General features: G+C 38.1%; 10 protein-coding genes across 35 annotated transcripts; 6 read left to right on the top strand and 4 right to left on the bottom strand.

Moving 5' to 3' along the window:
• Positions 1 to 2,370: 2,370 nt before the first annotated feature.
• On the top strand, positions 2,371 to 5,646 carry plvapa (plasmalemma vesicle associated protein a). Its single transcript, XM_084411014.1, has 5 exons — positions 2,371 to 2,889; positions 3,217 to 3,289; positions 3,813 to 4,525; positions 4,682 to 5,183; positions 5,305 to 5,646. The coding sequence occupies exons 1-5, from the start codon at positions 2,503 to 2,505 to the stop codon at positions 5,355 to 5,357; spliced, it is 1,728 nt and encodes a 575-aa protein (XP_084267140.1). The 5' UTR covers positions 2,371 to 2,502; the 3' UTR covers positions 5,358 to 5,646.
• Positions 5,647 to 9,317: 3,671 nt separating this feature from the next.
• ano8a (anoctamin 8a) lies at positions 9,318 to 18,631 on the top strand. 2 transcript variants are annotated; one of them, XM_084411480.1, is made up of 17 exons: positions 9,318 to 9,688; positions 11,073 to 11,183; positions 11,411 to 11,543; positions 11,699 to 11,837; positions 11,961 to 12,057; positions 12,161 to 12,277; positions 12,756 to 12,883; positions 13,010 to 13,171; positions 14,503 to 14,655; positions 14,791 to 14,917; positions 15,109 to 15,164; positions 15,251 to 15,325; positions 15,422 to 16,063; positions 16,223 to 16,414; positions 16,531 to 16,662; positions 17,195 to 17,305; positions 17,492 to 18,631. In XM_084411480.1, exons 1-17 carry the CDS (start codon positions 9,670 to 9,672, stop codon positions 18,119 to 18,121), a joined length of 3,024 nt encoding a protein of 1,007 aa, XP_084267606.1. In that variant the 5' UTR covers positions 9,318 to 9,669; the 3' UTR covers positions 18,122 to 18,631. The 2 variants fall into 2 exon arrangements, with proteins under 2 accessions (XP_084267606.1, XP_084267607.1); XM_084411481.1 differs by having other exon boundaries at positions 9,663 to 9,736.
• Positions 18,627 to 20,116, bottom strand: mrpl34 (mitochondrial ribosomal protein L34). The gene is made up of 2 exons (XM_084411488.1): positions 19,974 to 20,116; positions 18,627 to 19,282 (listed from the first exon to the last, which is right to left on the bottom strand). The coding sequence occupies exons 1-2, from the start codon at positions 20,030 to 20,032 to the stop codon at positions 18,964 to 18,966; spliced, it is 378 nt and encodes a 125-aa protein (XP_084267614.1). The 5' UTR covers positions 20,033 to 20,116; the 3' UTR covers positions 18,627 to 18,963.
• Positions 20,117 to 20,216: 100 nt separating this feature from the next.
• On the top strand, positions 20,217 to 28,042 carry trnau1apb (tRNA selenocysteine 1 associated protein 1b). The gene is made up of 9 exons (XM_084411482.1): positions 20,217 to 20,534; positions 21,090 to 21,187; positions 22,380 to 22,479; positions 22,906 to 22,958; positions 25,743 to 25,874; positions 26,299 to 26,418; positions 26,765 to 27,002; positions 27,107 to 27,149; positions 27,243 to 28,042. Exons 1-9 carry the CDS (start codon positions 20,499 to 20,501, stop codon positions 27,383 to 27,385), a joined length of 963 nt encoding a protein of 320 aa, XP_084267608.1. The 5' UTR covers positions 20,217 to 20,498; the 3' UTR covers positions 27,386 to 28,042.
• fitm1l (fat storage inducing transmembrane protein 1, like) lies at positions 27,918 to 35,441 on the bottom strand. Of its 5 annotated transcripts, none has more exons than XM_084411484.1 (4): positions 35,165 to 35,441; positions 30,996 to 31,179; positions 29,883 to 29,964; positions 28,126 to 29,201 (listed from the first exon to the last, which is right to left on the bottom strand). In XM_084411484.1, the coding sequence occupies exons 2-4, from the start codon at positions 31,012 to 31,014 to the stop codon at positions 28,502 to 28,504; spliced, it is 801 nt and encodes a 266-aa protein (XP_084267610.1). In that variant the 5' UTR covers positions 31,015 to 31,179; positions 35,165 to 35,441; the 3' UTR covers positions 28,126 to 28,501. The 5 variants fall into 5 exon arrangements, with proteins under 5 accessions (XP_084267612.1, XP_084267609.1, XP_084267613.1 ...); XM_084411485.1 differs by lacking the exon at positions 35,165 to 35,441 and adding an exon at positions 33,719 to 33,822; XM_084411486.1 differs by lacking the exon at positions 29,883 to 29,964 and having other exon boundaries at positions 27,918 to 29,201.
• Positions 35,442 to 36,927: 1,486 nt separating this feature from the next.
• LOC311292043 (myosin-7-like) lies at positions 36,928 to 64,424 on the top strand. 3 transcript variants are annotated; one of them, XM_084411476.1, is made up of 39 exons: positions 36,928 to 37,205; positions 37,307 to 37,366; positions 37,474 to 37,681; positions 38,288 to 38,431; positions 38,528 to 38,684; positions 38,783 to 38,810; positions 39,121 to 39,226; positions 39,335 to 39,427; positions 39,519 to 39,582; positions 39,792 to 39,890; positions 39,996 to 40,099; positions 40,204 to 40,342; positions 40,448 to 40,566; positions 40,649 to 40,798; positions 40,902 to 41,072; positions 41,170 to 41,479; positions 41,695 to 41,765; positions 41,843 to 42,048; positions 42,129 to 42,252; positions 42,341 to 42,477; positions 42,576 to 42,831; positions 42,923 to 43,165; positions 43,251 to 43,427; positions 43,544 to 43,689; positions 43,780 to 43,870; positions 43,961 to 44,350; positions 44,485 to 44,611; positions 44,698 to 44,816; positions 44,919 to 45,115; positions 45,414 to 45,597; positions 46,012 to 46,177; positions 46,294 to 46,418; positions 46,495 to 46,803; positions 46,885 to 47,088; positions 47,171 to 47,467; positions 47,567 to 47,671; positions 47,771 to 47,866; positions 47,966 to 48,100; positions 48,405 to 49,269. In XM_084411476.1, exons 3-39 carry the CDS (start codon positions 37,481 to 37,483, stop codon positions 48,423 to 48,425), a joined length of 5,811 nt encoding a protein of 1,936 aa, XP_084267602.1. In that variant the 5' UTR covers positions 36,928 to 37,205; positions 37,307 to 37,366; positions 37,474 to 37,480; the 3' UTR covers positions 48,426 to 49,269. The 3 variants fall into 3 exon arrangements, with proteins under 3 accessions (XP_084267602.1, XP_084267601.1, XP_084267603.1); XM_084411475.1 differs by lacking the exons at positions 36,928 to 37,205; positions 37,307 to 37,366; positions 37,474 to 37,681; ... (34 more) ...; positions 47,966 to 48,100; positions 48,405 to 49,269 and adding exons at positions 53,019 to 53,140; positions 53,371 to 53,405; positions 53,558 to 53,769; ... (34 more) ...; positions 63,944 to 64,078; positions 64,323 to 64,424; XM_084411477.1 differs by lacking the exons at positions 36,928 to 37,205; positions 37,307 to 37,366; positions 37,474 to 37,681; ... (34 more) ...; positions 47,966 to 48,100; positions 48,405 to 49,269 and adding exons at positions 55,929 to 55,943; positions 56,044 to 56,163; positions 56,272 to 56,390; ... (24 more) ...; positions 63,944 to 64,078; positions 64,323 to 64,424.
• A 5,532-nt stretch (positions 64,425 to 69,956) lies between these two features.
• Positions 69,957 to 112,542, bottom strand: map4l (microtubule associated protein 4 like). 18 transcript variants are annotated; one of them, XM_084412420.1, is made up of 17 exons: positions 112,452 to 112,542; positions 104,181 to 104,365; positions 96,312 to 96,422; positions 96,129 to 96,218; positions 95,820 to 96,014; positions 92,141 to 93,220; positions 84,219 to 84,652; positions 83,801 to 83,992; positions 81,869 to 81,983; positions 80,610 to 80,654; positions 79,300 to 79,556; positions 78,096 to 78,149; positions 76,198 to 76,290; positions 75,914 to 75,995; positions 75,704 to 75,810; positions 73,662 to 73,842; positions 69,959 to 73,017 (listed from the first exon to the last, which is right to left on the bottom strand). In XM_084412420.1, exons 2-17 carry the CDS (start codon positions 104,359 to 104,361, stop codon positions 73,013 to 73,015), a joined length of 3,222 nt encoding a protein of 1,073 aa, XP_084268546.1. In that variant the 5' UTR covers positions 104,362 to 104,365; positions 112,452 to 112,542; the 3' UTR covers positions 69,959 to 73,012. The 18 variants fall into 18 exon arrangements, with proteins under 18 accessions (XP_084268560.1, XP_084268548.1, XP_084268546.1 ...); XM_084412432.1 differs by having other exon boundaries at positions 69,960 to 73,017; positions 75,779 to 75,810; XM_084412430.1 differs by having other exon boundaries at positions 69,960 to 73,017; positions 75,737 to 75,810.
• A 1,064-nt stretch (positions 112,543 to 113,606) lies between these two features.
• Positions 113,607 to 166,525, bottom strand: kcnh2a (potassium voltage-gated channel, subfamily H (eag-related), member 2a; the record flags this gene model as incomplete). The annotated part of the gene is made up of 15 exons (XM_084412384.1): positions 113,607 to 116,216; positions 116,318 to 116,510; positions 116,606 to 116,801; positions 118,468 to 118,719; positions 118,804 to 118,924; positions 119,022 to 119,215; positions 119,910 to 120,162; positions 120,302 to 120,501; positions 121,004 to 121,400; positions 121,699 to 122,121; positions 153,155 to 153,363; positions 153,569 to 154,003; positions 155,050 to 155,217; positions 165,724 to 165,954; positions 166,450 to 166,525. 15 exons carry the CDS (start codon positions 166,523 to 166,525, stop codon positions 115,815 to 115,817), a joined length of 3,750 nt encoding a protein of 1,249 aa, XP_084268510.1. The 3' UTR covers positions 113,607 to 115,814.
• Positions 166,526 to 175,175: 8,650 nt separating this feature from the next.
• On the top strand, positions 175,176 to 201,305 carry slc12a7a (solute carrier family 12 member 7a). 2 transcript variants are annotated; one of them, XM_084411478.1, is made up of 26 exons: positions 175,176 to 175,620; positions 184,486 to 184,571; positions 184,935 to 185,066; positions 185,212 to 185,358; positions 186,593 to 186,647; positions 186,741 to 186,871; positions 187,080 to 187,309; positions 189,080 to 189,291; positions 189,507 to 189,671; positions 190,848 to 190,946; positions 191,065 to 191,122; positions 191,280 to 191,454; positions 191,662 to 191,780; positions 193,215 to 193,313; positions 193,555 to 193,674; positions 193,779 to 193,883; positions 193,973 to 194,141; positions 194,966 to 195,161; positions 195,486 to 195,655; positions 195,750 to 195,881; positions 196,100 to 196,207; positions 196,438 to 196,545; positions 198,035 to 198,204; positions 198,318 to 198,332; positions 200,126 to 200,259; positions 200,454 to 201,305. In XM_084411478.1, the coding sequence occupies exons 1-26, from the start codon at positions 175,497 to 175,499 to the stop codon at positions 200,543 to 200,545; spliced, it is 3,351 nt and encodes a 1,116-aa protein (XP_084267604.1). In that variant the 5' UTR covers positions 175,176 to 175,496; the 3' UTR covers positions 200,546 to 201,305. The 2 variants fall into 2 exon arrangements, with proteins under 2 accessions (XP_084267604.1, XP_084267605.1); XM_084411479.1 differs by lacking the exon at positions 196,438 to 196,545.
• A 21,051-nt stretch (positions 201,306 to 222,356) lies between these two features.
• On the top strand, positions 222,357 to 253,306 carry col15a1b (collagen, type XV, alpha 1b). Its single transcript, XM_084411842.1, has 41 exons — positions 222,357 to 222,698; positions 227,393 to 227,940; positions 230,652 to 230,726; positions 230,924 to 231,022; positions 233,371 to 233,479; positions 235,574 to 235,614; positions 236,361 to 236,534; positions 236,752 to 236,778; positions 239,557 to 239,610; positions 239,754 to 239,840; positions 240,022 to 240,084; positions 240,175 to 240,306; positions 242,330 to 242,383; positions 242,489 to 242,524; positions 242,903 to 243,040; positions 243,698 to 243,760; positions 243,955 to 243,990; positions 244,081 to 244,122; positions 244,227 to 244,289; positions 244,469 to 244,504; positions 244,713 to 244,796; positions 244,883 to 244,948; positions 245,214 to 245,249; positions 246,924 to 246,977; positions 247,074 to 247,163; positions 247,242 to 247,277; positions 247,367 to 247,420; positions 247,503 to 247,559; positions 247,645 to 247,704; positions 247,830 to 247,871; positions 248,439 to 248,463; positions 249,297 to 249,322; positions 250,134 to 250,232; positions 250,369 to 250,513; positions 250,699 to 250,763; positions 250,866 to 250,994; positions 251,097 to 251,198; positions 252,048 to 252,110; positions 252,202 to 252,399; positions 252,503 to 252,618; positions 252,706 to 253,306. Exons 1-41 carry the CDS (start codon positions 222,455 to 222,457, stop codon positions 252,920 to 252,922), a joined length of 3,885 nt encoding a protein of 1,294 aa, XP_084267968.1. The 5' UTR covers positions 222,357 to 222,454; the 3' UTR covers positions 252,923 to 253,306.
• Positions 253,307 to 255,144: the final 1,838 nt, after the last annotated feature.

The raw sequence follows: 255,144 nt of genomic DNA on the forward strand, positions 1-255,144 counted from the left end.
GAGGTCAGAGGGTAGGAAAGGCATCATTTTGTATAATAATAATGTCTTATGCAATTATCAAAAAATGCTGGTGAGCTTTACAAGGTCATAGGTTCAGCCAAAGATTTAGTTTCAGCTCTGTTTCCTGTATAAAAGGAAAGTACAATTTCTTTTCGTTACATTTTTTATTACTTTCGAACAATGTGAAAGCCATCCAGGCTGTACATCTTGTTGTTGAGCCAGGAGACAGCTGTCTTTTGTTTTGAGATTTAGATCTTGGCCACCAGTTCGTATAATTATTCAGGGGTCACACTCAAGAGAAAAACATTTCATTTGCTGCCCTCACTCAACCTCTGCTTCCTTCTCAACTCTTTTTGGGAAATCATATTCTTAGCTAACAGAAACAAAACCCTGCTTGCTCAACGAAACCAGCAGCAAGCATATTTGACATCATTCATGTATATCAACTCTTTTTTTAGGATTTGGTCCTTATTACTTCTTATTTATTTATTTGCAGCATGTAAAATGGTTTCCCCCCCACAAATATTGTTTTTATGTGAGCATGTGTGTGAGAGAGAGTGCACAAAAGAAAAGGGGAGCACAGCTCTGAGAGTGCTTTCTTGTGTTATGTGCATTGCACAAACTGGGTGTTTATTTGACCTTTGACCCCAGGGTTCAGGAATGTGATTGATCTCTATTAGGATGTGGGGTAGAGTTGCAGCTGTTACTTACTGACTTTACTGATCCCTGAAAGCGTGTTGGAACATCAAGGAAGTTTAATAAAATGTTTCTTTTCTTTTGCAATAAAATAATATATTTATTTTATATTTTAAAACAATAAAAAAAAAAAATTATTTTAGGGAATATTTTATTTTATTTTGCAATTAAATATTTATTTAATTACAATTTAAATCTTTTTAATTACATTTTTAATAAAATTTTAGTTTAGTCTGTTAAATGATAAACTGCTATAGCAGTGTTGTTCAGCGATATATGGAAATATCCCCCTCTAGTGGTGAGATTCAGATGCTACGTTCAAAGGTCTTAAAGTTGATGTAAATCTATTGTGTTAAAATACTTGTTTTCAAGTTTACTAGCAGACTAAGTCATTATTTCTCTGATTTATCTGAAAAGTTGAAATGCTGACACTGTGGCTAAAAACATAACTCTGTTTTTTGATTATTCAAATGAAGTCTACTATACCTGGAGAGAACTATTATGGCAATCTCAATGGCAGTTTAGTTTAGGTAGCTAACCATTAAACCATGAATCACCAGTAATTCCTGATGCCATTCAAATATTGGGTTAAGCGTGCATCCCTAAATTACTGTGTAAAAAAAGATCAAACAACCTGAATCACACTTTTAAATTGTGTTTAAATTTATTTCTATTTTCTTTTTTGCTGTTATGTAAAGTCTTGTCAGTGTAGTAACATAATACAAGCACAAATGTTTTAAGGTTAAAGAGGTAATGTGTTCTTTGGCAAGCTTATGGGATCTGGAAACATTTGAAACAACAGCGTGTGAGGGAATCTTGTTAGATGATGATAATTTTAACGTCAGGCGTATTTTAGAAACAGATAAACAGGACGATTAATTCTTGATAATGTCAGCAGATGTGTATGCATCTGTGTTTATTGCTGATTTCCTTCATTTGTTCAGTAGTTTACCTAAGAAGTGACAGTGCCTTCTGCGTTTGTCACTCTGAGACACAGCTATGAATTACTCCTTCCTCTTGGAACCGGGGTGGCACATCAACAATTCCTGGCAGGAAAGCCACATGCTTTCATAATATTCGTATTATCTGGCTCTTTAGATATAAGACATCAGAAAAAAGACCTACAATGTTTAGAAACATGGCTCAACAACTAGAATAATATATAAAAGCACAAAGTTATGTTGAGTAACTCCAAATTACATTATGTTTAAAGCTAAAACTGGCCATTGACTGAAATGCTTTGGTCAAAGGTAATGTTTTAGGAAGGCACAATATACAAACCACATCCTCATACGTCCGGAAGAATCTTAGACAGCATGTAGGAATGTGGTGTATCAGAATATGAGTCAATCAGAATTCTTCAGAGCATCTTTTACATAATAATTTGAGAATTATTTCTGGAACAAAAATAATCGCATAATGTCGTAAACATTAACCTAGATCTAAATCCATCTCTGAATGACTGTTCAAAACAGCACGTAGTCAAACCGTCAACCATGTGCTTTCTCAAGTGCCAGCATGCTGTCAAACAAAAGGATCTGTTTTGGCAGGACATACATATTAGAACAATGTAGAGTTTAGGTTCGGGCCAGCCTCTTCAGCAGTGCGTGATGTTGTTCTAACCTCTGGAATCATGACCATAGGGTGGACCAGGGGCGCGTCATGCAATGGGAGGTGCAGGGAAATAATATAAGCTGGCAGCGTTAATATATTTCACTTCTTATTTTGCCTTTGATGTTTTAGGAGAACACTTTCGCATAGTGAATGAACCTGGGGCTTCATTGATAAGGTCACATTTAAGCTGTGATGTACAACAGTGGTTATTCTCAGGCCAACTTTGGCTTGGCTGCCAAGAAGATGCACAAGTCGAAAGGCAAGAGCTGTGGTTACTACATGAAGATTGTCTTCTTTTTCTCCTCACTCATCCAGTCTTTGATCATTGCGAGTCTGGTGCTCTTTCTGGTGTACGGACAACCCGAGCATACAGTGGAGGAAAAAAGACTGCAAGAGTTGGACCAAAGTGTCAGCAAACTCACGATGGAAAACTTCGTTCTCCGCGGGAAGGAAAAGAACCTCACCAAAGTTCTGAACGTCACTCTCACTGCGAAGCTGAGCAATGACAAAGCTCTGTCTGAATTACGCAAACTGGCAAACACCTCATCTTTGACAATACAGAACATCAACAAAGTGATGGTGAGATTTGGGACAAAGTTCAAATGTATTCAACAAATTGATTGGTTGCAGATAGGTTTCATACAAAAGAGAATGCCCTAGTGAGAAGGTAGATGCTAAAAAAAGGTGCATTTAATAATTGCATGATGGGTGGTGTTCTAATAATGTTTTCTTAACGTTTCCAATAGGCTATGAAACAGTAATTTCCGAAATTTCTGTCAACTTTGTTTTAAGAATGTTTTTCCTTGGTTATATGAACATTCTGGAAAACGTTAGCAGAATGTTAATGGTAAACTTACATGAGTTTTAGAGCATCAGAAAAAAACAGTTTTTGCTTTGTTTTTACAGTCTCGATGTGAGATGGATAGAAGAATGGTTGCACCTCGCTCATGCCCTCCTATGTTCTGTCCAGATCCAAATGGTGAGATTGTTGTTCAGAATTTTTTTACATTGAATATTTACTTTACTTTTACTTTTAGGTAGATCAGTACAAAAATTCTGAATTTTGTTAATTTAAAGGGATAGTTCACCCAAAAATGAAAATTCTGTCATCATTTACTCACCCTCAAGTTGTTCCAAACCTGTATGAGTTTCTTTGTTCTGCTGAACACAAAGGAAGATATTTGGAAGAACGTTTGTAATCAACAGATCTCGGTCCCCATTGACTTCCATAGTAGGAAAAAAATATACTATGGTAGTCAATGGGACCGAGATTTATTTGGTTACAAACATTCTTCCAAATATCTTCCTTTGTGTTCAGCAGAACAAAGAAACTCATACAGGTTTGGAACAACTTGAGGGTGAGTAAACAATGATAGAATTTTCATTTTTGAGTGAACTATCCCTTTAACACACTGTAACCTGTAAGCTGCCTGTAAGTTTTCGGTCAGTAAATGTAGAAATCTTGGGTTCAATAAACATATAGATCAAATTTGCTTTTCCAGACAACAACAGACGTTTGCAAGGTATGCTCCAGCAGTCAGAGGAAATGCTCAAGCTGATCAAAGCGAACTTTACTCAGACGATGGCCATTATGAGAACTGAGTTAGACAACTCCAACAGAGACAAGGATAGGTATCACTTAGAAACAATTGAACTGAGGCGAGACAAGGCTTTCCTTGAGGAAGAACTCAACTTGTATCAAAAGAAGTGCAAAGAGGATTTTGTCGATTCTTTACGAGGAATCCCCAACATCACCAAAGAATTCCTCAAAAGGATCGATGACCTCTTCTCAAAACACATTTCTTTCCAGCTAACGTGCGATAAACAAAAAAATCAGCTTGAAGACATTAGGGAAAACTGTAGCAGCCTTTCAAGAGAAGTTGAGAACAAGCTCCAGTCATATCTGGACATAGTGGGGAACCGGTTCACAAAAATTAATGGAGAAAATGCCAAATATGAGACAGAGAACAAACGCCTGAAAGAGGACACTGAGTGGTGCAAGCAGAATCGCAGTGCCATGATTCGCGAGAATCGCAAGAATCTTGAGCAATTTCAGCTCAAGACTGACCAAGTCAGTGAAAAACTTCTGCTGGAGAACAAAAAACTAAAAGGAGACAACGGCCTGAAAGATAATCTTATTTCTGTGAAAGAAAAAGAAATTAAAATGCTCTCACACACCATTGAGACTCTCAATACCTCACTTGCCAGCTGTAAGGTGAGGCTATGGTCTTTCAACTTTTAAATAAACTAAGTTTTACTCTCTTTTTAAATAAATGATTGTATTTTATTGTAATGTTATAAACAATTATGTTTGCAGTTGTAAATTATTGTGTTTATATTTGTAATGAACTTTAAATTCTCTCCTTTTCAGCCACTAATGCGGTCTAACCCATTCATGCCAAATTTCTTCGCTTCACCAAACATGCCAAATGCTGGTGGAACTGGTCTGAGTTCAACAGGACTGAGCAAGCCAAACGTGCCATGGCCAGGGACAGGCTCCGCCGGGCCAGCATTTCACAATTTTAACGGTGCAGGATCAAATACAAAATGGGGCAGCATAGGAACAGGTGCGACAGGATCATTAGCTCCAGGCGGGACAGGGACCCTTTCAAGTGGACTGGGCAGCACAGGATTAGGTGGGTCAGGTCTAAGTAGAACAGGTCTAGCTCAGACAGGGACAAGCAGTTTGGGTGGAGTAAGTCCAGGGTCAACAGCATTCAACAGTCCAGGATCAACTGGAGTAGGGATGGGAAAACCAGTTGTAGGAGGTGCAGGTTTTGACTCAGTCGGGTCTAATGCACCTGGATATGGAGCGACTCTTGGAGGAGCAAGAACAACAGCGGGTGGGAGTGACGGTCAAACAATAAGCCAAGGTAAAAACCAAGCAGAAGTGGTATGATTCTGCACTTTTTAAACTAATAGATTCTCTTTTATTTACTCATAGTGTTTTCGGCTTATTTTCACAATGCATAACCTTTTGTGTTCAATTTACAGCCCAAATAAATCTCCATCTGAAGGAGCTGCTTCGTTATTCAATCCCAAATTGAGGGAATGAACAAAGTCCTGGCAAAATCAGGATAAGCCAGGAGTGTTGATATATAGACTGATTTAACTGTTTGAAAATAGAAAACCTAAATGTACTGACCCTGCTGCAAGTTTGTAATGTGATTATGAATATTAATATACATTTTATTTTTGTGGGGTGAAGTTGATAATGTATTTTGTGCATTTATGCTTGTATATATCGTATATAAATATATATCTTGTATATAAAAAATGTGTCTATCACTATAGTTGTCTTTCATAGTAATATTTTTGTTGTTGTTGTCTTGGTGGAATAAAAAAGTAAATGAACAAAAAAAATTCATGTCAACATGTTTTATTCATGTTATTCATGTTATTATTTTTTATTTTAGTCCGTTAAATAATTGCTCAAATAATTCCGAAAGAAATCATGACGCACTAGTAAAGACTAATCTGCTTATAAAAAGGTAAATGTGGCTTGGATGTAATATTAATATAATGTTGCAGTTAATTATATTAAATTGCAATATACTAATAAGTGTATATGCCTTACTAATAATTACAGAACCTGATATAAGTAAATGCCTAAAATGTTTTGCATTCTTTCAGCCACCAAACAAGCTGTAAACAAACTAAACAAAATGTGTTTACAGAAAAATACAATGACTCCAGGCCACAGGTGTATGACACCAATGCAGTAAAATGAACATGCGTACAAGAAGAACTATCAATGAAGTTTTCAATAGGTCCACTTCACATTAAGCTTAAAATAGCTCTGGCTAACCATCAGGCTATTGTCATTGTTTTGCGTCAATGGGAAGCACTATTTAAAACAGAGCCGCTCCCCAACCAAAGCAAATCCTTTTAAGTGTCATACCGAGTCATCGCTCAACCAACGTGCAGGAAAGCTAAACTCAGTAAAGTGATCGCATTAATGCATTCTGACGATAAATATGTTGTGAAATAATAACCTTAAATATGATTAATATTAAATATGCTGCCAGTGTGTATTGTGAATAAAGAAAGAAATGGATCTAAAATGCAGAGTAGGTACTGGCAACCTGCACCATGTGAACATAATGTAAAACAATTAAAATAATGTCCCATGTCAACAAGCATCCTGTCACCAAGTGACAGGATGCTTGTTGAAGCGCCAAAAAGGTGGATCAGACAAAAGCAAAGAAACAGGGCGCCAATTAATATATAGAGGCGTCACAGAAGGAGCCTGCTATCCAGGTTAAAGGATATCCTTTGTTTGACATTAGTGATTTTCCACTTAAGACAGTAAGATCTCCTGTTCTCAAAGAGAGTAGACAGGTTTTTGGTGGCTTTGACGTCTTGTCAACTTCTTTGAAAGATCTTTGTATCTATTGTAGACAATGCGATTATTGTTTGCGGGTGTGGAATGTTAAGTGCCAGTGTCTCTGAACTCAGATGTTACTTATAGCCTTTTTATTTCCAGCATGCCCCATTGTAACAGCACTAAGACTTATTACGTTTTTCTTTGGCGTATTTGGAAAATAATCATGGCGTTCCCGCTCCGCATCTCGAGGTAAATATCCCGTCTCCACCCTCCACCAGGAAACGCATTAGTGCTTATTATTATTATATCCTTCCTACCTAGGTCATAGAACTCATCACCTTTTGTCTCTAAAAGCTCAGATTCTTTGTTCCCCCAAAGCACTAATTGCATTTCCTATTTGCTTGGCCCTTCTGTGCCCACCATTCTGGTAAAGACATTAAAGGCCAAAACACTTCTGTTGTTGACCTCTATACATGGTCTCTTGAGGGTCTAGATTATGCAATTTTTCAAAATGATGAAAACAGCAAGTGCTATTTAAAATGTGTTAAGATGTACTAAAAATATTAATTTACACCACTACATGGAACTTGTCACTGACAATGTCAGGTAAAATGCAACAGTCTGGTTTATGAAATGTATATGCTTTACAGCTGTGAGAAAACAAATTCCCTTTAAAATACATTTTAATCATTTTGTTTTATTCATCTGATAATTTTTTTATGTGGATCTGCAGAACTTACTCCATATGCTTCATTCTGATATAATAGACATTAAAATTATAGACACATACAAAATGTTAATAGAAAAAGTAAAAAATTATATTTGTGTGTTTGTCTAAGATATCAGTGCAGCCTTAAATTTGGTCAGTCGTTGTGACAGAACATATAAATATATATTGGGGTGAATTTAGGTTGATTTGGACACTTTTTCGCAGTCAACTCAATGGCAAAAAGTGTCCCAATCAACCTGAATTATGTTTCCATATTAGGGGTAACAGTAAAGCATCAAACATACCATGTGATTATTATAATTTTAGGCCTACATACTTGTCAAGCTGAACGGCCATCCGTAAACCAATTATAAAATATATACAAATATATATACAAATATCACTAAGATGTTTAGTGACCAAAATCATGGTAATAAGGTTGACGATTTAAGATCGCCCCTTACTGGCAAAATATGAGATAAAGTGTCATTGATGTTGTTTTAAAGCTGCAGTCCGCAGTTTTTCCTCTTTGTCGCCATCTCTGTTCGAAATCTGCAATTGCAGTTATTCGCGGAACTATCAACTTTACGTGGGTTGTGCCTCGGCACGGCACAGCGCGGATGAATCCAATGTTTTGAGGAGAATGTGCGGCTGTCAGTCACCGCGCCGGTGTGGAATGAATACTGTCATTCGGAATCACAGATTCTACTTTTTGGAAGTATGACCAACATAAGAATTTTCACCGGAAAATGTCATCTGAACAAGTAAGTAAAATCCACTTTTGTTCTGACCAAAAAAAAAAAAAAAAAAAGCATTGCAGTAAATCGCGCTGATTAAATCTAACGATCACTTATATCACATCAAACCATGCAAATTATACTTTGTTCTCAAGTTGTTTATGTTAATAACATCAACACTGTAATGCCCTTCCGATATTTATCCTTGTTTTCGCATAGGCCCGGATGCAGTCTCTTTTTTTCTGTAGCCACTCCGAAGTCCGAAGTCTTTTGCAATTTACAACGGGTGAATCTGTCACTGCCAGTGATTGTCATTTGAACCTTTCTGGATTCGCTATCAAATTGATAAGTTTAATTATATCAAGTGCTGTGAGAAAAGGCTATTATTCTCCACCTCCAACATCCTCAAACGCAATATATAGCCTACTAGCTGAGACACCCTCTTGTAGGCCTACAGATGTGACGTAATGACCCAAAGACGTGCTCGAATTTCCTGCGGAAATCCACCAGTAGGCTACCACTGGAATTAAAAATATTATTAGATGCTTACCGTTTTGAATCGAGCTAAGGCAAGCAGATAGTTTTGAACACTGGCTGGTTATGTACTTGAGCACTCAAAAATTTATTTTGGATAATTTTTAACCCAAAAAAGTTACAGACTGCAGCTTTAAATTTCTTTTTCTTTTTTTTTAATTATGCAATACACGTTAATAAAGGGGAGTTATGATGGTAACTGGGATGGTAACACAACGTAAATGTTATATGCACTAAAATCTAATAAAGTGTAGTGACATTTTTTTTTTTTTTTTTTTTAAATAAAAATATTTAAATGTGAATATTTTCTAGTACTAGGGAATTCGGTAACACATGAGGTAAAGGCATCCTGGTGAAAAAAAAAAGTAGAAAAAAACTTACTGGATTTGTATTAATGTGTTGGGAAGAAATTCCTATAATAACACGTCAGCTTTTTATTGTTAGTCATTAAACAAGTTCATATGGGACATACAACATTACAAGTGATCAACATTGTCTGAAATATAGCTCAATCATAAAACCCTCAGCAAGACTCGGCCTATGTTCAGTATATGTTCAGATCGCTATGAATTCATGAGCAGTCTTTTGTCATATACCTGTACTGAATTTCCACCTCTTTGTACGCCGAACGCTTTGCGCAGTCAATGTGATTGGCTCGTTTCAGAACATCTATGAATTATGCACCTCACGTTGCGTAATTTCCCAGTCAAGAGGAGACAGATGGCGCATACAACTTACTGACAAGTTACTGGAAAACAAACACAGCGAAATAGAGCTACGCGGCCAAATAAATGGTAGCCGAAACAGCTCTTGTAAAATGATGAGGAAATCTGCTGAGTGTTGACAGCGCCATGGCTGATCAATGTCAACATGTGATTGGCGATTTATGTAGCGGTCAATGGACTTTCTGCACCTGTTTGCATCAGAAAAAAGGCTCTCGCCGCTGGGGAAGCCTCGCTGGTTTCGGCCGAGCAGTTTCAGCACCAGCGCCGACGACGGCATCAGCACAGCTGACGTATTCATAAAGCAGAGCAAAGCGAAGATCTCACGCGATGTCCTCGGCGGTATTAGGTGAGTGACACTCACATACCAGACGCTTGCATTATCCAACTGTCCTAGGTTAGTTCAAATCTAAAATATTCTTGTTTCAGTATCGCTGTGTTTTCTTTCTTGTGTATGACAAGATTGATAGCTAATGGGGCAGGATACAAAACTAAAGGTTGATATCTGAAGGTCTGATATTTGCCCAGTAGACATCATTTGCCTGTTCGTTATCTACTGTTGATATTGTTTGTAAGTGTGTTAAATGGGGATAGACGCTTCACCTGTATGTGGTTGGCACATAAACACCTAATACACATAAATATTTCCTACATATTTATGAAATTATGTGTAACTGTGCTCATTCAAGTTGTAACCATTATGTCATCTTAACATTTGACCCCATATATTTGAGGCAAAACCATTCTCATGATATGTCCATTGATTCCTGCATGTTATGTTTGACAACATCAATATGTTTGAATGCAGTCACTTGAATCTGTAATTGTGCTTTAAAAGCTACTAGAGCTATAGCAAGTGAAATGCATATTTGTAATGTCACACTGTTAAATGCTACATCGAGCTACATCGTTTTGTCTTGTTCTTTTCTGTCCTCCTTATCTCTTGCAATTCGGTAATATCACAGAATGGCACCATAGTGTGTTATTTATTTATTTATTTATTCTTCAACAAATTCAGGCATGAAATGTAATTTTAGCCCTTATAGGCTGCCAAAGTGAATAATGTTAAAACTTCAGCTGTCATTTTCTTCACACTTCATGTAACTGTCACTAAAAAAAAGAGCACGGTTTGTGACACAGTGGTAACAAAATTGATGACATCTTTCACACAAGGACTCTGTTTCCTCCAAATAACTGCTTAAACTTAGAACGAGGGCTTCCACATGAGGAACTCTGCACTTAACGTATTGGCTCTGGTAAATAAAAGAACAACTTGATTCAATCTGGCACATTAGCAATAATCCTCTTATTCGATTGAAAGGAACAGTTTCCATACAAAAGCATGCTGCCAGCAACCTCTTATTTAACCATATTTCTGGGCATAATGCTGAGCTTTAAAGCTTTAAGGATTTATAAGTGTAAAGTGAGGTTTGGTAGACAACGACTCTGTAGAATTGTCAGTTTGGTTTGACCTCAATTGGTTGATAGCTCAAATGTAAAGCTGAAGTGGTTTGTGACCACGTGTGCAGAGTGCAGACGTTTCAGGTGTCATATTTTGTCTACTAACTATATATAAAAAAGATGGGTTCATCTTTTTGGGTCAAAACACAATACTGGATTTGGCTTGTTGGTAACATTGAACTAACCAAATGAACAAGCCAAAACCTATGTTTTGACCTATATATATATATATATATATACCACAACAATAAATTCTTTCCTCTTGCAAACAGAGAAATTGCTCAGAGGTCGTCTCTTTCATGCCAGGCAGTACCTCATGGGGCATAAATCTTCCATCGCAATGGCACCCACTGAAAACTGTGATATTCTTATGACATTCCCAGGTGCTGAGTTTATATCTTTCAGTTTTGCACTAATGCAGTTTTTTGTGTTTTCTCAGCTTTACATCTTAAATAGTATGTACCTTATAATATGAATGTAAATGTGCATTTTGTATAACATCTATTTTACATTATATAAAAAAATAAAGAGTGATAATAAAATGTGAATTTAACATACATTTTTATTAGATCTAATGATAACCATATTCAGCTTGTTATCTTTTTCACAGACACCACAGATGACCATACGCTGTTATGGTTACTGAACCAAATCCGGTTGGGAATTCCACAAATCAGAATCCAGATCCGACAGCATAAACACACGCACACCTATGCATTCTTCATTGCCTCAACCTTTGAGAAGTAAGACACTGTAGACAACCTACTTGACTCTAGAAGTATCTCACCACAGTTATTGTATTGTGTTTTTCCATATTAAAAGTCTGAAACGTTTGACGGATGGTCACTCAGTCCTAAATAAATACAGCAGCAGAATCATCTTTGATTTTTGTCTGAAGCTTGTTGCGTGGAGCTGAACAGATGGGGATGCAAAAGGAAGTGAAGCCACGCTATGGAGGCGGCACTCGCAGGTTTTCGTGTGAGGAGGATGACATCTATGAAAACATTGAGAGTGAGCTGTGTTTCTTCACATCACAGGTCTGTTTTAATCTCTCATTTCCTGCCTTACACAATTTCCTCATGTGAAATCATGAATGTCTGATGTCATAAAGGTTTTACCAACACTCTCATGAGATAATTTTTCTCTGTTATTTTTTTTAGGAGCGTCAGAGTATTATCAAATATTGGTTGGATAATCTGCGGGCCAAACAGGGCGATGCCCTTCATAATATTCACTTCCTGGCGGGTCAACCAATAAGTAGATGTTTCAGCAATTCTTTACTTATAAAATGTTTTGTTTTTAGTTTAAGAATTCATGTTTTTTTCACAAATCTGAACACAATTTTGTGTGTCCTTGGCAGTACCAGAGCTTAGAGCCAGGGGCGTGATTCTTCAAATGTTTCCCCTTCATGAGCAGAGAATCCTGAACCAGTTGATGACATCCTGGGTTCAGGCAGTCTGTGAGAGGCAACCTCTAGGTGAGAACTCCTATATTTTCACCAACATGCACAAGAGGCGACTAACTTTTAGTTGTTCTGAGATGGCTAGTGCTTTTCAGTGTTTGTGTAATGAGATTCCTCCAGGCCACGGCTCTTCCTTTAGCAAACAAACTCATGTGTATCTATCTACTTTCTACAGTGCTGACTGATTTGCTCTAAGCAAATATGAAGTGCTACAGTATGAACTACCAGTCACTACATGTCTTGTTATGTGTAATTAGAGCTCTAAAAAGGAGCCAGTCTTCATTGTGAAGATATGATGTTAGTCTAGGCATATTTGACTGTATTGCAGTTCAGACGTTTTGTATTTTACCCCAGTCCCAATCTAACAATCTCTCAATTGGACTTTACCATGTTTTGGGGAAAATTAAATGTTCCCTATAAACTTTCATTCTAATTGCATATTGTAAAATGGCTTATTCAAATGCTGATCATTTGGTTGTCCTATTCTTGACAGATGATGTGTGTGATTATTTTGGTGTGAAGATTGGCATGTACTTTGCGTGGTTGGGCTTTTACACCAACTCTATGCTGTATCCAGCAGTGATTGGCTTTCTGCTCTGGATCTTTGCTGAGTCTGATCAGGCAGGTTATTTTCCTTAATATAAGAGTCCTACACTTTTAGAATGGAAGTATAAAAAGTATACAAGAGTTTTTCATTTGGTAATGAGGCCTGGTTTTTATAACCAACCCTTTTTTTTCCATATGTAGACAAGTCAGGATATCTGCTGTGTGGTATTCGCCATTTTCAATGTGGTGTGGGCAACACTGTTCCTGGAGAGATGGAAGCGAAGGGAAGCAGAACTGGCATACAGGTGGGGAACGCTGGACACCCCCACAGAGTCACTAGAGGAACCCCGTCCACAGTTTCGGGTATGCTGACAACATTTTTACATGACCTTATATTTGACACAAAATTAATGATAACAGCAGGTGAAAGTTATTGATGGTCATCTCTGCCCAAAGATGAATTTTATTCAAGTATGCTGATTTGGTGCTAAATAATAATAATAATTTTTATTATGAGTGTTGAAAACAGTTTACTATTGCTTAAAGGGGTCATATAATGCCATTTTTGTACAAGCTAATATGATTCTTTAGGGTCTAAATTAAAGTTTGTAATATACTTTAATTAAAAATTCTCATTAGTATTGTAAGAAAACACTAATTTTACCTGGTCAAAAACAGCTCTGTTTTCAGCACGCCGTTTAAGTGCATGTGTCTTTAAATGATAATAATGAGCTTTGCTCACCCCGCCCCTCTGTTCTGTGCGTACACCGTTTGTTAACACAATAACTCAATAACCATAACGCGTTGTTCATTATAAACGTGGGATTATGAATTATATTGAGAACGTCGTACATAGAAAACATGCCGTAATGTACCCTGAGTGTAAACAGCCGCATTCATCGTGAAGCATGCAGCAAGCGATTTGCAAAGATTAATATAAATATTAATATAAAGGTTAATAAAACGTTACACTCACTTCTTCTTCTGGAGGTGCAGCAGGAACACGAATAGTTGGTACCGATCCTTTTTTCAGGAGCAGCTTCTTAGCAAAACCAGCTTTATACTGACCTCGTTTGTAAAGCAGTCTGGTGTGTGAAATGATTCGCGCAAACTTGAAAGCATTGATATTGATCGTGGGGAATATTCCCTTCGAAAACAAACTCAGCCACTGCGTCTTCAGCGGTTCGGATTTAGGAACATGAAAATGACTGCTTTGAGAAGGAACACCACAATCGCTTAGACGCCATTCTGCTCATAGACAGTGCTCCAGCATATCAACAATGACCGCGCCGGTCCGCGCGGACTATGATTGACAGCTCGCTCACGAGCGAGGGCGGGTCTGTGTTGAAACGCTGCTGTCAATCAACAATCGTGGGAGGTCACAAAATCGAACGGCTTGATTTGAGATGGGGGGAAAACATATAAGAAGATTAAAAAAAAAACACTGGATGGATTTGATCATTTTATGATGGTTGTGTATAGGCACTGCCAACACACATTTCAGTACAATCAACTTGTAAAAGTGCATGTACCATTATATGACTCCTTTAATATTTTTGTGGAAACAGTGATAGAATGTGTTTCAGGATTCTAAGTTTAGAATTTGATCATTATATATTGGTTTCCCACCAGTGTTTAAATCAACCCCTGGACTGAACTGTAATTTTTGACTCCTTTTGCAACATGAATATCAGGGAATTAAACGTTGCAGTCCAGTGACAGGCTGTGAGGAGTTTTTCTACCCACCCTGGAAGAGGAGAATGTTCCGCTGGTTGGTCAGCTTTCCCATCTGCATCCTCTGTCTCTGCTTCGTCTGCTTGGCCATGTTTATGTGCCTGGAACTTCAAGTAAGGACTCTAAACTTTGCTACAAATCTTACTTCAACAGGTTATTTAAAATATTTTCTGCAACTTAGTTTCAAATATATTAGTTATGCAATTGTCCCAAGATATATAGGATTCAGGATTTCATGTCTTTTGCAGGAATTTGTCATAGAAACGAAAGAGTTGCCAAGCATATGTAGATTTATTCCAAAAATTCTACTGGCTATAACTGTTACTGTATGTGATGAAGTGTACAAGAAAATAGCTCTCTGGCTCAATAATATGGGTAAGTCTTATGTCAGCTTACAACATAATAGCATTTACAAAATTTTCATTTTACAATATGTGTGCATCTGAATCATAAATTGGGTCATTAAATTAGCAGCAAACTTGCATTCTTGGTTATTTCACTGCTTGTTTGTTCATTGTTGGTTTTTATTTAGTGACGCCTGTTTATTAATCTTTCAATTTTAACAGAAAATTACAGACTTCAAAGTACTTATGACAATAATCTCATCCTCAAAACTGTTTTAGTAAGTTTAACTCTTTATTTCATATATTTTGATAAATGTATGAAGTGTGTCTGTAATGGTTAAATATTGTGTTCTGCATTTTAAAGTTTCAGTTCATAAATTCTTACCTCAGCCTTTTCTACATCGGATTTTATCTCAAAGACATGGAGCGGTTAAAAGAGGTAACATAGACGACAGAATAATATTAAAGCAACAATGTGTCATGAATAAATCATTCTACACCCCATACAAAAAAAATGACTCTCTTTAATTTATAGATGCTGGCTACGTTATTGATCTTCCGCCAAATTCTACAAAATATCAAAGAAGTGTTACAGCCATATCTCTATGAGCACCATAAATTAGGTGCTCTGAGGACGTTATGGGACTTAATTCAAACCATGCTCCTGAACTATAGCCATTTGATAGTGCAAAGAATACGACTGACTTGCCAAGCCAGTCTGGACATGAAAAAAAGTGGCACACCTCCTGAGCAATCAGAGAAGAGAGAGAGGAGGAGTTTAATCGGCAGCTACAGAGTTCCCAAAACAGAGGAAGGGGATGATGATGCTGGTCTGAAGCAAAGGAAGGTCAGCTTCACCGAGAAGGTGGAATACAAAGACAAGGTTGTAGAAGCGCCAACACAGGACAGCTTACAGGATGATGGCAGTCCTACCCTTGTGGAGGAAGGAATGGATCCATCCTTAGTATTTGATATACGTGATGATGACGATGATGATGATGACAGAGAAATGGATGATTCTGTGAGTAAATCCCTAGGACCCCAGAGAAGAAAGACAAAATCTACTCCGGACAACAACAGTACGGAAAAGAAAAGGTCCTGGATGGACCCTCCAGAGGAGACTGAATCTACTGTTTTGACCCAACCGGAAATTGAAAGTTGCATGCTAATTTATGAGGTCTGTGCCCGTCCACCTTGATCATCAGTCAGCTGATGCCATTGTTACAATACAAGTTTATAAATACTATTTTTGACACATATGTGCTACTTTCTGAACCCAGTCATGCCATTTTTACAAATTATATCAAAAACAAGACTATTTTCTTTTGACTTGCAGGATACTCTCCAAGATTACCAGGAGATGTTCATACAGTTTGGCTATGTTGTGCTTTTCTCTTCTGCATTTCCTCTGGCAGCCATGTGTGCCCTCATAAACAACATTGTAGAGATCCGAAGTGATGCCTTAAAACTTTGCACGGGCCTCCAGAGACCCTTTGGGCAAAGGGTTGAAAACATTGGACAATGGCAGGTCAGGAGATCTATTCAGATTAATTGCTTAATAAATGGTTCATAGCAGATTGTATTTCTTATTGGTTGAACTTGTTTGTGTTCTCTCACTTTTGTTTGTTATTAAAATTTAAACAGACCGCAATGGAGGCAATGGGTCTGATTGCTATAGTTGTGAACTGTTACCTTATTGGTCAGTGTGGACAGCTGCAACGACTCTTCCCCTGGATGAGCCCTGAGGCGGCCATCGTCTCTGTTGTAGTTTTAGAGGTAAAGGACAAGTAATATATTTAAATAGTAAAAAACTGATTGCAAAAAGAATTTTCTAACCAAAGCTGCATTTATCTGATAAAAAATACAGTCAAAACAGTAATGTGAAATATTATTACAATTTAAAATAACTAACTTCTCTTTAAATATATTTTGAATTATAATTTATTTCTGCGATGGCAAATCTGAATTTTCAGCATCATTACTCCAGTCTTCAGTGTCACATTATCCTTCAGAAATAATTCTAATATGCTGATTTGGTGCTCAGAAAGCAAGTCTTATTATCAATGCTGAAAACAGTTGAGCACCTAAATATTTGTTTGAAAACTGTGATACACACACTGTACATATTATATATATATATATATCATCTTTTTCCAGGAAAGTTCAAAAGAACAGCATTTATTTGAAATAGAAATCTTTGACAGTATTGTAAATGTCTTTACTGCCAGTTCTGATAAATGTTAGAATATGAGAGTTAGAGTATTAAGTGTTGTCACTGGAATGTAACTCTTTCTTATTTGGTTTTCAGCACTTTGCCATTCTGCTCAAATATGTAATTCATGTTGCAATTCCTGATATTCCAAATTGGGTGGCAGATGAGATGGCCAAACTTGAATACCAGCGGAGAGAAGCTCTCAAGGTAGCACAGCACATGATGAGCATAAACAATAACCAAATATTTTTAATGTATAGATATACATTTTTCAGCTGCTACTGAGAAGTCATTAATTATTATCATGTTATGGCTAATAAATGTAATTTCTCGGTTTGGTGAGTTGAAAGGGCTTGGTGATTGTCTTTTTACAATGTGTTGTTTGTGCATCAGAAACATGAACGCCTTGCTCAGCAACACAAACAGCAGCAACGGAGGAAGTCTGAAGAAGAAGAGGAACATCAAAAACTGGCAGAGGAATTGGCACGACAAGACAGTGAGCAAGACAAGTCTGATCTCAGAGGGGGTGAGGACCATCACCATGAAAAAAGCCCAGGGTCCAAGTTCAGCTCTGGAGGAGATAAACTCAAGAGACCCAGCTCCCTTTTAGGCAACAATAACGTAATGAAACTCAAACAGATAATCCCTCTCCAGGGTAAATTCACCTCTACCACTTCTCCCACAAGTGGTGAGGCCAAACTTCCAGGTTTTCTGAAGTTCCTCAAGTCTCAAGAGATAAAAAAGGAAGGCGCTGCAGCAGTTGCGCCAGCAGCTACACATGGGAGCCACGAGAAATCGCAGTCTCCCAGCAAGTCCTTCAACCCAGGCAAACTCTTCAACTTTGGAAAAGAAAATCCATGTTCTGGTGCTGCTTCTGAACAGCAAGCGAAACCAGAAGATGCCTCAAGGGCCACTAATGCACAACACACAAATGACCAAAATCCCTCATCAGAAGAGCTTTCATCTGAGCTTGAAAAGAGTGAGAGCTCAGACTTTGGTAATAATCTTTCAAGAAAACAGTGAAAGCACTGATTGTGATGCTTAACATTTGCTTAAATATCATAAAGCAACCATGTAGTGATTGGAACTGCATGTCAAAGATCATTTTAATACAATATATTAATCTGAGTTCTCCATATTGGTTACTCACTGAAGGCGGCATGCTAAAACACCTGCATGATCAAATCTGTTTAGGCATGGGCAAGCAAGAAAGGACGTTTGAATGAGCACTGTAATCATACAGATTGTAAAAAGATTTTCTATTTTTCTACGCATTATTATTTTTTTTTGTATGAAACAGTAAATATGACAATCTAAAAATATTGTATTATCCTTGCTTATTTTGATCTTATGAATGTGAACCCCTAATGCAATAAAATGGAATTACTGTGAAAATAAATTTAAACAGTATATCAGACACAATATACACTGTTACTTCAGAGCCCTGTTTTTTTTTAAACGTTTGTACTATCATCGTAATACAAAGTAAATGCACATCAAATGCTTAAATAAAATATGATACCATACATCATGACAAATGTAGTTTTTATTTCAATATGATTATTGTGATTTTAAACTTGTCCTAACTTGAATACTTCAACGTGAGCTGATGTCATTTGTGAAACAAACAGTAATTGATCTGATCTGACTAACACCGCATACAGCGGATCCTTTAACATGAAAAGAAATACTAAACTGGAAGTGCGAGGAAGGATGAGATCCATTAAACAAAAAAGGATGCTACTGTGCATTCATTTATTTAATTTGACAACTATTTTATAGAACCCCAAATGCTCTACTGCACAGTCGACATTCAACTGAGATTCACTTCAAATGTGTATCAAAGCAACTGTCCGGTCAGAGTCTCAATGTGTGAGGGATTTTCGTCCTTTGAGCATTCGGCGCAGGATTACTTCGATTCCACCTGGAGCGCTAATTCTTTTGATCCAGCCATGGGTCCTCTTTCGTTTGATGTTCTTTGGTTGATATTCTGTCCCACGCTTGACTGTGCGGACTTGTTGATGGTGCCAGAGTGGTTGCTGGAAAACACTGGCTCCCTCTGCTTTGATGTCCAGGTTTCCTTGCAGGAAAGTTTTCTGCTCGCCCCCTGTCCTTGACAGAACCAAGGAACCGATAGAGCGTAGTTGACTGCAGCTGAATATGGTAGGGTGACTGCCATTACTCCTGTAATATAATTAGAACATAATGTCATGTAAAATATTTACAGATGCATGCATGTACTGTAGAGGAGCCCTAAAGACTGTAACCCAGTGTGCCTCAAAACTGAATGGCAGAGTGACAATGTACAGATGACTTTGTACATTGGTCTGACTTGAATGACTAATGAAAAATGAAAGGTAATATGATGAATATAAACATACTGTCGCTCTTAAAAAGAAAGAGATCAGCATTTATTGCACTGCATTTCATACTGCATATGAAGAGTTCAGATGCAAAAGCCTCTAAGTGCCATCTGAAATTTTCTTCTAGAATGATCATTTTTATAAACCTTGTATATTTAAGTTAAGTAATATCACTTAAATTACAATTAATAGGTAATTTGCATTGCCATTTAAGTGAAATTATTGAACTTAAATATACGAGCTTGATAAAAATTATCATTCTAGAAGAAAATTTCAGATGGGACTTAAAAGCTTTTGCATCTGAACTCTTCATATATGCACGATAAAAATATCACTGCACTCTTTTAATGTTTTTCACTATGTTTTAGTGCAATTTATATTTAATCTAGTTTTGCAATATATTCTAATTCATTCAATCACCACAGCTATTGGTTAAACTCACAATTAACAGAACGTTCAGCAAACTAATTTACCACAACTTGTTTTTTAAAGAAATGAGTGGTGCCACATACCAACGCAAACTGTGTGCCCCCGAAAAGCGCAAAAAAGCTGTTCGTAACGTCGTGTTCATTTCGGCTACAGCTTCCTTCCATCAATATCATACCAAAGTCATCACGTGCTTTGCATCTCTTCCTCTGCTGGAAGACTGGAAGGAGTTTTCAAAACTCACTACTGCCCCTTGAAGTCAAACTCCGAATAACATATGCGCAGTTGCAGACTAGTAATATTTACTTAATTTTATTATTAAAAAAACAGTAGCTTTTGGAAGGGAAACCATGCATGAATTCTTTCCAGAGATAGTACAGCTCAGTGTGCTGAACCATGAGTAAACCAAATAGACAGACCTGAGACTTCCAGTTCCAAGAGGGACTGTCTGGGAGTGAACTCACTGGATCTGAGAGCTGCGCGGCCGGAAGCGGAAGTGTGTCTGAGTAAACGACGTTCTGCTAGCTTCACGAATCACCACAGGCAAAATCGGCAGCCAACAGTCGTTTAATTTCACAAACCTGTGAGGTGCAACACTTTTAGCCGCCAAGATGTTTAACAGAATGACAAGCTTATGGATGGGTGATGTAAGTATTCTGTTTTTGCTTACTTTTCTTCTATAATTCAGCGAGTAAGTTATGTATGTAACGTTCGGTTAGAAACCAGCAGCATGAGGTTTTAGCTCGATGTTACGCAAGCACGACCAACAGGCCAGAACAAGTCAACACTAAACCAAACAAGTCACTACAGAAATAAATACTTAATGTACATCGAATTAAAATACTATTATATCGTAATATGTAAACATAGTGCTGATTAATAGTTTGTTTCCTCATGTTCATTTTCGAGAAGCCCCTCATACTTGCGCAAGTGCTTTTGTGTCGTAGTTTTAAATATTGAGACGAACTGCATGTCCGGTTTATGAACTTGGCAACTAAACAACAGTGAAACGTTAGTGCACTAAACCGTAAGTTAAGTCAACTTGATCGTTAAAGTTTTATATCGCCGCTGATTGCGCTGTAAACGGACACGTGACGCAGACGTTTGCTTTTCCTGTAAATTATTAACGTTTTATGTATATAAAATATGCTGACATGGATCTGCTTGAACTTAGGCCATTAATTGTATTATTTGTTTTACAGTTAGACCCATACATGGATGAAAACTTCATTAAGCAAGCTTTCAGCACAATGGGAGAGACTGCCTACGGTGTCAAAATTATTACACATCGAGTTACTGGGTAAGATTACATCTCTTTTCTAAATAGTACAACAGTCTGTTCCGGAAGTTTAAAAAAAGCCCATTCATTTTCTCCAAAGGGATTTTTTTAATGGTAATTTACACGGGTTAGACAATGAAACTGAAACACCTGGTTTTAGACCACAATCATTTATTAGTATGGTGTAGTAGGGCCTCCTTTTGCGGCCAAACAGCATCAATTCATCTTGGTAATGACAGATACAAGTCCTCCACAGTGGCCAGAGGGATTTTGAGCCAATCCTCTTCCAGAACATTGGCCAGGTCACTATGTGATGCTGGTGGAGGAAAATGTTTGATGATCTGGTGGCAGTGCAGGTCATGGGAGATGTTTGACTTCACTTTCATGTTCATCAAACCGTTCTGTCACAACAAGTCTTGCTGTGTGATACATAATGTACATTATACTGATACATCCCCTTCGGGGTACAATTTTTTTAATCATTATGTGCACATGGTCCTCCAGAATGGTTGGGTAGGCCTTAGGCAGTGCCCATCAAACACAGTAGGGAATGCCATGATACTGATGCCCAAACCATGACAGATCCACCCTGTGCTTCACTCTGGACACAGCAACGGTCCGGGTGTTAGGCCTCTTCGGGGCTTCTCCACATGTGGGACAGTGGAGGTGGACTCATTTGAGAACAATATATGTTTCACATTGTCCACAGCCTAAGATTTGCAGTTTTGCATTGTTGGCACCAATGAAACTGACATTTGGCAACCCAAATCCAAGCCTACTGATAGACCTACTACGAGGTTGAAGCCACCGAGCCTGAATCATTTCAATTTAATTTTTGTAATAATTTGTTTAACAGTGGAATTCCTGGTGAAAAATCTCATTACCCATGATTCTGCAGAAAAATCTCCACCAATCAGAATCGTGGCAAGCAAATCCCACCAATTTTTAGCACCGCTCACTATCATGAAGCAATGCAAATGACAGTCAGTTTCCCTACATTATCAAGCTAAATATACATAGTTTAAAAAAAAAAAGTGTAAAATGTTGTTAGTCTATATAATAAACATCTATATATCACTATTTTTATATTTCTGTTCATTATTTTGTATTTTGCCATGCTTGGGATTGTAGTTATTTTCCTCATTCAAGGCAAAGGGTACACAGTCTTATACCTTTTGTCCAATTTTCAAATAACTGTTCTGTGTTTCCTCAGAGGCTCGGCTGGATACTGTTTTGTGGAGATGGCAGATGAGGCCAGCGTTGATCGTTGTGTGCAGAGGCTTAATGGGAAGCTGGTTCCAGGATCAAATCCGGTGAGACGCCAAACTTGCATCGATTAAATTGTATAGTTTATCTGTACAATTTAATCTATTTGAATTCAATACATTCATATATTTAGATTATTATAGGAAGGCATATCCAGCATGGCCCCCACCTCATATTAGACATTTCAGTTATTACTCTATACATTACTAGTGATGAGCAAGTTACAGAGCTCAATTTCTTCCCTAAGGAAGGTGGTTGAGGCTGTTTATAAAATGACTTTGTTTGAAGCTGGTGAATAAACTCTGTTAGGAACTAGCTGACGAATGGGATAAAGCCAGTACTGATTGGTGGAGGTATGTGGAAATAATAGCTTCCTTACTCAAATAATAAGACACTTTGTTAGCGAATTATGTCCATACTACAGGCAAAGTGTTATTCCATTTGCTCAATGGTTGTATTTCTTTTCTTTTCAGCCCAGGAAGTTCAAGCTAAACTATGCAACATATGGGAAAAGGCCAGAGCCTGGGTAAGCACACAATGTCCATAATAACATTTTGGTTTCTGATCTCTTTTTGTGAAACCAAACAGAAAGCAGTTGGTTCATTCTGTGACAACTCAATCAGAGGTGCCTGGCTCAATTTAAATTTTGTTAATATTTTTTTCTGAAGAAAGACTAACAAAAATAGGAACAAAAGCCAAAATATAAAATGCCATGGATAAATATTTACTGAGTAATCCATTATTTTGTAGAGGGGGAGTAAAAGTGACTATTTACCAATATACATATCTTTTTTCCTTTGTTTGGAAACAACACCAAGTCTCTTGTGTGCAGGAATTATAATTCATCATTTTTCATTTCAGTTAGTATTGAGCAAAAGCTGTATTTTTCCATTCCGGTTTCAGAGTTCTGAGGTTTTCTTAGCAAAAGGTTACTTGTTAGAACCAAATAAATGTTAAGAACATTTTTATTACATTTTATAACACAAAAACATTGAAAAGTTTGAAAATAATAATAATAAAGTCAATCACTGCTGTTTTTCAGACAAATGCTGTTGTAACCTAAACATTTTATTTGTGTATTTAACATTTGTCGATGAAACTTAGGTCTGTTAACTCTTGGTAGCTCCAGACAAGTTAAAGAACCAGAATCTATAAGGATAGTGAGATATCTATAATAATAAAATAAAATAAAATAAAAGGCAGGCAAACTTTGGAAAAAGAATATTTCTATGCCAGTGGTTTTCAACCTGTAGGTTGCGATTTAGTAGCCTACTGTTACTAAAAATGATAATTTTGTTAATGTATGTAAAAAATGTCTAATTTAATATAATAATTAAATATATAATGAAATAAAAATAAATATTAAACTGTTACTGTGTATTCACTATTTAAGCTTGCTGTTCAGTTATGTTAAGAATAAGCCACCAATTTATCTACCATACTTTTGCTGTATACAGTAACTGTGGGCTACAACAGATTTAAACATGGATAAATGGTTATCAACAGGGTCGCTGAAAAGGATAAATGCAGATCTTTCTTCATCTACAAGTAAGGATAAATCTTTAGCAATGCCTGACATCAAAAGGACAAAAATAAAGCTAAATAAAGAAAAAAACAGTAAAAACGTATCAAGCCAAGGCACTCGAGAATTTAACTAAATATATATATAAAAAAACTTTATTTAGTCATGGTTTAGGCAATTAAAATCAGTTTACAAATAACCGCACACCGACGATGACACACTTGAATCTGATGGAGGCTCATTAGCCGTAACTGTCGGTGTGCAGTTGTTTGTAAACTGATTTAGTGACCATAGCAATGGACAGGACAGAAGTCTGATATATGTGTATTACGGCTAGAGAACCTGATCATTCTGGAATGGGGCCTGGGCCCGGTAACCCATTATCTGCATTTTTTTGTTCATTGCCAGTTTATTCCATAAAGTCTGTGTTAACAATCTCCGTTTCTAAGTCCCCATTAACCAACGAGACACAAATAGTCAGGTCTGTTCAAATTCAACCAAAAACGTACGTGTTTGGTTCTGTTGGCCGCGAGTTGGAAAAGGTTGGGAACCACTGTTCTATGTAGTTGTTTTGATAGAAGGAAACGAGATGCATTTGTAGTTTCAACCTAATTTGTTCTTCAGACATTCCTCTTTAAAAGAAAAAAGCATACATTTTATGCAAAGTGACCCATATTTGGTTTTTGACCACTGAAAATGTGTACAATTTACTCATGGAGCCACATTGTAATCTCTATATCTCTGGTATTGAACCATATAGGGCCTTACTGTCAGTGTCCTGGTAGCGGGACGCTTGGTGCTTATTTATTGTCTTTGTTTACCATCACATATTTTTATTAATCATCAAAATAGGTATCTTTCAAAAGCTTACACCCTCAGTATTTTGTGAAAACCATTTTAAAATCAGACCTTGTGTTACCATGAAAACAGTACTTTAATTCCTTTTAGCGCCCCCCCCCCCCATTGTGCAGTGTCATGTTTCACATTACAAAATTTACTGCACTATTTTATAATCTCAACTTTTTTTAATCTTGGGAAAATGCATATCGTTGTAAAGGTCTGAAACTCAAGATTCCATATTTGGTGACTGTTTTGTGATATTGTGACAGAAATGTATTAATTTGTGATGCGATAATGTATTAAAAAAATGCTTTACAGTAAATTTAAACTTAACTTTTTTACTTTAAGTTTTTTGCTTACAGTTCAGCAATAATCCTCTTTGTGTCTTCTTTAAAAAGAGACTTTCACATGTCAATAATACACCCTCAACAATAGGGAGCGCCAAATACGTGCAAAACGAGTGTTCCCCCCAGGACTGATAAACGCATTGGAGTCATCAAACAACTCTCATTAGTCAGCCAAGAAATCCAGTGTGTAACAGTGCGTGTCCACTGGCCCGGAGCAGAGCAAGCGTTTTCAGTTAATTCCTATGTGAGAGTGAAGCTCAACTTCCATAGGAATGAACTGAAAACTAAATTCATTTTCGCCTCTACATGTATTTAGGCTTCAAATCTCAGGTGAAAATGGTCATTTTGACCCCCCCTTTGTAAAATAGTGGGTTATTCAGTAAATATTCATCCATGACATTTAATAGGTTGGCTTTTATCACTATTGTTTACCTTTCTTCAGAAAAATATTAACAAAATAAAAAAAATTAGCTGGGGAAGTTTCCAAGATTTGGTTTATTTAACACTGAATGACCCAGCTGCTTTTTTTGTGCTTAAATATTAAATTTTTACAATAAATAAATTTTTTTTTTTACTTTATATGGTTTACTTTCTTTCTCAGCCCAGAATTCTCTGTCTTTGTTGGAGATCTCACATCAGAAGTGGATGACTACCAGCTTCATCAGTTTTTTCTGAAAAAATTCCCTTCATGCAAAGGAGCCAAAGTTGTCACTGATCCCTATGGGAACTCCAGGTATGAAATGTTTTAGCCATCACATGTACTGCATAACCTTACTTGGCTTTCTCTGACAGTTCGACCTACTGATCTTCACCACAGAATGAGGTCTCCTTTACATTTTATTTTATATTTTTTTAAAAGCTTATTTTCAGTCGATACTCTTTACCCTCCCTCTCCTAAAAAGGGCCAGACAATACATGGATGTGATTTGCCGTTGTTACAAATCTGCTAAAACTATTGTTTTCCCCATATAGGGTAAGCAAGAGCAACTCACAATTGAAGTGATGCTACTTCATGTTAAAAGTAAAAGTGAAGTTTCAGTTCTACCATCAAATAAATATTTTACTTTCTGAATACATATTGAAATATGCATATACTGCATGATGAGGCGCATGAAGAGTGAGAGAACGGGTGCTGATGATCTAGTTCTTTCAAACAGGGGTTATGGCTTTGTGAAGTTTAGTGATGAGAATGAACAGAAGAAAGCCCTTGAGGAGTTTCAGAACGCATCAGGTCTGGGAGGAAAATCCATCAGGATAAGCATCGCCGTCAACAAAGGGTATATTTCATACAATTTTTGATTAATGTTTAACTCATGGGTTAAAGAAATAAATTTAAATATTAAAAAATTTGATAATTTCTGCATATATGTAGTTAAGTAATATTCTTTTATTTTGATGTATAGTAGTCAACATTTGAAGTGGTTCAAAACCTTTCATCAGTTATACATGAATTTTTGAAACAAAAATAGGACAACTTTGATGAACTTTTTTGATCCATTTCAAATGTTTATTACTGTATATTCATTGTGATTAAGTTTTGTGTGGTCAGTGAGACTTGATGTTTGAACTTTCACCTGACAAATCCACATGAAATCTTGTTATATTCTCTCTTTTACATTTTAGCAACAAATCAAGCAGTTACCACAACCAGAATAACAGCTACAACAGCAACTATCAACAGCAGTACTATCAACAGCCCTATAACAATTACTATCCACAGTGGGGCTATGATCAGTACAGCGGTTACAACTACGGATATAACCCGTATGCTACCCCCCCACCAGTTCCACATGGGATGATGGGAGTGCCCCCACCTATGGGGGTGCCCCCCAACCCCGCTGACATGCAGGGATCCACAGAGGTATCTTAGCAGTCGCAAACACAAGATCAATGAAAAGCATTTTTGTTGTTAATAAAAAACGTTTCTGTTCTAAAATTGACCATTTGTTTATTTTGCTCTTGCAGTCCCATGATGGCACTGAGGATGTTGAGGAGGACCCTGCTGAAGGTAATATTTAGTTCCACTGATTAGTTGACAAAAAATGTTATTATAGCAAGAATGAATATCAGTGAGTTACTCACCATCTTTCTTCTCCCTCAGACCCAAACCTGCAGGTGGATGTGGATGCATTAAATAAGCAATACATGGAGCGTAGTGAGGAGCTCTATGATTCACTCATGGATTGCCACTGGCAGCCATTGGACAGTGTCACATCTGAAATTCCTATGATGAATGGTTCTTGACTGACTGTACCAACCGCTGTCCAGGATTATTATACTTTGTGAAGGAACATGCCTTTTTATAATGCTCTGAGCAAGTTTTCAGAGAATGTTTTTCTCCTTTTCAACTTTTTATTTGGAGCTTCCTCCCAGCAGACAAGACGTTTTTCTATGTGTGTGTCCATCACCTTTTTTCTTCTTTTCTGAGTTATGTAGTTAAAGTTTTGTTGAACAGATTTTGTTTTAAGAGAGATGGAAAGAATCTACTTCATTACCATTGTCATTTTAACCGGGAGCCATTCTTGCTCTTGCCTTATTAAACTTTTCCATTATAGAAATTTGAAGCATGCTTTGTGGGTACTAAAACTAAAATTGTGTGGTCTACATTGGCATTTATATCTCTTTGAATATATCCCTTATTGTCTTGTTATGAGACCACTGAAGGTTTTTGAAAGCTTTGTTCAAGAGATGTTTGCAAAGCGAGACAACTGTGTAGAAATGATTGCCACACTGACCCAAAATTAATCTGTCTGTCCTTAAATTACATACGAGTTTGAGCATAATTGAATCACAAGTTTTTTATTTAAAGCTGAGATTTTCAGAAATTCTGGAGTATTTTTGTAATAAAAAAACAAATTGAGATTGTCAAGGATGAGCCTAATAAATTAATGTGGTGTCTCATTTGTTTCTTCATTTGTTTGGAATCATTTTCTCTGTGAAATTAGTACTGTATTAGGGTCAAAACTATTGGCAAAAAATAGTTTGAAACTTTTTTCTTTTAATGCAAAAGATATTTTGTTGGCCACAGAGGTTCAAACAGTCAATAACAGTCCATTTGGAAGTCATACCAAAAAAAATCATACAGGTTTGGAACTTGGAGTAAATGATTACTTTTTATTTTGGACTGAACTACCCCTGTACCTTCTCGAACCCCACCTGTGATTCCATTTTTTTCATTGTCAGGGTTTGAGTGAGAATATAATCAGCATGAATGAATTGTATAAATACCAGCAATTTGATCAAATATACATTAATTTTGCATTGACAGATTTGGGTGTATATTTTTTAGGTTTCACTGGTGTAATAAAGCACTATATAATTAGTCCAAATTCAGCCAAGCTTTAATTCCTCAAGCCTTCTCTAGTTGATGTCTTTATCATTAGTTTCACACAGTGTCTCCGTTGTCTCATCCTGTTTGCTCTGTGTTGACAAAAGTCCAACCCCTGGCCTCCCGGGGCAGTACCAACTAGGTCCAAGTCGGTACCAGCCCTGATACAATGCTCTCCAGCTCAAACAACCCAGAGCACCTCCCAGAAGCTGAGTAGGAAACTCTGGGAAGTAAGCCAGCAGACAGAGCAGCAGGAACACCCAGAGACTCAACAGAAGGACACAGAACAGGAAGAGGATGCGCAGCGGGGCTTCAGAGGGTCCACCCAGGCAAAGGTACGGCCCAAATACTGCAGTCTCTTCAGCTAGAAGCAGGCAGCACAAACACAGCAGGAGGGCATCTTCAGATACTTCATAGCCACGCCACAACATGCCAGAGCGGACACAGGCCTCCTTTGTTTCACCTTCCCGTAAAAGCAATAAAGGTTGGCCATCTACATTGGTCCCTGAAGCCAGCTCAAGACTGGAGCTGAGGGGTTCATAACAGCTCCCGGTGGCATTCTCCAATAGACAAAGCAGTTTGCGGAAGCCCAGCCACAATCCACCTGCCACAGCTAGCCGAGAAAGGTGTCGCAGGGAAAGTGTGAGTGAGCGACGAACTGAGAAAGAGAGGACAAAGACAAAAGAGCCAACAAAGATGCAGGTCCAGCCCCAGCCTGAGCGCAGGAAAACCCTACAAATGAATGGTGAATGACATATTACTCTATTAATATTGAACACAGTCTTGCATTCTCTATTTAGTTTTCACTCATTTGAAAGTGCAATTCAGTGATGTTCTTTATTGCATGTGCAGCTTGTGAACGACTTAAGGAAAAGACTGAATACACAATGTATTTCCATAACAATATCGAAAAAGAGCCTCAAATGCCCCTGATTCATACTATACAGAACACTTTTTAAAGGTTGCGAAGTTACTAGTAAAATAAGTATACTGTGTTCGCCTACTGAACAGTAGGGAATCATGCATATACGGCTTTAGCTGTCTTTATGAGTGAGTCATTGAATCATTCACTCAAACCGATTAATTAAAAACAGTTCAGAAAAGTTACTATTGTGCGTTGCACGGAAACGCGATGGCTTGATTTTTGTTTCGATTCTTTTGGAAGTATTTTCATGTGCAGTGCAAAAATATACAAAAAGAATAGGCAATAAAGGTTCAAAAATGTAAGTTACTCAATATTACCTTCTTGTTTATTGAACTGTTGCGTTGAAGCAATGTCACACGCGCAATCATGCTGTTGTGATTGGCACGAGGCCGCAGACCACCAGCGTGCTTGCTAGTGTGGTATTGCTTAATTGAATTATTGAATTTTAAAGACATTCATTTGCACATATTTGTGTTTGTGCTGCTTACCTGTAGAGAAAGTGAGTCCTCTTTGCAAACACACTATAATGGGAAACCCATAGACTCAGGAGGGGCCCAAACAAAAGCAATGCTGAAAGCAACAAATGAAAATGACGTCGAAAAGATGCGTTGCCGAGAAGTCCAGCTGCCAGGTCAGTAATGACCACAAGGATAGAGTTTAGAAACATTTGTATTTTTCTTTAACCACACCAGCAAATTACAGTTAATATGGATTGGTTGTTGTTAGAGTCCAGTTTCTCTCAGAATCCTACAAAAACTTCCTCAGTGACAGCTGCATTGTGTCAGAGTTGTAAAATACACAATGAATTTATGTACGTTATCAAACAGTAAGCATGTCTAATGATGCATTCGAATGTCTTTTCCAATTGACTGTTTGCAATAGGATGTTCTCATTCACTGGAATCACTTTTCTAGCAATATATGTTTTAGTCACATATATTGATGCATTTAAACCCGGTATAAAAATGGCATGTGCTACTTTAGTAGTTTCCTCTTCTTATTCTTGGTGTCCTCTAACCTTCAGGTGATTTTCATGGCCTGTCTCTCTTCTGATCTTTATCTTTCTGGAAGCACTCCCCCTTTATGTGCTTGCAGCCAACAACTTCCGTTTACGCCTTGCATCCAAGAGAAAGAAAATCCAGTTCATTCCTGATTTCCAAGTTCTTTGAATCCGTTGGTCTCTTTCATTTCTCCAACAGCACAACTGCTCTAAGAGGGTCTCTTGCACCTTTCACATGGCCCACTCACTCCCCACCCCGTCAGAACAGAAAAAGAAATGTTGTCGCCTTCTGTATGTTCGTGTTGGCGGGTGTCATGTTGCAATTAGATGGTTCTGTGTGAGAATGCTCTGTAACTGTATTGTCGTTAGTGGACTAAATGATTGTTGCTCAAAAAAACTTGACAAATGTGAATAAGTGTTCACAACAGCAAATGTGAATCTAAACCTTAAACATTTCGGTAACAAATTTGAGTGCTCTTTTTCGGTGGATGAGTTTAAAGCAGTGCTCTCAAAATGTCAGTGGTTCACTGCTGTATAAATGTCAGTAAATGCTGTGTACAGTTACTGGGGTGCTTTTCAATTCAGCCATATTTAGCTCTAACCTTTGTACTGTTTCTTCATCCCTCTCTGCTGCTTTCTCCATTCTTAGATTCAGCTGTTGGTGCTGCCTGTCTCTGTCAATCACCGAGTCCCTTTATGGCCTCCACTGTCTGCACCAGCTGCATTATCTTCTCTGGCTCTTTCAAACACCCGTCTGGTCTCTCTCCCGGCTTTCTTGAAGTAGCTCTATATTAAGAAAAATGTAGTGCGTTTGGCATGTGTTTTAAGAGCATGCAGTGTGTACACACGGGTGAAGTATTCCTGTAAATAAATGTATTCCTCTCTTACTGTTCTTCTTATGAAATTGAAGACACTGATCCATATTTCCACAATATAAAGGATTTTATATGATTATATAGTAGTTTTAGCTCATGTTTAGATGACGATTGTGAATGGAACCTTCTATTAGAAGGAAAGCAAGTTATAGACCTTATGGGTAGATGCCATATTGAATTTTACACAAATGAAAAGGCTATGAGGGATAGGTCCTAGATCACATGTAAATTTTAACAAATCACAACATTTAACAAAACACAACAAAACTGTTTAATGGAGTCTCTGTGAACTTATTTTTTTTCCCTAAAGAACAATGGGCATGCCGTTAAATAATCCATTTAACAAACTGTTTATCTGTCATAGCCTCATTTTCATTCCTGTCAAAAATTAAATATGTGCTACCCTGAATTATGTCTATATTCAAGCCAAGAATGTTTCATCTCATCACATCTCTCTCTCACACACACACACACACACACACACACACACACACACACACACACACACACACACACACACACACACACACACACACACACACACACACACACACACACACACACACACACACACACACACAGTTGGTGACAAATCTATCATTATAAGGACATGCCATAGATGTAAGGGTTTTTATACTGTACAAACTCTATATTCTATCCCCCAACGCCTACTCTAACCCCTAAAACTACCCATCACAGAAAAATGTCAGCATTTTTACATTTTAATAAAACATTGTTTAGTATGTTTTTTAAGCCATTTTAATTACAAGGACTGTCCCCAGTCAAAATGTCCCCATAAACCACATTTATGTTGTAATACCAGTGTTATACCCATGCTATTATACAAATTTGTGTCCTAATGAATCATATAAACAAGAACACACACATTGAATTTCCATGTCTTATGGGGACTTTCCATATACATGATTTTTATACTGTACATGTGGTCAAACTGTATTATTGCCCCTAAACACAACCCTCACAGAAAACTTTCTGCATTTTTTTTACATTTTCAAAAACATAATTTAGTGTGTGTGTGTGTGTATGTATGTATAGCCATATATATATATGAAGAGTTCAGATGCAAAAGCCTCTAAGTGCCATCTGAAAATTTCTTCTAGAATGGTCATTTTTATCAAGCTTGTAAATTTAAGTTCAGTAATTTCACTTAAATGGCAATGAAAATGACCTATTAATTGTCATTTAAGTGAAATTACTGAACTTAAATATACAAGCTTGATAAAAATGATCATTCTAGAAGAAAATTTCAGATGGCACTTAGAGGCTTTTGCATCTGAACTCTTCATATATAATTTTTGATATTTTTTTTATATACATGTGTATGTTTTTGTGTAACTATTTGCTACTAGTTTTCAGCTTGTGCTCATTGGATAGAGCTGTTTACCAGAAGGAGGCGCTTTAAAGAAGTTTAAAAACCCTCTCTTTTCAAGCAATGAGCTTACTCGATTACAGTATCTTATGCAATGACGCCCCCTGGTTCTTGAATTGAGGTTTCACAGGATTCAAGTCAAATTTGAAGTTGTGCTGTATGAAGTCAGAATATCTTTTAAAATAAGAGTTATTATTATTATTATTATTAATGCCTGAATGATGGGCAAGAGGGCAACAAATGACAAATGTTTTCTTGTCAATATAGGATACTGAATTATTTAGATAATATTTCAAATTTATGGTTGGTAAGTAAACATAAAATCATAAGATTATGCCTATTTTTATTTTTTACCTTTTCCACAGCAATGTCTTACAATTCCTCAGCACAGTATAAGTCTACCTAGTTGGTGGCTGGGGGGTATGGGTTACACTTTAAAATGGTGTATATTTTTTCTTATATTGAACTGCTCAATAAAAACAATTGTTCACACACACACACACACACACACACACACACACACACACACACACACACACACACACACACACACACACACACACACACACACACACACACGCACACACACACAAAGATTATGCCTATTAATACTGAATACAATGCATTAATATGAAAGATTTACACTTTATAGCTAACAGCTTGTGTATTGTCAAGCTGCTGATGTCAGACCATTATTAATGGAGTTTATAAATCTATGAATCCTGTATTTATTTAGATGGTCTACATGGCCTTTTGAGATACTCTCTCAAAGAAATTGTTCTTGATTTATATGCTCTTCATCTCATCTAAAGTAATCCTTACAGGCACAAGCCTTATGCACCTTATGCACATAAAGATGCTCATCCCTCTGGTTTTTTTTTTTATACAATAAGAATGTGCTAGTATATACTTCATTTAATCATTCAAATTAATGTATCATATTTAACTGCATGTAATGTTCTTCTGGGTTACACCAGAATACATAAAAGTGAGCCATATAACGAATCTTAACAATAATCGCTATTTCATTGTGTAAACTGAAAATACAAATATTACTTACTGATGTCCCAGGCGTTCACCGACTCAAAATATGACACTTAAAATGGGCTCTTGGGAATGGCTGGAGTCACTGTGTCATTCTCATAGAATGAACAGCATGTCTGCAGTTTCTCAGCTGCCCTTATGCTTTAAATAGCCACACAATAGTACCTTTAAAACATCCTGCAGTTACACAGTATATGAAACACAGTATATGAAACCCATCACACATTCTAATGCTCATAAAATACCAATTACAAACACATAAAAAAATGTATTTCACCTTTATTCTTGTATCATATTCTTGGCCTGTAAACCTTTTTTTATAATCAGCGCATGCAAATTTGCATAAGCATGGTAATAGATCTACTATTCCTGGCCTGTTTTCATAGTAAATGATCCACTGTAACTGTTGATCACTTTTACTGTTGCTTTTTATGTTTAAAGGCTTAAATTATTAACAGGACTATGCCATTTTGCTTCATTACTACATATAACCTTTTAATAGGTTCTTATGATACCCAGATAAAGTATGCTGTCTGTTCTCTTGACTGAAGAGCACAGTCATCCCTGGCTCTTCCCATTAATCCTCTGCTAAAGCTTTGATTGGCATCCAGGGCAGCTGCATGACTGGGTGTGCTTCGTCCCGCCGCTGGGCTGGAATAACTGCTAAATCCATACATTTCATACAGACGGACTGACATGCGTCATGCCCAGCATCATACAATCAGTCAGGAGACACTTAAAGGCATTGTCTCAAATACTGAACTTTCAAGATGAGAGAATGCCATTAAACAGGAATATTTTCATTCGCTTTATTGAAAATAGTATTGGCAATCCTGAATCGAAGTTGAATGAATTTGGGGTTGTGCTAAGGTCATTTCTATCTGTCTATACTGTATATTAGTATTTATTTAATATTGTTACGTTGTAAATATACATGCTAAAATCTCTTGATCTCAGATGCCACTTTTTATTAAAAGAACTTGATGTAGATCTTTATCAGACAAAGTGCTAATAAAAGACATTCACACTATTCAAGCGCTGCTCTTTGTGCTTTCAGACATCCTGTTTATTAAATGGAGGGTCAACATTGTTATGACAACCTGTTATCCTGTTATTTTTTGTTTGGAACATTAGGACTGTTTAACGGCCATATATAAGTTGTCTATTGTGAATGTGTGCTGTTCAGGGAATGGTGTGACTGTGAGACCTCTCAGGAATGCTACTATGGCTAATAGCCACTAGATGTATGGTTACATCTAGCACCTAGTTATCCTCTGCTTAATGCTGTCAGAAACCTTTCAATAACTTTCAATAAACTTTTCAATTTTCATAAATTAACTTTAACCGAGATCCATAAATGCTACAACGAATTTATCATTGTTAGTTCTTTATACTGCTTTAACCTTATTGAAAAGTGTTAGCCATTTTTTTTATTATTTAAAGATGAATACTAAAACAGTACCTGCTTAAGAGTCAGTTCAGATGGATGTCCAGTATTGGCACAATAACTGTGTGTAAAATAAATCCCACAGACGACAGATCCAACCCACAGTGTGGTGATATGAGTTTAGCCATAATAAATGTCTTTACCACTGTTCTGCAGTGACAGGAACATGACATGGTGTTGAAAGGTCTCTCTGGTGAACACTTCGAGTTGGCTGGGAATCTGCTGCATTAGTGACGTCCCCTGATAATCTCCCCTAACAAGAACCATCAGCACCCCTGCCCGCCACCATATCACAGGACACCATATACTATGGCCTCTTATGAAGCTTTTCTATTTCTAAATTCACATCTTTGTCAGTTTCAATACAAAACAATGCAAGGGCAACATTTAGGACGCTGGATTCTTTTTGAAGTCTTTTGCAGACTTTCTTAAAGAAAATTATTAAAAAGTTTGGTGTAAATGTTTTTTATGTTTTAAAGTCCCCAGTGCTGCATTTATTTAATAATATAACTTATAAAAATACAGTAAAACATTAATATTGTGAAATATTATTACAATAAAAAAACTAAAATTTTGTCACATGGGCCAATTTTTTTGAAATTGAGATTTATACATCACATGAAAGCTGAATAAATAAGCTTTCCATTGATGTATGGTTTGTTATATTTGGCCGAGATACAACTATTTGAAAATATGGAATCTGAGCGTGCAAAAAAATTGAAACATTGAGAAAATCGCCTTTACAGTTGTCCATTTATGTTCGCGATTTTGCTGCATTCACTCACAAAACTAAATGTTTTATATATTTACGGTAGGAAATTTTCAAAAATATCTTAATGGAACATAATCTTTACTTAATATCCTAATGATTTTTGGCATAAAAGAAAAATAAATTTATAACATAAATTTATGGCATATAACATAATTTTGACCCATGCAATGTATTGTTAGCTATTGCCACAAATATACCCATGCGACTTGTGACTGGTTTTGTGATCCAGGGTCACATATGTAAATGTAATTTATTTCTGTGATGGCAAAGCTGAATTTTTTGCATTATTACTCCAGTCTTCAGTGTCACATGATCCTTCAGAAATCATTCTAATATGCTGATTTGCTGCTCAAGAAACATTTCTTATGATTATACATGCTGAAAACAGCTTAACATGATTGTGAGGGGGAGTAAATGACACCAGAATTATACGTTTTTGGTGGAGTATCCCTTTAACTTCAGTATGGAAGAACACTTAATTTCCCAGAATGTATTACCTGTGTTGAATTTCTTTAAATTCTTTGAATTTAGTAAGTTCCTGTCATTCTAATTTAACTTCCTGTGTGGAAGATGTAAGACAAAAGGGAGCCAGTTCTTAGATTTGGAATTTTGCCCAAGTCTGCAGTGTAGTACCATAAAAAGAGAAGTAATTTGGCAAATTATGGCTTTAGCTACAGTAAACTGTATATCGAGCAGTAAATGTGATCATGTATAGTTTGGCGTGTGCTGGGAGCAACAGTCCATATGACCTTGTGTTCTCTATAGCCGATGCTGGGCCTGTTCAGCTGACAGGGTGGGGCACAAGAGGGAAGGGATGGAAACTAAAGGACTAAAGCACTTGGCTTGATTTAACCACAGTATCAGCATAGTGGACGCTGCCCTGAGGAAAGGCCAGACCCCCACACCTTTGAAACACAGTGTCCTGGACCGTAACAAAACTACAGATAAGAGAGGGGCCTAGATAAAATCAATGTGTGAGTGATAGGTGAAGGGCCAAAGAATCAGAGATGGAGAATATGTATTCCTGTGACTCACACAAAAGATATTCAGCATTCCTGGCCATCAGCCTGAACGCTCACAATGGAGCACCTCTAAGTGCCAGGGCACCAAAAGATTGGCTTGTTTTAGTGTGTTTGATGTGCTTACGTCAGGAGGGGGGCTCACAGGTCAGATGTCCTTGGCCTTATAGGGTTAGTGCATCGAGGTTATAAATCCCATCTCTGCTATTGTGCTGAATCTCAGCATACTGTCCACCGGACCGGGACCCTGTGTGGTTTTTCGTGTGTACGTTCTTTATGACTGTGTGTTGTGCTATTGCTGTACTGCTTTTGTGTTATATTTATCACTACATATATTTCATGTGTACATTTTTCTCTGTATTTTAGGAGGAATCGCAAACACCTGGAGCCTCCATCTGCATCTGCTGCCGGTCATTAACCTAATAGGTAAATTTATGTTACGATGCAAGCACTGGACAATTGCATTGAAAATCACTTAAACTGCATTAGTTCTTATTTCTAGTTCACAAGTCCTTCGTTTTTTATAATTTAAGGTTAACTATGGGTGATGCTGAAATGTCAGTTTTTGGGCCTGCTGCCCCTTTCCTGCGGAAGTCTGACAGGGAGCGTCTAGAGGCGCAAACAAAACTATTCGACTTAAAGAAGGAATGCTTTGTGCCGGATTCAGTGGAGGAGTTTGTTAAAGCCACCATCACGAGTCGAGAGGGTGACAAAGTCACTGTGGAGACACAGGGAGGGAAGGTCAGTGCAAAAAGAACATGATTTCCATCTTTTATGAGGCTTTTGTGAATATTTGATCAGCCAATATGTGATTTTGATATTTTAGTATCATCCAAACTTATTACTGGGATGAACTTCTTTTACACACACATACATTCTAAAACATATAACATATGGTGGCATTTTTTAAGGAGGCTTCATTTCTCAAAGTCTCATAGGCTACATAATGAACAATGCATTGAACAGATGAACAGTATACTCAAATAATTTATGCTGAACATTGTAACATTTTTGACAAGCATTGTTGTTAGCTGAACCCTCTAAGGCAGGGGTATCCAAACTCAGTCCTGGTCAGTCAGATAGGCCTGATTATCTGGTTCAGGTGTGTTTAATTGGGGTTGGAGCTAAACTCTGCAGGACAGTGGCCCTCCAGGAGCAGGATTGGACACCCCTGCTCTAAGGGTTCATGTTTTAATTTGATAAAAAATTGTGTTTTAAAAATTATACACTTTTATTCAATTTAATTTGGCATTGATGTTTCCAGCACAATCTTACTGTCCTCCTACAGTTCCCTTGGGTTTTTCGGTTGGGGAACCCTGCTCTAAACTTTATCCTTTATTTGTACAGACTGTCACTGTCAAAGAGAGTGACATTATGCAACAGAATCCCCCCAAATTTGATAAAATTGAAGACATGGCAATGCTGACCTTTCTCCATGAGCCTGCCGTGCTGTTTAACCTCAAAGAGCGCTATGCAGCATGGATGATTTATGTGAGTATACAGGAGTCTCAGCTGCTTCTCTGAAACCAAACATTTATACTTTTTTAAGTATACATTTATTTATACATTTATACTTCTGTTCTACAGACCTACTCAGGGCTGTTCTGTGTCACTGTCAACCCTTACAAGTGGCTGCCAGTGTACAATCAGGAGGTGGTTACAGCCTATAGAGGGAAGAAGAGGGCTGAAGCTCCTCCCCACATCTATTCCATCTCTGATAACGCCTACCAGTACATGCTGTCAGGTACAAAACTAAAAATGATCAAATGTACAGATAATGAAATCAGCACCAACAAATAAAACAAAACAAAAATGGATATTTGTTATTCTGTCCTTGAACAGACCGAGAAAACCAGTCCATTCTTATCACGTAAGTGACAAAGCATACCACATGTAAAGTCACTATATTGCCACTTAACTTTTGTTACAGTACAGAGAAGTCTTCTGTATTTCTGCTAACTTAGCAACAGTAATCTTCTGGCAATGGATAGTTCACCCGAAAATGAAAATTCTGTCATTTACACATCTACATGTTGATGAAAGTCAAATGACTTCTTCCACAAAGATATCTTGTAGAACGTCCATGCAGCTCTTGTCCATACAATTCAAGTACTCTAAAACTATTAAATAAGTAATATATCTATATATATATATATAATATTGTTTATTTATGATCCTAGTGGAGAGTCCGGTGCTGGGAAAACTGTGAATACTAAAAGAGTAATTCAGTACTTTGCCAGCATTGCAGCAAGTGGAGGGAAGAAGGACTTGGCTGCTCAGAACAAGGTGCTACTTTAAGAAAGGGACAAATATAGATGTGCCGACAAAGCCTTTGATGTCTAATGTTTTAAATATGTTTTAACCTTCTTCTGGGTTTGTGATCTCCTTATCTAGGGAACCCTGGAGGATCAAATTATCCAGGCTAACCCTGCATTGGAGGCCTTTGGTAATGCTAAGACCATCAGAAATGACAACTCCTCAAGATTTGTAAGTGAACGTGTACTAAATAAAAATTGCAGAGCATATTCAGTTTTATGCAACATGGTGTAAGAAGGCTGTTCAACATATTTTTCTGTAGGGAAAATTTATTCGAATTCACTTTGATACAAGGGGGAAACTGGCATCTGCTGACATTGAAACATGTATGTCATTGCTTTCTTTTTGCAAACATTTCATTCATTTTATATTTCATTTCATTCTAGTGTAAGGTTACTTGATAATGATATACTAAAACTGCTTTTTTTTGTGTACAGACGACAATTTTGTCAAAACGATCCCTGTACAAATGAAAATGACAAATTATAGTGGACTACTTGTACATTATAAAACTATGTTCTTTCTATTTGTCTAGATCTCCTGGAGAAGTCTCGTGTGGTCTTTCAGTTAAAGGCTGAGAGAGACTATCACATCTTCTATCAAATCTTATCCAACAAAAAACCTGAGCTCCTTGGTGAGCAAATAAAGTAACTTCAGATACTCAATAAATAATACAAAACCTAGATAGACTTGAATATAATCTTGTGCTCTCTCTCTTCTATTTAAACTGTATAAACAGAGATGATGCTAGTGACAGCAAACCCATATGACTACGCATTCATCTCTCAGGGAGAGACCACAGTTGCTTCTATTGATGATGCTGAGGAGTTAATGGCTACCGATGTAAGTTTCTTGCCATTAAAGCTGGATAAAAACCATAATGATCTTTGGCCACATAACATTCATGTCTTAAGGCACTAACATACCCAAGCATTCTACTTTCGCAGAGTGCCTTTGATGTATTGGGCTTCACACAAGAAGAAAAGAACTCTGTGTACAAGCTGACTGGAGCCATTATGCACTTCGGCAACATGAAGTTCAAGCAAAAGCAGCGAGAGGAACAAGCAGAATCAGATGGAACTGAAGGTAAGGAATTGAAGCTGACATCAAAATGCAGCAAATTCAAATGTCATCACCTCTGTGAATTTCTTTATTTCAGTCATGCTTTATGTAATGAATCTTGATTTCCAGATGCTGACAAAGCAGCATATCTAATGGGTCTAAATTCTGCTGACCTCATTAAGGGTCTATGCCACCCAAGGGTCAAAGTTGGAAATGAGTGGGTCACCAAGGGACAAAGTGTCCAGCAAGTAAGTAGTCTTAATCCAAGCTGACAACAATGAGAGAACGAAAAGTAAAACAAACAAAACTTTTATGCGCTGGTTATTTCAGGTGAACTCTTCTATTGGTGCCTTATCAAAATCAGTGTATGAGAAAATGTTCCTCTGGATGGTGGTGAGAATCAACCAGTCTCTGGAGACAAAGCAGCCTCGCCAGTACTTCATTGGAGTGTTGGATATTGCTGGCTTTGAGATCTTTGATGTGAGTACTGAATGCTTAACACACAAGTTACACCTCAGCATTTCAAATTTCTATATTTTTTCATATAAAACTGTTACTGCAACTATTACAAATTCATGTACAGTTCAACACCTTTGAGCAACTCTGCATCAACTTTACCAATGAGAAACTGCAACAGTTCTTCAACCACCACATGTTTGTGTTGGAACAAGAGGAGTACAAGAAAGAAGGGATTGAATGGGAGTTCATTGACTTCGGCATGGACTTACAGGCCTGCATCGATCTCATTGAGAAAGTGAGTCACCAATAATTGCTACAACAAGTTTTAATTACAGCAAGAATATATGTATTTCTTTGACATTAGCATTTCTCCATATTCCTGATTCCTCCAGCCTATGGGCATCATGTCGATCCTTGAAGAGGAATGCATGTTTCCCAAAGCCAGTGATACAACCTTTAAAGCAAAGCTTTATGACAACCACCTTGGGAAATCAAATAACTTCCAGAAACCCAGGCTTATGAAGGGCAAGCCAGAGTCTCACTTTGCCCTGGTTCACTACGCTGGTACAGTGGATTACAACATCAACAACTGGCTGGTAAAGAATAAGGACCCCCTCAATGAAACCGTGGTTGGGTTGTACCAGAAATCCTCACTGAAGTTGTTGGCTTTATTGTTTGCCAACTATGCAAGTGCAGATTCAGGTGAGCTTGTAATGTATTTGAAAGAATTGACATTATAAATTTGATGAACCGTCTACTTTAAGTAATGTGAGGTCATACGACATATGAAAATGAAGCTATAAATCAATAGTGTCCACACTGTATCAATGAAATTGCATGGTATTTTAGCTCCATCATTAAACATTTATGAATAAATTACAAAAACTCAAACTTTTGAATTATATTTTGTCGAGCAGAAAGTGCAAGTGGTAAAAAAGAAAAGAAGAAGAAAGGGTCATCATTCCAGACAGTGTCTGCACTTCACAGGGTATGCCAATGCCTGTCAATACCAAAAAACTATTTGTTCTATCCTAGTCAAATTTGCTAACAAGTGATTCCTTACAGGAGAACCTTAACAAGCTAATGACAAACCTGAGATCAACACATCCTCACTTTGTACGGTGCATCATCCCCAATGAGACAAAGACACCTGGTGCGATGGAGAACCCCTTGGTCATGCACCAGCTACGCTGTAACGGTGTACTAGAAGGCATTAGGATCTGCAGGAAGGGCTTCCCCAACAGAATCCTCTATGGGGACTTTAAACAGAGGTACCATGAGTTCAGGGAAGGAAAAATATTACTAGAATTAACTACAACACCTGCTTGTTTTAATTTATTTTTATTTTTAGATATCGCATCTTAAACCCTGCATCTATCCCTGAGGGACAGTTCATAGACAGCAAGAAAGGAGCAGAGAAACTGTTGGGTTCTCTGGATATCGACCACCAGCAGTACAGGTTTGGGCACACTAAGGTAAGTCATGTATCACTACCTACTAGGAATATGTGAAATGCTGTAAAAGGAAAAGGTTGTGATAACTTAATGTCTGCTATTACATCAGGTATTTTTTAAGGCTGGTCTTCTTGGTCAACTGGAGGAGATGAGAGATGAGCGTCTATCAAAAATAATCACTGGGATTCAAGCAAAGTCTCGTGGTCTTCTCTCAAGGGCTGAGTACCAAAAGATGGTAGAACGCAGGTAATGCTTATCTCACAGATTATATTAAACTAGCGATGTGTTTATATATGCTGTTGAATTTGAAATGGTGTTTGTTATGCATTCTCTGCCAAAAAAAGGGATGCCCTGCTTGTGATTCAGTGGAATGTACGTGCATTCATGTGTGTCAAGAATTGGCCCTGGATGAAACTCTTCTTTAAAATTAAACCATTGCTGAGATCTGCTGAAGCAGAGAAGGAAATGGCCAATATGAAAGAGGAGTTCTTGAAGCTCAAGGAAGCTTATGCAAAGTCTGAGGCTCGTAAAAAAGAACTTGAGGAAAAAATGGTGACTCTTCTTCAAGAAAAGAATGACCTTCAACTTCAAGTTCAGGCGGTAAGTTTTATCAAATTTCATAAATAAAAGATTGGAATAAACAGTATGTAATTTTATGCATGAATCTTTGTAATATTTTCAATGCAAACAGGAACAAGATAATCTCTGTGATGCTGAAGAGAGGTGTGAAGGTCTGATCAAAAACAAGATTCAGATGGAGGCTAAAACCAAAGAGCTCACAGAGCGGCTTGAGGATGAGGAGGAGATGAACGCAGAGCTGACAGCTAAGAAGAGAAAGCTGGAGGATGAGTGCTCTGAGCTGAAGAAAGATATTGATGACCTGGAGCTGACTCTGGCGAAAGTGGAGAAAGAAAAGCATGCTACTGAGAACAAGGTTTCATACAAACTGTAATTAACTGTGAAAAGGAAATGTCCATCTCTAATAAAGTGTTTAATTAATATTAGCTTTATACACACAGGTGAAGAACCTGACAGAAGAAATGGCAGCTTTAGATGATATTATTGCCAAGCTGACAAAAGAGAAAAAAGCCCTGATGGAAGCTCATCAGCAGACACTGGATGACTTGCAAAGTGAGGAGGACAAAGTCAACACCCTCACTAAGGCAAAAGCAAAGCTGGAGCAGCAGGTGGATGATGTAAGTAAGCCAAGCTCCTTGTACGTGATGTGTAGATACTTTGTTGTTGTTGTTTTGTGAAGAAACAAGAATGTTTGTTGCAGCACATTAATCATTTAATTTGTTAAATCCGTTAGCTTGAAGGATCTCTAGAGCAAGAAAAGAAAATCCGAATGGATCTAGAAAGAGCTAAGAGGAAACTTGAAGGAGATTTGAAGTTAACCCAGGAAAGTTTAATGGACCTGGAGAATGACAAGCAGCAAATGGAAGAAAGACTGAAGAAGTAAGACAAACTACTTTATTATTAGTGTATTGTTGTTGTTTTGAATGTTTGAACATCATAATAAAATAAATTCCATAATTTCATTTTCAGAAAAGACTTTGAAATCAGTCAGCTCAACAGTAAAATTGATGATGAACAAAATATAATTATCCACCTACAAAAGAAACTCAAGGAGCTGCAGGTACTTTATAATACATTACTTAATGATCGGTTCTGTTGATCATTGTAATGTGCATTTTGAAGGGAAAAACTCTACTTCTCTTTATACTAGGCTCGAGTTGAGGAGCTGGAGGAAGAGCTTGAGGCAGAAAGAGCTGCCAGAGCCAAGGTTGAGAAACAGAGAGCAGATTTAGCCAGAGAGCTGGAAGAGATCAGTGAGAGACTGGAGGAGGCTGGAGGAGCTACATCTGCTCAGATTGAGATGAATAAGAAACGAGAGGCAGAGTTTCAGAAACTTCGCAGAGACCTTGAAGAGGCCACTCTGCAGCACGAGGCCACTGCCGCCACACTGAGAAAGAAACAGGCTGACAGTGTGGCTGAACTTGGAGAGCAGATAGACAATTTGCAGAGAGTCAAGCAAAAACTGGAAAAGGAGAAAAGTGAACTCAGGCTGGAACTGGATGATGTGGCCTCCAGCATGGAGCATATTGTCAAGTCCAAGGTGAATTGGCTGATTTTTTTTCTTTTATATATTCAAAATTTGACCTTAGAATAAAAATCTTTAATGATCTGTTTGTTTGTTTTGTTTTTACTTCTGGAGAATGTATATACTAATACAATATTTACTCAAAATAGACTAATATGGAGAAAATGAACCGAACTCTGGAAGATCAACTGAATGAATTCCGTAACAGGTATGAAGACACTCAAAGGGCCCTAAATGACTTTACAACTCAGAAGGCAAAGCTTCAGGCAGAAAATGGTAAATCAGCAGTCTTGTCTTGACTATAAAATGGTGATAATTTTATAAGACAACAACAGTTTATTTGCCTGTTTCTTTCAAAACAGATGAATTTTCTAGACAGTTAGAAGAAAAGGAATCATTAATCTCTCAGCTGACAAGGGGTAAGAACTCCTTTAGTCAACAAATGGAGGACCTGAAAAGGCAGTTAGATGAAGAAATGAAGGTAACATACACTTGTCCACTTCCCCTATATTTCCACTACCGCTTGTACTTCAAGTAATTTATAATCTTCTATAACAAAGTGATCAAACAAATCTTTTTCTAGGCGAAGAATGCTCTCGCCCATGCTGTACAGTCCTCCCGTCATGACACAGATATGCTCAGAGAGCAGTATGAGGAAGAGCAGGAAGCCAAAGCAGAGCTACAGCGAAGCATGTCTAAAGCTAATTCTGAGGTGGCTCAGTGGAGAACCAAGTATGAAACTGATGCCATTCAGAGGACTGAAGAGCTGGAAGAAGCCAAGTAAGATATGAAACCTTTATAACTCTAAGTACATAAATGTATGATATTGGGAAACATTCAAAAGGACCCAGCAATGACTGCTTGTGTTTCTTGTATTGATCTCTAAAACATTTAGATTTGACATCACATTTTCTCTGTTCTGCCAGGTTTTTGTGAGTTCCACTTTTCAAAACCCTGCTGAAAAATCCAGCTTGAAAAAAAATACCTTTGCTGGTAACCAGCAATGCTGGATTTTTCAGCAGGGAAGACTGTTCTTTTAATTACTAATTACTTTTTAATTACTTTTAATTCCATGCAGGAAGAAACTGGCACAGCGTTTGCAGGAGGCCGAGGAGGCCGTGGAGGCAGTTAATGCTAAATGCTCTTCCCTTGAAAAGACTAAACACAGACTCCAGAATGAAATCGAAGATTTGATGGTGGATGTGGAGAGATCCAACACTGCTGCTGCAGCTTTAGACAAGAAACAAAGAAACTTTGATAAGGTAGTATTTAAACGAGAGACTAAAACATTTAGACAACATTTATAATTGTATGAATTCACCTTTATACTGTATATAGAGAGAGAAAAAGAGATTTCAGAAACTCAAAACTCAGTCAAAAGTTTGGACACACCTATACTCATTCTTTATTATTCCTATTTTCCACTTTTTAGATTAATGGTAAAATCATCAGAATTCTGAAATAAAACGAATGGAAGTATGGAACTTGCATGGCCAAAAAATGTTAAGCAAATAAAACATTTTAGATTGCAAAATTTCTCTTGGAAATCCACCCTTTGGCACCGTATCCATTCCAATTTATTAGTTTAAAAAAATGTATTCAATTAATTTTATTACATTTTTATTAGATCAACATTCATTATCAAAAATCGAATTAATAAATGTTTTTCCTTTCAGGTCTTATCTGAATGGAAACAGAAGTATGAGGAGTCTCAGTGTGAACTGGAGAGCTCTCAGAAGGAGGCAAGATCTTTGAGCACAGAACTGTTCAAGCTGAAGAACTCCTATGAGGAATCTTTGGATCACCTGGAGACCCTGAAGAGAGAGAACAAGATCCTGCAAGGTTCTTGCTATACAACATTCTGCTACTTTGTACATGTTTGCATAAAATTACATGTATTTGTTTTTGTATTTAAGTCTCTATGGATAATCCAAATTATAATGTGATTTTCCCTTTAGAGGAGATCTCTGATCTGTCCGAACAGCTTGGCGAGAGCGGGAAGACAATCCATGAGTTGGAGAAGGTCCGTAAGCAGCTGGAACAAGAAAAAGCAGAGATACAAGCTGCGCTGGAAGAGGCTGAGGTAGGAGCTTGGCCACAAAAAAACTAATTGAAAGAAGTGCAATGATGACATGAGTAAGCTTATTCTGTTTTTACAGGGTTCTCTGGAGCATGAGGAGGGTAAAATTCTGAGGGCCCAGCTAGAATTTAACCAAATAAAAGCTGACATTGAGCGCAAGCTGACTGAGAAAGATGAGGAAATGGAGCAGTCAAAGAGAAACCAACAGAGGACCATAGACACCTTACAAAGTGCTTTGGAGTCTGAAACTCGTAGCAGGAATGAGGCTCTCAGGATAAAGAAGAAGATGGAAGGAGATTTAAATGAAATGGAGATCCAGCTGAGCCAGGCTAACAGACAGGCAGCTGAGGCTCAAAAACAACTCAAGTCTGTCCAGGCCCATCTGAAGGTAAAAAGTGTTACCATTTCATAATTCACTTTCTTTATCTACAAAAGTAACCTTGGCTTTCCTTAATGGAAAATCTTGTAGGACTCCCAGCTTCAGCTTGATGACTCTCTTCGAGCCAATGATGATCTGAAGGAGAACAGTGCACTTGTAGAGAGGCGCAATACCTTGCTTCAGGCCGAACTGGAGGAGCTTAGGGCTGTTCTGGAACAAACAGAGCGTGGACGCAAACTTTCTGAGCAAGAGCTACTTGATGTCACTGAGAGAGTACAGCTTTTGCATTCTCAGGTAAACCATGAAGAGTCTTTTTGTATTTTTGTTGAAAGGTTCCATTTCAAACGATCACTGTATCAGAAACTTTTTCATACAGAACACCAGCCTCATAAACCAGAAGAAGAAGCTGGAGGCTGACGCATCCCAGCTTCAGAGTGAGGTGGAAGAGGCAGTGCAAGAATGCAGGAATGCTGAAGAAAAAGCCAAGAAGGCCATCACTGATGCTGCCATGATGGCTGAGGAACTGAAGAAGGAGCAGGATACAAGTTCTCACCTGGAGCGTATGAAGAAGAACATGGAGCAGACCATTAAAGACCTGCAGCACCGTCTGGATGAAGCAGAACAAATTGCTATGAAGGGAGGCAAGAAACAAGTTCAGAAACTGGAGGCTAGGGTGAGTAATTACAGTCATCTGCTATTCTTGTGGCTCTTGTTCATTTAAGAAGACATGAATAAAGCAATGTCTAATGTAAGTCTACTGCATCACTCCTAGGTAAGAGAGCTGGAATGTGAAGTTGAAGCTGAACAGAAGAGAAGCAGTGAATCTGTGAAGGGAATCCGTAAATATGAACGCCGCATCAAAGAGCTTACATATCAGGTGGGATTAAAATATTTAGATTTCATGGGCAAGTGAATAGGTTTGATAATGATTAAAATAAATCATCTACACAGAATTAATCTTTAATTATGAATCTAGACTGAAGAGGACCGTAAAAACATAGCCCGTCTTCAGGATTTGGTTGACAAGCTGCAACTAAAAGTCAAAGCTTACAAAAGAGCTGCAGAGGAAGCTGTAAGTGCTCTTGAAATTCAGAGACAGAACTAGTCGCTGTGGATGGTGTTGTGTAAAGTATACTGATGTCTTAAGTGTTTTGTTTGCCTCCTGTAATAGGAAGAACAGGCAAACAATCACCTCGGCAAATTCCGTAAACTGCAGCATGAACTAGATGAAGCAGTCGAAAGGGCTGATATTGCTGAATCTCAAGTGAACAAACTACGTGCCAAAAGTCGTGATGTGGGGCCAAAGGTACAGTGGACACAATTAAATAATCATTAATTGAAATGTTAAAGAGCTCATGAAATTGCATAACTTCAGTTTGGATCCCACTCTTTTAATAGCCAACATGTCAGTCAGGCAGTCAGATTTGCTACTTGCTAGCCAGGTGTTTATAATTGGGAGTGACTATCTCATTCTAGAGAGCATCTGATTGGACAGAAATCTTTAAAGGACAGGTTAAGTCATCAATGTTTTTGGCTGTTAATATTTTACAACATCTTTCCTTAATAACTAATGAAGTCTTTTTTCCCTCATCAACATTATTCTCTCACAGAAAGGATTTGATGAAGAGTGAAGTCCTGGAAATCTTCTGAAATCATCTTTATTTGCTTGCCTTTCTCTCTGTACACTATTGTACACTGTTCACCATTTCCTCACTTACATGAAATAAAGTCACTCTGCATCTAATTTGTTCTCTTATATGTTTATGGAGACTACTATTGTGCTGTTTTTATTTGGCCCAAGTTATATCACATTGTACAATGACTCTAAAATTAAATTCTCAGAAGAGCATTTAGTTTACTTAAATATAAATTAAGTACCATCTACATCTATTTATCATATTATTAATTTGACATTTTACAATAAAGCAAATAAACATTTGTATCCCCTGAGAATGTTTATCAAAGATACACAGTAATCCCTCAGTGTATATAACAGCTTCTCTTTTGTAGTTTTTAGCTTTGCCTCAAACATACAGTTTGTTTGTCTAATGCTGAACATGTCCTGTGGCAAGTGAAACTAACTTGGGAGTATAAATAATAAATCACAACTGAGTTTAAATGTGCTTTTCAAACTGCCTGAACAATGATTTTAAATGAATTTAAGGTAACCAATGAGCGTCATTGACTGAGCAGAACTTCAGGAATCAGGTTTTAAGGATCAGTTATGGAAGTGCTGATGTCTAAAATGGAAAAGGATATAACAAAGCCTTTGCTTCTTGAAATAGATAAAAGGGATAAAGGCTCATGCTCAATGAGCTACTCTGAAGTACTTAACATGTCAATTATCTCAGACAACAGCACTGATACTTCAATGTGCAGATCATCTTTGTACTTAGATGCATTTCATGTACAGATATTACAAAAATGTACACAGGAAAAATCCTGTAGGAACTTCCAAGGGAGATAATGATGTACAACAAGAACACAACATCTATAATGCTACAAATATATTATGAAAATTATACTTCTTTACAGTTCTAGTCGCAGTTCATTAACAAATCCAGTCATTTTTAAATAATTAGTCATTAATTTTGTCCAGTGGGTCCTTTAAATGCTGTCTAGATGTGATTCACCTAGAGGTTTCTCACAGGTATTAATGAGTAGGTGAGACACACACCATCGAGAGAGGTGAGAGAGCAGCAAAACAAATCTTTGGCTCTATCACGGTTGTATTAGGCACACGTGCACTCATAAATCTTTAGGGATGTGTAAATGTAAAATACGCAACATTTTAAAAGCACAAATTGCATATGTATTTGTAAATTTTGATAACATGGCCAATTAAGTAACATTACGCATTAAAACACGTAAAATTCATAACAAGTGTAATTAAACAGCCAGCTAATAGGTAGGCATACACATTTACAGTGAGGAAAATAAGTATTTGAACACCCTGCTATTTTGCAAGTTCTCCCACTTAGAAATCATGGAGGGGTCTGAAATTGTCATCGTAGGTGCATGTCCACTGTGAGAGACATAATCTAAAAAAAGAAATCATAATGTATGATTTTTTAACTATTTATTTGTATGATACAGCTGCAAATAAGTATTTGAACACCTGAGAAAATCAATGTTAATATTTGGTACAGTAGCCTTTGTTTGCAATTACAGAGGTCAAACATTTCCAGTAGTTTTTCACCAGGTTTGCACACACTGCAGGAGGGATTTTGGCCCACTCCTCCACACAGATCTTCTCTAGATCAGTCAGGTTTCTGGGCTGTCGCTGAGAAACACGGAGTTTGAGCTCCCTCCAAAGATCCTCTATTGGGTTTAGGTCTGGAGACTGGCTAGGCCACGCCAGAACCTTGATATGCTTCTTACAGAGCCACTCCTTGGTTATCCTGGCTGTGTGCTTCGGGTCATTGTCATGTTGGAAGACCCAGCCTCGACCCATCTTCAATGCTCTAACTGAGGGAAGGAGGTTGTTCCCCAAAATCTCGCAATACATGGCCCCGGTCATCCTCTCCTTAATACAGTGCAGTCGCCCTGTCCCATGTGCAGAAAAACACCCCCAAAGCATGATGCTACCACCCCCATGCTTCACAGTAGGGATGGTGTTCTTGGGATGGTACTCATCATTCTTCTTCCTCCAAACACGTTTAGTGGAATTATGACCAAAAAGTTCTATTTTGGTCTCATCTGACCACATGACTTTCTCCCATGACTCCTCTGGATCATCCAAATGGTCATTGGCAAACTTAAGACGGGCCTTGACATGTGCTGGTTTAAGCAGGGGAACCTTCTTGCATGATTTCAAACCATGGCGTCTTAGTGTATTACCAATAGTAACCTTGGAAACGGTGGTCCCAGCTCTTTTCAGGTCATTGACCAGCTCCTCCCATGTAGTTCTGGGCTGATTTCTCACCTTTCTTAGGATCATTGAGACCCCACGAGGTGAGATCTTGCATGGAGCCCCAGTCCGAGGGAGATTGACAGTCATGTTTAGCTTCTTCCATTTTCTAATGATTGCTCCAACAGTGGACCTTTTTTCACCGAGCTGCTTGGCAATTTCCCCGTAGCCCTTTCCAGCCTTGTGGAGGTGTACAATTTTGGCTCTAGTGTCTTTGGACAGCTCTTTGGTCTTGGCCATGTTAGTAGTTGGATTCTTGCTGATTGTATGGGGTGGACAGGTGTCTTTATGCAGCTAACGACCTCAAACAGGTGCATCTAATTTAGGATAATAAATGGAGTGGAGGTGGACATTTTAAAGGCAGACTAACAGGTCTTTGAGGGTCAGAATTCTAGCTGATAGACAGGTGTTCAAATACTTATTTGCAGCTGTATCATACAAATAAATAGTTTAAAAAATTTTTTTGATTCTGTCTCTCACAGTGGACATGCACCTACGATGACAATTTCAGACCCCTCCATGATTTCCAAGTGGGAGAACTTGCAAAATAGCAGGGTGTTCAAATACTTATTTTCCTCACTGTATAAATGGCAGTGATCTAATTTTATGACCAGTGGGAACAAAATGCATGTTACCTGTGTGTCGGAGTGATGTTCATTATGTTAAGTGCTTATCTGACTAAAAAGGTCAACGTTATCTTTACTGAGACTTTAGCAATGGCTTGGCATTTCTCACATCCTTTTGCACTTTGACGCCAGTCATTGTTTAAAAGATTTGGCTGGGTGTCAGAATAGAACAGTATTATCACTTGTCATGGGCACTTAACTCCTTGTTTATCTGTTGACCCTTCCCGTGTGGTAATTGTCAAGGGTACTCACCTTTCAGTTATGTCTGCCAGTTGTATGTATTGAATCCTAAAAAATCTTATTCAAACAATCTTAAAATGGACAAACATCTATAGAAACACAACAAACCAGGAATTATGTTTGTTATTATTTTGTATTATTTTGAATTGTGAGTTTATTGTCAAGTAAAAAAATAAATAAAAATAAACTTTTTGTACTTACCTTTAATGTTTCTGTCTGCATATATTTGTACTATAAGAAGAATATGTCTACCCATGAGGCCAATGGATTAGTGTCCTTTTCATCACTCACAGTTGCAACACATTCCAAGGACACTGACACCAACATGTGAACCCTCAAAAAAAGATTTAATATGAGCACTGGACTCTATACAATTACAAGAATTTCAGAATACCATAAAATATTCATGGGTCTCTGTGTATACCTGTCACTTGGTTTTATTTATGAGGAAAACCACCTATAATGGCCAGTTGACAGACTATAGTTGATCCCAGGAAGAGACATAAAGTAAGGTCCGGCTCACAGTATGATGTGGTTTCACTCCTCAATCAGTGAGATCCACTCAGCAGGAATTTCACAGGGTTATCTTTGTCCTCAAAGAAACAATGGGTTGTCAACAACATGTCTTGTGGGGGGAGACACTTGCTGGCTGGTAGATGATAATGAAGGATGGTACGGCAATAACCAACATTGTTCCCCACCCAGGATATAACTCCAGTTCTCTCTTCTTTACATTTTTATTGTATTATCATTATCTAATTTTACTGAATCTGAGGTATGATCCCTCATATGAGTGCTGTTCGACACTTGCCGCCTGGTAAATCCCGCAGACTAAGATGCTTAATATAGACGCAGACTCAGAGGGCATCTGATATTGTTGTTTGCGTCCCTGCCAAGTCTGGGCTATGATGACAAAAAACACAATGTTGCATATTAACCCCCCATAAGCTCTCTGGGTAATTGAGAGCCCATATGGCATGCAGTTCAAATAAATTTCTTTACAGAAATCTGATACCTTCTCTTGAGTATTCTAAACAATGCTGGATGACAAATATAGAATTCCATCTAAAGTTTGTTAAGACAGAATTCAAATCCCTTTGTTGCCTGTTAAACCCTCATGGGGCGCTAAAGTGCCGTGAATGTAGTGATGGCTTACCACAAGAACACGAAAATAGAATTTCCCATAAATATCTTGCTCCTTTGCCTTAAGTTTTGGAGTAATATTCATATCAGATGCATATTCTTCAATGTACACTGTACACTGTCTGGTTTTAATCATTCACATTTAATTTAAGTGAAAACCACTTAACTCGCTAGACTAAATTAGCACTCAGCTATCAGCGAGAGCCTAATATGGAGCACTAACCAATCTTAACAAAGATAAGCCTTAACTCAACTAGCAGGTTCTTGCTTCTCCCTAATACCCATAAGTACCCTTGTTGAACCCTAGTGATCAGGCGCAATAGCATTCCTGCCTTGTAGGATGCCTTCCCCAAATTTGGGAGGGTGAGTTCCTTTATAAAGAGTTCTCATGGTTGGTGTCCAGACAAGTCAGACGTTTTATCTGAGGGTAAGATTTGAGCCAAAACTGCATAGTGAAGTTACATTTAATATTAGAGAATTCAAATTTCTACTACAACTTCATTCACGATAAATCCATTTTACTTCTCATTATGTTGCGTTGTTCTGATTACATCTTTTAAGTATTGGATTGTTTAGTGACGTGACAAAGACTAAAAAGTATTAATTCACATCTGAGTCTTAAGGAGTAACAATAAAATTATATATTTACATTTACAGGTTCTTCTTCAGCTGCTGCACCTTGTGCACATCAGGTAAGAGTCATGCTTATTTTCAAATGTCAAAGCTGGTTTTATATGATTGTGTATTATTTAGAAATCTGTATGGGAATGTTGATCATAGCATGTCTGATATTGCCAATTCTTAAAACTTCACATTAACATGGACTTAACCATGCCATCTCCAGACAAGGCAATCATGGGGGACGCTCATATGGCACAGTTTGGAGCAGCGGCTTCTTACCTGCGAAAGTCAGATCGAGAGCGTCTGGAAGCACAAACTCGTCCCTTTGATATGAAAAAGGAGTGTTTTGTGCCTGATCCAGATGAAGAGTATGTGAAAGCTTCAATTATCAGCCGTGAAGGTGACAAAGTCACTGTACAGACTGAGAAAAACAAGGTAGGCTCAACTAATAAGGAGCATTTTGAGAAGATGCTTTTTCAAAGGCGGGACAGTTTCAATGACAGAGCTATTTCAATGGTACATTTTCAATGTGGTCGCTGATACATATGATAATTGTTAATTAGAAACCACTGAGAATTAGTGAGGTCTTCATTATTTAAATGTTAGCTTCAATATGATTTGCCTTTGGAACAGTGCTATAATACAATCTGGACAAAACAGCAAATTTGATGCCACTTTACACAAGAGAATTACTCTAATGCTTAAATTCTTTCTGCTTCTAACAGACTGTCACTGTAAAGGAAGCTGACATTCATCCCCAGAACCCACCAAAGTTTGATAAAATTGAAGACATGGCAATGTTCACCTTTCTCCATGAGCCTGCAGTGCTGTTTAACCTCAAAGAGCGCTATGCAGCATGGATGATCTATGTAAGGCCAGACCAGTTCAATATCACTCGAGAATACAACCTAATTAGCTTCAATTACTGAACTTTATTTGTCCTTTCCCACAGACCTACTCAGGGCTGTTCTGTGTCACTGTCAACCCTTACAAGTGGCTGCCAGTGTACAATCAGGAGGTGGTTGTAGCCTATAGAGGGAAGAAGAGGAGTGAAGCTCCTCCCCACATCTTTTCCATCTCTGATAATGCCTACCAGTACATGCTAACAGGTATGGACAAAATCTGTTCTGCTCTGAAGATCTGAGAGTACTCGTATTCTAGCTGAAAGCATTATCAAAATTGGGCAAAATGTTTCATAAACAAACATGCAAAGTGTGAGGAACCTTTTTTGTATTTTGCACAAATCTCTGGATGAGCCTTATCTTCTTAAAGATCGATAATATAGAAGCCGTAACTGAAGAATTCTTCTCCGTTTCAGACAGGGAAAACCAGTCAATTCTGATCACGTAAGTATTATTTTTCTTTTAATATAATTCCTTAGTTAATTCAGTACTTCGTGCCACTTTTAATAATCAGATTGTTGTTCTCTGTAGTGGAGAATCTGGTGCAGGAAAGACTGTAAACACAAAGAGAGTCATTCAATATTTTGCAAGTATTGCAGCTGGGGGCTCAGCAAAGAAAGATGGGTCAGAAAAGAAGGTAAATGTCATTTTCATATGTGTCATCTGTTTCTGCATTAACTAGAAAAAAAGACATTTAACTCAATTACACCATGCCAAAGCATTTACCTTTTCATTAAAGGGAACCCTGGAGGACCAAATCATCCAGGCTAACCCTGCTTTGGAAGCTTTTGGCAATGCAAAGACCATCAGAAATGACAACTCCTCAAGATTTGTAAGCTTCAGCATTGAACATTTATGTAAAACTTTTAGTGAAGCTAAAGTAATAGCATTCATGTCACAACTATCACAAATATAGTGTGAGAACACCCTCTGCTGGATAAATCTAACTGATATAAATAGAACATAAGGTTAACAGATGGCAGCATAAATATGATAGTGTATTTAGTATTTATATAATTATGGTACAAAACACTGAAATCAGAAAAAAAGGCCTTAATCAGAAGTTATGTTATGTTAGAAGTTGTAAGAGGTTAATGCAGTAAAATTAATCTGAATCAAGTACCTCTTAACACAGGCATTAGGTATTTATAAGCCATACTGATTGATTTTCAGTAGTTTATACAATTATTATTGCATTCATTGTGCTTAACTTCTTAACATGATCATTGTTTTTTATTTGAATTCTATAGGGAAAATTTATCCGAATTCATTTTGGTGCCAGTGGAAAGTTGGCCTCTGCTGACATTGAGACATGTAAGAATTAAATTCATTTTGATATCTGGACTCTATCTGTGGATTCATAAAACACTGAATGTCAAAGACTAAACATTTATTTTTTTGTTAATATATCAGATCTTCTGGAGAAGTCAAGGGTGTCTTTTCAGCTTAAGGCTGAAAGGGACTATCACATTTTCTATCAAATCCTCTCTCAGCGGAAACCTGAGCTGCTGGGTAAGATGCAGTATATATTCTGTAATCAAAGGCCTTTTACAGTAGTGCCGGATCGTCACAAACTGACAGTTCTTTTTTTCTCCTGAAATAGAGATGCTGCTCATCACCAATAACCCCTATGACTACACTTACATCTCCCAAGGCGAAACAACCGTAGCCTCAATTAATGATGGAGACGAACTACTTGCTACTGATGTAAGAATGAAATGTATTATATTTTAGTTTTTCTGTCACTGTAAAGTTCTCAAATGACATCTATAATTATGTAAACTTTAGGAAGCATTTGATGTACTAGGCTTCACTCAGGAGGAGAAAAATGGCATCTATAAACTGACTGGAGCCATTATGCACTATGGCAATATGAAGTTCAAACAAAAGCAGAGGGAGGAGCAAGCAGAAGCTGATGGAACTGAAGGTGTGTAGAGTATAATTCCTGAAGCAGAAAACTAAATGCAACACTCTCTTATCTCTTATGCATAGCAGTGTTTTCCTTGAAAATAGAGAAATCTTATTTATTTTACAGATGCAGACAAAGTTGCATATCTGATGGGTCTAAACTCTGCTGACTTAATCAAGGGTCTATGCCATCCAAGAGTGAAAGTAGGAAATGAGTGGGTCACCAAAGGGCAAAATGTCCAGCAGGTGAGTTGGCGTGGCATTAATTAAATGGTGTCCATTTAGACAAGTAATGGCAAACTAAATGCTTCTTTGTGCTTAGGTGTACTATGCAATTGGTGCACTGGCCAAGGCAGTGTATGAAAAGATGTTCCTTTGGATGGTTGTAAGAATCAATCAGTCTCTGGACACCAGACAACCTCGCCAGTACTTCATTGGAGTGCTGGACATTGCTGGTTTTGAGATCTTTGATGTAAGTCTTTGTGGAAAGATCCTCATGTTGTCATGTTTAAAATGCATATTACTATGCAACTTACAAAAACTTAAAATTTCATTCATTCTGATTTAAAACAACAGTTCAACACCTTTGAGCAACTCTGTATCAACTTTACCAATGAGAAACTGCAACAGTTTTTCAACCACCACATGTTTGTGCTGGAACAAGAGGAGTACAAGAAAGAAGGGATCGAATGGCAGTTCATTGACTTTGGCATGGACTTACAGGCCTGCATCGATCTCATTGAGAAAGTAAGTAGGGCTGACGATAAAGCTTTCATACATGAATAGTGCTTTAACTATTTAACAAAGCAATTTTCTACAGTCAGTAACTCAATCCTATCAACTTCTTTATTCAGCCTATGGGCATCATGTCAATACTTGAAGAGGAATGCATGTTTCCCAAAGCCAGTGATGCAACATTTAAAGCAAAGCTTTATGACAACCACCTTGGGAAATCAAATAACTTCCAGAAACCAAGAGTAATAAAAGGAAAGCCGGAGTCTCATTTTTCTCTAGTTCACTATGCTGGTACAGTTGACTATAATATTAACAACTGGCTGGTGAAGAACAAAGACCCACTGAATGAGACTGTTGTTGGTCTCTTTCAAAAGTCTACACTCAAGCTCCTGTCAATGCTATTTGCTAATTATGCTGGGTCAGACTCTGGTATGTATGAGAAAAATGCACAATTAGAATCTCAAATTCACTTATGAGTGGTTTGAGTACTTCCAGTTATAAGTAATTATTGTGCCTTGTTTTGACCAGACGGTGGTAAGGGTGGTAAAGGAGGCGGAAGTAAGAAGAAGGGCTCCTCCTTCCAAACTGTGTCTGCGCTTCACAGGGTAATTGAGTTTCAGTCTCAAATGATCATACATAATGAAAATAAAATAAAAAAGAATATATAATGTGTACTAATGATATCAAGCTTGTCTCCAGTGAACATAATTATGTCAATATTCTTTAAAAGCAATTCTTTGAATAGCTCTGAATAGCTTTACATTCTGTGCATTTATCCCTACAGGAAAACTTGAATAAGTTAATGACAAACCTGAGATCAACACATCCTCATTTTGTACGGTGCATCATTCCTAATGAGACAAAGACTCCTGGTGCGATGGAGAACCCTTTGGTCATGCACCAGCTACGTTGTAATGGTGTACTAGAGGGCATTAGGATTTGCAGGAAGGGCTTCCCCAACAGAATCCTCTATGGGGATTTTAAACAGAGGTAATTATTATTGGTTCTTTGATACTTAAACTCTAAATTTAAAGCAACACTTTCCATTATTACAGACATTCTGTACTTATTTACAGGTACCGAATCCTAAATCCTGCAGCCATACCTGAAGGTCAGTTCATAGATAGCAGGAAAGGAGCTGAGAAACTGTTGGGATCACTGGATATTGATCACAATCAATATAAATTTGGACACACAAAGGTGAAAACTTAGATTAAACTGAAGAATAATTTTATATCCATTATTTAATATGGGAGCAAATATGAAAGTGGTCATGTTGTTCTGTGAGTAAAGTGCATGTTTCTAAAATGAATACTGCCTAGGTGTTCTTTAAGGCTGGTTTACTGGGTCAGCTGGAAGAAATGAGAGATGACAGACTCTCTCTAATTATTTCTGGAATTCAAGCTAGATCCAGAGGACTCCTGGCAAGGATTGAGTTCCAAAAGATAGTTGAAAGAAGGCAAGAATTACATATATTACAATTTGTACACTGTACTATGTTTAAATACAATATTTTGTGATATTTGCTGACATAAAAAATGTAATATCCTCACAGGGATGCCCTACTGGTTATCCAGTGGAATGTCCGTGCCTTCATGGGGGTGAAGAATTGGCCCTGGATGAAGCTCTTCTTCAAAATCAAACCTCTACTCAAATCAGCAGAAGCAGAAAAAGAGATGGCAAATATGAAAGATGAATTTGCCAAGCTCAAAGAGGCTTATGCTAAATCTGAAGCACGAAGGAAAGAACTAGAAGAAAAAATGGTTTCTCTTCTCCAAGAGAAGAATGACCTACAGCTTCAAGTCCAAGCGGTCAGTTAATAATTTTGTGCCTATAAAACGTGAAAAGAAAATGTGTTTTCCACAGTACAGAAATCACTGTCATTTTTTAACCTTTTAACAACAGGAGCAAGACAATCTATGTGACGCAGAAGAGCGATGCGATCAGCTCATCAAAAACAAGATCCAGCTTGAGGCAAAAGCCAAAGAGCTCACAGAGCGGCTTGAGGATGAGGAGGAGATGAATGCAGAGATGACAGCTAAGAAGAGAAAGCTGGAGGATGAGTGCTCTGAGTTGAAGAAAGATATTGATGACCTGGAGCTGACTCTGGCTAAAGTGGAGAAAGAAAAGCATGCTACTGAGAACAAGGTCTGGGATGTCTTTCTACACAAAACACACACACACACTGTATAAACACTTAGAACTAAACGATCCATGGTCTTTCACAGGTGAAGAACCTGACAGAGGAAATGGCAGCTTTGGACGACATCATCGCAAAGCTAACCAAGGAGAAAAAGGCTTTGCAGGAAGCTCATCAGCAGACACTGGATGACCTGCAGAGTGAGGAGGACAAAGTCAACACCCTCACTAAGGCAAAAGCAAAGCTGGAGCAGCAGGTGGATGATGTGAGTGTTACAATTTACATCTACCTTTAGGATTCTTGATGCAAGCAAATGCTATGCAGCCAATATTGACATACTAAATAAACCAAACATGTTTAATTATTTAAACAAGTTGGAAGGATCTCTTGAGCAAGAAAAGAAGATCCGTATGGATCTAGAAAGAGCTAAGAGGAAACTAGAAGGAGACTTGAAGTTAACCCAGGAAAATTTAATGGACCTGGAGAATGACAAGCAGCAAATGGAAGAACGACTGAAGAAGTAAGGCAATTTCTCCCATTCTTTCATAGTCCAATTTGTTTGTTCAAGACAAAGGACTGTAAATATCTCTCTTGTAAATATAGGAAAGACTTTGAGATTAGTCAGCTCAATGGAAAAATCGAGGATGAACAAACTATTTGCATTCAGCTACAGAAAAAACTGAAGGAACTTCAGGTATCAAAAAAATAAATAAATAGAGCATATTGCCACCGAATTTTTTAAAAAATGAGACAATGACAACCATGACATATTTTCTATTCTAGGCGCGTATTGAGGAGCTGGAGGAAGAGCTTGAGGCCGAAAGAGCTGCCAGAGCCAAGGTTGAGAAACAGAGAGCAGATTTAGCCAGAGAGCTAGAAGAGATCAGTGAGAGACTGGAGGAGGCTGGAGGAGCTACATCTGCTCAGATTGAGATGAATAAGAAACGAGAGGCAGAGTTTCAGAAACTTCGCAGAGACCTTGAAGAGGCCACTCTGCAGCACGAGGCCACGGCCGCCACACTGAGAAAGAAACAGGCTGACAGTGTGGCTGATCTTGGAGAGCAAATAGACAATTTGCAGAGAGTCAAGCAAAAACTGGAAAAGGAGAAAAGTGAACTCAGGCTGGAGCTGGATGATGTGGTCTCAAACATGGAACATGTTGTTAAGACAAAGGTATTATTCATTTAAAAAAAAAATTATATTTGTTATCTTTGATGGGAAGTAATTTTCTATCCAAATTATGTACGTTGTACAGGCAAATCTTGAAAAGACCTGCAGGTCTTTGGAAGATCAAATGAATGAATACAGAACAAAATTTGAGGAGGGCCAGCGTTGTATCAATGACTTCACAATGCAAAAATCTAAGCTACAATCTGAAAATGGTAAGGCTGCCAATAACTGTCTTTTTGAATTCTTATGACTGACAGAACACCGACAATAATAAAATACTTGATGACACATGTACATGTAGGTGAACTTTCAAGACAGCTGGAGGAGAAAGACTCTCTTGTCACCCAGCTAACCAGAAGCAAGATGTCTTACACTCAGCAAATTGAAGATCTTAAAAGGCAATTCGAGGAGGAAACTAAGGTGTGAACTGAGTATGAACATTGTCTGATTAATATTTCAAAAATGAATTGCATTAATTTTGTTGATCTGCTAAATAACAATGTGTCCTCCAGGCAAAGAATGCCCTCGCCCATGCTGTACAGTCCTCACGTCATGACACAGATCTGCTCAGAGAGCAGTATGAGGAGGAGCAGGAAGCCAAAGCAGAGCTACAGCGAAGCATGTCTAAAGCTAATTCTGAGGTGGCTCAGTGGAGAACCAAGTATGAAACTGATGCCATTCAGAGGACTGAGGAGCTGGAAGAAGCCAAGTAAGATATGTTTCTATTTCGAATTTCATAGAAATTTTGACTTTTCCATGTAACTTCTCTACTGACAGATAAGCTTTTTGTTTGTGTTATGTTTCTTTTAAAATGTAAGACGAACAAAAAGTTTTTCTGTTAGTTGGCCAAGCTTCACCAAACAGAGGGTAAAATATAATCAAATGTCTATCCACTAGAATGTGCACTCACACAATTACATTCCTCAATATTGTTCCGTTTCCTAAAACAGGAAGAAACTGGCTCAACGTTTGCAGGAGGCTGAAGAAGCTGTTGAAGCAGTAAATGCGAAATGTTCTTCTCTTGAAAAGACCAAACACAGACTCCAGAATGAGATTGAAGATCTTATGGTGGACCTGGAGAGGTCTAATGCAGCTGCAGCAGCATTGGACAAGAAGCAAAGAAACTTTGATAAGGTAACCAAACTTGATTTGGGATTAAGCTCAAAAATTCTTTCTAAATCCCTGTAATCCTACTTAAATGAGAAACGATGCTTTTAGGTCCTGGCTGAGTGGAAGCAGAAGTACGAAGAGTCACAGGTTGAGCTAGAGAGCTCTCAGAAGGAAGCCAGATGTCTGAGTACTGAGCTTTTTAAGCTGAAGAACTCCTATGAAGAATCTTTGGATCACCTGGAGACCATGAAGAGAGAAAATAAAAATCTCCAAGGTAAAAAAAACAAAATTTACCAAAATAACTTTTTATTGGCAAAGAATCTTAATAGATAAATGGAGATACTGGATATACTGGAGATACTTTTGTATAAAAGTAGTACAATAGGACTTTATGGTGTATTTGGAGTGGGGTGGTGGAAGAAGAATTTATAGTATTGTAGAGACATTTATATGTTTTGTTTTTTCATCTAGAGGAAATTTCTGATCTCACTGAGCAACTTGGTGAAGGAGGAAAGAGTATTCATGAGCTGGAGAAAATGAGAAAACAGCTGGAGCAAGAAAAAAGTGAGATTCAGTCTGCTCTGGAAGAGGCAGAGGTAAGTTTTCAGATGAAGCTCGATTTCTTGACTTTGAAAAAAAAAAAAAAAACAACAGCTGATTAAATTGTATTATTACTATTGTTTAAAATTAATCGTATTTTTAAAGTACTGCAAACCAAGTTATAGATCACAAAATGTTATGTTTAAAAGGCCTCACTGGAGCATGAGGAGGGTAAGATTCTGCGAGCTCAGCTAGAATTTGGCCAAATTAAGGCTGATATTGAGCGCAAACTAGCTGAGAAGGATGAAGAGATGGAGCAGAGCAAACGGAATTTGCAGAGGACCATTGACACTCTGCAAAGCTCCTTGGAGTCAGAAACACGAAGCAGGAATGAGGCCCTCAGAATAAAAAAGAAGATGGAAGGAGATCTGAATGAGATGGAGATCCAGCTTAGTCAGGCAAACCGACAAGCAGCAGAGGCTCAAAAACAACTCAAGAGTGTCCAAGCACATCTGAAAGTAAGATGCACTCAGAATCAATACTGTGAATCAGTTAGGCAAAGAATGAAAGCTTTTGAAAGGGTAGAGCTGTTGAAGGGTTTGTCTTAATTAGTTTGCACTCATCTTTCAGGATGCTCAGCTTCAGCTGGATGACTCTCTGAGAACAAATGATGATCTCAAGGAGAACATTGCGATTTTAGAGAGACGCAACAACCTTCTGCAAGCTGAACTGGAGGAGCTGAGAGCCGCTCTTGAGCAAAATGAGAGAGGCCGTAAGCTTGCTGAGCAAGAACTGCTGGATACCAGTGAAAGAGTGCAGCTACTGCACTCCCAGGTAAAGCGAATGGATGCTTATTCTTAAGGTTGGGAATGGAAAATCAATTCCAATTCTGGAATCAGATACTTGTTATAAAATTAAAATTGATCGATCCGCTTATTGATTCCTGTGTGCGCATTGTAATCTGGTTTTAAAACATTAGAGAGCAAAAAGATGTGAAAGAGAACTCAATTCGGCATTTGCACGCTGTTTTCTGTGCTGGGCACATCCAGACTATCTTTTGTTCATGGTATTGAGGTGCAACAGAATGTTACAAAAGAACAAAAAGTCACAGAATAAATAGGATTGATATCTAAATGTTCTAAATGGTTTAATTTTTTTTCCCCATATTGGAAACGAAACTGGGAATCAATAAGCAGAACCGATATTGGAATCTGAATCGCTAAAATTCAAGTGATACTCAACCTGACTTAATCTTCATTTTGAACAGATCCATTCTTATTCAGTTTCTAATTTAATGCAAATACCTAATTTGTCCAGAATACAAGCCTATTGAATCAGAAGAAGAAGCTGGAGGCTGACACATCCCAGCTTCAGAGTGAGGTGGAAGAGGCAGTGCAAGAATGCAGGAATGCTGAAGAAAAAGCCAAGAAGGCCATCACTGATGCTGCCATGATGGCTGAAGAACTGAAGAAGGAGCAGGATACAAGTTCTCACCTGGAGCGTATGAAGAAGAACATGGAGCAGACCATTAAAGATCTGCAGCACCGTCTGGATGAAGCAGAACAAATTGCTATGAAAGGAGGCAAGAAACAAATCCAGAAACTAGAAGCTCGGGTGAGTGACCTACCTTAAATCCCAACAATGTTTTCTGACTGTTGAAAGTGGTATGCTGTAAAAACATTCATACTATGCCAACAGGTGAGGGAGCTGGAGAATGAAGTAGAATCAGAACAGAAGAAGAGCAGCGAGGCAGTGAAAGGAATTCGCAAATATGAGAGACGTATTAAAGAACTGACCTACCAGGTACTACAACAACAAAAAACATCAAATTTTATTACTGAATACACCAATAGAAAATGTTACGACAACACTTTCAAACATCAAATAATATCTTTTTGTTATTATTTGTCTTAAAAGACTGAGGAGGACCGCAAGAATATGGCTCGTCTGCAAGATCTAGTTGACAAGCTTCAGCTAAAGGTCAAAGCTTACAAGAGGGCTGCAGAGGAAGCTGTAAGTATTGGACTAAATATCACACTTTTGATGATAAATCATACTATTCAGTTAAGGCTCTAATCTCAGAACTGCTAATCCTGCTTCATAGGAGGAACAAGCAAACACAAACCTTAGCAAGTTCCGGAAAATCCAGCATGAACTTGATGAAGCAGAAGAAAGAGCTGACATTGCAGAGTCACAAGTCAATAAACTGCGTGCCAAAAGTCGCGATGTTGGTTCTAAGGTCAGTGCTTAAGAAGACTGATATTTCTTTGTGATCCATTCTGATTCAAACCAATTAAGTAACATGTAGTTTTAATTTACCCAGTTTCCAAGTATAGGCCTACTGTAGAAACAAAAGGTTATATATGGATATATGGTCTAAATATATAGTCACATTGATATATAATTAATTTATAGAGACATACTTATGCAATTTAATCATTTACCACAACTGATAATCTCTTCCTCTTATCTTTTTCATACAGAAGGGACATGATGAAGAGTAAACCTCAAATGGACCTTCTGCATGTCTCCCATATGTTGAATTAGTTATCCACTCAGTCCAGCTCTTTTTCAGTCACACAGTAGAATAAAGTTGAATTGCATTATATCTGTGTTGTGATTGAGTTGTGCATTGAAATTATATATTTTAAAGTGCCCCTATTATGCTATTTTAAAGTTTCCTAATGTTGTTTTGGAGTCTCCTACAACAGGTTTTCATGCATCAAAGGTAAAACAAAAAACAGTTTAATTTTCTCATAATATACATTTGCACATCGCCACATTTTCAGTGATTCTCAAACGACTCGTCAGATGAATCAATCTCTCTAAATCCCTCCTTTCCGCGAGCTGCTCTGCTCTGATTGGCCAGACGGCTCAGTCTGTTGTGATTGGTCTACTGTGTGAAGCGCATGTGTCAAAAACAAAACCGCCCATTGCCATAACAACGTCAGCTCTGCTTGTCCTGAGGCTTCCTACACCGCAAACTAAACACAGTAGGCTTGTTTGAGATGAGTAAAATCTGCGCAAAACTGATCACCGGTGATCACCGCGAGATGCATGCCGGTTAGAAATGTGTCCGATGCGGTTCGCCTTGCTCTGATGTCATGCTGACGTGTGTAAAAAAAAACTTGCAAGCGCAAGGCGGACTTGTCGGAGCGCAGTTGCACTCAAGGGGGTAATCCAGCACCCGGAAAGCGTACCTTCCCTGGGGGCCGCCATTGGTTAGCAAGCCATCACCTTCTGTTAGAATTCCATTGACTCCCATTCATTTTGGCGTCACTTTGACAGCGAACAACTTTACATCTGAGGCGTTTAAAGACTATTTATCCATTGTTTATTTCTAAAGAAACACGACAATGTATAAAAGGCTCCATTACCTTGTATCTTACGTTATGGCCCCATTGAAGCAGTTTTTGTAAAAATAGGCTAACGATTGCGTCATAACCACGCGACTCTCTGTCGCACAGTAGAGAAATTACCGTAAAGACAGGAGGAGAAGCTCGGAGGCAATCGGGGGGACGTGGAGGCATAAAGTCCGAAAAGTCAAGGGAGAAGCCCATAGAGAGTCATAAAGTTGCTCCTGCTCCTAGCTCATGGACAGCTCCTACTCACGCTCTCCGTCTCTGCAAGATTCGGAAGGGAATGATTCAGATTTCTCTTGGCACAGCTACTAGAAGACTTACAACTGTCAGACAGGTTGCTCATGTCACATCTACTTCGTCAAGCTCAGTTTGAGGCTGTGCAGTATGCTCAGCCATTAGGAAGTGAGTGCTTCTAATTGACTTCACTTTTCTCCGTTGAAGTCTATGGGGTCGCTGTGTCCATTTCTTATACTGTCTACGGTTGCTCTCCACCGACCATACTGCACTGATCAAAAGCACGATGGGAAACGACTTGCTGACGACACAGCTTAATGCTCATTGGTTTAAACAATGATGTATTGTTCTCTTTTAAAATGTTTGATTTTAAAACTCTGATGTTTTATGTGTATAAATTATGTGTGAATACTCCCAAACTCTCTGACAGTGCGATCTCTATGTGATGTAATTTTTATAAAAAAAATATATATATATATAAAAACACGTCCGTATTAAAGAAAAAAATGATTGATAAACACGTATTTGGAATGAGATTAAATAATATGAAGATAATATGATGCCATAAAGAATTGCATACACAGGGTAAGATTTGTGAAAGTGTACTTAAGATTGCAAGCGTAAATAAAATTTGATCCTATTTATTTTGCGTTAGCATGAAGCTGCAGTTTCACAATACATGAATTACACTTACGAATAACAGTAAAATTACACTTACGAATAACAGTAAAATGCTGCAAATATTTTTTTCTTACACTTGAAAGGCGATTTACACCTTTACAAATATTCTCTTGCGCATGCTAATTTAATTTACGCTTGCAATCTTATGTACACTTTCACAAATCTTACCCTGCCCAGAGAATGTCTAATATGGCGAGAAGTTTCACTCTCACTACACTTCCGGCTTCTGAACTGGTTGCAGTTCCACTCTGATTCCATATGAGGGCGCTCACAGGACGAGTGCAGAATGAATGGAGGTCAATGGCGGTATACCCCTCAAAATCCACTTTTCTCAGGATATAATTTTTTGTCTAGTAATTTGAATGTTGTATTCGAAAGGAGATGCAAAGAAATTACACATTGCTGGGTGTTAGATTTTTTAGAGTCACTTATTTGCTTTAAAAAAGTCTTTCAAAATGTCAATGACGTCAGAATGCTGACGTCATTAGCAGAATGCTAGCGTGTTATGGGCAACAACAACTCAACCTGTAAGAAATCAAAACGACATAAGTACTCGTTCATTCAACTTTCGACCTAAAACCCATGTTGAACTTGCAAAATCTACAATCACATCTGAGATTTCTCAACGGCAATCGGGTGAAAGAGACAAATTTAGCCGTCTAGCCCCATTGACTCCCATTCATTCTGCACTCATGGCGAGCGCCCCCAGTGGAACTCTGGTGGTACTACAACCAAAATTCGGTACAATAGGGCTTAATAGGGAGTGGACAGGCTCTCCGTAGACGGGCTCTGCCCTGCCCATGCAATTCTTTATGGCATCATATTACCTTCATAAAATAACAAGTACTTTGGGTGTCTTGTTCATTATATTTATTTTCATATAAAAGCAACAGAACTTCAATTACATCCAGTTTATTATGCACGACGTGAATCCCGTGAAATCCATGGATTTCATCAGATGCATCTTTGATCTCACAGGTGTCTGATCCACTGCGAGAAGAGAAAACTGTCCGCCTTCCTTGCCTGAGCTTTTTTCACTCCTCCCCTCACTGCAGCCGCCTACTCTCGCATACATTTCAGGGGAGGCAAGGCGCATCTCAAACAAGCCTCTTAACGAACAATATAACGTCGATTTTACCATCTCAATCCGACCGCGAGTGCGATGATGAAACATTGGAAGAGCTAGTTATTCAACCTGAACCTCCATCGCAAGGACGACTCGAGCAGGACGTTTCTCAGTGACTCAGTTTGAGGTACATTGCGAGATGTTCCAACTGTAATTCCTCACCATCAGCAATAAGTGCATGTCCATCAACAAACCGATTATTTTACTTGTATTTTTTTTTTATTTACCGAGTATTTTTCAAATTTATTGCGGTGAACATGTGGAAACTATCAATAACAGTGCATTAGCTGAGCTCTAGCGTGAATGACTGATGTAAAGTAAACTTTGGTAAAATAATCTTGCTCCATGCTTAATCTTTCCTCAAAGTAGTGAGAACGACAGACAATCTGCATCAATAGACACAGTTTTAGGTAAGAGTGGCCCACAACTGATTAGCATAAGTATTTCAGTAAGACAGTAATAATGTGAGTTAACCAGTTAGCAGGAGACCTAAACTAAATAAAACTCAAAACTAAGTATTTTGAACATCTTTCAAGAGCAAGTGGTTTGCGACTGCAACATTGAACCCCGAGATTTGAGAAGCAGTCGTCAGTAAAATAAAGGGAACACAGCAAAAGTTTAGGATTATACTGCTGTGGTAAAGATTAATTTTAACCACTGATACTTCACATGCTGGTCCTTGGGCAGTGAAAAAAACAACAAAAAAACTGGCATTACCTTCACATTAGAGCACAGCACCGTCTTCTCGACATGATGCTATCCAGTATCCACAGGAATCAGCAGCAGTGTTTCAGGTTCAAGTTTTCCCTGGTGTCTCTGCACGCGCAATAAGTGGGCAGGCAATATGCTAATGTTTCATCTTGACGTCACAACGAAACGGCTTATGACTCGTTTGAAAAACGATTCATTTCATTGACTCAGAGTCGACTCTTACTTTTGAAAGACAATAACTTTATATACGGTGCACTTTCAGATTTAAAACTTTGCAGGATGTTTTCATTCACTTAGAGCTATGTTACACACTACATGAAAGGTCATTTTCAAAAAGACATAATAGGGGCACTTTAACACTACTTTGTGGGGGGAAAAATATACCTAGGCTACTAATCTATCATTATATTAATTGTAACATTTTAATATTGTATAGAAAAATATGTCATTAAATTGCATTTTTAATAATACTTCAGGGGGTAAATAAATAGGCCATACCAGTTCGTATGTCAAAACCACTGCTCTAGAACACAAAATATAGCCTACTTGCTCTTTACATCCATTCTCTCCAGAAATAGGACGTTTAAATTGTAGCCTCTCATAGTCTAGACTGTGACCTAAAAGTTTGTCAACAGGTTGTTACTGTCTTAACGGGAGTTGTTGGAGTGCTGTATGCTAGTGAGCGCTTTCTTGAAGCTTTGAAACCTTTTCGAATCATTTGTTTCGAACCAGTGATTCGGAGCTCGTATCAAAAGGAGTGAAGGTGTGTCGACTCGAATCGGCGCTGCGCAGACAGACCTGTCGGTGTATGACATCAAAGTAGCCTACCGCGAGAGCGATAAGAGAGCAGATGGCTTCGTATGCTCATTATCGCTCTCGCGGTACTTTGAAGTCATACACCGATCGAGTTTTTATAAATTTGTAGAGTTTTAATTTTAGTTTTAGTTAATATAAGCTACACTGTAATTTTTTAAGTTGATTCTTAGCAAAAAACACTTTGTTCTTTCAAAATAATATGTGCTCATTAATGAGTAATTACTTCCACCAACTAATCAAGTATTCTCATAAGCGTAGAATCTGCCATTTAGAATACATACGAGCGAGTCGCTCGAATGGCGGAAGCCATGTTGCGCCTCCATCTTGAAAATACATTAGCCAAAGAGGGACATACCTGGAAATTCAAGCTTCGCCTTTCGCGTTTTGACACTCAGTGGAACCTTGACGAATGCGAGGGGGAGATTACTCACGACTGCCGGCAGATTTGAAATAATACGGCCAACGTAGGATTTAAAAAGCCCTCAGAATGGGAGGGGCTATAAAGTAATATTCAGTTGGTAGTCATAAACAATTTCACCGCTAGATGGGAGAAAATCCTACACAGTGTAGCTTTAATATAGTCTCTTATTGGCCTCACTAACCAAGCACTCCATAAAACAAGCCCTACAATTTAATAAAAATTATAGGCTATGTGACCCTGGATCACAAAACCAGTAGCACGGGTATATTTGTGGCAATAGCCAATTATACATTGTCTCGGTCAAAATTATAAATTTTTCTTTTATGCCAAAAAATTACAACTAATAAAAACTAACTACAAGCAAGAAATTGTTAAATAATAATAAAACCAATAAATAAATAAAATAACAGCAAAATAATGTCTTTTTTAATAAAGATAATATGGAACTGGTAATATTATAAAATAAAGCTAATAAATGTGTTCATACAAGTGCAGTGTGTTGTATTCGTGTTTTCTTGATGTAATAAATACATCATCAGCCGGCAGGTCAGGTGCATAATGCAATGCGTTCTGACTCGTGTCAATTTTTTAACTCTATTTACAATAGTGTAAAAAGACAGGCAGCGGGGGCCCATATAATTGTCACCACCCAGTAGCGATGGCCCTGTTCAAAAGTTTCGAAAAGCTCAGCTTCTCCCATCACTGTATGCCTTACTGCAAACAACATGCCGTCAATAACAACAATAAATAAATAATACACACCCATGTTGCTTGACTTTTTATTTATTCATGATTAAATATCCACATCACTAGTTAACAATTAATCACAATTATTTCTTTCATACAAAAACAAAAAAACAAACAAAAAAAAACCACATCTTAAATAAGAGGGGAGACAGTAAATCAAATTTAGGACCATGTCTGTAGTCCTTGTTGTAAGCATGCTGTTTTGTTGTGTTCAGTGGGTAGTACACACACATTGTGAGTCCTAACAGACAAACTAGGGGGCTCTTTGCTGCCTAACTTTGGAGTGCTCTATCTACTTTTTAACATGCCGATTAGCCTACCAGTGACAGCTAGTCTCATACAGATGTGCAGCATGGATATCCAAACAACATTCAAGGTCTATGTGTCAGGTCTACTGTAGTTTTGTGGGCGGAATCATTGTTCCTGTGGTTACTGATTAGCTCTAACCTTTCACCCCACTTTTTGCATCCTATCTCAGGCTACTCAAGTCATTACCAGAATTCTGTGCCTTATCTATAGCCTACAGAAGGACATCCTCAGAGTCCTTTGAGTTTTTCGGTCCTCAGTCAAAATCACACTCCTCCCCCTTCTATTGATTACACTGTATTTAGTATGTGACCTGTGATGACAAAGAGAAAAAGTTACACACATAATAAATATTCTTTGCTTCCTGAATACATAACATTTTAAAAACATTCTTGTTTGCCAGCCCTTTTTTAAAGGAAAAAAAGGCAGTCTCACTTAACAATAAAATCCTATCTGGAGAAATATTCATAGATGCAAAATCTTCACTTTGCTTCTCTATACAACCCAATCAAGAAGTGTTTTCCCTCTGTGGGGTATAAAGTGTGAAACGTGTATTTACAAAACTGCTTTGAGCGGACTGGTGCGGGGGACGTGAGAAGTGCACTAACACAGTGAGAGTGTTCATTCATTATGGAAAGGACAAAATAGAGCTGTCTGAAGGCATGAAAGGTTATGATCACTGTATCAAGAGTACAACACTGAAGTTTACTGGCACAGCCCCTGAACAGTACACACTAATCACAAAAGGAACTACAGACAGGACCGTTTGGCCAAGCGCAACTGCTCTACGCTAAGCACACTGGCTCACACTTGTACAAACTGTATTTACAGAATGCTATATGAGACACAGGTACATGGTTTGCATTTCTGAGTAACTAGGGCTCTTTTTCATGGGACACAATTTAGGAAGATGTGCTCAGTCAATCATTTCGCTCTCTTTGTTGTATAAAACATCCATCATAAAGTGCATGTAAAATGCGCTAATTATTTAATAAGATATTTGCATAATTTAATACTTCCTGGTCTCTTGTTCAGTTTTAAATGGGATTTTCTTTGATGTTACAACATTACTACCATAAATGATCTGCCATAACATCACAGTAAAATACCAGGAAAAAATGTCACAACATGTAGGGAATCAAACCCTGTATACAAACATAACCTTTTAACAACAACAGCAACTTTTTTATTTTCTCTGCAGGCATTGTGGAGCCAAAGATATCTAGAGTAATATTACTACCAATAAAGTGCCCACAAATTCACTGTTAACAGTGTCACTAGTCATGAGCTTCAAAAACAGCAGCCCTACAATAGTAGGTTTAGAGAGTTTAAAACTATGATATTCAACTACTTTGTGAATAATACATCACTTGGTAAAAAAACAAAAACAAATTGCATTTCCTACTATGTTCGATTAAATAGTCATTTCTAAACAACAATTTATCAATTGCCATTGAATAAATAATAGGGAAATGCACTGCATTGCAATGCTCAGTTAGGATACATTTACTGTTAATGTAATGGGCCCTCCCACATGCCAGTTTATATGTTCAGTGCAAAAGTCTTCTACTTTTTGAACTTGGAAGAACGATACTTAATTCAAGGTGAGGGATGATTTGGACCTTTGAGCAAATAATCATGACCTGTGTACAGAGTGTAAACATATCCATTCTAACTTTCTGAAATCTTTCTTTATCCATCTATATTCCTTTCCATTCAGTTTGTTTAGCTTGCGTGCCACTGCCTTTTACTCTTCCTGTATCATGCTGTAGTTTATGTGTGTCATGTGTCCTATTAGTTCACAAGACGCTTTGAGGGAAATGGAAAGTGGAAGATGTAATCAGATGGTTAGACATCATAAGGATACAGCTCATCGTTACAGTAATTTACGATTAATACGAGACAGCAAACTCATTGAAGATGTAAATATGCTATTGTTTGAACAGCCTATATGTTTCAAATGATTAAGTGCTCATTTAAATACTAGGGGAAACCAGGGTTTATAATTTGTGTGAGGTGGACAAGGTCAGAGGAGCAAAGGAAGCAGATGGATGGATGGCGGCTGGTTCGTCCCTTTTGACTGGGATTTAAGACAGCCCCACATACTAATAATACAAGGAGCTTAACTGCCATAATACGATGTAATAAGCTACATCTCGAGTGAGTTCTGGGGTTCCCATTGGAGAACATATACTGCCAAACAGATACAGACAGAAAAGAGGGAATTGCATCTAAATTTAGGTCTGTCTAAGGGACAACACAGGCTTGTAGGAAAGAAACTCGGTGTTGACGGGCTAAATGCTGTGGTTTTAACAAAGATGACACAAAGAGCTATGCGGCTGGACAACCATCCAACCATCTCCAAACATCTGGAGACTTCATCTCAAATCTAGCCTCAAACCAATCCCTGCGTTCGAACAGCAGCACTATAAATTAAGTCATTCTCAAAACATGATTTTATAGGTGCTTTCCCAGCGAGGAATAAACAAAGAAAATTGAAAACAAGAGAAGAAGCTAATGAGAAGATGGGTTTAAAAGGGACAAGCTGTGTTGAAATGCCCTTCTCCTTCTGGTTTGCACACATCTCATGGCTGAGTGAATGGGATAAGCTGGGTTGAGTGTGAGGACATGGCGGACCCCAGAGAAACACTGAGAGAGGTGCTGCGATGTGGGTGGGGGTGGCTGCCACTCAGGAGGGACCAGGAGATGATTTTAGCGTCGTGGTCCGTGCGAGCTCGTGCGTTCTCGCGGAAGTTCAGCTTGTAGGGCTCAGTCTGGAGGCAAAGAAATGGAAAAGCTATATTAAAAAGCTAAAAACTACATTTTATAGATATTGGCAGGGATAAATTCCCACAAATAGCTGGGCACAGATTTGTACGTCGCAATACATTTGTCAACCTAACCTAATCTGTTCCCAGTATGAACAAGGCTTGTGCGGTACTCAGAATTGAACTGAGAATGTCTTTTAAATTTCAGTTTAGTTCTTGAATTTCAATTGGGGTAAGAAAACAGGATTGCTAATCGAATTGAAATCCTTGTTTGAATTTTTTGAACAAATATTATAAAAAGTCTTTTTATTTTATAGCCCTTATAGTCAGTGTAAATGACAGAAAATTAAATAGATATATTTTGACATTTGTGGAAAAAAATGTACACCAGGGTTTGCGAACTCTTTATTTGAATATATGAATGCATTACCTGTGAAGTTCTTGAATTGTAATTCAGTAAATTCTTCATCCTGTCATTCCAAATAAAATTTAAGTTCAAATTGTGGTGTGGCCAATTCAATTCAAATTCCATCTCAAGAATTGAAAGGGAGACAATTCTTGAATTCTTATATCCACAATATATTATGGCTTTCCATGTTTGTCTATATAAGGTATCATATAAGGGCTGAATCTGCCAATTTTGCACTTACTTGTCCCCGGGATGCGCTTGTCCAGGCCCTGGGAGTCCCGGGGCCCTTCTCCCAAAGAAGGTACGGGAGTAGGAGAATTCTCTTTCAGCCCATTCTCTTTTGCCCCATTGCCTGCCTGCAAGGGTGGAGAGATGACAGGGGGAGATGGACTTCCCTCAGATTTCTGCTGAACCCCATCAGCCTGTAAACACATTGCAAATGCAAGGTCAAAAAATAGAAAGGAGACAAAGATGCATTTATCGGTCTGTGTGCAAGAATGTAAGGAGCATATATGATATGAAACACAAATGCATATGTGAAACATAAAAACCATTGTGTTAACCCTTAACAGCTGTGTTAAGAGTGAATCAATTTGACAATACTTTATATACTTTTTGCGCAGAACAAGTACACAAGATAAACAGCCGTTCAAACGTTTCGGGTAGGTATGATTTTTTCCCCATGTTTTTGAAAAAGGTCTCATGCATTTATTTGATCAAAAATACAGTAAACAGTAATATTCTCTGCTGAAAAATCCAGCATAAACCAGCATGAATTCCATGCTGGTCGAGGCTGGTTTATGCGGGTTTGTGCTGGTTTAGAGCTGGTTAGTGCTAGTTTAGCTGGTGGACCAGCATAGTCATTCAACATTTCAAAGGATAAAGGGATTTGTCTCCTGTTTCAAAGGATCTGTACACAAATCAGTTAAAAACAGTTAAAAAGAGCTTGTGTACATTGCAAAACAAAAACTTTTAGAGATATGAAAACATAGAAAAGTGCCAATTAACGGCATAATAATAAGCAGTTTGCTCAATAACATGAGCTTTGAGAAGAGTTCTTTCAATGGAACAGTTAATAGCACCTTGACAATGAAAGTTCAAAAATAAAATGTGCTGTTTTTAAAGACTTTCATGCTTATTTGGAAACTCAGGTGTCACAATCCAGCTGTTAAGTCACTGATTCCAAAAAGTGTACATAGTACAAGGTATGTCATTGCAGACAGGAGCATGAAATACTGTAGACAATAGTGATAACATGCACTTTCATCAATTGCTAAAAGATAATTAATTCGACCAAAGTCAAGGGCCAAGTGCCCAACTAAAGGGAGTCGTTACTAATGGTCATCACTTGTAGAGTGAAACTATTTTATTTTTACTAACTGCTACACTGCTTCAGTGTTCCTCTGTAATAGTTTAACATTGATGACTTTGCTCTGTCAATAAACATGTAACCTACATCATGTGTTTTTCTTAATTAAATAATTTATTTAAGTTAATTGGATAATTGCCTTTGTCTTTATTTAACTATGAACACATATTAAGAAACATGATATGCAACACATACACAAGTTATGTTGTGGTTTTGCTGGGATTATACCAGCACCCAGAAGATATCATATGCTGGTCCACCATGATTGGAACCAGCAAATCATCAACCAGCATCCCATGCTGGGAACCAGCAAACAGCATCCCATGCTGGTCCCAGCATGCAAAACACAACTTATGCTGGTCCCAGCACTGCTGGATTTTTCAACATAAGCCAAAACATTATGACCAGTCACAGGTGAAGTGAATATCATTGATCTCCTAACAAGGCCACATATTAAGGTCATTAAAACAGTAATTCACTAGGAAATATCAAATAACATGCACACAGACTAAATGAGTGGTACTCAGCCATGTGAGGTGCCATAAACCTGACCACACTTCTATATGCTGAGGGGGTTGAACCTGCTTACAAACTGTCTTGCTTATATTCTCTTTTCCATGTGGATAAGGAATTATAATTATACATTGGTTGTTATGCTCGCCCTTTAGTGGGCATATTTAATATGGTCTGTAAAGTATTATATTACCCTGCATGTGTTTGGGGTGCATATTGGACCACATCATGTCTATGGCATTGGTGTGCAGTACATTAAATAAATTCTCTGGTATTACTAATTATTAATTGAAGGTAGGTACTTTACTTGCTTTTGAAAGAACCCCATGAAAATGTAATATCAATAATGAAAGAGGGATGCACATTTCTAATGTGTAATATCCTCTATTATTTATGACCACCTTTACATTGTTACTTCCTGGTTCATGGCCTACATTGTCCAGTGATCCCACTTTGGCCTTGGCATTGACATTCACCTTATGGGATTCAATCTTCACATCTCCACCACCTGAGAGAGATCAATCATCATTCACATGGCTATTTATTGCATGTACTCACAATGAGATTGCATTCACAGTAATAGGCAACATTAAAATCGATCCATCCCATACCTGGCTTGTGCTTCATGTTGTCCTTGGATCCACATTTTGCGGTCACTTTGCTCAAGTCAACCTTTTTATTTAAAATCTGAACCTGGAGACCATGAGTAAAGAGTTGCTAGATTGAAGTGTCATTTGATTCTTATGATGGATGTCTTTAGAGGAAAGTAAATCTAACTCATTGTAAACTGATCTGGTTATATGTGGCTCATCACATGCTTGTACTTCTATGAGCAACACATTGTTATGAAATGAGTTAACAGTTTTATAAAAGAGAGGTGACACTGTACACTTACATTTCCTCCACCAGGTACATGCTTGATATTGTCCTTGGAGCCGCATCGGGAGGTCACATGGCTGAAGTCCAGCTTTTTGTGGACTATCTGAACCTGAACATAGCACAATAGCAAAGAGGACACATGGTCATAGGTTATTCTACTGTAACGCATGCAAAACAGATCGACACAGAAGCTATGAAGGCTGTGAGTGTGTTAAACAATATTGTACTTTTGTAAAATCAAAAGTAAAAAGTAGCACGACGACACTGAAAATACAAAATCATCATGTTCATGTCAAGTAGTTGAATTTTAATGATCAAGCCACTAATTTATTTGCACAAAACTTGTATTTGAGGATGTAAGCTAATTCCTGAACGTTTTATGGCCGCCCTCTGGTAGACTCAAATAAATGTTCATTGTCTGTGCTGTTTGGTGCAGTATTTGTTTGTGTGACTCATATATTTGTTTGGACAGAGTAATAGCAGGCCAGGAACACTTTGTCTGACTCAGAGTGTGTTTTTCACAGCCTAAAGCTCACTTTATTGCGTTAATCTCAGGTATTGCTTAAAAACTCGAGGGACTTGCTGTCTAAATATATTTCATTTGACCTCTTGTAACGGACCACTCCAGGAAAAGCAAATGTGATTTGGAGTTAACTGCATAGCTCACAGGCTGTGCCGAAAACTGATGCATTTGCTGAAAACAAAAAACATGACCAGGATGATTCTTTGAGCAGCAAAGAAACACCAGTAGCACTAAAGCTTATTTAGTAATTAACATGCAAAATGCTGCTAAATAATAATGGAACTGCAAATATGATAGAGTAAGGATAAAGAGATATAAAGTTAAAAAGAGGCACAATTTCTCAAAACACACATCTGGCATTGTGAAACAATGGAGGCTGTAGGTGATCTTGGGAGCTAAAAACACATTTTGTAATACACAGTGTTTTTGAATGTAAGGAAACGTTTTTTTTAACCTCTTAACCGTCACCCCCCATTTTTCCGCATAAACATGAAAATGCACTATGCAAACTTAAATAGTTCTAACACAAGAATGCTGTGGAATGTAGACATAAGGTTGGTCTTGTTTTAATAACCAGTCAATAATATAACATAGCTCTCATATTAAGCAATATAATGTAAAACATATATATAATATAATATAATTAATTTAATAAAAATATAATATAATATAATATTTTTTGAGACGATTTTTTTTAAAGAAATTTATGGAAATGAATCGTCCCATTTTTCATTGCATACGTTCTCCAAGAATAGCCACAGCCTCCTTTGCAAAAAGTTGTAAGAAAGGTGAGATAAATAGCACATATTATATGTGCTATGTCAACACATTTTCCCCCCTCAAAAGCAAAAGCAAGAGTGCAAATAATCCAAAGTAGGGTAAGAAATAAATGGCACTACAGAGTGTTAATACAATTGCTGAGTTTGTACAACATGCAGTTATGCTTTTTATGGACGTGGTTACTGCAAAGCTTAAGAACAAAAACATTTAACTGGTAACAATGGTAAAGCAGACTCTACAAATATTCCACAAAGAGTGGCACAATGTTCAATGGTGTACTAATGAGAGACAGAATGGTATGGTGTTAAATCCACAGAAGACATACAGGGACAAAGCTGCATTGCTCTAATGGTATTTTTCTAACAAGTGTATGTGGACAAGTTTATCTACAACAACTGTGATCGCATGTTCATTCAGAAAACCATTTTACCCTAATTTCAGTTCACAAATTGTCAGTCTTTAAGTGTTTAGTGTTTCTGTGTACACTCATAAAAATGTGGGTTTGTTAAACCAGTTTCTAGAGGATCTTTGGAAAGACAGCGGGAGCAAGAGCAGGAGACAGAGTGATACTGAGGCAGCGAGTCAGGGAGATGTCATTGGGAGGGACTCACTTTGCCCTGGCTGGTCTTTGGCAGAGCATCGGTCTTGCCCTGGGCTGCAGAGACCTGAGGAGACAAGCACCCCTTTAGTCAGTGCAGTGCAGGGAGGAGGTACAGAAAGCCCAGGGTCTCAGGGTCGGAGGAATAGGATGTATCACAATGAGTGAGTCAGTATGCTAAGGTTACTTTTGAATCTGGAAGAATCACCTGACAGTCTGTGTCTAATGAATTGTGCAGGAGATAGTGTATTTAACCGTGTGTCTGTTCAACTAACTACAAAGCAGATCTATGGCATCACTGAAACTTAAAGGGACAGTTCACCCCAAAAAAGTATTTTTTTCATTTACTCACCCCCACTTTGTTCCAAACCTGTACGACTTTTTACTATGTAACAAGAAAAGATGATATTTTGTGTTGTCTGGTGTCCATACAATGAAAGTCAATGGGGCACAATGCTGTTTTAGACTGGCAAAAACATTATTCAAAATATCTTCTTTTGTCATTTTTGGGGGTGAACTATGCATTTAAATATTAATGGAAGCATAAATCCAAAGAGCAAACATAATTAATGGAAGGTTTTATAAAAAGACATTTTAATTTAAATGATGTATTGTGGCCTTTAGTTGACAGTCACCTTCTGAAATCCAAATGCATCGTCTTTACCAGATCCTTGCCGATAAGAGAAAACCCTTTATGGAATCCTGTTATATGGTCTTTTTTATTTCAAAGAGATGGGGTAAGATAGTTGCCAAGGAGATGGCTATAGAAAACAGACAAATTCATTCTACATAAATTTTGTAAGAAAATCTCAGTGTACAATGAAAAATTGAAGGCTTTGTTTTCCATGGTGGACGTCAATCACAAAAAATTGTTGGATCCATGGATCCATGAGCTCAGGCAAAACTGTCTGTATCTTAAAGTTAAGGATCAATCAGATGAATAATGGAATTTACATTGAGCAGCAGCGATATGAGACATACGAATGAGAAACAACTATTACAGAATTTGAGATTTCTTAATGCGTTTAATGCCAGCAATACTGCAGCACAAGAGCTTATGATCATGTGTTGCCAAATAATGCATCAAATTGATTCTAAATCTGTAAAGAAAACAATGAGGTCAAGAGCAGTATCTATGTGTGTCTCTAAAGTCTAGATTATATCATTCCTTGCACACATGCAAATTCTCCTGGTTCTGTCCTGACCAATCAACTCACCTTGCCTCCTCCAGGCTGGTACTTCATGTTATCGGTGGAACCGATCTTGGAGCGCACGTTTTTTAGATCCGGCAGCGGAGCGTTGGTGGTCCGGACGTTTCGGGGGGCTCGAGGCACAGGAGGCTTCCTCTCAAGGGGAGTCTGCTTGGGCACGGGGGGTTTGGTGATGCGGGACGGTCGAGGGGTCGGGGTTCCATTGGTGGCTGCTGTGCTGGTGGCAGAGGTTGGTGTGCGAGTTGTCCTTGGAGTTGTTTTAACTGTGAAAACATGAAGCAAATAAAGTAAAATAACAATTAAGTACTGCAGCAGAAAACACAGTAGGTTTAATATAGTATGCATGAGAGGTCACAGACAGATAATTCCTGTTGTCATTGACCTCATGAATGTTTCTTCTTCCTAAGCCACTACAAAAGTGACAAGGTTTTCTGCTGTTGTGTACAAAGAGATGAAGAGAGGAGTTGAAGGCTCTATCAGTGTGATGATTTGAGACAAGCCTCTGTGAGTAAGTCTATCCCTGACTTTGTCAGCATCTTCAGATTTGATGACTAACAAACTGCACTAGTCAGTGTGTATTAGCTCAGAACTGCTGTGTTTTCAGGAAACAGTAGAGGTAAAGTTCTCACCCTGCTCTTTAAGCCTCCATCAAAGCAGAATTTAGTAACAGCTACAGACAGGTAAGCACCTTTATTTGCACATAAGCACCTGACCACTGTAAAGATGATCTCTCCACTTTTGAATCTCTTTTTTTTTTTTGATTGCCTCGGTTTACTTGCCCAGGATATATTTTCTCTACATTATTATATTTCATTGGTTGACTTGTTATTCAAGTCAAGTTGTTATATAGTCTCTGCTATTTGAAATGTTTGCCTTAATATCTTGATGGCTTGTTTGTTCTATATTGGGAGAACAAACATGTTAATCACACTTTACATTACATCCAGTCTCAAAGCTTAAGATGGTTTAACGATTTATATTGCACCTAAAAATGGTAAGACCGTTTGGAAATCACAAGTTCCAATCTTCCTGGCTGCCCTAAAGCAACTTCTGGGAGTTAAAATGCACAAGAGATAGAATTTATTAGCTCGCTGGAAATTTTGTTTACAAGGTACAACACTGCAACAATAAGCAGAGAAATAACTACTCATTGAAATCTGACACAATCTTATTACTGAATGTGGTAAATATCATTGCCAGGTCTTTTAACATTTCATGTAATTTACTATACACCAAAGTCTAATACTATTGAACCAAAATATTTCTCGATAAGAATAAGATAGGTAAGATAGGTAATAAAACTGCATCATTCTCACCTGGTGCCTTTTTCACCTCTCCTGCTTGGTTTTCAGTCTTTGTAGCTATAAAAACATGCAATCAAATTAAATTATGTACATTTAAAAGTCATTACATCATTATGCCTCATTTAACCTTAACCCGAGATCCTATATACTGCACCTTAGTCATGGTAGTGCCATCATTTATTTAATTTTAATTTTTTTTTATTTATTGTCCTTTTCTAGTTTTATAACCACAGAACAAGACATGCTTACACCTTTCACATATACATATTCAATTTACACTTCCTAAAGGAAGAAATGCATAAAAAAAGTAAAAACAAAGAAAGATAAATAAATATGTAAATAATACTGAATTTGTTACAGACAGTGTTTACAAAGTATTTTCCTGTAAGGTCTACATTCCCAGTTTACATGATATTTATGTATGGCTCCCACAGCTGATCAAAGTTTTTCCTCTTGCACTTAGCAATATAAGTTTGCCTTTCCAGTCCGAAACAGTTTGATACCTTTATCCACATTTTCATGGATGGAGCATCCATATTCTTCCAGCATAATGCAATAGCTCTTCTGACTTGAAGCAGACCAAAGTCTACAAGTTTAATCGGTCTTGATGTTTGTATAAAGTCCATTGGATATATTCCAAGAATACAAAGTTTTACATTCAAAGGAATTTTAATGTTAAACATGTCTGACATACATTTTATAACCTCCTTCCAGAAGTTTTGTATTTTTGGGCATTCCCAGAGGCAATGATATAATGTACCTTTATCATCCAAGCATTTAGAGCACATAATATCTGGAATATTACCAGACATTTGATGAAGTTTGTCAAGTGTTATATAAGTTCTCATTAACCATTTACTGTATATTGAAGTAATTTAAACCTTGTATTTATTGTCTGTGTTTGTGCTTTAAGACATGCATCTTTCCAGTCTGCCTCATCTATATCTTCCTGTATATCCATTTTCCAGGCATTTAATCTGTCCGATGTTGATTCAGTAGGTAGTGCCATAAAAATGTTTTTGACAGGAATCAAAATGAGGCTGTGAGGGACAGGAGTACAGTATATTCAATTGGTTGTACTGTTATATAACGGCGTGCCAATTGTTTGGCTGACGAAACACCTTTACAAAGTCTTTCAGTATACAAAAACAGTTTTGACCTTCATACTATGAATGCCATTGTAAAGACTGTAAGTCTATGACTCACAGCCTCATTTTCATCCATGTAAATTTAAATCTGCTGACTAAATTCTATATGACGGAACAACTCACCGGAGGAGCGTCGGGCAGTGGTGGTGCTTGTGCCGTTTTTAGAGTTGGTAGCAGATGCAGCTTTAGCCTTTGGCACTGGAGGGCGACGCTGGGTTGGTGTGCCAGTCTCAGAAGACTGATGGAAACAATACGATTTCAGAAAGCCGAATGACCAGGGATGAGTTGACGTCAAGACAAGAGGTTGATTAGATGAGTTACATACACAGTGGCTTAAGGGTGGCTCAATGCTTGAGGGTGATTGTCCAATTAAGGCAGAGTTTGACTTGAAATCTTGATAAAAGATGTTTCATCACATGACCCTGATGAAAGATCAGATCATGACCTTGATCAACCTACAAGTGAATTTTGGTATAGTGGGTGTTGGTGTGGATTTTTGATGCTGTATGTGATGGTAATGACTTTGTAGTTTGCTACCACTCAGTTAAAGGGATACTTCACCCAAAACTTAAAATTCTGTCATAATTTACTCACTCTCAAGTTGTTCCAAACCTGTTTGAATTTCTTTCTTCTGCTGAATAATATTGGTAAACAAACAGTTGATGGGGAAAAATACTATGGAAGTCAATGGGGCCCATCAGCTGTTTGGTTACCGACATTCTTCAAAATATATTATTTTGTGTTCAGCAGAGGAAAGAAATGTATACAGGTTTGGAACAACTTGAGGGTGAGTAAATGATGACAGAATTAAAAAAATGTTGGTGAACTATCCCTTTAACTTAAATGTATAAATTGTTTCCATATTAAGATTTAAAGCATATAATCTCTTTACAAAATAATTTGTTGAAATAATAATAATAATAAAAAAATCCCCTAACTGAAAAATCACCCATAAAGACAAGCAGAGAAGAGATGACACTCAATAAAAAGGTGATAATGAATAATAGATTAAAGGCAGAGTAGGCGATTTGTTCCAGAAATTTTTTTGTTATACTGGTTGAAAGTCTCTTCACATCCTGATAGCAATCACTAAGGTCTAAATGTAGTTATATGTACTATATATGTCGTCTGTGGAAGGTGTAGGACCATAAAATGTTCATCCAGTCATTGCAATGGTACGATGCCCTACCTGCCTGTCAATGTATGTATTTTCATACCTCCGCTCACCCTGCTCGCGCAGACATCACACGTCATCAGCGGTTTTAATGCTAGGCAGAGTTAGTCGCTAGTCACGAGCACCGCAACCGAAACTGCAGCCACCTTTTACAGTTCCTCCTGAGCCAAAACAACAAACTTATGCTGCGTTCACGCCATAACTACTGTAATTTACAAGAGATGGAAACTAGTGACGCTATACTGGGAGCGGTTCATGACTCGAATTTATGCATTTCTATGTCAACACTATCTACAGTGAAATTAATCCGTAGCAGTCAGGTGGTATAGGTCAGTGCTCTTGTTTACGTTCATTATTATTGTAATGTTATGTGCTTTGTGACATGAGGTAGTTTAACGCCGTCTCTCGTGACGCTTTGCAGAATCTGTGGTGTGCATTCATGTGTTTTGAAGAAGGCGTGGCTTTGCAGAGCACTCTGAGCTTTCAAAGCTAGCTTGTTATTGCTAGCTGCTCCAAAAATTGCCTACCCTACCTTTAATTATATTCCACAAGCTCCATGCATGAAAGTTTGAGAAAAAGCAGTTTAGAACCTAATCACAATAGAGAAGCATATAATTAGTCCTTATCTGATATCTGTCTGTCATTGGGAAATTTAATTGAAGGAACATAACTGGACCTCATATTTTATCAGTGGCCTAAAAACATGCCTCTTTCTTGTGATTTTGCTGGTGATTGAAATTTTGAGTTGACAATGACACAGACGGCAAGCCATGGGTTGATTTTAATAGAAGAGATGGGCACCGGAGAAAGTCACAAAAGTCTCCCCTGTGGATCGTTGGCTGGGTGCCAAACCACAGATGGGGCAAATGGTGTTAACTCACCTTGGCCTTAGTCTCAAGAGTAGATGTAGTGGTGGGGGTTTTCTTGGTACCAGTAGTGGGGGTTGTTGCCTTGGGTATAGGGCTTTTTTTACTGGCAGAGTTGGGAGAGGTGCGTTTGGTGGCACCAGCACTGTCTCCAGTGGACAGCGAGTTTGGTCTTGCTGAGCTTTGTTTGGTTGACCCAACTGAAGGCTATATGCATGTATTTGCAAAAAGCACAAAAGAAAAACTAGATGCAAACGTGGGAGCATGATAAAATCAAAGTAGCAGCAATGGTTGTACAAACAACCATTATAAATTATTAATCCTTATTAAGATGGAAAAATGAGAACAAACCCCTCTTCTCAAATGTGGCAGTTTAAATCAAAGTCAGAGTAGCATATCTGATGAATGAAATCCCTCTGTTTTTCAGACTTACCTTGGTCTTACTGTCCAGGCTGGTCACCTCCTTGCTCCCATTTGCTGTTGGAGACTTAGCAGGTCCTTTAGCAGCCGTCATGTTCTTCTCAGCTTTGGCTGTCTTGTCTACTTTTTCCCTGTTGTCTTTCTTCTCCTCTGTCTCCTTGTTCGTCTTCTCAGGTTTGTCTACTTTCTCAACTTTCTCCTTTTTCTCAGCTTTATTATCCTGTTTCTCCTCTTTCTCGACTTTCTTCTCATCTTTGATGATCTGCTCACTCTTCTGAGTCTTATCCACACTGTCTGTTTTCTTTGTAATCTCATCTTTCTTGTTCAGGTGATCGATCTTCTCCATCTTCTCAGGCTTGTCTTGCTTCTCAATTATGTTGATGCTTTCCATCTTTGAAGCAGTTTGCACATTCTCCATTTTCTCCTTGGCTGTCTTATCTTCTTTTACTTTAAAAAAAGACAAATTTGAAATATCCATATTTAATCAAGCAAATGTGTATTTGCAATTATTATCATTATGAGCATTACAATGTTTGTTCACACAGGGCTTTTGGTTATTGTTAATATATTTATGGGGACATAAATTAACAGTAAGCTGCACTTGATGCCTCAGTCTCAGTACATTCTGACAATAAGAATGAGAGTAGATGAGCATGAGAGGTCATGGAAAAGGGCACAGAAAGTGCCTTGAGCGGACAGACAGAAAAGCACATTGTCAGCCTGGATGCCTTATGTAACTTGGCACCATTCTCTCCACAAAGTGAAAAATCAATGGCCAACGGAGGACCAAAACAAAACAAAAAGAGAGAGAGAGAGAGGAAAAGAAATAAAGAAATAAATAAAGAAAGTGCTTTGCTCCTTAGACAGGATGACAAATACTTATTGAATACACAGACATTCAGTTTATTATATATATATATATATATATATATATACTGTATATATATATATATATATATATATATATAAACATATTGTGCCTTTAAGTGTCTTAAAATGTACATGACAAGCTGAAAACTGTTAGACTTAACTGAGATCAGAACTGTGCAAAATAAAACACACAAAAGACACCATTCTGGCTCAAAATTAAATCCACATTGAAGAGTTAGCTAAATAACATAACCCTAACCCTCTCTTTTTATTTCACTCTCAGCTGTGCTTAATATAAATTTTCAATGACAACCATCTATAACAGACCATTGAGAGCATGTTTGCAAAAAAACTAAATTCACTACTGTTCAAAAGTCTGGATTTAGTAAGAGTTTTCATTCAGCAAGGACACATTAAATTCATCAAAAGAATTAGTAAAGACTATCACTTTTACATTGTTACAAAAAATTTCTATTCAAAGAATAAGAAATGTTTCTTGAGCAGCAAATCAGTATATCAGAATGATTTCTGAAGGATCATGTGACACTGAAAACTGGAGTAATGATGCTAAAAATTCAGCTTTGCCAAAGAAGTAAACTACATTGTAAATTATATTAAAATACAAAATAGTTATTTTTAATTGCCATCTACCCAAAACTTTTGAATTGCAGTGTATGTTCAGCTCTGTCACAGATACTATGTAAAGACAGAAAATCTGATTATGATACATCTGTTTATGCGTATAGGGACTAGTTAGGATCTAGAGATCACAAACCTACACTGGATTATAGACCACTGCAGACCTTGAAACCGGCACCATTGAGATTAGAGCAGCTGATCTCACCTACCATTACAAACACCTTTAGGCTGAATTTCACGGGATGAAACAGCATTCCCACTTTCCGACAGCTGTTGCGGTAACTGTATCCTGGCAGAACTCTGTGACATACCAGCAGGCTGTTCTTTCTTTGTAGTAGGGTCTGAAGGGATACTCGCCGTGGATGGTAGAACGCTCTGTTTGTCCTCTACAGTGAAGTATTTGACGGCGGTCTGTGGTGGTGGCACATCCTTGCCTGGATATTTATCAGGTAGCGGGAGGCTAGAGGGCACTGTCAGGTGGGTACTGTCTGACATTGTGCGCTGGACCACGCGGTTCTGTTGCATGGGGGGTGATATGGGTGGGCATGTCTCCGTTTTGCCCTCAACCGTGCCCTCCATGTAGCTGTCATTCACCACGCCGATCACGCAATAATTCGGCGTCGGGCCTGTTTTCGAGATGCCTCGGGGCGGATCCCAATCACTGTTTGAAGATGTCAAGATGGCACTCGGCGGTGTAGGTCTAGATGTCACCCCGTTGGTGGAAAGGGCTTTCCCTGGAGACAGAGGTGATGGAGAGGAAGAGAGACTTGTGGGGCTTTCTGCTGTACTGCCCAAATTCTTCCCGTCCCTGCCACATGGGTGACTGGTTGCCCATTGGTCCGCCTTCTGGCTGAGTGCTGTCGATTTGGAAAGGTCCTGCTTGTCGTCCTCTAACATTCTGGAGGATTGCAGACTGCCTGGCTGTCCCTGCTGCCAGTTCCAGCCCTGGGCAGCTGTTGACGATGCCAAGCTTGGCATGGAGGGTGGCACTGAGCACAGATCTCTGCACTCTGAGCGCTGGGATGACATCCTTACCTCTCTAAATATATTTGTCCTGTATCAAGGTGTCTATCCGTCAGTAAATGGCATTGACTGAGATGAGTTAGTCTATAGCGCCGGTCTCTAAACCTCCCTCAACGCCGAGGCTGAGATGACTCTGCGTCTCTCTCCCAAATCCCCCTCCTCTCTCTGATTCTCTCTCTCACCCTAATTCTGTCCGCACATTCCTTCCAAGTCTTCAATCACGTGATTGCGTGAGCTGCGTCCTTATTGGCTGCCCTGCACTGAAAAACCTTGCTTTTAGCATCCAGCGTGTTTATAAATACCCCTTTCTCTCTCTCGCACTCACACATTGTCTCGTTTGGCACTCGAATGTTCTAGCAGACACAAGCGTTCACCTTTACCCTTAGTGGTGGTGATGGAGGATGTCATCATTGCCTGGTCCTCAGGTGCTGTGTCCCTTACTGAACACGATAACGTTGATATCAATCACATTTAATCGTATATCAGCTTATTGGAGATCTGAACCATTATATTTCTCTGTCTCTCCCATATGAGAGGCTGATGGAAGTGTGACCTCTGTTGTTTACTGTGCCTTTCGCTCTCTAGAGATACTATGGGCCCAATTTACTAAACAGGGCAAATTAGCGTGAGAGCGCAATTCCCAAAAAAGCGCAGATGGGAGTGGAAAGTTATGTGCCTGATTTACTGACGACACGCAAATTAAAGAACACAGACGCAGCCGGATCATTTCCATAATGACCAACGCAATCTACCAAGAGCAGCGCAAATTGGCTTTTTGGGGCGGCAAATAATGGTGCAAACAGTAGTAATTCTCCTTTGCTTAATTCATTTACATTACGTTACGTGACATTAGCCTATTTATAACAAAAAAAATTATATTTAACACAACCCTGCCTCTTTTCGTTAAAATTAAAAAAAATATTAAACTTATTAATATGGTTCAGGCAATATGTGCATTTGTACACTGATCATCTTCACTGTAATAAAATAAAACATTATAAAACTAAACCCTGTCTCTTTTTGTTAAATTTCAGTTTTATCAATAATAGCCATTATAAAAGTATAAGTAAAAAGTACAAGAAGCTATACAATAAGAAATAAAGCAAACAATTCAGTCAAACATACAAAGTCAGCGCTCTAGTCTAACGTTACAACGGTAAAGTTAAATAGCCTAAATATAAAGTCATGAAATTTCACTTAGCCCTCAGTTTGGCCAGGGAACAAATTATAGATTCACAAGACCAAAGATCGCCCGTTAGGTCTACACGAGACGAATTATATCTCATGTTTAACCACTACAGAGACGTCAGAGTCAGCGGCAAACGTCAGAAGGACCAGCCGAGGAAAGGCTGTTCCAGGCGGGGTACATGAGCGCCGAGCGCCCGGTGATTGCCTGGATCTCACAACCTGAATCAAATTTTCACAAATCTTTATAAATAAACCACAGATTTGAGCTTTAAACAACTACATTCTCGCCTGAAAAACTCTTAAAATTACATTTCGTGACACAGTAACAGTAGTATTATATTTAAACTGTATATTAAAAAATGGCACTTCTTATGTTGTCATTCCCCTTGTAGCACGTGCAAGTGACGATTCTCTGTCAACCAATCAACGTCCTGCAGTGAGTCTAGCTCCACCCTTTAGTACCGTACCACTGTGCTAGGTACCCCAACGGAAGGGTACCCAAAAAGTGGTACGGTATGGTTCGGCATTTTGGTACCATTCACAACTTTTGACAGTCGGAACGGAAATAAATGCGTACCGTACTGTACCGTACCGCTCAATGGAAACGAGCCATTAGTAAATATGGCCCCATGTTCCTTATGAGAGTGTATTAAAGGGATTGTTCACCAAAAAATGAAAAGTCTGTCATCATTTACTCACTCTCATGTTTTATCAAACCTGTAGGACTTTCTATCTCCTGTGCAAAACAAAAGAATCCACTCTAAAGAATGTATTTGCCAATACAATGAAAGACAATGGGGTCCAAAAGTTCTGTGTCCAATCAAACTCTAAAGTATTTACTGCTCAAGCCAGTCAAACCAATGCCAACATAGACAGGTAGCAGCAGACATCTCCTCATCCTTAAACACCATGAACAACACAAGGTAAAAGAAAATGTGACCCAGTATAGACATATTTACTTGCAATGGATAAACTTGTTTTGTGCATTCAGATCACAATGTGTTTGTGGCTTGTTGAGGGCAAGAAAGCATCAAAAACTATTTTTCTTAAACTCAACAGATAAATCAGATTTCAGACACTAGCCCTTCAAAAAAAAAAAAAAAAACGTTCAGTCATGTCCTCGCACTGTCTTCTGTCTCTGAGAAATTATGCTTTTTATAATGACAAACACCTGGTGATTATCTCAAGCAAGACAATTATTCATGAAAAAAACATTAAACTCAGCTACATAAATCACTTCCAAAATCAGTCACAACAGAAAAGTTTTGCATTATTCAGAACTTTACAGTGTGTATCTGCACAGAAATAGCACTAACAGTTAAACCTCTATATTAGGTAACCTATTCGACCAGTTAATTACATGGTAGTCCTACCATGAAAAATGTGAGCAGTAAAAACTGTGGTTTTCAAAATTATACCAGAGACACCACAAAACCGCAAAATCCACTGCATCCGCCCTTCCAGACTTGAGTAGAAGAGTGTGATGTCGTAATACGCGTGTGATCTGATTGGTTAAGGCACCTTAATTAGAGTGAGCTTTCCACACACAAACTACAATGCATCTACTGCAGAGCCATTCCAGGCCATTGACAGATATAAAAGGAATCTTTTCTCTCTGCCTGTCTCATTTCTATAATGGGCCAGATTCTTGTGAATGGATTTTGTTGCATAAGGACATGTCAGATGTATTTTATTGTTTACATTCTCTTGAGAACACACTGCACCACATCATATGGTTCAATATACAGAGGATATTAAAACTTTCTGTCACTGTTGCATTTGGTTATGCATTTTTAGTCTTCAATTGTGGTACATTCTCTAAGGAATTGTTGTCCTTTTTTAACTGTTACAAAACAATTTTGTCTATATAATCCTTTTTGTTGTCACTATTTGACATTTAGACAATAAATTAATGCATTTAACATGGGCACAGCAATGACCATTTCTGAATACAAAAAGTTATTACATTACATTACATTACATTACATTACATTACATTACATTATATTATATTATATTATATTATATATTCAGAAGAGTTTCATGATGACTATAAATAGAGCTTTTGGACAAATGGAGCAATTTTATGCTAGTGCCAACCTCTATCACAATGTTCTTTTCAGTAATGAAAACACAGCATTAGAAATGCATTTAACACATTCAGCGTGGGGTAGAACATGTATGCTCATTGAGTAATCGGGATGTCACAGAGTTTCTATTTCTGGAACATATCCTACAGTTACACCCTAGCTTGTTCTTTGGCAGGTCCTATTCGCTGCATCACCAAGGAAACCGCCTCCCATATCCATAGCAACAGTCTCCCCGTCAATGCAGCTGCTGATATTTAGGGTCCTGTGTGGTCGGAACCACCCGAGGGGAGGGAGAGGAAGTGAGTGAGCAAGGGCAAGAAAGGACGAGATGGCTGATGCGAGTAAAGGGAGGGAATAAAGGGCCAAGTGGGGCATCTCCTATTTTTTGCATTTTGAAGACTGAAATCCAGAGAAGACCAAGTGCTGTGTCAAACAAATCAACAGGCCAATGTCTAGCTGAAAAGTGACCAAATTATATTTGAATGCATTTGCAAATATTAATTATGCATAACTCATAAAGAAGACGAGCAGAAAAATATCACATTTGCTCACAACAGGCAGGAAATAAACCAATACATTTCTCCAAAGCAGGAAGTGGTATTACATGCAAAAGCATTTCATCAAGTTTTGCTTTTGCTCTTGTGACTTTAGCTTGGTGAACAAACCCGAACAGATAAAAAACAAATAATTTCCAGACTCATTACGTCATTAAAGACGCCACCAGGGATCTTCTGAGCAATTAATCTAAAGCTACCGCCCAGTACTCAATATCTCTCAATATCCCTGCCGGAGCACAGCACCTCTCAAACGCCTCTGAACACACCCTAATCGCTTGCTATAAAAAGAACAACTCTGTAAGTCTTATATAATGGCGAACGGCAGAGCCATCAATTTTACATGAGCTGTTGCAAGAGGATGGGAGAGAGAGGAGGAGAGGTGTGTGTGAGAGAGATGAAAGACAGAGAAAGCCACAAAAATACTATAGGGAGTATGAATTCAGCCTATAAATACCACCAACTAAAAATAACTGTTCTTAAATATTATGTGCTTGAATCAACTGTTTATTTGAACAATTTACTTAAACAATTTAGTTAATGGAACATTTCTTTTCACATTAAGTTAAAAGCTTCTTTCATTCAAACTAAACTAAATCAATCCAACGTTTCATATTCAATGTCAGGGATTACTGAGAATGCTGGATACCACCCATATAAAGGTTTTAATAAGAAAACTGAATAATAATTAATGGATATACTACTGATAGGGGCTGTACCCACACTTCATTGATAATGATAATGAGATTTTCTTACCTGGTTGATGTACAGTGTTGTTCAAACAATGATGAACATGAAAAGAAGAATAAAAGAACATCATTAACACATACTTGCAACTGCTAGAAATGAAAGGTTATGGGTATGGAAGAGCTAAATCTAAAGATTTCAAAATCTATGTGTAGCAGGTGAATTGGCAGACAGACATCTTAATCTCATAAACATTGGATTGACAGTTTTGAACAAGAATAAAAAAGCAGAATAAAGAGTCATGTAGCATAAGATGACAAAGAGTGACATACAGAAAGCTTTCACCCACAGAACGATTAGCAAATGTAAAATCCCACATAGACAGTTGACTAGTTGACACACATCTACAAGACATGTGTATTTTGAGGGATGCTGTGACCAAGAGAAATTGTATTGAAATCCAGATGATTGTAAACTAAAGAGTAACAGTTAGTTGGCTGCCAGTCGCGATGCATAGCGATCAGTGTGTTATGACTGCATTGAAATGTTTATTTAATGTTTGTCATCTTTATTATAAGAATGGATTACATGCAGCAGAGGTCCAAGCTATAGAGGACTGACACAAAGAAGGACAGAAAGAAAGAAAGAAAGAAAGAAAGAAAGAAAGAAAGAAAGAAAGAAAGAAAGAAAGAAAGAAAGAAAGAAAGAAAGAAAGAAAGAAAGAAAGAAAGAAAGAAAGAAAGAAAGAAAGAAAAGCATGGAGTACTTAGCAGTAACCTGCTACAGTTTTTTTTTGCTACAGATATAGCTAAGCAGAGGAGGGCCCACTTCATTGAGCCATGCATTATGTAAATCATCTCCATATAGTCTTCATTATCACCAACCTTCCAGTAGGGGGGGCTGTGCCAGCGGGGGCTCCTGCTGCTCTGTGATTGATGGGATGAAAGGCATAGCTTCTGAGTTTAAGCTCACTGCAGTGCTGTGGGGAATTGTTGGGGTGCAGTGACTAACAGCTGGTGCACTCTGAGAGGCAGGGAAGTCTGTGCCGACGGACAGTGGGCCAGAGGTCACAGTGGGGGCAGTGGTGTGAAGGAGGGGGGTTTTCACAGGGGTGCTCTGGGATGGGGGGCTTGCATCTGGGGTCTGTGCCTGCAGCACAGAGTCAAGGAACATAACAGTCTGAGTTGGACTGAGGGCAAGGGTTGACTTCTGGTTGGGTGAAGTAGGGTCAGTCTTAGAGTCCATGGGTAACTGATCTGAACGGTGAATACCAGGCAACTCTAGGTTAGTCTTATTAATATCATCTTTAGATTTATCCTTATCAAGCATATCCCTGTCAATCTTGAATGCTGAGTCATCTATGGTATTCGCAGTGGAGCTGGGGTAATTTGAGAATATAGAGGTGTTTGCCTGCCCGGTCGGTTGTGGTCTGCATGCTTGGGTGTCTGTCAGGTGCAGAGGTTCAGGAGTGAGTGAGGGTGGTGTACTTCCCTGATCTATGCTAGCATTGGATGGGGGCTTAAAATTACCCAAATTAGGGCCGCTAAAGTTCATGTCCATTACGGTTGAGGGAGCACTCCATTCTTCTGGAAGCTTCTTCCTGCTCTTGCTCTTCCTGGCCATGATGCGTCCTCCCCCTCTCTCCTGGATCTCGCTTTCCCAAATCTCTTCATCCTTACTGGGAGGAGAGGGGCAGTCGTGGTTGGAGCTTTCGGAAGGAGTCTCTTCTGAGTCTGGGGAACCAAGACTGTCCAGAAAGTCATACATTTCTTCCCTGTTCTTGCGTTTCTTTTTTTTCCGCTTCTGTTGCTTCTCGGTTCCTTCCTCAATGGACTTTTCCTCACCAGACGCTGCATCTTGACTCTGGGAACCCAAGGCATCAGTGCGCCTCTGTTCTGCCTTGTTGGAAGCATGGGACTGCTCCGTTGAGAGCATTTCCTCACCTGTCCAAGGGCTCCCACAAACTTGTTTGTGTACAGAGAGGAAGAGGAAGTGTCACTGACTACCATACAAATGATCGGACAACAAAGTTTGTGCATCTCCAACTCATAAAAGCTTTGAATAAGTGTTCAAAGAGACATTAGGTCAGCTACCTATATGAACCACTGATCACTTGCATCATATGGTGCGTTACACTAGGAGGTGATATGAGGACAGACAAAATTCACTATTCACAAATTCACAATGAATAGAATCATTGAATATGTAGTCCTTAACTCAGAAGATAATTAGCATTAGCCATGGGTTCCCTTAGGAATTTCCAGTGGGTTTTTAGAATAGTTATTTTTATGATTAAAAGGTCTGCGGGTAACATTACTTGAGGAGACTTTCACATTTTGTTTTACAAGCTAAATATACATGCTCCCCATCATGTGGAAACTGCTGATGCTCATATGGTCCAGCTTGCATTGTGTGAAATATTATGAGTGGAGACTAGCACATTCTAGCTTCGGATCCCAAAATTCTGTTAATGAAGCATATGCAGTCCTCACCTGAAACAATGTTTTCAAATGCTAAAATTGGTACAAAAATGTATGTGAAAAATGTGTTGTCCCTCAGAACTTCCAAGGTTGTACAGATGTGTCATGGACCATGAGCCTTCTGTATGATTATCAGGTAGACTGTTAAGCAGGGGTTCTCAGCTGTGGCCCTCGAGGTCCACTTTACTGGAGAGCTTCAACCCTAATCAAACACACCTGAACAAGCTAATCAAGCTCTTTAGAATTACTAGACAGTTATAGGCAGATACGTTTGATCAAGGTTGGAGCTAAACTCTGCAGAAAAAGTGGACATCGAGGGCCAGAGCTGAGAACCCCTGCTTTAAGGTCTGCAAGGACTTGTGACCTCCTGACTGCCAGAACTTGTACTGTGTACACCTGTCCTAAGTTGCTAGCAAGTTACTAACAGAGACTACAACAACAACAAGTCGAGTGTTTATGCTTGACATTATATTTGGACAGTTGTTGTATTCCCTATCTAGCAACTTATTATCAACTTCAGAATTCAAGTTTGATGTATGACTGTTTGTAATTTAAGTTGCAGAACAAAAGAAAACCCAGTGGAAATTCCCCAGTAGTGAATTAACCTTCAAAGTTGGCAGATAAACTAAACAGCTCTAGGAAACAAAATGACTTTTCAATTCTTGTATGTCTGTTTGTTACATCCTGATAAAGGCCTATCACTATCGTTCCTAAATAAGTTCTTATTGTAAGATAACATATCTGAGGGTATCATGCTCATACTTACAGCACAGAGCAGTTAAATGGGTGTAATAGTTTCAACAGTGGCTGAGAAAGAATGTGCTGAGACTATGATGTGCTCACCTGAGAGCACATCAAGTGAAAGTGCAAATGGGCAAATTAACTCATGGAGAAATAACAGGCAGGGATAACAACAGAGGCAAGTCACAGAGAGACTGACTCAAAGAAAAGCAACAGAGAAGAGTCACATGACATGGAATACCCAATACAAATCCCAGCACTGAGGGGATGTCACTGAAATGAACCAAAATCAACAAGACAGACACTGAACACACAATGGTTGACAACATCAAAACATATTACATTGAAAAGGAATCAAAATCTATTATTAACTAAATTTGGATTATGTTTAACTAGACTGCATGCTGCCTTCGCGTGCTATTGGAATTATCGTAAATACTAGTTTCCTAGTTAAAAAAATGGACATGAACACCCTCTCAAGTCAAAATGTGAATGCGATGAGCTCGTATTCACGATTTCAGAAGTGGAAAGTAGGAAATTTCCAATAGCACGTGAAGGTAGCATTAGTCCATCCATCAAGGCATATCAAGATGAAGAAATAAATTAATTTCTAGACCTAAACTAATTATATTTTTCTGTTTTACATAATATGATCACTAACCCATGCCTGTCCTCTTCACTGATCAAATGGTTATAAACAGTCACTTTGAGTGGCAGTAACATCTATATTTCAGATATGTTGTCTAAAATGTGAAATGGCTTTCTAAACTGGCTCTGAGCCAGAAGACACATTTCTCTCTTAGTTTCATGGCCATCACGCTCAAAGAGTAATATTACAGAGAGGCAGAGGATAAATCTTTAAAATGCCTTCCACCATAAATGTACACTTGAAGATTAAGCAGATCTGACGGGTATCGAAAGGACCAATTTTGAATAATGATCATTGGCTGTTATGATCCGTAATTTTATGATTTGGATTTTATCTGGACATCACAGTGTGCAAGATATTTAGTCAAGTCAATGTCTGTTTTTCAAGGTAGGCTATATATACTCATGGCATTTAATATCACAGCTGACATCCTCACTATTGCTGATCAGATCAGTAAAATCGGTCTCTTATATCAGAGGTAACTGACCATGAAAAGTATGAAGTAATTGTGTTATGAAAAAGTATTGATGAGGCATCCATGCCTTGACCAGACAGAGTGGAATGACATGAGAGCTGAGATCATAGAGACATTCTGTGACATAATAATCATTCAGTACCTTAATATCTGGGTTTAAAGTCTGTCTTACCTGTTCTAGCCTGCATTGAGGTGCCTTAAGTGGTGATAGACTTTACCTGCAGAATTTTCCTGGCTGTTACGAGGGCTTGTTTCACTTGGATTAGCAGTTATCTGGGATGGTTTGGGTGGTTCATTGGCAAACAAGGGTGAGGTCTTCTGAGGTTCAACCATGCTGGGGGGTTTGGAGCTCTGGAAAGGGGCCATGCCAACATTCATATTCATACCAATATTCATCCCAGGCTGAGAGAACCCTGAAGCATAGAGCAGCAGAGCGGTATCGCATTAAAACTTAACAGAGCCTGAGGAAATTAACTGAATCGAACCCACGGTCTGAAGTCAACAAGATCAAACACTGCAGTGTTTACCCAGAAAGGAGTCCATGCTGTTATCCTTCACCGTAGATCCCATCTGCTGGTTTCCCAGTTGACCAGGCATTCCAATCATTGATGTTGGACCTGGAATTAGAAAGACTAATATCTAGTACATGATTGGATTTTTGTTGAATTGCTTCATTCAGTTCACAAGCCTGACATATGCAATGATCATACCTGATTGAAAGTCATGTTTGTGGACATATTGTCCAGGAGGGCTGGGACGGATCTCTCCCTGAGGGTCCTGACGTTGGCCTCCAATCTGGCCTGCAGACATAAACCCAGACCCTGAGAAAAGAGAAAACAGAAAAATGTACTCTGAATTAGTGTATAATTTTAAAACTAAAGATCAAGAGATTTGTGCAGGAAATGTTGTAGGCTTTTTAAAAGCTATGTAATTCATTAAAGAATACAATCAAAGAGTAAGAAAAGGGCTAAAGATCTTTGATCTACATTTAATGGTACTACATTTGCAGCATTTGTAATTTCAGCATCAATCTTTCATAAATTTCAAGGTGTGATGTTTTTTTTTTAATTACAGATGGCAACACCAAAGACATTAGCATATAAAAATGACAATTTCTTCAATAACTACAAACACTAGCTACTGTATTTTACTGTATGTTAGCTAAGAGCTTGTGAAAATATGAAATATTCATGTACTTTTACTATTTGTCATGAAAAATAAATAAAAATGTGACAGGTAGTCTTCTGAATTTTAGACAAAAAAGGAGGTATAATCAGACCTACAAAATGCTTTAAAGATTCCTGCCAATTTATAAAACCTCGAGTCTTCAAACATAAAATAGTAAGAGCTCCTTCTGACTATTTTTTAAAACATGATCTGCTGAGTAAAAGCCAGGATATTGAATCTTCAGAGACTGAAAATTTAATAGAACTGTAATGCATTTTACTAATTATTAATAACCAAGTGGAATTAAATTTTTTTTTTTTTTTTTTTTTTTGCAAGTTACGTTTTTGGTCTTTTTGTGCCTTTATTTGATAGGACAGTAGAGATTTTGACAGGAAAGCGTGGGGTGGAGAGAGAGGGGAAGGGGATCGGCAAAGGACCTCGAGCTGGGAATCAAACTCGGGTCGCCAGAGGCGCAGTTGCGCTATATGTCGGCGCGTTAACCATGGGGCTATTGGCGCCGACACGAAGTGGCATTAATAACCACATTTTTGGTCCCAAAAGATCTGTGAATTTAAATGAATGTAGTGAAGTTATTTTTCATGATCTGTTGAAATTTATTATATACAAAAATAAATAAATCGCATTTTGAACGAATAAATCGAAAACATAAATGGTTTAATAATGATTTTAAATTGTAATTTTGAAATGCCAAATTGCTTGGACATACAGTAGTTCACAACACTCACCTTCGAATGATGAACACACACTCCTCATTGGTAACTAAGTGATTTAGTGACATTAATTAGGTCCTGTAAACAAGTAACTTTCATGAAATCTGATTGACTGTCTAGATTAATATGTCCACTGTCAAAGGCAGCGGGGAGGGGTATCCATGAAAATAGGCCTGCTCCCATCCATTCTGATATTTAGACATTATGAGAAGGGCAAGCGGAGATAAGTGATGCTGAGACGATGGGACAGGCTGGGACTGCAGGCCTGTTACCGTAGTTACACAACCAGCTGAGGCTGCTCTACGTTCCCTAGGCAAAGCACTCTGTCAGCATCAAGACTGACTGACAAGAGGAGCCAGCACTGAACCAGCCTTAGCTCAGATACCAGTCCTGGATTAATGATCATCATGCTCCCACAGGGCTGGGATGCACCAGCTCCATGCAATTATCCTCTTTGTGGAACAGGACTGGTATACATGTCACTGTGAGTCACGCTGTTATATTACCAAGGATGCAATAGGAATCGTTCAGCCAGGCCTTTGTGTTTCATGTTGATAAAGTAGAGGGGAATCGACCCCAATGGGTCTTCAAGGTTATTTGTATGTTTATGCATCAGGTAGCACATTTTACATCTTCTTTATGTTTTGAGATGCTGATGATGTACTAAACTAAACCTGAGCAGGAGCAATAGCCTCACAAAGAGAAGCATATGAACCTGAAAACATGCTAAATGGAAGAGGAACTAAAAATAGTCGATTTGTCCCAGACACAAGGCACTTGAGGTACAGACTGTCAAGTCATGCTGTGGTAGAGAGCCTCCTTTTGCAGTTAAAAAGGGGGGAGCAGACATCCCATTCAGCACAGAATCGCTTACATAATGTCATAAACCAGTGCTGTACTGAGAGTACCAGAAGCACAGACAAAGAACCAGGGAGTCTCTGACATGCAATATGGTTACAAAAGCACACAAACATGAAAGATGTACTACACAATTTTCTGCATTTCTTAATTTTTTTATCGATATTATATATTATATGTTATGTATTATATTTGTTTTTCTATAGTTTTTCTATATATTACATGTTTTGTGTTAAAATGAGTACAGTGTGACAACTTTACAGAAATAGTGTTAAAACAAATCAACTAATTAAAGAAGAAATCAACAAAAGAAGATATTTTGACAAACAGTTAGAACCAAACATCACTGACGTCCATAAAAAAAAAAAATATATATATATATATATGGGCCATTCTACAGAATTGGTGCAAACTGCTGTCCCTCATCCAAAAAACACATTTGAAAAGCATTTAATTATTAAAATCTTAGATGTTTACTAAGATCCTTCAATTATCTATTGAAACCCACAATAATATTTAAGATATCAGTAAGCTTTATATATATAAAATCATAATTTATGGGCTACTTTCAATTAGGAGGTGGCTGTCCCAAACCCTAACCCCTAAATTTCAACTTGTGAAAATGATATTGAAAAAATTTTTGCAAATTTTTCCATTCTTGTTTTAAAAAAAATATTTTTGTTTTTTTTAAAAAAATGAAGTTAAAAAAAATATTTATTTTATATTTTATTTTTAAATCATGAAACTTTATCAAAAAAAACATGTCCCGCATTTTCATGTCACTACCAAAACAGTGAATGTTGTAGTCCATTGGCTGAGACTGATTTTAACCACACTCCTACATTTTTGATCAGGAAATATTCCTGTGTCCCTCTCTCTCATGTGCTATATGGTGAGTAGATTGATCCCATCATTTTGAGGTAAATGTGTTCTAAAGTCTAAAAATCTGTGTGTAACTTTAAGGAATGTCACTACCAAACTCATTTTTTCTGCTATTGAGAATTTTTTTTGGGATGTTATTCCATAAAATTTAGTTGTTATATGTGTTCAACTGTTCTGACCAGTGATTGCTAACCATGTGCTGATTAGCATCTTCGAGCTAGGCTCAAAAGTATCTAAAATTGTCACTACCAAAACAGTCACAACCGAAACATTTTCTTGAAGTTTCGGTTGTGACATTGTTTTGGTAGTGACAAAAGGGAACACATAATCCTTTATTTGGAGGAATAAACTACATTTTAGTACAGTAATGCAAATAATTACTACTGTAGTATGTTTTAGTAGTGTTTTAGTATGCAATATTCTGTTAAAATTCTGTAATGTAATGAGGTTACAATTACTTAAGGTTGCAGTCCATGATACTAGCTTAGGTGTAAGGTTGTTGTCAGTAATGTTAATTTATATGATTAACTTGACAGGGAGAATGACATAAAACACCAACATGCCTAAAAAAAATAGAAAAACTACAACAGAGAGACAGAGAGAATACAAACAAAGGTTGAGGGAAGACCCAGTGAAGTACGAGGAATACTTAAGGAAAGAAAGAGAAAGAAATAAGAAACGAAGGGAAGAAGGAAAGTTGAAGAGTATCAGTGAATTACCTGACAGGGAGCAAAGAGATGTCAGAAAAGCATGGAGGAAAAGACACAGGATGATGGTGAAAAGACAAAAAGAGGTGGAGACATTTTGCAGGGCTTCCACACCACCTAGTACTTCCAGTGAGGGTGATCAGACACCAGTACACACACACACACACACACACACACACACACACACACACACACACACACACACACACACACACACACACACACACACACACAGTTCAGTGGTTCTGGAGATTTATCTGAATGAGGAAAATTCTTCTGAAATTAATGTTTTATGTACACACACACACACACACACACACACACACACACACACACACAGTTCAGTGGTTCTGGAGATTTATCTGAATGACTCATAAACAAAATGTTTAAAATGTGCAAATAAAACAAAGTGGTTCTGAGTCTACATTGTAAGTTGTTGTTTTTTTGGGAAGAAAAATCTAGGAGCATACCTCTTCTCACTTGCACCTCAAGACCCAAAGTATAGAATAGCTCTAGGTGTTCTTATAAGATATTTACTGTCAGATGTGTGTCTGCTATATGTACTGACTGCATATGTGCATCATAGTTATTTATTTATATTAACATAAAATGTGGACAGTCTGATTCAGCCATGGCAAACTAATTATTGTGGTCACTACCAAAACATTACTGTCACTACCAAAAATGTGCAGTCACTACCGTAACATGGGATGTTTTGTCAAAAATAAAGTATATTGAATTATCAACTAAGATGTTATGATAGTGTTTGGTTCAATGCATATTCAAACTAATGAATCCTTAACTTTGAAATCAGTACGATAAACTTTATGCCTTCTACAAAGAAAGATTGGGTTCAAAATACAACAAATCTCATAAATCACACTTAAAATATTATTAAAATTATAATCTTTATTGATTTCACCAGTAAAAATATTTTTTAAAAATAGAAAAAAATATATTTATAAGGTAGATGTAAACAAAATCTTAATAGGTCATTATAAGCCTTCTTAATAAATTATTTAATATTGTGTTTCGGTAGTGACAAATTTGGGGAGAAGGAAAATATTCCAGCATTTTCTGAAAATACAATATGAGAATTAACTGCACAATTACTAGAAAAGCGTACCTTGGATATTATACAATTTGCATACATGCAAAATTTGTGGGAAAAAACAAAAAAATTTCAAGATGTTTCCAACTCTGACTTTGCACCAATTCTGTAGAATGGCCCATATATATATATATTCCATTTACTAAGTCATGTTTATATGCCAACTATTCAGTTGACAAAAGCTTTTTATTTCTGTATTTGCTTGATCAGTATTTCGATCACACTTTATATTCGGTGTCTTTAACTACTATGTGCTTACATCAAAAAATAAGTACAATATACAGTACTTATTGTGTTCATATTCTATTGCATACTACTTTTGCTGCTTTTGCGGTGGGATACAGGTAAGGTTGGGACAGGTTTGGTGGTATGGGAATGTTTAAGGGTGGGTTAAGGTGTAAGGAAAGGGTCAACAGTGTAATTATAGATGTAATTACAAAAATGTATTACAGGTGTTATTACATGCATGTATTTAAAAATATATATCTATAAGTACAATATAACATGTGTGTACACAATAAGTGCATTGTATCAAATGATTAATTTAAATATAAATACATCGTAGTTAAAGACACCTAATATAAAGTGTGACCAGTATTTCAATAAGAACTAGAGAGGGTGTTATTAAAGATATTAAAGGGATAGTTCACCCAAAAATGATAATTCTGTCATCATTTACTCACCCTCAAGTTGTTCCAAAACTGTATGAAATTATTTCTTCTACTGAACACAAAAGAAGATTTTTTTGAAGAATGTCAGTAACCAAACAGTTGATGACCAAAGTCAATGGGGCCCATATTTTTTGGGTGAACTATCCCTTTAACTACATTTTGTTGAAAATGTACAGTATTCCATTTAAAAATAAAACTTAGACTAGTGACAAGTCTTCATACAGTATATCAACGTTCCCACATATCTCAAACCTAAAATCCTTTTAGAAATGGACACTGTTTGTAGCATATATATATTTTTTTAATGGTAACCCAAGTAAAATTTATTATAGCAGATGTTAAAAAATATTAAACTGACAATTGTATGTTATACTGCACAATGACAGTTAAAGTATATGAAAAAAATATATATATTCCTAACACACATTAGAATATAAATTCCCCTTGATGTCTTCGACATTTATCCATTGAAAAAGAAAGGTCATATCATAGTAGATGAGGACAAGAGCCTTGCAAATAAATAATCCAATTATTTCTTCAGTTTATAGACGCAAGATGAAAATACATGATAATGGACTGCATGTGTAATATTATTATCTTTCCAAGAAGTTTCACAGCCTTTAATAGCATCATGGTTATTGATTAATCATCCTTACTTGTACTTTGTTCTTTGGAAATGAGCCTCTAAGCGCTTGTCAACAGACAACTTACAATTTCAATAAATCTTTATTACTTTGTCAATAAAAAAAGCTTTATTATCTCACACAACCTTTTCAGTGGAAAAAGCGTGGCAGGAAAATATACTGCCTGCTAGCTGGCCGTAATGTATTTGTCAGTACTGACAACTTGCTTAGTAATTTCTATTTTTTCCAGCAACAATGATCTGATGAGAAACCACCATAGAAACACACACTTTTGCTATATGCAAACTGTGATATGCAACAGCCTTGCCATAACGAGAGTGCTAATCTTTACAGTAACATCAAATAAATGGCATTTCTCTCTCTTAATGGAGGCAGTAATTGAATTTCATATCTTTGCACTGAACTGAAGCTATTAAAAGTATCCGTCACATCTGCTATGGACAGATCTGCTGATACCAGCATCTATATACAGCTCAGTGCTGCACACATATATACCTTGCTCTTGTTGAGAGTGCATCCTGCTGTACTGATGTCTAAGCATTCTGTCAAGCACAAGCCCAATATTATAAAGGACATTTCTGCATATTCTTTTACAAGTAGAAAACATAACAAACAATACTTTCATATGACTAATGTAGGATAAAGTTAAACAGAATGGGATGGTGGCAGGTAGACCTACAGTACAGTATGCAAAAAAACAAAAACATTCCCCAGAACTAATGGCCCAAACACAGAAGCTGAAAGTCCATAAAGCTTTGATGGTTAATCTATAGCCATTTCGTGTAACCTTTACTAAAATAGTTTGTTTTTAGATGATTTATGAATGACTAACTTCACAAAAAGCACCAGTTAAACAACAACAACAGATTTTAACGTATTTATTCAGACACTATTAGTGCCCTCATGCATACCAGGTGATTAAACTGTGAAAATGTGCCCCAATAAATAACAAACACATTTGATAATAAATAATGGTGATGGTTGTAACCCAAGAGGAAGGCTGTCCGCCTAACTGAACCTAAAGTTCACTCGGAATGGTTCTTGGCAGAAGACAGCACGGTTTGAGGCGGAAAAAAATTCTTAGATCAGAGATGTTGCCAACCATGATCAGGCGTTTGTCCTAGACAAACAAACACAAAAGCAACCCGAAAATACCTCAGAATATCAATGTGTTTTTCCTCATAAAACCAACTTGAACAGGATGTGAAACCAAAGTAAAGGAATAAAATGTGCTTCTTCCACTCACCATTATATGTTGTGGCAGACAGAGATAAGAAATACACAAATAAATACTTCAGATTAAATACATCAGATCACAATCCAATGCAGAAGACAGTCAAATAAAAGCCTGTTCCTGATGTTGCATTGCACAACTACACAATATACCAAACATGTCTAAATAAAAATTTTAATAAAAATTAAAAAATAAAGCAGCAAAATGTAAATGTTCAAAAGCTGGGGTTGGCGAGATGTTTTTATGTCTTTGAAAAAAATCCCTGATGCTCACCAAAGTTGCTTTTATTTGGCCAAAAATACAGTAAAAATTATGAAATATTATTATAATTTAAAATAACTGTTTTCTAATGTAATGTAAAATAAAATGTATTCCTGAGATAGCAAAGCTGAATTATCAGCATCATTACTCCTGTCTTTAGTGTCACATGATCTTTTTGAAATCATTCTAATATGCTGATTTAGTGTTCAAAAGAACAGGATTTATTTTAAATAGATTTATTTTTTAACATTATAAATGTCACAAGTAATATAGATTACTTTTATGGAAGACTGTCTAGTTCTGAGCGACATACCTTCCCTTTTCCCATCCATCCCATCCAGAAGGGGGCGGTAGTCTGTCTTCCCAACAGTCTCGCCCACTTTATCATCAAAGGTCTGTGCCTCCAACCCGGCCACAAAATCCCTCTTCAGTAGGCTGTCCTGGGTTGCCTTAGATGCTCCGTCTGTGAAGGCATCACGTAAACTGAAGTCCATCCTCCTGTAGAAAAAAAATGAGGGGCAATCAATCAGTCCAAACAAAGCAGGCCTGGACCTATAAAAAGTAATGCAGCTAAAAGTGCATGTACAGTATATACTCTCTATATATCTTGCCCTAGATACTAGTGCAATAAAAAAATGTGTGGCCTATGTTTGATCCCAACATCTAGTTAACGGATAACAATTCATATCTTCAAATCAGTGCCCAATTTATGCTACACTCAGAAAGGTCATGCACTCAAAGAACTTTCGTATGGAGGCTTACAACATGTATATGTGGCCAGATGTTCAGACCTAGACAAATCTGATCATGCTGCTGCCCTGTGCACTATATATTAACATCAACTGCCATTTTAAAGAATGTGGCTGCATGCCAAATGAACAGCTGTCATATAAGTTGCACTTTAACTATATCCTAAGGTTACTTAAAACAATGATTTCCTTCTTCTATAAAGACAAAACGTGAGAGTATGTGACACAATTGTGTACTGCGAGCATGTGAACCTGTGGGACATCAGGTGTCACGTAACATAAAAACTAAAATTCAAGTTCTTGATTTGGTCAGATCTGTCCCTTTACACACAGTATAAACTATGTATTGTGCATATAAACAGTGTCAGTGAGAGAAATGAAGGAGGAAACGTCAGAAAGGGTTTGAGAGAGAGAGAGAGAGAGAGAGAGAGAGAGAGAGAGAGAGAGAGCTTCATTGTGAGAGCTTCAGAGCTTCAGTTTGTTTGCCATCGCATGAGTTTAACTGTGTCTCATTGTTTCTCTAGCTGCCACACTATCCACATTCAGAGAACTCAGATTAACACAATTACACACTGTCCTGTTCAACAAATGTCCAAAAAAGCTGCAACACTGCTGCGTGACAAACACTCAAACCATCACAAACCAAATCAAACCATCATGCATTTTGACAGCAGGGGGCAAATGAGTTAAGAGCTGAACAAATCTCTACAGCGGTTTTGATCTATTCAGTTTAGACATTAATATGATTATGCAAGTCTGTTCAAGGCTAAACATGGGATTAAAATGCTGCTGCCCCAAAACCTACCCAGAATCCATCTCCTCCCCCTGAATCTTCCTCTCACTCTCTCTATTTTAGTGGTTGGTCTTTCCTATTCACTTTTATTACTTATCCACAGCTTTGTCTTTGCATTTCCTCCCTCCTCTCCTTGTCTTTCCCATCCCCCTGCATGTATATGGATGTAAAGTGTAATTCTGATGATATCCTGATGAATGGTAAGAGGCCCAGCTGGTCCAAAAAATGAAGAGATTAGAGGCAGTGTGATTCCCCCTCGTATTTGTCCCTGCTGACGTCACATAATCAGCCTGAAACACTTACTGTACTCAGCTGTTACTGTACAGCAGCACACAGTGATGTACAGTATGACATTAGACAGTAAGAGCATACAAAAGCCTTGAAATGACAGGAATGATTGTGCAATATCCCATTCAGTTTTGTTGATAAGTCATATTTGTGGGCATATTTCCCTCAGAAACAAAGAATGATCTGATTTACTATTTCAGTATTATTTATTTACCTGTATAGTATTTATAACATTGAAGTAGCTTTTTTTTTATAATTTCAGTTTTCATTTTAGTTTAAGTTTAAGTGATTTGCTTGTAATTGTGATTTTCTTTTATTTTTATTCATTTAGTTTTAGATTTAGTCATTTTAATTCTTCTTAAAGTTATTCATTTCAATTAGCTGCCAAGGCAACATTCCTAGGGCCCTATTTTAACGATCTGAAACGCAAGTATCAAGCGCGAAACGCAAGTAACTTTGTGGGCGGGTCTTGGGCGCTGTTGCTATTATACCGGCGGGATAAATGACTCTTGCACCCGGCGCAAATCTAAAATGGGTTGGTCTGAAGTAGCTTCATTACTCATAGGTGTGGTTTGGGCGTAACGTGAAATAAACCAATCAGAGCGACGTCTCACATTCCCTTTAAGAGCAGGCGCGCTTGTTCCATGGCGGATTGCTATTGTAACGGCGGATTTGCCAGGCGCGCGCCAGGAGCGGTTCACAGCCGAGGAGACCGACGTTCTCGTCAGGGCCGTAAAACACAGAGAAGTGACATTGTATGGGGATGGAGAAACACACCCAAATTAGCTTCGGTTAAACAGGCGTATAAAAATTTGGGTAAATGTGTAAGCTAGATTTAGGCCTATTTTTTCACATCTTCATGGACACAACAATGATTTCCCTCGTGTGTTAATATTTTTCCTTGTAGCCTAATAATGTATGGTTTTCTAAAAATGAGAACTGCTGCGTCTGTGTGTAGATAAGCAAAGTGCATGCGCGTTGTGCACTCTACATTGATTATGGCCAAGCATGCGCCCTTAAAATAGCATATGAATAACATGCGCAACGCGTCACTGACTTTAGACTAGGTTTTTCCTGGTCAGTGGCGGAATTGTTTTCTAAACCTACAAAATAGCACCAGGGAACGTTTGCGCCGGAACACGCCTCCTCTTTGCGCTGAACCGCCCCCGGAGCGCAAATGCATTTCCTAGTTTACCGACGTGCGTCTGTGGAGGGAAAAGTCCGCTGTGCGCGGGTGCAAAATAGGAATGATACATGCGTAGGTGTACAAAGTCAATTCCGCTGGGTGCAAGATAGGGCCCCTAATGTTCGTTTTCATTTTTCTTTTTTTACGGTTTTTTTATAGTTTTAGTTTACAGTAACATCATTGTTGCTTATTCATAGTATTTATTCAAAAAAGGAAAAAAAAAGACCAAACGTTAGTTTTTCAGAGAGAATAAAACATGTCATATGGCAGGTCATATGGTGCAGTCTCCTAAGGCTTGTTCATCAGACCATGGCAAATGAGACACAGGTACATCCCTGCACTTTTACCGCTCTGACTCTGACACGGCCCTGTGTCCTGCTGTGATTCAGCAGTTTTTCTTTGCGCCTTGGATGATGTCACCAGCCCTGGCACAGAGTGGCATCTCACAGAGTGCCATCACTTTCTGTTTAGGAGGGACACTCTTGTTCACTTATTCATTCATTTGAGTCAAGAGGCCTGAACACTGTGAGTGGGTATAAATGTGTATGTACTGTATGTTAAGTACAGTTGGGTCCAAAGGTCTGAGACTATTGAACATCTCTGATGCAATAATTTAAAAATAAATAAATGTTAATACATTGAATAAATTAAAATGAAGAAGAAATACGAAAGATTCTGCACTATTTTAGGTCACTGATCGTGTATGTAAGTGGCACTGATCATGTGACTCTTTGTAGACAGTCACATTCTCTTCCACTGAAGTTCAAGTATCATGCTGGAGAACACAATCATCAGGTTTGACACAAATCAACGCAAACTCTGAATCAACATGCACCAATGCTACATTTTTCTAAATGCCATAATCATTTGTTAACAAACAATTATTCATTACTTCAATGAGCTCATTGTTTCTGCCTTGAATTATTACATTGTTTAAAATTAAAAAAATTTTAGCCAACTGTGATTTTGTATATGTCTATTTCTGAAATACATAACTTAGACAGTTACCTCTAATAACAGATCACTCTAAGTTGTAATGTGGACTCATGCATTTTCAGTAAAGCTGCTTTAAAACGATGTGTATTGTGAAAGGCGCTATACAAATAAATGTGAATTGAACTGAACTGAACAAACGGAAAAGTTCATGGAGCTCGACTGCTGCTGTCTTAAAACCCAGCAAGCAATTTTGCATTTAAAAGACGTCTAATAACCATCCAAACACAGCCCTGACGTCTAGGCTAAAACAAGACAAAATTCGGGCTTTCAGTGAAGATTTAGTAGACGTCTAACCATAGCCCAAGAATAGACGCACAGGCTACGCATAGAACATGTCAAAGAAATGAAACCAAACAACTTGTAATCACTGTTTACTTTGCTTACATGATGGAACATCATACTAGCAAGTTATTTTGGCAAACCGACATGTAACCAAATTCAAGGTTATTTTGGCTAGAAGTGGGTTACTCATAGCCAGACTATATCGGGTGGGGTCTATAGTTAAGCGAGATGGTGAAATGACCGCTATTGTTTGCTGGGAAGGAATAGAGCTACTGCACCCAAAAATGAAAATTCTGTCATAATTTTTTCACCTTCATGTCGTTCCAGAGACCTGTATGACTTTCTTTCTTCTGTGGAACATAAAGAATATATTTGGAGAAATTTCTCTGGTTTTGTCCATAAAATAAGAGGGTCAGTGGGTTTCAGTTGTCTTTGGTTCACAACGTTCTTCAAAATATCTTATTTTGTGCTCAACAGAAGAAAGAAATGCATACCATTTTGGAACAACATGAGGGAGAGTATACAGTAATGACAGATTTTTTTGGTGAAGTATAAAAAGAGAGAGAGAAACCAAATACTGAGACATCCTGAATTCATGTGAATTTTTACATTCAAATTGTTTGAGCAAAAATATGTGTAACTACAGAAATTCGACAATGAACCTAGACACATCTCTTCAAATGTCGCTCAAAACAAATGGTCCAAAATCGAAACAGATTCTGACAGAAGCACACGCTGTCCTCGTGCGGTTTAAAGGAGAATGGCGAGCTCACAAGAGTTTTTGAGCAGAGACCGGGCTGGTATTTGGCAACCATTTGTGTTGCTGTGTAAACTCTGTATTCCAAACATTCCTGTATGAATGCACACAGAACGTGGGATGAGGGTCTGGCTCAATGTGTTCCATTGTGTGCCAAAGCCACTGAGCATGCGGCTACTTGCTGCCACTCATTGTGACTGGGTTTATGTATCTGCAGCACTACCGATCTCTGTCTATCTCTTATTCTGAGTAAAAATGAGGCATCCAAAAATAAAGCACCTTCAACTGTCACACTGATGTCAGTCAGACTGGAGTATCAGGTAACCTTAGCCTCCTGGAGCCATCAACAATAATGATATATTCATGTTCATTTTACTGAATGGTAAAGACAAAGTATGATCTTGTATATTTCTCACCCCAATACTGTAATCAGCTTACATCATCATCCTAAAATGGGGAGAGTGCTATTGGCCTGCCCATGGTCACAGCATAACAACGGAGGGGGGGTGTCTGTGCGGATTAGAGTCAGAGGCCATCAGTGAGGGAAATGGGGATTAAGTATGACAGGACGCAGGGCATCACAACAGGCCAGCAAGCCCTGACTTGGCACCCCAGAATCACGGCAGTCCAGAAACCGCATGCCATCTTACTGAGCTTCCCTTTCCCAGCGACATATGATGACACTGTGGGTTCACCCCAGTTTATTTACATTTTTTCATTTTACTGAACGGTAAAGGTTTTATATGTTTTATTTTATATTTTATTTTATTTCATTCTCTTCTCAGTCATATGAGAAAATATTTCTGAAGAGTTTAGACAAGAAGACAAGGTCAAACACATTATATGTAAAAACAATGCAAAAGTGGGAATTTTTTTTGTTACATTCATGATGGATCACAGAAAAAAGCTTTGTATACTCTTTTTTTTTGCGATGACTGAGTGTAAATGTATCATGTATCAAAGAAGTTATATGAGATGATGATACACTTTTGAACAAGGTTAGCCACTGCATTTCACTGTTAAACAGCCAAACATATTTTTACTGCACTGTGGAAATAGTTTTAAAAAAGCTTTATTGAAATGTTCATCTATAAATAGTGACAATTCTGTCAAACTAGGTCTGTATCCCTGCTGTAAAATTGCATCACATCTGTTTATGGTGCCCAAGCTGCTCTTTTTTTTTTTTTTTTTGGACATGGTAGCTGGTTTGTTACCAGTTTAACATGGTCTACAAGCTCGAACCAGTTTTATCAGCTTAATCCTAACCTAGCTACAACTAAGCTATCATTCATTAAATATTATCCAGATTTTAAATTTTGCAGTTAAGGTATGATGATTAATGATCAAAATCCATTCAATATGGATTACAATATTGCAATGCACAATAGTTTAGAGTAAGTGATTTTATATTATTTGTAGAGGCTTATGTTGAAAGGGTTAGTTCACCCAAAATTCTGTCAGTAATTACTCACCCTCATGTTGTTCCAACCCCGTAAGCGTTCGTTCATCTTCGGAACACAAATTAAGATATTTTTTATGAAATCTGAGAGCTGGCTCACTCCTCCATAGGCTGCAAGGTAATTGATATCTGCCGTTCCAGAAAAGTTAGTAAAGACATTGTTAAAATAGTCCAAGTGACTACAGTGGCTCAACCTTAAGTTTATCAAGTGACAAGAATACTTTTTGTGCGCAAAAAAACACAAAAATAACGACTTTATTCGACTATACTCATTTTCTTCAGTGTGGGCCTCTGATTGAGTTCACGTAGTGTAACAGCGCAGCGCTTCTGGGTTGTACGTCAGAACATAGGCTCACTATTGGCCAGCATCACACACATGACCAGCGTTGGCCAATAGTGAGCCTACGTTTTGACGTACAACCTGCGCTGTTACACTACATAAACAGCATAGGAGAATGACATGGAAGAGAAGAGATGGTTGAATAAAGTCGTTATTTTTGTTTGTTTTTTTGCGCACAAAAAATATTCTCGTCGCTCGATAAACTTAAGGTTGAGCCACTGTAGTCACTTGGACTATTTTAACGATGTCTTTACTAACTTTTCTGGGCTGGCAGATATCAATTACCTTGCAGCCTATGAAGGAGTGAGCCAGCTCTCAGATTTCATCAAAATATCTTAATTTGTGTTCCCGAAGATGAACGAAAGTCTTACAGGGTTGGAACAACATGAGGGTGCGTAATTACTGACAGAATTTTCATTTTGGGTTAACTAACCCTTTAAGAACAACATTCTCATTTACCAGTGGATTTTTCATGTGCTTCCTGGGATTATTTACATGATGAAGCATGATCACACCCACTATGAAAACATTTGCTGAATGACAACGACCGTTGCTGCATTAATCACCATTACATTTGATCATCTCCTGATATTTAAAAGCTAATTAATCTTTAAACATATCCGTCTCAGCTTACCTGTCACCACACTTTTACCAGCCTCACCCATACAAAAATAATTAAATACAACAGACAAGAATACAAACCCAAGAGGGACACCTCCTTGTCCTTCACACTTGGTTTAACTGAATAAACACTACTGTGACATTTGTTCATGACCTGTATGCAAAGCAAACAAAGCCAGTCACAGTGCAAAGAAGGAGAAATATATGCATTAACTGAATAAGGAATTATTAAGATTCAAGGGGGGTGTGGTCAAAGTGTTCCTCTGTCCCTCTATAATGCAACCATTTGGAATATCAAATGAGAAAACGTGCACATGAAAGCGTTATGTCTCATTACACAAATTAACCTGTCCCACAATGCCAGGTATCCATACATGGCCCTCAATGCGTCAGTTTCGGATCGTGTGTTTAATCTCAATTGAATTTTACAGTATGACGCATGTCCATGAAGCATGTTGAAGAGATGCACTGCAGAGAGCCAAGCACGCGATGCACAGGCACTGAACGCGCTACATTGCCAGTACGGATGAGAACAATGCGATGCGATGAGACGCGACGAACTAGAACGCGCCCATTATAATCAAAGCCAGCTTCATTTATTAGAACTGACTCGTTCTGGTTTTTTCGCGTCGTTCGTTTGCAGTTTGCAGTTAAATCGTCCTTTATAAGGAACCTTTCACGATTTCATCATTCCAAAATGTTCACATTGTTAAAACAATATGTGGCACTGCTGAAGTTATGTAACTGTAGTAGCTTTTTATAGAGGTTTGCTGCGGAGGGCACCTGTCCAGAGCATCCTAACTGCGGCAGTGCCTATAAACAAAGAAATATCGGCAGGTCGACATATTTTTGAACGTTTGAAAACGAGAGAGCGATGAGTCATAGCCGCTCTGTTTTTGCATCGCATCATTATCTCGCGTGTGTATAACAATAACTAACGCCTGTGTCATTCAGGGACTGCGACTGTATCAAAATCGAAGCGTGCACGCCAATTCGTTGTCAATTTTTGTCTACATTACGGTTAGCCTTTCTTAATGCACATATGCCTTGATTGTATTCCTATAGTGAAGCGATAAAATGTGAGCACTAATCACAATGTCAAAGTGCACTTACCCGTTGTTGTTGTTGTTTTTAAAATTCAGTACTCTGTAGTGTTGGCCGATGTGCACAGTCAGATCCGCCCTCTCATACAGTGCGCCTCTGTGATCTCAGGCGACGCCCCGCCCCTTATTCTCCTTGACCAATCACAATTCAGGAAAATTGTACTCTATAGTCTAGCCAAAGCACCACTATGCTGCTCTTGCATCCTGAGCATCCTCTCGTTTCTTACATGCGTAGTTTCCATGCAGGCCTTTATGGGAAGATTCATTTGAAAATCCCCTGAATGTAACTTCATACATGACACCCTTATAAAAATAGGCTGCGAAAAGAGCATAAAGTGTTGTGGAAGTAGGGAACTCCTCTATTGTGCTCTTTATCCGGTTCTGGAACACGATTAAGGAGCGCAGTTGAAGCGTTAATATAAAAAATATATAACAATAATAGGCTTAGTGCAGGCCCTTTTTGTAAGAGGGTGTTTCTTATTCGGCTGGTTTCCCATTACACTGAACCCGTGTTTCCTTTCAGGAGCTACACTTGAATAAACAGTTCAATGAATTGTCCTTTCTACTCTAATAGAGTACAGGTCTTAAAGAAACATTGACAGGTTGAACTGTGTTTTTTGCATTATTGAATGAATGTATTTCTATATTTGCAGCTTTACAGGTTTAGGTGGGTCTTTTCCTGTGGGAAGCGGGAAGGGTTTGTCTACGTTTTGGCTGAAGTATATCCTATTATTTACACAAAGTTATTTGTGTTTGCTTATACTCAGTGTTATTTGATGCTGAAAAGATATTTCAAAGGATGGTTACACTTTCGGTTGAGAGCAAAACAATACGTATGAGCAGAACTATTCACTTCATTTTTAGACACTCATCAACCTTCTGTTTTAATTAAGCAGTACAATGGAAATTGGGCAGAGCCTGAGCATGATGTGGACTTTCAATTTGCCCTCTAGCTCTATAGATTGAATCCACTGACATAAATATCAGAGCCTTGAAAATGGATTTCACTAGCTTTTGCTGGCAGCAACATTGCAGAGGTTGTGACATTTGAAAAAAGAAAAATGTCCTTTTTGACACCAGAGAAAAAAGGAAAAGGATGATGTTTTTCTTTCATTCAGTCAGATATGTTCTTTAATAAACTTTTATAGACTTGTGAATTTTGTGAATTAATTTATTCAATGTGAATATGATTACAAGTTCATAGGAGGTAAAATGTGCACAATAATCAATTTATAGTAAGCTAACAATAAATATTCCTACTTACGATTGCAATAAATTACATGTTATATTACATTTGAACATTCCAAGCTACACATACCACATTCCCTATAAATATCTTTCTAGCACATTTATATATGTCTTACTACTGGATGTGCTTGGCATAAACCAGCGGCAACTGATTATATATGTATTATATATGTGTATTACTAATTCTATTAGTGATATGGATTATATTCTAAATGGATTTTTCATTATAATCTGTCTAAATCACATTTTGACCCTTTGGCCAAACTGATGATTATACACTCACCTAAAGGATTATTAGGAACACCATACTAATACTGTGTTTGACCCCCTTTCGCCTTCAGAACTGCCTTAATTCTACGTGGCATTGATTCAACAAGGTGCTGAAAGCATTCTTTAGAAATGTTGGCCCATATTGATAGGATAGCATCTTGCAGTTGATGGAGATTTGTGGGATGCACATCCAGGGCACGAAGCTCCCGTTCCACCACATCCCAAAGATGCTCTATTGGGTTGAGATCTGGTGACTGTGGGGGCCATTTTAGTACAGTGAACTCATTGTCATGTTCAAGAAACCAATTTGAAATGATTCGAGCTTTGTGACATGGTGCATTATCCTGCTGGAAGTAGCCATCAGAGGATGGGTACATGGTGGTCATAAAGGGATGGACATGGTCAGAAACAATGCTCAGGTAGGCCGTGGCATTTAAACGATGCCCAATTGGCACTAAGGGGCCTAAAGTGTGCCAAGAAAACATCCCCCACACCATTACACCACCACCACCACCAGCCTGCACAGTGGTAACAAGGCATGATGGATCCATGTTCTCATTCTGTTTACGCCAAATTCTGACTCTACCATCTGAATGTCTCAACAGAAATCGAGACTCATCAGACCAGGCAACATTTTTCCAGTCTTCAACTGTCCAATTTTGGTGAGCTCGTGCAAATTGTAGCCTCTTTTTCCTATTTGTAGTGGAGATGAGTGGTACCCGGTGGGGTCTTCTGCTGTTGTAGCCCATCCGCCTCAAGGTTGTGCGTGTTGTGGCTTCACAAATGCTTTGCTGCATACCTCGGTTGTAACGAGTGGTTATTTCAGTCAAAGTTGCTCTTCTATCAGCTTGAATCAGTCGGCCCATTCTCCTCTGACCTCTAGCATCAACAAGGCATTTTCGCCCACAGGACTGCCGCATACTGGATGTTTTTCCCTTTTCACACCATTCTTTGTAAACCCTAGAAATGGTTGTGCGTGAAAATCCCAGTAACTGAGCAGATTGTGAAATACTCAGACCGGCCCGTCTGGCACCAACAATCATGCCACGCTCAAAATGGCTTAAATCACCTTTCTTTCCCATTCTGACATTCAGTTTGGAGTTCAGGAGATTGTCTTGACCAGGACCACACCCCTAAATGCATTGAAGCAACTGCCATGTGATTGGTTGATTAGATAATTGCATTAATGAGAAATTGAACAGGTGTTCCTAATAATCCTTTAGGTGAGTGTATATTTAGAGTGATAAAATATTGCCATGGGAAAATCTGTGCTGTGGATATTTGAAAGAAATAAACACATGCTTTCATGTAAATTACTTGCATGTTATTCAGCAGGATTCACCAGTGTTCCCTGGATTAACTCACTCAGAGGTATTTGAGCTACTAGAGATTAGCTTGGGGTTCTTCCACCTGAGATACATTTTCTAAATCATACTCTGATGGGCCTTTCCAGTGTATTGCTACAGTATGTCCAAGACCTTTTCTCCAAATAAACAAACAAACAAACAAACAAACAAACAATCATCAATTCAACACAAAACCACACTGTTAAAAAAACCTGATATGCAAATCATAATGCATATCATTACATTTACACCTCAAAATAACAAGTGAACACTTTCTTAAAAGACAACGTTTTCACTGAGAGGCTGGTAAAAACAATGAGTGTCGTTAGACCAGCTAACACAAATGTACCAAACTACAGGGACATTAATGATGCCTCTACAATAGACTTTCTGAGGTAATCAATATGAACCTGAAGTAGAAGATCTTCAAAACATCCTGCCATCACTGTGGTGGTCCGTCAGGTTGTATGAATTGTTTTCCACTGAGATGGTGCAAAAAAGTTTCACTCTTAACACCTAGGATCAGAGCCATGTCTTTTTTGAATTGAGGAATCATCCTCTACCTGATGTTGCGCTGGCAATGACAGGCGTCTTGAACACTCGGAGGACTCCAAATCTGACCTCGGACCAGCCTGTGGATGGTGAACAGTTCCAATAGGCTCTGCATCTTTAAAACGATAACTACCTTGATCAGCCATGACTGTTTGTTGGCGATCGGTTTGTGCTGTGAGATCACCAGATGCGTTCCCTGCATTGTGGCTCATGGTACCTGGCCATCTCCCTGTATAAGCCCTAGAAGGAGTCTCAAAGGAGGGCTGTAAGGAACAGTCCAGGAGCTGGAGCTCCACTGCACCTGACAGACTTTCACTGGACTTTATGGGACTGCCAGCAAAGTCGTGGGGATCAAGTATCTGGGAAAATCAAAGAGGATGAATTAATGATTGGAGTTTGTAGTGCCTATCATTAGATTCAATACAAATTGATGACTGTAATGTGAAAGTTCGTGAAATACCTCAGAGAGAATGGCTGGCGTTTCTGTCTCTAAAGGGTTGACAGGCTGGACCAGTTTCTGGCCTGGTTTGGGTGGATTTGGAGATGCTTCTATAGGGGACGTCACAGAGCTATAGGTTGGTGGAACCAGCACCATCTGCCTCTGAAGCAACTGCATTATGGCCCCAATGTCTGTTGACATGCGCTTCTCCAATCTTTGAAAAAAAACAAGACAACAAACACAGCTCAAAGCATACCTATAATGAGTAAAGGACATCAAGATAACAAAAATACTGTAATTTGATCTCACCGCTGGAGTTGTCTATGCATCATTTCCAGTCTGTTCTCTACCTCAGTGCATTGACGATGGGTGACATTGTGCAGGACGGTATTGGAGGGAACCGAAGATGAGGGGAAAGACATGCTGTGGCTGGGTACTTCCTGGTACTGATGGCCATGACTGTCTCCCCAAAAGCTGAAGGCGTTAGAAACCCCCGAAAGAGCTCCTAATTTAAATTAAGGGCAATGTCAAAATGATGCATTCACTGCAAGGGAAGATTTCACCCATAAGTGAAAATTCAGACATTATTTATGTTGCTGAAAGAGAAAATGAAGATATTTTGAAGATTTCTGTCAGTCCATTGAATGTACATTCATGTATTCTGAAGAGACACAATCAATTTATGAACATATTTTATTTAGGCTTTGATTCAAATACAAACAACATACATATACAGCACATCAAATATGGCAAACAGAAGCTGAGCAATGAAGTTTGTTCTCACGTGTTTGTTCTCAAGCACATTTGAGCTTCTTGTTTACAATATTCAATAAGTTTTATGTGTGTTGTTTACAAGTAAATAAAAGCCTTCAAATCTATTCATTATAAGAAGCAATTCATAAAGTGCCTTGTGAAAGTATTCGTACCCATTCATTAATTTCACATTTTGTTATGTTGCAAGCCTTATGTTAAACCGCTTTAAATCACTTTTTTTTTCACTTTCAATCTACACTTCATACACCATAACAACAAAGCAAAAAACTGATTTTTGATAACTGCAAATATATTAAAAATTAAAAACTTAAAAATTACCATTGCATAAATATTCATACCCTTAACTCACTACTTAGTTGAAACATCTTTGGCAAAGATTACAGCCTCAAGTCTTTTTTGGATATGATGCACCAAGCTTTGCATATCTGCATTTGGGGATTTTCTACCATTCTTCTCCTCAGATCCTCTAAAGCTCTGTCAGGTTGGATGGGAACCATTATCAGTGGACAGAAATTTTCAGGTTTCTCCAGAGATGTTCGATTGGGTTCAAGCCCAGGCTCTGGCTGGGCTACTCAAGGACATTCAGAGTTGTCCATGAGACACTCTTGCATTGTCTTAGCTGTGTGGTTAAGGTCATTGTCCCGTTGGGAGGTGAACCTTCTGCCCAGTCCGAGGTTCTGAATGCTCCAGGCTGCATTTTTAGCTGTTAGACCTTTTATTGAGAGGTTTCATTTGTCTTTCCAAATCATTTCCTAACCCATTCAATTGTATTTGCCATTTGGTTAACCCCACTCTAAGTGTAGTGACATCAACAAGCGAAATAGGAAAAATTTCAAGTGTCCCAGAAAAGGTTATGAATACCTATGCAATGTAATTATTTCCGTATTTTTATATTTAATACATTTACAAAGTTATCACAAATCCGTTTTTTTTTGTGTAGATTGATGTGGAAAAAACATAAAATGCAGAAAAAATTAAGAGGTAATAATACTTTAGCTAGGCACTGTACAGTTTATGGATTAAACCGCTTGATTCATATGAATTTCTTTTGCAATCTCTATGAATTTTTTGAACCATAGAATTTTTGGGTGAACAGACTTTCATTGGAAGAACAGAAATGACTCAGGGTTCATTAAAAACATCTTTATTTCTGTTTCGAAGATGAAGGAAAGTCTAATGGGTTCAGAAAAAAAATGTAGGTTAAGTAAATGATGACAGAAAATTATTCCAATTATATTCAAATGAACATAAATGTTAGGATCTTTGTTATTTTACGTCTTTTTATGTCAACTTTTCTCAGCTAGGCAAGCTAATACATAATACTTATATAATACACCTCATGTAAATTCGACAGAAAGCCAGTAATAACAGGAAAGATATTATCAGAATCCTCCTACCTGACAGCACGTTGAAAGAGTTACTGGTGTTGAGGTTCTTGTCCCTTTTAGCATTGCTTATGCTAGTGATATGCCTCTGAGAGCAGTCCACTATCGTAGTGGGCCGTCGAGTCTCTTCCTCTTCATCACTGCTGGACTGGGAAGCAAAGATATCCGGCTCCCGATGAGCGGCTTGTCTGTCCTCATGCTGTTTGCTTGGATCCTGTGTTTGGAGAGTCATCCTATTGATTTTGTCTTCTGTCCACTCTGTATCTGCTACTAAGAGAAATTGCAGTAGTTATTGAAATCCAAGAATCTGGAAGAATCTATAAACTATCACACAGTGTTAGCTCTTACCTTGTGCGCTGGAGTTTCTTATGGAACGAAACAACAGCTTTGCTCTTCGTGTGTGATGGTCAAGACAGCCATGGTCAGATTCATCAGGGTCACTGCTCGTTGACCCGGCTTTAGTGTTAGTCTGTTGAGGAGATAACAAATGTTTAAAAGCACACTTATTCTGGCATGTACTATAATGTAAACCTATTATCAAGTTACAGAGACATGTGTGAGATTACGTCTCTCAAATTGAAAGTGATCTCCAGGTTGCTCCAGAAGTAATCTGAGAACTCTGGATACATGTCCAAGACTTCCAGTACATCATCTCTGTGGATTTTGTGCAGGTCACAGTACGTCAGTGCTCTCACATCAGAACTTGACTTTCCAGGACGTGCAAATAAGTTGATGGGCTCTCCGAATATATCATTCTTGCCTGAGGATAAGAAAAGGGAAGCGATATTGACAATAAGCTTTAAAAGAACGCTCAAAATGTGACTCATAATGAATCTTCCCTCAGTTAACAAACACTAAACACTTTGAATTCATAAAAGTATACTACCACACAATTCTCACTATTTTTCCCATATGAACAGTAAGAGTAATATGCTAGTATGTGGTATGCTATTTCAAATTCAGCCTTAGAAAACAGAAACAAATATTTTGCATCAACAACAGATGGCGCTGCATGGCATTAAAAGAAACATAACAGAAAAAATAGAAACGTCCACAAGGTGGAGCTACACAACAACAGTTTTCTCCTTTGAATTCTCAGGATGAGTACTTGGACTTTGTCTCTGAGTAAAAAAATAAATAAAAAATAAATAATAATAATACAATAAAAGAAACCAGTTTCACATTTTTATACATCTAAAAGTACTCTAAAGGTGGACAGAAAAGAAAGTTGTGTCTATGTAATATAAAGTATATATTTTCCATTATATTTTCCATACATTTATAATATTGTTATTAAATGGGTCTTTAAAATTGAAAATACATATCTGTCTTTATATTTTAGGAAGGGGTTTCCCTGTCAAAAGGTTTTTTTGGGGTGGTCCATGTAATAAAAAATTTGGAATATGCATATGATCACAATGTCAGTTTTTGTGACCCAAACTCTCTTCCTTTACCTAAAATGGCCACTACCACATCTCCCTTTAAGATCTCAATGGAGCCACGAGAAATGAAGTATAGCGCTGGAATCACATCGCCAGCATGGACCAAGGTGTCTCCTGGTGGGGCGTGTGTGGTCTTGAACTTCATAGCCAAAGCACGTAAGCAGCCTTTAGTGGAACCCTTGAAAGCTTTACAGTTCTGCAGCAATGTACGATTTAGATGCAAACAGATGTCTGCCTGTAAGCACTCTGGGAACCCCTTCAGCACCTGCAATGAGATAAAACAGGCTAATGTGATAAATGATACAGCGCCTGTCATGTGTGTATGCAAGAATAAAGAGAGTGGGGAAAAAATAGAGTATGCTCAGGTGTTCACAAGGCATTCTTTATGTGACTCTGTGACTCACAGCATTCATGTCAATGCCGTTCGTGTAGGACCACGCATGCTGAAAGTACTCCTCCAGTTTTTGCCTGAGTGGGTTGGGGATCTGGTGGAAACGGATAAATTCCCGAACCCGCAGCATCTGAGTGTGGTAACGTGCGGTGCCAGAGTACAGCCTCTGGATGATGGCTGACACATTTCCAAATATGCTAGCATACATCAGCGCTGTAAATAAAACAACAACAAAAAACATTTTATTTTAGAGCAAAGCATTTTATCCCCCTCAGATTAACCAAAGATAAATATTTATCCACTTAATCTTCAAAATTCCACCAAATTTCACAAGTAAGTCACTAATATATGATTAGTTGGGAAGTTTAATACAATCATTGGTTCTTTATCAGTAGGGCCATGAAAATATTAGAATATTAATGATAACATTTTTACATTGATAATTATATTATATTATATTATATTATATTATATTATATTATATTATATTATATTATATTATATTATATTATATTATATTATATTATATTATATTAGCATATTAGAATGATTTCTGAAGACTGGAAAAATTCATCTTTGCTATCACAGGAACAAACTATATTTTAAAAATATATTAAAATAGAAAACATTTTGTTTTTGAGTTCTCAAAATAAATGATCCAGTCATAGCGGGTTAAAGCTGTAAATCATACTAACATTCAATAATAAAGACTAACCTCCAATAAGCATGACACAGATAGAAAAGATCTTCTCAGAATTGGTGTTTGGGGAGACGTTTCCAAAGCCCACGCTGGTGAGGCTACTGAAGGTGAAGTAGAGGGCAGTGACATATTTATCTTTAATCGTGGGTCCTGAGCCAGGTATCGACATATTATACGGCTTCCCCAGCTGATCACCCAAAGACTCAAGCCAACCAATCCGAGAATGACTGTTCCTCTCCACGTTCCCAATAGCATACCAGATGCAGGCCAGCCAGTGGGCGATAAGAGCAAAGGTGCACATGAGGAGAAAAAGCACCGCAGCTCCATACTCAGAGTAGCGATCGAGTTTACGTGCCACACGCACCAATCGCAGCAGTCGAGCAGTCTTCAGTAGGCCAATCAGAGTCGTCGTCTGCCAATACATGAAAACGATCAAAAGGTAATAAGATGGTTGTTAGCATCTATGACAGAATATTAAAGTCATCATGAAATCAAAATTTGCAATTCTTATTTTTTTTATGGAATATATTGCAGTATTTATTATAAATGGTTTAGAAATGGAAATATCAAGTCCCTCCCGACAGTTTTTCTTGTTCGAGAAGCTGTTTCACTGTTGATATACTGCACGTCACAATAGGGAAGTAAAAGACTATCGCAACTTTTGTTTCATGCCAACTTTTAAAATCAAAATTACCCATAAGCTCACTCACCTCTTCTCCTGAACGATAAATGAGCAAGTCGAAGGGAATGGCAGCCACCATGTCAATAAGGAACCAGCCTTTAAAATAGTAGATGGCTATCCGTCCGGGTTGACTAACCACTTCATCGTTGCTGTTTACGTAGGTTGTGCGAAAGTTAATCACAATGTCTACTACGAACATGATATCCACAATGAGGTCCACCACGTTGAGTGGACTGCAGGAGTAACCGCAGCGCTGCATGGCGGCCTCTTCTTCGTCGCTGAGCAGAAACGAAGCCGAATAAGGTGTGAAGATTGCTGTATAGATGACCAGCAGCAAGATGACCCAGTCCCAGACTGCCTTGAAGGGGCTGTAGTGTAAGATGGTCCATTTGTGGATACGGGGAGCCTGCAGCTTATACTCAGGAAGGACATCTGCACCCAGAGACAGCACCTGAGGAGGAATATACTTCACAATGAGAAGTCTTTTCAGTTCCCTTTCGAAAATGAACTCACACTGCGTCAGAACGCTATGGGGAACGCCTCTGCGTGAACCGGTGTCTGAAACACTTATCTAATCACGGCAATCCTATTGGCCGGCGACAGCCTATGATATCATCACTAGTGCGACCCGGAAGTATATAAGGGGAGCCTGGAGAACATGTCAACATCTTTTCGTCTTCAGGGACTGTTTTGTTTCTATGCTTCAACCTGAAACTTCAAAAAGGTAATCATGGCTTGTGAAAAACACTTCAGGAAGAGTGTGCATCCGTATCTAAGATATTGATACTTGATGACACACAACTTGTGTGTTTATTGTTTGGGCTCAGAGCATGCACGATCAGTTCCTGAGGGATCTGCTTATGCCACTGTGAGTTTTTTTCCCTTGAGAAAACTCCACTCTCGTCTTCTCTCTTCTCGGGGGGACAGACATCTGTACTAGGCGATTAAGGTCCCGCTCGCGCTGAGGCAGAGCAGAGACTGGAATCGGGGGGGGGGGGGGGGGGGGGGGTTTCAGAGGGAGCTCGCTGAGGAGGTTGAGAGAGTTGTTAATCTACCCGAACACGGGTATGTGTCGATGCCCCAATTGACGAGATGTTCGCAAACTATCTCACGGCTGAAAAGGCATCGACACTAAGTGCTCCGGCCCTGCCTCTTAAGCCACTAAAATGTGACAGCACGCTTAAATGGCAGGGCATATGCGGCGGCGGGTCTGGCTGGTGATGACTTGCACACAATGCCGGTTTTGCAAGCATACCAGGCTGATCTACTGACAGATTTGAAGTATTTAAATCTCTCACCCCAAGCGCTTCTTGCATCAGCCTGAGGCTGGACCTATTATGAGTTATTCCTTCAATGTTGAACCCTCCTGTAAGTCTGGCGTCGGGTTTGGTAGTAAGTCCGCTCTTTCGTGCTCTTATGGTGATAGGCCTCCATTTTGTGAATCTCGGTTAGGCCATCGCTCTATGGGCAGCTGAGCTCTGTAGGTCTTCTCCCTTTATGAATGATAGGCCACTGTTCCCTGTTAGGAAGTATTAAAGGGGTGTTAAATATGGTTTTCATAGGATGGTGAAATTAGGGCCCTGAAGTTTTACTTTATATTTGTGTATATACTTTATATTTGTGTGTCTCGATTTTTGGCTTAGGCTTAGTAACCTGGAAATTGGTGGCGGTTTGTTAAGCATTCTCGCCTAGAACCTCTCAGTATCTGAGTGTAGGCCCCTTAGAGCTAGAGCCCATCAGGATCATTTCCTACTGTAAATCTAGTTGTTCCTAGTACTGGCCTCTTCTTACTACAAGAGTCGTCTAGCCAAGGCCCACCTTTTGCACTAGGTGCCAGAGGTGTTACAGGGTAGATAGCAGCATAGGTAGCAGGCTATCTTCAAAAAGCCTCCCATGCAGATATCTCATGGGCGTTGTCAGGCCTTTTCTCTCTAGAAAGTAAGAAGCAGTATGCTCAGTCCTCCGCCCTTTAGAGCTGAGTATTGTAGCTAGTTTATCCAGCTAGGCCTTACAAAAAAAAAAATTCTGCTGAGCCCCTTGAATAAAAAAATTCAAGTCATAAGGTTGAATGTCGTTGGCCGCTTATTGTGGCATCCATTTCCTTGGGTTTAGTAGAGAATGTAAAATCTGTCTTGTAAAAATACAAGATAATAGGCCTCGACCCTGATACATTCCTCAGTGTCATGCTGATAGTACTCCCCTTGTTAGGGTCTTTACTACCCATAGCTCATATGATATCACCCTTCACAACTCAGGCTCAGGTATAGACAGATTAGTTACTCCCTCCCACGCGGGTTGGTTGAGTATGCTCCCTTAGAGCCGAAGCACTGCCTGGGCTGACGCCCGTGACATTCAGAGCTGTAGGCCTTACAATAGGCCTCCTCGATAGTCCAGTAACGTAAGATTGTACTCCGAGTGCCCAGCCTCCACAGGGCTCTGAAGCACTGTGTAGATCCAGGATCGAGTAGAGTCACTCCCCTCGTTTGCAAGGGTTAGAAAGCGCTGTGCTGAGTTCTACTCTCCAGGATGCCCGTCTCTAGATCAGGTCTGTGAGTTACTACTGCCACTACCTGCAGTCCTCACTATTGGATGCCTCCACAAGTAAGGCAAGTAATCCTAGAGACTCCGTTTAAAAAGCCCGACTGCTCGAGCTGACGTCCGTGAAAGTCGAAACTGTAGGCCTTACAGTAGGCCTCCTCGATAATACGGTAGCGTAAGATTGTACTCCCCTTGCTTTAAAGGGTCGATAGCACTTTTGCTGAGTACACTGCCTGTTGGCAATGTGAAATAAGTATAACCAGGCCCACAGAGATGTCTGTGAGAGCACCTGACTTCTGTGACTAGCTCTACTAACAGTTCCGCTATCAAGTAGTTAGGCCTTGACAGGCCCCCTTGAAGGCGGATCCCCAACGAGTTGGATGCTAACCTAGCCTAGAGCCTGGTCAATACTTATCAGGTTTTGAGTAGAGTGTTCCAGAATCTATCTGAGGATCGTTCTGTATGAATACTTAGCTCCCTAAATCTGGTCGGAAGGTCGAAGGACTCTCACGAGGCCTCCCTGTTAGATCAGTCCTAGAGCTGGAGGTGCTCCCCTATTAGGGTACCTTTCAGAGTGCCCAGCCTCTACATGGCTTTGAAGCACTGTGTAGATCCAGGTTTGGGTAGAGTTACTCCCCTCGTTTGCAAGGGTTAGAAAGCGCTATGCTGAGTTCTACTCTCCAGGATGCCCGTCTCTATGATCCGGTCTGTGAGCGATCACTGCCACTATCTGCAGTCCTCCCTATCGAATGCTTCCACAAGTGAGGCAAAATATGCTAGAGACTCTGTTTAGGAAACAGACAGGTTGTTGGCAAGACTAGGTCATTAAATTAGACCAGGTCAGCCTCCCTGGTGGCATGTCGGGTTGACTTCATGTCCCCCTCAGAAAGTGACTGGACGGGACTCCTTTGGAACCCCTGCCTATATTCCCTTAAAGGAACCCCTTCCACGGAAGTTGTTGGTTCCAAAGCCTTTGAGCAGCCTTGGTAGGCCTTCACTGTATCGGAGGCCTCTTTGAGGCGTATAGCTTGGGCAGTGGTCGTAGGGAATACTGTCACTGACAGCTAAGTATATGACCCGAAGGGGGAGTGTTTTTGGCATTTCAGTGGAACTGCCGTTTTTTTTACATTTTTGTCACAGCCATAATTTGGCATGCACTCCCCTCAGCATGGCAGCGTGGGTAGATCATTACCCAAAGCATTCTGACGCAGTGCGAGTTCCCTTTCGAAAGGGAACGTCTCAGGTTACGACTGTAACCTATGTTCCCTGAGAACGCTATGGGGAATGCCTCCACGTGAACCTGTGTCTGAAACGCTTATCTAATCACGGCAATTGATTGTGACATGAATTATGACTGAAGTCTCTGTCGAAGTGCTTTTCTCATGACATATTTCAGATTAAAGCACCTGCTGCTGCACATCTGCAGCAAAACCACTTTTACACAGTCACATTATCAACATGATTTTAATGGTGTCCTGCTCCTAAGAATGAAATAAAATGTTAAAAGTTTTTTTTTTTTTAAACATGAATTATTTTATTCAGCAAGGAGAAATTCAACTGACAATAAAGATTTACATTGTTACAAAATATTCTATTTTAAATAAAGGCTGTTCTTTCGAACTTTATATTCATCAGAGAATCCTGAACAACTGTTCTCAAAATATTTGTGTTGAAATGTTTTTTGAGCATCAAATCAGCATATTATAATGATTTCTGAAAGATCATGTGGCACTGAAGACTGGATTAATGATGCTGATAATTCTGCTTTGACATCACAGCAATCAAATATATTTTATAATATATTAAAATGGAAAACAGTTATTTTCAATTATAAAATATTTTACTGTCATGTAAATGAAACCATTTTGGTTTATAAACGCAAGGGTGGTTGTATAATCGCAAACGAAGATAATGGCAAAAAGGCAATATTTAATGAATCCACAGAATAATCCACAAGAACAACGTAACATACAACACATCCATAAACTGACAACACCAGACAACTAAACTCAAACAGAACTTAGCATATATACACGTGATAATGAGTAGATTAATGAGTGAACAGCTGAACATAATGAGTGACTGTGACAACAATTGATAAACTCAGGCAGAAGGTGGAGAAACACAAAAAGTCCAAAGTAACAGAACCGTGAAATTTACAGTATTAATGTTTTTATTGTACTTTGGTCAAATAAATAGTTTTTTTATGAAATTGGTGAGTATAAGAGACTTCTTTCAAAAACATAAAAAAATCATACTGACCGAAACTTTTAAATGGTAATGTACAATTATATGAATAATTATTAATTTGAAGTAGATATAGTCTAATTATAAATCACAAATAATTGGTTGGTTCCAATTTATCCTTCGCTAAGATTTAATTTTTTTAAACGGCTGTAGCCATAAGCCATTTTCAAGTTTTTGCTGTCTCCACAGTTTTTATATTTCAATGCTGCATAATTGTAAAAAAAAGAAAAACAGCATATCAATATTTATTTTATACCACTTTATGAGCACATAATTATTCCAAGATGTTCTGTAAAGCTTCTCTGAGTTATCAACAACCTCAATTGTACGTTTCATAGACTAGCCAGTTAAACCAAAACATGTTCAGTCCATTCTCCTCATTTAATTGTAGAAACCTTTTACAAAGCTCGCTGTAAGGCAGAAATATTATCATATGTTCCTGACAGGAACTGAGTGGGCTGTAACTCAGTGTGGGTGAAGTAATGAAGCCATGTTTAGTCTCTGAGATATCCACTGAGTACACATCACTGCAGGGAGAACATTAATGCTTCACACTTGTAAACACCCTCTAGGCAGCAAACTTCATCTCATTATTTTTTCCAGGCCCCTAAAGATGTGACCAATGTTTAGTCATTTGCTCAAAGCTCCGGTGAGTTTTTATTACTCTTACTTATGTTTATTAGAATAATTAAGGCAGTAGATTACAAGAACACACAATTATTATTCACAACATAACTAAACCATTCTTTAGCTCAGGTATAAATAATTTTGCATATGTACATTATGATTTCTTAAATATAAATACAGGATCAAACAATTTCTTGTTTTAAGACAGCCTTGAACTTATTCTACCAAAGGCCAGTGATGCAGAATCATAATTAATTTATGTTAATCTTTCTCTTGCTCATTATGTACCATTAGAATGAAGAAACATATCCACAGAAGACTGAAAAGCAAGCGGGAGGAAAAAAAACATCTTCTAGACTTCATTTGTTTATGGAAATTAAAGTCAGGCAATTTTCATAATCAAAAAAACTCATTACACTGACACTTGTCCTCACAAATAACGCCTGCACTAAACAGCTAATATAATCAAAATGTAAGTTAGCTTCCAGATAAATTATGTTTAATTCATGCATCTATTTTTATAACTAGGTTAAAAATCTATGAAAAGGCTGATGTAGTTTCCATCCATGACTTGCCTTAGCACTCATTAATTTGTGTGGAACAGCAAAACATAGTCAGACAATAACAAGTGACCATTCTAATCTACAATAATTCCACATAAAAAATAAAAATATGCATAATACATAAAGTGGTTCTAGAATAAATTGTCCAAATATAAAAAATAAAAATAAATAAAGAAAAGAAACCTTCTCAACCTTAAAGTCTCTGGCCACTCTTACCTCTCTGCTCTCTTGGCCAAGAATGGGACTTGTCTTGTCACAAAAGTGGAGCATCAGGGAGCCTTGTTTGCAAGGCATGTGTATCTGAAATGAAGGCTGAGGCTGAACAGGAGAACAGGACTGGACGACTGGAAGAGCTGGTTCCAGTGGCTTCAGCACCAAGGTCAGAATCATGATCCAATAATCTTCTGACTGCCACTGCTCATGGCTCAAGTGGCAGAATCCATGACTCCTCTACATGTCTGCATGGGTAATGGTGAGCACAGAAGCTGCAGGATCCAGGACCTGTCCAACCCCCAATTCCCAATTCTCTCAGTTTATTTTCTGCTGTCTTCTGGATTTGTCCATTTAGTAGTAGTTCTCTGGGTTCTTGCAATCCATCTACTCCTATGCTTTGTGCTAGTGCCCTACAACATTTAGCAAGAAAGTTTAAAAGTTCTGAGGTAAAGCCATTTTTAAAACTGAAAGACCTGTTTGTGCTATTGCTCTGATTCAGATGCAAAATAGCTGCCAGTCACTTAAACATACATACAGAATGAGAGAGAGAGAGAGAGAGAGAGAGAGAGAGAGAGAGAGAGAGAGAGAGAGAGAGAGAGAGAGAGAGAGAGAGAGAGAGAGAGAGAGAGAGAGAGAGAGAGAGAGAGAGAGAGAGAGAGAGAGAGAGAGAGAGAAAGAGACCGACCACAGGAAGAGAGCACACCAAAATCTTGTGATTAAACCGATACTGGGACACACATTTTCCCAGAATTCATCACATCCCAGTTAACAAACATTAGACATTCCTTTTAGTACAATAGCTCTCAATCTTTTCAATTTGAATACTGAATAGTTAAACACTATTTTGTGATTTTATAAGATTTTAATTCTTGTTTTTTTCCCCCAATAAAAATAATAGCTATTGAGGAGGGAAATAATTCAGTTTACATCTTTTTTTAGCATTTAAATGAAGTCTTTTAATATAATGTTTTAATATAATCAAATAATTTTTGAGTCATATTTGGTTGAGAACCACTAATTTAGAAGTATGTTTACATATATTTATACAGATCTTGGCAGATTTGTTATTGACTTACAAAAAAAGTGAACAAATATAAATGATTTGCTAGTGTTGAATGGCAATAGTGCAATGCTATAAGAAAAGTGTTTATTCTATGCAAAAAGGAAATACAAATTGTGGTTTCTTGTCTTTGAAAATCACTTGTTATATTTTATAAGATCCTAATTGTATTTTATCTTTAGTAAAAGGCTTCTAAATTTTCTACCTTGATTTATTAATATCCAGAGTGAAGGAGGAGTTACTTTGAGACCTTTTCTGTCACTTCGGATAATAAATTACATCAAAATCCTTCTGTGTTCCTCACACAGATTGATTCACCCTCAGTGCTGATTAAGCAGCATCAACTCACATTAAATTACAAGGCTGCTGCTGGGTCTATATGCATTCATAAATGAGCAAACATAAGATTTCAAATCATGTTTATTCACCCATGTCTCCCAAAATTGGTGATAAACATTTTTGGGTCCTGTGGCATGGTTACACTGTCCTTGTGAATTAGCTGTGTGTGAGCTTGTTGGGGTGAAGGGGTGGGTGGGGACATGTCAGTCCAAGGCCAGTACCACAGCAGGGGTAGGAAAGAGAGAGGACATAAGGGTGAAGGAACCGGCCTTGGGACTGAAAATAGCCTTCTGGGATGGAACTGCATTGAAGCTCCAACAAACCATAAAACACTGTTACCCTGACTGGCTCCTTGTTCTCTGACTCACCAGACAATTTACAGATTTGATCTACAGCCAAGACATCTACTACCTTACAGAGCTCTGTGCAGTAAAATCTATCTAAACATACTTTTAATTTATCAGATTAGAAGAGCCATGTTGGCAAGGAATCTGCGATCAATAAATAAATACAAAATTGTGGTTCTCAATCTTTTTGACTCCTTACATTGTTCACAAAAATATTTGAAGGCCTCCAAAAATATTTATTATTTAATTTGATTTACTGGATAAGGATTAAAGGGATAGTTCACCCAAAAATGAAAATTCTGTCATCATTTACTCACCCTCAAGTTGTTCCAAACCTGTATGAGTTTCTTTGTTCTGCTGAACACAAAGGAAGATATTTGGAAGAATGTTTGTAATCAACAGATCTCGGTCCCCATTGACTTCCATAGTAGGAAAAAAATATACTATGGTAGTCAATGGGGACCGAGATCTGTTTGGTTACAAACATTCTTCCAAATATCTTCCTTTGTGTTCAGCAGAACAAAGAAACTCATACAGGTTTGGAACAACTTGAGAGTGAGTAAACAATGATAGAATTTTAATTTTTGGGTGAACTATCCCTTTAAGAATAGGGATTTAATAAAATATAATGCACATGGCACTTTAGGAATTTAAAAATGTATGACTTTTACAGGTCTAGAAATCATACTACCTCATATGTCCAGGTTTTCAAAGTGTGAGTCCTGCCCTATATACTTACAAAATGTACTTATTTTTTTTTGTAAGGGTGGATTTTCAAAGAAAAGAAAAGCAGCTGCTGAGGAATAATTTAAAATAAGAAATATTTTGATTGTAAGCTTTTTTAGCTTATTTGAAATCTTGTTTTTTCCTATTTTAAATCCTTTTGAGGCCCCCGGTGCCCTGGTTGAGTACCAGTGATAGAAAGCATAGATTCCTGTAAATTCTGAACATACAGCTTAAAGAAAATATGATTATTTTGACAAACGGGACAACCTTTCACTTACATGAGATCACAGCAACAGCAAACCACAACGATCCCAACCATTTTTCGTTTGAGAAGCAGTGTCACTTGGATATTCGTTACAATATGGAAAAAAAGACTATCGCACATGCCAACTTCAAATTGTGAATGTATTCCATACATTTTGTTATACATTGTATAAATAATAATAAAAATGTGTATTTAGGATTGGAGGAATCAAATCAACCACCCTTTAAAAAAAAAAAAATCTATATTGGTCAACAACTAATTTGTACCACTGATATAAAGTACTGTATTGATCCTCGTATTTAAAAAAAAGAAAAAAACTTGATCTTATCTCTATCCTTTGCTCTGGTTGACAGAACATTCACCTATGCTATGTCCATCCCTTGTGTGTTGTTTCAGGCTTATACTGTACATGCTTCAAGGCAAAAACTTTCCTGATGTCCTACCTCGCACCAGCTGTCCACCAATGTCATGACATGGAGTCCTCACACAAAAGACCCCTCCATTAAAAGACTATTAACGAATCTCCCTCGAATCAATTAACAATGCTTCTCAACTGCCTTCACAGAGCAACCAGCCAACATCCAGCCCCAGGGTGTCCTTATCTGCTTGTGAAGAAATGAATTCAGAGAGTTCAGATGTATCGAGCTTAAGAAGGCTGTGAGAAATCTGTCAGTTGAAACATGGAAGTTAATCTCATGGGGAAGCAGTCAGAGAGGGCAACCATGGATCAATGAAGCGCTAACAGCTCATAGGGCACTGCCATTTGCAGCGAGTGATTGTCTCAATGCCTCACAGATGGTGGTGTGGCAGTCAAGGGCATCCTTGTGTTGAGATGAATGTAGGGTGCTTGACCTGACTGCTGTGACTGTGGTGAGCAGGGCCCAGTTCTGACACCACAACACCAATCTTACATGCCGCCAACGAGAGGCTCTGGGCAGAGACAAATTACAGTATTTCCATCCTGTGCCAGTGTTCATGTCCTGTGGCATCACTTTCATCACATTACATACAAGAACAGGCGCATTCTACTGTAATAATTTAAAGGGATAGTTCACCCTAAAATTACTATTTTCATTTCTGGGTGGTCTCTTAACCCATTTAATCCCAAATTTTTCTCAGACACAAAAATATCCAAATCATGTGTCATTAGTATCCCTTTGAAACAATCAATCATAATTTTTTTAAATTTTCATGGAAAAGTATGTGAAAAAGTGTGTTTTATGATCGGTCACAATTGTGACCGGTGGGATACTGTGTTGTATCAACCATTGGACAGACTGAATATAGGTCTATTTGACCTGTGCGTGTGTTTGTGTGTTTGTTTGTGTGTGTGTTTGTGTGTGTGTGTGTGTTTGTGTGTGTGTGTGTGTGTGTGTGTGTGTTTTTGTGTGTGTTTTTGTGTTTTTGTGTGTGTGAGTGTGTGTGTGCGTGTGCATAAGAGTGTATAAAATCCTTATAAAATCCTTGAGGCCACGAGATACTATCTTGAGGCAACGAGAAACTATCTTGAGGCCACGGGATAGTGTCTGGAGGCCACGGGATAGTGTCTGGAGGCCACAGGATAGTGTCTGGAGGCCACGGGATAGTGTCTGGAGGCCTCGGGATAGTGTCTGGAGGCCACGGGATATTGTCTGCAGGCCACGGGATAGTGTCTGGAGGCCACGGTATAGTGTCTGGAGGCCACGGGATAGTGTCTGGAGGCCTCGGGATAGTGTCTGGAGGCCACGGGATAGTGTCTCGAGGCCACGGGATAGTGTCTGGAGGCCTCGGGATATTGTCTGGAGGCCACGGTATAGTGTCTGGAGCCCACGGGATAGTGTCTGGAGGCCTCGGGATAGTGTCTGGAGGCCTCGGGATAGTGTCTGGAGGCCACGGGATAGTGTCTGGAGGCCACGGGATAGTGTCTCGAGGCCACGGGATAGTGTCTCGAGGCCACGGGATAGTGTCTCGAGGCCACGGGATAGTGTCTGGAGGCCACGGGATAGTGTATCGAGGCCACGGGATAGTGTCTGGAGGCCTCGGGATAGTGTCTGGAGGCCACGGGATAGTGTCTGGAGGCCACGGGATAGTGTATCGAGGCCACGGGATAGTATCTTGAGGCCACGGGATAGTGTCAGGAGGCCACGGGATGGTATCCTGAGGTCACGAGATGGTATCTCGAGGCCACGGGATACTATCTCGAGGCCACGGGATACTGTCTCGAGGCCATGGGATAGTGTCTCGAGGCCACGGGATAGTGTCTCGAGGCCACGAGATAGTGTCTGGAGGCCACGGGATAGTGTCTGGAGGCCACGGGATAGTGTCTGGAGGCCACGGGATAGTGTCTGGAGGCCTCGGGATAGTGTCTGGAGGCCACGGGATAGTGTCTGGAGGCCACGGGATAGTGTCTGGAGGCCACGGGATAGTGTCTGGAGGCCACGGGATAGTGTCTTGAGGCCACGGGATAGTGTCTGGAGGCCACGGGATAGTGTCTGGAGGCCACGGGATAGTGTATCGAGGCCACGGGATAGTGTCTGGAGGCCTCGGGATAGTGTCTCGAGGCCACGGGATAGTGTCTCGAGGCCACGGGATAGTGTCTGGAGGCCACTGGAGGCCACGGGATAGTGTCTGGAGGCCACGGGATAGTGTATCGAGGCCACGGGATAGTATCTTGAGGCCACGGGATAGTGTCTGGAGGCCACTGGAGGCCACGGGATAGTGTCTGGAGGCCACGGGATAGTGTATCGAGGCCACGGGATACTATCTCGAGGCCACGCGATAGTATCTCGAGGCCACGGGATACTATCTCGAGGCCACGGGATAGTGTCTCGAGGCCACGGGATAGTGTCTCGAGGCCACGGGATAGTGTCTCGAGGCCACGGGATAGTGTCTGGAGGCCTCGGGATAGTGTCTGGAAGCCACGGGATAGTGTCTGGAGGCCACGGGATAGTGTCTGGAGGCCACGGGATAGTGTCTGCAGGCCACGGGATAGTGTCTGGAGGCCACGGGATAGTGTCTGGAGGCCACGGGATAGTGTCTGGAGGCCACGGGATAGTGTCTGGAGGCCTCGGGATAGTGTCTGGAGGCCACGGGATAGTGTTTCGAGGCCACGGGATAGTGTCTCGAGGACACGGGATAGTGTCTCGAGGCCACGGGATAGCGGGATAGTGTCTCGAGGTCACGGGATAGTGTCTGTGTGTAAAATTAGGTAGAAAGTTAGGTAGCAGCAGAAAGTAAGGTAGAACAGTTAGCCTATGTGTATTAGCATGTTGATACAATGGGTTATCCCACCGGTCACTATTGTTGCCGTTGACATGTTTGTGAGTTCTATGACCACATTAAATAAAGTTGAGTAATTGCAAATGCATATATCAATACTAGACACCTTAAACATGATGTGTACCAAAAATCTATGTCCTATCTTTATGTTAACATACTTTAATAACCTTTTCTTTGGGAGCTTTCTTGCTGCCATCCTCTTCTCTTGGCGCAAACAGGAAGTAAACAGCTCTGGTCATGTGACAATTTACAGTAAACATGCGACACTGCACATATTTCATTGAGACCCTTTATTATTTCAATATCTGCTGGAAATGCATTGATAGATCATTCAGTAACATTTTTATAGCCTTAGAAATGAAACATTTTTTTACGGTCACTATTGTGACCGGTGGGATTAAATGGGTTAAAATTGCACAATTTGAGAAAGCAAAAATACAATCCGGATTTTTCTTTCTATTAATTTTCTGTAGCGAATATAAAAAGTTATATGTATATAACATATAACATAACGCAGCACGTCTGTGTTGTGCGTCACACGCATCACACACATGACCAGCGTCGGCCAATAGTGAGCCTACGTGGTGACGTGTAACACAGACGCGCTGCGCAAAAACACTACGTAAACTAACTCGAGGCCCAGAGAGAAGGAAATGAATAGTGGAATAAAGTCGTTATTTTTGTTTGTTTTTGCGCACAAAAAGTATTCTCGTCGCTTGATATACTTAAGATTGAGCCACTGTAGTCACTTGGACTATATTAACGATGTCTTTAATACATTTTCTGGGCCAGCAAGTTTCGGTCACCTAGAAGCCTATGGAGGAGTGATCCAGCTCTCAGATTTCATCAAAAATATCTTAATTTGTGTTCCGAAGATGAACGAAGGTCTTACGGGGTTGGAACAACATGAGGGTGAGTAATTACTGACAGAATTTTCATTTTTGGGTGAACTAACCCTTTAAGTAAATAACACTGATAATACATTTATATGTAATGCATCATAATTACTCCAGGCTTCAGTGTCACATGATTCCTTCAGAAATCATTCTAATATGCTTATTTGCTGCTCAAGAAACATTTCTTACTATTATCAGTTGTGCAGCTTAATATTTTTTGTGGAAATCGTTATACTTTGTTCCCCAGGATTCTTTAATGAATAGAAATTTCAAAAGAACAGCATGTTTTTGAAAAAGAAATCTTTTGTAACATTATAAATGTCTTTACTCTCACTTTAGATCAATTTAATGTTTCCTTGCTAAATGAAAGAAATTCATTCTTAAAATAAAAATTCTTACAGACCCCAAACTTTTGAACAGTACTGCTCAAAAGTATAAAATGCTAAAAACAAAGCATATAGGGAACTCACCTCCTGTGCCACAATACTAGAGATGCGAACAGCCCTCTTGACCCGTGAGTTTCTCCGCTCATTGCTCCCTTGCGCCCCATCCTGAGGAATGCTGCCTCTGGCACTAAAGGACATGTTTCTACTCCATATAGATAGCTGCCTAGATTATCACTGTTCACCACTGTTCATCTCACCTCACCTACTGCTCACAGGAACAACCAACACTGTCATCCTCTTGAGGTGGATCACTTTCGTCAGTGTGAAGACTTCTCTTTCAGATGTATCTCTTCAGTGGCTTCCAATAAAAGCCTGATTGGTCTTTAAATTTCAGAGCAGTTTTTCCACGCTTCAAAGTTGTCCAGTCCAATTTCTGCTCAGCAATAAACACAACAATATGAGTAAACTGCTGATCTTAACATTGGTTTCTCACACAAAAATCCGAAAACGGAATACGATTCTGAACAGGAGCAGCACGAATCCATCGTCACGCTGTCAGTGCAGCTGTTCCACTTTTTCCACGCTTTGCCTTTTAAAGAGAGTAAACTGCCTGTGGTATCCCTCTCCATCCCTCCCTCTCTCGCTTTCAGAAACACTGTGTTTGTGTATGTTCCTCTCTCTCTCTCTCTCTCTCTCTCTCTCTCTCTCTCTCTCTCTCTCTTCTGTGGAAGTCCCACTCGAGAAGAGATGTAATTGCAGCTGGCTGACTGATCCACCTCCTCACTCTTAGTAGCCCAGCAGGGCTTGATGGATATCCTCCATTCCCCTGATAGATACAAACATGCTAAAAAAATGCTGCTTTTTTTGCTCCCAGGCGTTTTACAGACCCTCACCTCTCACTCGCTTCTCTTATGATTATTTTCACCCACATTAGTTTTAACCATACTTAAATTACATGTATAAAATGAAAGCCAAGCCAGTGTATGCGGTGAATAACCGCTTTCTGCCAAACGTGGGTCATTGCTCACACAATACATATTTGTATGATTATTCTCAATTAAAAGATAATACTTACTGTAATACCTACACTTACTAGCTTCAGTGTGTTAACATCAGGTATCGTGAACTAACAGTGAGCAACATTTTTACAGCATTTATTAATCTAGGTTAATGATCATTTATAAATATACCATTGTTCATTGTTAATTTATGCCCCTACATAATGCATTAACTTCCGTTAATTTATTCAACTTGAAGTGTTAAAAATGTATTGATATACACTACTGTTCAAAAGTTTGGGATCTGTAAGATTTTATAATGTTTTTGAAAGAAAGCCCTTATGCTAAGCAAGGCTGCATTTATTTGATCAAAAATACAGTAAAACAGTAATACTGTGAAACTCTCGGAGTGTTTGGCATGGTAATGGATGTGGCTGGATATGACTGATTATATGTTTGGTCTTGGCAGAATAGATCAGTTACACTGCTGCTGCAGAGCAAGAAAGGGACTTGCTACTGCCAATACATACACAACACGTGAGCAAGTAAGACATACTGCTGCTGTACAATATAGCGTGCATGAATTACCAACAGCAGATCTATACAGGTGGAGCTGGGAGAGGTGGAGGGTTTCTGAAAGCATGCTGCAACTGCTAGAGCAAATGCTGACCAAGTGGTTGAAGGTTGAGCAACGAGCTCACTGGCTCCTGATACAGCAGGAACCAATCAGCTGTGCCCTATAGAGAACGTGATTGCAAGCAGATTGAGTTAAGGACCTATCAGCGTCCTATAGTTATAGAGTCCCAGCATAATAGAGTTTCATGACAGAACTTTGTATGTACAATTTTTACAATTTTTCTATTTCATTATATTTTAAAATGAAATATATTCCTGTGATGGAATAAACATTTTTTATTATTATTAATTTTGAAAACAGGTGTGCTGCTTAATGTTTTTTTTGTAAAAATAAAATAAAAATGTCAGGATTCTTTGATGAAAATAAAGTTAAAAAGAACAGCATTTATTTGAAAAAAATATTTTAACATAATAAAAAAATGTAATAAAAAAAAAATATATATATATATTTTTACATTAGTCAATTTAATGTGTCCTTGTTGAATAAAAAAATATACTGACCCAAAGGTTTTGAAAGTTATTGTATGCAAAAAATTACATTAACCTACCTTAATGAATGCAGTAAAAGTAGTGTTCCTTGTTAGTTCATGATACCAAATGCATTAACTAATTGAATCCTGAAGTGTTACCAAAATATATTACTAAAAACTCACTGCCAAAGAACAATGAAAAACAAACATCTACACCCTGGTAAATACATCTCTGACCATTCATTTATATTTTTTGGGATGTATTGGTTGGCATTCACTTTGAAAACAACTGATCTAAAAGTCATGCATACGCTTGACAGCATAATTACTCACCCATGACTGACTTTATGAATGAGAAGTCACTTTTCTCATGCGTCAACAAAGATTCTTGTTTGATGGCTGGGACTCAATGTAAAAACAGCTATTTACTAGATAATGACACAAGGACATCAAAAGAAAAGGCGGATATTATTCCAAGACACAATGTACTGTAAGTCTCTGCTTTCTAGGTGACGATGACTAATCCCTTTCATTAAAGTGAGTGAAAAAGCATTGGCAAAGATAATAAGACCTCTCTGAATATGCAATACCACATTAACCTGTTTTTAATGTGACTCATTATGTTTTTACTCTGAAGGCCTTCAGTGAAGTGTAACAGACATGATTACTGCCACTACACTGAGCCAATAGTAAAGATAATAATGGAGTTCAGTCATAGCCTTTTTAAAATGGTTTAGAATAAAATTTAGCCTTAAGTATTTCTCTATGTCATGGTCCAAGTTGAATTTACCATCCACTCTGCATTGCATTGTAATATATATTCTTTTTTACATTTTTTAAAGCTACACTGTGTAATATTTTAAGTTGATTTTTAGCAAAAAACACTTTGTTCTTTCAAAATTATACATTCTCATTAATGTGTAATCACTTCAACCAACTAATTAAGTATTCAGTGTATAATCTGCCATTATCTGCCAATAAGCCATGCTGCGCATCCATCTTGAAAATACATTAGACAAAGAGGGACATACCTGGAAATTCAAGCTTCGCCTTTCGCGTTTTTACACTCAGTGGCACCGTGACGAATGCGAGGGGGAGATTACTCATGACTGCCGGCAGATTTGAAATAATACGGCCACCGTAGGAGTTAAAACGCCCTTGGAATGGGAGGGGCTAGAAAGTAATATTCAGTTCGTAGTCATATACAATTTCACCGCTAGATGGGAGAAAATCCTACACAGTGTAGCTTTAAATGTCAGCTGTTTGTGTCAATGGCTACTCTCATATTGCCATATTGGCTGTATCCTGTAAACTATTCAAATAATAAAAACTCTCAGCTGTATGTTGGGAGATGTACATAATTTAAAAATGAACAACATGTCTAAAGGCACTGAGTATGACATTGTCATTGTTCTAAAACTGCTCAGTTTCCCATTAGACAGAAATTTAAAATGACCTTGCTTGAGATACTCTTAGCTAAAGGCACATTTCATGGTGAATAATGAAAAGCCTTGCAGATCCTTTGTGATGTATTATGGAATGGGGCACTATTGAGATTATTTTGGTGAAAAAATGGTAAGTTCTTTCTAACACTACTTTGTGGAGTTTCTGCAGTTTGGGCTGATTTATACATTAAGTAATAATTAGAAGCATAATGCATTAATGCATTTATACAAAATGACCATTCAGAAACACATTAGTGGTGAAAATAGGATAGCACTGCTAATAAAACAACTTATGTTTCTGATAACTCCAAATGGGCCAACTCCACAAAGAGCAAGTTAAAAAAACGTACCCTCATTATAGAAAAGATTTATGGATGGCACGCATAAATGTGAATATACTGGCCACTATGAGGCCCGTGTCCAGAAGAGAAAGCATCATTACTAAAGAGATATTTTCGTCTAATGCTTGATAAGCAAATAAACCAATCAAAATTTTCGTTACAAACACAAACTTTGTTTCTCTAGTTTCTATAAAATGATTTAAACATCTAAATAATGAATCTATTAATTAAGAACTAGAGTTCAGAATCATACAAAAAATGTGCTGCTGCCCAGCTTTATTAATATTTGGGCTGTGAAGGGGAGACCCGGCAGGCATTTTTTTTTTCACTGGTCAATTTTGAGATTTTGGGCTATATGTCTTCAATAACATGTCTTCTTTCAGACTTGTGGTGAAAAAAAGTACAAAATACACATTTAGGTCTTTATTTTACTACACTTTGTCTATTTGCGTCTGTAGATTTCTCCTAAATTCAACAAAAGTTGGCGTTCTAAATCAACATGCTGCTCCGCGAACACTGTCTGCACCGTCATCACATATACCGTTGGAAAGTTCTCTTTCTCCTGTACAATGCTGTCGGTTCCAAATATGGTCAGTTCCTTTTTTATCAGCAACCAATCGTGAAAGTACAATGGGGCATTTAACTCTAAAGGCGAAATCTCATTGGCTGATGTCAATTTTAAAGGCCGTTTTCTCAAAATGTGTTTTTTCTCATACTCTGAGCCAGAAATCTCCACTCCAGGAGCACTTACATACCGGTACACCAAACTTTCCAATTGTATTCCTATCTATATTCTTAAGGTTTTTACAGAGGGGTTTGTTCATATATCATTCAGATTCTGATTTATACAACATTTTATACTTAAAACGGGGCAAAAATGGATTTTGTATGGCTGTTGACAGTTTATTTCTGATTAATGGAGTGATAAAAAGAGATATCCAAAAGATAGATAAAGACAGAGATATCCCCTCTGTAAAAACCTTTGACTCTAATATGTCAACAAAATGAAACAAGAATTTTTAATCTGGCTTTATCCAATGTTCAGATTTCTCTTCTGGAAATAATATGCAAATTAGTGCATATTTATTGAGATACTACCTAATTTGCATATTTAAACATAAACTAAAAACTTGGAATACAAAAGATATTTGTCTTAATGTCAGTAATCAACTGGGGAAGTTTCATGCTGATATCTATTAGTTATCCCCTATTCACCTGGTGTGTCTCCCCTTAATTTAACATATTAATCTACTACAATTTATTTAAAAAAACTGTGATTTTTTTTATTTATTAATTATGCTTTCTGAGCTGAGCTCAACATAATTCCATTTTTTTTTCTACCATTGGAGCAAGTACCATCAAAACATTAGTAATTTCTGCAGGCAGCCCTATGGCCGCGGGAACTAGGGGTGCTGAGGGTGCTGCATTGTAATTTAAGATGACATGACTTTTAAATAACTTTTAGTTTTTCAACCTGTTTTTTAAGAACACCTTCAACCTTTATAAAATTACTCTAAAGATTATTTTGTTTTTATATGTTGTTGAATAGGGTTTTATGACTTATGAGGTTTTATGAGAAATTAATATATCATAAGGGAATAAGCCGATCTCGCATGGAGTGAGTGACATGACACTGGTTGAGGACCAGCATCTCAGAACTGATTTGACACTCATTTAATGCATGTGAAAAAACTAAATATAGATGTATTGATTAAAGCATTCATCGGCATTAGGGGCTGGTCACACAGAACGTCAACCATTCCACTCTGCTACTTTTGTTTTTCAGTGTGAACGCACTACTCGTGTTTAACTGTTGTGCTCGCGTCTCGCGCATGACACAGCATTCTCAAAACGCAGCACTCAAGTTAAAATAAGTTAAACTAAAACACGCCTCGAAACCTTGCGTTTTCCCCCCGTTCCACTGTCCGCGTTTGGTGTCTTGCGTTTTCGCTTTGAAAGATTATGCTTTCTGTGTGAACCGGCACTCCTGAGTGAGTAGCCTACCATTAGGTAATTATGCAGATTTGTGTGCTGTGCTTTTTAAAATGTATCATGAGTTCTGAGCGTTCTCACATAACTCTGTACTCAACTTTTGTTTGGGCTGTTTAATATTAGGATTTTGTTTAAAATACTCTACCATAGCACCGCCCCGCAATATCAAGCCCCGCCCATTAAGCCCCGCCCCCAGCAACCCCCTGATAAAATATGTTCCCGCGGCTATGGGCAGCCCCAGCTGTTGTTTATGCAAGTATAGGCCTCAGACAACATGAACAAGATAAATGGGAGGGTAGCCATAAAAACCTCAGTGTTTAAACACATATGGGACATCATTTCACTTGTTTGAACTGATTCAGGCCACACTGAAAAAATAAAATAAAGTCAGTAATGCATTTCTGACAGAAAACACTTTTATCTGTCTAGATTCCACAGCAGAATCTATAGTACCACACATGGAAAAAAAACATTAACTAACTCTTATGAGTAACTGAGACAACACACAGTGGTTTTCTGAGTAGAAAGTTGAAAGAGTTATAGGAGAGAAGTCCTCTCTTAAAACATCTCAGAGCTAATAGTGTAATGCTGATCCGAAGAAGACGAAGATGATTAGGAAATAAATGGTTCTGTGAATTCCGGATGACCGCCAGAGGCAGTGCAAAGCACTAGTGGATAGCCTCAGAATGCTTTCTCGTGCATTACGAGTGACGAGGGACTCTGGTGGTCATCCGGAATTCACAGAACATCTCGGTTACGTATGTAACCCTCGTTCCCTGAGTAGACGTTACGTCAGTGATGACGAATGGGGTTTCGCTTAGAAAGCCTATCACCTTCGAGTATATAAAATGAGCCAATGGCAAGAAATGGCATGGGTCTGCGGATATACCTGTGGAGGTATATCCACCTCGTGGGTATATAAGGAAGCATGCAGATATGTCTTCGCTGAGGAGCCGAGACTGAACTCAGGCATTCCAGCGGTACAGCGGAAGTGGCAGGGAGGCGTAACTCAGGGAACGAGGGTTACATACGTAACCGAGACGTTCCCTTTCGTGGTCACTACGAGTTACGTCAATGACGGCAAATGGGGTTCCCAGTCTAATCACGCCACCTCGGCTGTCTTCCAGTGCCCTGCGTAAGTCTGAGATCCCTGTCGTGAGACTAGCACGGACGAGGGACTCCTACTTAACACATGAATACCAAGGTACACTGGGAAGCATATCTCAGCGGAAATATGCAATCAGTGCCAGGCCGAAGGGGGGCGGGGTGCTTAAGAATACACATATGACCCGGAGGGGCTGCATATGGAGTATCACTGGGGTATCCAGCCGCAGGTGGAATATTTCAACCCTAGGGGTGGCGTCCACTATCCAGTGAGACAACCTGTGCTTGGAGAGAGCCTTTCCCTTCAGCTTCCCACCATAACAGACAAAGAGCTGGTCTGAGGTCCTGAAACACTGCGTTCTGTCTACATAAGCACAGAGGGCGCGTACTGGACAGAGCAGTGCCAAGGCTGGGTCTACCTCCTCCAAGGGCAGCGCTTGCAGGTTCACCACCTGATCTCGAAAGGGAGTGGTGGGAACCTTGGGCACATATCCAGGCCGGGGTCTCAGGATCATGTGAGAGTTAGCCGGCCCGAATTCCAGGCACGCTTCGTCAACCGAAAATGCCTGCAGGTCCCCTACCCTCTTGATGGAGGCCAATGCAACCAGGAGCGCTGTCTTAATTGACAGGAACTTAAGCTCTACTGATTGCAGAGGCTCAAAGGGGGGGCACTCTGCAGGGCAGTTAAAACCACTGAAAGGTCCCAAGAGGGTACGAGAGGAGGGCGAGGAGGATTCAGTCTCCTCGCCCCTCTCAGGAACCTGATGATCAGGTCGTGCTTTCCCAGAGACTTACCTTCAACTGCATCATGATGTGTGGCAATGGCGGCAACATACACTTTCAGGGTGGAGGGAGACAGCCTTCGCTCCAACCCTTCTTGCAGAAAGGAAAGCACAACACTGATCGGGCATTTCGTGCGGTCTTCACAACGGGAAGAACACCAGTTGACGAAGAGGTTCCACTTCAACGCGTAGGCATGTCTCGTGGACGATGCTCTAGCGGAAGTGATGGTAGCCACCACCGCTGGTGGTAGGGTACTCAAACCTGCCTCGTCCCATCCAGGAGCCACACGTGGAGGTTCCAAAGATCGGGGCGAGGGTGCCAGAGGGTGCCCCGTCCCTGAGAAAGGAGGTCCTTCTTTTGGAAAGACTGTTGAAGCGACCAGGGAGATGAACACACAAACACTGGCAGATCACTGCACAGATCAGCAGGGAATGTGCACTTGCTGGAAATCGCTGTCACACCAACACCTGGAGAGAAGCTCATCTCGAAGAGTGAAGAGAAGATCTCAGATTTGGCTTGTGGAGTTAAGTGAATACTTGGCTCCGAAGCGAAAACATATCTGCATGTTGCCGGCATACTTCCTTATATACCCACGAGGTGGGGCGGAGTTACGCTATGCAAATTCCGCAGACCCATGGCATTTCTTTGCCATTGGCTCGTTTTATATACTCAAAGGTTATAGGCTTTCTAAGCGAAACCCCATTTGTCGTCACTGACGTAACACGAAAGGGAACCACAGTTACTTACGTAACTAGCGTTCTGTTTAATTCCTACTGGCCGCCAGAGTCCCTCGTCACTCGGAATGCGAGTAAGGGTTGATGAGATGTATTACACGCCAACTTTATCATCTCGACAATCCACCTTTGTTTGGACAAAGGTGCACCCTTGCGTACCTCACCATAACAGACAAATAACTGATCTGTCTGTCTGAAAGAAGCTGTAGACTTAACATAGCACTTTAAAGCTCGTACAGGACACAGAAGATGAGACTTCCCCCCATCTGTATCTGAGTGATTGAAAGGCGGCTGAAAAGCAGCCAGATGAATAGACTGATTCACAAATTGTGGTAACAAAACTTTAGTGAGAAAGGCTGGATTAGGCCAAAGAATGACCCCAGAATCCTTTGGAAACCAGCATAAACACAATTCACTCACTGATAAGGCATGAAGTTCACCAACACATTTAGTGGAAGTAATGGCCAACAAAAAAGACAACCAAGGACAACCACTTAATATCCGCAACAGCCAGCGGCTCAAATGGTGATGTACAAAGGGACTCTAGAACAAGCTTTAAGTCCCACACAGGAAAAGGAGTAGAACAAACTGGCTTTAAATGCCTCGCTCCCTTCAGAAAACTACAAACAAGGTTATGAGACCCCAGGGAAGCACCAGCAACCGGGTCATGATAAGCAGATATGGCAGCAACATAAACTTTTAAAGTGGAGGCCGCCCTGTTGAAATAGATGCTATAAGAAAGTCAATACTGTTGGCACAGTACAGTGAACTGGGTCAAGTCCTCGATCCCCGCACCAGGAAGAAAATATCCTCCAACGAGCAGCATAAAGCTGTTGTGCTGAAGGAGCCCAAGCGAGTTGGATCTGGGTGCCAAACACGGCTGTGCATCTGAGAAAGAAGGTCCCCTCTGACTGAGGGGAAGAACTTTTTCTATGGCTCCTTTCAGTAACAGTGAATGAATTTCTAAGGAAAGGGCCATTGAACTGGTTACATCTTTGACAACTGTCGGGAAGATTCCTGAAAACTTGGGAGGCCGGCGTCAGAATTGCAGAGTGTATCCCCTGCTCAAAGTCGCCAGAACCCAGGGGTCGGACACTGAATTTCCCCAGTAATGTAGATACTGCACAGTGAAACGACAGACCGCTGGCCCCATAGCTTCAGGGTTTTTGGCCTCTACCTTTAGGACTTGTGGGGGGGGTGGACCCTGCTGGTGACGGTGAAAAGGGCTGCGACCCTGGGCCTCCTCAGCTCTATGTTGCTGTGGGGCCTGAAGCTGAGAAGTGTTCTGCTGTCGCACTCGATGCTCTGAGACCGGATAGCTTGGGTGAGCCGGAGCCAGTGGCATCCTAAAAGGTGGTGCTCGTGGAACCTGAGTCAGTTGTCATGTGGCTTCTGACAACTTCATTCTCTTCTCCAATACCTCAGAAACATTGGGGCCAAAAAGATGTCCTGGTACAATTGGCAGTTCTCTTGGCAGTGTCTTCTTACAATCTTCAGATAACCTTACCTGAGCAAGCCATACTTGGCGCCGGGCTGTTAGAAGGGTCGCTGAAAGTGTCCCAAGTTCCCGAGTCACATGACCCATAGTCAACAGAGCCGTCTGTAAGAACTGAGATGTAGAAGCGTCAACGCTCGCTGACACTAATGTGTTACTGCAGGCAAATAGCAGCTGGCAGATAGTATTCTCTGCTCGAGTTATATAGGCTACCGACTTGTATGCCTTCTTCAAGAAAGTGTCAGTAAGTCCACATTGTGCACTCGGACAGCGTACATTGCCTCTTAGAGCCTCATCTGGTGATACCACCAACGCTGCAACTGGCTGTTCAATTTCAGGCGCCCGTCCTACCCCAATGGAGTCAGCCTCAGCCATTGTGGCAAGAGTGCGGGCTGTCTTTGACCTCCTTCTAGGCACATTGGGACTGGTAAGTGCACTGGAGAATTCTTACGCAGTGGCATTGTGAACACATTACTATCAGCAGCTTGTCTGAAGAACACATTGGTTTGAATGGGCTGGACAGGTGATTTGTCAAGACCCAAACGAGCCACCGCCATTTGCAGAACAGATAACACATCATCTGGAGAAGATGGGCCTGCACCCGATGAATGTACTGACCCACCGCTTGAACCACCTGTAGTAGATAGGTTAGAAAAAGCATTGTTTGGGAGGATGGGTTGTATGGCAGGTTCCACCAATTCTTCATCAAGAAAATGAGAATTAGACGCACTCATGGAGAGAGCGTCACAATCTATAGCATATGGGGGTTGGAAATCACTCTCATCCACTGGTGTGTTCTCAGTATGTGGGGCCGACACTGGGGGTTGTAGAGACTGAAGAAGACGTTGTAATGATACAGAGACGGATGCAAATGCAAGTAAAACAGTTTATTGGAGCTTAGTAGAAGATAACAACAGGTCAGAGGACAAACACTCAGGTGACATGACGCAGGGACTTCGACGGGCAACCCGGTGATGGCGTGCGGTGATCGGCGTGCTCAGGAATCCAGGGAACAAACAATCCAAACGAAGATGAAGCACAATGAAGATAATCCACACGAAGAAGGTGAGAGAAGCACACTGGAACAGGACACAACACCGGGGAAGCCACAACGATCTGACAACATGAGACAGTGATCACTGAACATATAAATGGAAAGGGAATTGGTTACAGCTGGCGCTAATAATCAACCTGAGATTGGATAACCACACCCACACACACACAAACACATAAGAGGGAGACAGTGGATTCATGAACCGTGACAGACGTTTCATCTCCATCATTTCTGAAGAGAGAGAAGCTACAGTCTTCGATAACAAGTGTTCTGAACTGTCTTTGTGTGGTACAGATTTCTTCTTGCTCGGCGGAGTGCCAGCAGCTGCTGACGCGCAGCGCTTTTGAGCGCGTCACGGCTGTTGTGCGAGGCTAACAGGCGAGTTAAAGGGATAGTTCACCCAAAAATGAAAATTCTGTCATCATTTACTCACCCTCAAGTTGTTCCAAACCTGTATGAGTTTCTTTGTTCTGCTGAACACAAAGGAAGATATTTGGAAGAATGTTTGTAATCAAACAGATCTCGGTCCCCATTGACTTCCATAGTAGGAAAAAATATATACTATGGTAGTAAATGGGGACCGAGATCTGTTTGGTTACAAACATTCTTCCAAATATCTTCCTTTGTGTTCAGCAGAACAAAGAAACTCATACAGGTTTGGAACAACTTGAGGGTGAGTAAATGATGACAGAATTTTCATTTTTGGGTGAACTATCCCTTTAATGTCTAACTTAGCAAGGCGAAGCTGTCTCTCTGACATCGGTAGCATACTACAATGCAAACACGGATCAGTCAGGGCCTCCTTCAGATGTTGAGCGCCTAAACATAATGGGCATCGATCGTGTCCGTCATTGGGAAGAAGCGTATTTGGACACAATTTGCATCTTGAAATGGAGATGAGAGAGCTATGATCCATGACTCCGTCAATAACACATCCTCGGTTAGCACCGTAGGCACTTAAAACTGTAATAACACTCAATCAGCAGTTTGAAAAAATCTTCGGATATAATCGAAAATTCTAAAACGTGAAACGCTGATGATAGTGTAGAGCGCGCTGTCACAGCTTGGGAGGGCGAATCCTCGCAACTCAGGTAAGCTGCACGAGACAGCGTGAAAACAAATGACCTATCAAAAGCGAGAAAGCGAAAGAGGCTGGGCACCAAGTTGCTGTGGTTTATATCCTCGCGTCTCGGTCTGCGTCATGACGTGACTTTGTTGTTAAATTCTTCTCGATCTATCTAGCTGGCGCAGCGATTATCCACTAGTGCTTTGCACTGCCTCTGGCGGTCAGTAGGAATTAAACAGAACAGGATTTACTAAAGAACTCAAAATAGGCAGGCAATGAACAATCCAAATGATGAAAGACAGTGTGCTACACATATACAATACAGGGAAATAAGTGATACAAACAGAGGAACCGAGATAAGATAAGCAGCTGTGATTATTAATCAGTATCCATAGAAACTAATGACTGGCTGGAAACTAAGATAAAGGAGAACATGTAACTGAAAAATCAAACTAAAAGTCCATTAAAATGAAACTAAGACGAAAACAGTGTCCAAACAGAACAGAACTGTGACAAATAGCAACTAATCACCGGGTCTGACATCACTGGGAATGTCAAGTCCCTTAGATAGAAATAGAGTGTGCTGTAAATACGCTACATTTCTGCTTTTCAATTTGATGATCTATGTAATTGCATGTTATATACACTTTCCTTTAAAGGGGACCTATAATGCCCCTTTTCACAAGATGTAATATAAGTCTCTGGTGTCCCCAGAATGTGTCTGTGAAGTTTCAGCTCAAAATACCTCACATATTATTTATTATAGCTTGTCAAATTTGCCCTTATTTGGGTGTGAGCAAAAACACGCCATCTTTGTGTGAGTCCCTTTAAATGCAAATGAGCTGCTGCTCCCCGCCCCCATTCCAGAAGAGAGTGGAGTCTTCACAGCTCATGCCTTGGATACTCTGGCAACAACAAAACTGGAGAATGTCACGCAGCCAAAAAGTCAGAAATGGTCATTATCGGTGTTCAGCTTTATATGTTTGAACCGGAGTCGGACACTGATGGAGAGACTCAGGAAGAAGTTACAACTTTTAGAATGCAACTGGACGTTTCTAAATGGTTAGTGGATACATTTATGTAGTTGTTGTGGAGTTAAGTTGACTCAACTCATCAACTAGCATGTACCGCCATGTTAATCAAAAAATCTTTCAGAAACAACTTTTGTGCTAATCCAGCATTTAATTTAGCATTAATGCTCTTTTATGAAGCAGTCGGGCGTACAAATATTTGCGTAAATATAACACTTTAACGAATTTCTGCGGTACATTTCCTTCATAAATGAAATTCAACCAGGGTGTTCTCAGTGGCTCAGATGCCGGGAGTTTATGGAGACTCTTATGTTCATTGGAACATCCAATAACAGAACATTTGTAATGTTTTTTGGCGCAGCCATTGTATATCTCCAGCTGCTACACTGAGGAAACAGAAATAGTGGACTGTTGCGGCCCACTCAGTGCAGTATCTGTGCTAATAGGGCAGATTGTCATGGGCGGGGCTTCCCCTATACTCTTGCGTAATCTGGAACCGCTCATTTGGAGAGAAGGTTTCACTGTTTTTTCAGCATCTCCCTTCATGAGCACTGCAATAAGGCACTGTGTCAAGTTAAAAGTGGTTCAGAATCAGACTTTAAAATGTCTTTTTAAAACTGTTCAGTCCATTTTCCTTCCTCTAGTTGATTTTAAATGCAAAAACGCATCCTGCGAAAAGCTCATAATGGGGCGCCATTTCAGTCACAACTTCACCTGAGGTGGCTCAGTGGCTTCATTAGCTATTCTCCATTTGCATGATCTCTGAATGAATCTCAATCAGCATCATTTCAGGATTAGCCATATGGTTAGTGGAGGCTAAGGAGACTGTAATGTCATCAGCACATTTTCAGTGAGTAGAAGGGATGAGAAATGTGTGCATGCGAAAGTGCACGCAAAGGACTGCAGGGCAATCTCTCATGATTTTTGTCTACGATCAAATACAGCTCGATCGGCACAGTAGCAGTTCCATACTGCATAATTCATTAACTAAATAAACAGTTTTTGTCGTTCTACCCAACAATTCCACCCACCCACCCAAACATACAAAAACTGAGAAATAATGAAGAGTTTCTGATGGAAAGAGAATAGGCTTGTTGTTTAGGGTGGTGGTTCCAGCAGGTCAGGTGAGAGCTCAGGCCTCCTATGAGTGTGCCATTGTGATTAATGAGCTAATGACACTTTAATTGGGTTGGGGCTCTGGAGAGAAGCACCAGAGGGATGCCACTTCTATGATAGGACAGACAGAGGAAGAGGAAGGGGATGAGGTATCCCTCTATTTCCCTAAAGCATTACATTAACCAAAATAGTTAAGTTAAGTTAAGTTAAGGATAATCAGAAGTTCCCCTGGCAAAGATATCAGCAAATTCACAACTAGCAGCTGCGAGTCACCTGTGCAAAACACAACTCTGTGAAAACACCTCCCTTACAAGAAACAAAAACACTGTGTCTGCACTGAAAAAAGCTAACTGAATCGGTTTTATTCAAGTAAAAAAAAAAATACACCGCAGTTCAAAAGTTTGGTTTTGGTAAGATTTCATGTTTTTTTTAAATGCTCCCCAATGTTGTATTTATTTGTCAAAAATACAGTAAAAAGCAGTAATACTGTAAAATATTATTACAATATACAATAACTGTTTTCTATTTGAATGTATTTTAAAATATTATTTATTCCTGTGATGGTGAAACTGAATTTTCAGCATTATTACGCCAGTGTTCAGTGTCACATGATCCTTCAGAAATCATTCTAATATGATGATTTGTTGCTCAAGAAGCAGTTGTTATTATTATCAATGTAGAAAACAGTTGTGCTGTTTAACATTTTTGTGGAAACCACCTTTTATAGGATTCTTTGATGAATAGAAAGTTCAAAAGAACAGCATTTATTTGAAATTGAAATCTTTTGCAACATTATAATGAAAATCTTTACTATCCCTTTTGATTAATTTAATGCATCCTTGCTGAATAAAAGTATTACTTTAAAAAGAAAAAATCTGATATGCAAGACTTATTTATTAGAATATACAAACGAAAAAGCTTGTGATAAAAACGTGATTGACACTTTTTTAAATAATATTTAGATAATTATTATAATTTTTATTATAATTTTATAATGGGTGAATGAACTTCAATTCAATTAAATCTACTCCTAAATAGTGATAATACTGATTATGTCAACAGGGCACTGGTCTAAACAGAGACAAATGACTAAGCATCTCTGAACACACACTCACATGAGTGCTAATGGCTGCTCAGTTGAGGAGATATAGATCTTTCTGTCATGGGGCATCCAGATAACTCAGCTGAAAATGGAAGGACACCTCGCGGCATGTGCCATGTGACCCTTGGCATGACCTCATTCTCCCTCTGTGCTCTGTTGTAATGCCCTTCAAATGGGAATGCAGGGCAAGTGTCTGTTTAGCCAGCCGTGTGCAGCGGTCTATATGACTGACAAGGATGCTACATTAATCCCAGGTATGAGATATTCCAGTGGAACAATTAGACTGCACGAGTGAACTGCATATGCATTATCTACTCTTTTTTTTTTTTACATTGCTTTGGAGAATTCCCTGAGACCACAGTTTAAATTCTCGGTAACACTTTGCCTGAAGCATTTATATATAATGCATTAATTATGCCTTGTTATGCACCTTATAGTGCCTTGTATGGTCTCATGAATAATTGTAACCACAGTTATAATACATTGTGATACTACCTCATAACATACCTTATGAAAGTATAATGCATTAAATCACATGGCAAACAGACAATTTCAGGTGTCTGGGATTATTACAAGGAATCTGCAAATATTATAATGCATTTTAACGTTTGCTACAATTATTTATGAAAAGATATAATGCATTATATTATGAATACATAATGCATTATACAGAAAGGCTTTAAGTGTTACCAAAATCCTAAATATTCACTGCTACATGCACATGTATTCCATAAAGCTGTTTCTACTGCCACCAACTGGATAGAAAAAAAAACTGGTGATAGGCCTATATACAGACCCTTTCCAAAAAATTAGAATATCATGGAAAAGTTTATTTATTTCCATAATTCCATTCAAAACGTTAAACTTCCATAGATTATAGATTCAGGGCCCACAACTTAAACGATTTCAAGTATTTAGTTGTTTATTTGTACATAATTTGGGCTTCCAGCTCATAAAACCCACGAAAACAGGATTTCAAAAAATTAGAATATTACATGAAATCACACAGTAATTACACAGCGATACCATGGTCATTGAACCAGGTTTTGGTTATTTTGGCAGTGTGGGCAGGTGCAAATCCTGCTGGAAAATGAAGGAAGCACGAAGTGCTCTGAAAATGTCCTGGTAGACGGCTAGACGCGGCATGTCAGCAGCGTCTTACGTCAGTAGCGTCACTGCGGAGTCGTGAACGCGGATTGACAACAGACCCGGAAGAGAATACAATGCTGAATAAAGTCGTAGTTTTTGTTATTTTTGGACCAAAATGTATTTTCGATGCTTCAAAAAATTCTAACTAACCCACTGATGTCACATGGACTACTTTGATGATGTCTTTATTACCTTTCTGGACATGGACAGTATACCGTACATACATTTTCAATGGAGGGACAGAAAGCTCTCGGGACTAAATCTAAAATATCTTAAACTGTGTTCCGAAGATGAACGGAGGTCTTACGGGCTTGGAACGACATGAGGGTGAGTCATTAATGACACAATTTTCATTTTTGGGTGAACTAACCCTTTAATATATTATTGCTGCATAATAATACTTCACAATATTATGGTTTTACTGTATTTTTGATTATATGAAATGCAGTTTCTTGGTGAGCATAAGGGTTTTCTTTCAAACATATTATAGAATCTTACCGACCCCAAACTTTTAAACGGTAGTGTAGACAACAGCCATTGAAAACCCCAAAATATCTGGCTGCGTTTACACTTGACATTAACTTGCAATCACCGTGATCCGATCAAGCAGATCGGATCATAAGCCAATCAGGACATGGTGCTTTTACACCTGTCCACATCAAGTGGCTTCTGTATCTGGATAATAGATTGGATCTCGTATTTTCAAAAAAAAGGATGGCTGCGGTGAAAAATCGATCTGAAGTGGTGGGTTTTCTTTTAAAAACAGTTTTCAGTTGGGGGACATTTTACAAATCTCGCAAAATGAGGAGGATGAAGAGGCTGCAAGTACTAATAATGTGGATAGATGCCATAATGGAAACGGTACAGAGAAACGTATGGGTCCGAGAACGCTGCCAGCTGTGCTGGGAAAAATGCGTGTTCTTTACAGAAAATGTATGATTCTGCAACTTTCGACTGTATCGCAAAACCACGCAGCTACGTGCAGCAATTCCTGGAGAGAGGAGGGGGGATAATGACAGTGGCGGGGTTTTGTGTCACGTCCACCTGTGAATGCAGACATGATGGCTGGATTGCGTTTACATTACACTGAGATCCGATGCGTCCTCGACTACCTCCGAACCTGGACACGCTGATCGGATAACATTCCGATCAGAAGCGCGTTCACACTTGTCTTTTCAATGCTTATGTGGACAACATCCGGATACAGGTCGCATGTTAATGCCAAGTGTAAACGCAGCCTCAGTAAAACAGAAGTTAAAACAGCCTCAGTAAAATACTCAGAACAAAAGTTCATACCACAGAGAATTGTTGTGGTCTACATCTGATATTTTCAGGATTAAAGATCATTATTTAACATTCCTGCAAATTCCCTATTTTGTCATTGAGCAGGTTTAAAACATCACATTCTCAATGATTCTCAATAAAACACATTCTTAATAAGTCACAATGCTTTTTGCTCACAATAGACTTCCACCCTGCAACCGTATGAGTGAAAAACCTCACCTGAGTGACCTTCTCTGTCACATTATGGGTCCGGTCTATTAGTTTGCAGGGGGCGATGATGTCAATCTCACTGGGCGGAACAGCAATTAAGGGGTCCGGCTTCATATCTAAGTTGTGTGATATCTGAGGACCCCGAACTGAGGTCCGGAGCCGAATGAGATCTGAGTCAGAAGTAGCATTCTGTAAGCTGGCTTTGCGGTGCATGGCGCCTAGAAGGAAAAAATTAACAAAGGTCTAATTAATCTCATCAACTAATGTTGCATGTATTTGTTTTCAATTATTACATGGCTCTCTGGAATACTAGTATAATGACTGTTATACTGTTTATTGGACTGTACATGGCAACATGTCGGTGATACTATCTTATATCACTCCATGGTCTTTGGCTAATTGGCCAATTGGTTTTATCATCACCTGTGCTACTAGGTCTGACGGGCAGCTTCCTGTCCCAGTTGAAGTCAGTGGTGGAGGGTGAGGGGCGCATGCCGCACAAGCTCTCACAGGAGCGGCTGTGGGCCATACTGCAGCTGGACGGACAGGCCTCTGAGGTGAGGTTGTGCAGACGCGGGGAGGACTGGGAGAAGCCCTGAGGCAGGGGAGGGGACACTTCTGATGGCCGTGGCTCACTTTCAGGCTCATTATGAGCCTTATCTTCCCACAACAACAGCTGAGATCCCCCGAGTGCAGAGCGTTCAGGCAGGGAGAGCAGTTTGTCCAGGGCTACAGACTCATGGCCCATATGGGGCATCGGCTGCATGTAGCCTTTTTCAGAATCTTCATGCAGAGACTGTTTACTGCCACTCAGGGAGCGCAGCAGGGGCAAAGGAAGCCTGAGTCTGTGTCTTCTTGCTGAGGACATAGGAAGTTAAGTATTTTATCAGATCATCATTACATTGCATAATTCAAACACAATAATGGTAGCTCATGAATTGGGGTCCCATACATGCTATAGCGATGCTGTAACCATCCTGCTGTCTAAATACATCTTCATTGATGGCCGTTTAAAAATAGGTGTGTATTGTGACACCATAAAATGTTTTGCAAGCAGCATATAAATATGCCATTATATTAGATATAGATGTTTTGCCAGCAAAAACATGAAATAATAATTCAAATGGATTATGAAAATAGTCTAACAAGTCTACCAATAAATACCACCATTTGGTGGGTCTCTAAAGAAAAGCAGGAAACAACGGTGTTCACAGGACAAGTAACTTATTGTTTACATAAATTACTCAACATTTTCAGTAAGAGCCCAATAGGCAGACTCCGGAAGCTTGTTTCTGCCACAGAATAAAAAATAACAAAGGTAATTGCAACTTTTTATCAATTTATTGCAGATTACATCTCGCAATTCTGACTTTAAAACATGCAATTGCGAGTTTATATCTGAGAAAAAAGTGAGATAAAATGATGCAATTATCTTTTTAAATGTTTTATTCAATGGCGGAAACAAGCTTCCATACGACTGATTGATCAATAGAATCTAAAAATAAAAATGTCAAAATATCTAATAAAATTGTTGTTTATTTTATTACTCAAATATTCATGCATCTTCATAAGACTTATTATATTTATAATGCCTGTTTTTTTTATTGTTGTATTGTATTGTAAAAAAAATAACAAAAAAAATGTATTTTGGTTATCGGAGATGTAAACGTAAAGAAACAATTTCATTGATCATTAAAAAAAATTATGATCATCTCGATTTTAAACTTACAATCCTTTAAGTTACAAGGAACTACTACTAAAGTGCATCACTTAATTGTACAATACAAAATATTCCTGAACATAATTGTTACACATTCTTTACAAACGTGAGGAGGCAACACCAAATCTGAAATTCAAATACAATATAATGTAATGAATTAAATCTGTCAGTCCGATCTGAGTACCTTTAGAGAGCCAGGGGATGGTGTGTTTGTGGTTGATGTCTCTGCCCGGTGAGCTGTCGATGGGTCTGTCCGGCTGACCTGCCAGCTCAAAGTTCAGGATGAACATGATGACTAAACCATCCTCATTCTTAACTGGAACCACATCCACAAGGCACGGCAAACACACACCTGCGTTGAGAGGGGGAAATCTGAACATTTGCAATAATGGCCACACATTCAGAGACAAAAAAATTCTGGGGTCACTTGACATCAGTACAGAACAAGCTCTTCATATGTTTGTCACCACTAGAGGACAGCATACAACAATAGATTCCAAACACAGTTGATTCAAACAGATGACAAGTCTTTAAGTGGATTTATTATTTTTCACAACACGTTTACCACAAAAGCTATCACAATCTATGAGTGCGTAGAAGGTCTGTGTTAAGGTCTGTGATGACCAGCTTGGCAGAAGTCCTGAGCCCTGACTGTTCACTGTGGCAACTGATAGCCGTCCCACATTGGCACTGTGGTTCCTGCTCTCTCACACTGCCAAACCAATCAGCCCCTCTCTGTGCCAGTCTGATGGGCCAGCATTGATAGCCAGGAGTGGTTCACAACAGAGATGAACTCAAGGGCAGGCAGGACGACAATGGAACCGGGAACATGGTGCCATCTCTCAGGGATTAAAAAGTGAAACACTTCTCTATTCCTCTGTAAATCATTTAATTCATACCAGCAGCATCTGCTACTGTAAAACAGTCACAGAGAGCATAACCATCTGCTGCTTAACACAAGCATCTTCTGCGTCATAATCTTCACAGTGTATAAGATACCAGACCAGTACAGGTAAGAACAAATGCTGATGTGTTATTATACAGGTTAAGTGCTCCATAAATACATTTTATATTGAAATGTCGCAAGATACAACATTGCAAGTGAAACACAAAAGGGTGTGACCACGTCAATGTGCCTAATTTGCAAGTTCAAGCCTTTTAAGAGATGCTCACACACATTCTCAAGATTGTTTTAATTTGCAAATGTCAAGGTATGTCTGTTTACATCCATGAAAAAAAAGACAAGCTTTCATTTGCAAACCTTACAAACTAAATCGGATTTTGACTTTTTCAGTACCAAGGACAGAGGCGGCTATTAGGACAAGGGAGGTTAATGCCACCAGAGGAAATTATATTGTTTTCATAAGAACATAAGCACCGTAGAAAACTGAAATTAATAATGGGATTTAGTGGCTCTAAAGCCTGACACACGCCCTCATCTTTCTCCTCCTCTCCACCACATCCTCTTGTCTGTCATGAGGATTCAGTTTTAGATGCACTGTATCATTTTCATCCAGTGCTTTCAGCTAGATATTCCTGAAAACCAGCCATTACAATTAGAAAACCACAAGGCCTTTTAGAAGTAGTGGTTATAGAGAGAAAAGAATAATTTATCAGTTTAAAATGCTTTTTGTGACCTTGGTCTATCACTAAGGTTAATCATTTGCAGATTAACAAGGCATTGAGTGTCCTGGTAATGTTGAAATGTTGTTTTCAGTGTTTTACATTCCATGTAGAGGCGTACATAGAATCTGTCACAGCATGTGACTCACTTACTGAACTACAGGTTTCATGTACTTTGTTTTCCATTAGGCCACTTTTACTTGCTGCATCACCAAGAAAGCAAAAATATATTCTATCTTTACCTGTATACATTACATAAAAGTCACATCTATGCAAGTACTATGAAATAAGCTAGGAAACTTAATAATCAAATACACATTGGCCAAGGGATTTATGCAACTTCATGAACGAGATGCATATAAATTCTGCAGAAATTTGCAGAACTCTACAGTCATAGATCTCATGCAACTTTTCTACTTGCATGTTGGACAAGAATTTATCATTTTGAATACCTGCTGCAATAACATAAAGAAAGCGAGATGTAGCAGGCAGCTCTGTATCGCCAGTATGTGTCCTTGTGCTTCCTTATCCTCTCGATTTACTCGTAGGATTTGAATATCATAATAAAACAAATTGCATGCAAATTTAGATAATAGCCTGAGGTTTGAGTTAAACTGCTGCCATATGCATGACTCCTTTCAGAAAAACAGCAACTACAAGCCTGCCAAAGTTCATGTTACACTGGTAGCTCTGAAAATACCCGGAATTTGACATGTGAAACAAATTTTGAACCGTTGGCACATCAAAGCAAACGCAACGTAATCAATAAATCAAAGTGCCAAACAAAAGCTTTAAATACAATGCTCTACAATAAAATAATAATAATAATAATAATAAAAATAAAAAATATTATATATATATATAACTAAACTGTAGATAAAAAAAGAATTAGACTATGATATTTCAACATATACAGTGTATAATATTTGATCATTTTCACTTATAAGGCATTCAGAAAATTTGACTCTAACTTTGATCCTATGGTTATATCAACTGCAAGATCAGGTTAGCAACATGCAAACAAAAAAGTCAATATAGTCTATCAGCATCTTTTAAGTAAGAAACTCCAAACTCAGCTGAATGCTGAAGAGGGCTTTCTGATAGACTCTCTATATGAGAGTTCAGGGATGAAGAACGGACATTTAAATAATTAACTCCTAGAGATGGTTTCAGTCATTACTCTGTCTAATTATAGCAGAGGAGGCCATTACCAGAATATGAAGACTGATGAGCAGGGTCATCCTCTGTCTTATGCGTTGAACGGAGGTTTTCCATTGGACCTCTCCTTGTTACACTCATAAATGGGTCATGTTTTAGAATGTTTGATTATTCAGCAGTTCTGCATTATTATAATTAATGTGGTTGTTACTGCTCATGTTATAATATTTAGATTATTTTATCTTTTATAAAGCAATGTTTCACATTTCATCATGTCTCCACACTAGGGTTTAACACATTTGCACATTTGGCTTAAACCTTGTCTACTGCACAACATTAGGCTTAAATTAAGATAAATAAAGTTTGGTACTACACCAGCAACACAACTATCTATAATGCTTAAGACTTTAAACTCATCATCGATTCCCATTTTCTCTGCAATTCCTTGCCACAGACACACTGGTCAGAAAAAAAAACACTTTAATCACGCCGTGATTGACCATGCCCAGTGAGAATAGCTAAATAGGGATCTATTGTTTCGATTCAAGAGCGTCATTGCGTTGCACATTCACATTGCTTAATCAGGCTAAATGTGAACAGCCTTTAACTTAAGTTCAATGAAAGTGAATGGGGACCAGAGACTTCGTTCAGACTGTCAGTCCAAATCTGATCACATTTAGCAAGTTTGAATGACAACAACAAAAACAACAACAACAACAACAACAACAAAAATCACATGAAATGTCTACCAATTCATTTTGAGCTGCATTCATACGTGGTTTGAAGTTCTATTCAAATCTCAGATCTGTCTAATCAGATTTCGTTTGGTTTATGTCACTTTCTCACGCCACGTAAAACGTAAACATGTCAGACGCTGTTATAGGAAACATGCTGAAAGTCACTGCAGAAACAAGGTAGTGTTGTTGCAGAGTAAGTTGAGCAGAAAATTACAATAATGGAGACATGTTGAATTTTGAGACCGGCGAATGCGACAGCAAGGAATAAAGACACGCATATAAGCCTCCTGCGTTTCTGCCGCTGCCTCATAAGACAGCAGCCATATCACCCTGTAGCCCAAGACTGGTTGCCCACTGAAGCTAAGCAGGGTTGAGGCTGGTCAGTACCTGGATGGGAGAACCTCCTGAGAAAACCAGGTTGCTGCTGGAAGAGGTGTTAGTGGGGCCAGCAGGGGGTCTCACCCTGTGGTCTGTGTGGGTCCTAACGCCCCAGTAAAGTGATGGGGAAACTATATTGTCAAAGAGCACCGTCCTTTGGATGAGACGTTAAACCGAGGTCCTGACTCTCTGTGGTCACAAAAAATCCCAAGATGTCTTTCGAAACGAGTAGGGGTGTAACCCAGATTTTTATTTGTAAGTATTTTTTTTTTTTTTTTTTTAGGATACTATGCATCCTGATAAAGTTCCCTTGGCCTTTGGAATTAAAATAGCCCCACATCATCACATAGCCTTCACCATACCTAGAGATTGGCATGGGGTACTTTCCATAAGATCATCTCTCAATGCAAATCAAACTAGCTTTTAGGCTAACTGAAATAAAACCATGCCAATCTCTAGGTATGGTGAAGGCTATGTGATGATGTGGGGCTATTTTAATTCCAAAGGCCAAGGGAACTTTATCAGGATGCATAGTATCCTAAAAAAAAATAAAAAAAAATACTTACAAATAAAAATCTGCCTGCCTCTATGGGAATTTAACATAGGGGTGTACTCACTTATGCACCATGTATTTTAAGGAAGAACATTTATTTATTTACGATACATTATTCATTCACAAAGAAAATTGGTGTCCTTAAAGGTTGGATTTTTCCTAATTTTTTAAATTAAGGCATTAAGTTCAATTTCCAAAATATGATTTTTTATTCCTCTTTTTAGTCAACTTTAGCATGGGTGTATTCACTTATGCATTGCACTGTATATATATATATATATATATATATATATATATATATATACACTAATTGGCTTCATCACTCTGTCTCCTCTCCACCAATAAGCTGGTGTGTGGTGGGCGTTCTGGCGCAATATGGCTGCCGTCACTTCATCCAGGTGGATGCTGCACATTGGTGGTGGTTGAGGAGATTCCGCCTTCCATATGTATTCTCGCTTTAAGTGCAGAGAAAAGCGCTATATAAATGTAATGAATTATTATTATTATTAAGACGCAGTAGTCCAGTGCATCGGCTACACATTGTCATGTTGTAAATAAGGCAACATCTGTATTGCAAACCCCTCCATGTTTCTGTTGTTGTTGTTGTTGTTGGCGTATGCCTACGAACGTAACGTCATTGCCATAGAAACCAATGCAGATATTCTGGAAAACGAGCACCACAGGACACAGAAATCTGATCTGAACACTTGCGAAACAGTGTGAACAGTGTGTGTGTGAAGAACAGATGAAAATTTTGCCCTTGCTTGACATACATGCTCACCATTAGGTTGGATTAAGAAAAAGCAGCTTGGTTATTCTACTATAAATAACTCATCATGAAGGCATGCAACAAATAAATGACAGAATTTTCATTTTGGTGAAGTATTCCTTGAAGTGAAAAGAATAATACCATTATTTTTTTATCAAATATAAAAGAAAGAAATTTAAGCAAAGTTTGAAATGGGGAGTTCTTATTAAAAGTCATCCCCAGATCATTTACTGCAAGAGCACAAACTGCCCCAGGGGTCATTATTAAGGGATAATCTGCTATGCTTTATACAGTTCACAGTCATTTTCTTCACAGTTAAACCTCACAGGGCCAACACACTTTAAAAAGGGATGGGCATTCACTAATTGAGTCGACTTTGGAATTGCTCTTTTGTGTTGAAGGATTACTTGTGCAACCAACATTAGTTCCACGCTCATGCTTTTAACGTCCTTCCCAAGAACTGTCTTCAGAGGCAAGGATCTTTGTGGCAACACAAATGCCTTTACGCGAAAACGGACATTTGTGCACTGGGTAACAAAACTGTTATTTATGCTGATTAAAGCATAAAGGTTATAAAGCATAAGGTTTTGAATATTTCCCCATGGCCTTTCTGTCTATTGCAGTTTTTCGCTGAAGCATCATTATCCTTCAAAGTTCCCTCGGAGGAGCTTTTTGTGTGTCCTTCCAGCAGGTAATTTGTGTAGAAACTTCCAGTAGTCCTCTCCAGACTGTAGGACGTTATTACTGACCATGACACCTTCATTACCTCGCATTAGTTTTCAGTAATAAATGATCCTCTGGACTATAGCCATCTACACATTTATAACACGTCCACATCTTCTTGTATTTATGCTTTAGAGTAACTAAAAAATCTTAGTGCAAAGTCTTTCTGCTGATTAATTCTCAACCATTTTTAAGGTTGTTTTGGGACTCACACACAAAATCGCATCATCATTAATGTTGAAGGCTGTTGAAGAAGGCTGCTGAGAAAAGTTATTTGTGTTTTATTTGCATGCAATATCTTTTGAAGTGCAGTATTTAGGTGGTTTTCCTGTCTAATTAAAGGGGTCATGAACTGAGAATTAAAATTTTCTTCAGTAATTTCTGTCAGTAATTACTGACAAAATGTTCATTTTTGGGTGAACTAACCCTTTAAACCTTTAAACATGGCATCTGAACCCTGACAATAGTTTATATTTACATGGCTATTGACAGAGGCGAACCAACACTGAGTGGGGCCCCCTCATTGGCAAAATTAATCAATGAGGCCCTTTATATATATATATATATATATATATATATATATGTGTGTGTGTGTGTGTGTGTGTGTGTGTGTGTGTGTGTGTGTGTGTGTGTGTGTATTTTATATGTTTTATGATTTTTTGTTAATATATCATCATTACCTAAAGATATTATTATACAAAATTCAAGTCAAAACAAAGAACATCTAACAGAACATAAGTTGTTTAATTTTTACAACATTATGTGCTTGTTTTTTTAATTAACGAAATGTCAATCTTCATCTTTATAACAGAAGATATACAATACAACAATCTTCAAGATACAATAAATCTTCAAATGTGTATTGATTAGAATTGCCATAGACTAAATATTTTTCTAGTGACTAGTAGTCTTTCAAGCAATTAGTCGACTAATCGCACTTTTCAATTAATTTCTGCTTAAAGGGATACTCCACTTTTTTTGGAAATAGCCTCATTTTACAACTCCCCCAGAGTTAAACAGTTGAGTTTTACCATTTTTGAATCCATTCAGCCGAACTCCGGGTCTGGCGGTACCACTTTTAGCATAGCTTAGCATAGATCATTGAATCGGACAAGACCATTAGCATCTCTCTCAAAAAAATAGAGTTTCGATATTTTTCCTATTTAAAACTTGACTCTTCTGTAGTTACATCGTGTACTAAGACCGACGGAAAATTAAAAGTTGCGATTTTTTTAGGCTGATATGGCTAGGAACTATACTCTCATTCCTGCGTAATAATTTTAAAAGAAACTTTGCTGCCGTACCATGGGTCCAGCAAGCGTAATGATATGACGCAGCGCCTGAAAATAGGCTAACTTCCGTCAACATAACCAACGTGACAACCTGCTTGCACAGGGAGCGTGCCTTGTAGCATGGAGACATTTGTGAGAACAGATCCATGGCTAATCGCACAGGAAAATCCACTAACTTTACCTAATTTGCTGGCTGAAACTACACAAACTTAGTCCCGGTCACATTGGAAATTACCGAGCTGGGGACTATTTTCAGGCGCTGCGTCATATCATTACGCCTGCTGGACCCATGGTACGGCAGCAAAGTTTCTTGATTATTACGCAGGAATGAGAGTATAGTTCCTAGCCATACCAGCCTAGAAAATCCCAACTTTTCATTTTCCGTCGGTCTTAGTACACGATGTAACTACAGAAGGGTCAAGTTTTAAATATTTTAAAAAATATCGAAACTCTTTGGTAATTTTTTTGAGAGAGATGCTAATGGTCCTGTCCGATTCAATGATCTATGCTAAGCTATGCTAAAAGTGGTACCGCCAGACCCGGAGATCGGCTGAATGGATTCGAAAACGGTAAAACTCCCTTTAAATACTGGGTGCATGGAGGAATATAGCCTATTCTGCACTCAAACGCATGCATAAATCTGGCTGAAAAAGCAGGCTAATGATAATAAATATGTCTTAAAAAATAACGAGGCATTTTAATTGTTTAACAATAAACTAGTGTTTTCTAAATCAGTGTCGGCTACAAACATATCTCCATACATCTCCGCTGTAAAGTAGATGCGCCTTTAGAAAGAAATGCATCTTTCATGCGGATTATATAATCAGACGGTATTTGCTTTCGATACAAATTTTTTCGTTTAAAAGTGGACATTTCAAGCTTTATATAGATATATTTCTCATGTACGTGAGGCTAGTATACGCTGTGTTTCGGTTTATTTTTGAGACCATGAAAGCGCGCCCTGATTGTTTTATTTTATTTTACAAAAGCACAACGTTTTCTTGTTATTGTGAGTTTACACAAATAAAAGTAGTTGCGACTGATGCATTATTCTTTTCTGTATGGCCAGAAATGATGGAGTATTTTAAGTTGTTTCCACTGTTTATAGGAAAATGCAAGTAATCGCGCCTGCGCCTCCATGTCATGCAGTGCACGCTCCACACTCCGCACAAACACTTGGAAATGCGCCTAATAATAGCGAACATTTATCTATGTTAACGTTGGAGCGAGTGGCCATGCCAGGCGGATAAGTCCTTGTCATGTTTAACAAATCAAATCATGTATTTTCTACATACCGCGAGTAAGAGCTGCTCCAGTTTGAAAAAGGCTGCTGAGGCAAGGCGGTAAAAGCATAACCAGCGTAACGAGAGAGGGGCCCCACTATGGGGGAATGCAGAGACGTTGTTGCATCTTTATATTAACATTCCTGATTGTTTGAACGATCAGCCCTCGGGGCCCCCTTAAAATGTGGGGCCCCAGGCAATTGCCTGGCTTGCCTGCCCTATTGCAACGCCTCTGGCTATTGATTCCAATAAGCATACAGAACATGACGTCCATTCTTGGTAGGTGCAGGGTAATGGATTTGACATACAGGTTTATATACTGTTACAGTACCACAGACCCCCATAAAAGTCTGAACATTAGCATGATTGTACACATATATATCCCAAAGTTTACTGTTACCAATGACATACTGTAATGAGATTTAAACGTCAATGTAAGAAAGTCAGAAAACAGAGAGGTCTCATATTTCGGAACGACTAATTGTAGCCTGAGCACACCTGAGAAATTTAGAGTGGTTTGGTTACACAGGGTCACATTGGGAAGTATTTCTAACATCCAGATCAGTGGAAAAATACCCTGTGCTGGGACATTCTAAAACTTAGGATGGATTATGAATATGTTTATCAGCTCTCAGTGGCGCAAACAAACTGAATTATTAATGCAGGACTGAATGTAGGCTAATTGCTAAATGGCAATGTATGGTATAATCTCAGTATTTACATTTTTGTTTTCTATTTTAAAAAAACAAACAAAAAAAAACTGTATTTAACTTAAAAAGAAAATTATTTCATATCCTGATCAATATTGTCCTACAAACAATGTTCATATTGAAGGCTATATGAAAACAAACACAGTGAATTTGACGTGACGTTGCAGTCTGTCTACTAACATTGCAACATTACAATCTAAAAACAAAATAATGCTTTTTAAAGAAGTAGTTAAATTTACTAAACTTAAAATGAAAATAAATAAAAACAAACCTGATATCATAAAAATACAGTTGTAGGTTTGAAATTCTTTAGCACCAACAACAACAAATATTTTAGCAAAATATATTTATTTTAGTGTCAATGTATATTTTAGTCAGAATTATTGCGCTCCTATTCTATTGCCCTCCATCTGTCGCAGTGGCGCTCCTTCACGGAAGTTTAGCTACGCGTTTAGCTCGTCCACTCATGACATCAAAATGGAAATATTTGCTTGACTTTCTAACATTAACAGATGGCGAATATGTCCCTGAAACGTAAGTTATGCACTGAGGAAATTATTGGATGTCACTTCAGTTTAAAGATTATTAATAGAGGTATATTTGTTTCCACCAATCGCTGCACAAGTGAAGCACGAGCCCTCCCGGAACCCATAGAGAGTGCATTGCAGTCCCTGCAGTTCGGAAAAAAAAGTCTTTGTATGGAAGTCTACGGAAACACTCTGGCCAATTCTCGGCCAGAGTGAAATCGCCCAAAAAGAGGTGGTACTCCACAGAACGTGACTTGACGCTGATTGGACTATATCCAGAGGCAGAACAACAGTGACTGCTAGCGTAACTGTGGCTGAATGCGAATGTGATTGAAAAAGTCCCTTTCACACTTTGGTGGTGCGACGCCCAATCGCCCTAATGAAGAAACCGCCTCTGTCAACTCTGTTAACATTTTAGCATATTCTCCAAATAAATAGTCATATAGGAGCATTTCTATATAGGAGCTCATGGACGTTGTAATGTTGCTAACTTGTAAACCCCCACTGCATTGCCCTCTGTCCTGAGCACCACTAGAGGACACAATGTTGTGATGCCCTTATGCAACCATTTGGATAGCACTGGGAATTGATCTGGATAGTGAGAAATTGTCCTTTGCAATTATGTCTTCTATGTCTATTGTTCCTATTCTCAAACTCCCAGCTGTCCTGGAAATCAATACATCATCCAGAAATGATGTCTTTAAATAGGAGAGGACAGAAATAGAAATAATTAGAATAGCACTTTCAGTAAGTTGAGCATCTACAATAAAGGATGCTATACTCAAGATCAATTTTCATGGGACACATCAAATGTCACATAGAAGGATTCAGCTAAATGAAATAATGTAATGTTCAGGGAATGAGTAGTAGTGGGTCCAACGAAACACTCTGAATGCAGGTTGCAATTCATAAACAAAACTATGAAACTAAATGAATGCAAGTGAATAAATTTGCTTCTTATCAACTTGTGGTCAAAGGAACTTGTTATTGCCTGTTGTCATAGCATAAAAGGCCTATGACAATTTTTAAGTGTCACTGTAATGACTTCTGCAAAATGAATGTTTTAAATATGCAAATTAAAGAAACACCCCCCACATAAACATACCATCTTTTCTGTACAGGCAGATCTCCACTTTCCTTTCTTCAGAGCCCAGTAAGGCTTTGGCCATCTGGGCCATCGCTGGTCGTCCAGTATGCGGCCCATACAGAAAACTGCACGTACACGGCTTTTGCATGACCTCTGCTCGTGTGTAGCCGCACATGCTGCAAAAGCCATCATTGCAGAAGATAATGGCACAGTTTTCAACTCGAGCATTGGCGATGATGAATTTGCGATCTGTTGAGGGACAGTAAAAATAAGATATTCATTAATCACATCCATGTAGAACCAAAAAAAATTATTAAAAAAAGCCGCCATTCTGGATGATAGGATGTCTGTTTTAACTTGACTTGCTGAAAAAGTGATATACTATATGACATTTTGTTGTGGTTTAACTACAGTAAAAAAAAAAAAAAAAAAAAAAACTCAAATATTTGAGACAAGAATGCTCAAGACAAGAGTTGATATATATAGGGCCTATATAATATAAATATATATACACACACACACACATATATATATATATATAAAGAGAGAGAGAGAGAGAAAATCCTAAAAAGTTCACGTTTCAAAATGTTAAACCTTTAACAATACAGCTATTCTGACACTTTTAAAAAATCGTAAATCGTAATATCTACAAATCCTAATAACAATCATTTAAAAATAATCGTCGTCAATCATCATCATTCAGTGCACTTTTAACAATAAATAAATAAACATGTCTTCACTTACTCTGCCCCTCGAATTTGCGAATGATGGTGTCCAGAAAGGTGTTCTGAGGCGCAACGTGTCCCCGTCGAACAGGCATTATGTCCTATTTCGGTGGGGCCAAAAAGTTCTGCAAGTTCTTCCTCAGCTTGTGCTTATCTATATAATCGCGATATATCGACTCTACAGCCAGGTCTCATACATGCACACAAGCTTTTCGTGTACACCTCATCGACGTAAAAGCAACACGAGCGCGCGCCTCTTTGAAAGTCTCCCAGTAATTACGCATTGAATCTGTCAGTGCGCGAGTCCTCGCGCTCAGTAAATCATCTGTCTGTCCAATTACCTCACGTCACCTGCTTCCTTTTTTGCAAATTGATGCAAATCAACTTTCTGTCCCAGTTTCTCAATCACTTGCTCCTACGCGCTGTGAAACAGTTCCTCTGTTTGGGAGCGCTTAAATAAAATTGACTAGTAGTAGACTGATAGTGAATATGGAGGCTGGAGAGGCAAGTGAGATGATGGATGGGGAGGGGGAATGAGTCAAGGGTGTGGAGGACCACATGATTCATTCATCCTGATGTTACCTTTCAGTGTGCCGATGTTCAGCGAGCACAAATCCGATTTAGAGTGTCATTCGCGACTGTAAGTTAGACCAGGTTGAGAGCAAACTATAATACTCACAGTGGTAGCAGAATAGCTAAGAAAATGTTTTAGTACTGTGTTTGGCTAACATGGACAGTGACCTCTAGATGATTTTCATGTATTTGCAAATGACCTTTAAAGTATAAATTCAACATAAAGATGATATAATATGCTTGATATTAATAGGCTTATGCTATAATATAGGCTTGTTTGTTTGGAACCAGTGTTTTAACTCGGGGTCCACAGACCCCTGGGGATCCAAGGAGGAACTGTAGATTTAAAAAAGTTTTCTAAATGTACAAATTTATATTATGTGGAAATACAAAATGTGAATTTTAAAAGACACAATAGGCAGCTTGTATTGTCAATATTCTTGCGGACTTCTTAAAGTACATTGATTTTGACATTATTGTCTTCACTTGTAAATTAAATGAACACTTTTTTTTAGCATATTAACAATACTAGTATGAATATTCAAATATCTGTTAGCATATTAACAACAAAAATTAACCATCATTATTTGCTTTTGTTATTATTAAGAGTTATTAGATAGGCTAGTGTAAAATATATAATTTTAATAGGTTTAGGCCGGGCTGTCTGACAATCTGGTTGGGGGTTCCTGTCATGTTTGGTTTTGGTATCATGTTTAAGTTTCATGTTTTTTATTTTGTATTGCCACAGTCATGTTTTCTGGTTCCTTGTCAAGTGTTTCCATTTCCCTCATGTGATCATGTAATGTGCTTCCCTTGTCTAATGTGTCATGTTCTGATTGGTTGTTTTGGTCATGTGTTTCATGGCAGCATTCACACTTACGTCTACATTAATCCAGATATGAAGATTTGAAAACTGTGTTTACATTTTAAAAAAGCTCTCCGTCCACACTAGCGTTTTTAGGCGTTTCCCAAAAGTTTCTCATCTACACTGAAACGTTGGAAAACGCTAAATTCACCTCACTGTGCATGCATGCGTAAAGCCTCACAAAAGTCACCGTATGTTTGGTCTAAAACGCAACTGCTCTCATGTTTTGCCGCAGGACAGCAAATGTGAGTACATTTTCTGTCATCTTTGCAGGACTGTGATATGAAGAGTGTGCAAAGTCACATATTTTAGCAACAATGTGAAAGTGAATAGCACATAAATGGCACAATACCGGTATAAACATGAATATCTATTGGTACAATATGTGTCACATGACTAAATTTTCGCCATCGTTTTTAATTACCTCCGTTTTGACAGTCCACACTCCAATGCGAAATGTATCCACTTTGGAGAGCATTTTCAAAAATGTTCGTTTCATTAATAAAAACGCAGTCTCAGTGTGGACGGAAGGCCAAAACGGAGAGAAAAAGATGCGTTTCAAGTGAAAACATCTTAGTGCGGACAAGGCCTTATAGGGTTTGTTCACACTTGGCATGTTGGTTTCAGGCTACGTTTACACGTGGCCGGCTATTTTCATAAACAGACATCCCTCTCCATTTTCAAAATTAACATCGTGCACACCTGTCACTGTCAGTTTTCAGAAAAGTGTTCGTTTACATGAACCCGTGTATATATGCCATCAAAAGCATGCCAAACCTGTAGATGGCAGTGTAACGAGAAGCTTAAGCCCACGTTAGCCAATCAGAATCCCAAAAATAAAACAACAGCAACGAATCACTTCCTCTTTCTCTTTTGAACAAAGATTTAGCCAAATCAGAGAATGTCTAATAAGGCGAGAAGTTTCACTCTCAGTACACTTCCGGCTTCTGAACTGGTTGCAGTTCCACTCTTGTTCCATATGAGGGCGCTCACAGGACGAGTGCAGAATGAATGGAGGTCTATGGCAGTATACCCATCAAAATCCACTTTTCTCAGGATATAATTTTTTGTCTAGTAATTTGAATATTGTATTCGAAAGGAGATGCAAAGAAATTACACATTGCTGGGTGTTAGATTTTTTAGAGTCACTTTTTTGCTTTAAAAAGTATTTTAAAGTGTCAATGACGTCATACACATCGTACGACCAGAGATACTGCTTTACGCCAATCCTTCAGTCACTTTGGTGCTTTCGCGCTCTGCACTTTCTTTTCTCTCGAGGCATCGACAACACAGCTGACACAGGTAAATACACGTGCTAGAAGAGTTTTTGTTTTGTTTGTTTCTGGTCCCGCTTCGGATGCCACGATGCCATCAAGCGGTATCTTTGGCCGTAATCAGTCCTTCACTGACCAATCAGCGTTCATTAGCAGAATGCTAGCGTATTATGGGCAACAACAACTCAACCTGTAAGAAATCGAAAGGACATAAGTACTCGTTCATTCAACTTTCGACCTATAACCCATGTTGAACTTGCAAAACCTACTATCGAATCTGAGATTTCTCAACGGCAATCGGGTGAAAGAGGCAAATTTAGCCGTCTAGCCCCATAGACTCCCATTCATTCTGCACTCATGGGCGATCGCCCCCAGTGGAACTCTGGTGGAACTACAACCAAAATTCGGTACAATAGGACTTAATAGGGAGTGGGCAGGCTCTCCGTAGACGGGCTCTGGCCAAATGAAAATGTAAACATTTGACGCAGGTGCAAGTTCTGTCGCATACTATGACATCAGCTGCCTAAAACAAAATTTTTCTCAGTTTACATGCAAACGTGCAAACAAAGTTTTCCAAAATCTCCACTCTGGCCGGAGTTTTTCGAAAGAATCGTTTTCAGAGGCAAATTCTCCGTTTGCATGTAAACGAAGGGCACAAACGAAGGGAAATGTCTCCGTTTTTTTCAAAATAACCATGTACGTGTAAACGGGGCCTCATTAAAACGAACCCTGGTGTGATTGCTCTGTTAGTGCAGTTCATTTGAATAAGTGTGAAAGCTGCCAACCGAACCCTGTGACCTGTTGCACGAAGCTAGCTGAACATACTCTGAGTTTCAGAGTAGGTTTAGACTTGACAAATCCAGGTAAATCCAACCTGGTTTACATCAGGTTCAGCGGTCTCACAAACCTCGGTATAAACATTCTCTGTCAACTCAGGTTTGATCCAGTTTGCAATTAACTCTGAGCACATGCACCTGAAAGTGTGACACATGCGGCAAACAGCCAATCACACGGGGCATGGAGAGCGTCAGTTTGATTCACTTCTCGCGAAAGAGTCGCGCAATTTACTTCTCTTCTGAAGATTAAGAGATCATTTTAAAAATTATCATGAAATTAAAAGCATTTACAAGGTAGGAATATACACTGCTGCTGCAGCGAAAGTTTGAGAAGGCAGTTGAAAGAAAATGTCTGACTATATCAATGCATGATGTGAATCAAAGAAATAGGCCTAATAATTATAGATTCACAAAGAGCTCAAATTAATACATTTTGTCTAACAGCACTATATATGAATGCATTGCATTTATATTAATTTAAAAGCAAAGTTTAATATTACTTGTCAAATAATAGACTATAGTTATATGAATATTATATTCATTAAAAGTATTTCAAATTCATACAGTCTAATTAGCAAAAGATGAGCAATTGCGTTTATAGTTGTACGTTTTTTCACTTAAGGTTGTGTTCGGGTCATTTTGACCCGGAGAAGATTTTCTTTTCCCCAAAAATACTAGTTAATGTTATGAAACTTAGTGACTTTGTTCACAAAGGGTACTTCTCTACCCTACTAATACTTCTTCTCAAATGTTTTTTAGGGAGGGTTTTGTCACCTTGTTACACTTGTTGTGTTCCCGGTCAAAAATGACCGGCCTACAAAAAATTGCTTATTAATATCTCATTAAACTATATTATCACCGAAAATTGGATTCAATCTTTTTGTCAACTTGTTTTCTTTCAGTTAGGACTGGTTTTATATTTCTATTTGCTTCTGATTAATTGTAGGCCTCATTTATCTTAGAGTAGGCATCTAATTTTTTGAGTAAAAAAAGCATTATTTATGAATATTTTCACAATATTAAATAAAATATGAAGAAAAATTGCTCTGTTTATCACACTAGTGTGCTTTAATGTTTAATTAGGGTGTTTGTTTTGAAATGCTTTTATTTTGTACAAAATGGCACAAAGTTATATTTGTGGTGTTCCCGGTCAAAATTGGCCGGCCATTGAAAGTGAATGGGAGAGACTGAAAATAAGAGACAAATTTAGTTTTCAGGAGTATGTTCACTATGTTCATGTACACATGTGCATGTGTGCTTGCAAACATTGAGCCCTTGGACCTGTGCATGTGTGCTTGCAAACATCGAGCCCTTGGACCTGTGATTGTGTGGATACATGCATACACACGCTACCCAGACACACACACACGTTAAACCACACATTGAGTATTACACACATTCTTTTTCAACTAGAAACTTGATCCTGCCCTGAACTGCATCTAATATCCATCTGACATTCTCTCACACACATACACACACACACACACACGTATGCACAAACTGGATTTAGTCCGCAGTGACCCAGCTGTTTCAAAAGAATCTTTCTTTCATGTTCTTTGTTTCATCACAGTTTTCAGACAAAATATTATGACATTTTGTTTGCATTTATTTTGTAGCAGCTCAATGGCGAAGAAGCTCTCTGTGCACGATGTTCTTCATCAGATCATTGATCAAGACGCTAATGAGGAGGAGGCGACGCAGAATGAATCTTGCAGTGAAGGAGCATTAGAAGATGTACAGTATCAGAAGAAGAAAGCACCACATGCTACAGACCTTGAAACAACTGATGACCAGCAGTCTTCCAATGATGAGGGCCCACTTGATGTTACGGTTACATTCTGGTCGAAAGATGGAACTTTGTCCTGGTCTTCATCCCCACCTATGAGGCAAGGTAGTTTTTCATCTGAGATTCATCCTGCATCACCTCCTCACTAGTGTCTCGATCAATTATCTGATGAAGAACATCATGCACAGAGAGCTTCTTCGCCATTGTGCTGCTACAAAATGAATGACAAGCAAGACACTATGAAGCATAATATAAATGTACAAATATACGGTAGATGTTATAGCACAGACACATGTGTCTGTGCTATAACATCTATATTTGTACATTTTAGTCCCAAAACAAAATGTCATAATATTTTCTCTGAAAACTGTGATGAAACAAAGAACATGAAAAATTCTTTTGAAACAGGGTAACTCTGGACTAAATCCAGTTTGCGCATACGTTTCTGTCTGTCTAACTGTCTGTGTGTGAATGTCAGATGGATATTAGATGCAGTTCAGGGTAGGATAAAGTTTGTCTGTGAAAAAGAATACTCAAAATAGTTTGTGTGTTTTAACGTGTGTGTATGTGTTTGGGTGTCGTGTGTATGCATGTATCCACACATGCACAGGTCCAAGGGCTCGATGTTTGCAAGCACGTATGTAAATATGTGTACATGAACATAATGAACATGCTCCTGAAAACAACATTTTTCTCTTATTTTCAGTCTCTCCCATTCACTTTCAATGGCCGGCCATTTTTGACCGAAATGAGATGCTTATACTCTCAGATAAATGAGGCCTACGATTAATCGGATGCAAATAGAAATATAAAACCAGTCCTGATTGAAAGAGAATAAGTTGACAAAAAGATTGAATCCAATATTGGGTGATAATATAGCATAACAAGTGATTTATAAGCTATTTTTTCTAGGCCGGTCATTTTTGACCGGGAACAGTTACCTGCTGGGTAGAAACTGAAACCAAACCAGTTTTGTGCAACAGGCCACTGGTTTACTTTGCACCAAGTTTCCAAACGAACTCGGGTGCAGTTCGAATGAAATATAAACGCAACACGGACCAAGTAACGTTAAACAAAACAAAAACGGGATATCGATGTGGCTATGCACATACAACGAGCGCATTTAGCCCCGCACACATCGTTTAGGATCTATAAGTTGCGTCACGAAATATACGTAGGCCTAATAAAAGCCAACCAAACAGTAGCCTACTATGTAAACATTGTTTTTCTTTTGTTTTGTTTTTAAACCGCTTTTTTTTTTTTTTTTTTTTTTTTTTTTGGTCCAGATCAAACGAACCAAACATGAGTGAACACAGCCGGATCCCCAGACTGTAAGCAAAACCACATGCAATACCACACTATTACCTGACATTTATTTGCATATGTAATGCTTTAACGGTTGGTGACATATCTTCGGAAAAACTCCTGAGATCTAATGCCAGTAATTATAATGCCATGCCAGTGCATTGCCATTTCACTCACGTTGGATGCGTCGATCGTCACATTTGCATAGGCCATATTATTTGAATTCATGATTGGTTGACTGCCAAATTAAACTATTAAACAGAACGATAAACTAACATTATGAACTGGTTGAAGGTAATCTCAAATAAGCGTTTCTGGTCAGCATGATTCAGCTTGATTTTCGGTTTTTGTTTAGAGGCAATCTTATCACAGTGCAGGTCAAGGTGTTTAACTATGTGCAATGTAGGCCTACAGCTTATAATACTCCATATAGGACAGAGACAGACTGAACTGAAAACTCCAGTTTATATTTTGTTCAGTGTCTTTAAGCAAAGCACATTCTAGTAGTTTATATGTTTACTTTATTATTTTTACCATACTGTTTTATTTCACCTTCATTGGAGTTGGTTCTGTAGTTTTTTTGTTTGTTTGTTTGTTTGTTTTTTTGTGCTGGAGTTGGAAACTTCTTCAAGAGCCCAAAAACTGTATCTGCTGCCACCTGCTGGTTGCACAGTCAATCACATAAATAGTACTATAGTCTTTCAACCCACAGTGGGCATGTAAGCATGAAAAAAAAAATAGTCTGTTGCTAACAACAAAATATTTTCCATATCCATAGTTGTGATCATGTGCTGGACCCCACAGAACAAACTTAGTTTGTAGTCACAACAGGTTTCACCATAGCTGAATAGCTGCTATGCAGGTTGTTCCTGTGAATTCAGCAAAATTCTACTGTTGAGACCCTTATCAGCCACTCTCACATGACTGATGGACATGTTGTCAGCGTGTATCCATCAGCCATGTGGGACGGTTTTCTTGTGCACACACCCTTGAAGCAGAAAACAGAACAAGTATAGTCAAGGCATATTTCAAATAAATGCACACACACATACTTTCAGAAGAATGTGATTGATCGACATTCAAATTTGTTGTGCAAAGGGATAGTGTCCACCCAAAAATTCATGCAGTTGCAGTGGTAGTCTTTTCAGGAAAAGTTATTTTCAGCATTAAAGGTTCACCCAAAAATGAAAATTCTGTCAGTAATTACTCACCTTCATGTTGTTCCAAGCCCGTAAGACTTTCGTTCTTCTTCGGAACACAAATTAAGATATTTTTGATGAAATCTGAGAGCTGGATCACTCCTCCATAGGCTTCTATGGGATCGAAACTTGCAAACCCAGAAAAGTTATTAAAGACCTCGCTAAAATAGTCCAAGTGACTTCAGTGGCTCAACCACAAGTTTATTAAGTGACGAGAATACTTTTTGCACGCAAAAAACAACAAAAATAACGACTTTATTCAACTATTAATTTTCGTCTATGTGGGCCTGAATGAATTCACGTAGTGTAACAGCGCAGCGCTTCTGGGTTGTACGTCACATGCATCACAACACACATGACCAGCGTCGGCCAATAGTGAGCCTACGTTCTGACGTACAACGCAGAAGTGCTGCGCTGTTACACTACGTGAATTCATTCAGGCCCACATAGACGAAAATTAATAGTTGAATAAAGTCGTTATTTTTGTTGTTTTTTGCGTGCAAAAAGTATTCTCGTCACTTAATAAACTAGTGGTTGAGCCACTGAAGTCACTTGGACTATTTTAGCGAGGTCTTTAATAACTTTTCTGGGCCGGCAAGTTTCGATCCCATAGAAGCCTAGGACTGAGCCAGCTCTCAGATTTCATAAAAAATATCTTAATTTGTGTTCTGAAGATGAACGAAAGCCTTACGGCGTTGGAACAACATGAGGGTGAATAATTACTGACAGAATTTTCATTTTTGGGTGAACTATCCCTTTAACTCCTCTCCAGTCCTAATGGTTCTTGAATGGAGTGATTGTTGCACGTTTCCTTTGAGGCTAGGAACGTCAGGAGGGGGTGGGGCAGGGAATTGGGCTGGGGTTGAGGAATGCCACATTGTGTTAAGCCTTTTGTTCCCATCACTTTGTGCAGTCTCAGATGACTCTGACACGACAAACAATCACCTCCCTCCCAGCCTTCACGGGTACAATGAGAAGGGCAGTTAACACAAAACAGGAAGCACCAGCTCAGAGCTATGTGGCAGGACAGAACAGCCCGTCGCCCAGAGGGAGGAGTTGTGTAATGCTCCTTATTTGGTGGAAAGAGATCACATGGGCTGACGCGTCTGAACAACAGTTGTGAAGAAGTCAGAGAACTTCGAACTCTGCCGAGCCAAGGAGACTTGGGGTGAGACAGAGAGAAAAAGACTCAAAAAACAAAACACAGAGCACATGGTGTGAGGGGAAAATGCCCACCAACTTTACAGTGGTGCCGGTGGAGGACACCCCATTATCAGATGCAGACTATGATGGAGAGATACTGAAAGAAGAGGACAAGGAGGAGCCAGATATGGTAGCAGAACCCTACTCAGGTGAGAGCTTTCTGGGGGGAAAAAAAATCCTGCCTAGACATGTGCAAACAGAACTTTTAAAGGCTTCCTGTTAAAGGCTTGGTTTTTTAAACACAAGTGTATTTGTAAGTGCATCCTCAAAAGCAAATGAGAGTCTTGTTTACTGACATGTGTTTGTGAAATCATATCCTCATGGAGTGTAAACAAGTGGCAGTTTCCTGTTGCCCTTTTTCCACTTTCCTGTTTCTCTCTTACACTATGACGTCTTTTCAGTGTTTATCTTCAGATAAATTGCAACACACTGTTCCAACACTTTTTTGTGCATAACAAAAGAGACCTTGAAGCCACGTTGTACTACTATAGAGTATTCTTCTATTCTGGATATTCTGAACTTCTTTCTTTTGTGGATTACATTCAAAGTTAAAGAGAGAGAAAGTTCTGTCATAATTTATTCACACTCGTGTCGATCCTCATGTTGGAGCACAAAAAAAAAGATATTTTAAGAATATTGGTAACCTAACCGTTTTGGTGAGCACTGACTTTGATTGTATGGACAAAAAATAAAATAAAAATAACCTTGAGACATTGTGAAAATTATATTTTAAGTTCCACAGAAGAAAGTGAGACGGGTTTGATGAGGGTGCAAATGATGACAGAATTTAAATCAGAGCTAAATGAGAGTCAGTTTATTCATAAGGTATTTTAAGTCGCTTCCAGTTTCTAATTGTTGCGGTGTTGTATCATTATTTACATAAAAAGTTTTGGTCTGGTGCCAACAGCCGATTGGTCAATGATCCTTTATATTCTGTTTTTGGCACACAATTGGAACAGGCGTAATCATCTTAAAGTTTATAGTTTACATTTACATTCACATAAGAATTGCATAATCCAGATGTTTTCTTTTATGTGTGTACATAGGCGTGTAGCAGAGCTTGTGGCTCATCATTATGGAATTTGTCCTCTTCCTATAAATTGGCCTATTTAAAACATTCCATGACAAAAATAAGTTTAATTGCGCCGTTCCCTTTTTTAAATGAAACGGAGCTTGGCGAAAATACTTCTCGTGGCTGTGAAGGCGAGACTGCGTTATCAGTTGATAAATACCCTCGTTAACCCTATAAAGCCTACTGTATAATTTTTGTATCAAATATTTTACTTCCATCATATCTTAGAAAAAAAGATTCAACGGGGTTCTAGACTCAATGATAAAGAACCCTTTATGCCAAAAAGGCTCTGTATAAGGAGCAAATGTCTTAAATGACCACATAATACTCTCATGTTTAATTTCCTCTAGTGATATAGTATGTTTACAAGCTGTTTAATTCATAAAATTGAATCAAAATAAAACATTTATTAAAACTAAATCCATCAAATAATCTCATTATTAAAGGTTCTGTATATGAGGCGCCTGACAGAACCCTTTATGGTTCTATATAGAACCTTTTCTTCTGGTGCAGTACATGAATTTCTAAGGCCTATATATCATCAACATGGACATAACATTGCTGAAAAACCTGTTGTACACAATCTTCTACATGCTTTCTACCCTCTGATTGAAAGTGTATGTTTTTAACATGTAAAAGGCCTTTTAACACAATAGTAAAAATGTTCACCTTCAGGTCATTGTAGCGTGTATGTTCAGTTTCTGTTTCTGTTTGCCGATGTTCTCGGTCATTAGTTCATATGTTCATATGAAAGTTCATATGTTTTTAACATGTAAAAGGCCTTTCAACACAATAGTAAAAATGTTCACCTTCAGGTCATTGTAGTGTGTATGTTCTGTTTCTGTTCAGCTTCTGGTTCTGTTTGCCGATGTTCTCGCTCATTAGTTCACTAGTTAGTCTCCTAGGTGGTTAATTAGTTCCCCGCACCGGTTCTGTTTTTGATTACCCAGTTTGTATAAGCCCTGAATTCTCCTTAGTTCTTTGTCCTGCATGTGTCGTCTGTGAGTTAAGTGGTTGTGTTAGTTGATTCCCCTGTCATTTCCTAAGTGTGATATTAAAGACAGTTGTTATAGTATTTCCCACATCATGTGCTTCTTTATACCAGCCATACTGGACTGAAGCAACTTTTGAAGCAAGGTTTATTTGACTGTCCATTCAATATTTTTTAGAATCATCATGTTAAAATGTATGTATCAAAAATATGACACATAAGGCTTTTGAGGAATGTTTATTTGTACATTTCTCAATCATCACTGTATTGCAAAAATTATCATTGTATTGCATTGTATTCCAAAAATAGTCCCAACTGATACTTACATTACAACTTACATTACAAGCAATCAGAATTTCATTTCAGAATTTCATTTCACCTTTGGCAATAAAAATGACATCAGCACCAAATTGCACATTTTTGCTTAGTTTGGGCCTCTGAATAAAACTATTGTTTTTGTCCTCCTCGAGTGTGAGCATATTCTCACTGTATACGACATGAACCATAAAAGCTAAAGCTAATGTATCAAATGTGATACAAAACATAAAACCTATATGCAAACTTTTTTGTGTGTATTCCTTCTTAAAGTTCAATAAACTGTTCCATTAAAAAAAATAGATTTCTGACTATTATTTCATATTTCAGACTTTGCAGGGTTAAAGATAGGATGGGGTCAGTAAGATTATTTTTAAAGAAATTGAAACTTTAATTCAGCAAGGATTCATTAAATTGATCAAAAGTGACAGTAAAGACATTCATCATGTTACAAAAATGCATATTTCAAATAAATGCTGTTTTGAACTTTCTATTCATCAAAGAATCCTGAAAGTATATCAAGATTTCCACAAAATTAAGCAGCACAACTATCAACATTGATAATAGCCTAATAATAAATGTTTCTTAAACATGAAATCAGCATATCAGAATTATTTCTGAAGGTTTGTGCGACACTGAAGACTGGAATAATTATGCTGAAAATTCAGCTTTGCTATTGCAGGAATAAAATACATTTATAATAAATAAAAAAAATAGAAAACAGTTATTTTAAATTATAACAATATTTCACAATATTACGGTTTTCACTGTATTGATCAAAATACATGCAGCCTTGTTAAGAAACATTTCAAAATCTTACCGACCCCAAACTTTTGAACTGTAGTGCAGCCTATACCCTGCATTGTTTTCAAAACTGGATTTGGCTGAATCTGTTATACGTTTCAATTCATGTCTTGATAAATATATGAGCTTTTCCAAAACATCACAAATTAGTCCCTTTGGGATTTCATCATTCATATACAAAGCTAGCTGCGCAGAGGATTATAAACACAATTTACAAGCCACACGGAAGGAATTCACAGGAAAAGGATATAAGCCTTGAAAACCTTTGATGAACCTTCGCTGTTATTGTTCTGTTCTCACTGTGGAAAAAGATGTGAAAATAGAATACTGAAATTAAATACTGTAGATATTTCACAGTTGACTTTTGTTAAATCTGCTTTCTTATAAACTACTAAATATAAATATTTTATACAGCTTGTTTTTAATTAAATAGAAATCTTTAAATGTTCATCAATCAAATATTTAAATGTTGAGACACTTGAGACTCTTCCTCTCATTCCACAAATGTTTCTGGAATAACACAAATGATATCTAGTAGGGATGCACAATATATCGAAATATCGCAAATGTATATCGCGATATGCATATCGCAACAGCTTGGAATAACTGGGGTCATGGATAAAAGAAAGAGAAAATCACTCACTGCTCTTGGCTGAATAACTTTTGTAGCTTTTATAAAGAATCAGTATTTAATACAGTGAAAACTAAGCACTGTTTTATTTTTACATTTGATTATTCAGTTTCTGTTGTTAAATAAATCTAATGAAGGCCTACAGAAACCCTAAAACCCGTGGTTTACACTGATGTTAAAATAACACTACTTATGCTACAGTAAAACACTGCTGCAAAAAAAAAAAAAAAATGAAACAAGTATGTAGGTTATATAATTTTAAATATATTTTAAAGATAATTTAAGTTTATTTTACTCACTTTAAGCATTATCGTATCGCATATCGAATATCGCATTAAATAAAGAGTAATCTTTTAACGCAAGTTAAGCTTATAGTTATCAGTGCCACCAGTCAGCCTGCTATTAAACCTCAGAAAGGACTAAACAAACTGGAGGGCAGGGAGAGGGGTCATTATACGAAAACGTGCCATTTTGTGTCCCTCAGAAAAAAAAAAGCTCTGTAAATCTTAATAAACCATAAAACAAATAAAATATTTTATAATTTAGTTTCCATAATATGTCTCATAATATAAGAATAAATTAATTTCTGTTTCTTTTGTTTTTAAAGGATTTTAATCACATTTTTGTGCAACGCATCTTGCAGAAATGTTGAAAATGGCCTGTCCCTCAGTATGATTTTTCTACTTCTACTTGCTATCGAGGACAAAAAAGTCAAAATATCATAAAAAAACATATACTTGTATAAAGCCTTAAGTGTCAGTTCATTAGTCATGAATGGATTTTATTCTTAACATGTGTCAAATTTAGAAAAAAAACACAATTTAGTCGGGTCCCTAGGTTCTCGTCAACCCTGTTACTTTTTATGAAAACACCTCTTTAAAGATAATAGACTGTTCCAAAAGTTGCATCAGTTCCAGGAAGTGACATCATCTGCCTTTCATGATGTTGATGGTAGAAGACAAGTAAGTGTTATCTTCTTTTAATGAATTTTCTTTGAGTTTATGTAATGTCTGAAAGACAGGGACACGCTCATTGTATCAGCCCTGTTACCAGAAAAGCATACGTTAAAAAGTTATTTGTACATATTTAAAAATGTACATATATTACAACATTTAAGCCTCTCAATAAGGCACATAATGTGGTGTCATTACCTATACCTCATGGCTAGTAATGGCCGCCAATACCATTTTTCATCAACCCTGTTACCGTCAACCCTGTTATCATTCCAGGGTAACAGGGTTGACGAAAGTATGCTTTTGTGTGTCTTACCCATGTTGTATACCCAAGAAGGGTTAAATCAAGGGCAACTGGACTTTGCTTTGCCTCTCATCCAAGGGGTTTCTTCAGTTCTAAATGACTGATGGGGAGTGCCAGGTATTTAACCTCTGTGGGGTTGTCACCCCTGAGCCAACCCTTCTTGGATAACTATGACCTGAGTGACTGAGAATTTTCACAGACGTACTTTTCTTACTAATAATATTTACATAATATACAGTGGGGAGAACAAGTATTTGATACACTGCCGATTTTGCAGGTTTTCCCACTTACAAAGCATGTAGAAGTCTGTCATTTTTATCATAGGTACTCTTCAACTGTGAGTGACGGAATCTAAAACAAAAATCCAGAAAATAACATTGTATGATTTTTTAAGTAATTAATTTGCATTTTATTGCATGACATAAGTATTTGATACATCAGAAAAGCAGAACTTAATATTTGGTACAGAAACCTTTGCAATTACAGAGATCATACGTTTCCTGTAGTTCTTGACCAGGTTTGCACACACTGCAGCAGGGATTTTGGCCCACTCCTCCATACAGACCTTCTCCAGATCCTTCAGGTTTCGGGGCTGTCGCTGGGCAATACGGACTTTCAGCTCCCTCCTAAGATCTTCTATTGGGTTCAGGTCTGGAGACTGGCTAGGCCACTCCAGGACCTTGAGATGCTTCTTACGGAGCCACTCCTTAGTTGCCCTGGCTGTGTGTTTCGGGTCGTTGTCATGCTGAAAGACCCAGCCACGACCCATCTTCAATGCTCTTACTGAGGTCTCGCGATAGACATCTCGCGATACATGGCCCCATCCATCCTCCCCTCAATATGGTCCAGTCGTCCTGTCCCCTTTGCAGAAAAGCATCCCCAAAGAATGATGTTTCCACCTCCATGCTTCACGGTTGGGATGGTGATCTTGGGGTTGTACTCATCCTTCTTCTTCCTCCAAACAGACTTCAACAAACTTCTTCTTAGACCAAAAAGCTCTATTTTTGTCTCATCAGACCACATGACCTTCTCCCATTCCTCCTCTGGATCATCCAGATGGTCATTGGCAAACTTCAGACGGGCCTGGACATGCGCTGGCTTGAGCAGGGGGACCTTGCGTGCGCTGCAGGATTTTAATCCATGACGGCGTAGTGTGTTACTAATGTGTTTCTTTGAGACTGTGGTCCCAGCTCTCTTCAGGTCATTGACCAGGTCCTGCCGTGTAGTTCTGGGCTGATCCCTCACCTTCCTCATGATCATTGATGCCCCACGAGGTGAGATCTTGCATGGTGCCCCAGACCGAGGGAGATTGACCGTCATCTTGAACTTCTTCCATTTTCTAATAATTGCGCCAACAGTTGTTGCCTTCTCACCAAGCTGCTTGCCTATTGTCCTGTAGCCCATCCCAGCCTTGTGCAGGTCTACAATTTTATCCCTGATGTCCTTACACAGCTCTCTGGTCTTGGCCATTGTGGAGAGGTTGGAGTCTGTTTGATTGAGTGTGTGGACAGGTGTCTTTTATACAGGTAACGAGTTCAAACAGGTGCAGTTAATACAGGTAATGACTAATGAGAGGAGAACAGGAGGGCTTCTTAAAGAAAAACTAACAGGTCTGTGAGAGCCGGAATTCTTACTGGTTGGTAGGTGATCAAATACTTATGTCATGCAATAAAACGCTAATTAATTATTTTTTCTGGATTTTTGTTTTAGATTCTGTCTCTCACAGTTGAAGTGTACCTATGATATCAATTACAGACTTCTACATGCTTTGTAAGTGGGAAAGGTCAAAGAAGGAGAGAGTTTTTTATACTTTTTTATAGTGGCCTTTAGTAAGTGATCATTAGTGTTTTTTGCTTATTCTGTTATGGCCAAACATGTTCAATTGGTCATTTAATTGCAATGTAATGTTAATGTTTTAATAAAACAATTGGTTTACATTTACATCTGCAGAATCATCATAATTTTTCATAATTTTTATGCTAAAATATCTCAATAGAGCTGTCTCCAAAATATGCTGATTAGTCATGTTGAATTAAAGGTTTATGAATGTCCAATTAAGACTCCCATTACACCCATAACTGTAACTCAAACAAACAGTATAACCAATACGGTAACTGTTGTCAACCCTGTTACTGATGTCTCAACCCTGTTACTTGTATAATATTCTAATATCATTTAAAAAATGAAAATAAAAATGTAATCAACTAATTGTAAATGTTTAGTAAGAGAGGCTAATAATCCACTCAAAATTGAATTGAGGTGTTTTATTTTTGTTTCCATAAATTTTTCTTAAAACAGAAGATGCTGGGAGAGTGTCATTTGGAAATGAACGTATTCATCCGCTAAAAAAAATAAAACTTTCAATATTCTCAATTCACAAACACTATTAATGTAACAAGGGGGGGTTTATCTTTCACAGTATATAAGATTGTTCTATATATGTATTTAAAACCTTTTCAAAACGTAATTAATATGTCGGTAACAGGATTGACCAAACACACACATTTGCGTTGGTTATATGAAAAAAAATAAAAAAATAAGATAGCCTGAGATGGCACGGCACATTTTCCTAAGAGGTAAGGATCTACTTCATCCAAAAAGGGGCTTAAAGATTTTCAAAACAGTACTTTGAAAATCAAACATTAAAAGTGGGAAATGGCACGTTTTCGTATAATGACCCAGAGGCTGATGTCTAACAGCATGTACTAGAGCCAAAAAATGAGCAAAGAAGAGAGAGAGTGTGAGACAATCCGATACGAGAAGTACAAGACTTGGACAACTGCTGGAACACAGATCCCACTCAGACGGTCCAACGTCAGTCTAGCAGTGCGTCGAAATTCAAATGAGATCAGCTGCGGTAGTGCTGTTCAAAAGACAGCTTTGCATCAGAGGAGACTGTACGGGATTTTGCTGAGGCATAGTGTCTCCTGTTTTAATCAAACTAGAGACTAGGTAAAAAGGTTCTCACTAGTCCATCAGACACATTCACGACTTTGTCTCCCTCTCAGCATGGATGGTGAATCAGAGTCGAACGCAGACACGATAGGTGAGTTTAAATCTCATTGATATGGATCATCAAAAGATCACTAAAATGGCACGAATAAGCTTAAAATTTTAAATCAACTTTGCATTAGTGTTTTGTTGAGCATTTGGAATTTGTTTTGTTTTGTTGCCACATTATGTTTCTTACCTTCAGGCAGAGGTATTCACATGTGCGGTAGACGTGTACAGCTCACAGATTTGCTGCTGTGAGGGTTTAGGTTTAGATATAAACAAATTAAAATATATTAAAAGAGTTATGTGTGATCATACAGTTGTTAAACATATCAACTGCATCTAGTAAATTAAAGGTTTTAGTTGTATTTCTTGACTAAAAACAGATAAGGAGATATGTGAAAATATGCTGGTTTTGTAATGTTTTTTTCCAAGACAAGAATAAACATGTCTTGTCAAATACAGTTAACACTTTCGGTTTTATTTTTTTGTACTTGAAGGTCTACATTTCATGTATTTTGCCCAGATTTTTGCTCAGATTTGCAGTCTAAATGAGTGAGTCGAATTTAGTTGCTGAAAGTCAGAGAAAGTTTTTGGGCAGTTGGAGTTGACAGATTTCAGAGAAAATCACATAGTTCTATGATGGGCACAGAGTTGGGTTTTTTAAGCTTCAGAAACATGTCTGATATTTTGTTATTTTAGAACACTTATTGTTTTCATCTGTTATGCATCTAGAAGTGAGGAATGTGTTTACGTGAGTTTGGTGTTTTTTAGAACAACTTGAAAGTCTGGTAGTGTTATCCTCATATCTGATCGCCAGTTTTCAGCGAGTGCATTCTGCCTAATGTTTTAAAATCTCTTCAGCGATTATGCTAGTGTTATAGTATAGCCTTTACGCTGAAAATCAACCTCTCTCAAAACTAAAATATATGTTTCCTGTCATTTGCCAGGTGAGGATACCCCCAGGGAAACCAGCTCCTTAATCAGTACAGATCATGATGACAGCATCTACGGCAAGAATATGGCTCTTTATGAGGTAACAAATTGCTTGAAACCCATACACCTCTATCACTGTTGGAGCACTTTATATTCAAATTAAATGCTTCAACTTATGAGATTAATTTATATTTGAAGACTTAAGATGCAAAAGCCTCTAAGTGCCATCTGAAATGTTCTTCTAAAATGAGCATTTTTATCAAGCTCGTATATTTAGGTTCAGTAATTTCACTTTAATGACAATTAATAGGTCATTTTCATTGCCATTAAAGTGAAATAACTCAACATAAACATCAGATGGCACTTAGAGGCTTTTGCATCTGAAGTCTTCATTTTGTCACTAAGTTACAACACACTGCTGTATGTATTAAACTATTTAGCTCCTCCATGTCTTTACTCACAGGAAGAGATGGACAGCACTCCAATGGTGTCATCCCTCCTCAACAAACTTGCCAACTACACCAACATAACCCAGGGGGTCATCGAGCATGAGGAGGCTGAGAGTGAGGATGGGATTCAGAGAGTCACCGTGAAGGTGAGTCTCCAACCAGACTCACACTGAGATGATTATAGGAGACTCAAACACACATTGAATTCAGCTTCAACAGACATTTTGCTGGAATTTCAGTTTGCCTACATGGCTTAATTTTTTTTTGCTTTGTGTGTCAATCTGTTTGAAGGGCCCTCAGATGGGCACATTTATAGGAGTGTTCCTGCCCTGCATGCAGAACATTCTGGGTGTGATTCTGTTCCTGCGGCTCACGTGGATAGTGGGTACCGCGGGAATCATGGAGGCCCTTGCTGTCATCTTTATGTGCTGTTCTTGTGTGAGTTTTTCCCATTGACAATTTAAAAGATCTTTTTTGGACTCACTAACATGGTTTACCTAGATCAGGGGTTTTCAAAGTTCAAAGTGTGGGGTGGACCTCCACAGGGGGGCGCGAGACAATGGCATGTCAGGGGAGGCGTGGAGGAGTAGGGCTATACAACCTGGCGACAAGTGTTAATTGATGGCTGTATGTAAATCTATCTACCCAGCGCAGGACTGCTTAAAGTTACTGGCACGTTAGATTTAAAAAGAAATGAATGAGAAAGTAAATGAGCGGGACATGCTTAATTTATTAAAAGCGCAAATAAACTGCGCAAGAGAACTGAATTCGGTACTCACACCCGAAGCGTGTGCACAGAAAGCTGCCTCTCAGACAACCTACAATCTGATTTCCCTGGCTTATTGCGCTTTAACAGTCAAATACACACACACTTATGTGTCAAAATGCCCATATTGGCAAGTTTTCAAATTAAAACAGTTGGTTATGTCATAAGTGAACGTAAACAGTTGGGAAAGAAAACTGATGTGAAAAATTCGATCTGTGCTGTTGGTCTTAAACTGACAGCAGCCTAATAAAACTGTAGGATTTTTACTTGAATATAGGCTAGATCTATCTGAAAAACTTTAAGCACTCTTTTATTTGTCTCTTTGTTCTATTGTGTTTATTTGTCATGAAGGCATTTCTTCAATCATTGCTTTAATGCCATTTTGTCTCACACACAAAAGGAAAAACGTGACATAGCCCAAAGTATGTCAACACTTCCTCTTCAAGTGAAGACAAATCTTGATTCTATAGAACACACATATTCTACAGAACTATGTGCTTCAAACATTGTGGCAATAGTTTCAGCATGACTCAAATACAGATCTAGATTGATATGGCTAACCATCTTTAATCATGTCTTTACCTAAATAATTTTTGATAAAACTATAATAATGTAATAATCTAACAATGTTCTTCTTTTTAACCACTAGAGTGAAAAGTTACATAGGATAGCAATAACAGTAGACCCTGCTGAAAAATGTACTACATTAGCCATAAAATACTAAAACAAAAACTGAAACTAGAAAGCCCTGAAACAATTAAAACTGACGATGATAGTGAAACCTAACAACAATTAAACCAAATTGTGAGTAAAATAGAAAATAAAAAATAAACTAAAAAGTATAATTACCCTGCAAGCAAGCATATATAAGTTTTGTTTTACATCAGTCTTTTTCTACATCCATAGACCATGCTGACTGCAATTTCAATGAGTGCCATTGCGACTAATGGTGTAGTGCCTGGTATGATTTCAATCTGTTATGTCACTCTTGTATATATTATTTTTATTTGCTCCATATTTGTTTCAAGTCAACTTGATTCTCTTCCCACTTTAGCTGGTGGCTCATACTACATGATCTCCAGAGCATTAGGTCCAGAGTTTGGAGGAGCAGTGGGTCTGTGTTTCTACCTGGGCACCACATTTGCAGGTTCTATGTACATATTAGGAACCATGGAAATTTTTTTGGTGAGTCAAAACTTATGCACCAATACTAACAATTTCTTGTGAGCAAATACAGTGCTCATTTGGCACTGCAGAAGAGTTTGTGTCAGCACTGAGCTAACTCGAGTCAGCAGATTTGATCAACTTACCCTTTCATTGCCCTAGTCACATAAACTCAAAAATCAGATTAACTTAAAAACTTTTCTCTTTTTCCTTTTATACCCTGCTACAGACATACATCATGCCCACTGCCAATGTGTTTGAAACAAAGGAGCCACATGGGATGCAAAATAACATGCGTATTTATGGCACATGCTGTTTAGCTATCATGACCCTGGTAGTGTTTGTTGGAGTGAAATATGTCAACAAACTGGCCTTGATCTTCCTGTCCTGTGTGGTGCTGTCAATTATGGCAATTTACGCAGGCGTCATCCAAAGCGCAATCAAGCCTCCCAATTTTCAGTGAGTAATGCAGTGATTTTTTTACATGGACATTTAAACACAATGGTGGAAAACGTTATGTTGTCTTCAAGTACAAATTATGTCTCACATTTAAGCCAGAAATATTACATAGAAATAGAAACAAAACTACATAGAAATAGAAACTTTTTTTCTTTATGTTGAACAATAAACCCAAATAACTACATCTAAAATCAAAACGATGAAAAATATACATTTCTATCATTTATGTTATCACAATAAGCAAACGGTGAAAGAAGACCATTTGCTACAGACTTGCTTTGCACACACTCTCTAAATATAAAGAGATTACATATGATATTATCAATATAGATTAGTGTTTCCGCCCGGTCTCAAATCGGCAAACCCATATGAACGTCCCAACTTGGCAAATCGTGCATCATAGAATTCTGTAGTCTGGCTATCACCAGACCAAGCTCAATATTTTAAGATGGAGCATTGGTCTGGGGAGTCTGCTCATTGTCTACTGCACAAGAGGCGTGATCAATGGGCATAGTTCAAATGACTCTGTACGCAATTGGATAGTTCTTCAACCAATCAGGCCAACTACTGGTTGACATACTTTGCAGAGCTACGCAAAATCTCCAGGCAGGAAATGTGTAAACAAACGTGTTGATCAGGAATCGAGCGATTTTTGCAGGTTATGCACAAAAAAAAACATGAAAGTTTGTGGTATTTACACCCACTGGAGCAATTCATTTGCTAAAAAGAAGCCACTGAGCATCGTCAAGAGGTTAAAAGGAATTGGACAGAGCCGTAACGGCTCTGGAATTTGATTGGCTTAAACCCGCCAGTAGCGCGCCAGGTGGATAAGTCAGTTTGTGATTGGTTCCTGCAAATATGTAAAGGAAGCAGCAGAGATACATTTACAGGTTACCAGCCTGAGGCTGAGCTGCAGGGCGAAATCAAATAGCCGGCTGATCAGGCTGGGTTTACACAGTCTAAGAATTCTAAGTTTCCTGCTCGTTAATTCGACTTTGCTTGGTCATTATCTTCTTGGAACGCGCAATTTCAATATTTCCGACTCCCACTTGAAGGGCACATTAGTTGTTGATTGTAGGATTTCAGTCTTTGGTGTTGTTTACACAAGGAACACGTTCTTTTTAAAACCCCGAGAGGCAGCACAGCTAAATGGTAAAGATGAACAGTCTCCAGAGGCGTTTTAGACGTATACGTTTGTCTAGTGTATATTTACATCGAAAATAAAGAAATAAAAGCTGCGCAGTGGAAAGCTAAATTGTTATGTTGTGTCCTAACCAAAAGTGACGCGATAAGTGTACAAGCAATTTGTCCATCTCCACTGAGAGCGACGCAACGCAATCAATCACAAAACAGCCAATCAGAGCAGTTCTCGCCGTTGGTGCGCGCTCTCTCGCACAGGAGCCTCAGTGGTGCTGTTTAAGAGTGTAAAAACAAAACTAAGAACACATACCTCGTATTCTCGTGACGTCCCTGAGGCTTGAGGAACTTGAGAAATTTGTCAAATCATATCCTATTCGAAACTTCCACATTCATTCTCTCGACGTCCATGTTTGATGTTGGTATACACGATCGTCATTGAGGGTGGGGCTACCTGGTGTGACGTTACAACAAAAACCTAACCCAAAAAAACTACATAAAAACTAGAAATGCCTATGCCTTAGTATTTGATTGAAATATGATAAAAGTGTTTAAAATTTTAAGATAGCCTATATGAGATGTTATGGAGCATTTACACAATTAATTAGCCCATGCTCTCTTGTGCATCAACAGAATCTGTCTACTAGGCAACCGCGCCTTGAAAAATTTGGCTTTTGACAAGTGTCTAAAGACGGAGGTAATCAACAACGAAACCCGCCCAACCGAACTGTGGAAACTTTTTTGCAAAGGTGACTTAGGAAATGAAACCTGTGATGAGTACTTCACCCTTAACAATTTGACAGAGATTCCGGCTGTTCCTGGCTTGCTCAGCGGGGTCATATCAGGTGAATTCTCAAATACAAATACACAGCAAACTATACACTAATTATTTTACTCAAACAAGTAGTTATACACCACCCCATTTAATGATAACAAAATTAAGCAAAGTCAGCTGATTTGTTTTATCATATGATGCATTTTCTCAAACATAAGACTTCAGTCAGGTAATTCAGTGGTAATCAAGTGTTATTTGCTAAGTATTGCTGTTTCTCCTTCCTAGAGAACATGTGGGGACACTATGGACAACACATGGCGATAGTGGAGAGACAGAGATCAGAGGCTTCAGATAACAATATGGACAAGAACATTTCAATGCCTTATGTCCTCAATGACATCACCACCTTCTTTACCCTTCTGGTTGGAATCTACTTCCCCTCAGTTACAGGTATAGTTTACAACAACAAAAAAAGAAATAGAAAACGTAAATGTATTTTATTTACTCACCTTTACCACGTCATTCCAAGCCTTTATGACTTTCTTCTGTAGAAAGGCCAATTTTTGTAATACTGGCCATTTTCACTATAATGACGATGCGTGTGGACTATGATTTTCAATTTACAAAATGACAAAAAGCCCCATAATAGTGGTGACCACAGATCTTCCATAAATCAGTTCAGTTGGTTTGGTTCATGAGTTCAACAAATTATACGGTCACATGGAGCATGGGAAAGTGACCAGAGGGCCTATGTGACTCAAAATTATTTTGCTACACATGGAAAAAAGAAAGTAATATGTGTTTGAATGATGAACTTTAATTTTGGGGTTATTTTTGATCTAATACATGTTTTTGTATAGGTAGAAAACTCTTAAATGTGTAATCTTCATGTCTCAAAACGTCTCTGGTTACAAATGTAACCTTGGTTCCCTGAGAAGGGGAACGAGACACCAGTCATTCTGAGGCATTCCCCAGTAGCGCCTTAGGAGGCAGTGCGAGTTCCCATTTGAAAGGGAACACAGCTTTGTACTTGTGCTTTTTGGGATTTTTAGTGTTTTTATACTCTATTGGCTGCAAATCACATTTACCTGCAGCTCGGAGTTGTCCTCAAAGTGTATGCAGGTGTTAAACATAACAAAGATCTTCACCGCTTACAAACGATAGGATGCATCTGTAGTTTTGGTTTCAAAGGATTGTGGGTTAATATCCAGTTCATCTAGCACTCTATTTGTTTCAAAATTAGAACTTTTCACAGAGTTAGAAACCATTCCAAATGATTCAGTATATGAGTGATCTATAAAGATTCAGACTGAATTGCAAACTTATTTCAAGATTCCTTGGCTGATCCTTTGAAAGGAAGTGATTCATTAGTTGGGCATCTCTGGCAGGAATTGCTGAAATAAGGAATAAATGTGACGTTATAGAATCTGTCAACACTAACTGGCTACCTAAAATAAGTCAAATAGCTTCGCTACTTAAAATACTATGTGGTATAAAAACTATGTGGCTTAAAAACCCTACTGAAAAAAATTTAGTTAAATTAATGGCTTCACCATTTGTGATTGTGGAAAAGGTGTTTTAAAAGTATTATGAAACATATCATATGTTTTTCTCTGATTTTCACAGGAATCATGGCTGGATCGAACAGGTCTGGAGATCTTAGAGACCCTCAGAGGTCCATTCCCACTGGCACCATTCTGGCTATTGTAACCACCTCCTTAATCTGTATCTTTTTGCTGCAAAAAAATAAAGCCTCTAGGGAAAACATTTTAAATGGTCCATTCTATAAACAATTTTATAATTTACTATTTAACAAGATTAACCCCTTAATTATGCTAAACAGACATTTCCTGTGTAGTGTTATTTGGAGCATGTATTGAAGGTGTGGCGTTGCGGGACAAGTAAGTGCTATTTGGTAATGATAATAATAATATGTAATAACAGTGGGTTACAAAAATGCTTTATAAATCCATTCAGATAAGACCTGCAGTCACAGTTTTCGCATGTAATACATTCTTCTTGTTTTTTCATGTTTTTGCATGCTTGCTTTTGTAATAGGTATGGAGACTCAGTTAAGAACACTCTAGTTGTTTCAACACTAGCTTGGCCTTCTTCATGGGTGATTGTGATTGGCTCATTTTTCTCATGTTGTGGGGCGGGCCTACAGAGCCTCACTGGTGCTCCCAGGATCCTTCAGGCTATAGCTCGAGATGGTATTATGCCATTCTTACAGGTAACAACATGCCCTGGCTTTCCTTTTGTGATGCTGTATTAGTTTAATGCACCTTTATGTGTCTTGAGGCACAGGTGTTTGTTTGAAATGTTCTTGCTCACAAAAAAATTATACAAAGAAAGAAGAGAAAGTGTGCAACACAGTTGAGAGAATAGTCTTCTTGACTATAATCCTGTGATGTAACTTACATAACTTACAACTTTGCAGGTGTTTGGTCATAGTAAAGCTAATGGTGAGCCAACCTGGGCCTTACTCCTAACTGCAGCCATCTGTGAGATTGGGATCCTCATCGCTTCCCTAGATGATGTTGCTCCTATCCTGTCAATGTGAGTGTGTTCCCCTTGCTTTCACCTTTTACTTGTGATATAACTAGGGTGGAATATTATATTATAGGTGGAATCAGTGTGTGTGTGTGTGTGTGTGAGTTATTATAATTATGATTATTTTTAATTTGTACAGATTTTGGCTGGAAAATAAAAATGTCAAAAAAAAAGGCTATAGTTATGTGTAGGGCTCGATAAGGACTGCCCGATGGCCCGGGGCCAGCGTAAAAGACAGTTCCGTCATCTGTCCCGATCGGGCCAGTGCTGCATCGTCACAAAAGTTTATCATTTGCATGTGTTTTTAAGTCTTGTAAGCCAATTTAAATATCCAAACGCAAGAAGGACACGAAAGAGAACTCAGTTCGGTACTCGCTGTGTGAGAAGTTTTGTGCACAACACACATCCGAAGCTCTTGCCCAGAAAGCCGCCTCTCAGCACGTGAATACTGAATTGAGTTCTCTTTTATGTCTTTGCGCACTTGAATGGTCATATTCACACAAAAATATGTCAATGATGGCCGTATTGGCGAGTATCCTCGTAACATTGTCGGTTATATCTTAAGTGAACATAAACAGTTGAGAAGTAAAACGCATGTGTAACAGTATATTACAGTATATAACAGGATTAATCTATATTTAATTTATTCAGTGAAGACTGCAGTGTTATTTTACATTTGATTATTCAATTGCTCTACCTTAAAACTATTGTTAGACCTACCTGAAAAACCTGAAAAGCACTGTTTATTTCATTTGTATCTTCGTTCTATTGTAATTATTTGTGCTGTTGGTCGTAATTTGATTATTACTTTATATAACTTTTTTTGTGGTAGGGCTAGTACATTTTTGGCAGGTCAAGTAAAAATTGTAACCACTGGCCCGACCAGGCCAGAAGAAAAAAATCCTTAGCGTTTAGCCATTACGCAAATATCATTTTAGCTTTTAGGCAAATAGAGATTTGTGTCAAAATTATGTTTGATGACTCACCTTTACTTTTAAGTGATTTTTATTTAAAAATGTATAATTTAATATATTTTATAAATATTTATCATTTTTATGAATAATTATAAAAATGTGTGTCAGTGAAATTCTGTACAGTAATTGTGCCTGCACTCTAAATGTGGCCATTACATGCAGTTTTGCTACTCAGTTTGTGAATTTTGTGTTTTAGTATCGAGGAACATTTTCATTAAAATTTTTGTCCACCATGTTATTCTTTTAATGTATTTATAGTTTTCATGAATTTTTATTTTAGTTTTGGTTGTTTTGTACATCCAGTTATACGAAATGAAAATAAGAAATATTTCCTTGGCAACTAGCTGAAATAAAATACATGTTTTTAATTACATTTTATTTTAGCTAATATTTATTTTATTCAAGTTTTTTATGGTTTTAGTTTTATCTAACTATAATAACATTGGTTTCAATGTCTACTTTATAGGTTTTTCTTGATGTGTTACCTCTTTGTAAACCTGGCCTGTGCTGTCCAAACACTTCTACGCACCCCAAATTGGAGGCCAAGATTCAAGTTCTACCACTGGCAAGTCACACTTAATGATTTCCAAAGGAACAATGAACAGCTTTGTTAGAAGTGCACATTCTGTTTTCCTACATGCTAACAACGTCATGCTGTTACGTGGACATGGGTTTTTCATTAACCAAATAGGTGTAGTGTAATGGTTATTAGTTCCATCTACATGTGAATTGAGGTATACTGGAGCAGTCAGAGTTAATGTTTGCTTGTATTAACTACCATTAAATGCACCATTGGATGTCTGCAGGTCCCTCTCTTTCCTTGGGATGAGCCTGAGTCTCTCCCTCATGTTTGTCTCGTCTTGGTCCTATGCTTTGTTTGTCATACTGATTGCTGGATGCATCTACAAGTACATTGAATACAGAGGGTAAGCAAGTGTCCATCAGACTCACTGTTTTTTTTTTAGGTTAAATGTTCTAAATTAACTCAAGAGATGATTGATGACTATGTCATTTCCCCAACACCCCTCAGGGCAGAGAAGGAATGGGGAGATGGGATTCGAGGATTATCCCTTAACGCGGCTCGTTATGCCTTAATAAAACTGGAGGAGGCGCCACCTCACACAAAGAACTGGAGGCAAGCATTCCCAGCACATCTTCAGTGCTATATAAACATCCACAAACTTGAAAAAATCTAAGGCAAATATCATTTAACTCATATTCCAGACCTCAGCTGCTGGTGCTCCTAAAGTTGGACTCTGACTTGGGGGTAAAGCATCCACGTCTGCTTTCCTTTACCTCACAGCTGAAGGCTGGGAAAGGCCTGACTATCGTCTGCTCAGTGCTGGAGGGCACCTACATGGCTCGTGGGGCAGATGCTAAGCTCTCTGAACAGGTGAAGGCATAAGCTTAAAGCCAAACCTCTGCATTTGACAACTTGATAGTTGTCAAATTCAGAGATGATTGTCAAATACAGAGATGATTCTGTCATCCAATTAAGTGTGTAATTTCTGTACCACTATTGTCAGCAAATGGGGGAAAATAAAATAATTCTTAAATGCTTCTAATTTTCTGCATAGTTTTTGTCACCTTCCAACCATAAGACAAATAATAATAATCATTTGGGATTTTTTTTCACAGGGCAGAAAAAAAGTCACCTTGCATGTCAGGGCTTTCCTAGATAACTACATTTGTCCATTAAAAAATGCTGACAATATTATATGTTGGAAAAAAAATTCACCAATTTACTATCACATCAAAGATTAACACAGTTTATGGAACATTTTAATACTCAGTGCTGGTTACCAGAAGGTTGCTGTCTCAAACTCTGCAAGAAGCAAGTCATGACCATTGTGCCCTTGAGCAAGACACTTCGCCTAACCTAACCCACTGCAGATTGCACAAGAGTAAAAGTCCTTGTAATAAGTTTATGGCTTATGGTGACATTGCGTGACAGTCAGAAAAATAAATTCCCCTTTAGAATCCTGACCTTTAAGTCATTTTTAATCTACCTGTAGTCAATGTTGTCTTTATGTTAAACAAAGTTCTGGAGATTAGTAGTAATTAAACTAGACATATGCTTATGCATATTATGCCTTTCTGACAGCATATACTCTCAGTCAGCTCCCATTTTTGGTAGTCAGTACATTTTATTGAATTCACATTTTGTATTATACATTGAGTTTTATTAACATATATCCATGTTTTTGTACTTCACAGAATATCAAAGCAGCCATGGCAAAAGAGAAAACTAAGGGTTTCTGTCATGTGGTGGTGTCCTCTAACCAGCGGGATGGTTTCTCTCACCTGATCCAGTCCGCAGGCCTGGGTGGCATGAAACACAATGCTGTGCTGGTGGCCTGGCCCGCCAACTGGAGACAGTCAGAGAGCTCCCTCTCCTGGAAGAACTTCATTGGTGTGCACTTGACATTTTCTGATACTAAGCTGCTAGAAAGTCAGATAATCAGATTAAGGCAATGAGGTCAGGGATTATTGATGATGATTATAAGAGTTGAGACGGTAGCTGAGCTTTATTATGAGTGAACTGTTGAAGGCTTTAGGTCTTAAAGTACAGAGAGAAAAAAAAGCTGGTTAAAGAGGAGTAATTCAAATAATTCCAGATCAGTTTGTGAAATATTATGTTGTTCACAATGGTGTGAAAACATTGCATGAAATATCAATCAGTTTGACAAAATAGTAAAAATTATTTAATTCCCCCCCCCCCCCCCCCCCCCCAAAGAAACCATCAGAGAGACAACAGCTGCCCACCAGGCCCTGTTAGTGGCGAAAAACATTGATACATTTCCCACAAACCAGGACCGGTTAGCTGAGGGTACCATTGATGTCTGGTGGATTGTCCATGATGGTGGTCTGCTCATGCTTCTTCCGTTCCTGCTCCGCCAGCACAAGGTAGAAGGCGACAGAATGTCTGATACAGCAGCGCTGCTCTTTTATTCAACTAGAGATTTCACACAGTGCTTTTCCCTGCCCTGAAATCATGTAGGTTTGGAGAAAGTGTAAGATGAGGATCTTCACAGTGGCTCAGATGGATGACAACAGCATCCAGATGAAGAAAGACCTGCAGACGTTCTTGTACCACCTGCGTCTTGAAGCGAAGGTGGAAGTTGTGGAAATGGTGGGATACAATTTTGACCCATTATCATGTTTTAATAAAGTTTTAATTATTATATTATATTATATTATATTATATTATATTATATTATATTATATTATATTATATTATATTATATTATATTATATTATATTATATTATATTATATTATAATGATGGAATGTTTTCAAGATACTGGAATGGGGATGACTTCACTTGCCACTATGTCATTATCTCTGTAGCATGCAGGCGATATCTCGGCCTTCACCTATGAGAAGACCCTTGTGATGGAACAGCGCTCTCAGATGCTGAAGCAGATGCAGCTTTCTAAGACGGAGCGGGAGAGAGAGGTAATATTTCTTTAGCAGTCTGTTCTTTTGGCATTGTTGTCAGGTTATTATGGGACTATGCGGGGCATAAATCAGTATGGTTGCAGTCAATACACTTCACACAGAATCATAAGTTTTAGATGCAGTTTTAAGGCATTACTTGCATTAGAGTAAGTTAGAGCACTGTTTTACATAAAGCCTCTTCCTCCTACTTAACAATTTTGGATTGTTTGCTCTGTGGCGACTGCCAGATTCAAAGCATCTCAGATGAATCCCGGAATTCCATCAGGAGGAAGCCCTGCGGCCAGAAAACATCTCACAAGAATAAGTTACATGTGCCAACTGTAAATCTGGATGAGGTATAGCTCGGGGGTTTACCTCTTACTGATCACCTATTTTCACTCTCTGTCAAGGCTACTACCATTAGATAACCATCCTGTATAACTCTGCTGAACTGGTCCATCCAAACCACCTCTTTTCTACTGGGGCTGGTGCCTGAGCTGGAGCCGGTGCTTGACTATGGTTGGTACTTTACTTGTGATTCCACCGATTTGGGAGCTGTGGAATTTCTGCCCACTGACATCACAGGTTCTCTTGTTCGAGAGACTAGGATTTGTACATCAGGGTTTTTTTGTGTGTAAAAGCGCAGCTCTGTTCCAGATTGGGCAATGGCTCTGGCACCAGCCCCAGTTGAAAAGTGGTAAACCATTTACATTGTAAGACATGACAGAGCCACAGCTTTCATCAAGAGCTGCCTTTTGCAACTATAATTCTACTATGGTTTTCACATCATATGTTTGAAAATTCCTTATTATTTAGCAATAAGCAAAGCAGGGCAATGAAAATGACTGTGGCCCTGAAAATGTCAATATTTTATTTGTCTACAGCATGTCTGCATGCCATTATAGAGCATGAGTTAAGAGAGTCTGTCGTCTTCTGAATTTTGAGTGAAAACATGCAGCTCCACTAATTATACTGCTTTGTTATAAGATTATTTAATCGAACTACACTACCATTCAAAGGTTTGGGGTCGGATAGATTTTTATCAAGTTTTTGAAAGAAGTCTCTTATGCTCACAAGAGCTACATTTATTTGATCAAAAATACAGTAAAACAGTAATATTTTAAAATATAATTACAATTTAAAATAACTGTTTTCTATTTGAACATATTTTAAAATGTGATTTATCCCTGTGATAGCAAAGCTGAATTATCTGCAGCCAGTACTCTAGTCTTCAAATATGCCGATTTACTGCTGAAGAAACATTTCTTGTAATTACAGTTGTGCTGCTTAATATTTTTGTGGAAACTGTGAACTTTTTTTTATTCTTTGATTAATAGCAAGTTCAAAAGAACAGCATTTATTTGAAAGACTTTTAAATGTCATTTCTGATCAGTTAAATGCATCCTTCTTTCAAATAAATCATACTGACCCCAAAACTTTTGATTAGTTGTGTATACATTTATTTAATTGTATATCATGTACTGTAGAGTGTTTGGTCTTGACTGTCAGTGACTCTTAGTCTGGTTACTAATCCATAACTTGTGTTTGTGGGTATCGCAACCTTCCTGCAACACTCATTCCCCTGCTGAAAAGATCAGCCACTGGTTTTAAATACTGATTGCTTATTGAGCAAAACTTACTTACTTTCAACCACCTTGATCTGCAACCAGCATAAACTAGCCTGGACCACCATGGAAATTCACACTGGCCCAAGCTGATCTTTTCAGCACAGTCTTTTAACAAAGTTTGTGTATCTAGGTCCCGTCAAACCTGCTTTCCAGCAGCATTTTCACCTAATGTTAATGCAGTTTATTGTTGTAAGCGGTGTGTGTCTTGCTCTTTCAGCCTCAGCTGATTCATGACAGGAACACTAAGTCACATGCAGTTCAGAACGACAAGCCCACGCCCACGTCCGACCGGGTCCATATGACCTGGACCAAAGAGAAGCTGATTAGTGAGCGCAACCGCCTTCGGGAGGCCAACATGACTGTGCGGGACATCTTCAATATGAAACCGTGAGTTCATAGATCAAGTCCATTTTTGCAGTTTATCTGAACGGTTTTATCATGTTTCATAATTAAATGGTTTAGTTTTTTTCACACCAAGATATTTTGTTTTGTCCTTCCAGAGAGTGGGAGAATCTGTAAGTTACTTTGACTCTTATGCAAGTGATTGATGTACTTAAAGGGCCTGCATTAATTGTGTGGTCTGTGTTACTGTAGTAGATGTAAACAGGATGTGTTGCATGTGTGTCACACTATGCAGCATGAGTTGGTGTGTGTCTCTGTGTGTGGCCTGCTTAAGTCAGTGTGAGTCATAGTCACGGCATGTGTCAGCATGAAGAATTGTGACAGAGATGTTTCTGTCTGCATGTGTGTCAACAATAACTTTGTGCTTACTAGAGATAACATCTACAGATTGTCAGCTATCATTGTGGTTTTAATTATTTTTAGTGCTAATTCCATTTCATTTTATTAATGATAAGAATAACCCATTTTTATGCTTGTTTGTTTTTTTGCCATTGTTATTAATTCATGTTTAATATTAACATGTAGATGGATTGTACATTTATTTTACATTTGACTCATTTAGGAGAAGATGGTTGTTTAATATATTCCTTTGCAAAAATTGGCCTTTGAGAATTCTGAAGTCTAATACTTCTTCACATCTCTATCAATGAGGTTATCAATAATTCCTAGCATTGGATCCCCATCATATTTCAAACCATTTTTAAGGAAATACAACAAAATATACTCACTGATATCATTAACAAACAAGTATGAATCTCTGCTAAAGTAACTTTACCAATGAATTCTTCAGACATACTCTACTAACTACAAACATACACTAAAACTCAAAACTTTGGGGTCAGTAGGATTAATAGTACTATGTTTAAGATATTAATACTTTTATTCAGCAAGGATGAATTGAATTGATAAAAAGTAACAACACTTTTATAATGTTGCAAAAACATTGTTGCTGTTCTTTTTAACTTTCGATTAATCAAAGAATCCTGAAGAATAAAATCACTTAACAAATATTAAGCAGCACAACTATTGATAATAATAAGAAATGTTTCTTGAGCAGCAAATCGGCATATTACACTGCAAAAAAAATGCTTTTCTTACTTAGTATTTTTGTCTTGTTTCCAGTCCAAATATCAAAATAATTCTTAAATCAAGATGCATGTACCAAAGTAGTAAAATGCCATAAGATATTTTGTCTTGTTTTCTGGGGAAATAAATAAAAATTAAGTGAGTTTTTGCTTAAAACAAGCAAAATTATCTGTCCATGGGCTAAGAAAAATAATCTTGTTTCTGTTTGAATTAAGATTATTTTTCTTACCCCATGGACAGATAATTTTGCTCATTTTGCAAAAACTCACTTAATTTTGATTAATTCCCCCGGAAAACAAGACATGATATCTTATCTAATTTTACTTATCTAGTAAATGCATCTTGATTTAAGAATTTTTTGATATTTGGACTGGAAAGCTAAGAAAAGCATTTTTTGCAGTGCAGATTTATTTCTGAAGGATCGTGTGACACTGAAGTGGACCGCTTTGCCATCACAGGAATCAATAAAATGTTAAAATATATTAAAATAGAAAACAGTTATTTTAAATTGTAATAATATTTCACAATATTACGGTTTTCACTGTATTGTTGATCAAATAAATGTTGGTTTGGTGAACATAAGAGACTTCTTATTTCTTCATAAGAAAATCTTACTGACCCTAAACTTTTGAATGATAGTGCTTGTAAAAATATTTAAATGACATATACCAATATTTTCTTTCTTTCTTTCTTATATTTATTTGCATTTTGAGTTGTTATTGGTCTTTTCATATATAATGTACAATTTATATATGATTTCTCATATTTGTGTGAAGTGTGAAGTCTTGATGCTAAATGTGAATGACTGAATTTTTCACAGGGATCAGACTAATGTGAGAAGAATGCACACTGCAGTGAAACTGAATGAGGTTGTAGTTAACAAATCCCAGGGAGCCCAACTGGTGCTGCTGAACATGCCAGGACCACCCAAAAACCAGGGCGGGGATGAGAACTGTATCCTTTCATCAGCTGAAATGCAGACAGTGGCACATCTACTTAAAGGGGCTGTTATGTAGCTGAAGGGTAATGGAGAGAATCATGATAACATAGTCTCTAATTTTCTTTCAGACTGAGAGTTATTCTGTAAATGTCATCTTCATATACAGCAGAGCAGTTGCTCCACACTTTTCCTTCACTCTTGAGTTCAGACATGGAGTTCCTGGAGGTGCTCACAGAGGGATTGGAGCGGGTGCTGCTGGTCCGAGGTGGCGGCAGGGAGGTCATCACCATTTACTCGTAGCATCATGCAGGAACATACACTGAGGAGAGCTGCACAGATACTGAACAAATGGGCTCAAGACAGGAAGTCCCACTCCAGCTGCAGGCCAGCACAGCACATTTGAGGATTCTTCTCATTTAGCGTTGTCCACTTGTGATCAGATCGACGAAAACACATTTTAATACCAGGTGTAAACGGGGCCCTTGGATGCGGTCCATATTAATCATTTAAATAGAGACAGGCCAAAGAACTAGATTTATCCAATAAGACTTGAAGAGAGTGGCATCAGCTGTCTTATTGCTGAGATATGTAACTCTAAGGGACAGTGTTTGAATCATTAAAGTGTTTGTATTTGTAATTTATATGTGTTAAATATGTATTTTTTCATCTCATCGCATTCCTCTGCTGAGCTTTATGTAATGTGTGATGTTAGTTTGATTCGTTAGATTTTGTGAAGTTTTGATATCAATGTTGCTCACAGTGCAGTATGAGCAAAACTGATTTTATCATCAGCCAAACCTTAAATCTGTCAGTATTGAATATTTCATAGTTTTAATACTACTTTTTTCCCCTACAATGTTTGCTATTCTTTTCATGACACTGGCAATATTTTTCTCAAAACATATGTATAATTTATATGAATGTTTTTTTTAACATATTTTATATTAAAAAGGCTTTCACAAGTGTCCGTCGTAAAGTAAATTCAGAGTTCATGTACTCTCTTAAATGATTACACTCCTTGTTGGAAAAAGTGTAAATAAATAAAAAAATGATGTAGGCTATGTGTTGCTGAATAATTTCTGATTTAATTTTTTTTATCAACAAACATGGACCTTACAATCAACTCTTGCAGACAGGCCTGATGTACAATGCACACCCTCCTCTCCAGTAGAGGGGGATGAACACAAACCATTAAACACTCCCATTGTGATGCACTGTTTTGACAGTGGCATCTCAGCTGTCAGTACTATTGACCAGACAGGACTGAAATACTTGATATGTTTTATATTTAGTTTTCTGTAGGTGCAGTCCTAGACCTATCAAAGATTTATTGTAACCACAAAATATTGTCTACACTTACCAAAGAATACTGACCATGGAGGAATATACTTTTAAGGAATAACTAATCCCTTTACCCTGTAAAACCATAACTTCTTGCTTGATATTCTTCTTGTGTTTCACACGAGGCTCTATTTTCAGTTAATTCCCTTGGCAAGTTTTCTTGTCATGTGGTTTGAAATGACTAATTTCAACAGCTTGCAGGGATAGTGATAGTCCTAATGCACCCCAATACAAAAAGACACAGTATCCCAAGCTCTCCGTATATCTCACTGTGCCTTCACGTAGGGGTAGTTATATCTTTAACATGAACTTTACCAATAGAGCTTTCTACTTAATTCATGTGGTATTCAGCAAGAACATGCAAAAGGTTCAAAATGTCAAAATAATGAAGTTAAATGGTGATAAGGTTACTCAATTAATAAAATTAATTTTCACAACTTTTGTGCCATTAATTGTTATTTTGAAAAGAATAAAAAAAACATTCATCCAGGATTCCGCATCCACTTTTTCAGTCATTTTCCACATACCATGTGCGCTCAACACAATGGGTTTTTCTGTTCACAGCACTAAAGGATACAAGTGTTTTAAGATGGTTCCTTGTGCCAAAAGCCTCTCTAGCTTTTCATCTTGAACATTCAAAATGATTTAATGATCATGCCACTTAGTTTTATCTATATCATATAATATTAATATTCTGCAACATAATTCATAATGTTAAATTATATTAATTATAATTCCATATCAATGCTGAACTGAAAGTCATTTTTCAAAGAAAGAAAGAAAGAAAGAAAGAAAGAAAGAAAGAAAGAAAGAAAGAAAGAAAGAAAGAAAGAAAGAAAGAAAGAAAGAAAGAAAGAATCTTAGCACATTTCCTGTGCCTTTCCCCTCGTTTCTTTGATCTTCTTGAGAATGAGCAAAGTTATTGTATAGGTGTCAAGTGAATGTCACACTGAAGATCCTAGATAACAATCCGTCTCTTTCATGCTAGGGTAAAATGTAGGTGGAATAGTCTTAAAAATAAAAGATCTAAATAGAGCTAAAGAGTGTTTCACAACTGATGCCATAGGCATCACTTTGTCCCATAATGAACTTTTTATTCTCTAGGGTTTTTTGTTTGTTTGTTTGTTTGTTTATATGGCCTTAGTCCATTATACTTTTTCACAAGGTTTTAAATATGATTTTAAATATTTTTGCGCTAATCACCCGAGCTGTAAAGGTCATGGCTGCATCCAAAATCACATACTTCCCTATATAGTAGAAAAACAGTATGTGACAAAAGTATGTCTGAATTCACAGTAGGCTACTTATTAAAAGAGTAGGCAAAAGGTATCCGGATGACCTACTTCTGGCGACATTCTGAAGAGTGCATACGATGGACACTTTACTATTCCATGAGGCCACGGGAGAGGATTTGTGAATGGCAGTGAAGCGAAATAACTGACGCTGGTAGGTCACATGATAATGACAACATGGGAAATGTAGTAGGCCTACGTCCGGATTGCACTCATACTACACACTAATACTATATATAAAACATACTTTTTTTGTTTTTTTGCGGTCGTGAAGTAATTACTCATTCAAAATAAGTACTTAATCATGAGAGTAGGCCTATGCGATTTCGGACGCAGCCCATGTGACTAATCACTCTGGCTAAGAAATGACTTCATTGAGAAACTGATGCCGCCACAAGAAACGCTTCCCTATTGTGACGTACGTATATCCCAGTGAAACGGCTTCTCGAACAACTTTACAACAAAAAACATTTACATTCTTTGGTATGTTATATTCTTCAACAGCTCTGATTCAATGTGAACAACATTCCCCAATTCATTAGGATGTCTTGACTTAATTTCCATTTTATATTTTTAAATTAAGACCACTCTTTCAGATTAACCCACAGTAAGACACAAGGTCTCCTCTGTGATTATAGACTACATTTTGGGCTTGACTGCGGTAATAAATGGTGCATGCTGAAAAGCGTGAGGTCAGTATTTTGTGTAATTGACATCCTCACCATTACTCGTGTTGCCCTACACAGCCCTCATGCAGCCAATACAGTCACATCCCACGAAATTCCTCTCGAGTCACACTGTGTCAGTGCTTCCAGCCCTGTGAATGCAGAGTCTGTTCCCTCTTCTGAACTTATGATATTATTTTGTTACTATAGCAGTAAACAGCGCAAGGTACACAACATCTCTTAATGTTCAGATGCAATGCTGAAAAAAGAAAATCAGCTTAGAGGGCCAGAAGGGTTTGTGCTGGTTTGGCGCTGCTGATGGATTTGGTTCTCCAGCAAAGCCTATAGCTAGTTGACCATGCTGCTCTTTATGCTAGTTAAGCTAGTTAAACAGCCTGGTGCACCATTAGGACATCCCAGTGTTTCTAAAGGCTTCCTAGTTACACATCAGCAGAGCAGTTCTGGAGCATGAAAATAAAATGACTTGGTAACACTTTACAATAAGGTTCATTAGTTAACGTTCAACCAAGGGAAAAAGGCTTCTGGGGGGTGTTTGGCTCGAGGTCATGGTGCAAAGGACCCTAGGTTGATTTTACTCCAAACCACCAATAATTAAAAAATAAAAAAAAAACAGCCCTATAAAGGCACGAAATTTTGTCTTATTAAACAACAAACATTGAGTGTTAAAGGTTAATCAATAATTAGAATTTGTGAGGGTGTGTATGTGTGTGCTTGTTTATATGATTTATAAGGACACAAATATGATTTGTATAATGACATGGCTATTAGACTGGTGTTACAATGTAAATGTTGTTTGTGAGGACATTTCCTGAGTCCTCAAACATACTAAGTGTTTTATTAAACATGTAAAAATGTAGAACGTTTTTTGTGATTGTGTGTATGTTGGAGGTTAGTGTAGTAGGGGGATAGAATATACAGTTTGTACAGTATAAAAACCATTACACCTATGGAAGGTCCTCATAATGATATATGCACCAATGTTTATGTGTGTGTTAAGAGTATGAAAGTATATAATGTCAACAATGAATGCCTGAATACCCCTGGCGTCCATTTATGAGATTTAAGTTTGAATTAATTTCTGAAGCTGATGAATTTAAATGAAAACCATGTCAAAGCTTTCAATAGCTAGTTAGTCACTAGAGACTTATGAGAACAAGGAAATCATCTGTTTCCCATGTTTAGATGAGAGACACTGACTTTGAAGATGTGGAAGTTGATCAGAGAACATATCAACATCAAAAATATACAATCTCATGTTAGTCTCATCAAACATTGAGTCATCAGGAGGCTGGGAAACACATCCATCAGTATTTGTTTGTAAACATTAAACTCATGAAAATGAGTTTTCTATAACAAATCCAGGAACTGACTGCTCTGAGACCAGACTTCCACATTTTGTTCCACTAATCTACATAACTTGGGAAAATTGAAATTTGGGTAAAAAGATATAATATTGTGGATTAACTGTTCCCCTCAATACTGATCTGATGACTGAAAGATCATGCTAAAATCTTGTTCTCACTCTCACAAGTATACTGGATGCTTTGGTGTTGCACATTACCTTCTTTTGGGGAGCCTGGACTAGCTACTGGTACATGCAGCAAGGCTTAAACTGAGTTAGTTCATCTAAACTTGGCATCTGTGTACTAGTGCTGAGGTCAGCTGACCTTGTCAACACATTACTGTATGTTTGAGTTCTGTCAGAGATTAACCTAGGTACAATTTACACACATTGGTCAACCTGGTCATGGGTCACATTTGTACAATATATCTTCACAGATATCATTAGATGCATTATCAGTTTAAGATCCTAAAGAGGTGTTGAAATTAAGAACTATGAAATAATTAATAATTGTTTGTTAATGTATTCAAGTTCTTGAAAGAAAGGCAATTTTTTTTTTTTTTTTACTATTTCACAAGTAAAAAAAAAAAAAAAAAAAAGGCAAGTAAAACATGGATGTACTATTTTTCTTGTAAAACATTCTAATAATCTTAGTATACTATATTTACCATATTGTCTAAATGCAAAACACTTTAGCTGCTCTTAACAGTTTGTTCTCAGATGGTAAATCCTCCAGCTTCACAATCACAAAATCATTAAACCTCTACCTCTACCTCTACCTCTACCTCTACCTCTACCTCTACCTCTACCTCTACCTCTACCTCTACCTCTACCTCTACCTCTACCTCTACCTCTACCTCTACCTCTACCTCTACCTCTACCTCTACCTCTACCTCTACCTCTACCTCTACCTCTACCTCTACCAAGTTCCAAAGATGAAGAAGAGTCAACTGGTTTTAATAAAACCAGTTAAATCCAGAGGGCTTAACAGAGTGCACATAACACAAACAACCACCAACACCTGAAGAGTAAAACAGAGCAACTTATATACAGGGCAAATGAGGGCAAACTCCTGTGAAGATTAGTGAATGTCCATGACAACAAATGAGAAGTGGGAAACTGAAACAAGGAAGACAGGAACTACCAAATACAAAAAACAAAAACAAACAAAAAAAAAAGTCCATGAAAACGAAATGAACAAACAACTGAAGATGTGTGCGACATAAAGAGGAGAAGGCTTCACGTTGCAGAAAGGCGTTCCCAGGGAAGACAAAGGGCTGCAGGCATCCATCAGGGGTGGGGCTGGAAGACTGGAGGAGCTTTGCTGTAAGGGTGACAGAGTTGGTGGCCAGTTCCCAACAGGTCAACAACAGTGTCAGCGCTGTCTTGAAAAAGCGAGGATTCAGAACAGACAGAAAATGCTGGGTGGGAGGCAGTAACTCCATGTCCAAATCCATCAGCCAGTCCTCGTTGTCCAATTCCACCAGAATTCCCTCTGCCACTGATATCCAGTGTTGCGGAAAGTTACTTTGAAAGTAATGCATTACAATATTGCATTACTCCCTTAAAAGTAAATTACGTTAGTTATTTAGAAAAGTAATGCTTTACGTTACTTTTGCATTACTTTTTCCCACCTGGGCTGGGCTTGTTTTTTTTATAACAAAAGGTTATATTTTTTGGCAAATGTAAAGACCCTTTCACACCAAAAGTGAAATAAGCCTCAGGCTGAAGGAAATGCAAATTCACGCGTGTACAGTAGAGGGTGCAGCTCAAGCAAACCTTTCAACTTTGCTGCCATGGGTAACGGAAGAATAGGATGCAGGAGAAGAAAAAAAAAAAAAGTTTAACTCACTTTACCAATAAAAACAAAACAACCTATAGTCATTTACTACATTCATACATAACCTCCATTCAGCTACGCTCGTCATCCATTACTCCAAGGTTCGACTTGGAGTTATTCGGCACCACTTGATCCATTAATACTAACACTATCTTCTATTCTAGATCTATTATCTTTCTTTTTTTTTAAACACGTACTGCATTAGATTAAACTGGGAAGGGTCATAGCACTTGCATATTGTTGTCCTATTGTTAGTTTAACTGCTTCTATTGTTCTCATTTGTAAGTCGCTTTGAATAAAAGCATCTGCTAAATTAATAAATGTAAATTTTTGCTTATGGTTTAATGGAATCAAAGGTCAAAAGAAAGTACATTGGTCAATAAAGTGAGAGTAAGTGCATAACATTTTTAGTTTTATTTAACATTTAGTTATTGGGGGTTTGCATAGCATTCTTATTGTACATTTCACTGATTTGAGGAATATTGAATCTTTTCAAAAGTGAGATGAGTAAATGCACGCTCACATTTAGTCTAGAACTACAATAACCATCATGTTTACACAGAACACCTCTGCACTTCGATTTGTCTCAACATGGGTACAAGAGAGCTGTCAGTCAATAAATGGGAAAGTAACTTGCGTTACTTATTTGAAAAAGTAACTCAGATATTTTGTTGTAAAAGTAATGCGTTACTTCACTAGTTACTTGAAAAAGTAATCTGATTACTTATACAAGTTACTTATAATGAGTTACCCCCAAAACTGCTAATGTAACTGGCTCACACTCCTGGTCAGACTCACTCTGGGGCAGGGGTTCTGGGGCGATGGTCGGCGCTGTCCCTTCCTCTTCTGGCTCTGGCTCACTCATCACAGCGGGTGGTCGTTCTCCATCTGCGGGGCGCTCTAGCAAATTCTCTGCGACCGAGGGTGGTGGTAGGCTGGGCTTTGGATCTGGCTGTGTCCTAGATCATGGACAGATTATCTCCAGACACCTGATGGTCGCTTGGATAGTGGTAGTTCACCCAAATCCAGATCAATGATTTCAGGGTCTCATCGTTGCAGAAATATTCCATGAAATCCAGTAAATTGTGGCTCATATGAGCCATGGCAGCAAACTTTGTTGCATATTCTATTATAAGGTTGGTTGTTCTGTTACAAAGATAAAGGTCCAAAGATGAAGAAGAGTCATTTGGTTCTAATACAATTGATTAAACAATGAAATAAACTCAGGTAAATCCAGAGGGTGTAACAGAGTACACATAACACAAACAACAACCAACAACTGAAGAGTAGAACAGAGCAACTTAAATACAGGGCAAATAAGAGAACTGATGATTAACACCTGTGAAGATTAATGAATGTCCATGACAACAAATGAGAAGCGGGAAACTGAAACAAAGGAAGACAGGAACTACCGAATACAAACTAAAAGTCCATGAAAACGAAACTATAAGAACAAACATAACTGAATATGTGTAACACAGGAATTGTTCATTCTCCGAGCATGAGTTCTCCAATTAGTGCTGGGTCATGTCAGGTCATCTGCATTCTCCAGGATATCAAAGGCTTTCCCACAAAACCATTATCATTTCAAGACTAGTTAATTGCAGGTTGTTGACAATAATCACCCATTAATTTATCACGTTAACAAAACGCTTTATCGTGTAGACTTTTGTGGGCTGAAATGTGAGAGCTTAACCGTACCGGGATGAGGACTCTTGTGATGATAACAGAAAGAGTGTGCTGGTGAAGAATAGGAAGGTCTCTTGTGGAGCAGGATCTTTTGTTTGGGACCAAGGACTTCCAAAGATGTTTTGTCTGACACCGGATCTGTGTCCTTGATTTCTTGTATTGCAGAGAGAGGTATGAGTGCCTTGAGGCAGCTCTGCAAGTCTCTGAGGGGACAGTATGGGGTTTAAAATCCCCTGGTGAAAGTAAAAAAAAAAAAAAAAAAAACTTTTGCTTCCCGGGTGGTCCTTCATGGACCTTATCTGCAGTTTTTTTATAGGTCTCTCAGCAGTTTGCTCAGTATGGTACATGGATTCCCTGAGCATGTACTCTTGTCTTTAAAGCACCAGGGAATAAAGAGGAAATCATTTAAACTTTTGTTAAACTCTTGTTTGATAAATCAATAGACAGTTGTTCTTGCATGTTAATAGGAAATATTAACTATAGGCCAATAACTCAAAATATTAACTTTTGTAACTTACACATTTTGAAATGTGGAAGATGAATATAAAAATTAAGGCTTCTAAACTGAATCTGTCCCAAATATCACATCTATCATAAGAAACTGCAGTCCTTAAACCCGGAAGTGAATTAGCATTTTCGAGCCAGGGAATTTCCAATGGGTTTTTGGAATAGCGGTTTTATTTATGAGTAAAATAAATAAAACTCCATTTGTCATTGTTTGATTCTCATGGAATGCATGAATTAAGTTTATCTTGAATGTAATGCAAGTTGTTAAAAGCATCTGCCAAATGCAATTAGGTCTGTTGTTCATGTAAACATGCACTAGGCCTACTGTTCAAACCAAAATTTTAGAAAGAAAGTAATAGGCCTACTTTTATTCAGCAAGGAGGATGCATTACATTATTGGCCAAAAGGGACAGTAAAGGCCTATATCTATAATGTTAGATTTCTATTTCAAATAAATGTTATTTTGAACTTTCTATTCATCAAAGAATCCTAAAAAGTAGGCTACATATCACAGTATAGATATAAAATATTAAGCAGCACAACTGTTTTCAACATTGACAATAATAAAAAAAATGTTTCTTAAGCACAAAATCAGCATTGATTGATATCTGAAAGTGAGGGATCATGTGACACTGAAGACTGGAAGTGATGATGATGAAAATTCAGCTTTACCTTTGCAGAAAATCTATAGACTACAAACTTTTGAACAGTATAGTGTAAATATTGCCTACTACAACTAGGTCACATGGAATTGCGTTTACCTAGACTAATTAGACAACATTAGCAACTTATTATCAGCATAAAGGCCTAAAAAAAAACCTTTCTTTCCGGTTTGTCCAAGTTTGGCGTTGATATTGAACGCAATTTTTTGAACGGCGTTGAATTGTTTCCCTAAAGAGTATTATTGTAGATATGTATTATAGATGTGAGCATTTCGTCGATAATCACCTCGTAGGCTAAATAAACTCCGTCTGACCAATTTTTCCTAAAAAAAACCCCACACATTTAATGTTTTCCTCAGCGGTGCCACATGAGAAAATTCGTGAGCAACACCGACGCGTGTTCTGACAGCCATGGATGATTGGAAGAAGAAAAAAAACATATTTGTAAAGGGATTGAACAGCCGAGCTGTTTATGGGGTCACTGCACTAAAACGGATTTGAAAGAGTGGAGACCGTCGCTTCTCGGAGAATTTTCGGGGTCGGATTTCAGCAGTCCGTAGCGCTGTATAGTGCGGAGACTGAAGCAGTCTTTGTTCAGCCAGTCTGAAGTGAGAGACTGGAGAGGCAGTCAGGAGGAGAGAGTGAGATAGAGAGAGAGAGAGAGTGGGTGACAACACTCTGGAAGTGTTGATATCCACGTTTTTGCGCTAATATTATGCTCATACTTCTGAAGAAAATGAATCTTCGGTAAGTTGATGGGATGAATATATAATTCATCATGCAAACAGATACTGTATGGATATGTACTGTATTTGCGTTTAACATCACTGCATTCGTTTAGCCTCCTGTCGTGGCTCGTTGGTGCGCATCTCGCCTTGAGTTGTCTCTCATCTGCGCTTCATGTGATGGAAGGTAGGTTAATGCTTTTAAATATATATAGTCTATATAATAAAATTAAGTGCACATTTATCATGAACTTTTTCAGAATTTTGTCTGTAAAAAGTAAATAGCCTACAGTACAGTTATAGCCCACTAAACTATTTCTACCTGATATGACCCTTAAAATAACTTTTAATGATGTTGTACAATATATATTTTGGTTGATTTAGTCATATTAAATAATATATTTGACTTAAATCAAACATGAATTATATGTAGCCTACTTTTGGGTTTTTGACAAAGTTTTACAGTGTGTTAATGGGAAATCAGACTTTACAGAAAAACTGGCAAATCCAACACCTGTAGGCCTTTATGTGATGTAAAGAACATGGCAGAGTTGTAGACAGTTAAGATGATGACCGAGGTCACCATGCATACTTGATATGATTTATTTATTTTACTTATAATTTTTAGTGATGATTTAGAATAGATAAAATCAAACGAAACCAGCCATGCTTAAGCTTTAATGAATGTGTGTGTGCCTGTGTTTTTGTGTGTATTTGTACAACTATCTTTGTGAGGACCGGTTTGAATTTTGGACCATCGGAGTGAAGACAAAGAGAGTAAAGTGAGGGCATTTTGGCTGGTGTGTGCGTGTGTCTGTGTGTGTGAGTGAGAGAGAAAGAGATGCTACATCAGTTAGTTCTTATGATCACCTATGGACACTTGGCAAAATTCTAATCAGATCTTAAAATCCTAGCAGATCAATACATTTATTGAATTCCTGGACATGCATGTGATTTTAAATCTAGATAGATGTCTCTTTCAGGTATTTTTCCAGTGTTGTATTTGTATTATAAAGCAAATGCTTCTGTTATTTTATTTTTGGTATGCAGGTTTTGTTCTCCAGGCCTAGACATTGTGATTGCACAAAAAAAGTTTTGTAAATATTTAAGTCAAAAGAAACTTTGTATGTGTCTTATGGAAGCACTTGTAGAGGTTATAGTGCATATTAGGCAGACAGATTAATGCACGTGCCCAGGGCACTAGACCAGAGGTTGGCCCTGACAAGCTGAGATGAGAAATCAGAGCTCCGCTTAGCTAAACACGTATGCAACAAGAAATCGGAGCGCCGCACCACACCGCATCTCCCTACCCCATAACTTCAAAAAAATCATCGGAGCGCCAGGGAGCCTTTAGACAGGTCCGTTACGACAGCATCATAATCTGTCCCTGCATATCGGTCCAGTGCCCCACCAACCATTTAACAGCATATTTCGTATAGAGAACAAAGTGTCTATGTGTGTCTGCTTGTCATCAGGTTTTATGTGTCGCCGGCTGTGGAAACCCTGAATTAAGTGACATGCACAGGTAAATGCATAGGTAAACATTGTGTTGTCTGATGTCAGTTTCTGACAGCACCTATAGAACTGTTCGTAGAAGGCAGGTGACCTCTCTTTTATGGAGATATTTTTGCATATGCTTCCATCGCTGTCCAAAGCTTGGAATAGTATCACGGCCTACTTTTTTCAACACAATTATGTGCTCAGACATCTAGAGTGGCCAAAAATTGAGGGATAAACTATCAGAATAAAGTAAATCCTTCATATCCTCTCTGTGCAGGTTAGTTAAAGAGCTCACTGTCTTCAAAAGGCAATCATCCAAACAGCCGTGTAACTTTAGATGCTCTCCACTGACCTGAAGAACCTCATCAGTCTGATTTTTTTATCTCTTTTAACTGCTAGCACTTTTAAAATCTTTAGTAATTTTAAGTAATAAATGTCTAAACATTTTTTCAGCACTTTATAATAAGGTTTTACTTGTTAATGTTAGTTATTGCATTAAGTATCATGAATGCACAATACCATTTTTGAACAGCATTTATTAGTCCTGTTAATGTTATTGCTCATTGTTAGATCATATTACTTCTTTCAGAGGGTGTGTAGTTTAAGTCCAACAGACAATGCGTGACGCAGAATAACAAGCAACTTTTAATGAACAAAAAGATATATCAGAAGCTACACATTCAAGACAACATTAATTCGAACTGAGGATTTAAATACACAAAGGAAGATCATTAACAGAACAGGGAGCAGGTGTGTGTACTCATCAGAAAACATGACGACTAATAAGGAACTAGAAAACAGGCAAAACAGAGGGTATGTTTACATGAAAAAAGAAAATGACTAAAAATGGAAAAGGTTTTTTGTTTGTGTTTTTCACGTACAGACGACAATGTTGTCAAAAGGATCCCTGTTCACACTGATCTGCAAGGCCGATTAAAATGCTGTATTATGCATGACAACGCATGACGTCACCGTTTTCACAAATTCACGTTTTTGTAGTTTACACGGAGACAATAACGGTATCCTTTTCAAAAACCTGCACTTTGAAAAGTTTTCAAAAGTTTGTTTTCAGATCCCCAAATGGCATTGTTGTGTAAATGAATGGCTAACGCATTAAAAGTTTTCTGTTTTTAGTTAAAAATGGTGTCGTGTAAACGGCTCAAGAGACAAAGAAAACCATAACTAGAAACTAAACAAGACAATGAAACTAGACATGACCGTGACAACTTCATTACTTCAACTGATTGCAATGTTCGCAACTGTAAAAACTAAATAAAATTTTACTATTCAAAGTTTGGGGTCGTTAAGGCTTTTGTGATGGTTTTGAAAGAAGTCTCTTATGGTCACCAAGACTGCATTTATTTGATAAAAAAAAAAAACTGTAAAGACAGTAAAATTGTGAAAAGTTATTATTTAAAATAATTGTTTTCTATTTGAATATATTTTAAAATATAATGTATTTCTGTGATGGCAAAGCTGTCCACTCCAGTCTTCAGTGTCACATTATCCTTCAGAAATCATTCTAATATGCTGATTTGATGATCAAGAAACATTTCTTATCAATGTTGAAAACAGTTGTGCTGCTTAATATTTTTGTGGAAACCTTGATATGCATTTTTAGGATTCTTTGATAAATAGAAAGTAAAGAAGAACAGCATTTATTTGAATAGAAATAGTTTTTAACATTGTAAATGTCAAAATTTTGATCAGTTTAAGGAGTCCTTGCAAAATAAAAGTATTAATAATAAATAATAATAATAATAATCTTACTGTCTCATGGATGAAACAAAAATAGATTGTAAATTGCATTTGATGCTGCAAAAAAATGTTTTTGCTCTTCCAGATCATAGATTAAATCCTCAGATGAAAAGCACAAAAATTAATGAGAGAGAAAATGAGCAATTTTAAACAAGCAGCTAAACATCTGTTTAATATTTAATTTTTATTGGAAGCAAGTGAACACTGAGAGAAAGAGAGTGTGAGATGCTGTTCCTCATTCTGTTCATTATTTTAGGACGCTAATTGTACTTAATTTCTCCTCCAATCTGGTTATATTGAATATTATTTAGATGTTTAATTTTCTGGGTGCCTTTAATACACACACTAATCGAAACATATTTAGTTCTTATTGGTTCAAAAACTTTTCATATTAAGTTTGTTATATCGTACATGGGTTGTTCTCTCCTATTCACCTTATAATGAAGGTAAGGGTTAAAAGTATTAGTATAGTAGTGACAGAATATTTATATAGTGTAGTAGATATTAATATAGAATATCTGTGTCATTTGTCTGGGATTGTCTAACTACTAACTTGTGGCCAAATACTGATCGGTTTCCTGTGATCTCCCATGAAGATGAGTTGAGTTGTTTCATATTCTGTGTTTGTGGAATTTGAGCCATTAAACGAGAGGCTTTTGAATGTTGTGTTTTAAGTTCCGCTTCAGCAGTGAAGCTGTCTGAGGAGAGATCAGACACTTTTTTTTAGCCACTATTCCACTAGTAAAACGGTCTCTTGACATTTTCTCACTGGTCCACATATTCTTTTCAGCGTGACTTAAATTTCATACAGAGATTGTTGAAGTGAAGGCTGGTGCTGCTGCTGCTGCTGCTGCAGTTTGATTCATTTCTGCACTGTGCATGTTATACATGGCTTTTTCCTCTACCTGATGTAGTCAGTTGTGTAAAGATGGTTATCTGTATGTTTTTACCGTGGCTTGTTTTGGATTTGTTGGCATAATATATATATAGCATCATATTTGCTGGGGGTCGTCACTGTATTTCTGAATTCTTCACACTGAGAGGAAGGAACCCAGCTAAACCCAGCATTAATCAAATTCAGCTTTAATCAACCACTCACAATAGCCACACACACACAATTCTTTAGTGGAGAATCTTTGTTCTCTTTCCTGCTATGATAACACCAGCCGGGGAAGTCCGCTAAATATAGCAAAGCTGTCATATAGAATGTGTCATTTTTAGCCAAGTGATAAGAAAAATATAATGCTTTTCTCTGTTCTGCACCGTTTATGTGTTCATTGTGGTCTGTTGCTTATTCTTGTCACACTTTGCTCTGTTGAGTAAATGGCCCTGTTCATGGATCTTTCTGGCCACAACACTGCAGCAGACGGATCACCTTAGAAGAGTTAGCTGCATCTTTCCTTTGTTTCCTTCAAATGAGTCAGATACTGTAATACGTAATAGATACAGATACGCTGAAAAAGCACATTGACCTTAAAAGTGACATCATCATTTTACAAGGAAGTTCCGCTCTGCAGTTTTTCTGATATACAATACATCCATTTAGCCCTTACAGTGATATATTACACGCATCGGAAAATACACAGCATGGAAAAAACACATCACCCCTCCAGCCCCCCACCTCATCTTTCCCACACTGCAAAAAAATGCTTTTCTTACTTAGTATTTTTGTCTCGTTTCCAGTCCAAATATCAAAATAATTCTTAAATCAGGATGCATGTACTAAAGTAGTAAAATGCCATAAGATATTTTGTCTTGTTTTCTGGGGAAATAAATAAAAATTAAGTGAGTTTTTGCTTAAAACAAGCAAAATTATCTGTCCATGGGCTAAGAAAAATAATCTTGTTTCTGTTTGAATTAAGATTATATTTCTTACCCCATGGACAGATAATTTTGCTTATTTTAAGCAAAAACTCACTTAATTTTGATTAATTCCCCCGGAAAACAAGACAAAATATCTTATGGCATTTTACTACTTTAGTACATGCATCTTGATTTAAGAATTATTTTGATATTTGGACTGGAAACCAGACAAAAATACTAAGTAAGAAAAGCATTTTTTGCAGTGCAGGGAAATCTGGGTAAGGGTCAGACTGAGTTTGAGAATGGTCTGAATGGATAGCCGTTGCCCACTGTTGTGCTTTCTTCCTTGTCTACAGTGTGCTGATTTACATAATTACCTAATTTCTACAGACACATTATAATAATCCTGGAAATAAAGGTATGCATGTTAGTCTGAGTTTGCAATTGTGTTTGTATGAAATCACAATGCGGAGTAGAATCGCTATGACCAAATAAATAAATGATTTTACTTTATATAATAATAATGAGTCTAAAAAAAAGTGTGAAGAGACTCATTCGGCACGTGTGCACTATCTAGTGGACCTTTTCAAAGAGATCAAGTCATTAGCTGCGTCCAAAATCACATACTCTCTATTTTTTTTAAGTAGTAATTACTTCACGACCACTAAAAAAGTATGTTCTATATAGTATGAGTGTGTGTATTATGAATGTAATCTGGACATACTACATTCGCCATGTTGTCATTATCATGTGACCTACCAGCGTCAGTTACGTCGTTTCACTGCCATTCATAATTCCTCTCCTGTGGCCTCATGGGATAGTAAAGTGTCCATCGTATGCACTCTTTAGACTCTAATGTTAACTTAGCATTTTGATATTAACACCTTATAATTAACATCCGTCTCGGTTGATCCAGTCACAAACCCCATTTCCCAGAATTAATTTCAACATGAAGCATCACATAAAATTGCTCCACTTCACATCTGTCCTCCCACAGAGGAACTTTCAAAGAAGAAAGAAAGAAAGAATAATAAACCAAATATAGATCAAGACATTATGTCCATTCAATATGAAAACATGGAAGCTGTTTATTTATTAAATATATTTTAAATCAGTGACCACCCCAAAAAATCTTTTGAGGGCCGCCTTTTCCCTCTCTGTGAATATTCTTTGCGTTGCTTTCCTTCTCCATGCAGGTTTGTAATTACTTTTGGGGAGCCTCCTCCTCTATTGTCAATCAACTGTGACCTCCAGGTGGGTGATTGAAAGATTTAGGTTGGACAGAACGTGGGGGCCTGGACATTCCTATCATTCTCTGCCCAGGAGTCGAGCCTATCACTGACCGTTAGGAACTCTGCATTACAACGAGCATGGTAAACTCCCTTAAAACAATACCTGCTGAGTACAGACTTCACTGATACTCAGTCATAAGAGGGAGTTATAATGTATAACATGTCCTGCTGTTGCCACATTCATGCTGAACTCCTGTTTATATTTGTATAACAAGGTGCAATTTTCTGATGCTACACCATCCATGTATGGCAAACAGTTACATAGTGGTTCAATGTTATTTGAAATGTTTCATAGTTTAATAAGGAAAGTTAAGCAGTTAAATGTAAGAGGAATGGACTGGTCACTGTAAACACGCATAAAACCGAACATTTCCTGCTCTCAACAAGCTGTGCTTACTTGCATATGTACAACAAGAAAAAAGCGGGTGGGGACTGTTGCCGTAAAGGAAATATTACACAGAAGCAGCATTGAGTTTGAGCTTCTTTCTACTCTTATAGGTGTGTGAGGAGGTTATAATGACCTGAGTCAGAGTTAAGAACACTAGGCCACTGTCTGCTCAGACACAGTTCCTCCCTCCCACCCAGAAGCTCAATCTGATTGGTTAAAAAAACCTGACTTTCTGTGATGTCACGCTGTGCCTTATGTCATGGTACCAAAGAAAACACCCACAAATACATATTGCTGCAAGCTAAAGATTGACTTGACTACCAAATTATTTGGCAAGATCTCACTTTAGTGAGGAGGTGCCCGTTTTGACGGTGTCCAAATATATGTGTACCTGGTAAAGGATTCATCTCATGGCACATTATTTAAGTGAAAGTTCTTTCTCTTAAATAAGTTCAGAGTAAAGAGCAGTGCTTACACTGCCTATGAGGAGGAATTTACTGTTACTGTACTAGGTGGGTGGATGCATTAGCTACTTATTTCTGATTCAGTTCATGCTTGAATTTGCCTGTGTTATAAAACTGAAGTAGCTTTTTTTTTTTTTTTGCATTTTAGTGTTTTTAGTATTTCTTGATGAGTGCAAAAGTACACTTTAAAAGCACTTTACAAACAGGAGTTTTTAGATTTTTTTGGATTTGGTTACTCTGTTGTTTACACCTGTGTGAAATTGAGAGGAACTGACTTAATATATTCACAAAAAAAAATCACCTTGAAACCAGTTGCTTATAAGTCATTGCAAAAAAGGCTCAGAAAGTGAAGTTAGTTGTGAGAAAAGCTAATTTGTCATTTGTTTGCAGTTGTCACTTGGTATTTCTATGCAATGACATTCAGACATTAAGTGTATAGGATGTAAAGATATCCCTTTTAATACCTAATTTAGTACCTCACAAACAGCCAGTGCCCATTGATTGTTTCCCCAGGTTATAACTGTGCACTGTAAAAAAAAAAAAAAAGATAGATAGATAGATAGATAGATAGATAGATAGATACGTTAAATTTACAGTAAAAATATTTCAACAAAAATACATCAAATGTGAAATGTCACGGAGGGAATTGTGGTAGTGTCAATTTATGTGTTTTCACTGTAAATTATACAATGATTTGTTCTTTTTCACGTCCAAAAACTGTACATTTAACGGTAACTGTAAAATGTATGGTTAGATCTATCACAGTTATTCACCAAATAGTATGGAAACTTTCTGTTAACCAATTAACAGTATTTTTCCACATAATAATAATCCACAATCATTTTTTACAGTGTGTGGTTTCTACTCTTAAACAGTTGGAGATGAAGATGTAAACAACTAATCAGACAACAGGCCACAAAATACTGTCTGACATCAGTATGCTACTGCCCTTGAGTAACAGCCCATTGAGTCACTAAAAAACAGACAAGTGCAGATTTTACTGAAAAGCCTCCGGAGTGTGATTTTGATTTAATGTGGCTAAGCACTGTTTTTGTTCACCCACAAAGCCTCCTTCATTTTGCTAATTGATTACTGAAGCCCGACTACTGTCAGCTCCTGTTCGTTCACTAGTGCTGATGCTAATCCCTCAGTACTAAGACCCTCACATGCACTTACGACCAATCAGTCGACATGACGGACCACCACACTGATACTTGAGCCAGTGCGGGGTTCAAACTATGGAATATGTGTGTTTCTACATCGAAATATGTTTTGATGTAAAATGAGCGACACATCTTTAGCATTGTTTATGTCTTCATACGATTTGCATTATTTATACATGTCTGTGGAATTTCCTGACACATTTTATGTCGTTTCGGTAAGTCTGTTTGAGTTATGTGTTAGATCTTTAGTGGTGAGTTTCTGTAATTCACCACTAGGGAGAGCTGGATGATCACTGTTTGTGATCTTACAAGGTTTCTGACACATGCTAGTCAGTTTGATTGTTGAAAGGGTTCGTTCCATTCCATTTACAGAACCTTCACAATATGTGATATAATCTGTAGTGCCTGAATACCACAATAAGTGCTTTGCAAGGTTGAATTTTGCAGTAATTGGCTATTAGAATATATTTTCTCTGTATAAATACTGGCTTTTTTAGTAAGAGAAATGTGATGCAATTAAGGTGTCTAGGACTTAATTTGTGTCTAGCTCTTAATTCAGGCTCTGGCATTTAGAGGACGGTACTGTCTAATTGCTCTATTAGGCATAATGCCCTTGAGCGGAGGCCACGGCTGCTAATTGAGACTTTTCTATAGACAAGAAATTCACAGTATTGCACAGCTGATGGCTTTTGACAATAAACCAATTACTGAATGTTATTGGGGTACAGGAAAGGGTAGTGTGGTTGGTTGGATGGGAACATCATCTCTCCTGCTTAACCTTTGGGTCTCAAATAAAGGCTAATAGTTTGAGTTCCTTCAAGTTCACATGATGGGACGCTATGGCAAGCTAACCCTCTGCCTTTATTATTGGCCTTTACTCTCCAAAACCTCTTTTTTTCAGGGTACATTAAGAGTTATGCTTTCAAGCACCCAGAGTCAGGATTTGACACACAGCAGGATGTATACTGGGATGAACAGGAATGTAGAGACGCATCAGATTGGTAAATGTCCTCGGATATATTTAGTGGATTTAAAGGCTGAAGGGCATTAAGTAACTGCTCTTTAATGTTTTACTGTAAAAATAAAAGTCTTAGAGTCTTAATGCCCATTCACACCAAGAACGATAACCATAAAGATAACTATAACAATATTTTAGCGTCCACACAATTGGACAATAGCGTTCTGTCTATTCTAAGCGCGTTCTGCAGTTTTGTCGTGTTACGCCTTAAATGCCTAAGCTCAGATTCTGATTGGCTGTCAATGTTTTATCATTCATCAGCTGCATAAAAAAATTCTGAAAGTGATTCCAATGATGTCGTTTCACTATATGCTTGTTATCATTATAGTTTTATAATTTAAGTGGGAATGTCCCCATTGGCCCTTCAGGTCTACGTGAAGATGAATCCATTTCTTCTCCCAACAACCTGATTGTAACCTTAACAATCTGCAACAATCTCAAGCACACACTGTCACTCTATGGATCAGAACAGACTCTCTTTGTCACTGTATTGATGTGCTGTGATCACTGAGCTGTGGAGACTTGGCTGATGAATTTGGCTCAATATTTCCATGCCCTGGTTTTTCCCTGTGCTTGCAGAATACAAACTCCTAGTTTTCCCATGTTCCTGGACATGTGACTGCCCTTCTGATAGCTGCCTGATGGCTAAAGTTTTTTTTAATCATTATTATTTTGAAAAACATTAAAACTTCTATTCAGCAAGAATGCATTAAAGGTGACATATCCAGAAAATCTGACTTTTTCCGTGTTTAAGTGCTATAATCGGGTCCCTGTGTATCTACCAACCCAGAAAACGTGAAAAGTGACAACCCAGTAACTTTGTTTTGGTAAGCCTTTCTCTGCAAGCATGTCAAAAAAATAAGCCAATCATATTTCGCTCCCCTTCTTGTTAGATAATTTTACCGCCCCTTAATCTGCACGTTTCCACTCACGGCGACGCCATTTGGTTTACAACAGTGTAACAGTTCTAATGCAATGGCAAAAGTTCGAGCAAAACATGCAAACTGTTCTGTTGTTGGCTGCACAGACGAGCACAGTAGACTATTTAGAGTCCAGCCTCAGATGAGACAAGAGAGCAGTGGATTCATTTTATTTTCAACGGAAATCCCACAGAAACAGATGAATCAATGGAACTCCACAACAACTACATAAATGTATCCTCTAACCATTCAGAAACGTCCAGGTGCAGTCTAAAAGTGGCAACCTCATCCTGAGTCTCCCTGTAAGGCTGCACTCCGCTACTGGTTATTTCTGAGATTTTGTATGAGTGAGATTATTCACGTGTTTTGTTATTGTATCCGAAGCGCGTGTAAAGAATAGGCCGTCTTCTGAACAGAGGCGGGGAGCAGCAGCTCATTTGCATTTAAAGGGACACACACAAAAATGGCGCGTTTTTGCTCACACACAAAAAGGGGCAAATTTGCAGAGCTAATAAATTATCTGGGGGATATTTTGAGCTGAAATTTCACAGACACATTCTGGGGACACCATAGATTTATATTACATCTTGTGAAAAGGGGCATAATATGCCCTTTAAATATCACCTTTAAATTGATTAAAAAATGGCAATAAAGACATCTATAGTGTTAAAAACAAATTTTATTAAAAAAAAATGCTGTTCTTTTAAACTTTTTATTCATCAAAGAATCCTGAAATAAATGTATTACAATTAAAAAATAATAATAATAATTAAGCAGCACAACTGTTTCTATGGAGCTTCTAAAGGGACCCTTGTCTGTATATTTTTATGTTTGCAAAGGTCCCTAGGGCTCCGTAGTTTTCAACACTGATAATAATAAATGTTTTATGAGCATTAAATCAGCATATTAGAATGATTTCTGTAGGATCATGTGACACTGAAGACTGGAGTAATGATGCTGAAAATTCAGCTTTGCCATCACAGGAATAAATTACATTTTAAATATATTCAAATAGAAAATAATTATTTTAAATTGACATTGTCACAATATTATTGTTTTACTGTATTTATGATCAAATACATGCTGGCTTGGTGAACATAAGAAACTTATCTAAAAATTGTAATGACCCATATCTTTAGTGTCTCAAGAAACATGTTTTCTTATAAAAAAAAATTGTTTTAAACATGATAGTTTTCCCAGGATTCTTTGATGAATAGAAAGCATTTATTAGAAATAGAAGTGTTTACTGTCAATCAATTTCAATGAATCCTTGCACTGCTGCTCTGTTTTATTACTTTCTATACTTTCCTGAACTTTTACTAGAACTGAATCCTAGAGGCACTGAACATTCATCCAGCATGTCTTCTTATGGACGTGTGCTGCTCCCTGTATTCAGTGTGACATTGCTTGCACTATATCTTTATAAGATGAAGAAAAACATTTAACAAGCTTTAAAGCTCTCCATAGCTGCACACTGTTGTGAAATCCTCCATTTTTTTGTAAGCAAACTTCATTGCCATGGGCTGAATGTTTGTCAGAGGTGGTAATAGGTGGAGGGGGTTTAAGGAGGGGGCCGAGGTGGGGGTCAAAGGCTGTGCATTCTCCCTGTGTGTGTGTTCAACAATCCCATTATGATGGCGTAGAGAATCGGACATTTGGCTGCCCTGCTGAATACCAAAGTCTGCGTGGTGCACTGGGGTACCGAGGGGGTTCCTAGGGGGTACAGAGAGCAGTCGTGCGGGAGGAGCGACATAGCACGTTCTGGCTGTTTTGCAACAGCGGTCAAAGCACGCTCATCTACCTCGCTCGGCCAAGCAGCATGGCGGTCCCGGTGCTGCCGCTGACCTGTCTGGTGCTCCTGAGCCTGGACAGTGTCTCCTCTCAAATCCAGTGGTTCAGGTTTCGATGGGTCTCAGAGACGATCTCACCCACTCCTGCTGTCACCACACCTGCACCCATCACTATGGCACCAGAGGAGAGCATAGCCCTCCCAACCTCCCCTCCTCAGCCCACAGAGGGATCCAGCAAAGCCAGAGCTAAGAAAACTCTCAGAATGTGGAGTGGTGAGTGTCGGTGCGCTTTATAAAATGTTTGTAATTTTTACAGAAAAATACTGTAAAATGCTACGATAAAACCTGTCGATTGGTTAAATGTACATCACCCTACCATATATGGTGAAAAACTTACATAGTTTATTGCATAATATTTAATTTAATTGTAAAATACTGTAAAATTTAAGTTTTTGCAAGTAAAAACTAAAATAAAAATGATGGTGAAAAACAGTAAAAGGACATTCCCAGAAGTCCCTGCGTTTCGCAATATGATTGTATTTAAATAATTTATAATTTATTACTAAATAATTTGGTTTCTTCTTATTTTTGTTATCAGTAATGTAAATTAGTATGTTTTGTGTTCCATTTTATGTTGTTAAGTTAATGTTTGTTGCATTATTTTAGTGCTGTGTGTTACCCTGATGGTGTTTTATCTTTGGATGTGTGCTATATCTTGTGCACCATATGAATATTGGCAATGTTTAGTGGACAGGCGATTTACAGTGAACTCTGATTCATCTTGTGGCTTTCTGTATTGTTGTGGTTATCGGTACATTTTAAGGTAAAAAGGCAGATTTTGATAGTTCAAGTAGGTAGGTATATTAAAATGATATCACTTAATGAAATGTGTGGTTATAAATTGTCAAATATACAGGCATCCTGTAAGTTTAGAAACACTGTCACAGTATTTTTTCAGTGAATTTCTGGCAACCACTGCTGACAGTTTTTTACCGTAAACTTAACTAGATGTTTTTTAAACATCTAGTAAACATCAAAATTCTGAAACATGTTAGTGAAAGGCCATTTTCAATGTTAACCCGAAGACTCAAAGATCCTTGTTGACTAAATGTATTTAGGTTTATTGAGGATTTCATAATATATTTTGTTATAAACAAACTGGAGAGATTTGCATACGCAAGGTGTTATTGTGTATCATTACTGTCTTGTTAGTTTAACTTATTCAAATGTAATTTGGATTTTACTGTGCAGTTGAATCATTACTGAGATAATGTTTCACCCGTGAGGCTAACCGATAAGCGCAACTTTACTCTAAAATGTTTCTAATTGTGCCACGCCGTTGTGTGAGAGAGATCAGCCTGGTGTTTGATGAGCTCGCTTTTCTCAAAGAATAACGCTAAATCCCTATCACATGATATTACAATAATAGGATTAGCAGCAGGAGGTTTTCTGAAAATTGGGGTCGCTGGTGGCGTCAGTTACAGGTCCACCTGCTGATTACAGGCATAGAGGAAGATTGTGAAATTAACCCTGGGGTCCAGACGTTTTCCTTAATTAAGATCTCATTTATTCCTTAAAGGGATAGTTCGCCCAAAAATGATATTTAACCCATGATTTACTCACCCTCAAGCCGTTCGAGATGTATATGTCAATCTTTTTTCAGACGAACACATTTTCAGTTATTTTAGAAAATGTCTTAGATCTTTCAGTGGTTAGAATGTGAAGCAATGGGGTCCAGCTCGTTGAAGTCCGCAAATGAGCATGCATCCTTCACAAAAGTAATCCATCCGGCTCCAGGGGGATAAACGAAGGCCTTCCGAGGGTAATCCGTGCGGTTTTGTCGTAAAAATATACATATTTAAAACTTTATAAACGAAAATAACTGGCTTCCGGTGGCGGTCGGCGCGCGTTAATGGAGATGGAAGCGTCTTGACATAGAACGAACGTGACAGCGCAGCCAGAGAGCAGAGCAAAACAAAACTCTACGTTCGTTCTTCGTCACGACGCTTCCTACGATACGTCCTACGTCAAATGCCAGCATCCATCTCCGTGAACGCGCGTCGACCGTCACCGGAAGCCAGTTATTTTCGTTTATAAAGTTTTAAATTTGTATATTTTTACGACAAAACCGCACGGATTACCCTCGGAAGGCCTTCGTTTATCCCCCTGGAGCCGGATGGATTACTTTTGTGAAGGATGCATGCTCATTTGCGGACTTCAACGAGCTGGACCCCATTGCTTCACATTCTAACCACTGAAAGATCTAAGACATTTTCTAAAATAACTGAAAATGTGTTCGTCTGAAAAAAGATTGACATATGCATCTCGAACGGCTTGAGGGTGAGTAAATCATGGGCTAAATATCATTTTTGGGCGAACTATCCCTTTAAGATTTGTGCATCTTAAGCACTGTCTGGGACTGTACACTGTTTGTATCACTCCGCTTGTCTCTGCACGTTCTGGGATATATCCAGCTGCAGAACCACTGTGCCAGCAGTTTCAGAACAGAAGTGCCAGACCAGCAGCCACAGAATAGAGTTGCACTACGCAGCTACCTATAGGCTACACACATGTATAATTATTATTATTTATTTTTAAATGTTGTATATATATTGATCAAATTAGCGCAGAGGATCAGTGTCAAGGATCAGACAAATTTCTACGTGCATCATCAAATCTAACAATTTCGTAACTCTTATATAAGCTCCGGCAGCCAGTGTGACTGTGATTACGGCTGATATATGCATATATAAAGAGGATCCTCTTAATCTCCTGTTCTGAGTTCTGAAACTCTTTACTATCAGTCAGATAGAGCATTATTTCTTAATGTCAGATTGAGGAGTCTTTAGCTTTGACATTGCCATAAACTAATGACAATGTTTTACTGTCTATATAATGTGTTCATAATAATAATAATAATAATAATGTGAAACAGTAGACAAAGGATTTAGGATTTAGACAAAGGATGTTGTCAAAATTGGTATGAAAAGTCAAGAGCAGTGAGATATTTTCTCTTTTTCTTTTGTTGTTTGATTAACATTAAAAACAGACAGCAGAAGGAATAATATGTTGCTGTCACTTTAAGACAATGCACGGATCCAATATACTGATACTGTACACATTCTCAACTGTTTACATTCATTTAAGACATAACCAATTATGTTTTGCTATGATACCCGCCAAGACGGTGATGTTGACATAATTTTGTGTGAATTTGTCTGTTCAAGTGCAAGAAGACGTAAAAGAGAATTCAATTCAGTATATGCACGCTGACTGAGGCGCGGCATTCCATGTGTGCACTTAGGATGTTTGCTCATAGAAAAGTTATCTTTCACGTCTTCTTGCACATTAATGTTTAGATTGGCATGCCTTAGAAGCATGAGCAAATGATAAACTATTGTGATGATGCTGCTCTGTCCCGAGCGTCGTTTACGCTGGCCCCGGGCCATCGAGCCCTGCCCAGTACTTTCGTTATTGTTTTGTGTATGTCCGAATTAGCGATGAGTGGCTGTTTGTACACAGAAGGCAAGGTGTGCTTTCTTGGTCTCACGTGCACCTGTGCGCTATCAACAACCGGGTAATGATGCCGTAAATAATTAGTCATAATAGATGTACATTGCATATGGCACTCACAATGAACAAAGTTTACAAAGAATGTGTTCTGACCACTTTTTTTTTTACCATCTCTGTTGTAATGTATTGGGAAGCCAGTTCCCAGACAGGATATTTATGATTTATGCGGCAGCTCTATCAGCGGCTTGTCTCCTTCGCTTGCCATGCTGAACTGTGTGCAACACACAAAAATGTGAGGAACTGTCAGCAACAGATTTACATACTAATAATTGATTGGACAGCAACTCTCATGTGAAACACATGCTGAGTTTATCCATCATCAGAAACATACATTAGCAGAACTCTCTGTGCATTTGAAATCGCATACTGTTTGAGTAGGTACTACATTTGAATTTGAAATGTTAAAAAAAAGAAATTCTACATAGTATGAATATGGCTAGTATGAATGAAATTCGGACGTACTAAATTCGCCATTTTGTTACTGTCACATGAGCTACCTGCGTCAGTTGCGTTGCTTCACTGCCATTCATAAATCCTCTCCCGTGGCCTTATGGGATAGTAAAGTGTCTAATGTGCGCTTCAGAATCTCGGCGGAAGTGGTAGGTCATTCGGGTAGTAGAACCATGTTGAGAATGGTGCGGGTTATTTTTTTACAGAGAACCGTACAAAAACATGCATGATTTTTCAATAAAAATTCATGCAATTACAATGAAAGAGGGCTAAATCTTTAAAGCTTCAAAAAGGAAGCAAAAGCAGCATACAAAAAATGTGTCAAAGCTGTTTATGCAACTCGTATGCCGCATTCATAAATCTTTTGAATCTATGCGATTTAAGTTTTAAAATTATTTTTAAGTTGTCAGCCATTGAATGTTAACATCTTCTCTAGTTCTCCTCGGTGTAATCATGGGAGATTTAATGTACTCAGAACTAGTTGTACTTTCAATCTTTTCAATAATTCAGTTGATCATATAATTATTTATTTTTTAAATCAGTTCATGAGCTCAAATGGTCAAATGTTTAACAGCTCACATGAGGGTAAAAAATACCAGTAAATCACTGTAATTTTCTGTCTTGTTTCTCACAAAAAAAAAAAAGTTTTCTTTTAGTGGGAAAAGAGTAACCAGCACAGTCAGAATTACTCCTTTTGTGTTCCATTTTAAACAAGTTTCACATTTTTTGGTGAACTTTTCCTTTAATAAACATGAAATGTTGTTTAAAAGAACAATGGAATTTATATATGTGTGTGTAGGGCCTTCTAGTCTTCATTGCAACACTTTTTTAGACTGTTCATTTATTAGGAGACATATTTTCTAAATTGTGAGAAGGAATATTCTGACTGTGTATATTGTCCTTCATTTTAATCATTCCCCTTGTTACTGGGTGATTTCTTTCAGAGCGAGGTTCCAAGGGTCATCTAGTGCTCACTGAGCTAGTTGGCGTCCCTCTTCCTCCTTCTGTGTCCTTCATCACTGGCTACGAGGGTTTCCCTGCCTACAATTTTGGGCCTAATGCTAATGTAGGTCGACTGACCCAGTCCTTTGTACCTGAGCCCTTCTTCATGGACTTTGCCATTATTGTCACCCTCAAGCCCTCCAGCTCTCGAGGAGGGGTCGTGTTTGCCATCACAGATCCCTCCCAGAAGATCGTACACCTGGGCTTGGCCCTGACGCCAGTGGAGGACAAGACCCAGAGGATTGTACTGTATTACAGCGAGCCAGGGTTTGCTGCCACCGTGGAGGTGGCTTCCTTTAAAGTGCCTGACATGACACAGCAGTGGAACCGCTTCACGCTGACTGTCGAGCATGAGGAAGTTCGGCTCTATATGGACTGTGAGCAGTTCCACAGCGCACCCCTGAAGAGAAGCCAGCAGCCCCTCAGCTTTAAGCCGGGCTCAGGGATCTTTGTGGCAAATGCGGGCAGTACTGGCCTGGAGAGATTTGTGGTATGTCACCATTTACATTTTCACAAAACTCAGAAACATTATTTAGGAAGTACTGTTTAAACACCTCACAAATCATAACTGATGATAAAAGATGAGCTGAAAGTCAAATTGTCATTTTTATATTCATATTTACCTTGTTCTTTGCTTTAAAGTCTCGTACTTTGTTTCGATTTTGACTGGGGATATCATGTGCATATCATGCATATCATGTGCCTTTAGTAAACTGACTGGGGCACAATGACATTCACATTCACCTTGACAGTTTTTCATCTATCACTGATCCATGATCAAAAAGGTGCTCGAGGTTATTCACAGCCACCTACAAACTTAAAAATAAAGGTTCTTTATCGGCATCAATAGTTCCATGAAGAACCTTTAGCTTCCACAGAGCCTTTCCATTATACAAAACGCTCAAAATATTGGAGCCTTTAGTGGAAAAAGGTTCTTCAGATTATTGAAATGTTCTTCACAGTAAGAAAAAATGGTTTGTGGCGAGCAGGACGTGGCCGAGGGCCGTGAGAGAGCGGCGCGAGGCCGGTGGCGTGATTCGTATCTCTCACGGCCCTCGGCCACGTTCCTGCTCGCCACATGGATCTTTTAGAGACTTAGGGAACTTAGGGAAACCTAAAATGGTTCTTCAATGGCATCACTGCGAAAACCTCTTTTTGGAACTTTTATTATTAAGAGTGTAGAGCAACTTGAGAGTGTATAGGCAGGCAGAAGTAAGAACTGTTCAAAGAGGCAGTGTTCTGTCATTTGTTTGAGTGATGTTTACTGTGATTATAATCTGAAATGGGATGGGACATTTTGATTTATTGTTATCAGTTGATATTGGATTCATTGTGCATGCTCATTTTCCCTTTGCCCTCATCTGTAAGTGAATCTGTAAAACAATTTAAAAATAAATTAAATGTAATCTTTAGCAAATCGTGAACTTAGAATTATAAGGTTCTATCTCTACTTTTGGTCGAAATTGAGTTTTTGACATAATCTGATCCATTAGGTGTTTATTAATGCCTGTGTGGTGTTATTTTTGTAAAAAAATATTTTGTTAGTAGTTATTAATAAGATAAAAAGGTTCCATCTCTCCATTGCCAGCTGGGATGTAAAAACTTTGATGCTCAATATCTCAGAACTACCCTAAACGGAGATAGAACCTTATAATTCTAAGCTCACGAAATCTCAAACTGAATATCTATTTCTCATACTGTACATTATAGTGGTGTGATGCCTAACTCAGATTTTAGTTGTAGTGTTTTATTTTGTATATTTAAACAAAATAGTACAGAATTTAAATATTATTTATCTATCTGTTTTCTAAGGAAACCTATTTCCGCCACATTAAAAATACATGCTTTGGTAAATCATTATTATGACATGAAAAGTTTAAATTATGTGTTAAAAATCATAATTATGACAAAAAGTTATAAAAGACCTAAAAATTCTACATTATGAGACAAAAAGTCATAATATGACATAAAAACCGGTTTATGTCATAACTTGGATTTCTTTTAAGCTTTAATCGTTTTTTTTTTTTGGCCATTAGCGCCCAGACTTTTAATATTGGTGCATATACCGGTTTGGAGCTTTCAGGAGAAACATTTAGTAATTTGATAATTTAATATTTTTTTTACTTGTTGGCACTGTTGATTGCATTTTTTAATATATATATATAACACATATAACACATAACATAATAATGAAACATTTAAAAATATTACTTTACATAATCATTAGTGGACTATAAAAAAAAAAAAACATTCCCTAATTTATTCACATTCGAATTCTACCACACCGACCATATCAAACATGATTTCAAAAAGTTCTCAGAAGTTTTGTCCTCTGCCCCATATGATTTGAACTATTCCAACTGAGGAGCTTTTGTCCCATGAGTTGGTGTGTTATTGTGTTTAGGGAGGCTTGTTGGCATGGAGAAGACTTCGGGAAGGTAGAATCCTTTGTGTTGAATGGTATAATGCTATGGGCCTCCTTCGGGAAAAGAAGACCACGACGAACAATGAAACTCTCACATACACTTCTGTACAGTTGCAGACAGAAATGATGACACTTTTAAACATGGCTAGTATACCCCAAAATGTCTCCGGTTCAAACTTCTAGAGTTGTAATTGTTGTTGTGCCCTCTTGGAAAAGCACTTTTGAGGTTTGTCAGTTTTGTTGTTGAGCTTTTGTTATTTCATATTTCCTATCGGAGGTAATACTAATGAAAGTTATTGTGTTATCTGTAATGGCTATAATTGAATAAGTCATTGTCATTGTTTCATGGTTGCTTGGACCATGACATTTCATAATGTCTTTAATAATGAAAGTAGCTGATGGCCATCATAATTCTCTGCTGTATTTCAATGAATGTGCATGGCTAAAAGAACCCTTTAAATCCTAATGAGTAAAGTAGGAGGTGCTTCATCTGAAAGCCTGCTGATAACTGTGCAAAATTGATTACCTTCCCTTAAGCGCTGCTGGCACATCTGCAAGTGCTGATAGAATGAAAATAAGAGAACAGATTTCATTCTGACAGCAGCTCTTACAGCTCCAGGCAGCGCTTATGTATGAACATGATTGCCGTGTGAATAACCACTTGGCATTCTGCAAATGTACACAGCAGTCTTTTACACAAACAACTTGATTTTATTTTAAATGGCTGAACAACTAACCCCCACATTTGTCTCTCTCTTTCTCTCCTGTTCTGTCAGGGCTCTATCCAGCAGCTGGTGATAAAACCAGACCCCAGGGCAGCAGAAGAGCAATGTGAGGAGGATGACCCCAGCGTGAGCGCATTTTCGTTACTCTCTGTCTCTTTACTCTTATTCATCTCAGAATAAAATTACACTGTCTTGGACCATTTTTAGACAGGCAAATTTCTAATAGTAGATTGAAAGGGGATGATTCTTGAGCTGGCACTCCCTCTTGTGGTGGAGTTGTCCGTGATGTGCACAGCAGAGTCTCACTGCTGAATGTTTTGCAGGGGGACAGAAGTGGTGATGGCGATTATGATGATGAAGAAGAGCATGGGAGACGTAAAGAAATCTTTGGTCGGACAAATGAGAAAGAAGATAAAGAAAAGGTTCGACAGAAGCACCTCATTGCACACATTACATCACATTATCTATTAACCAGATTCAATTAAATATTAAAAAAATAATTTTTTGATTTTTGTAATTTATTAAATCCATACTTTATCCTGGACCATAATACCATTAACAATTAATTGATTTTATTTGTTAGTAGGCATTCATTTACCCTACTGTTAAAAATGTTTGGGGTCAGTAAGTTAAAAAGAGAGAAATTAATAATTTTATTCACCAGGATGCATTTAATTTATCACAAGTTACTGTAAATACATATTGTTACAAAAAATATATTTATTTCAAATAAATGCTGTTTTTGAACTTTCTGGTCATCAAAGAATCCTGAAAACAATTATCACCTGTTTCACAAAAATATTAAACAGCACACAATGCCGGTCTTAGACTTCTGGGGGCCCTAAGCAAAATGTTGTAAGGGGTCCCCTGTCAATGCGTTCATAAAAGCCCCCAAATGACCCCCAACCCCTTAATCTGTTCTTTCAGAGCAATTTCACTGTCAACAAAAAACAGTGAGTTGAAACAGTCTGTAATACCATTAAAAAAAATTACAATCAATAGGACAAATACAATAGAAAAAAGGATACAAATTAAATAAACAAAATAAACATTCATACACTAATAATAAGTTAACACAACTAATGATTTTGAGTTAACAGTACTTGACCAACAAGTTTTCTTTGCTAAATTAAATACATTTTGCCAACTAAAAATGAATACACTACTGTACTTAGAAATTTTAAGCCAATCAGTTTCCTCACTTTTTCTAAGTAAAGTCAACTTATTACATTTGACAGTTAATCATTAGTTAAGCATTAGTAAACATTCATAGTTAATTCATAATTTATAAAGCATTAATAAACATTAATAAGCAGTTTATAAATACAGCTATAAATGCTTTGTTCTTGATTTATAAGCATATCTATGATGTGTTTAATAATTGTATTTTCATACTTTATTAATAATCATTTATCATTTCTAAATGAAGTTTTGCATTATTTACTAACCAGTTATTTATGAGTTGTCAGTGATTCAGAAGATCACTTAGAAAGTGCAAGTAAATTATTAATAAACTATTTAAATGTACATTCATACATCTTATTACTCAGACATAGTAGTTACTTAATGTGTTAATAAATGCTAAATGTTAATAAAAGTTATAAAGCATTTAGTGGTGGTCAGTTTACTATGTGAGCTAATCTAAAGTGAGGACTATTTATGCCTCATTAAGCTTTTACAAAAGAAAATGTAAAGGCTCAGTTATCTTCTAAACAGAAAAAGGAAACAAACACAACACAGTGATACAGAACATAGAAATATGTATAAAAGATGTATTAATGTACATTTAAATAGTTTATTAATAATTTACTTACACTTTCTAAGTGATCTTATGAATCACTGACAACTCATGAATAACTGGTTTGTAAATAAAGCAATACTTCATTTAGTTATTAATATAAAGTTATTCATAAAGTTATTAATTGATGATTAATAAAGTATGAAAATACAATTATTAAACACATTATATATATGCTTATAAACCAAGGATAAAGCATTTATAGCTGTATTTATAAACAGCTTATTAATGCTTTATAAATGATGAATTAACTGTTTATTAATGCTTAGCTAATGATTAATAGTGTGCTGTTATTATAAAGTGTTACCTTACATTCTTTTGTTTTACATTTTACATTCAGAAAAACACAATATAGTATGATTTATTAGCTGTATTTCTGATAGGGACCAAAAAATATGATCAAATAACACTATCAATTTTGTTCAATACAAGTCTTCTGAAGCAATATGATTGCTTTAAATTCACATACTGTACATTCAAATATGGCACTCCAACAAGTGGTGACTGGTCACAAGAGACATGAAAACCACTGGCAAACCTGCTGTGATGTAATGCATTGCAATGCATGACAAGAGAGAATTAACCTGTTATTCCTTTTCGTTTTTAACCGCGTCTGGCAGAGACTTCTCTTACTGTTATTCATTTTTTTCAAGTTGGCTAGTGCCATGCTGGTGTTTCATAGCCAGTGTTTAGGGCTGGGATACTTGTTTGTTGAAACGATGGAAGACGGGATCAGATAGGGATGGTAGGAGTGTTTAGAAACCTGCAATTCCATGTGGTACCACTACTGATGAAAAAAATTACACACTTGACCTTTAAATGCTTTTATGAAATACAATTTTAATGAAGTGTTTTTTACCACACAAAAAAACAATAAACATCATAAATAGATTCAGATGTGTAGTCTACATATATTATTTCCAGTTTATGTTGTAAGAGTGTATGTATCAGTTGGTGTATTATTGAATACAGATACATAGACCCACCTCTCCTGTGCAAGCCCCGCCCACTGTGTCACCTGAGGAGGAAGAGGGGGAGTTCTCAGGACATGTGACCCCTAAAGACGAAAGGCTGCTTAGAGGTGAGAGGACATTCTTTAAATAAGATAAACAATTAGCTTTGTTTTGCCTCTTTTGTGAGTGTTCATATTGATTATTTTCTAGATATTAGTACACTACTGGTCAATTTTATTATTTTTTTTTTTAATGTTTTTGAAAGAAGTCTCTTATGCTCACCAAGACCGCATTTATTTATTAGTATAAACTACAATTCATTATGACATGATCCTTCTGATATGTTGATTTGGTTCTCAAGAAATATTTAGGGGTTCAAGCATGAAATGCTGAAACCCTATTGTAATTGTAAGGATTTGTAAAACGCATTGTGCAGGCCAAACCGTAAGGCTTAGAGACTTGAAACCTGGCCAGATGGTAGGCCTCAATTTGGGGACAACCTATCAGAGTATGACCCATTGGCCCATAGGTGGCGCTACAGCAACCAAAAGTACTAAATCGCTCATAACTCTTGGGCCGTTTGTCTTTTTGAACTTTTGCATTTGGGTGGCTTTAACAAGTGTCATTTAGAAAAGGGGCGTGACAAAATACACTAAAAAGCCTATAAATCCTAAATGAAACCTCAGAACTTCACAAAAATTGATGAGCATATGTGACATAACATCATTAACAAGCATGCAAAATTTTATTGAGATCGGACCATAGGTGGCGCTATAATTGTTAAAAAGCTTTAAAACCATATATTTCCTATGGTACATTGCCTTTATTGGCTGTAAATGGTCTTTTCCATCTATGATGTCAGTGGTTACATGCTTGCTAAATAAAATTTAATAACTTTTGATGCTTTTGTGCTTAAAGGCCTTAATTGCTTGAACCCCGATAAATGCTGCTTGCAGCTTTAATTCTTCTTATTATTAATACTGAAAACATTGTTTTTGCTGCTTAAAGGCAGGGTAGGTAGAAATGGTCTAAAAATTTTATTTTTCAAATTTGTTTAAACTTTATGTACATATCAATACATAATTAAAATGTAAGTACTCTGAAAAAGAAAGTATCAAAATCGAGTGTCTGTAGACCTCTCACGACTGTTTTAAAGACATCTCATTATTTCCATTCACTCCACCCCCTCATTTCTGTGCTTCTTCCAAAGCCACGCCCCCAAAACACATGAACGCGCGACTCCGACCGCTGAGCTAGAGGACGCATTATTTACCTGAGACAAGCGGAGGGGAAGGAGCATGCAGTGACATCATGTCACTTTAGATTGCTCTTTCTCTGTCATTGTTTTGGTATTCCTAGGTTCAGTGCCTTCTTCTTCTTCTTCGATAGATTTTATTGGCAGCTTGCAAACATAGTGCATTACCGCCATCTACTGGACGGAGGTGTGATCAGGTTCCGTGCCTCTCGCACTCCTCAAATCAAACGGTCGCGCGCAAGTGGGCAGGTGCTGTGTGGCAAAAGGGTGGTTGCCATGGTTGCGAGAGAGTGACAGTCGCCTAAGCCAATCCTTTGATTCGTCCCGAATCGAAATAATGAGCTGTGTTTAATACAGATTAAACGGTCTAGAGTCACTTGATTTTTATACTCTTTTTTTCAGAGTTCTTACATTTTAATTATGTATTGATATATATATAAAGTTTTAACAAATTTGGATCTTTAATTTTTAATAAATCCTACCTACCCTGCCTTTAATATATGTGTGGAAACTGTTATACTACATCATCCACAAGTTTGGAGTAAGAAAGTTTAAGTGAAGTGATTAAAAGTGACAGGGAATACATTTATAATGTTACAAAAGATTTATTTTTCAAATATATGCTGTTCTTTTGAAATTTCTATTTATCAAAGAATTCTTAGTAATATGTACGGTTTCCACAAAAATATTAAACGGCTCAACTGTTTTAAACATTGATAATAATAAGAAACGTTTCTCAAGCGCCAAAAATGTATTCCAATGATTTCTGAAGGATCATGTGACACTGAAGACTGGCGTAACGATGCTGAAAATTCAACTTTGCCATCTCAGGATAATTTACTTTTTAAAATATATTTAAATAGACAGCCTTGGTGAGCATAAGAGACTTTATTCCAAACTAATTAAATATTAATATTAAAATGGTCTCTATCTGATTATGTAAAGTGCTTGTTGTAAATTCTTTCAGGGACTTACCACACAGATGGAACGGGGGATAGTACAGGGGATGTAAGTGATACACTTAATTTATGGTTGTAATCAGGGTTTGAAATTAACACCCGCCAAATGCGGGTAAAAATCAACTGTGCCGGGTAACGCTGTCAAATCAGTATCCAATTTGACGTGTTACTTATTATGTTTACTCACTTTGCTGGGGAAGTACGTGTAAGCCAAATCTGCGCAGACTAACTCGTGGATCATCATGATATATTAAATACAGCGTATTGCGCAGAATCTGTGCATATCTGGCTTACTCAAACATGTAAACACTACGCAACAAATAACGGCACGCTTGTTCATTAGCATTGAAGCAATAGCAAAGATTACAAAGCATTTGATTGACAGAAAAGACATGGGCTGAATTTGAAATCGCCCCCCTAAACCCTCAATCACTACTCCCTACGTTAGTTCACTAAGACAATTCACTTGAAGAGGTGAATGAAAACGAGTGAGCGAATTCAGACAGCCATTGAGCGTACATTGGCTGTACACTCATTATTGCGGTGCAATGTGAGAAAGAATGAGTGCACTCAATAATGTCCAGTATGGTTTCGGACACCACTACAAATGGCTGTCAGTCTTTGTTATTTTTCAACATCCTTAATTTTTTTATGTTCTTTGTACTGAAAAAGTTCATTTCAAACCCTGGTTGTAATAGCAAAAAGGATATTTACTTTTGAATACAAGTAATGCTCTTAAAATTATGTAATAATCCTGCATGTTCAAGTACAGTGTTTCCTCTTGAAATGTCTCAGGGTTCAGGCCAGGGACAAAAAGGGGAGCGTGGAGCACCTGGACCTGCAGGCCCCCCCGGACCCCCTGGACCATCTCTTCCACCGAGACATTCAGGTCAGCCTGGACAGAGAGGCCCACAAGGACCAATGGGTCCACCAGGAGGACGAGGCAGAACAGGGAAAGATGGGCAACCTGTATGATTATTTCCTGTATTTTTTCTTCTATGATGATAAGACGTTATTTGAATATGCACTGATTACACCTTTGCTACTTTTCTTTGTGAGACTAGGATATGATAATGATGTCTAACCTTTTATCTGTAAACATAGTATTATAAAACATTTCATATCCCAGTAGTATACAGCAGATTGAGTGAGCTAACAGTTTATTAATCTCTTGCTTGTTTTACAGGGAAGCAAAGGTGAAGAAGGAAAACCAGTGAGTAACAATTTGCTTAGATACAGAGAGTATTAGACTGGTATTGAATGTAGACATGAAGGACATCCATTCAGTACAGTATGTTGAATTAATATATTGACATTATCGTGCACATTATTGTTGTTAATTGAACAAATCCTTTCTGGTTGAACTCAATATATGAGAACTATTTGATTCTTTAGAAACATAAAAACAAAGAAAACTACCTTAGCATTGCTCTGAGATGATCAGTGTCACGATACAGTGTGTTGAATGAAGCGCACTACAGGAATAGTCCAAGGTAATAATATTTAATGATCAAATCCAAACACAGGAGAACACAACTATGTAAAACATAGATGAAAACGAACAGTGATAAAAGGAAAACTCCGGGTTTAATACATGGAACAAACAAAGGGAACATATGATTAATGAGACCACATGTGAACAGGATAATTAACTAAACGAGGGGATGAACTCATGAACACTGACCAACTGACTGAAACAAAAACATAATGACACATTGCATACAAGGACCAAGGACGAAGGTGGCGCCGAAGGTGCAGGCAGAACGATGTCTGACCAAGACGGAGTCGGTTTGGGCGAGTGAGCCCGGTGTAGTTGTAAGGATGATGGTTTCTGGTGGAGCTGACGGAGGGAGGAACCAAGGTGGAGCCGACAGGTTGACAGGCCATGGTGGAGTGTTGGGTTCAGAGGCTGGAGGCGGAGCCAGGAGATCCTCTGGTTTAGGTGGAGTTGGAGGACTGAAGCTCCAAGGTATTTCTTTCAAACTGGTGTGCGAGATGCGGATGGGCTGAGGACTAGCGGAGGCGGAGCTGAGGAACTGGCTGTCAGCCAGAGAGGTGGGAGAGGAACGCTGGGAGTGATCACAGGTGACAAGGGACTAGGCAGAACCAGCAGAGAGACAGGATATTCAGGGCTGGGCAGAACCAACGGGGAAATAGTAAGTTCAGGGCTGGGCGGGACCAGTGGGGGTAGGATAAAATAGGGAATTTACATCCTCAAACATGTTGATCTGGCTCCGGAGGGATGTTACTCTCCATCCTCATAGCGGGTTCAGGCTTGTTCATCATCTGCAGTGGGCTCTCACATCTCCATCGTGCCAGTCCTCGGTGGCTGATGGCTGGTCTCTGGATGTGGAGTGGGGCTGGTGTGGTCCTCTGCCAGGCCGATGGTAAACGGAGAGTTGTTATTTACCAGCACCCACTCCACAAATGCGGCGAAGTTATCCCTGGGACAGGCCGCTGGAATGCTTGCCTTAGGCCGCGGTTCGGGTAGTGAGTAAGGCGTGCTAGATGTAGGAAGACCCTTGTGTGGTCTTCCAGCAAACAGTCACCTTGCCCAGGCAGAGTTACTTAACTGTGGGGAAGGCCATGGATGAAAAACAACAAAAGAAACAAAAGAGAAAAAACACAGCAAAAAAAAAAAATCACTGTTAGATCCGTTCTTCTGTCACGATACAGTGTGTTGAATGAAGCGTGCAACATGAATAGTCCAAGGCAATAGTATTTAATGATCAAATCCAAACAAAGGAGAACACAACCATGTAAAATAGATGAAAACAGACTAAAGAGAATAAGGGTACACGACAACGATATGCTTAAAATGAAGAAGTTTTTCCTTTGAGTTTTCCACGTACAGACAACACAATTGTCAAAACGATCCCCATTCACACGGATCCGTGAAAACGACTAAAAACCCTGTATTCTGCTGCCAGGCCATTAGATGGTGATGAAATACTATAGACTGAATACGTAATACACATGTGCATGTACACATCATCGTCTTCAGAGATTCGCGATTTTGTTGTTTACATGAAGACCGTTTTCCAAAACTTGCACTTTGAAACTCGTTTTCAAAAGTTTGCGTTTTCATGCACCCAAAACGCTGTTGTCATGTAAAACGAAGGGCCAAAACGTTTTACGTTTTTTAGTTGAAAACGGTGTTGTGTAAACAGCCCCTAAAGGAGAACTCAGGGTTTAAATACATGGTACAGTACACACTGTAGGGGAACTAATGAGATGATTAAGGAGACCACAGGTGAACAGGATAATTAACTAAACGAGGGGATGAACATGGACAGAGAGCATACATCTTTCAACCAGATGACGTTCAAATAGAGCACATGAATTCTCTTTTGGTCTTCTTAGCATTACAGAGAAGAAAAGTATCATTTGATTCCTACAATTTACAAACCAAATAAAATGAAATCATTATAAAAAATATTTCATATTGAGTCCCTTGATAGTTTCATATCCTGTGATTTATACCCATATTTGTTTAGTTTAAAACATTGTTTGCTTGCATAAATATGTACTAATTTGCAGAGTTTGAATTTAATCCATCTTATTTTTAATGTTAGAGCAGGCGCTACCATTTTTAACTTGAATGTGCTTCCGGTGTCAGCTACTTGATGTTGCTAACTGTTTTTAATTATCATATTATTTTAATTTATTATCGTAATCATAAACGCGCTGTTTTGTAATGCTTTACTGCACTTTATTAGTCTTTAGTTAATGGCTAATAAATCAGAAGTCTCTTTATGTGGATATTTGCTATATTTATATATAGTGCTGACAGTATTTGTTCCTTGTTTGTATGTTGTGGTTTATTTTTGTTTCGGTGTTTTAATATTTTAATAAAAAAGAAAATATAAATGAATAAGAAGCCTTATACATTCACAGGAATTATTTCCACATTGAAAAATAAGGTGGATAGAATGTAATGTGAAGTTTCATGGATTCATGTTTACATCTGTTTTCGCTGATCTTAATACAGGGACCACCAGGACTTCCAGGATTACCAGGAGAATCTGGAGTTAAAGGAGAAAAGGTGAGGGATAATGCAGTTGAGTTGCCTCCCAAACATTATTATTATTAACTTGATTATCCAAATTGTAGAAAGCACTTCCTGCTATGCCCTGTTGTGTTTCTTAAGCTTGATAAAATAAAATCCTGTATTCCTATCTTTTTTAGGGTGATCCTGGGATGGGTCGACCTGGATTGCCTGGTCTACCAGGGCCTCCCGGACAACCAGGGTCATCCAACCCAATTAAAGTTTCAGTGAGTACATTGAACAAAATGTGTGGTAGTATTTCTTCATATTGGGGGAAAAACTGAATTTGTTGCTAAAGCGTGCATATTTCAAAACAACATCTTTGGCTACTTTAAATCTGATGTACATAATTCTGTGCACATACTGTGATTCTTGTTTATTAAAATGTATCTAAATGTTTACTGACAGTATGGATTTGATGCTCTCGGCTCTGGATTTGGAGATGTTGACATTGATACCGAACGTCTTAGAGTGAGTAAAATCTGACCATGTTTTGAAGACATTGTTACATAATGTATTTAATGACAATAAACAGTAAGGATTGTCAATGTCGTATTCTAGGGTCCACCTGGTCCTCCAGGCCCTCCTGGGAAACCTGGCCCACCTGGTCCCAACAGCCGCTTTGGGGGTTTGCTCCCTGGACCTCCAGGTGCCCCTGGCAAGGATGGCAGAGATGGGCAACCTGGACTTCCTGTGAGTATTTTCTCTCTTCTTGAAGAAAGTCTCAGTTTACATTTTGTTAGAATTCATATCCCATCTACGTACCTATGTTGTGACTGTCATCTCAAGTTACCTCTGATGTGTAATGCACTCAGACAACTTAAAATGAAGCTATGTAAAATAAGTAATTCAGGCCAGCAGATAAATGATTAATTCCCCATCAAGCACTTCTCAAGACCTAGAGTTGCTAAATGATGGTTGAACCACAGTCCTTAGCTGATTCATGTTGTCTTCTTTCCTTCTCTCGATAACCCAGCAGTTTGAGGACTGGTTTAGTGGGTCTGGCACTGACTCTGGGTTTGAATCAGGGTTTGGCTCGGGTTTTGGTAAAGAACAGGCAGTGCCCTGGTTCGTTCAGGTCACTGAACTAGTAGGTTGGAAAAGGCAGCATTTTCTCTCCAACAATTTCTGCTTTTCCTCATTTGCCTAAATGCAATCTGAGATTTGGATTAGGTTACAGTGTTGTATTTACGCATGTATTTTCTCCATTACCCAGGCAAAAACTCACCATGGCTTTCCGTCACACGTTAACCTTTTTATATCTTCAAATTCTGTCTTTATTTCTCACAATTGTGAGTTTATCTCGCAATTCTGAGTAGTTTTTTTTTTTTTTTCTGATTATCTAACTTGCAAATTTGAGTTTTTTTTTTCACAGAATTGTGAGATATAAACCAAATCTAAAATTGCAATTAAAAAAGTAATTGCGACTTTTTATCTCACAGTGGTGACATTTTTTCTTGCAATTGCGAGTTTCTATCTCAGTTATAATGTATGAATTGTGAGATATAAACTCAAAATTGCAAGAAAAAATTCAGAATTGTTAGAAATAATCACAATTAATAAAGGTAATTGCAACTTTTTTTCTCACAATTGTGAGTTTATATAAAAAAAGTCGGAATTGTGAGATAGATAATATTTAAATGTCACAATTATCTGTTTTACTTTTTATTCTGTGGCGGAGACAAGCTTACAGCTGTTAGATGTTCTAGAAGTTGTCAGCTATATTTTTCAGGGGTTTTAGTTTATGTGGTCCATGCAAGGTTGCATTTCAGGACAGCTTGAAACTGTGCTGCCTTTTTCTGAATGTTGGAGAAAATCTGTCTTTTTCATTTTGAACTGTCTGCTTGTACTAACAGCAATGGCAACTTAAAACATTATGTTGAAACAACATAATCATATTTGTCATATAAAGACACAATTCAGTTCAAATCACATTTATTTGTATAGCGCTTTTCACAATACACATTGTTTCAAAGCAGCTTTACAGAAAATGCATGAGTCCACATTACAATTTAGAGTGATCTGTTATCAGAGGTAACTGTCCAAGTTATATATTTCAGAAATGTACAAATACAAAATTAGATACACAGTTACCTAAACATTTATTAATTTGAACAATGAAATAATTAAAGGCAGAAATAATGAGCTCATTGAAGTAATGAATAGTTGTATTCAACAAAAAAAGTATACTATATTTAATTCGTACTTGCTGCAAAAAAAATTTTATGCAGTGTATCTGTATAGACCAGGGGTCCGTTCTTCGTACGTGGATTACTCAGTTATCTGGATTTTACTGTTGATGATTTGATATGATCCAGGATTGTTAGGTTCTTCGAAGCTCATCCCAGAGTTGCTGTCATAGCAACAGGTCTGTAATTTCATGTAAATGCTCTTGACTCTTAAGAGACTTTATTAATGCGAATACGAAAGGTACGAAAAACGGACCCCAGGGGTGTCAAAGACGGTCCTGGAAAGCCACTGTCCTGCAGAGTTGTTCTTGCCTCAACACACCTGCCTGAAAGTTTCCGGTATGCCTTGTGAGATCTTGATTAGGTGGTTCAGGTGAGTTTAATTGGGGTTAAAGCTAAACTTTGCAGGACACTGGCCCTCCAGGAGCAGTACTGGACACCCCATGTATAGATACTGACTTTTATAATGTTTTATTGATGTTAAGTCATGTCATAAGCTGGCGTTTTGATCTGTTTCACCTTTAAAGGGTGTCCCTGGTCAGAAGGGCTTAAATGGACAACAGGGTCTGAAAGGAGCAAAGGTATGAAAATGACCCAATCTTGATGAAAGAACTCACTCAATGTCATATAAAACAAAACAAAAAAGTTCCAGTTTGAACTCTACACTTCATGACTTTCTTTCATAGGGTGAACAAGGAATAAGAGGGCCCCCTGGACTTAAGGTATAATGTTTATGATATACAATATATGATGCATAAAGGTATGGTCACATTTACCGCTGTTCAGGCAATGTTTCACGGATGAAATCCGGTAATTTTATTTGGAATCCACGTGATTGGGAATTCTGCATGAGGGCGAAAGATTTCCCCATGCAGATGGGTTCAAGTTGGTCATGCAGGTTCGCTGTTTGGTTTAAAAGTGACTTCTGTGTGAGCTGTGCTTCATTGCTACACTATTTTTTACTATAGACAATGGAGCTTTTTTTCCTTGTGAAATTTTGCCAAAATGTGACTGCACCTTAAAGCTGCATAAAATTGAAACCATTATGATAAATTGTATTTCTCATTGTATTGTTTGTTTCATTCCTACTTTTCCTAAAGGGTGAAAAGGGTGACTCTGGCCTGAGAGGTCCACCTGGCCCTAATGGACATATGGGGCCGAGGGGTGTACCTGGACCACCTGGCCCTCCTGGCCCACCAGGGCCCTCGAGCAACAATTTAATGGTGGACACTTTGAAGGTATGAAAATCTACTAGCAATTAATTTAACAATAGATATCCCAGAAGTCCTTTTTTTGGTATTTTAGAGGTAGATTTGTGATTAACCACCTTTTTGGAATTTCAAATTCTAAATGCAGGATATTACAGTCAACAACAGACTACTGTTTTGAAATGATCCTGCTGAAATACTTTGATATTCATTCATATTCATTATTGTGATAAGAGTATAGAGATAATCATCTTCAAATGTTTCTTTTATACATAAATACTGGTCAGGCTTAGCCTCTGTGGGTTATGTACTCAGTGCATGACTTAGTGGAAAACAAACTTCATGTCGAAGGCCTTTTTTGATGAAGAGAGTCCAAAGCAAAAAAGCTTTCAATAGATACATTCACGTGACATGAACAGGATAATTCAGGGGTCACATCTGGTCCAGTTTTTCCTTCATTTTTTAAATTTTTGTTTTAGAATTTTAGTTTAAAATGTGAATGAATCCCTGAGCTGTTTTGCTTTTGACATAATAGCAGTTCTTTGAGGTTGAAATTCTTCAAACATCACTTTTCACGGCCAGAGCACCATTTAGTCAATTAAAACTCTTAATAATTAATGTTTCAAATTTTGAGTTGGCCTGGCTTTTATAGTCAGTCTAAGGATAGGTAGTGTTTTATTCTGACAGGATTTGGAGGGTTCTGGGGAAAGTGGATTGTTTCTCGGAGCCGGAATTTCAAAAGACTATCAAGTGAGTGTACAAAACCATTACAACTATTATGTCCTTCTCAAATGATATTCACATATCAAGGTCTTTCATCAACCTTGGATGCATCATTGCATGCCACATTTTGTGCACTCAAAAGCTATTTGTTGAATGGACCTATTCTGTGTTTTTTTTTTCATATTTCTTCTTTTTTCTCCTCCCCTCTCCTACAATTTAAGGGGCCTCCTGGTCTTCCTGGCCCACCAGGATCTCAGGTCTTTTTATCTTTAGAAATATTATATGCATTTTATATATATATATATATATATATATATTAATATACATGCTCTGTGTTCTCCCTGTAGGGACTTCCTGGAGCTGACGGAGCCCCCGGTTTGTCTGTAAAGGTCTGTCAGACTCCACTATAGTCACTACATATAAACACTATAAATACCTCAAAGTCAAATGAGTTTGATTCATTGAGTCTGACCCCTGTCTCTTCTCTATCCAGGGTGAACCTGGGTCCCCTGGACCTGTTGGAAAACCCGGATTAGCTGGTTTACCGGGAGCCAGGGTCAGTTCTCTGTTTCTTGCAAAATCATATAATAATGTACTAAATAAGTTTTGTAGCAGTGATAAGTGATTGGTTAGTTTATACATAGCGAGCAAATGATACAAATTATTGTAGTAGCTGTGGCACAATATAACGTGTAATGTTTTTTGCTGTTGTTTTTGCTACCTTGCTGTAAACAGGGGCCAAAGGGAGACAAAGGCAGTCCAGGAGAGAAGGTATTAAATTGTTTATCTGAGAATATTTTGAGCAGTTATGTGACATGATGATGTGACCTTTGGCCCACATTATTCACTCCAGATATTGAATAATACATGATGATATTCACCCAAAGGCGAATGCACACTTTGGGATTTTTGCAGTCTGAGAAGAAATTCAGTTTGTGTGTAGTATATTCTGTAATATGCTGTATTAATTGTTACTTAGGGTGAGCAAGGTCATGATGGGCTGAGCATCACAGGGCCTCCTGGCCCCCCTGGCCCTCCTGGACCAATCATTAACTTCCAAGATGTAAGTACTGTATGAAGTGTGATTACCTGCTTTGCTACAATATTATGTCTGAGTTCCTAAAAAGATAATGATTTTCCCCCCTCTAGCTCCTTTTTAATGATACAGCAGCCAAATTAAACCTCACTAAGATCCAAGGACCGCCAGGCCCTATGGTACGTAAAGCAGCTCACTGTTATCCCCTCAAATGCTTTTTAAGATGCAGCATGTTTAACATGGATAGTACAAATGTCTGTTTTTAAACTATAATTTGCAAGAAGCGTGTCTAGGAGCAATCACAGTTCCTGCGCCTGATGGCACAACATTGCTAATTGCTTGGCGTGTCTACATGATCTGGAATGGGTTTGTTCTTTGATCATGTATCACATAATCGCTTATGTTTTTTCGCTTGCGTCTGTGTGTGTGTGGTGCATGTTGCAGGGCCCTGAAGGCTTGCCTGGCAGAGCAGGATTCCCTGTAAGAACGTCCTTCATCTTTCTTTATACTATTTCAAGATGATATACTGTGGCGATTAAAGGATGCAACTAAGGGTGTGTTCACACTTGTAGTTCAGTTCTCTTGGTTCTTTTGTTCCAGACCAAAAAAGAAAATGATACATTTAGTCCTGGTTTGCTTAGTGTTCACACTTTTGTGACATATATTTTGCGATGGAACTTACCAACGTCCAAAACAAATGCTGTGTGCAGGGCTAAATGCACTCTTTGTATGTTCAACCCATGATGGTATTCAGCTGAGAACTTACAAAGAGCTTAGAAAATTTCTAAAGGAGTCAAAACAGCGGCAGGAATTTATTCTTTACACACAAGCAAAGATCTGCTGCAAGAAAACCGACACCTGTACCGAACTGTAATGGGCAATAGAATGCTTGAGCATTCTGCCCTTTTTAGGTTCGCATCTTGTGACATCACATCCTGTTTTTGGTTCGTTTAGATGTCTTTGGTCCGTGTTGCATTCATATTTCAGTATTTCAGAACTGCACCAGAGTTTGTTTGTAAGCGGACCGAGACCCATCTTTTCAGTGGGTACGCATGTTTGGTGCACACCAAATTTCGGATGGCAGCGTTCACACTTCCGCACTAACTGATCAATCGCACCAGAGTTTTAACTGAACCAAACCTGCCAAATGTGAACACCCTAGGGCAACAGATCCCATGGGTTAATCCATCTCAACTGGTACAGAAAGTTGTATAATCATCAAAAAAAGGTCAAGCAACCCATTTTACTTGAGATGGATTGATCCTTCATCATAGTGCATGTATTTACCAGTTTCAGTCTTATCATATGATCTATCTGTGTTTGATTTTGCCAGTTTACCCCAGTTTCCTAAAATGGTCATAATTTGGTGGTTGTGACATTTTTCTCACCTTAAAATTGTGTGGTACAAACCACTACTAAAGGAAGATTCTGGTTTCAATAAAAGTACAATTTAAAAAAGAAAGAAAGAAAAAAAAGAAATCAAGGTTACATAGAGGCGCTTTCAATGAAAGTAAATGGGGACAGTTTTTTGACTATTAAAAAGCAAAAAAAAGGAAGCTATAAAGTATGCATTCTGTTGTGACGTGTGCGGAGAGAGAAGCATACACGACTTTAATAGCAAAAGGCAAAATCAGTGATAATTAAAGACAGGTGTAACTAATGATGGTAACTATAGAAACTAACAAGTAAACAAGGAGAAACTGAAACCAATCACTGGTAGGGAGTACAGAAACAATGAGAACAGAGTATACATTTCAAAATAAATGTCCATACAAAACAAAAGACACAGAACCGGGATCGCGACATCTGTATTATTTGAGTTTTAAATCTGTTTAAATCTTCATTTTTAAGGGTTTACAGTGTTACGCTGTAATGGTAATGAAAACTGGATATAACTTAACACACTAAAATTGTTATAATGCATATCGTTTCACCTTATGTCATGTTTACAAATTGGCCCCATTTACTTCCATTGGAAGTTCCTCACTGTAACGTAAATTTGTTGCTGCTTTTACAGAATAGGAGAAACATGTCTAAATAATTTTTTTGTGGTAATCAAAATTATGTGTGCTTACTCTGGTTTTTGGGGTTATAAACTTTTAAATAAAACATTATACTGGTGGAAATAACTTGCATGAATGTTGTCATGCTCAGGGCCCAAGGGGACCAAAAGGTGAAATTGGGTTTCCTGGACCTCTAGGACTGAAGGTATGGGTTTAAAAATGTGATTAGAAGTGACCTGCTCTACCATAATGAAGCACAAACTCAATTAAACTACCATCAATTTATTGTATTGTCTGAAAGGGAGAAAAGGGGGAGCCAGGCACATCTATAGCTGCTGATGGCTCACTAATAACAGGCATGAGAGGACCCAGAGGACCGAAAGGAATCAAGGTTGAAACTATTTACTTTTGACCTTGATCATTTTGTTGTTCCTCAGTGGTCTGACATTGATGTCGTTGTACTTTGCAGGGAGATATCGGTCCCACTGGACAGCCTGGGATTGTGGTGAGATGCATCTCTCACACCAAACTAAAAGCATTAATATAAATATATATATACTACTAAGAATATATATGTTTTTGTACGATTTTTAGGGGCCGATTGGACCAACAGGACTAAAAGGAGGATATGGAATTCCTGGTCGACCAGTTAGTTTTATTCATTTTTATCTGTTTATTTATAGTTTTACTAAATGCTTATTTCTACTCACTCCCTAAACATTTATTTTAGGGTCGGCCTGGAGTAGTTGGAAGGAAAGGGGACAAGGGAGATGCTAGTGGTCCCCCTGTAAGTTACTTTTTTTGTTACTTTACTTTCATTATGTTTTAATTTTTTTTATCTAATTATTTATAACAACTTACCTGTATTCAAGGGTCCACCTGGTCCACCTGGATCTCCAGGGCCACCAGGACGAGTGATTGGCCTCAATGGAGTAAGTTTGATCCTCTTAGCAGATTTGCAGCATATCGAAATTAAATTGAGCACCACAGTGTGGTTTATCCTAAAATGTGCAATTTTCACAAAAGTTATGAAATGATTATGCTCTGAATCTTGAAGACAGTTTTCCCAGTTCCTCCTAGACCACACTGCAAAATACCAGTAAGTTAATGAGTGAAATTCTCCAATCGGTGGTTTGGCTTTGGGTGTGGCGCATGTCATTCTGGCTCGGCTCCTCCCCCTAATACACTAGCCCTGCCTACTTTGCTCTCTAAGGTGCATGGGTTCATGGCCTTCAAAACAGCATAGAACAGGCTTAATTTACAAAACAGATTTTATTTTATTCAAAGTAAAAAAAAGAAGAAGAATTTTGTCAACTGAATTATGCCTGCCTTATGCTGTCATTTACAAATTCAGGAATGTCTCTCTATGGTCCTTTAACCCAGTATCTCTTCTCATCTGATGTGCTCTCCTAAGCTCACCAAAGCATGTTGCATGAGCTCTAACATTTGTTGGGCTCAGCAGTGATTCCATGGTATTGTAGGATCTGGTGTGCTGTGTACATTTTAAAATGTCACACTAACAAAACCGTTCACTCCTGAATATGCTGACATTAGCTGGCATGGGTTCATATTCATTGTATTATTTCATATCAGACAATATTTTCATAATCATTTCTATTCTGTCCAAAATTGTCTAATTTTATACAAAAAAATGTTTGTCTTATAGGTCAACAACAACAATTCACAACAAGGTATGTGTAGCAGATCATATATGTAGCAGCCTTTTCAACAATTTGTTTTTAATAGTTAATGAATAAATAACTTTTGAGGGTAAAAGGTTAAATATCTAAATTCCTCTGCTTGTAATGAATTTCTTGAATAAATGTCTCATTTACAGCAGATAGTAGGCCTATAGATAGCAGTTATGCCAAACTGCAGAGATTGTGCAAATATAATCCACATCGACATCCACACGATCAGATGCTTTCTTTACTGCTGTTTTCTCACCGCTGTCTTTTCTGTTGTTTGTTTTGTTATTGAATGGAAAGCACACAGCAAATATTTATATGTTCATCTAAATTCTTAGCAGTTCACTAATGGTATACCAGTGCAAAGGTATTTCAAACTTCTTTTTACCCCTAAGCAAAGAACGAAAAATATCTTAAATAAATCTTTGCTATCTCAGTTTCTCCACACTCCCTTTAAATGTATTCTCCTTCTTCGTTCTTAGCTTGGATGTTTAGTCTGCATTTATGTATAAGGTTATAAGGTATAAGGTTCACAACTTTATTAAATCAATATTTTTTAACTCCATAACCTGCCTAGACCTATTAACTATTTCACAGGTTCTTGAACTAGCATATCACAAAGGGCATTCTGCATTGAGCGAGTGGCCCTGAGCGTACCAAGTGAGCGGAATACGGTCTTCAGAAAGGCGCTCCCCGCTCTGCTCACATAGGCCACTCTGTATAGCACACATTAATTGGCAGACAGTCCGATGACTACACATCAACCATTTTTGACTACTGTATATAGTAGTCAACTATATCTGTTGAATTGATCTTTATGTTTTCTTTCTTCACAGGGCCTATGTTTCCTCAGGATTTTGTGGTAAATACTTGTTCAATATCTCACATATCCCATGAAAAATATGTTTTTTAGCATTTGCATATAGAAGCACACTAAATACTTAAAATGGGCAAAATTTTGCACACAAAGGGTCTCGTTCATGAAACATTCGTAAATATACGAGTAAATATGTGAGTGATTTGCGCGTAAAGAGACCTTCCCGAAAACTCTTCTCCTGATTCACAAATACTTCGTAAACGTCAGATGTGATAGTGAAATGTGTGTGTGTGTTAATGAATTCCAATCAGTCGTAAATGGGACGCGCGTGCACGCTCATTCTCAATTACCATAAATCCCGCCCATTAAATCCGACTGTCAACTATATATGGGCATCATATTATGACACCAAACGAAGGATTTCAACATGTCTTCTCAAAAGCGAATGAAAAAGAGAAATTTCTCAGATGCAGAAATTGAAGTTTTATTATCAGAAGTTCATTCAAAACGCCACATTTTATTTTAATGAATCCGAAAATTTACGGCAGAACCACTTTACACACGATTTACACAAAAATTCGTTCTGCTCGTGTTTCGTGAATGAGACCCATAATGTGTAAGGTAGGTCAGGAGTTTTCAAACTGGGGTCCAGGGATGCTCAAGGGGCCTCAAGAGCGTCGCAGTAAAATTCTGAGAAAAAAAAAAAATATATATATATATATAACATTTAAAAATTCAAGTAGTAAGGAAAACGTTTTTGAAAAAGTGCTTGGTCATTAGGCGATTGCCATCATTGTTTTTTTTTTTTTTTTTGAGTATGTATGATTTTGTATGATTTTGAGTATGTGTCTCTAAGGGTGCTAAAGGTGAGAATGGCTACAAAGGACAAAAAGGAGAGAAAGGGGATCCAGGTTTGCCTGGCCCTCCAGGGATCCCTGGAAGAGCAGGCCTTGTGGTAAGTCTACAATAACTAATCAATTCAAAACAAATACTAAAAAATCTCTAATTGAAAAAAAAACATAAACTAAGTCTGTCTCTTTTTAATAAGATAAAGATTAAGCCGTAATATGACACGCATTTTTGCATTTCAGGGACCTAAAGGGGACTCTATTGTTGGCCCTCCTGGGGACACTGGTGCCCCAGGCCTGCCAGGACTGCCTGGTTATGGAAGTTCAGGACCACAAGGGCCACCAGGACCACCTGGGCCACCAGGTACCCCATCGGCATATGGCTCAGGTGACAACAAATACTCTATCATGACTTCAAATAGTGAACTTTTCCAAAATTTTTAGACGATTAGATTGAGGGTATTCTTAAACAGATTTCTCTCCAAAGTTATTTTGAGTGACTTTATCGAGGCAAAGAACTTTTTATCAACAACTTACTCAGGCATCAAACTTCTGCTTTACTTTCTTTCTCAGCTGCGAGTCTCCCTGGACCTCCAGGTCCTCCAGGGCCGCCCGGCGCTTCTGGCCATGGAAACCCTGTAAGTCAGATGGCACAGAACTCAGTTGTAGGGGAGCAAGCTCATAAAGGATGAATTGTGCCTTGTTTTTTTTTATTGTGACTGCTTACTTTGCCTTTCCAGGTGAGCACATACAAAAACATTCAGACCATGATAAGAGAGACCAGTCAAGCTGCAGAAGGGACACTGGGATATGTTATAAACAAGAGTGAACTGTACATCAGGGTACAAGGGGGCTGGAAGAAAGTTGAGGTATTTACCTATTTTCACATTTTCCTTCTAAACAAACATAAATAGAGTAAGATGTCTTGTTTTCTTATTCTAATGTTTTCTGATGTGTAACTGTGTTTTTAGCTAGGAGAGCTTATCCCAGTTCCCCAAGACAGTTCCTCATCTGCTTTGTCACAAGGCCTGAGCAGACCCAGCGACCGCAGTGTACCCAGACTTCACAGCCAGGTGCGTCATACATTTGCAGTAGTCTAGGGATGCACAGATATTAAAATTGTGTGCGATTCTAATAAACTGATATTTTTTCGGAAAAAAATCTATGCTGTTTTGTCTAAATAAATACAAATTACAATCAATGATTTTAAATGTTACAGGTGAATTTAGGCATCACAATATTATAATGTAGTTTGAAAAATGGACATTCATTTTGAGATCAGTGTTATTTATTTATCAGTATCTATATACTACTATAGTATTTATTAATATTTTTAATGTAATTATATTTTCAGTAATTTCAATTTTAGTTTAAGTTTTAGTGATCTTTGTCATGTGATTTTTTTTTAAATTATTATTATTATTTAAAAATATTTCTATTTAGCTCTAATTTTTTATTTAAATTGTAGTTTAAGTTTACATTTTTCATGTAATGTTTATATTGTATTTTATTTGAACTTTTTTTCAGTTACCAAAAGCTATAGTTTTTCATTTTAGTTACCACTATTTGAGATATGCTAAAGATTACATTCAACAATGTTATTAAATTAACTTTTGAAAGCTCAATATAAGAGATTGTTAGATTATGGTAAAGGTAATCTAAATGTAAAAATAGGGGAAATTAAAGGCTGGCAAATGTTATATCCAATGTCATATAGTTAAATAATAAAATACCTAACATCCGACGAAAACCGATATATCCCTAATATATCCCCTAGTATGGCCTTAGGATCATTGTTTGTCTACTACCATTTATAAGATCTAGAGAAATGTTAAAATATTCTGGAATCAAATGTGCATTTCAGTAATAATGGTATGTACTGTACCTTAGTGTCTGATGTGAACATCTAACGTTATTTGCAGGAGTTAAAGAGCTTCCTGCCAGACTACAATGTTCTTCCACACACTGCACACTCGATGCCTGCGGTAAGGATTGCTTAAACCTTGTTGCGTGTTTTAATGTTTGATGTGAAATGGTGTGCACTTTGACATGACCTCTGACCTTTGAACTTCTCAGTTGCACCTGGTGGCACTCAATGCCCCATTTTCAGGAGACATGCACGGAATCCGAGGGGCAGATTATCAGTGTTACCAGCAAGCCCGTGCCAAGGGCCTGACATCAACTTACAGAGCTTTCCTCTCCTCTCACCTACAAGACCTCTCCACCATCGTCAAGAAAGGGGACCGCTTCAACTTGCCAGTGGTGAACCTCAAAGTATGTAAAGGAGCGTATTTGCACGATAGATTGCCATCAAGATGTGTTCTCATTATATGTAGTTTAGCCTGTCTAAATTAAGCTTCTTGTGCATCCTCTCTAGGGAGAAGTGCTATTCGGCAGCTGGATGGCTATGTTCTCCGGCAACGGGGCTGTTTTTGATCCACTTACTCCGATTTACGCCTTCGATGGACGAAATGTCATGACAGATCGGGCTTGGTAAACAGCTTTTTCCTTTTGAATTTTTTAGACATGTAAACTGAATTCTAACAATTTGAATAATTGTATATGTTACTATGACTCAAGGCCTCAGAAACTGGTGTGGCACGGCTCGAGTACGGTGGGCATCCGAATGACAACTAACTACTGCGAGGCATGGCGGACGGGTGACATGGCGGTGACCGGACAGGCATCTCTTCTGCAGACCGGCAGATTGCTCGGGCAGCACACGCGTAGCTGCTCAAACCACTTCATTGTGCTTTGCATTGAGAACAGTTACATCCAGGACCCTGGAAGGAACTAGAAAGCTGACCATTTTAAAGTAAAGTAATGCAGATGTAGGAAGCAGCAGTAGCTGGACTGCTAGGGGAAATATCCAATCTACTCTTTGTTATTTTTAGGGAGAGAGTTCCTGTGAGAAGTGACAAGCCAGGGAAAATGGCACTGCAATCATGTTTCAGTACTTCTCTGAGCATGATGTAAATATGTATAAATCACCCACTGAAATTGTTCAATCGACGACCCACGACATTTATTCAACTATTAGAATACCAAAGACTCAGCCAGACATCGAGCAAGTGTAGATCCATTGTTTGAATTCACTTCATTACTGTGTGTCTTCTCAGATGGTCTTAGTCCCTCCCTTACAATTACTAATACAGAGTTTTGTGCGTGTAATATTAACTACAAATTTAAAACCATAAACATAGATACACACAAGATAATTTCTTTTAATCATATTAAATACCAATATTTAGATATCAGTGTTTGGATATAATCAAACCACGGAGTTTTGGAAGTTGTTTAAATGCACTGTAATAATAATTTCTAATATTCATTTCTTTATTTTATTTTATTTTTTTAGAGGTTTTTTTCACACCCATGAAGCTACTTTCTGTGAACTTGCATCTAAACTAGTATTTAATGGCAATATGTCTAATTTATAATGTAAAAGCACATACAACTAAAACCCAGTGCCAAGTACATACTTAAATAGGCATTAATTTCGAAAGTTGACAGTGGCCACAACCACATTATAAGTCTTCTCTGTGTTTAAACTTTCTATGACATATTTAGAAAGACAAACTAGAAAATAAATTACATTGTTTATCTTCTAGAAGTCAGATTTGAGTATGAAACAATCATAGAGAGAACCCTCCCCCTTTCTTTTTTCATATTTCAATGGTGCTGAGTGAATAAATGTTTTGTTTTATAAGTATGTCTGTTGTTTCTCTATGTTGTGGCAGGTTTAGAAACAATACACAGACATTGTACGAGGAAAATAAAGATTTGATGAATATGATGTCTCTTCAAGGGCAAATGTGACTATGTACACTCCCGTTCAAATGTTTGGGGTCTGAAATTTTCAGAATCATTACTCCTGTCTTCCGTGTCACATCGGATCATTCTAATATGCTGAATATTTTATAAGTGGAAACATGCATTTCTTCAGGATTCTTTGGTGAATAAAAAGTTCAGAAGAACAGCATTTTTTTGACAGAAATATATATATTTTTTTCTACTGCCACGTTTGATCAATTAATGCATCCTTGCTGAATAAAAGTATTAATTTATTTTAAGAAAAATATTACTGACCCCAAACTTTTGAACAGTAGTGTATATCAGGTCACAAGGGGGCAGAGTGGAGACACATAAAGCAGGAAGTGATCATTAAAAAAGCACGTAGTTTGATTCACTGTATGTGTATAATATGACTTTAATATGATTTTTCGCTAAGCTTGGCACACATAATATTTTAGTTACTCTTTGCAAAGCTGAACCTTGCTGATGCCAAGTTTTCTCAAAAATGTATCTAAAATGTTTTAGCTTAGTCTTAATAACCAATCATCATTGGCCTCATTCTATTGCATTCCATCATGTTATTGCCTGTTTTGTATGTCCGCCAAAGAGACTAGTTTACTGAGCAGTCAGACAAATAGAAATGCCCTGTCAGCCTGATTCAAATGGTTCAGTTCTACCAACAGGAAAGAGGAGTTTGCTATAGAGCACTAACCACAGACAATAGCTGCTCTTCAATCTCTGCCTTCAGGCTGTCTGTCTGCCCTGGCTTGTTTCATTCTCAGGACATATAGTTATGTCATTTCTGGCCCTATACAGCCTCATCTCGTTCACAATAATGATTAAAAATCATTCTCTTTCTCTGCTCCACCAAAGATGCATCCGAAGCAGCGTAAGTAGGCCTATCACAAAAAGGGTTTTAAACTGTTTAATTCTGCATAGAGGCATCATAAATCCAAATACATTTGCATGGTATGGTATTAATGATGTAAATGTATTATTTATTTTATTACATAATAATTATATGTATTATATAGCCTACTAATATAGAAATAATGTTAATATAATTGCATTGTTATTATTTATTAGACTATTAATACATTAGAATACAATGGGAGACCAGTATATACTATATATAAACCAGCTAAGGCCAGCAAACCATCTTAGGCTGCTAAAAGATGTTCTTTCAGTGTGTGTTATCTTATTTTTATGTTAAAAAGAGAGAGA

This window comes from Rutilus rutilus (genome assembly GCF_951802725.1).
Source record: "Rutilus rutilus genome assembly, chromosome: 6".
NCBI lineage: Eukaryota > Metazoa > Chordata > Actinopteri > Cypriniformes > Leuciscidae > Rutilus > Rutilus rutilus.

Bases quoted from the DNA above. Each gene is read 5' to 3' on its own strand.
- plvapa (XM_084411014.1), top strand. From the start codon at position 2,503: ATGTACAACAGTGGTTATTCTCAGGCCAACTTTGGCTTGGCTGCCAAG. The intron at 3,290-3,812 runs GTGAGATTGTTG...TTGCTTTTCCAG, and splicing joins GTTCTGTCCAGATCCAAATG to ACAACAACAGACGTTTGCAA. The intron at 4,526-4,681 runs GTGAGGCTATGG...TCTCCTTTTCAG, and splicing joins CCTCACTTGCCAGCTGTAAG to CCACTAATGCGGTCTAACCC.
- ano8a (XM_084411480.1), top strand. The intron at 16,064-16,222 runs GTCTGTGCCCGT...TTTGACTTGCAG, and splicing joins GTTGCATGCTAATTTATGAG to GATACTCTCCAAGATTACCA. The intron at 17,306-17,491 runs GTAGCACAGCAC...TTTGTGCATCAG, and splicing joins AGCGGAGAGAAGCTCTCAAG to AAACATGAACGCCTTGCTCA.
- mrpl34 (XM_084411488.1), bottom strand. From the start codon at position 20,032: ATGAACACGACGTTACGAACAGCTTTTTTGCGCTTTTCGGGGGCACAC. The intron at 19,283-19,973 runs GTATGTGGCACC...ATTATATTACAG, and splicing joins GGGGCACACAGTTTGCGTTG to GAGTAATGGCAGTCACCCTA.
- trnau1apb (XM_084411482.1), top strand. From the start codon at position 20,499: ATGTTTAACAGAATGACAAGCTTATGGATGGGTGAT. The intron at 21,188-22,379 runs GTAAGATTACAT...GTGTTTCCTCAG, and splicing joins ATTACACATCGAGTTACTGG to AGGCTCGGCTGGATACTGTT. The intron at 27,003-27,106 runs GTATCTTAGCAG...TTGCTCTTGCAG, and splicing joins ACATGCAGGGATCCACAGAG to TCCCATGATGGCACTGAGGA.
- fitm1l (XM_084411483.1), bottom strand. From the start codon at position 30,061: ATGTTTCTAAACTCTATCCTTGTGGTCATTACTGACCTGGCAGCTGGA. The intron at 29,202-29,882 runs GTAAGCAGCACA...ATTCATTTGTAG, and splicing joins AGGACTCACTTTCTCTACAG to GGTTTTCCTGCGCTCAGGCT.
- LOC311292043 (XM_084411475.1), top strand. From the start codon at position 53,569: ATGGGGGACGCTCATATGGCACAGTTTGGAGCAGCGGCTTCTTACCTG. The intron at 55,551-55,649 runs GTAAGAATTAAA...TTAATATATCAG, and splicing joins CTCTGCTGACATTGAGACAT to ATCTTCTGGAGAAGTCAAGG. The intron at 55,749-55,839 runs GTAAGATGCAGT...CTCCTGAAATAG, and splicing joins GCGGAAACCTGAGCTGCTGG to AGATGCTGCTCATCACCAAT.
- map4l (XM_084412420.1), bottom strand. From the start codon at position 104,361: ATGGACTTCAGTTTACGTGATGCCTTCACAGACGGAGCATCTAAGGCA. The intron at 93,221-95,819 runs GTAAAGTCTATC...TACACAAACAAG, and splicing joins CAGCCAGGAAAATTCTGCAG to TTTGTGGGAGCCCTTGGACA. The intron at 83,993-84,218 runs GTAAGTCTGAAA...ACATGCATATAG, and splicing joins GCCTGGACAGTAAGACCAAG to CCTTCAGTTGGGTCAACCAA.
- slc12a7a (XM_084411478.1), top strand. From the start codon at position 175,497: ATGCCCACCAACTTTACAGTGGTGCCGGTGGAGGACACCCCATTATCA. The intron at 191,455-191,661 runs GTAACAACATGC...ACAACTTTGCAG, and splicing joins GTATTATGCCATTCTTACAG to GTGTTTGGTCATAGTAAAGC. The intron at 196,208-196,437 runs GTAATATTTCTT...GGCGACTGCCAG, and splicing joins AGACGGAGCGGGAGAGAGAG to ATTCAAAGCATCTCAGATGA.
- col15a1b (XM_084411842.1), top strand. From the start codon at position 222,455: ATGGCGGTCCCGGTGCTGCCGCTGACCTGTCTGGTGCTCCTGAGCCTG. The intron at 239,611-239,753 runs GTGAGGGATAAT...TATCTTTTTTAG, and splicing joins CTGGAGTTAAAGGAGAAAAG to GGTGATCCTGGGATGGGTCG. The intron at 250,764-250,865 runs GTAAGTCAGATG...TTGCCTTTCCAG, and splicing joins CTTCTGGCCATGGAAACCCT to GTGAGCACATACAAAAACAT.